This window comes from Homo sapiens, chromosome 7 (assembly GCF_000001405.40).
Source record: "Homo sapiens chromosome 7, GRCh38.p14 Primary Assembly".
NCBI classification, from domain to species: Eukaryota; Metazoa; Chordata; class Mammalia; order Primates; family Hominidae; genus Homo; species Homo sapiens.
In genome coordinates, this window is record NC_000007.14 from 94,485,767 (window position 1) to 94,774,124 (window position 288,358).

Sequence of the window (288,358 nt, forward strand, 5' to 3'; positions counted from 1 at the left end):
GGAGTGCAGTGGTGCAGTCTAGGCTCACTTCAGCCTCTGCTGCCTGGGTTTAAGAGATTCTCCTGCCTCAGCCTTCCAAGTAGCTGAGACTACAGGCACATGCCACCACACCGAGCTAATTTTTGTATTTTTAGTAGAGATGGGGTTTCACCATGTTAGCCAGTCTGGTCCCTGACCTCAGGTGATCCGCCAACCTCGGCCTCCCAAAGTGCTGGGATTACAGGCGTGAGCCACCACATCTGGTCTAATTTCTCCAGTTTTTAAAATGAGTTATTAACTTCTGATATTCTCAGCCCCCTCCTCGTCTATATTCCCTTCTCTACTCCTCTCCTATGATTCCTTCTCCTTTTCTCTCATCTTTTTCTTATGTTATCCTCTTTATGGGAAGACTTATCTTTAGCCATACTTTTAACTTATGGCCATGATACCCAAATTTATCATTTTTAGCCCAAACCTAGGCTTCTCACCTGAATAACCAATTCTAGATAGCATCTAGATAGCATCTAGGAGACAACATCCACTTGCTGTTGCCCAAGACGAAAATATCTGAGAAAAATCTGAGTCATCTCTTTCTCTTCTTTGTTCTCCATTTTCAATGATCACCAAGTTCTATCAGTCCATGTCTTAAGTATGTTTCAAAATTTCTTCTTTCCATAGTCATGACCGTTGGCCTAGGTTGAGCAATGGGCTAGCTTTGAAACTCTCTCAGTGATCTTTTTGATGTTTATCTTATATAAACCTTCCTGAAAAACCCATCTATTACCCATGCCGCCTTCTAAGATGCAGATCTTATCAGATTACTTCCCTTCTCAACATTGCTCAGTAGCTTTCCATTAGCTACAGAATAAAATTTAAAATTCTTTTGTATGGCTTAGAAGACCCTTTAATTACCTGTCCATTTTTACCTCTTGTAATCCTTATCTTTACTACTCGTGACGCCTTATACTTCAGAAATTTTAATATTTTCTAGTTTCTGAATCTCAAGCATAAGATACAGTTTCACATTTGTTTCTGCCTTTGTTTGTGCATGTTGCATTGCCTCTTTTCTTCTAATTTGCCTGACAAACACCTACAAATCCTCCAAGTGTCCTCTCAAGATCTGTCTCCTCTGTGATGCCATCCTCAACTTCCTTAAGTAGGTTTTCTTTCCCTAAAATGCCATTACACCTACTCTATTATAGCAATTTTTCTCTTTATATTGGTTTTTCTGGCTCCCACTTCTTGAGAATTGCAACAATTTCTTTCATTTTTTATTGTTTTTATTTTTAATTTTTATGGGTACATGGTGCATATATTTATGGGGTACATGAGATATTTTGACGCAGGCATACAATGTGTGATAATTGCATCAAGGTAAATGGGGTATCCATCACCTTAAGCATTTATAATTTCTTTGTATTATGTGCATTTTAATTATACTCCTTTAGTTATTTTAAAATGTACAATAAATTATTGTTGACCATAATCACTCTGTTGTGCATACTAGCTCTTATTCATTCTATCTAACTCTACTTTTGTACCCATTAACCATCCCCAGGTCCCCACCATCACCACCACCCAACTACCCTTCCCAGCCTCTGGTAATCATCATTCTACTTTCTATCTCCATGAGTTCAGTTGTTTTAATCTTTAGCTCCCACAGATGGATGAGAACATAAGAAGTTTGTCTTTCTGTTCCTGGTTTATTTCACTTAACATGTCCTCCTGTTCCATTCATGTTATTCCAAATGACAGGATTTAATTATTTTTAATGGCTGAATATTACTCCATTGTGTATATGTACTACCTTTTCTTTATTCAGTCATCTTTTTTTTTATTTTTTTTATTTTTTTTGAGATGGAGTTTCGCTCTTGTTGCCCAGGCTGGAGTGCAATGGTGCGATCTTGGCTTACTGCAAAATCCGCCTCCCGGGTTCAAGTGATTCTCCTGCCTCAGCCTCCCAAGTAGCAGGGATTACAGGTGCCTGCCACCATGCCTGGTTAATTTTTCTTTTTGTATTTTTAGTAGAGACAGAGTTTCACCATGTTGGCCAGGCTGGTCTCAAACTCCTGACCTCAGGTTGTCCGCCTGCCTCAGCCTCCTAAATTGTTGGGGTTACAGGCATGAACCACCACGCCCGGCCTCATTCATCTCTTGATGGACACTTAGGTTGCTTCCAAATCTTGGCTATTGTGAATAGTATTGCAAAAAAACATGGGATATCTCAAAAAACATGGAGATAACTCTTCCGTATACTGATTTCCTTTCTTTTGGGGATATGCTAGCAGTGGGATTACTGGATCATATTATAGTTCAATTTTTAGTTTTTTTGAGGAACCTCCATACTGTTCTCCTTAGTGGCTATACTAATTTGCATTCCCACCAACAGTATACAGGGATTACCTTTTCTCCACATCCTTGCCAGCATTTGCTATTGTCTGTCTTTTTGGATAAAAGCCATTTTAACTGGGGTATGATGATATCTCATTGTAGTTTTGATTTGCATTTCTTTGATGATCAACGATGTTGAGCATCTTTTCATATACCTGTTTGCCATTTGTATATCTTCTTTTTTGTTTGTTTGTTTCTGAGACGGAGTCTCTCTCTGTCACCCAGGCTCGAGTGCAGTGGCGTGATCTCGGCTCACTGCAAGCTCCGCCTCCCAGGTTCGCGCCATTCTCCTGCCTCAGCCTCCCGAGTAGCTGGGACTACAGGCGCCCACCACCACGCCCAGCTAACTTTTTTTTGTATTTTTAGTAGAGTCAGGGTTTCGCCATGTTAGCCAGGATGGCCTCGATCTCCTGACCTGGTGATCCACCCACCTCCGCCCCCCAAAGTGCTGGGATTACAGGCGTGAGCCACCACACCTGGCCTGTCATTTGTATATCTTCTTTTGAGAAATATCTATTCAGTTTTTTGCCCGTTTTTAACTTAGTTTATTAGATGTTTTTCTATTGAGTTGTTTGAGCTCCTTATATATTCTGGTTACTAATTTCTTGCCAGATGGATAGTGTGCAAATATTCTGTCCCACAAAGTGGGTTGTCTCTTCACTTCATTGATTACTTTGCTGTGCAAGAGCTTTTTAGTGATCTCATTTGTCCATTGTTGCTTGAGTTGCCTGTGCTTTTGGGGAATTACTCAAGAAATCTTTGCCCAAACCAACTTCCCAGAGAGTTTCTCCAATGTTTTCCTTTAATAGTTTTATAGCATGAGGTCTTAGATTTAAGTCTTTAATCCATTTTGATTTGATGCTTGTATATGGTATAGTTTCATATGATATAGGGGTCTAGTTTCATTCTTCTGCATGTGGATATCCAGTTTTCTCAGCACAATTTATTGAAGAGACTGTCCTTTCCCCAATGTATGCTCTTGGCAACTTTGTCAAGAATGGGTTTGCTGTAGATGTAAGGAATTATTTCTGTGTTTGCTCTTCTGTGCCATTGGTCTGTGGGTCTGTTTTTAGCCAGTACACTGTTGTTTTGGTTACAATAGCTCAGTAGCATAATTTGAAGTCAGGTAATGTGATTCCTCCAATTTTGTTCTTTTTGCTCAAGATGGCTTTGGCTGTTCTGGGTTGTGGTTCCATATAAATTTTAGGATTATTTTTTCTATTTCTTTGAAAAATGCCATTGATATTTTGATAGAGATTGCATTGAATTTGTAGATTGCTTTGGATAGCATGGACATTATAACAATATTGATTCTTCCAATTCATGAATATGGAATATCTTTTCATTTTTTCATGTCCTCTTCAATTTCTTGCACCGATGTTTTATAGTTTTCGTTGGAGAGATCTTTCTCTTCTTCAGTTAATTTTATTCATAGGTATTTTATTTTATTTGTAGGTATTGTAAATGGTGTTAATCTCTTGATTTATTTATCAGATTGTTTGCTTTTGGCATATAAAAATGCTATTTTTTTTTGTTTGTTTTTTAGATAAAGTCTAGCTCTGTCACCCAGACTGGAGTGCAGTGGTGCAATCTCAGCTCACTGCAACCTCCACCTCCCAGCTTCAAGCGATTCTCCTTCCTCAGCCTCACCAGTAGCTGAGATTACAGGTGCGTGCCACCACACCTGGCTAATTTTTTGTATTTTTAGTAGAGACAGGGTTTCACCATGTTGACCAGGCTGGTCTTGAACTCCTGTCCTCAGGTGATCTGCCCACCTCGGCCTCCCAAAGTGCCAGGATTACAGGCACAAGCCACCGCGCCTGGCCCTTATTTTTGTATTTTTAGTAGAGACAGGGTTTCACCATGTTGGCCAGGCTGGTCTTGAACTTCTGACCTCAGGTGATCCACCCACCTTGGCCTCCCAAAGCACTGGGATTACAGGCATGAGCCACCACGCCTGGCCAACTACTGATTTTTGTATGTTGATTTTGTATCCTGCAACTTTACTGAATTTATCAGTTCTAATAGTTTTTTGTAAAGTCTTTTGATTTTTCCAAATATAAGATCATTATCATCTGCAAACAAGGATAATTTGACTTTTTCCATTTTATCTAGGACTTCAATACAATGTTGAATAAAAGGGAACTCTATTTCAATGTCATAGAACTTGAGTTAACAAAATGATTACTTTCTAAAATGTTTTATTCCGCTTCCAATTATTGTCCCCAACATTATAAGTCATTATCCTAGCTCCCATGAAGCAATCCACCAAACAAGTAGGCAATTGCCACACTTGTAATGAATGACCTCTGAATCCTATTTCCTAATCATTTATTACATCCAAGAAACCATGAATTTGTGTAGTTTTTTCCCCTAAGGTAGTTTTCAAATGTGTCTTACTGCTTTCCCATCATCAAGCCAGTTGAGGTTATTGTAGGGAAAGAATTGTGCTTCAATGTAAAAAAGTATGTATTATTTAGATCATAAACTTCCAGGCATCTGATTCTTGTCCTTCATTGTGCTTGAGCTATTTACAACTCTGTATATTGTAGATAACTGATAGCAATGTACAATAATTATTGTCTATGAAGTGTAAATTCTCTCTGGTGAAGAGTCAACTGGCTTGCCTCCTTTCCCACCTGTCCCCATGAAGCCAGTCTTACCTTCATTAGCACATTTATTTAAATATTCTTGATTTATAATTTTTAAAAATTCCTCCTTGACTTCGTTGTAACACCTCACCTGTTTCCTCTTGAGTTAAACAAATATTTAACATGTTTATTTTTATATTAATATAAAAGTTATGATTTTATCTTTCATGAAAAATTTATTTTAACATATTAAAAAGTGATTTGCTGTCACTTCTAAACATTCAAGATCATCAGTAATATGGCCCCTTTGGCCATCCTACTGCTCATGTAAACTCTTTGATACTAAAACAGCCTATATCAGGCCAAGAAACATGAAAAAATCCTCGACATCACTAATTATCAGAGAAATGCAAATGAAAACCACTGTGTGATACCACCTTACTCCTGCAAGAATGGTCATAATCAAACAATAAAAAATAATAGATGTGGGCATCTATTATTTATTATTATTATTTTTTTGAGATGGAGTCTCGCTCTGTTGCCAGGCTGGAGTGCAGTGGCACTATCTCGGCTCACTGCAACCTCCGCTGAAAAGGGAACACTTTTATACTGTTGATGGGAGTGTAAACTAGTACAACCACTATGGAAAACAGTGTGGAGATTCCTTAAAGAACTAAAAGTAAATCTACCCTTGGATCCAGCAATCCCACTTTTGGGTATCTATCGAAGGAAAAGAAGTCACTGTATGAAAAAGATTCTTGCACGTGCATGTTTATAGAAACACAATTCATAATTGCAAAAATATGAAGCCAGCCCAAATGCCCATTAATCAATAAGTAGATAAAGAAAATGTGGTATATGTATACCATGGAATACTACTTAGCCATGAAAAGGAACAAAATCATGGCATTTGTAGCAATCTGGATGAAATTCTAAGTGAAAAAAAACAGGAAAGGAAAACCAAACGTTGTATGTTCTCACTCATAAGTGAGAGCTAAGCTGTGAGGATGCAAAGGCATAAAAATGATTTAATGGACTTTGGGGACTCAGGGGAAAGAGTGGGAGGGAGGTGAGGGATAAAAGACTACACATTGCGTACAGTGTACATTACTTCGGTGTTGGGTGTACCAAAATCTCAGAAGTCATCACTAAAGGACTTATTCATGTAACTAAACACCACCTGTTCCCCAAAAGCCTATTTAAATAAATAAATAAATAAATAAATAAATAAGCCTAAATCATCATTCTCTAAGTATACCATGGGAGTTTTTGTTTCTTTTTTCTGGCTCTTAGCTAACTCTTGATGTCTTGTCTAACTCTTGTCCCCAGCCAGACCTGGGGACAAGTGGGTACATCGACGATTGATTTCATAGTCAAAAAAGCATCTCATGTATATCTAAGTCTGACTGTACATAGTCAACAAGTTGTTCTTCATTCATAAGAGTCATATTTGTGGGGTGGGCGTGGTGGCTCACACCTGTAATCCCAGCACTTTGGGAGGCTGAGGTGGATGGATCACCTGAGTTCAGGAGTTCAATACCAGCCTGGCCAATATGGTGAAAGCTGTCTCTACTAAAAAAAAAAAAAAAAAAAAAAAAAAAAAAAATATATATATATATACAAAAATTAGGTGTGCTGGCAGGTGCCTGTAATCCTAGCTACTCAGGAGGCTGAGGCAGGAAAATTGCTTGAACCCAGGAGGCGGAGGTTGCAGCAAGCTGAGATCAAGCCATTGCACTCCAGCCTGGGCAACAAGAGCGAAACTCTGTCTCAAAAAAAAAAAAAAGTAGTATTTGGGTAGTATTTGGGAATCTGGTTTTATGATGTGATCATGTAGTGACCTCTCTCAGGATATAAAGGGGATCAGTTTCTGTTGGGTGAGAGAGAATAAAAAAACCGGTTTGTTAGCCCTCTTTTTATTTACTTGTCTGTTTGACTATTTGTGAGCTCAACTCAATCAGGAAAACATTATATGCTCACTAAAAGTAAAATGTCCCTTTGAGATCTGCACTAGTGATTTTTATGGTTCTGTGTTTACTGTTGACTCATGATTGAGGCTGTAGAACTGAAACTTCAAGTTCTCAGTCTCAGTAAGTCTATCTGTAATTGTGAAAAACCTTTACCTTTCATTGCGTGAGTTTGACATTTTTCCACCTCATGTATGTAAATAAATTAAATTATAAAGTCTCTGAAATTTAAATAGCTTCTCTCTAATTGGTTCATAGAGAAAAATAAGCACTTCTATAACTGGCATTCACAAATTTCTCAGGAAATAAATTGTTCTTTTAAAACTAGGCTTAAAAATTATTATGGAAATCTCAAGATCAGAAGCAGGTTTGTATGAAAACATGAGTTCATATTATAAAGGTGAATCTTTTGAGTCATATATTTTATGAGAAAAAAATAAAATAAAGGTGAATCTTTTACAGATTAGGCTTGTTTGGTAACTTTTGATTTGAAAACAGCTATATGACTCTTCCCTAATTTTACTGATGGGGTTGAACTGGTTTTCTATTGCCACATAACAATATTGCCACAAATTTCTCAACCTTACACCAAAAACATTGATAAACTTACAGTTTCTGTTGATCAATCAAAGCTCAGTCTGCTACAGCAAGGGAGAATACCACCTTGAGAGATCCTAGTAATATCTCAAAATGGGAACGTAAGAGGAGGATATTTATAAGGCTTAGGGATCTAGGCTTCAGTTGTTTAAGTCAGGTTTATCAAGACAAGAAACTAACTGAACTGGAGGACAGTTCATGACTTACAGTTTAGGATTAGGAGACCCAGAAAGGCCAACTTCTTGACATAAGCCTTGATAAGTAATTTTTCTTTTTCTTTTCTTTTCTTTTTCTTTTTTTTTTTTTTTTGAGACAAAGTCTTGCTCTTTTGCCCAGGCTGGAGTACAGTAGTATGATCTCGGCTCACTGCACCCTCCACCTCCTGGATTCAAGAAGTAATTTTCCTGCCTCAGCCTCCCAAGTAGCTGAGATTCCAGGCACCTGCCACCACACCTGGCTAATTTTTTTTTTTTTTTTTTGAGTTGGAGCTTTGTTCTTGTGGCCCAGGGTAGAGTGCAATGGTGAGATTTTAGCTCACTGCAACCTCTGCCTCCTGAGTTCAAGCAATTCTCCTGCCTCAGCCTCCTGAGCAGCTGGGATTACAGGCACCTGCCACCACGCCTGGCGAGTTTTTTTGTTTGTTTGCTTTGTTTTGTTGTTTTTTGTTTTTAGTAGAGACAGGGTTTCACCATGTTGGCCAGGCTGGTCTCAAACTCCTGACCTCAGATGATCCACCCACCTCGGCCTCCTAAAGTGCTGGATCAGGTGTGAGCCAACATGCCCAGCCTTATTTTTGTATTTGTAGTAGAGGCAGGCTTTTGCCACGTTGGCCAGGCTGGTATCGAACTCCTGACCTCAAGTGATCCGCCCACCTCAGCCTCCCAAAGTGCTGGGATTGCAGGCATTAGCCACCATGCCCGGCCCGTAAGTAATTTTTTTAATAAGCTGCCCATTTGGCCAGATAAGCAATCTATTATCCCGATAGAAGAACTGCTTGGCCAGATGAACAAACTATATAGACAAGTTGCTTTTCAGGAATTTCCTGAAGCAAGTAGTAAAGTTATATATTGGTTTATAGCTTTATATTTCTGGGCAAGAATTTCTTAAACAATAAGTAAGTCAAATTAACGTGGGGGAGTCTCTGTTCTAAGTCCCCACATTAAGCTATGTGAATACAAATGGTCTAAATTCTTAAATTAGAATACGGTAAGTTGTAGTTTGTCAACATAACTAAGATCCTTATTTAACTTTAAAACCTGAGTCTATTCTTAGATCAAGTTATTTAATAGATAACTTGGACACCTAGATAATTTTTAAGGGAAATAGAATACTAAAATTTGGTCACCCTACATATTTTGAATATATACACTTTTTTTCTTATAGTGGATATATCTGTTGTTCATGTTAATGACTGTGTTTACCTTACTAATGATTGGGTTTACTCTGATTTAAAGGAGTGAAAAATGGATGTGGGTGACTCTAGGAGGTGATTTCATTAGTTTTGTTAATTTGCTAAACTGTGTATAATAGATACTTCTACATCCCCTTCTAGTTTTCTCTGTGAAATAGAAATCAGCTACTTTGACTGAAAGTTAGAATTTATACAAATAATCAAAGACTATACTAAAGCAATAGTAGCAGAAAATTGTGACTATGAATGCGAGGTAATGGAAATATTTTCTGTCTTAAACTAAAAGGTTTGGTTCTTCTAGAATGCGAAAAAGAATTGTGTAAAACAAATCTTGAATAGATGTAGAAAGTTGTAAGTAGAAAACAATTTATTTGCCTCACTGCAAATAATGAGTTGAAAAAGAAACAATAAAATATACTCAAATGTTGGCAACGTTCCCTCAATTTTGATGAGTTTATTTGTAAGATTGTTTTGTTTTTTAAATAGGACAGGCCAGGAGACGGAGGCTGCAGCCAACCATAAGCATGCCACTGCACTCCAGCCTGGGTGACAAAACAAGACCCTGTCTCAAAAAAATACAACAGAAATAGGGCAGGTTGTTCAGTTAGGCAGCACGTACACTAACATTGGAATGATACAAGAAGGTTAGCATGGCCTCTGCACAAGGATGACACACAAAATCATGATGTGTTCCATTAAAAAAAAATAGAGCAAGGAGCTAATAAATCCTTTCCTGCTAACTACTATATTAATGTAAAACTAGAATTTGGTTTTCTATGTACTAAAATAACAGTGTATCTCAAACTGTTTGGTCTGCTCTTAACAAAGGGTAGTAAAAGTTTATGCCTTTACATTCTATCTGGCCTGACAACATAGCAGAAATTCCATATCCCATCAAAACAGTTTTCTGTGTTTTATGGTCATATTTTCAAGCCCTTGATTTTTAAGCAGCAAAAACTTAAAGTTCTTCATTTGCTGAAAAGCTAAGACTCCTTTCTTTTGTGTCATCATATTCTTGTTATTTAAAATATTGTATTGTCATTTTGATCAACAGATATTGAATTTATTGTTTCTCAGGCACATCTGACCCTATGTTAATAGGTGATCTAAAGTACTCCAATAACTCTTGGTTTTGCTTTCCCACAATCACATCCTAGCTTCGGAAAAATAAAAATTAGAGGATTTTCTTCACACATAAAACTATCTTTGAAATTTCCCATAAGACCCCTAGAAAATCATGAAGCTTTTTTCTTTTGTTTTACAAAAGTAGAGATGTACCAAATAATTGTTTCCTTGACTTTTTTTCTTAGTTCAACACTATTGTAAGAATTGATCAAAATAGTAGTCAAATTAAAGGATACATTTTATTTTTTAAAAATTGTTTTATTATACTTTATGTTCTGAGGTACATGTGCAGAACGTGCAGTTTTGTTACGTAGGTATACACGTGCCATGGTGGTTTGCTGCACCCATCAACACATCACCTACATTAGGTATTTCTCCTAATGTTACCCCTCCCCTAGCTCCCCACCCCGCCGATGGGCCCCAGTGTGTGATGTTCCCCTCCCTATGTCCATGTGTTCTCATTGTTCAACTTCCACTCATGAGTGAGAACATGCAGTGTTTGGTTTTCTGTTCTTGTGATAGTTTGCTGAGAATGATGGTTTCCAGCTTCATCCATGTGCCTGCAAAGGACATGGACTCATCTAAAGGATAAATTTTATAAACAAAATATTACTCACACATTTATTTCTGAGACTGTACACATTACAGAATAAATTGGAAGGCCCTGGATATTTGTCTGTGCTCTCACTGTTCATAGTATTGTTTTACTTATAAGAAAAACACTGATCAAATTCTTATTAAAAAATTATGTATTGCGGCTGGGTGCAGTGGTTCACGACTGTAATCCCAGCACTTTGGAAGGCTGAGGCGGCCGGATCACCAGAAGTCAGGAATTTGAGACCGGCCTGGCCAACATGGTGAAACCCCTTCCCTACTAAAAATACAAAATTAGCCAGGCGTGGTGGTGCATGTCTGTAATCCCAGCTACTCGGGAGGCTGAGGCAGTAGAATCACTTGAACCCGGGAGGTGGAGGTTGCAGTGAGCCGAGATCATGCCATTGCACTCCAGCCTGGGCAAAAAGAGTGAAACTCGGTCTCACAAAAACAAAAATAATAATTATGTATTGCACCTCAACAGAGAATTTTACTGTCTTCAATTTTGACCTCATCATACAAAGCCCAGCCTGGAGTCACATTTGAGAATAAATTGAGATGGGAGAGTTCTTCGGACCCCTTCTCAGGTGACATGGGTGTGGCTCATTTACTCAGCCACCACACAAACCCCACGCAGGAGTGGGAGCATGCAGGCAAGCGGGTGCCGGGGCCTGGGTGAGTGTTTTTGGGCTCCAGCCCCATGGTAGCATCTAGGGATGTGTTACAATTAATGCTCTTTTAGCAGTTGCCATCCATGGACAGCTAAGTGTTAACCAGCTCAGTGGAGAGTTGTGGCAACAGCTTTTTATAACCTGCTCTCTTGGTACCTGGGGTCCTTGTCCCGGCATCCAGGAAGACAGGTCACACAGACTTGAATGATGGTGAATGCAGAGGTTTTACTGATTGATGGAGGTGGCTCTCAGTGGGATAGGGAGCTGGAAAGGGGATGGAGTGGGAAGACAATCTTCCCTTGAGTTTGGCCACCCCCAGCCAAACTCCTCTCTGACCGTCCAGCTGCCTCTTTGATATTCAGATGCTTCTTTTCTTCTCTCCTTCTCTGCTGTGCTGCTCTGCTCCTTTGCCAGAGGAGTTTGGGGTTTTTATGGGTACACAGGATGGGGGCATGGCAGGCCAGGGTGGTTTGGAAAAAGCAATGTTCGGGCAGGAAAACAGCAATAACTATTCTTATTTAGGGTGGCAGTTTCCAGGTGGAGCCTTTGCCAGGGAACCACCATCTTCTACTCAGTATTTCCCTGCCTCCTGTCCGTATCAAAATGACATTTAATCAAATATGGAAAGCTCATCATTAAGGAGCAAGATGTGAAAACAATGACCACAAATTTCACTTCCCACTCCCACTCGAAAAAAAAAAATCAACCTGGTTTATGGTTAAAGCCTCACAAGTGATGAGCAGTATCACTTACTAGTCAGCCAGGGACCTCAAGAGTATTTGGAGACTTCAAGTCGAAAGAAATTCACCAGAATCTATTAGAAATGACAGTGTAATCTTGGTGGATAGAATTTTGGGGCTTGGTTTTGTAGTCTTGGGATAGAAGAAAAAAATAACAGGCTTTTAAAGAATTGAATCCTATATTCCCTAATGAAATTACCTGACAGAATTTAATTATTTGGCCTCTGTAGTTGCTCAATACTGAATGTTCAAGGAAGTATATACAGTTAGTTAATACCTCTTGCTATGTGAACTATGTGAACTATCATGACAAAATATGAAACTAGCTTTATATGTGAGTGATCAAGAATAATCTCCAGAGGTTATTTATGATCACAAAAAGAGGCTGTTAAATAAACGTATTTAAAACTTGGAAATAAGGCAAAAAGGTAGCTTGGCAAAAAGGAGGAAACTTCAATGTCATAGTGTTTTTTTTTTTTTTAAACAGGCTTAACCAAGGATTATTTAATTATCTAAGGGAATGTATCTGAATTTGACTTGGCTATTTTCTGTTAATTAAATATCTGGTCTCTGACACATGTGTTTACTTTTAGATACAGCCAGGAGGAGAACAGATTTAACAGGGACTGCTTGTGCATTTACCAGTGACAATGAAGTTTGAAGGAGGAAAGAATTTTTTATTGAGCATCACCTAGATGTCAAGAACTATACATTACTCATTGAGTCACAGAAACAACTTTGAGTGATAAGTGTGATTATCTTCATTTTACAGAAGGTTGAAGTTCAACAGATAAAATGATTTGCCACATTATTTAGCTAGTAAATGGTAGAGCCAAATGTCAAATCCCAAATGTTCTTCTTCCAAAACCTACACTCTTTTAGCCATATTATTCTACCCCCGTAGAAAAACCTTTTTTCTAACGACCACAAAGTTATACCTGCCACTTCTCCAAACTGAAAATGATATCTAAATGTCAACAAAAAATATACTAGTTAGAAAATACAAAATTTCATGATGGGAAATGTAAGTATATGTTCTGTGTGCATAGAGTAAAAGATCTATGAGTCATCTGCTACAACCCACTAAGTGTTTAGTTGAAAATTGTTCTTTATCATCTAGCTAGATAGCAATTAGAAGTGTGAGAGACAAAGTATCCTTTAAGAAAAATTGGCTAAAGAATAAATCATTTAAAGTGCTTTACAGACATTACCTAATATATTTTCATACATCCCTGTGAGCTACACAGCCATACACAAAAAGCAATCCTAATTTGTTTACAGGCATTCAAAGGTGATGCAATGTAAAGTGGAAGGCCAAGATGCTGCTAACAGCATTACGCTTACCTTAGGCCTACGGCAGTGTTGGTCATTTCAGCTGAACACCACTAAGTTAATTAACCTCTATTTTTTTTCTTAACCTGCTTAGTGAAAATGTCAGTACCATTTGGGCCATGAGGCTTTGCAACCAGGCAGGTCATTTAGTTTTTTTCTCCACTTCCAACTGCCCCTCTTTGACCTGATCAATGATTAACACCCTTTATTTTAGAAACAATAGGAGATATTCATATTTATCATCCCAAAGGGACCCCTTCCATGCCTTTGAAAAACCAGTGAACTGAATTTTAGCTAATTTAAACTAACTATTCTACAGAAAGGAAGATTGGTCTTAGTTTTTTAGAAAGACCCAAGACAAAATTCAATTGTTACACTACCATTCCATCCCCACTCACTCAATTTTTTTAAAACTCATTGGTGAAAACTGTTGATTTCATTTGAAAAAAAATGCAACTTGGGAATGGAGTTGGAGATGTACTTTTCGTATTTCTGTCCCGGGAAAAAAAGTATTAAGAGTGGTGGGGTAGGGCAGAGTTTCATATATGAAAATTTAATATGTATTATATTTTCTGGGTTTTAACTTTTAAACATACTATATAATGTAAATAAGAATTAACTGAAGAAATATTCTGATAATCATTCCTAAGGTTGTTCCTACTTCAGTCTTTCCCGTTAGTAAGTAGTCTCTGAAGCCATTGTTTAAGCCAGAAAAAGAAATCACCTTTGATTCTCCCTCTCTCTAATCCATCACATGCAATCCATCAGCAAGTTATGTCAATTTTACTTCTAAAATCCAATCTGTCCACTTTTCCCTCATTTCCTCTGCTTCCACCTTTGCCCAAGCTATTAAAACAAATGAAGCCACCAAGGTAAGGAGTGAAGAGTTTTCTCAGAAGTACAAATATTTGGTAAACACTACAATTGGTAGCAGAAGGAAACAAGATAGAAGAGAAGCTAAAAAGGTGGGAAAAACAGAACATATTTGTTACAGGAAGAGAATTTAAACAGAAAGAACCAGTAGACCTAAGGTTGAATCTCAAGTGCTTCCAATCTGAAGACAAATAGGACATGTGTGAATTTGGGGTGAATTTGGGATGTGTTAATTATATTGAAGACTACTATACCATGTATAAAACTTTTACTTTATACAACTTCCAAATGATTATGGAGAAGATTTCGGAATCATTTTTTTCACTGTGAAAACTTCCAGAATGAAAAAACTACAAACAAAATAATTGACTAATACTTTAGGATTTCTTCATGTTTATTCTCTTGTATCAGTTTTTAAGTAACTGAATAAATACAAATTGGATATTTGGGTTTTATTTCTGTTTTATTTTGGTAGGGGATACTCAACTTGATTGAAGGATCTAAAGGCTGATGTTCAAATTCATTGTGCCAAAAATAAGTCTTTTTCAAGAAATCCAAATAGGAAAAGAGGGAGTTATCTCTCTTTTCTGATGATATGATTCTATACCTAGAAAACCCTAACGATTCTACCAAAAAACTCCTGAACCTGACAAATGACTTCATTAAAGTTTCAGGATACAAAATCAATGCACAAAAAATCAGTAGCATTTCTATATACCAATAACATTCAAACTGAGAACCAAATTAAGAACACAATTCCATTTGCAATAGCCACAAAAAGAATAAAATACCTAGGAATACATCTAACCAAGGAGGTGAAAGAACTCTACAATGAGAACTACAAAACATTGCTGAAAGAAATAATAGATAATACAAACAAATGGAAAAACATTTCATGCTCATGATCAGAAGAATGAATATTGCTAAAATGTCCATACTGCCCAAAGCAATCACTGGATTCAATGCAATTCTTATCAAATTACCAATGTCATTCTTCACAGAATTAGAAAAAACTATTCTAAAATTCATATGAAACCAAAAAAAAAAAAAAAAGCCTGAATAGCCAAAGCAATTCTAAGCAAAAAGAACAAAGCCAGAGGCATCTCATTACCCAACTTCAAGCTATACCACAAGGCCGTAATAACCAAAACAGCATGGTACTGGTACAAAACCAGACACCTAGGCAAATAAAACAGAATAGAGAAGCCAGAAATAAAGCTGCACATGTACAACCTACTGATCTTCGAAAAAGTCAATGAAAATAAACTATAGGGAAGGAACACCGTATTCAATAAATGTTGCTGGGGAAACTTGCTAACCATATGCAGAAGAATTAAACTCAAACCCTACTTCTCACCATACACAAAAATTAGCTCAAGATGGATTGAAGACTTAAATGTAAGTCCTCGGCCTATAGAAATCCTAGAAGAAAACCTAGAAAATACTCTTCTGGACATTGACCCAGGCAAATAATTTATGACTAAGTCCTTAAAAGCAAATGCAACAAAAACCAAAATTAAGTGGTACCTAATTAAAGAGCTTCTGCACAGCAAAAGAAAGTAGCAACAGAGTAAACAAGCAACCTACAGAATGGGAGAAAATATTTGCAAACTATGCATCTGACAAAGGACTAACATCAAGAATCTATAAGGAACTTAAACAAATAAACAAGAAAAAAAACCCACTAAAGAGTGGGCAAAGAACATAAATAGACACTTCTCAAAAGACATAAAAGCAGCCAACAAACCTATAAAACATGCTCGACATTACTAATTATCAGAGAAATGCAAATCAAAACCACAATGAGATATCAGCTCACACCAGTCAAAATGGCTACTACTAAAAAGTAAAAAAATAACAGATACTGGTGAGGTTGCAGAGAAAAGGGAACATGCAAGTACTGTTAGTGGGATTGTAAATTAGTCCAGCCCCTGTGGAAAGCAGTTTTGAGATTTCTCAAAGAACTAAAAATAGGATTATCATTCAACTCACCGATTCCATTACTGGGTATACACCCAAAGGAAAGTAAATCATTCTACCAAAAAGACACCTGCACTCACTTATTTATCACAGCACTATTCAAAGACATGGAATCAACATAGATGCCCATCAATGGTGGATGAATAATGAAAATGTGATACATATATACCATGAAATACTACACAGCCATGAGAAAGAACAAAATCATGTCCTTTGCAACAACATGGGTGCAACTAGAGGCCAATATGCTAAATGAAACAGAAAACCAAATACTGCATGTTCTCACTTATAAGTGGGAGCTAAACAGTGGGTATACATGGACATTATGATGGGAACAATAGACACTGGGGACTCCAAAAGCCAGGTGAAGGATGGAAAAACTACCCATTGGTTACTATGTTTACTATTTGGGTGATGAGTTCAATCAAAGCCCAAACCTCAGCATCATGCAATATGTCTACGTAACAAAACTGAACATATACCTGCTGAATTTAAAACATTTTTAAATAAAATAATAATTTTTTAATTAAAAATGTCTTTTTTAGTCTTCCAGAGGAAATTGTTCTCTCATCTAGGCAAACAAAAATTTAGCTTGGAAAATCTTTCTTTACCTCATAATCTTAAAAATGTTTACATGAAAAGTGTCTAAATTTCCTCCAATATTCTTCATTAAATTATCTTTAAACTGTATTTAAGAAATATCATGCCAGGTGCTGTGGCTCACTCGGGTAATCCCAGCACTTTGGGAGGCTGAGGCAGGAGGGTCGTTTGAGCCCAGGAGTTCAAGACCAGAGTGGGCAACATGATGAAACCCTGTCACTACAAAAAATACAAAAATTAGCTGGGCATGGTGTCCTGTGCCTGTGATCCCAGCTAGTGGGGATGCTGAGGTTGGCGGATCACTTGAGCCCAGGAGTTCGAGGCTGCAGTGAGCTGTGATCACATCACTGCATTCCAGCCTGCGCAACAGAGCAAGATTGTCTCAAAAAAAAAAAGAAATATTAATATTTACTAAATTCAAGGCAGTGATCCCCAACCTTTTTTGGCATCAGAAACCAATTTCGTGGAAGACAATTTTTCCATGGACCGGATGGGCAGGGCGGATGGTTTCTGGATGAAAATATTTCACCTCAGATCACCAGGTATTAGTTAGATTCTCATAAGAAACACGCAACCTAGATCTTTCCCATGCACAGTTCACAATAGGATTCGTGCTCCTATGAGAATCTGATGCCTCCACTGATATGACAGGAGGCGGAGCTCAGGTGGTAATGCTCCTTCACCAGCTGTTCACCTCCTGCTGTGCAGCCTCGTTCCTAACAGCTCACAGACTGGTACTGGTCCATGGCGCAGGGAGTGGGACACTCGTATTAAAAGATAATTTTTAAAAGAAAATATTATGACTTTCAAACAGATATAAAGTGAACATGTGTCGAAACTTTTATTTATTTAGCTCATTAATTATATTAGGGAACCAGTAAGATGTAACAACTGGTTTAAAGAAAAATTCAAAGAACCACACTTATATAGGTCAGCAGAAATTGTGAAATAAATTTGCTTAATAGATGTAAAATTTGAAATCTGTTCAATATCCAGAGGGCAATAGTCAACTGACTGTTACTACAAGTATTAGATAATATAGTATAATTATGTACTATAGTTATTTTATAGCAATGTAAAATAAAGACAAGATATACAAACCCCCAATAGAATCAGATAATCTGGACAATGCCTAATTTTCCACTGATGACAACCATATTTTTTTCTCAATTTCTAAGTTTTTCACATGTTTTCCCTACATATAACAAGGACTAAGTCCCTGTGCCCCAGTGTATAAGTCTGGAGGGAGGGGGATGAGGAAAAAGGAAAATAAATGCAATAACTGAATAGTTTATAAGGTTCAGTGGGATATATGCCAAAAGACAGAACTGATAATTTCCCAATTACACACAATATGCACAAGTAATGAAGATATCTGTTCTGATTGGATGGTGCCTGTGTTGAAGGCATACTTAAGCATATATAGAAACAAAATGCTATGAGAAATGAAAAAAGGAAAAGATTTATATTCCCATAAGGAGGTATGGCACAAGTTCATGGAAAAAGCAAAATGTAGCAGGTCTTTAAAAGAGAAAGATTTTAAATAAGTAGAATATAAGATGTGGGTGGGGGGGAAATATTTCAACTTAAGGGAATAGTAAGAGAAAAGCCACATATATAATATTCCTGGCTTGTAGTTTAGCATGGTTTGATGAAATCAGAGCTAAGAGAGAAAGGGAGATTTAGGGCAAATCACGGACAATCTTAAACATGTTGACAGGTTTGTTATTCATTTTGTTCCAATAAAGAACCACCAAAGATTTTGAGCAGGTGCATGACAAGATCAAATATAAGTCTTAGACAAAAAAATTCTAGCAGCAATTGGAAAAAAAGAGATTGAAAAGTGAGAAACCAGAGGCAAGGAATCCAGTAGAGCCTGTTGCAATGGTCAGGATACAGCCTGAACCAGAGCATTCTGGAGAGGAAAAGAAAAGCTTTGGGGAAGTCAGAGTGAATAGGATATGTTGATTCATTAGATAAGTCATTCCAATTTTTGTGACTGTGTGTTCACATTCGTTAAAAATTGGAGCATGCACTCCTCCAACTTTTGCATATTTAGTTATAAATTATATACTGCTCTACTAATGTACTAATATAATACATGTAATTTGAAACATTCATACATGCTCACAAACTTTTTTTTGCTCTCAAAGAGCAAAGATTTAATTCACGTTTTGGGTGCTTAGTTTCTAACTGTCTTGCTAATGTTGATGGCTTTGTATCAGTAGTAATTCTCAAAGTACTGTACATTTACAGCAAGGTCCATAAATTCTTATTTCAAACAGTTTTGGAAATTTTACTTTTTTCTGATATCTTACAGATTTAAGTGGCCATGATATATATCATACATATGATATATATATATACACATACATACATACTTTTTTTTAACCATATAATGTAACTAATAAAGAGTTGAGTTTTTTGGTTTTTGTTTTTTTTTCTGAGACAGGGTCTCACTCTGTCACCCAGGCTGAAGTGCAGTGGTGTGATCTTGGCTCACTGCAGCCTTGACCTCCTGTGCTCAGGTGATCCTGCTACCTCAGCCTTCTGAGTAGCTGGGACTACAGGCATGCACCACTACACCTGGCTAATTTTTATCTTTTTTGTAGAGACAGCATTTCACTATGTTGCCCAGGCTGTCTTGAACTCTTGAGCTCAAGCACTCTGCCCACCTTGGTCTCCCAAAATGCTGGGATTACAGGCATGAGCCAGCATGCCCAGCATAAAGGGTTTTTGTGTTTTTTTTTTTTTTTTTTTTTTTTTTTGAGATGGAGTCTCACTCTGTCACCCAGGCTGGAGTACAGTGGCATGATCTCAGCTCACTGCAACCTCTGCCTCCCAGGTTCAAGCGATTCTCATGACTGAGCCTCCCGAGTAGCCGGGACTACAGGTGCAGGCCACCATGGGTGACTAATTTTTGTATTTTTAGTACAGAAGGGGTTTCACCATGTTGGCCAGACTGGTCTTGAACTCCTGACCTCAAGTGATTCACCCATCTTGGCCTCCCAAAGAGCTGGGATTACAGGCTTGCACACCTGGCCAAAACCCTATACTTTAGATGAGTAGAAGGCAGAGTAGAAAGAAGATGAGTCAAAGATTAGCAGAAATGACTTGAAGGATAGTGTGCCAATGAACTAAAGGGAAAATTAAAAGGATAAACAAGGTTTAGAAGGAAAATAAAACTTGTTTTCCAACATATTGAGTCTGAGGTACTATGCGAGTCATTGAAGCTGTCCCTTAGGTATATGAAAATGAGAGGACCATGAGAAGCCAGGTTGCACGTGTGGATCAGGAGTGATAGTTGAGGCCAACTTACAATTTAGGTTTGCTAAGAAGAGAAGTAGGCAAATGAGAAACCTGAAAAGCGCTTTTAAAAAGGGGCTTTGAGAAAGGAAGAGGAATCTTCGGAGATGCATGAGAAAGGTAAGAGGAGAGATTTGAATAAAGCAAATATTTCAAGAAAGCTGCACAGCCAAGAAGGATAAAGCTAAGATAAATATGTTGAATTTGGTAATTTAGGATGTGGCCCTCATTTGAAAGAGTGGTTTAAGTAAGTAAAGTAGTAGGGACATAAGTTAGTTTTCATGTAAAGAACTGAAAAATAGTAAAAACAATTTTTTTAATGGGGAAAGTAACCACAAACTGTTCCTTCAGAAGTTTGGTGGTGAAAAAAGAGAGATTGTGTGGTGCATTAAGGAAGATAGGATGAATTTGGCAAACAATGAAGAGAGATAAATTAAAGGTAGAAATAAGGAAGGGGAACTTAGGAGACCAGATTCTCAATGAAATGATATTGGTATAATCATACACACAGGTGAGAGTGACAGTTTTGGGAAAGGGGAGGAGGAATTTTTCTTTGAATCAGAAGGGAAAAGATAAAGTGTAGCAGTTTGTTTTAGAGTAATACATAGGGCCGGCTTTGTGGCTCATGCCTGTAATCCCAGCACTTTGGGAGGCCGAGGCGTGTGGATCACCTAAGGTCAGGAGTTGGAGGCCAGCCTGGCCAGCACGGTAAAACCCCGTCTCTACTAAACATACAAAAATTAGCCAGGCGTGGTGGTGCACACCTGTAGTCCCAGCTACTCGGGAGACAGGCAGGAGAATCATTTGAACCTGGGAGGCAGAGGTTGCAGTGAGCCAAGATCACACCACTGCACTCTAGCTTGGGCGACAGAGTGAGACTCCATCTCAAAAAATAAAAATAAAAATAAAAATAATGCATAGGTTGAGAGAGTTTCTGTCAGATGGTTTCTGTCTCTCTCTTTTTAAAATATTATTAAGGTGTGAGGTAACATGCTGAGCATTAGTAAACATTCTGGATAGCTCAGGGGTCAGGAAATAAACGTGGAGCCACTAACTAGTTTTTAGCAGGAAATGACATTACGAGATTTTAATTTAAGAAAGTTCTGTCTGGTAAGAGGTATGGCAGAATGGCAGTAGGGTTGGATTTTCGAGTGACCTGAGAAAGACGAGTAAAAGGATAAGAAATGCAGGCAAGAAATCATCCCTTAACCAAGGTAACAGCAAGTGGATAGAGAGGGGGCAACACAGTTGAGAGTTATTTAGAAGAAAGCAAGGATGACTCAAACACTTGCTTGGACGGCTGGGTTAATGATGAAAACTTAGGCATAAAGGTTGAAAGTAGATAAAGGAGAAGGAAGGTGATGAGTTTGTTTAGGAAATGATATATATTAGGTACCTGAAGGATATCCTAGTAGGCAGATGGTTCTTACAGCATGAGGATAGATAAATATGGACTGACATATCAGGTGTGTGTGTGTGTGTGTGCGCGCGCGTGTGTATAAGGAAGGTGATCCCATGGCAGTGGTGGGACCACTAAATAATGACTAAGTGATCCTAAGGTCACTTAAAAACAGCAAGAAGTGGCTGAAAACAAAGTCTCCGCTCTGTTTTAGATGGATACCAAATAAGGAAGAATGGTCAACAATGTCAGGTGCCACAAAATGGTCCAGGAAGATAAGGAATATAAAGTGTCCCTTGGATTTAACAAGTAGTCATACCACACAGCCTTGGTGAAGAACAATGAAATGGCTGAAGAGAGAATGCTAATTGAGCCAGTGAAGGCAGAGAGTCAACACTGCTCTTTCTAGATGTTTGCCAGAGGAGGAAAGAGTTGATGAGGTAAACATGCAGGAACAGAGTCCATGGGTGTTTTTCATTAAAAAAAAATTTTTTTTGGAGGAAGGCAAACAGCAAGGTGATAGGGAGAATTGGAAGACACAGAAAAAGAATGATTTGCATGGGGATAACTGATGGAGGAATCAACACCCTCAAGAAAGGAGGATAAGAAAAGATTCAGAGCAGAGGTAGAGAGATTGGCCTTAAACTTGAGAGAAGAAAAAGGAGGTTCACAAGCTATTTACAGTATTTAAGAAAGCCTTCTGGAAATTGCAATTAATAGAATGTCAAGTTTCTTTACTTTTTGCAGGCATTAACTCAACCCTTTGGGTTAACACTGGTTATTGCATGCTGATCAGAAATTCTAATTTGCTGGTAATGACATCATAGAAATGTCTAGGATGTGATTGGCAGACCATATATTGTTGGCAGAGTTATCTGGTTTTTACAATACCCAATTCTTACAACATGTGATCAACCTCTGATCAGAATGACAGCCAAAATTAAAAGACTATTTGCAGGGAACAGTGCCTAAGTGTTTGTACACTTATTTAACTTTATTGCTTATTAGCATTACATCCATGACAGTGATGTATGTGATTTCATTTAAGTGACAAAATCTTTCAAGATATAAAGTCCATGGATGAAAACATAATAAAGAGTCCTTGGATGAAGAGAATGGGAATGAGTAGACAAGATCTCTACAGTCCCTTCATATCTAATATTCTATAATTTTAAGAGGGGCCTATAAGCACAAGTTCAGGAATGGCTAAATGGGAAAGTTGTAAAGAATACTTGACAACACCCCAACTAAACAATGACTCACTCTAAACAAGGCAAGGCAAGTAGAATGGCAAGCAATGTAAATAACCATTCCCATCTGGAAGGCAACAAGAAAAACCATTTAAAAAAGGTGGGGTGGGAGCGAGAGGAGAGTAGGGATAACAATGCTTTATTAAGGAAATGGAGTGCTGGCTTTATTGAGAATCACAAAACATTAACCAACGTTAGTAGCGGGGATGATTGTCATAAGCACATTAAGAAAAATTTTTTTTGGCTAGGCTTGGTGGCTCATGCCTGTAATCCCAGCACTTTGGGAGGCCGAGATGGGCAGATCATTTGAGGTCAGGAGTTCGAGACCAGCCTGACCAAAATGGTGAAACCCCCGTCTCTATTAAAATACAAAAATTAAACGGGTGTGGTGGCGGGCGCCTGCAATCTCTGCTACTCGGCAGGCTCAGGCAGGACAACCATTTGAACCCAGGAGGGGGAGGCTGCAGTGAGCGAAGATCACGCCACTGCACTAGAGCTTGGGCGACAGGGTGAGACTCCCTCTCAAAAAAAACGAATTTTTTTGGCACATCGACCTAGCCAAACTTGCGTAAATACAAGTGAGAGTCAGACTCTTTTCTCATCAACACCTACACTAAGTTAGGCTCCTTCTGTACCTTCCATTCGGAACTTTGGTGTACTTTCGCCCACCAGAACTGGGCAAACTGAGGACATTAAAAAAACGGTTTAAGAGAAACTGGCCAGAGCGGTGAGTTAAGTGTTAAGACTGGTTTCACTCCTGGGTTGGATGCCAGCAATCCATCGGCCAGCACCATCAACTGGATCCATCAATCCAATCTGGCCAGCACCCAGGGGCAGCCAGACTGACCAGCCAGGCCACGGATAGCCAGACAATAAACGACCTTAGGGTGTCCTTCGCATCCCGCTGGGCGGGTTCTGGCAGTAGAAGGCTGAGAAAGGGGAGTGTTGGGGAAGGAAGGAATGGGACGATGTGTACTTTTCTCCCGGAACTGTAGTTCTATTGCCCCAACCTGGGCTCAGGTAGCGGCCAGTAAACTAGGAGACAGCCCTAAGGCTCGCGTCCGGGCCAGGCGGGTACCCCTAGTACTCTCTCCCCACACCCCCATGGCTCTGCCGCAGCCGCCGCCGCCCGCCGGGGCGCGTGACCCGGTGACCCCGGAGCACTGGGCATCCGGACCCCCCTCGCAGGCGCAGCCGCTATTAAGGCAGGAGGCTAAAGAGGAGGAGGAAGGGGAGGAGACAGGCGTCCAGGGCGCCTGGGGAACCGGCACGGCGGAGCAGCGGCGGCGGGGCTGGGGGGAGGCCGCCGAGTCGGCCGCGGCCGAGGAGGGGCAGGCGGAGGTCGGGGGCGCCGCGGCCGCGGGGTCAGGTTCCCCGGCGGGAGGCGCAGGTGGCGGCCTGGGGAGCTGGCGGCCGCTCCTCGCCTGGCTGCAGCGGCGGCAGCCCCAGTGCTGCCCCTGTGCGGCGCCCCTTTCCCGCTCCGCCGCGCACTGTTGTCATGGAGGAACCAAGATGGCGGCTCTGGCCTACAACCTGGGCAAGCGGGAGATCAACCACTACTTCAGCGTGAGGAGCGCCAAGGTGCTGGCGCTGGTGGCCGTGCTGCTGCTCGCAGCGTGCCACCTCGCCTCCCGCCGCTACCGAGGTGAGCGGGCCCTCCCCTCTGCCCGGGCAGGCCGTGGGGGAGGCGGCGACGCGGCGGCTGGAGGCCGCCCCCATCGCCCAACACACGCCCACGCGGCCTTCCGCCGGCCCGGCCCGCGGGGGAGGCGGTTCCCCCAGGTGTCCCCAGCAGCGGCCGGCGCCCGAGGCCAACTGAGTGGACCCCAGTGGGGGCCACCAAAGGACAATGGCTGGTGGTTCTGGGCGCCCCGAGCCGCCCGCGCTGGGGTCGGGGGCGCCAACCCTGGACCTGGCCAAAAGTGCTGCTGAGGTCCGGCTCCTGAGCGGTCTGGGTTCGGGGAGACGCTCCAGATCAGGGGCTCGCGTGCAGGAAGTCGGACAGGCGGTCCTTGGGGGCAGCCCGGGGCGCATGAAGCCCAAGGCCGCCCTGCAAGGGGCACCGCTGCCAGCAGTGGGGTCGCAGGTCCTGCCTCTTAAGGGTCCGGCTCCTTAGCCTTTGTTTAATTTTGCCTCTGCCCTGTAACACCCAGTCTGGGCTGTTGGACAGCGGCAAGGGCCGCCCCCATTTTCCTTTGCCAAAAGGGCGACAGCTGGCAAAAGATGCCTGTGGCCAAATGGAAGAGGTGCCACCCAGCTTTTGTGATGCAGAAACGTTTAAAGGCTTCGGAGTGCACACTTTTTACAAAGTTAAGGCACCAGAGCAGATTTTTGGAAGGAAGTTGTGGGTTGACAGGCGTAAAGGTGGGCAGTTGAAAGCAAGTTGTAAGCACTTTGAAAGCAGGCCTTGGCCATGGGTTTTGAAATTGGTGTAAAGGGGAAAAGGAAATATGACCTGATTTGAGAATGAATTATCTTTCAGTAATCAAGGGATATTTACTTCTCCTTGCTGATTGATTGTTTTTTTTCCTTTGTAAAAATGTCACTGGGAGAGAGGCTGACAGGCAGAGGGAAATTAATAATGATAGGATCTTTTATTTTTGGCTCTTAATACTATCAAAGCCATTATCTGGCCAGCTCTTGGTGACTGTGAGATTAATCAGTCAAGATGTAATGTGTAATGGACAGGTGCAAATTAGCGCTGTGCCCGTTTAAATTTACACCTACTTTGGCAAAATATCCATAAACGGGTTGTTGGAGTCTGCGCTGTATTCTCATCCCAGGAGATCTTTCAATTTTGGTCAGTTTTGCTGCTTTATTTCTTCCAACTCTTGAGAATTAAAAATATTGTACTCTAGAGCCATACTGGGTGAACAGCTTTTAGTATACTAAATTGATTTTAAAAATTAGATTCTTTATAACCTTTTGGCCTCTCTCCAGCTCTCTCCAGATCACAGCCATACGACCTTGCAAGGCCTTGGTTTATCTACAATCATGTAAAACTAGCAATGTTGATGCATTGATTTGTGGTGGTTTTGAGGAAATATTTCTTTTAACTACTATTAATCATTTTATGCCAATTTGGTATAAAAGAACAGTAATTTAATTCAATTTATGTAATGGTAGTAGAGAGAAATTTTATAACTACAGTACTATTGTCCTAAGATAAATAAACATCTAGTCCCCTTCCTTTTATTTTTTTGTGCTTTTTATCTTTTGATAACCTTGGACTACTATTATTTTTAGATTATAGATTTCATCTTATCAAGATCTGTCATCAGCAGGGAGAATAGAATGTCAGATGGGGACTTATGAGTCAGTGTAGCAATCTGGGATTGTTTATAAAGCCTTCTCCAGAAGTAAGTCATCAGTTTCCATAGGTACTTCAGTGCCTTGAGTGTGAAGCATACACCTGGTGAGTGTACTTGCCCAGACTGAATGTCAAGAATTTGAGCTGAAGACTGGGAAAAATAAACATCTTACCAGGAATATCCTCATGCTTTGGCAGTATCAAACTGAGTCAGGTGCAATGCCCTTCACACAAAGATAATCATACATTTGACTCACATTATAACTCTTTAGGACAGAGGTGGCCAATCTTTTGGCTTCCGTGGGCCCCATTGGAAGAAGAAGAACTGTCTTTGGGCCACACATAATATTAACACTCATGATAGCTGATGAGCTTAAAAAAAATTGCAAAAAATCTCGTATCATTTAAAGAAGGTTTACGAATTTGGGCTGCATTCAAAGCCATCCTGGGCCTCCAGCAGCCCAGGCCATGGCTTGGAAAATCTTGCTTTAGAATAAGAAAGGATCTTACATTAGATGAAGGAGATTAGGCTGTGTATTTGGATTTTGAATGTGTGAGTATGAGTGTGCTGAGGCAAGGTAGAGTGAATGCAGTTTGGATATACATATTCAGTATCTCTTGCTTTACAAACTACCGAAAGTAAAGGAAAGAATTACCCACTACAGAAAGTAAAGCTTGGCGAATACTGTGTGCTAACGTTGAGCACTTATATGTCAGGGACTGTTCTACTAAAGGTTTTACATGTTTTAACTCATTTTGTCTTTATAACCATTCTATGAGGTAGATACAATTACCATATTTCACTCCTCTCCACTATTTTTAACATCTTTGTAATCAGGGTGAGTCTTTAAAACTTTGATTGCATGTCAAAGTTTAATTGGTAACATTTTTTTCTTACTGTGACATAAAATAATCATGTGTCTAATAATCAGTGGTCTTAGATTCAGTGAATTACAGTATTATTTCCATTTTAAATATGAAGCATGACAGATTAAATTGCCTAAGGATACACAGTGACTGAGCTAGGATTTAGATCCCAGTTAGTCTGTCTCATGCCTTATGTTACAGTCTGTCTTTCTCAGAACTTCTTAGACAGTGGGGAGTATAGAAGATAGAGGGAGAAAGCATTTTCCAGGGAAGCATGGGTTAAACAACTTAGAAACAGTAATTCAGGCCGGGCGCAGTGGCTCACGCCTATAATCCCAGCACTTTGGGAGGCTGAGGCGGGTGGATCACCTGAGGTCAGGAGTTCAAGACCAGCGTGGCCAACATGGTGAAACCTCTTCTTCTTCAATTAGCTGGGCGTGGTGGCGGGCACCTGAATCCCAGCTGCTCAGGAGGCTGAGGCAGGGAGAATCACTTGAACCCAGGAGGCAGAGGTTGCAGTGAGCCAAGATCGCATCCCAAAAAAAAAAAAAAAAAAAATCAACTTTATTGTACCAGCTAAGAGTTTTTCTATTTTTTTTTCCAGTCAGGAGGTAATTTTCTAAAAGTTGTTTGTGTAAAGCTTCAAAATCTGACCTGAGCCTACTTTTTGTTACCTATGTTTTTTCCTTATTTTCCCCAAATTCCAGGTTCACAATCTAAACGTGCTTTGCCCGTTTATACGTCTCACAGTTATTTGATTTTCTCTGCCTGCAGTGACTTCTCTCTTGAAAGAAAATATAGGTTTTTCCTTCAAGGCCTGGTTCAAATGTCACACCCACAGCAGTAGGAATTAGCAGTTCAGTTCTGCCAGCAACTTACACATACTTATTGTGTTGTATTGTAATAATTGGTATCTGCCTACCCACACAAACTGTTGAGCTTCCAAGAGTATCTTACTCATCTTTAAACCTTTAAATCATCAGAGCCTAACACACAATAGGAAATCCTTAAATAACTGTGGATAAATAGATTTCAAAGTCCTTATTTCCTTTTATGTTCTTTTGTGGCTTTAATTGAATTTCATGTTCTAATCTCAATTTTAGAAAGTAGGCATTTTAAAATTATTAATATTATTTTCACATAATAGAATGACATTTTGAAAATAATTACCATTTTAACTATATTTTTTCCAAATGTTATCAATTTCTAACATTATGAATCTCAAAATGTCCATTATTAGTTTGATTATAGGTGTCATTTCTGTGACAAATGGCCAATATCTGTAGCCTTAAGGATAGTTCCAATCTGGATAAATTTTAATTTTTTAAATTGATAAAGTTAACTTCAAATGCCTTAATTTTGTTGAAATCAAATTCTTTTTTTTTTCACTAAGCATATTAAATGCCAGTGCTAAATGATATTGGATGTTCTGGAGAAAAATAAGTTGAAAGCTTCAGAAATTAGAGCAAGAAAGCAGCAGCTCTGGGTCTCTTAGCCTTTTCTTTCTTTGACTGTTAGAAAGATCCTGATCTTTATGATACCTCTTGTAATGAGACACTCCTTGCTTGTCTAACGATAAATCTTAATGGTGATTTTCAGCACAGGCTAAAGTATAACTTGCTGTATCTTAGGCAAACAAAATATTCTATGGACTATACTGTAAACTTCATGATCTCGTATTTTAATGGTTGGTAGTAGGAAACAGTTTTAGCAGGATAATTCGGTCTAAATTTAGGTGCAGTGTGCCAGAGATATTCTCTTCAAAGGAAAACATAAGTTGGGGTTTATATGGGCCATCAGATGTTTCCTTTAGTTGTTACATTTTATTTTTCAGTTTGTTTTTGTTTGTTTGCTTTTAAGTATTTTTCTATCACAGAAAAATCATGCATAAAATTCTGAGATTGTAGATTGACAAACCAGAATGCTTATACTTAAGATAAGAGAATAAAGAGGAAGACAGCCATTCATCCAGATAATCTTGGTGTTGGAGATAGCTGAAGTAGATAGTCCTGTCTCTTAGTTTCTTTGTGTGTGTGTGTGTTTCTTGCTTGATTTATCTGAACGCCTGGCAACATTTATCTCACATTAGTTGTGTTAAAATAGCTATCAAAATTATACTAGACAATTGAAAATAACAACCGAAGTTTTGTTTTGTTTTGTTAGGTTTGTTTGTTTTGTTAGGTTTATATTTAGTGATTTTATTTTAAAAAATTTCTTTCCTGAGAAAAGAGAATTTGTTTTAGAGTATGAAATTTTATGGAGTTTTTTCTGGATCAGGTTAATTTATTTTAATCAGGTTATAATAGTAGTAGTAATTTATTATTACTACTATTTTTATAATTTTGCTGACATACAAAAAAGTCATTCTCTTCTTGCTTTTTCAGTTGTCTACTTAGCAATCCTTTATATTAGATTCTGGTAAAATAACTGGTACATTTCCTGTCTTTTGACTGGACCCTAGCTGATATGATACAGACACACATGGATTAATTTCAGATACAAGCCTTGTAAAAAACATCTTTGTGTTATGAAATATGTTAAGTCATCATCAACTAGCATTCATTAGCAAATTAAGAATTTCTTCCATGGAAAGCTCAGTATTCTCTAAAAACTGTGTTTGTAATGCCTTTGGGTTAGTGACAACTTCAAATCTCATTTTGCTATGGTTTTTTTTTTTTTTGATACGGGTTCATCAGATTAGAGCTATTGTTTTCCATCAACTCAACAACTGAGAAACAAGATGTGGGTAATAGTATTGACTGGAGGCAAAAAAAGTTATTTGCATTTTAGACACGTTTTCTGGGGAGAAACGACTGGTTATTTTGAGATACTGGTATGGTGTTTCCATCTCTATAAAAACATACCGGTAACCCATATAGATGCATAATCCCAGACACTGAAGTTTGATTAAGGTGTGTTTCTGTCTGGGCTTTTAGTTCAAAGACAAAAGACAAAAGGCAAATAACAACACCCCCCTCCCCCTAGAAAAGGGGAGGGGAGAAAGAAAACAGAAAAGAAAAAGAAGAAAACCTTAAAGGATTAACACCTAGTTATTTACAACTTACAGCTTTTTTAAAAAATAGATGTTTTGCTAACTTTTAACTTGGTTTAATAGATTTAAAGAGAAATGCTATAAATATGGAATTTTCACCTTAATTTTAAACATTTGCTAGGTTTTAATAAGATTTTACCATATGGCCATTATAAAAGAATGCTACAGAAATGCTATTTGTAGAAAAATAACTTGTGTGTTTCTGGAGTTCTTTTTTTACTCATCCTTAGTTATTTATGTAGCCTAATTTTGTTTTTTAGAACTAGAATTAGTTTTTAATAATTGGGGAAAATGAAGAACTAATTATTTGTAGTTTACTTAGAGACAGGTTATTAAAAAATCTTTGAAATACAAAAAAAAAAACTGCTCAAGCCGTGTATATAGTTAACACAAATTTAATAATTGATACCCTGCTTTCCTTAACCAGTTTCCCATCAATAAGATAATGCAACATTTTAACTTTTCCTTCCTGTTCTACTTTAGAATTTATGACATAGGAAACAACACCACTTTCAATATTTATGCATACTTGTCTTGTATTTGTATCACCTTTTGTCTGTATTTTGGCTAGATAATGAGTAACTAGATTGAGAAAAGAGATGTGTTCTTCTCCTTTAAATATCTTTGTGTCTTCCTTATCTCTACCCTGAAATGCTCAATATCCTTTTTGTTCTGCAGTATTCTTCCTCCCAGACTCCTTAGCCCGACTTTAACTAAATGTCAAGTATAACTTGCTATTGACTATTGATAAAGAACTGGAGATTAAATTAAATAATATTTTATTATATCCCCATAGTTAACCTAAACATCTAATTCTGCCCCCCCACACACCCCCAACCCACCCCATTCCTTTGACATATTTGAGCTTAAATGCCTCCAAACTCTCTTTTAACCCCTTTGGTCATGTATATTTAGCTAATGTACAGTAAAATATCCAAAAGTGTAGAGTGACTCTTTGTCTCAGTTTACCTGGGACTGAGGAGTTTCCTAGTTACGGAACTTTCTGTTTAAAACTAGGTCTCCAGGTATGCTGATGCACTGTGTATTATAGTAGTTGAATAGGAAGTCATTTCCAAAGTCGTGTCTTTTATCCCTTAAACTTTTTTTTTTTTTTTAAAATGAGGCAGAGTCTAGCTCTGTCACCCAGGCTGGAGTGCAGTGGCATGATCTTGGCTCACTGCAACCTCTGCCTCCTGGGTTAAAGCAATTCTCATGTCTTGGCCTCCCGAGTAGCTGGGACTACAGATGTGTGCCACCACATCCAGCCAATTTTTGTATTTTTAGTAGAGATGGTGTTTCACCATGTTGGCCAGGCTGGTCTCAAACACTCGACCTCGAGTGATCTGCCCACCTAGGCCTCCCAAAGTGCTGGGATTACAGGTGTGAGCCACCGTGCCTGGCCTCCCTGAAACTTTTCATTCTCAGCTATAAGTAGGGGAGATATTCAGATGTAAAGGCTAATTTAAGGTTGAGATAATGTCCCCGGAAAGAAAACCTGAAGCAGAAGGAACTGCCAGAGCAGGGAATGTATCATTAGGAGTTAGGTGAAGTATAAGCCATCAGTTTCTCTTGTCCTCTTGAATATTAATGTATTAATATTTACCATGTTTCTCATGAGTGGGAACTGTGAACCTGGGCGGTACAGTGAAACAGAGAAAACTCTACTTTTTTATTTCAAGGAACTTATATAGGGTCAAGATAGCCGATGTGTAAAATTTTAACTATTGTTTACAACACTGTTGTGTTTAACTGTTTTAGGCAATGATTCGTGTGAATACCTTCTCTCAAGTGGCAGATTTCTTGGAGAGAAAGTTTGGCAACCTCACAGTTGTATGATGCATAAATACAAAATCAGGTAACATTTCTTCATTTTGTTGTTTTCTTTTTCAGGATGGGTCTTAATATGTAGTGGAGAGGGGTTGGTGAAACAGTACTTTTCATCTCTATGTTGGGGTAGAGACTTGCTGACTGAGTGTAGGGCTGATTGCAAATGAAGATTTCCCTGCCCACTAAGGTTTTAGGGAAGGGCTTTGGCCAATCTGCTTTATCTCAGGTGTGTGATAACTAGGCCTAAGGCAATAATCCTTGAGCAAAAGACTCTTGCTCTGGCACCTGGATACCTATCTTATGGAGTTATTCTAAGGATTAAGAGATAATAGATATAAAGCACCTAATACAGTTAGAGTACATCTTAAACATGTAATGTATCGAGCTATTACAGAGAGTTAACTGATTACAGGAACGTGGAGTGGTAAGTTAAACAAACCTGGCCACCTGCTTATAAAGCAATATAATGGTATGTGTAACAATCTGGATCAACTTTCTTCAAAAACGGTGTGCTTTGAAATGCCAGGATGGCTGATTTTACTTATTTTAATTAATTTTTCTTTGTTGCTTTCAGTGAAGCAAAGAACTGCCTTGTAGATAAACATATTGCATTTATTGGAGATTCCAGAATTCGTCAATTGTTTTATTCTTTTGTAAAAATAATTAATCCCCAATTCAAAGAAGAAGGAAATAAGGTAAAACTTGTCTATTCCCTTCTGTAGAGTGTTTTAGAAGTTAACCAACTGAATAGTTACAGGAGGAGTGTGTCTCTCCAGATTGAGTAGGAGCTGAAAAAATTTTACTTTGATTTTCAGAAAGGTTGGGGAAAAAGAGGGATGAATTGCTTTAATGAGGAAGATGACAAAAAGAAGTGGTGGCTAAGACATTGGCAAGCTTTTTATTGTAATAACTTAAACTTTTAGTTTTCAGAAATAATAAATTCTTACCATGGAAAAACTTTTAAATTTCCTTAGAAAGAAGACAAAGAGAAAATATCACCCCTTATTCTCCTGTTAGTATTTTTCCATACTTCTTTTTGCTCATCTCTTTTTTTAAAAAAACATACTAGTAATCTTTTAATATGTGCAATTTTATATCTTGCTTTTTTCTTCACCACTTATTCACCATTATATAATCAACTTAAGTATCTTCTTAATGGCAACATATTATTGAGTGGATATAATGTAATTTTATATAATTTTCCACTTTTTAAAGCTTTTTATAGTTTTCTAATTTAATTTTGCAGTTAAAAAATACATTTTAAATTACTTCTTTGTGTGAAAACTTTGCTTTTTAAATTATTTCCTTAGGGTGGAATCTCTAAAATTCAAATATTAGGTTAAAGAACATAAACATTTAAAAATTATTAATTATGCTGCAAAATTATTTCAATTTATACTAATTAGCAATATATTTTGGGGCCTAATTTTCTGCAAACTTTCTGGCATTGGGTGATCATGCTGTAAATTAAAACAGCAGTGCAATAAGTTTCTGTTATTGATTTTGTTAGGAAATTTCTCGTTTAAAAATATAACTTTGAAAACTAACAAGGATTAATTTCTTTGTATATATTAATTAATTAGTTCATTATTTTTTGGTGAATTATCTCATCATATCTTCTGTTTATACCTTTTTAAGTGATCCCAGATTGTAATCATTGTCTTCAAATACCATGTGATTGGGAGAGGGGAATAGCAAAGGGGGGAAAGTCGAACACAAGAAAGTTTAGAATTGTGAGGGGAGTAGCTCATGAATTTATGAAAATCTGCCTATGTTAAAGAGTTGAAAACTTAAGAGCCTTCACAGCTAAGTAGTTATTAACATAGTGATGATGATACCAGGTCCTAAATCTTTAGCAACTATTCCATGTGAGAATGAGAATAATGGAAACAAATGATACAGTCAACTTTTCATTTTATTTGCTATCTGTATTTTCCATTTGCATTTATACATATGAAATTGTAGAGAAGACTCAGAACTATTTAACATGAAATTATTACAATTTAAAGTGAAAAATTTTAATAAACTTTTATTTTTAATAATTAAAAAAATTTTTTTAATAGAGACGAGGTCTCACTATTTCGCCCAAGCTGGTCTTAAACTTCTGAGCTCAAGCAATTCTTCCATCTTGGCCTCCCAAAGTGCTGGAATTACAGGCATGAGCCACTGTGCCCAGCCTTTAGTAAACTTTTAAAAAGTAGAGAGATTTCTGATTACTATGAAGGTTTTAATATTTCTTGGCTTAAAGTTGCATGACTTTCTAAAAATTCGAATAATGGATTTGACAATAGGTAGTTGAAAAAAGCTATAATGGTTTAGTCTGCAGCCAAAAGTAGATACAATATGGTACATTGTTTCTGAGCCCTAGTTGCAACACTTAGGTTTCCAGTTTTTATAGTCTAGGATGCTCAGTTATCCCAAGATTATCAAACGAGATATCAGACAAGATTAATTTATATGCATTTAAAAGGAAACAAAGATAGTGTGCCCCCGTCTTAAAGAGACAATTTTCAAGAAAATATTTAATTCAAGCTGCTAGTGGAGCATTTGCCAAATTATGTGTTACCTTGTCTCTGCACACCTTGAGGACAGAAATTACATATCATCATTATTATTTTTAAATATATTTCTTGTCCCTAGCATAATCTGGCATATTATAAAAGCTTACTACTTTTATTTAAAGCCTGGTATGGGTATGTCTGGGTAGAATAGGAATATTGAAGATAATTCTTTGTTTGAATTTGATTTCTTTTGTGTATTGAGTCAAATTTTTTTAAAAAGAGACTTTAGAGGTGAATTTTTTCAAATTATGCTTTGTGGGAGACTAGTTCTGTGAGAAGCTTTGGTCAAATAAATTTGGGCAGAGCTAGATATCGTATCTCCCTCTTAGATAGTTTTAATTTAGGCTGGGATATTAAAAACTTGAGAAGTCTTACAGTAAAGAAATCAATTTTGTGTTGCTTCCAGCCATAGGGCAGGTTAGATACTCTGGGGGCTCCTTCTATGTCAAACCAACTGGAGCCTAGGTTTAAAAAATACTGTTGATGGACTGGGTGTGGTGACTCACGCCTGTAATCCCAACACTTTGGGAGGCTGAGGCAGGCAGATCACGAGGTCAAGAGACGGAGACCATCCTGGCCAACATGGTGAAACCCCATCACTACTAAAAATACAAAAATAAGGCCGGGTGTGGTGGCTCGTGCCTGTAATCCGAGCACTTTGGGAGGCCGAGGTGGGCGGATCACCTGAGGTCAGGAGATCGAGACCATCCTGGCCAACACGGTGAAACCCCATCTCTACTAAAATGCAAAAAATTAGCTGATTGTGGTGGCATGTGCTTGTAATCCTAGCTACTCGGGAGGCTGAGTCAGGAGAATCACTTGAACCCAGGAGGTGGAGGTTGCAGTGAGCTGAGATCATGCCACTGCACTCCAGCCTGGCGACAGAGTGAGACTCTGTCTCAAAAAGAAAAAAAAAGAATAGTAGCATTAAAGTTCTGAAAGTAAGTTTCAACCTAGAATTGTATACCTGGGGTTAAAATTTCTGTGTTCTTGAGATGTATTATAGGACATTCTCAGATATTTAAAAATGATGAGGTTTTACTACAAAATAGACTTAACACTAAAGTAATTTCTGAAGGATAACCATCAGGAATGAGGGAAATGTTCAGAAAAAAATTATCTGAAATGTAAGAAGCAATGGTTTAAGAAAATAGTAAAAATGTATATAAATCTAAACAATGTTTGTATAAAATAATAATATCTTTTGCACTTAGTGAAAAGACAGAACTAAAGAACTGGCTAATAATAGCAGATATGTCAAGGGTAAATGATCACAATTAAAGTGTTCTAATGTACTCTATATTCTCTAAAATATTGTGTTTTTTTAAAACTTAAGTTAAAGATGCACAGTGAAACTTCAAGAATAAGGACCGAAAGAATTGAATTAGAATGTATAAATTTCAATCAGAAGAATAAAAAAATTAAGCAAAAACCAAACTCATCTAATGCCAAATATGTATTTTATACACATGCATGTACCATACATATACATATGATATACATACGCACACACAATTATATGTCTATGTAAAAAGCTGTTTTTGCATATATTATCCATATATGAAAAAGCTACATATATGTGGCAGGGATAGAAATTAAAAAGTGAGATGGTAAAGCCAGGCACGGTGGCTCATGCCTGTAATCCCAGCACTTTGGGAGGCCGAAGCGGGTGGATCACAAGGTCAGGAGATCGAGACCATCCTGGCTAACACGGTGAAACCCTGTCTCTACTAAAAACACAAAAAATTAGCTGGGCATGATGGTGGGCACCTGTAGTCCCAGCTATCGGGAGGCTGAGGCAGGAGAATGGCGTGAACACGGGAGGCGGAGCTTGCAGTGAGCCGAAATTGCGCCACTGCACTCCAGCCTGGGCGACAGAGTGAGACTCCATTTCAAAAAAGAAAAGAGTAAGATGGTAAAAACATTTATGGTCAAAATAAATGCAAGTAGCCTAAACTTGTGAGCTAAACACAGATTTTCAGATTGCTCTTGAAGAGAACTTTCTGCTGCTTAAAAAGACATATTTAAAATAAGAAGGACATGGAAAGGTTTTAATTAAAAATGAAAAAGGATTCACCAGGTAAATACTAAAGAAAGTTAAGTCATATTAGTATAAGATAAATAGATTTTAAGGCAAAAGCATTTTCAGGGATACAGAAAGTCACTTTCTAATGACGAAGAGTTCAGATAACTAAGATTTTAAACTTGTAGGCATCTAATAAATTAGCCTTAAAATTTATAAAGCAAAAATATAACTACAAGGAGAAATTGGCAAATTCTCACTTACAGTGGGAGAATTGCATACTGCTCTCAGTTAATGATAGGACAAGCAAATAAAACTAGTAAACATATAGTAGAGCATTAACATGCTTGATTCTGTAAGCTTATAGCTCAATAATTTAGAAAATACACTTTACAATCAGGGAAATGTTTGTTTGAAGCACGCGTGGAACTTTTTAATTATTTTTATTTATTTTTTTTTTTTGAGACGGAGTTCTCGCTCTGTTGCCCAGGCTGGAGTGCAGTGGTGTGATCTCAGCTCACTGCAAGCTCTACCTCCCGGGTTCACGCCATTCTCCCGCCTCAGCCTCCCCAGTAGCTGGGACTACAGGCGCCTGCCACCACGCCCAGCTAATTTTGTTTTTGTATTTTTAGTAGAGACAGGGTTTCACCGTGTTAGCCAGGATGGTCTCGATCTCCTGACCTCGTGATCCACCCACCTCGGCCTCCCAAAGTGCTGGGATTACAGGTGTGAGCCACTGCACCCGGCCAACTTTTTATTTTTAACGTGTATTACACCATTAAGCAAGTTCCAACAATATCAGAGAATTGGTGTCATTCTTGCTTTAAGGTAAGTTACTTTATATCAAACTTAACCTGATAAAAATTGTAGAAGCCTACAGAAAATGTTCTTAATGGTGAAATGTCAGACATACTTCCATTAAAATCAGGAAAAAGACAAAGGTGTTCATTACTGCTGCTTCTGTTCAACATTGTATTAGAGATTCTAGCCATAAAAGGTAATCTAAAGATGTAAGAATTGGGAAGAAATAAACTGAGGAGTTCATATGATACAATTCTCTACATAGAAAATCCCAAAAAATTTATAGAAAATTTACTAGAAGTAATAAAGATTTTAACAAGGTAGCTGATAATAAGATGTACATACAAAAATTGTGATACCTCAACAAAGCTGTTAAAAATTAACAAATATCTACATGCCAACAATGTAAAGTTCTAAAGGCTTTTAAAATATACCGTGTGCAATGGTAACGGCAACAGCTATATGTTACATAGGAATAAACAGCAAATGTGGAAGATCTGTATGCAGAAAAGCCATAAAAATTTATTGGAAGACAATTCCAAATGACATAATTAGATGGAATATAATATACTGTTTCCTTGGATGGGAAGACTCAGTATTGTAAAGATGTCAGTTATTCCCAAACCGATCTGTAGGTTCAGTGTAATTCCAACAAAATCCTAACAGAATTTGTTGTGCAACTTTACCGATGGATTCTAAATTTTTTATAGATGGGCAGCAGACCAAGAATAACCACAACAAATCTGAAGAACAAGGTGGAAAGGATTTGTTATACAATATCAAGATTTAATTTTACCTTGTAGTAATTAAAACAGTGTGGTATTGGTATAAACAAAGAAACCATTAGAATAGACTGTAGAGCTCTAAAATAGAAACATGCATATAAAATGACTTTAAAAGTAACAGAAATGCCATTGATGATCTCTAGGGAAAGGAAGGTCTGTTCAGTTAATTGTGCTAAAGCAATTAGCACATGGAAAAAGTTGAAATTGGATTCCTACCTCACACCATCTAGTAAAATCGTTTCTAGATGGATGAGTTTAAACTTAAATGTGAAAGTAAAAAATTTGAAACCTTTAGAAATAGAAATAAAATGTAGGAGAATATCTTCATTATCTCAAGGTAGGGAAACATCTCTTACATAAGGAACAAAAAGTGCTAACCATAAAATAAAAGATAAATTCACATACCTTAAGATAAAGAGTATCTATTCACCAAAAGATACCTTAAGATAAAGAGTATCTATTCACCAAAAGATACCTTAAAGAAAAAAGATAAGCCACAAATTGAGAAAAGATAATTTACAACATATATTCAAGAAATATCAGAAACTGCAAACTAATGAAAAAGATAACCCAGTAGACAAAAGGTGGGGGTCAGGGAGCATGGCCAGGCATTTTACTGAAGTGGAAGTGAGTTTTTTTTATACCTACTATAATGGCAGAAATTAAATCTGACAATGGCAAGAAATATGAAAACAGACCAGATGTATTAGGCTGTGTACCAGTAGATGTCTTATAACTGCTAGTGAGAGTGTAAATTGTTACAAATACTCCAGAAAATAATTTGCGTTATCATTTGATGGTGAACATTTGTATGGCCTATGGATCTATGGAACAATTAGGGAAATTCTTACTCTTTTGTTAAGAGACATATCCAAGAAGATAACCATTAGTGCTGTTTATAATCTAGATAGTAACGTATTTTATCAGTTGACCTGTACTCTACAAAAATAGTAAGTATGATACTTGATATTAATAAAAATAGTATTGATAAACTGACTGAGCTGTGCAAGTTTTTAAAGGCTAGGGAATGTTCTAGGTTATACGAGATTAAGAGATGTGACAACTAAATGTAACACTTGATTTTAATTGGATTGTAGATTAAAATATAAGAGCTATATAAAGGATATTCTTGAGAAATTGGAAAAAATTGGATATGGACTGTGTATTAAATGAGATAATATTTTATCAATGTCAAAATTCCTTATGTAAGAGAACGTTCGTGTGGGTATGTGCTTAAAGAGATATATGCTTAAGTATTTAAGAGTGAAATGTTATGACTTCTTTAATGAACTTTCACATAGTTCAGCAAAAGAGAAAAACTATAGAATATGTATGTGTAGAGAGGGAGAAAGGTAAAGCTGGTACAGGAAATGTTAATGGTTGGTAAAAGGTTTTGGGCGTTCGTTTAATTCTGTCAGCTTTGCTATAAGATTGAAAATTTTTAAAATTGAAAGTTGGAGAGAAAGCCAACAACATTAAACAATATATCATTTAAAGATGCATATTTATGTGACAAAAACTAAAGAAAGTTTTTAAAACAAAGTATAAACACACAATTTAGGAGAGTGGTTTACTTTGGGTGAAGCAGGGACTTAAGATAGGGAAAGGACCACATAGGTGGTTCAGTGTGTTGGCAGTGCTCTGATTTGTATCATGGATTCATGAGTGTTGATTTAGTTCTACTGTGCTTTGTGATTTTCATATATGTGACTTATTTGTATATATCAAACATTATATTAAAAAAGGAAAAAGAAGAAAGAGATCGAGTTGCATTAATTACTGTATGCAAAGTAAGACAAAGAAAGTTCATGACATTATTTTTCTGAGGACAAATTTTTAAAAGGTTGAGGATGTGGTAGAAGGAGGAAAACACCTGTGTGATTTTGTTTGACCCAGTATATCCCAGATTTATTTCACCAAAGAAACTTAAAGTTTCACTGAACTAATAGTCTCGAGACTCCTTTTGGAAAGTGATGTTTTAGAAGCACCAACAAGAATCTAAAAAGTTAACCTGTTGATAGAACAAATTTTGTTTCATGGAGATTACAGTATAAATACTATTTGTCTGTTTGAATTAATGAAAACATTTCAGCTTTGATTTTAGCAACAGAATTAGCTTCTTACTGACCACCTTTACCCCTTTCCCACCTACGATTTCTATTTCTGAAAGGAATGCCATTCTTTATGTAGAACATTTGGTTACAAGAAGTTGTAGTGTTCACATTTCAATTTTTTCTGCAAATGGGCTATTTATATACTGTTTTCAAAGTGAAACCTATAGCAACCTAGAGTCATGTTCATCCATTCCTGTCACTCAGGGCCTATACTAGTACACTGGTGAGAATGGACTAGATGTTGCTACAGCAACAAACTACTCTAACGTCTTAACAAAACAGAAGTTCTTGCTTAGCGTTGCATGTCCTAGGTGGGCTGGCAACAGGCTTTGCTCCACACAGTCATTCAGCAGTTCCTACTATTGGAATTTTTACTACCTTCTAGAGTACCTTGGAACATTGAGCTTCCTTAGTCTGTGCATCAGTTAAGTTAGAGACTAGAGAATTGCCTTGGGAAATTCAGCCTGGAAGTGGCGTATGTCACATATATCCACGTCGCATTAGCCAGAACTAGCCATGTGGCTCTGCCTAACTGAAAGGGCCTCAGAAAATGAAGGGAAGCAGTCCATTTCTGAGATGAATAGTAATACAAGTGCTGGGCACGGTGGCACATGCCTTGTAATCCCAGCACTTTGGGAGGCTGAGGTGAGTGGATCACTTGAGCCCAGGAGTTCGAGACCAGCTGGGCAACGTGACAAAACCCCGTCGCTACAAAAAATTTTTTTAAAAAATTAGCCAGGCATGGTGGCGTGCACCTGTGGTCCTAGCCACTTGGGAGGCTGAGGTGGGAGGATTGCTTGAGCCCGGGAGGCGGAGGTTGCAATGAACCGAGATTGCTCCTTGTACTACAGCCCAGGCAACAGAGTGAGACTCTGTCTCAGAATAACAAACAAAATCAAATCAAACAAAAAATAGTAATACTGGAACTAAATTGGAATCCTGGCAATCTTGGCAAAAAGGTAATTTATACAGACATGTTTATGTATCTCCTTGTTTGCTGTTGAAATTTTATTTTTGAACTATATCTTAGATGTTGAAAATCACATGTAGACAATTTAACTAGTGTCACTTTGTTGTGTTCTATGTCGGTTTTTTCCCTTTCGGGTTGAATGTATAGATAATTGAGATTTGGTGCATAAAAATATATCAACAAAAATATGCATAAAAATAAATCAAAGCAGCTAAATGGGGCATTTTTTATATAAATTTAATCTATACATTAATATTTCTCTGTCTCCTTTTATGGCAGCATGAAAACATTCCTTTTGAAGACAAGACTGCATCAGTTAAAGTGGTAAGTTCATGTAATAGTAAGCTAGATGTTACAATGTTGAAACTATATTCATTGGTTAATTGAACATACTAAGTATATTTCAATGTATTCTTGAGAGTAGATAAGAATATTAGGATAGTGGAATAAAAGTTTGTGTGAGTTATTTTATGTAATGGTCTCAAAATTTTATTTGGAAAGAATAATCTTGCACATGAATTTGAAACCAGTATGTGTTCCGGGTTAATGTCCATAAAAGAATATATGTGAATTTTCTGAATTCCCAATCAGTGAGAATTCAGTGAGGATCAAGACAAAAATGGCCTTGACCTAATGAAGATTGCAGGTCTTTATAGTTCTCTGCATGCAAATACAAGTGGGACAAGGATGGCAGAAAAGAAAAAGAGGGGCAATGGGAATGTGCAGAGCAAGGAATTGAAAGTCATTTTCCTCCATGCAGAAGTGATATTTTAACTGAGGCTTCAAAAATAAGTAAGAATTAGGCAGGCTCAGTGGAAGAGTTTTGTGAGCATTATGGACAGAAGGAATAGTATGTGCAAAGTCCTAGAGAAAAAGGAGAACATAGAGCATTCCAAGAGCCGACTGAGGACCAAAAGGGAGAGCAAGGGTACAAGTGGCAGGAGTAAAGGCAGAAGGGACAGGTGGAGATTCTGCACCTTGTTAACAACTTACAGGATTTTAGATTTTATTCTGAGGGCAGTAGAAAGTCTCTGAATACTTAAGCAGGGGCATAGCAAGATCAGATTTAAGTTTTTAAAAGATTGCTCTGGCTAAAATGTGGACAGTAGGTTAGAGGAAGACAAAAGTGGATTCAAGGAGAACTATTGTAAGACTCTTGCCAAATTAAGATAGGAATTGAAGATGTCTTGGACAAGGTAGTGTTTTACTTTTAAGTACTCTGTAAGAGAATGTTAATGTTTATTTTGAATGGTGGAATTAAGAGTTTCTTCAACTTTTTCTTTACTTCTAACATTTCTCTTTTAGGATTTTCTGTGGCATCCTGAAGTTAATGGTTCTATGAAACAGTGTATCAAAGTGTGGACTGAGGTCTGTATTTAAAAAACATAGGCTTTTTTTTTTTTTATTTTTATTCCCTTTACACAAGCATATTTTTATTCCCTTTACTCACTTGTCCCACTCTCCTATATTTTATACCTGCCTTCTTAATAGCAACTAAACTGTGCTGGACTGATTCTAGCACTTCATTGAGAAGAGAAGATGTAGATCCAATATCTCTGCTCCATTATCACCATTCTAACCATAAAGCAGATTATGTTTATCCCAGACTTTTCATATTTAAAGTCTTCTGTTACTGCTGTAGTTCAGCTGATTCAAACCCAGGTGATCTTCCCAGCACAGTGTATATTCTCTAGTGCATTTTTCTGTTTTCTCCTTCAAACTCATGTCCAGATACTTCAGGAAACTTTTGTTTATTTGTTTTTATAGCCTTTTTTTCCTTTTATTATTATATTTGTGACCCAGCAGGCAAGACTAATATGTTTTAGCTCATGATGTTTGGAGATAAATTAGATGTAAAGGTAAGCATGCTATTAACCTCAGAAAACTCCTAAGTTCTCACAAGTCCATTTTACAATCTCTGTAGTAGTTTCCATACAGTCTGTCAGTCCTTTAATTAAACCTGTATTCTTTCCCAGAGACATTTGTATTTGAGATGAATAAAACAATATTTAATTTTATTGACCTTGTTTTGTTCAATTAATTTCCCTGCAACAGTTTTTTGGTTTGGGATTTTTTTTTCTTCACAATAAATATTTAGTATTGCAACCACATCATACAATAAATAGGCTTTTGTAGGATCCTGTGGGAACCTAGCCACCATTTCTAACCTTGTTTCTTTGAGCAAATGTTTTCAAAAAACAAACATGTAGACAACTTCTAGAATTCAAATTTCTGGTAAATTGAGGTCTACAGTGTGTTTTGGTTTTGTTTATATGTTTTTAAATGTCCAGAAGTGTAGAATAATGTTCCATGTATATTTGAAATTATTTAAGCATATGTTTCATATTTGTGCTGGACTGAAAATGTATTTATTAAAGTAGTAGAAATTCACAATTAAACATTAATACACTACAATTTGTAAATCCTGCAAGATCACAGAAAACCTTTATAGGCTATTTACTAACCTGGAGATATATTACATAACCAAAATTTCAATTCTCATACATTTGTTAAAGCTAGTTTTTGGAGCCTTAGATTCTATTGTAAAACTCATTATGGTTGTTGAGAAAAAGAAATATTTAATTTATTTAGGTAGATGACCACATGGTCACTTGAGATTGATTAGTTGATGGTTTTCATTCACTCAGGAGTATATATGGATGTATGTATTTACTTTTTACTATTTCTGTAGTAAGCTGCTAGATCCTGAGGATTTGGAGACCCACATTTTTGTTGTTAATGTACTATTGCCAGCTTTGTGCTGAGTAATAGGAATGTGGCTGGGAATTAGCTCCAGTCTCAGCCCTCAAGGAATTTGCAATCTAGTAGATGGTGAATTACTGATGAATAACGACATAAGAAGGCAAAGGCTAACACAGAATTGAGCTCAAAGGATTATGAAAGTACCATGGATAGACACTTAGGATAGGAGGTGGTGAGAGTGTTGGTAGTTATCTGAGAAAATTTTATAGAGGAAATAATATTTGAGAACTGTGAGTTAGGAAGAAGATACACTTATTAACTAGAATAGCCTTATAGAAGCCTATAGGCATAAAAGCAAATTTGAATTGAGAGGACTCTAAGTAGATTGTTATTCCACAGATATTTCTATATTCTAGGCACTAAGCTAGACACTGTTGATACACTGGTTAACGTTATAGAGATCCTCCCCTCAAAGAGCTAGATGAATAACACATACAGATACTTAAGCAATGTGACAAGTGCTAAAATAGGAAATGTAAAGGGCACAGCAAACAGGATTACAGAGGATAAGCCCTAAGTGTATTTTTCTTAAGTTTTCAAAATTAGTTTTCAGATAAAGTGGTCTTGAAGGTGAGTGTGGGGAACGAGAAGTGGGGTTATTTCCTGCAAAGGAAACAGCTTGTGCAATGATGCTGAAGATGATGTATAGCCTATTCAGGGACTCTCCAGCAGTTTTAGTGGAGCTGACATACAAAATGCTTCTTTATGTGTGTTGGTTTTGGTTGTTCTTTTCACGTGCTTCGTTTTACAGGGAGTTGACAAGAGATGAGGAAGCAGGTACTACATTATGAATGATATCCTCAGCCATACTGGGGGAGTGGATTTATTTTATCTATTTTTTAACTACTTCTAAATACTTCAGGGTGTATTTTCTGAAAATAAGTACGTTGAATTGAATTGAGGGTAGTGGAGAACCATTGAAAGTTTTAAGCAGAATGATGTGATACAGTGGAGGAGTGGAAGGAAATTAGGCTAACTTGTAAAGAAACTGGCAGTTTAGATGTAATTCTGTAAGTGAATGGAAGTCATTAAGTCTGAGCTATTGAATGGATTTGGGTAGTCTTGGTATGGATTGAGGTAATATTTGAAGTTATTTGAATGGAAGAAATTGAATAGGCAGAGAATTTAGAGATTAAAGAGGAGAGAGGGCTTATGAGGAATGGAATTACCAAGGAGATTCTGAGAAGTGGCAGTAAAAGGAGTAGGAAGAAAACCAAGGGAGGAAGGACTGTAAAATCACATACAGGGGAGGTAAGGATTTTAAAAGATGGGTAGTCACCAGTGTCCCTTTCAAAACTTGCTAAGGTGGAATGAAGCTACAGCATTTGGCAATCCAGAGTTCACTAATGGGCTCTCAGGACAGTTTTAATGGATAGTGAAGCCCAAATTCAAAACTTAAGTTGAGGCATAAATGAGAGATAAAGAAATTGGCATAGTGAGGGCAGAATACTCTTTCAAGTAATCTGTTGGTTACAGGTGTAAGACAGGGTTCAAGGAAAACTTTTTGAGGATAAGGATGATTTAACACTTTTAGGTTGAGGGAAGGAAAGAGAGTGGAGGAGGAGGACAAGATTGATACTATGAGAGTTGGAGGACATAATTCATGGATCATAGCTCCAGAAGTGAAAAGGGAGGAAATGTAGACAGAGGAAGGCATTAGCCATTGAGAAGAATAGGGACATATTTTCTTTACTCTCTTGTCAGAGGAAGATAGCTGGGGGAGTATAGACAAGTTGTAAGAATGAAGGAAGGAAGGCAAGAGCAGACTTGTCGGATGAATTTTATTTTCTCTATGAAGTTTGAGAATTAAACTTTATGCTGAGAAGGAGGGCAGGAGAGACTGTATATGGAATGTAAGGTTTGGGATAACCAATGTAAGTTTTGGGAATGAGAAAGCCACCTAGGGATGAGGAAAAAATATTTAAAATTTTGTATCCACTGAAAATTCTTCAACAGTGTAAAATGAAGCATGCTCAACTGGAAATGGTCATATATCTAAAAGAAAATGGATTTATTTTGTTATTTTTCTCTATATTTGTAGTATTTTACAGTAAGCATGTATTACCTTTATAGTGAAAAAGTGTCATTTTTTTACATTGGTCAATTTTTTGTTATTAAATTTCATGCTTGTTTTTAATTGTTTCTTGTGTGTATGATTGCAATATCAGGTATTTGATGTGGTGATGTGTGTGATTCAGAAGTCAGAAGACTTAAGTTCCGACTTACCTGGCAGGCCTCAGCAATATCCTATTAGCCATTCTGAGTCTGTATCTTTGTTTTATAAGAGATGTATAATATCATCTTGCCTGCCCCACAGGGTGGCAGGCAGGAATCTATATTACAATGAGATAATTTAAGAGAAAGTGTTTAGTAAGTTACTAAGTACTATATACTTGTTATATATAACATATAGTTAGCTGCAAATATAATTGTACTGTAATATACTATTGCTATATATTATAAATAGTATACAGTAGTCCCCATTTATCCATGGTTAATATGTTCCAAGACCCTAGCATGTGCCTGAAACCATAGATGGTACCAAACCCTATGTGTACAATGTTTTTTCCTATACATACAAAAGTATGATAAAGTTTAATATATAAATTAGGCACACTAAGAGATTAACAGCAATAACTAATAATAAAATAGTACAATTATAACAGTATCTCATCATCACTATTTTTGAGCTTTGGGGTCATTATTGAGTAAAATAGGGGTTACTTTAACACAAGGATTGTAATGCTGTGACAGTTGGTCTGATAACTGAGACGGCCACTAAGTGACTAATGGGCAGGTAGCATATACAGCGTGATACCCTGGACAAAGGGAGGATTCACATCCCAGGAGAGACAGTGCCGGATAGCATGAGACTTTATCATGTTACTCAGAATGGCACATAATTTAAAACTTAGGAATTATTTATTTCTGGAAGTTTCTATTATTTTCAGACCTCAATTGACTATGGGTAACTGAAACAGTGGAAACTGAAACCATATATAATGGGGGGAAATACTCTAATTTGCATTTGGTGAGGATTTTTAGGGATCTCTACTTATATTTTTCCACATGTGGTCTTTAATAATCATCAGTTTATTTTGTTAAATATGCATTGGATTTCACTTTCCCAGAAGATTGTTTTGGCACTGACCTTGTATTTTATTTAACACTTACACTGTGTACCCTGTAGGCTTCCATGATTACCTTTTAATTGACTGACATAATACACTAGAGCTTTACTCTAAGCATTTTACTCAGAGTTCAGAATATTAGGTCGTGTTAGATTTCAGTGGTGCTTTTTTTTAAGAACACCAAAGAATTAACCATCCAAATTTCTGTCATCCTGTGTGTATATGTAGCGTTACAAGATTTTAGGCATTGGATATCCTAAATCTGTCTTGTTATAACAATAATAAGCAATAATAATAAGGAATTCTAAAAACTTAGAATGAATTTAGAAGGAAGAACTTACATTTTAAGGAAAAAAATTAAATGATGTTACTTGTAGTAATTCCCTGAACTGATTATAATACTATGATAAAGATTTGTCTTCCTTTAGGATTCCATTGCAAAGCCACATGTGATTGTAGCAGGAGCTGCCACAGTAAGTTATCATCTGTATTCTTACTTAATGATTTTGTTTCACGTTTAAGAACATGCTAAGAAAAAGTTAATTTGTGTTCAGAATTCTTGATTGTACCTAAATTTTTAATTCCTACTTCTATTATGATTAGATTGATGAATTTTAATACAAATACTGGAATTAACTTAGGAAACTTACTGTTAAATATGAGTGTTTTTTATATCTAAAATTGTATTCTTCTTGAATGTTATACATTGAAAGTATAGTTTTATAACAGCTTTTTCTAATTGCTTTCATATATTTCATGAACTAATTTGACTGAATTTTATTCTAATATTAAATAAAATGAGAAATATCTAAAATAATAACACTTGTTACAGTAGGTAAATTATATACTTTAATTGTTTGTGATAAATACTAAATTAATGCATAATTTGTACTTCTTTTTAGTGGTCCATCAAGATTCACAATGGTAGCAGTGAAGCGCTTTCTCAATATAAAATGAACATCACCTCCATAGCACCACTTTTAGAAAAATTGGCAAAGACTAGTGATGTTTATTGGGTCTTACAAGGTAAGGAATGAGTAATGAAAAAATGTCACTTTGTGTATATTTTGAAGCATGGGTTTTTATTATCTCCTGTTTCAAGAAGCAGAATTACTGCTTTATGAGAATTAATTTTGAAACAAGATTTGCAAGATTAGAGTACACTTGAGTTATTTGCTCTCCTTTTTCAAATGTAAGGAACAAATTAATAAATATAGGTGAAAAATAAAAAATATCCTCCAAGAAACCTCATGGCTATAGAATGTATGACAAAAAGATAAGTCCTAAACGCAAATGACATGTGGTATCCCTGATTTTTTTTTCTTACAAAACATATTTATTGTGATTGGGAAATATATACAAAAAATATTATCTGTTTCATAATTTTTTTTTTTTTTTTTTTTTTTTTGAGACAGGGTCTTGCTCTCTTTCCCAGGTTGGAGTGCAGTAGCACGATCTTGGCTCACTGCAACCTCCGCCTCCCAGGCTCAAGCGATCCTTCCGCCTCAGCCTCCTGAGTAGCTGGGACTACAGGTGTGCACCACCACACCCAGCTAATTTTTTGTATGTTTGATAGAGACAGGGTTTCGCTGTGTTTCATAACATTAAAGTCATTAGAAGTAAATATACTTCACCCTGCTTCATAATATTAATAAAGTCATTAGAAGTAAATATACTTTTTTAGCAAGCAATGGGTTTCTGAAAAAATAAAAATAATTAAATAAAATACACTTTTGAATTGACAGAATATGTTTAAATTGACACCATCTGGTTTATGCTTGGTAATGAAATTCTTAGTAGACATTAGGATAACTCATTTTAGGAATTTATTGAATGTCCATTATTTAATGCCTAGCACAATATGAAATGCCATGGATATTTTAGCAATTCATGTTTTGTGTCAGGAATTCTTATTATTTCCAAGTTGAATGTCAAGATGAAAGGAATAAGAAAAAGGGTAGTGATGATCTGTTCCATAATCTCTGTTTTATTCACAGACTCATTGTTAACCTTTCTCATACCAAAATGAGGAAAAATTAGTTATTTATAGTAAGTGATAAGAGAATAGGCAGACCTTGAGCCTCAATAATATTACCTCCTGATGATATGAAGAAAGTTTACAGAATTAAGCAGTGACAAGAGAAAAAAAGATGGGCAGCTATTTTTAATTAAGCAGTCTTCTATAACTCATTTTAGATTTGTTGTTACCTGTTATAACTCAGCATCCAAAAATGTTAAACTCTTAAGACATGCTGGAGCATAAAAATATTTCCGCAAATCTGTGTACATAAAGATGGGACAAAAGTTCTTTAAATTTGAAAGGGATATTGCTTGACTCAAAACTTGAATATAAGATGGGAAATTTATTGCAAACTTTGGGAAGCTTTGCGTAAAAATGAACTATTAGGTACCTGGTACCATCTATACTTTTAAAAATAACATATGAAATGTGGAACAGCTAACTTGCATGATCACAATTTTTACCAATAGGGATTTTTAAAATGTGTTTTTAAAAATGTGTCTCACGTGCAGATCCTGTTTATGAAGATCTATTAAGTGAAAATAGGAAGATGATCACTAATGAGAAGATAGATGCTTACAATGAAGCTGCAGTCAGTATTTTGAATAGTAGCACCAGAAATTCTAAATCAAATGTTAAGATGTTCAGTGTTTCCAAATTAATTGCTCAAGAAACCATCATGGAATCTTTGGATGGCTTACATCTTCCTGAATCGAGCAGAGAAACTGTGAGAAATTTTTACATATGTCAGTAGATGGAGACTATAATATCAATTGCTTTAAGCCATAAGTCATTATAACATGGTTATAAATAATTTGTTTTATTGCAGTCTTAGTAACTTGTAGTTATTGTGTATAAAGATACATCTAGAAATTATTTTGCTTTCTATCATCTAGTTGAATATATACGTAAGAGTTTTGGTATACTCTAAGAGAGAAAGAAGTTAGGGAAGAGGGGAAATTAAACTTCATTTACTGAGTGCTAATCACTGTTAATATACATTGTCTCCTCAGAAGCATATATGTTCTCAGCACACTCACATGTAAAAACTACTGCTTCTATGTTCCCCTTACCTTAAACCTTAAGCTTTCAAGATTAAGCTTCAATGAAGAATACACTTCTTAATGCTGAAAATATTTTTTATTATTTCCCTATAGCTCTTCTGGCCAGGCGCAGTGGCTCATGCCTGTAATCCCAGCACTTTGGGAGGCCGAGGCAGGTAGATCACTTGAGGTCAGGAGTTCGAGACTAGCCTGGCTAACATGGGGAAACCCCATCTCTACTAAAAATACAAAAATTAGCTGGGTGTGGTGGCACACGCTTGTAATCCCAGCTACTCGGGAGGCTGAGGCAGAAGAATTGCTTGAACCCAGGAGGCAGAGGTTGCAGTGAGCCAAGATCCCGCCACTGCACTCCAGCCTGGGTGACAGAGAGAGACTCCATCTCAAGAAAAGAAAAAAAGAATTCTTATAGCTCTTCTATCCTAAGCATTATTCAAGATACAGAGTACATACTGAACAAATCCAAGTTGACCTATGGAAAGGGATTTAGGTTAAGTATGAAGGAGAACTATGTAACTACAAATTTTCACAAACAGTGGAACAAATTATTTTAAGTTTTTTTCTCTTATTAAGCAGTGGTTCTTAACCTTTGTGAGAGTTGCATAAGCCCTTTGAGTATCTGATACAAGACAATGGTTTTGTTCTTCTCCTGCAGAATAATGTGTATGTTTGCATGTACATATGGTTCTCCATATACATAAAAGGGCTTGATGAACCCCCTAAAAACTGGTTAAGAACCTTGCAGTGGAATTTGCAGGCTAGTATCTGCAAGAGTGCCAGGCATAAAACCACCTGCAGTCTCAGGGCTAAAAGGATGAGATTTTCTCAAATCTTGATTATTTTGAATGTTTAGGCTTAAATAACTAATCATCTAGAGTTCCACAGATGCCTAAACTATGAAGTTTTTATAAAACTAGAGTTTGACTGAATCTTCAACTAGACAGACTCAACTTTCCCAGAATAATTTTATTATAATCAAACCATGTTGAAGGTTCTAAATTTTATTTAACATTAGATATCTTAAAACTTGTAGAATCCTAAATGGCCTATAAACTGTAATCCAAATGAAAGGCATATTACAAATATTGCTAGCTAAAAATTAATAATTTTTTAGTGGCAGTTATTTTGTGCTTTTTTTCCCCCACATTTAAACAGTAGACTTTATCTTAAGTGGCCTGGTATCTTCTGTTTTGAAAGTCTTCTAATTAAAATTCTTTGGTCCTTGATGTCTGTCAGCATTTTTTAACTAAAGGTCACAACCCATTAACAACCATGAAATTGGTGTTGGGAAGAAAAAAAAAAAGGAATAGAATAGAACAATCTCAGAGTGCATTCCAAGTCGTAAGGATAGGTATTGTTTCCTGTAATTGTCTTGGGTCACATTATAAAATGAATTTTGTATTTTGGTTCATAGCCCCAGAAGTTTGAAACACCCTGAACTAGCTGTTACAGATGGAATGAATACCATTATTTGCATGATTTGGGAAATGGTAGCAAAAGATACGAAAGCATTCTGGTTTCAGTGCTAAAAACTCAGTAGTATTCACAGGAGAAAATTTAATGTGAAATACATCACTGACAAGATAATAACCAAATAACTTGATTTGTTCACAGACTGCAATGATTCTTATGAATGTGTATTGCAATAAGATTTTGAAGCCTGTAGATGGGTCCTGTTGTCAACCTCGGCCTCCTGTTACTCTCATACAGAAGCTAGCTGCTTGTTTTTTCACTTTATCTATTATCGGATATTTAATTTTTTACATAATTCATCGTAATGCTCATCGGAAGAATAAGCCGTGTACTGATTTGGAAAGTGGAGAGGAAAAGAAAAATATTATCAATACCCCTGTGTCTTCATTAGAAATACTTTTACAATCTTTCTGCAAACTTGGCCTGATTATGGCATATTTCTATATGTGTGACCGTGCAAATCTGTTCATGAAGGAAAACAAATTTTATACACATTCATCTTTCTTTATTCCAATTATCTACATTTTGGTTTTGGGAGTATTTTATAATGAAAATACTAAAGAGGTAAGAGTCATTTTCTTTTTAACTCATGTTACCCTTCTTGTCTCATTACATACTCTGTGTTAAAGAACTAATATCATTTATCATGACAAAATACACAAACAGGTATAGAGATGAAGATGAAGGAAGATTGTAGTTACACTTCACTTAGTGGACTCTTAACTGTTCCTTTTTCGGAACAGTTTGGAGAAAGGTCAGAGTCACGTGAAAATTGTTGAAAAGTTGGGAAATATGACCTGTGAAAAAGATTTCATGACTTAGTGTTATTTTGCCTGCTTGTTGACAGAGAATGTTGAAGTACTTCTGATTTTATAATGGTCTTCAAGCATGAGATACTATTATCTTTTATAAAGTAAAAGAATATAATTAACAAATGCCTATGCACACAAACATATTTTATATTTATATATTTATCAGTCAGACATATATACATACCAATCAGAACTTAATGATGTGGCCACCACTACTCACAGTATTCTGATTTTCCAATTTTAGAATTGCTGTCATTGCTCAGAATATTTGTGTAACTTCTTTACAAGGCATGATTTATTTGAATTACTGAATTCTATTGTAAAACATACCTCTCCTGTGAGGATTATTAATTAGTTATTCATCTTCATTGAGAATATACTGGGGAAAGTAAACTGTAATAATAGAGCTTTTTTTCTGTCAGTAAAGTGTAGGGGAAGTGTAAGATCCTTTTAACCCTGAAATTCTAAAGAAAATTATAGAATGCCATTTTTAGATTTATAAATACTCACATCTGTCATAGTTTAATTTTAGTACATTTAATTTTAATACATTGTCATTTAATACAAAACCAAGGGGATCAACTTAAATATTCAAAATCTCTTCAGTTTATATTTTTCAGATTCATATTATATTTAAAACAGTTTTATACTATCTTTTAGCAAGAAATAAAATGACAGTTTTTAACTGTTTCTCACCATCAAGGTTCTTTTGACAGAAGCATTAGCTTTATGTCCTATAAGAAAACTTTTAACATACTTATTATATGCCGTTAAATAATTTCTTCATGATAAATTTTAAAACAGATTTTGGTTCCTTTACACAGACTAAAGTATTAAATAGAGAACAAACAGACGAATGGAAAGGCTGGATGCAACTTGTGATTTTGATTTATCACATTTCTGGAGCAAGTACAGTAAGTATTTGGAATTTAAGTTCAGAAAGTATAGGAAGTGATGTCATTTTAATGTTTCTTTAAGGGCACCAGCTTTTTTGTGTTTTATAATCTCTACCAGTTATAGACCCTTCTTATTTCCCACTTAATCTTTCCGCCTTTCCATTTTTCTCCTCTTTGAGAAAATGTAATTTTCAAAGCAAAATTTTTTTTAAAAAAGATAAGGCAATAATTGCTTTGTATTTGCTTGGCCTTAATTTTTAACATAATAGAAATAGCTGATATCTAAGGGTATTATTTTATGCCATCTTATTGAACAGCTAATTTGAAGTTATCAGGAAACTTTGAAGAGGCCAGGTGTAGTGGCTCATGCCTGTAATCCTAGCACTTTCGGAGGCCGAGGTGGGTGGATCACCTGAGGTCAGGAGTTCAAGACCAGCCTAGCCAACATGGTGAGACCCTGTCTCTACTAAAAATACAAAAACTAGCCAGGCATGGCGGTGCATGCCTGTAATCCCAGCTACTCGGAAAGCTGAGGCAGGAGAAACACTTGAACCCAGGGGATAGAGGTTGCAATGAGCCGATATTTCACCACTGTACTCCAGCCTGGGTTGCAGAGTGAGACTCCGTCTCAAAAAAAAAAAAAAAAGAAAAAAGGAAACTTTGAAGATGATAATTATAAAGGATTTAGAATAGGCAAGTTACTGTCAGAAGAAATCAAATTTGATTATTATAGTTTATGTTCTATCCTTTGCTGTCTTTTAGGAAGTTTGACTAGCTATTTTTACATTTTTAAAGTTTAAAAAACTTCCAACTCTCTTGCCTCAGTATTCAAAGAATCCAAATACAGGTGGACCACCTTTGTAGACTATGTAGGGTGTGCCATACTTCCTAAGTGCTAAGTAGTATTATCTCCTCTCTGGTGTGGAAGACCCTTCCTTTGATCACCTAGTACCTTTTGTACCTGGAAAAAATAAGTTTTTTCCTTCTCCATGGGTGTCTTAAAAGACAGGATTATTATGATCTCTGGCCACTTTGGATGTGGCAGGGCTAGAAAAAAATGTGTGTTCTGAGTTGTAACAACCCAGCTACATTACAGTTACAACAAACTTTTGTGGCTGAGCCTAACAGCCACTTTTCACACAAGTTTTTATAGTGAAGATGCAAACTTTCCATAAAATATGTTTAAAAATTTTAATAAATTCATAATTTGGGAACTACTGAACTGTTTTTTATTGTTCTATTTGCTTACATCTGTAAACAGTACGTGCATCAATGATAAGTTGAAGTTAGAGAGGAGTGTTGCCCAGAAAGGAGTATTTTGAAGATTTAAGCAGCATTAAGAAGATAAATAACATGGTTACTAGTGTTTTTCAGATATCTCTAACAATTGAAGGATGTCTTTCTTCATTGCCTCTTTATTATTTTCAAAAATTATTTATGATTTTATGAATTATTTATTTGAAGTGTAGAAGTCAGAGAAATGAAGTATAAATGTTACTAAAATTATTTGGCTATGATATGTATGTTTGTTGCAACAGTGAAATTCCTGTGATGCTGCAGCTGACGGGAAGCTAGTGAATTTGAGTCATTATGAAAGAGCCAAGATAGTGTAAATGATCCAAGGCAAGGAGAGATGGAGATAGTAAGACATAGTTTATAAGCCCAGCTAAGAATTTGTAGGATAAATCCAGAGATTCTCTGAGAAGTATGTAGACATGAAAATTGAATCCTAAGAATATCTCTGATGTATGAATAAAGACTGAGTAATGGAATTTGTTTTAAGAAAATACCACTTAGAGACATAATTAATTGCTGACATATTAAAGGGTGATACTACTGTTTAAAAAAATCAGGTAGAAAGAATTAATGGCAGATTAAGTTCCTCAATTCAGTGACTCCAGAAAGGATTTATATCATAAAAAGATGAAGGCAATTTGGTATTCTATTATAATCATTTACCAACCTAACATTCTAATATATCTTCTTATACTGCATCCTAATATATTCTAATTTACAATTTTAAAAAATCTGTGTTCTGGAAGGACATGCTTTTCACTAACAGATCATTTATAATGATTAACTAACATATCCCTGTTCTTTTATATAGGATGTTGTAGTTAAAAAATTTCCTATATCTACATAGGCAAAACATTATTAGTATAGGTTATAACAAACATATTTGGGGACTTGATTCTTGGATATTTGAGGGATTACTCGTACTAAAAACTTTTAACTGTCATGATTATTTTAATTACTTAATATTTTTTATTTTGAATAAAATATGTCAAACTAGTTGTGTCATGTTTTTATGCTAAAAGATAACTGTATCAAAAATTCTAGAGAATTATTAAAATAATCCTTATGGTCTGACATTATCATTGTTAGTGTAAACATTATTTTAAAGTATAATATATATGAAATATAGATGAAATGTTGTAAATTTAATACAAAGAGAATAGTAAGTTTGGTATATACAGTAGGTGATTTGTGTTCCACTGGTTTTTTTTTTTTTTTTTTTTTTTTTTTTTTGCCCTTGGAGAGTTTGTAAGTAACTTCCATGGAAAGACCTGAATGAAAGGTCATGAGAATATATGGGGGACTGGAGAAAGCAGAACTGGAAGTCAAACTAGCTATTAACTCTAATGTAAAGTTGAAATTTCATGCATATTCTTAATACTAAACTTTTGTTGTAGGTAATACAGCAAAATAATAGAGAATTTTGAATATGGATCATACAGTAAATACTGTTATATTAAATTTCTTGGGTATGGTAATGATAATGTGGTCATGTAAGAAACCATCCTTTTTTCCTAAGACATAGGTGGTGAAATAGTTTAGGAGCACTGTCACATGGTCTGCAACATACTTTTAAAAGGTCCAGCATACAGCATATAGGTGTCCATTGTACTAGTACAACTTTTCTGTTCATTTAAAATATCTTAAAACGTTGGAATAAATATTACATGAAAGTTGCAATAGGCCAACATTGGCAGGAACTTGGAAAATTGTTGTTACAGTATTTAATTTTGTTTAAATGAATTATACTTACTGTTTAAATGTAATAACCAACCCAACTTTGTAGTCCCAGCCCCAGTCTTTAAGGGAGTTGAAAGCATGTTTTATGGAGAGTGCTTAAAGTAATTAGGAATGATTAACCTAGGTTCGACATCTGTTTTCAAATATTTATAGAGCCATCAGATATAAGAGTGAGTTAGCTCTGACAGACTCTAGAGCTAGACTCTCTGCTGTGCTAGCCACATTCACTGCATGTGGCTATTGAGCACTTCGTAGCTAGTCAGGATTCAGATGTGCTGTAAGTGTGAAATGTATACCACATTAAATATGATTAATTATGATAAATCAGTACTAAATTCAAAAACTTTATATAAAAGAATGAAAATATCTCATGTTGAAATATTTTGAACATATTGAGTTAAATAAAATATATTTATTGAAATTAATTTCACCTGTTTCTTTTAACTTTTAAAATGCTCTGGTAACCTCATTAAAAAATTACTTATGGCTCACATTTATTTCTGTTGGATAGCGCTGCTCTAGAGGGCTGAACTTGGTAGCTTTTACGTATAGTTAGGTTTCAACTTTTCATGAAAAGGATCATTATAGCAGTTAATGACCATCTAAAGGTGGAATGGATTGCCTTGGGAATTTGTTTTCTTCTATTAAAAGATGCTTAGGCAATCCACGAAGGGGATATTTTAGAGTACATTCAGGAATGAGGTAAGGGCACAGATTTGGATTAGATAAATTCTGAGGTTTATTTCAGTACATTTCCTGCCTCCATCCTTGTGATTCTAATATGTTACACCCTCATTGAAAATTTCTGATCTAATAAGTCATTTAAAAAGAACTGATGATGAAGGGCAATAAATAAAAACTCTTTGTTTGATATGTAGATTGTAGGTGCTATAGGAACTCAGGAAGGAGAAATGACATTCATCTGATAGTAAAAATTGGAATTTTGAACCAGGCTCTGAAGAAGAGTAGGATTTGAATAAGCAAAATGCTTAGGGGAAGAACATTCCAGGGCAAGAATAAACAGGTAAATAAAAGAGACTTGACAAAGGAGTACAAGAAGTATCAGTTTAAGAGATAGGGAATCTGTAAGTTTGCTTAGCGTGGATGCTGTGTAGAACTTATGGTCTAAGTTCATGTTTGTTTGTTTTCCCCAGAAAAAATATCCGTCCAAAAAGAAACATGAATGAAATCTTCAAAAGATGCATACATTTCAGGACTTATAAAATCTATTTAATGTGTCTGCTCAATTACTGTATTGAGCACCCAGCCTCAAAGATCACTTTAAAAAGCAGTGTATGGACAGGCGCAGTGGCTCATGCCTGTAATCTCAGCACTTTGGGAGGCCGAGGCGGGTAGATCACCCGAGGTCAGGAGTTCGAGACCAGCCTGGCCAACATGGCAAAACCCTGTCTCTACTAAAAATACAAAAAGTTAGCTGGATGTGGTGGCGGGTGCCTTTAGTCCCAGCTACTTGGGAGGCTAAGGCAGGAGAATTATTTGAATCTGAGAGGTGGAGGTTGCAGTGAGCCGAGATCACGCCACTGCATTCCAGCCTGGGCGACAGAGTGAGACTGTCTCCAAAAAAAAAAAAAGGCAGTGTACAAGTTATGCTGTGGAAATTGTGATTGTACACATAAAGGATCAGCTGGTGTAGAAAGGTGGAATCACAGTGTTCTAAGGTTATGAGAATTAGTACTAGTAAATGAAATAACATTTTTTGGTGCCTCCTATCATATGTGGATTCAAATGTGTTGTATTTCATTCAACTTAGAAGTAAAGATGTGATGCTCTGAAATACCATAATAAATGACATTAAGGGACTTGGTCATGATGAAGACAGTGATGTAGGAGCATAAAACAAAATTGTTTTGTAAAGTAAGAGTGGGAGGGAAATAATATTCCTAAATTATGTTTACACTGGGTAAAAGTATGAATCCATCTTGCATTCAGGATGTATGACAGTTAATTATAGCTATCATATTGAATTTTAATTGGGTACAAGTTAATGTATAAAGTGCTTCACATTTATTATCTCATTCATCCTTCACAAGAACCCTTCAAGGAAGGAAGGAATAGTCTCATTTTGCAAATTAGAAAACTCAAAGTCATGTAGTTAGAAAGTGGCAGAACTAGAATTTGAAGCTAGGTCTCTCCAATTCCAGTTCTACATTTTTGTAATCCTTGCTATAATGACTAACTTTTGAGAATCAACTTTGTGATTGAGCTGATGCCAAATGCTAATAATCATTTATTATCTTTGTTAAATGTACTTGTTATGATAATCCAAGGTGTAGTTGATGCCAACATATGTTTTACCTGTTTATCTTTGTCAACAGTTTTTGCCTGTATACATGCACATTCGAGTTCTGGTTGCTGCATATTTATTTCAGACAGGGTATGGGCATTTCTCATACTTTTGGATAAAAGGAGATTTTGGAATCTATAGAGTATGTCAGGTAGGAATGCACTGTTATTTCCTTTTCTTCCAGTTGAACATACTTTCTTGAGAAAGCATTAACTTGAGAAAAAAATATAAATATAGTCATTATAAGACTGAATAATTTGAATTTATGAAATAGCACTGTGAAGTTGTATTCTGTGTTCTGTGTTTAGTATTTCAAGATAAATTATTAGTGAAAGAAGGAAAATATAATTTAATATATAATAAAAGCACTGGTACACAGGAGACAGCATTGCTGATTCACTTTAATTTTGTAGAAATAGTTACCTGGAATTAGTATAATGTGCTATGTTTTCTTTCTTTGAGAAGAGGATGAATATTAATTAAGTTTCTACCTAGTGCTAAGCAGTTTCTAAACATTATTTCATTTACTCCCACGTTACAGCCTTGAGTTGTTATCTTTATATTTACAGATGAGGAATCTAAGGCTCAGAGAGCTTAAATAATTTGCCCAAGGTCACATAGTAAGTGGTACAGCACTAGTAAAAATCTGCTGAAATTCTGTGTTTTTTGAATGACATCAAGCTGATATCTGAAATGACTCTTATTAAAGTCCCAAAGACATTTTTAACTTTGAGTTTTGAGTAATACTATTTTGTATCTTTGACAACTCTTAATTTAATCCCAAATGGGGTAAGTCAACATTAAACAAAGATGAAATGGACACTGCTTTCTTAAGATAATCTAATCTATGCTTCTACACTATAGCCCTCAGAAGGACGACTTTTTTCTCTTTTAGCAAGATGGCAGTTATAGCCAGAGGACAGCTCAGGTTGGTGCTTTGCTGGGATTTAGTTAATATGATGATGTATACATATTTTATATTCAGCTCTTTACAGTGAATGTAAAACAAATGTAATTTAAGGGATTAGTAATATATACTTGTACAGTCATTATTGAGTCTTAGCCATTTATACTCTGTCAGAGAAAATCTGCCTTTGCTGTTCGTGTGTACCTAGAATGAAAACAATTACTTAGAATGAAACCATTTTCTTCTCCTTTTCAATAGGTTTTATTTCGTCTCAATTTCCTGGTAGTGGTGTTATGTATAGTAATGGATCGACCTTATCAATTCTATTACTTTGTCCCCTTGGTCACTGTATGGTTCATGGTCATATATGTTACTTTAGCACTATGGCCACAAATAATCCAAAAAAAAGCAAACGGTAAATATACTTTCTTACTAATGTTAGTAAATATATTTTTTCAACGTGTGAAATTTCTTTGTAGTTGCTAAATGATATTATTTTTATTAAGTGATGTAGACAGTTTAAATTTATATGTAGTTTTAACATTTTGAAATTCTGTTCTTAAACGATATTTCTAAAATGTTACAGCTAAGTAGTTAAAGTAATATAACAGTGGAGAATAATAGTTTACATTATATGTGTTTTTTCTTTTTTAAATTTAAATTCTTCAAAACCATTTTACATATTAACTAATGCTACAGTTTTTAAACTGTCTTCTTATACAGAGGCAGAGTGGAGAGAGCTGGAAGAGAGAAGGGAAAGCCAAATAGGCCTCCATGCCCCTATGTTTTGCTTCAATCTTGGCAGCTCTACTTTGATTTATGTATATATTGAGATTTTGAGTAAATATTTCTTTGCAAAAGTCTTCTTATGTCAAACACAATTTAAAAGCACTAATATAATGTATTTTCTAGACAAGCTTTGAAGCAGTTATTATCAACCTGTTTTACATATAAGGAACCTAAATACCCAAAAGCTTGTTATTTTCTAATTTCACATGGTTAGTTACTAATAATGTTCAAAGTGAGGCCACAGTCACTTATCTTAATGCTTTCTTCACCCTCAAGATCATATCATTAAAATAAAATCTTCCTTTTTTGGAAAATAATGTTTTATTTTTAAAAATGTATTTAACTTGACTCTTTCAACCAAATATTATGTGTCAAAAATATTTTTCCATTGGCTTCCAATATAACATCAAATAATTTTTCAGGAATGAGTTGAGGTCTAGCCTCTATTAAAGTCCAGTAGTGTCTTTGGACAGCCTCTGTAGTTTAATTTCTCTATACAAACCCAGCATATTAATCGAATAAACTATCAATAAACTTTTAACACATAATTTTAAATATGCATATGTTAAAATATATTTTATGTTTAAACTCTAATCCATTAGGGGGTTTAAGCTTTCTCCTTGGAACTTTAATGTTTAAGCAATATCACCAAAGTCATATTCAACAGGAGTGTTTGTTAGAATTATATTGAACATCTTGTTCCAGATTTTGCTGTAACTTTGAATAATGAATAAGTATAATTGAATCCAGGAGGCATTTAAAAATACATTTCTAATGGATGAACAGCAGGTGTACAGGGTATCAGTTATACTTTATAGCCTCATGCCTAGCAAGAATCCTTTGTTTTTCTTTTTGCCCTACTTGTAATTTATACTAACTGGATATATTTTGTGTATTCTTGTAAGCATTCTTATATTATTTTAAGAACTATTCAGCATGTACATATATCAAATAGAGAGTATTTAATATGTTGTCTAATATAAATTTATTTTTTAGTAAATTAAATATTTTCTCTCTTAGGAAATTGTTTCTGGCATTTTGGCTTACTGTTGAAACTAGGCTTTTTGCTGTTATTCATATGTTTTTTGGCATATTCTCAGGTTTGTACAATCTTTTCAGTTTATATTTTTTCATATTTTATTTTAAAGTTCAAGTCTATTAAAGCATGTGAGAAGAGTCAGAGCTTTTTTTTAGCTTCATTTTTTAATGACTGTAATAAAAGTGTCACTCTGAAGCTGAGTACTCAGTGTAGTTATTTTGAGATATATATACTTTGTTACCACTGTTTTTGTTGTAAGAGCAAGTTAAAGCTCTTCCTCTGGCAGTTGTTCAAGATCCGTTTTACTTGACTTTGATCAATCAAACATTTATTGAATGCTTCTTATAAGACACTAGTCTAAGTGGAGATCAAAATTTTCTTGACAGAATTTGCAGCTAGTTTGTGTATTATTCATTGCATCAAAGTATTGATTTTTCCATAACTACATAGAGTAAAATTTTAGCAGTTAGTACAACCAACTTAGGAGCAAAGGGGTTTGTGTATCTATAGTATGTTTAATTAAATAAAACTTTTGGTCATTTTTTTTTTAGCTCTAACCTTGTATTTTTCTATTCTGATGGTTGAGATTTTCTGTTATTTTAACAGGATGGCAATCTTGCTACCTGCTGGTTAAATCCATCAGGCATACGTATTATTTGGGCAGCATGATATTTATAACAACACATTTTAATTCAAATGCCTGTAGTTGTGTCATATTCTGCAGTGTACTCACATCTTCAACACACTGTTTTGTACCTGGCTGTATCAGGTGGAAGGAAGTGCCCTATAGGCATTTTGTGTGTATGTATAATCCTATGCCGTTTGGGTTTTTTTTTTCTTTTTGTAGACTTTTATATTTGTTTTTATACTTAAAAGTCTTTAAAGCACTACTATTTCTGCTTGACACTCAAGCTTCTTTATAGAAGATAAATAAGGAAACAACTAAGAAATGTATAAGGAAATAGCCAGGTTAGGGCAACAACTTCTTGACAGTTATTCATTAAAATTCCCAACACTCTGTGGATACTGCTGAGGGAAAGAAAGAAAAGCTGACTAAAGGTTCAATATAAGGATTAAGAATGTTTCCCTAGCGTTGGGTCAGTGTTGACCCCTGGACAAGAACAAAAAGCCCACTGTCTTTCACAAAATAGTGCTTAATATTTGTTTATTGATCACATAATAAGAAATTTTTAATTAGAGATAAAATTTTAAATTGTGTATACATCATATATAATCATAGATATGTTACATATGTATGATCCATAAAATCATATATTTTATCTGAGAGGTACATACCTAGTGAATATCTATATTCATGCTGATATATATACATATATATACACACATATATATGATCTATAAGTACTTCAGACTTCAGATTGCCACTCTTAGTAAAAATCATCCTTAATTTTCTGACACATAGATTTTGATATAACCTATTTTTAATATGCTATGTGCATTTTAAATTCTGTGGTTAAATGGAGACGGTTGCGTTTTATTAAAATAATATTATAAAGTTCTTCTGACCTAAAGACTCAGCATTATCTAAAATATAATATTATTTTCATCTTTTCTCTTTGTTTTTTAATAGCCTCTTTAAAAATCACGATGTTACACTTTTTATGCCGTAGCATTAGGTCTAGTAATGGAGCTTTCCTTGATAGAGTTCATTGTGATTCTTTATTCTGAAAATTGAGGGTTTTGTTCTCTTCTTTGAAAGACTTCATTAATGTGCAGGAATGTACCCAAGACATCTGCCCCTTCAATCCCAGATTTTCCAACCTGTCAGATTCATAAGAGGGTACTATTCACTAACTTTATCAGAGTAAAACTGTAAACTTTGTTTCAAAGGCTGGTAATGGAATTTGGGTATGGTTGATTGAGTAAGGTGACTAATTCAGAGGACTCTTTTAACTCAAATAGTTAATTGTAGATTATTGAGGACATTTGGAGAATGATAACTATATTTTAACTTTAACAGTTGTTATTTGGGATACTGATACCATACTGGCTGAAATATTTTGTATTTTTCTGTTTGATGAGTAAATACTAGTTATTTTGTCTGTGAGATTAAAAACCTTAGGTAGAATGATTTTCTAATTACCAGATTTTTTGATTTGGGGGCTTAAGAAAATTTTACACTCTCAGTAGCCTTTCATGTGAAATGAAAATAAGTTTACCAAGTTTTAAGTCATCTTTTTTGGTCATTAGAAGATAAATTTATTTTCAAATTTTTAAAATTTCATTTGAAATACATTTCAAATGAAGTGATATTTTCAAATGAAATAAAACAGAATTTTAACATTGTGAATGACTCTTATATAATCCAAACTTCAGAAAACTATAATCTGTAATAGAATTGCAAAGCAAATATTGACTTGTACCATCTTAATTTATTTTCTGGATTCCTTTTTTCAGGGTGCATTTGAGAAGATCTTTTCTCTTTGGCCATTGTCCAAGTGTTTTGAACTGAAAGGGAATGTATATGAATGGTGGTTCAGATGGAGGTTAGACCGTTATGTATGTATTTACTTTGTGATATTTTGTCATTTCAAATTATACTGTTGGAAAATGATTGGAAATTTTTGATCTATCTATACTTAGTTTCAGAATAAATAAAGATGTTGATTTAGTAAATCAAAGCAGTCCAGCAGTCCACTACCCCCTGCACTCTTTTCTTTACAGCAGTGAAAGGGTATGCATGTGTATATATATATCTGCTGGGAAATATTATTTTAAAATATTATCTATAACATGGCCTTTGTCTGACTTATAATTTTGATTTATAGGTGACTTGTTGTATATATGCTTCAGCCATTCAAAACAATATTTATTGAGTTTCAATATGTGCCCTAGATGTTGATGCCATGAAGTATACATTAGAGAAAGAAAGAAGACATCTCAGCAGGCTTCGAAGCTTTCAGAGTCTAGTTTAAAACCCAAGATTACTATTATAAGAGGCTACTAACTATGCAATATAGATTTAGTGGTAGAAGTGTGCAAAGAAGAAAGAGCAGTGTCTTGTATTAGTCTATGAACTTGATCTTGAAGAAAGGTTAAGGTTCAATTGGCCAGGAAAATGTAAATCTAGCACAGCATTTGGAAAACTGATAATAACTATTAATTATTTCATTCTTTCCTTTTTTCCTTTCCTTTTTGACTGATCTCTTTTTTCCAATAAATGTTTTCTTAGTGCCTATTCTTTGCCTTTCCTAGTTTCCAACCCCTATGCATTTTTCCAGTGTACTACATTGCATTTCAAAACCACATCTGAATAAAATCTTTGCTAAAGTCTTCACATCAAATAATTTTTAAATTCTCAACATTCTCATTAGAGCAGTGTATTATGATACGACTGTCCCAGTCTATTTAGGCTGCTGTAATAGAGTACCATAGATTGGGTGGTTTATAAACAACAAAAATTTATTTCTTACAGTTTTGGAAGCTGGGAAGTGTAAAATCACACCAGCAGATTTGGTCTGGTGAGGGCCCACTTGCTATTTCATAGACACTTGACTTCTCACTCTGTCCTCATGTGCTGCAAGGGTCAAGGGTGCTCTCTGGGGTCTTTTTTTTTAAAGGGCATGAATCCCATTCATGAAGGCTCTGACCTAATGACCAACCAAAGGCTTTACCTCCAAAACTGTCACACTGGGGATTAACATGATTCAACTTACGATTTTGAGTGGAAGGAAATGTTCAGTCTATTGCAATGATAGTTCACATTAAGTCCTTGTTTAAAAAGAGAAAGCTCATGTACTTTCCGGTCTACCATATTTTTTTCACTTTTATGAGCGTACACTTCTTTTCAGAATTATGACTTGGTGGTGTTATTCTTTGTTTTATTTGACTGAAAGGACTGATATAAAATGTGTTTCATCTTTGTTGGGTGCATTTAAATTTTATCATATGTCTGTAGGAGAGTTCCTTATTATTTTTAAATTGTCTTTATTACTTCACTTGCCACTGAGACTGCTCAGAATCAACCAGTGTTATCTCATATTGTTCCAAGAGATGCTTGCTTGTCTATTGCTGATGGTTTCTAACAATCATCGGCTTTATTTCATTTCTTGAAGTTTCACTCTTGAAGTCCTTCATAGACACTTCAAACTTTAAGCTTTTAACCTACCTACTTTTATTCATATATTCCTCACTAACCAAATATTTTTCCTGTTTTTTGAAAAGTAACTGTTTAAAACAAATTTTCTCTCTTTACTTTTCAGGTAGTTTTCCACGGAATGCTGTTTGCTTTTATTTATCTGGCTTTGCAGAAGCGTCAAATACTTTCTGAAGGAAAGGGTGAACCTCTTTTTTCAAACAAAATTTCAAATTTTCTGTTGTTTATTTCAGTAGTTTCTTTCTTGGTAAGTTTTGAAAACTTTCCAAAATTCTAAATGGTATGGAATATTAACATTAAGATATGGAAATATAATCAATTATTTTTAATAATAAATCTTTTTTTCTCCTTATTTTTCTTTTTAATATTTAGAAATTTTAATACTTCTCTCCCAGTAATTGATAGGATAGCTAGACAAATTTAGTAAAGTTGTAGAATATCTTAAGGACACGGTCAGTTTGACCTGATGTTAGAATAGTTAGGTAAGCAATAACAGCAGAATACACATTTATTTCAAATGCATGCAAAATGTTTGCCAAGATAAACTATATTTTTATCTATAAAAATAGTTTCAATAATTTTTTAAAATTGTTTGTTTTTAATTATGAATACATATTAGTTCATATTTATGGGGCACATGTGATATTTTGATACAAGCATACAATGCATAATGATCAAATCAAGGTAATGTTAAATGCTTGAGGCGATGTATATCTCCTTATTTTTCTAACTGGACTTAAATTCTAAAGAGACTATATATAAGTTAAAAATGAAGAATAAATAAGAGCTCAATTAAACGGGAATTTTAAAAGTTACAATAAATTTGGGATAAAATGTAATGTAAGGTGTTTCATATGGAGAGCCATCACTGCCTTTTGATCACTGTTTCCAGAAAAGCACAGACTTGTGCACCTCCCTCTGTGCTTTCTTATGTTTGGACAGTTGAACATACCAAAACAGGTGATGAGCAAACTTGCAAGCAGTTTTTACTGATAGTTTTTACATAGCATAATGAAGTATAATGTTATAAATAAAGAACTGTAAAAAAAAAACACTGTGAGGCTTATGCCTCTTCCAGACTTGCTTTTTTGAACTTTTCCATACATTTTTTGTTTTAGACCTATTCCATCTGGGCTAGCAGTTGTAAAAACAAAGCAGAGTGCAATGAACTCCATCCGTCTGTTTCTGTGGTACAGGTACTATCTTGATTTAGAGAAATTTCTACATCTTAATTCTTGATAAGAAAATGGTTTTTAGAGGCAGAGAGATTTGAGATTGAACTCCAGAAAATGTAGAGAAGTTACTTCATCTTTCTAAGCCCTTCCTTTCTCTGTAGTAATAGGGATATTAAAATCTCTTTCAAAGGGTTCTTGTATTTAATATATGGAAATGATGTAGCTCAGTATTTTTCACTTAATCTGCCCTTAGAAAATGGTGGCTCACGCCTGTAATCCCAGCACTTTGGGAGGCTAAGGCCAGTGGATCACCTGAGGTTAGGAGTTTGAGACCAGCCTGGACAACATGGTGAAACCCTGTCTCTACTAAAAATACAAAAATTAGCTGGGCGTGGTGGCGGGCACCTGTAATCCCAGCTACTTGGAAGGCTGAGGCAGGAGAATCACTTGAACCCAGAAGGCGGAGGTTGCAGTGACCTGAGATTGCATCATTGCACTCCAGCCTGGGCAATGAGCAAGACTCCGTCTCAAACAAACAAACAAAACCAAAAAGTTAATACTACATGCTAGATATTATGCCAAGGGCTGCAGTGGTTACCAAATCAGACATAGTTCCTACTCTTATGGAGCCTACATTCTTTTTAGCGTTGTACAACTTATGCAATACTTTAATTATAATAACTCATTAAATGGTTTTATGTTTAAAGCCTTTGTTTAGGTCTCACATTCATGATTTTCACCACTCTGTATATCACTTATACTATTAATTATTTACAATGTTTCTTTAAATGACTCACAACCTGTGCTATAGTAAGTACCTTATGTATGTTTTCTCATTTAATGTTCACATGAACCTTTCAAAGTAAAGCTTATCTCTATTTGTTTAAATTAAAAAAAAGACCCACAAGATTAAGTGCCTTGCCACAAGTCCCAGGACTAACACAAGCAAAAGACTAGATTTAAACTTGAGTCTTTTTGATGCTATTGCCCATGAGAATCACTCAATTTAATTATACCTGAGTGGTTCACTTTGGTTCCTTTTTCCCATATTATCTCCTCCTCCTTCATCTTTTATGCATCCTAGAGACTTCTTAGATCCTTTGACAAAATGCCCAGGTTGATCAACATTGAATATGAGTTTTTCCCTGAAGTGTGAACAGATTTGTCAATCCTTTTGTAAGAGAAAGTTTCTGGAAAGTAGTTGTGAAAGTGGAGATAACTTTTTTTCTTTACAGTTTCTTGCTTTTTATAAGGAGGGTACATTCTAAGGCAAGGATTCTTTGCTTGGTAAGCTGGTTATTGGATGTGAGACAATGATTAACACAGCACATGTATACATATGTAACAAACCTGCACGTTGTGCACATGTACCCTAGAACTTAAATAAATAAATAAATAAATAAATAAATAAAAAGAAAATGCAAGATTGTTCCACCGAAAATGAAAGATTGTTCCACCTGGTACAAAAGGACAGGGGAGAGGAGTAAAGGCCAGGATCCCAAAAGCTGGAGATTCTTTCGGGAGAGAAAAGATCCAGAGAGGAAAATATATTACATGTGAATATAGTTCAAGACATCATTCGCCAGGCCATGCAGAGCAAACATGAAGACATGTTAAAAGCCATGCCATTTCCCGTACTATCATGGCTGTCAGCGGAAGGAGGATTTTGAAGGGAGTCAAGAGAGGGAATGACTGTCAACCAAGCAGATACTTTATGAGAGCAGCAAAATTATATGATTTTGTGAAGTGTTGCTACATAAATATGATAGCAACTTTTTCTACACAAAGGGCCTTAGGCAAATCTGTAATTTTTCCAGTATACATAAAATTGTTCAGCCATGTACTACTTAAAATGTTCATTGGTATGCAGCATACCGACCATGTGTTGAGAAATCCAGTTTGGGTAGACTTTAGAACAAAAATAACTTTCTAATACTTTTAGAATATAAAAAGACTGTTGTATATGTGTCAAGTTCACAAACATAAAGAATAAGGTTATCATTTAAAAGAAAGCTTTATACAAAATACTTTTCAATAAAGAGATTATTAATATTTGCTTTTGTGCTTTTTCTTTAGATTTTAGCCTTCATCCTAATAAGAAACATCCCTGGATATGCCCGTTCAGTTTACAGTTCATTTTTTGCTTGGTTTGGAAAAATTTCATTAGAGGTTGGTACATTAATATTTTGCTTATCTTACACAGCCAGGTGTTTCATGTTTGTGTATGTACGTGTGTGTGTGTAAATATCACACATATATGTGAGTATGAAAATCGGACGTACTTTTTTCTAAACTGAAGCTATTATGGAATTACAGGGAAAAGACTTAGAACTTTCAACAATACTAAAGTATTTTGGAATGTTTTTAAGCCTTATTTTTAAATGACTAGATATAGATTACTTGCAAAATATTATTTACGTTGTCTTGAGCTTTCAAGCACAACCAAGATGCTGAGACCAAGAGAGAAAAATATTAGACCAGGTATATAAATGAAATCAAACTGAGGGGATTTTGATTTTTTGTTCATCTCCATAATTAAATATATTACTGGAATTCAGTTTATTGATGCATACCATAATAAAATTTACCCTTATTATGATTGGAAATTGTGGGAGAAAGTATAAACTCATTACATTTTGTGTAAGATACATAATATGAAATTATCTACAAAATCAGTTTGAACAGTAGGTTTTAAAATGTATTCTGAGTAGTCTAAGCTTTATTATTTGAAATAGAATGTTTTAAAACAATTTATATTGTAATAACAACATATATTTTAGAGTTTTTAGAGTATAGGATTTATTAAATTGTCTCTTAAAATAGGGAAAATAAATTCCTCTTTGAGTTCTTGAATAATTGTTCTATTATTTTCTTTGGTCTCATTTATAAGAGAGATTGTATTAGCAGTTGGAGTTCTAAGGAGTAGACTGCAGTGGACTTTTCAGGGCCAGTAGTGAGACAGAATAAAATGGTTTTAGGAAAGCCTTCTAATGTTATTATGCAACCAAATTGTTTAAATTAGGGAAAACTGTAATTTATTCATGGACCCTCTATAAATATCTGACTTAAATATTTTTTCTCCTAGCTATTTATTTGCCAGTATCACATATGGCTGGCAGCGGACACAAGGGGTATCTTGGTACTGATACCTGGAAACCCTATGCTCAACATCATTGTCAGCACTTTCATATTTGTTTGTGTGGCACATGAAATTTCTCAGATCACTAATGATCTTGCACAGATTATTATTCCTAAAGATAACTCATCTCTCTTGAAAAGGTTGGCATGTATAGCTGCATTTTTTTGTGGACTCCTCATCTTATCATCCATTCAAGATAAATCAAAACATTAGGTTCCAAAAATTCTAAAAAACCTAAACTCTTCAGGCTACCTTTGTGTGTCTCTAGAAGAGAAAAGCATCTATCTGGAGATATAAATGTGTATGTAAATATAAACGTTTGTGGCAAGAGGACAGTTCTGTGACATCTGTTGAACATATGTGGTTGTATATATTGGAAATGTACATATCCAATATGAAATACTAAAACAAACAAACAAACAAAAAACCAGAATGCATTGTATAGGATTGCATGTGAAGTCTTTTCTACTGAATCTATATTTCCATTTGTAAGTGATTTTAAGTTAACATATGAAGGCAGGGAAATGATTACCTTTCCAGTAAAAAGTATAGATAATTTAATTAACTTAGTGACACCACCAAGTGTTTTGATATAACTAAATTTGTGGTAATAAGACTGTCTGCACCTGTATTCATTGTGGAACTTCCTCTTTCATTGGAAACTTTCTTACTCAAGAATGACGGCAGTATTGTTTTCTTATATGTGCAATGAAGTGGAATGATAAACAGTATGCCTTTAATTTATATGTGTTCTTGTTCTGATGTTGTTTCCTGAAATGATTTTTCTTCCTAACTGTGGTTTTCGGGTATGCAAGCCTAAATCTTTGTACACTTTGTCTCACAGAATAGTTCTGAGGCTCCATGACAGGGTTTTGTCATTGTTGATGTTATTGTTGCTTCGTTTTATAAAAAAGCCAAAATTTTTTTTCCAATCCAAACGTTCACCTGTTTCCTTTCCTCAAGCTATACCAGTGTAATACCAGTTACCCTGTGGATCCATTTAATATGTTATCCCCACTAATTAATTTTCGTATATTATTTCCAATATTTGGAAAGCTCTTTATAGCCATTTGGTATTTCCTATTACCCACCTCCTATTTTAAATATTTATCAGTCTAAACTTGTGCAGTGTAGTAAACATGCAAGTTGTTACGATTGAGCTGTATTACCATAAGTAGAATTTTAAGTAAACTGGTGAATTTGGGCAATAAATGTTTTTGCTTTTTGTTTGATTTTTTTTTACAAGCTAACTGTTAGAGGTATACATTTATTTATCTGTTGTACAGATTTGATTATGATTTTAATGTTTGAAAGATTGCACTTGTTTGCTTTTACTATATGTGGGGTAAAATATATTTTCTGTTCACAGTATATGAAAATATGGAGTAATTTAAACAGTAAATAAACATTCTGTGGATGCTTATTTTTGTATTGGCAAAGTATCAATTAAACTATATGTGTTCTTTTTCAAAAATGCTGGATCCATTCATGATTGGTTCAAATATCTAATTATTTCCTCAACTTAAATTTGCTTTTTAAATTGCTTAATATGTAGGGGTAGGTTACCAAATGATAGTTGGATAAGGAATCATTTAGTTATCAGAGCTTCAGAGGGTCATCTGCTTTCCACCAAGGAAGTTTAAGCATTATGGTTCATTAGTGATTTTGCTTGAAGATTTTAAAAATGTACTTATTATTTATTTAGCACTGGATTTATGTGCTACTGATATACCTCCATTAATAGAGGAATATTTCTTGGACAGAGATGTGTGTTCTTTCCTTTTCTCTCTTCTTTTGCCCTTACTTAATCTTTTGACATTTCCCAGATAGACAATTGTAATGATTCATTGCTCTGCCTCCTAGACTGCAGCCTTATAAGTAGAGAATAGTATAGTTATAAATCAAAAACTTCCAAGTACTGTGATCACATTATTCTTGTTCATGTAGCTTGCCAATGAGTAGAGTGCATTTTAATTTAGCTTGTAAGTTTTATCACCTGAAAAAGATTCTTCTTGATGAAACAATTGAAAAAGAAAGATGACCAGTCTCCCTGTGTATTTTGGAAGCACTTATGTCTTCAGTAGGGATGCCGCAGTGAATATATGCTTTTCTCTCCTATTTGAACTGAAGCCTAAAACTTACCTGGTGAGCCCTGTTTCTTCATCACTTGTTCTTATTTAATATAAAGCACTATTTTTTACATATAATTATATAATAATCTGTATAATTTAAAAATAATTTATTTGTAGTTAAAAATATTTTTTATATTTGATTTTCTTAATTAGTCTTAAAAGGTTATTGTGGAAGTTGCCACAATGATAGCACCTATATATACGGTAAATGTCTTAATATTTTATTTTCTGCATCGACTCAGATACTGACCATTTGCATTACTCAATCATACCATTCTTTAGAATAAGATTTTTAACAGGATGTTTAGATATGCTAAAGTTGAGATAAAACCACAGAGGTTCTCTAAATTCAGATTTTTCTGTAATAGAAATCACAGTCAGAAATCTACCATCTGGCTTTAAAAGGTACTTGCTTGACTGAATTCTACCTCAATCGTTCCTCCTTTCCTTTGCCAAAACTTCCCATTTTTGTGGGTAGCCAATAGAAGCATTAAAAATTCAGCCCATCTAAATTAATAATGTTTTACAAGGATGTGGGACCCAAGTTCATTTATTATTCTATTCTCGAATGACTTTATACTAAAACCTTAAAACGGGAATGCATCCTGGATATAGTCATTGATATCATAAACTGGATGTGTTCCATGGCTTGCATTGCAGACAATTCAGTGTTTTGTGTAATGAATTGGATGTACCACATGGGAGTCTGTTGCATAACAGGAGATTAGGTAGTATTGTACTTACAGATTTTTGGAACAGTTGAAAGAAATTCAATTCTTCACATCATTCAAGAGAAAAATTACCTTTTTAGCTTAATAGTGAAGACTGAAATAAAGATTGACAATTTTGGTTGGCAGTTCAATCCATCTTACCACTTTGAATATTTCTCTGCAAAGACATTCAAAAATGATTGCATACATTTATGACTTAATTTGTTCATTCTTGTGTTCATTCCCCAAATCATAATTGTGATTTGGGGAAACTTATTTGGCAAGGTGTATTCTGGCTCATTTTCTTATTCTAAAAATGGTTTCCAGAAAAGGAAGTGGTCGTCCAAACTATATTCCCAAAATTGTGGTGTTTGATGACTGATTTCCAGAATAGATTTCTTATTTTATTTAATTAATTAATTAATTTTTTGAGGCAGGGTCTTACTCTGTCACCTAGGCTGGAGTGCAGTGGCGTGATCTTGGCTTACTGCAACCTCCGCCTCCTGGGTTCAAGCAATTCTCCTGCCTCAGCCTCCTGAGTAGCTGGAATTACAGGTGCCTGCCACCATACCTGGCTAATTTTTGTATTTTTAGTAGAGTTGGGGTTTCACCCTGTTGGCCAAGCTGGTCTCCAATTCCTGGCCTCAAGCGATCCACCTGCCTCAGCCTCCCAAAGTGCTGGGATTACAGGCGTGAGCCACTGTGCCTGGCCTGATTTTCTGATTTTAAATCTTACAAAAATTTAATGGCACTATTTGTTCTGCCTTTCCATATTAATAGTCATAGTAGAAACAAGGAGACACAAATGGAAGCTATTTAACTGGCATTCAATGTGGTACCAGAACCTAAATATAACAATATTGGAATACCCAAATTCTGTATATATGTCTGTGTGTGTGTGTGTGTGTGTGTGTGTGTATGTGTGTGTGTGTGTGTGTATATATATATGTATATATATGGAATAATTTCTTTTACAATTACGCAGACATTTATGTTCAAAAGTAACCATTATGAACAATTTGGGGGAAATATGAAATGGAATAAAATACCCTTTGTCTTTCAGGGATTCAGCAGTAAAATTGTCCTGAGCACCTGACATTTTACATCTTAGTAAAAAAGATACTAAAATTGTTTTGCTTTTGTTTTGTTTTGTTTTGAGAGGCAGTCTCGCTCTCTTGCCCAGGCTGGAGTGCAATGGCGCAATCTCGGCTCACTGCATCCTCTGCCTCCCAGGTTCAAGCAATTCTCCTGCCTCAGCTTCCCAGGTAGCTGGGATTACAGGTGTGCACCACCATGCCTGGCTAATTTTTATATTTTTAGTAGAGACGGGGTTTCACCGTGTTGGCCAGGCTGTTGTCGAATTCCTGACCTCAGGTGATCCACCTTCCTCGGTCTCCCAAAGTGCTAGGATATAGGCGTGAGCCACCGTGCCCAGCCAAAAATGTATTAAAATTCTTATTTGGAATTCAAAGTAAAACTAAGAAAAATGGAATAATTAAATGTATTTTCCCTTTATTTTCAAATTAAAATATCTTCAATATTATACATGCCTATGTTATATTAAAAGCTTATACTATCATTCAGTAAAAATAAAGCTTGATTCTATATCTGGCAGTTTTGTTGGTTTGTTTTGTTGTTTTAATTCTTAGGCTTTGTCTTTCTCTTTTCTATCCATCCTTAGTACTTGATTTTTGACTGTAGCTCTTTCATAAGTAGGTTAGTATTTGTTTTGTTTTTAACAAGTCACAGGGTCAAAGTCCTGCTGATAGACGGAATGAATATGCCTTCCTTCATAAGACTAGACTAGACAGGTTTTTGAAGATAACTAATATTGGGAGTGGCATGATGTGTTTTTCTTAGGTTAGTCAGGAGAAAATAGTGGCAGTTATTTCTGGTGTTGAGAGAAAACTAGAACTAAGAATTCAGCACTTTCTTTCCTTGACCCCTTCCATTTTATCCCCACCTCTAGACCCTGTCACTGGGAGAGACAAAGTGATGGAAAAACATTTAGTTGAAGTCTGAGGAATCCAGTACTTCCAAAGTACGTAATGCATAAGGCACATGGAACTGGAGCCCTTTCTCAGAGACTACAAAATTAAAAATGGAAACTATAAAGAAGTAATACCTGGGCCAGAATATCCAGGAAAAGTTTTAGAGTAACGGGAGAAGTGGGATTTGTAAAGTTGTATATTTGGATATATTATTTACACTAATATCAGTGTGGAATGGATGCAAGAATATATAGATTAATGGATAGAATCAGCATAAAAACAGATTTTATCAAAAGATATTAGAATAAGGTAATGGTTTGATTTCACATTACTGGGGAAAGGTAGAAATATTCTTTAAATAGCCCTGGGACTATTGCTTAATTGAGGGGTGAGAGTGATAAATTCCCATTCTTACTCTGTATACCAAAAGAAATATAAAATGATTAATAGGTTTAAAGACATGTAAAATAAACAGTAGAAAATGTAGGTGAACATCTCATTCTTAGATGAGAAATGACCTGTTAAGGCTAAAAGGTAAATCCAGAATTGCTACATCTATTACGTGAAAATTTAAAATTTCAGTATGCCCAAAAACATAATAGAAAAAATACAAGTGGGAACATTTTAGAACATTAATATTTGATGAGAATTTAATGTCCTGGTTCGTGACCAGCCTGGCCAATATGGCAAAACCCCATCTCTACTAAAAATACAAAAAATTAGCCAGGTGTGGTGGTGGGGGCCTGTAATTCCAGCTACTTGGGAGGCTGAGGCAGGAGAATCGTTTGAACCCAGAGGCAGAGGTTGCAATGAGCCGAGATCACGCTATTGCACTCCAGCCTGGGCAACAAGAGCGAAACTCTGCCTCAAAAAAAAATTAATATCCTGGGTATATAGAGAGCTCTTATAGTTTAGAAACACCAAGCTGTTTTCCAAATTTCACTTGGTTCCTAATTCTACACAGAAGGTCACTTCATTCAGATACCTCAATGTTCATTACATAAATAATTTAACTTGGAAGAACATCAGGAAACCACAGTACTCAAAGTTAGGCTTTCTATGGATGCTTTTTGGGAATTGCGGGGAGGGCAAAGATTTTTTAATGGCCACTGTTATGCCTTCCTTAAACATTTTCCAAACTAAAATTAATTAAGACTAGGTTATATTGAGCAGAACTTTGGAACCTAAATGGCCCATCTGTCTGTGTGAGAGCACAGATTCAATTTTTTTTTTTCCTAAAGAGAACCTCGGTCAAACTCTAGAGTATTCTCTCAGAAACTACTGATTATTAAACTCAAGTTTGCCTAAAAGATGTCACTCCTACACCAGCTTAATGTCTCATTAAGACAGTTTTTCTTAGAACCCTAGGGTGGCTGAACTCCAGTCATGAACCGTCAGCTAGCTAATATCTATCTTCTGTGAGTTTGACTGTGGTTAACAGTATTTATAAAGGAATGTTAGGGATTTGCTTTTTATCACTTCCTCAGATACTTTAGAATGTACCTGAGAATTAAGTCTGGCAAGCACCTAGCAAAGACCGCCTGGACAGTAACTTCCTGACTTACCCCTAGAATTTCTCTTGAGTTTGAAGCCATTGGTTAGCATTGCAGGACATTCTATAAACAATTCTATGAAACTCATCATTGTGTCAACTGTAGGAATGTTGATTACATCACACAATGGGCTCTTTTTGTGGAGTCTGAAGTTATTCTGACCTTACTGTAATATTTGCACCTCTTGTAAACAGTTCATTTGCTACTATCTTAGGTACATTGTGAGTTGGCTTTTTATGTTTGCCGATAAGAAGCAAGAGCTAAATTTGTGCTCCATCTAGAAAACAGGGCACTTTGGTATTGTTTATATTAGTCTCATTCTTGATCCCTTTTTCCTTCTCATATACTTCAGATGATGTTATTTGGCTATATTTTGCCTAGCCTTATAAGCCATCTTACATTCTTTTTTGAAATGAGGCAGTCTGGTAGTCCTAAGTGTTTCTTCAGACCACACCAGTCAGGATGATCAAGAGTCATAGTATATACAAATGGTAGTAGTAATATTTTTGCCTCACTGGTTATGTTTGAAAATCCTAGTCTTCCAAGTCATTTATCTCCTCATTAGGGTCCCTGAGTTGCTCACGAAATGTCCCTATAACAAATGTTCACAGTTCTCTGCAATTTATGAAAATAAGGCCGAAAGTTCTCCTTATCCTGTTCACTTCATGTGTTTCTTTTCAGTCGATACAGTTTCCTTTTTTTTTTCTTTGAGATTACCAAAAATTCCAATGGTAGCTATGCCATTTCCTTCTCTAACTGCCAATTGTTTCCTCTTTTGAAATTGCTGCTCTGTGGACCAGATGTCAGGCTGCAAACTCAAGGTGTTGGTACACACTTGCCCTTATGACGTAGCAATAACCTCTTCTATGGATGCTTCTTACTGCCATGTCAACATGTTCCAGTCTGGGAGTGGTTTCATTTTAGACCAGGTGGTCTCCTACTGGGATGTAGTCTCAGCTGACCCCCTTTTTTTTTATGCCAGAGAATGCTGGAGGATTCAGGAAAATTCCTGTATTTTACAGCTTAGTTTTCCTGGCCCTTCAGAAAAATAAGAGACACCGGAACAACCTGATATGATGGTACCTAGAAGGAGTAAGATCTTCCTTATGCTCAACCCTATCTTACATACAAAGGCCTTTGTAGAAACAGCAGTATCACCTTTAGGGGGGTTCTGCTCTATGAATCTCCAATGATGTATGACAAAGTGAGTAGTGACTAAATTGCTGGAGAAATGAGTAGCAAGAAGGGACATGGAACCTGAAGACGTTGAGTGGACCACACAAGAAAAGTGGTTATACTACCTCCCTCCTTACCCCCTTTTCCAAATATCCTAAACGGAGGCAACATTAAAGAGGCGTCTTCCATGCAAGGGTCAGAAAAGGCCTCTGTGGAGATAATAGTTAAGCTCTGGAAAACTCTTATACATAGCTAAGGAATTTGAGGAAAAACAATTTTTTGGTGGTTTGGTCAATTAGAGAATGAAGCCATAACTAATTACTTACCACTTTCAATTTTTTTCTTAAAATGCCTGCTTATTTTTTTTTATCCTTGTGCAACTTAAGGGCTTGTCTTTTTCTTGGTAATTTAGAAGTATTCCTTGTGTAATAAGGATGAAAACTCTAATTTTGCAAACACTTTTCCCAGTTGCCAGTTGTCTTCTGTTTTGACTGTTATTTCTTACATTTTTTGTTTTATCAAATCCATACATTTTTCATTAATAGCACAGCCCTCATTTAGCCCCCCTCCCCCACGCCCCCGCTGAAAGCTGGCTACCATTTTTATCATTTGGTATATGTCCAGAGCAGTATCCCTAAGTGTGGAATGTGTTGCCCCCAGAACCCAAAGAGCCTACTAGGCACTAGGAGCTTCTTTCTTTGCAGTAGGGAATACAAGATGCAGCAATGTGTTTTTTATTTTGATGGACATGTCTTGTCATAGCCCTGACTGCTGGACTCTTAAAAAGTGTACTTAAGTGGCAAGACTACTAGTCTTTTAATGGCTTATTTCCCATACTCTAGAGTACGCATGTCTCACCAAGACCTCCAGTGTGATAACCAGTTTATGAGCATGATGTCCTCAACATAATCAACATAATATCCTATGGGATGTTTAGATAGTTTAGATCTCTTCAGACTATTTTATGACACAGCAAAAGAGTTACCATAGCGAAGAAGCAAATGAGTATTTTTGTCTCTTTCATGTGAATGCACACAATTTCTGATTAGAATGGAAAGAACACATTCACTAAGCCAGTAGACATGTACCTGAGGCCTTACTACTCTGCTCTAGCAATGAAACTGTGTCTGGCACAACAGTTGTGGTCCAGGCTACTGCTTGGTTGAGCTTGTTGTAGTGTACTGATATTCCTCAAGATCCATCTGGTTTCTGCAGGGCCAGACTAATGAATTAAAGTGATATGATAGGGACCACTATCCCTGCATTCTTTGGATCTTTAATGGTTGCACTAATACCTTCCATCACCCCTGGGATAAGAAATTGTAATTTACCGTCTTTGGCAGTTAGGGAGGCAGTTTCAAAGTCTTCCACTTGGCCTTCATCCTCTATGATAGCTCTTGCCCCACAGGCAAAGGACCCAATTGAGGCTAACTTCAATTTTCAAGTATATAAATTCCAATTATACATTCAGGAAATGACTGCAGGGTCCTGGCTAAAGTAGTAGTAAATGGGGTGCATGGTCCAACAGGATGGATCCATGGACATAGTGAACCTACTTTGGCCAGAACCCCATTTACTACTTAGTCTTTGCGTGCGCCCACTCTGAAGGCCATGAAAATACTTTGGGTCTTCATGTATCAATGTCAAATAGTTGTCAAAAAGGCTGGTTACTCTCCTTTTAACAGCAACAATCACATTAGTAAATGTCTGTAAATCTCTATGAGGGAAGAACTGAAGAAAGCTTTGCAGTACTCTATATCTTTGTCATTGCATTGCAGGGTTCTTTCTCTTGGGAAATTGGCTAACTCTTTAGGTAATGGGTTCCAGATCTGAACATAGTCTCAGATCTGGGAAATCAGCAAGGAATTGCAGTGCTTTATTGGGCTACAGCTCTCAGCCTCCTGCTCCTCTATTCTTGCCTTCTGGTTGTATATGTTAAGTAGCACAGTAATTCGCTGCCCATCTATTTTTCCCCTAGAGACACCATATTCTATTATCTATGTATACTACTCCTTCCCATTAAGACCCTTTGGCTACCCCCAAGACTCTAATGGTAAAGCAACTCTGACACTTATGTGCCACTACCTGGCCTCTATTATTTTGGGGCCTATCAACCCATTGTGAATAGCAAGACTAGTTCTGTGTATATTCCCAACCCATGTTTCAGAGTCCCAGGCTTCACATAAGGGTCCTAAATTTAGCGTAATAGACCTGCCTTGGCTGAGCATTTAAACACCTCTGGTGCTCTGTAACCCTAGTTATTAAATCCTGAACTTACCACCCACTGAAGGTATAGTTCCTCTTTGTAAGCGTCCTAAAAGGTCCTGTGGCTGTAAAACTTAGCTTATGTCTGTTAACTGCCTTCAGCTTCTCATCCTCCATCTACAGGACAGTCATACAAGTGAGCAATAACCCACTGACTTAACTGTCCCTGTAGGTGCTGTTCCTCCCAAAACCTTCAAATGCCTCAATTATCACATTAGTAAGGATGCTTCCCTCCACCAGGACATTCTCCCAGGTCACCACTAATGGAAATTTCAGCAATTAAGCTATCACCTATCCCAAGGACTTCATGATTCACATTCTGCTTAGTAAGGGCTTCTCGTTGCCTGCCGAGCATGAGTGAGCCAGTCTCCTAACCTCATCTAACCATATACATTCTCAGACCATTCCAGGTGCCAACTATGTCACTTTGGGTTCCCTAGAAGCAGACAGAATCATATGTGCAATACATTTGCTAAGGAAAATACTTGTGAAGGATAAAGGGGAAAGGTACCAGGGGTAGTCAGAGAATTGGGTAAGAAGAGCTTCAGAATGCAATGTAGTTTCAAGAAAGTCTTGGCTAGGATGATGGGGAGCTCCAAAACCAAGATTACCATTGGAAGTGTCAATCATTGAGCGGGAATGAGCTGGCTCTAGTACCGCTTCCATGCCCAGTCATTGGCTGGGATCAGCAGCCCAGGGAGAGCCAGGACTTCCTCACAATAGGTTTTTTGAAGGGAGAGCTGAGCAGCATATTTTCATGTCAACCACAAAGAATGAGGTGAGCATTTATAGTTAATAACAAATGAATGCAGAAATTTACAATTAAATTCATGGGCTTCATCAAAACACCAGAAATAAAACTGGGAATAGAATCATGTATATGTGAAAATTCTTAGTACAGTGTACATAGAATTTTATAAGCAAGGAAAGGAGGGAAACAAAATATAATTTAATTTTTATCTAATTTCTGATAAAGAATAGCTCAAGCATATAAACAAAAGAAAGCAAAATGAATGTGATTATAATACTTATAAAAAAGAAATATTTCTTAGTCAAAAGAAATGCTGCAAACAAAATTAAGAGTCAAATTGAAAAAAAAAACTTGACAAATAGACCACTTTTAACATCCTTACATAAAGAACTCTTACAATTTTTTTTAAACACAGGTTTTCTCCAACTTATGGCTGTTTCATAGTTGAATGATTCCATATAGTACTTTAATTCCATTACTTTGGTCTCCATTACATAAATAGTTTAACTTGGAGGGTGCATCAGGAAGCAACACTGCTTAAAGCTAGGCATTCTAATGGAAGCTTTATTGACTTTTCTCTCTCTTTTTTTCAAATGTGCCATAGTGGGCTTTTGGTTACACCTTCCTTAAACATTTAACAGAGTAAAATTATTGAGTCTGTGCTATATGGAGCAGAAATCTGGGCCCTCAATTGACCATTTGTCTGTGATTAAGAGCAAATTCAGTTTCTTCCTGAGGAGAACCTTAGCCAGGTCTTAACTACCCCTCGGCTCATCATGGTGTGGCAGTATGATGGCTCTTCTGGTTAGGCTTTTTAGCATGCAGAAATATTTCTCCTAACCCTGGTGGATCCTCTAGCAGTTTATACTTGAATTTGTACTCTCAATCATCCAAACAGAATGGCTATACTCCAGATATTTACCAGAGGTGTTACACACTTTCACATTTATTCTGCTAACTGTGATGTTTAGTCTTACTGCTTCCATCCTTTTTTTTTTTTAATCTTTCTGTTACAGATTTATTTCCTATTGGAACCAAGTCTGTGAGTTCACACCCACATACCAGATTTTGCTTCGTGATTGTCAGAGGCTAGAACTCATCCATCTTGTTTAATATGTATTTTTTGTTGACTGCTCTTTATTATAGTGATTTATTTTTCTCTTTTCTAACATGTTGAAATGGCCTAGTTTTTATTTATTCTCTATTGATTTGAGCCTCCTATGCCCTGCTTCTGTCATACCAGTGGTTACCTTATCTTTCTTCAGAATTCTAATATCTGAGTAGGGCCATGTAAAAGAAAGACATATTATTGAAACAAAAATGAAAATTGCCATGAGCCCCTTTTTTACCTCATGAAGCATGTGTATACTTCATTTTTGGCAAGGTACTAGCCTTGAAAATACCAGTGCAGTAAGGGGATTTCAGAAAGAAGACACCAGAGAGTTTGTAAGCCCCTGTCTCTCAACATTGTGGTCATCTTTAAAATACCAGGGAAGCTATGTGGAGAGAACTGAAATAGGAATGTCTACTGTTGCCAGCCTATGCCTGCTAGCTTCTTTTTTCAAAGGCAAGGTCCTTTATTATTTCCTTGTTATGTATGTATTTTTGAATAGGGAATAAATTTAGATGGTTCAAAAATAAAATATTAAGGGCAGATAGTGAAAAGTTTTATTTTTCCTCTACAATTCCTCATCTACCTAGTTCCCATGACTACTACTCCCCAACTACACACAGCCAGTCTTACTAGCTTTTTATGTATTCTTACAGAGTTCCTTTATACATTATAAGGAAATGGAAATATATATTCCTTTAACATTTATCCTAAATTAACGTATAAAGTTCATATGATTCCAACATGAATATCAACAGGTTTTTTAAGAAATAAGCTGATTCTGAATTGTATTTGGAAAAATAAGAATTGCAAGAAAACCTCTGATTTAAAAGAAGAGCAGTATGGGAGGGTACTTTCACCAGAAATAAAAATGTATTATTTTATAACATTGTATGAAATAATATATTAGAAAGCCTCTCTAATTAAAACTGTGTGGAGCTAATGCATGAATAGCTAGTGATACAGAGTAAAAAGTACATAAATCGTCCCATACATGTCTATGAATTTAGTATATGCTATAGGTAGCAACTCAAGTCAGTTACAAAAAAGATGGATTGTTTAATAAATAATACTGGCAAGAAGGTTGTCATTTTAAACAAAATTAAGTTGGATCCCTACCATACATCATAAAAGTATAGAAAAAATACAAATGATATCCTGTATTACTTTGGAATGATAAAGTATTCTTTATTCAAAAACTATTCAAAATCCAGAAGTCATAAAAGATTGACAAAATCTGCTATGTTAGAAAAAAATTTTTGCAAAGCAAAAACAAGTAAATCCAAAGATAGACTGAGAAAAGGCATTTGTATCTTATATTATAGACAAAAGGCTAATCTCCCCAAAATGTAAAGACTTCCTAGGCATTGATGATAAAAGAACAAACGACAGATAAGTGAAGTGGGTGCTATGGTCTGAATGTGTATGAATTAATATGTTGAAACCTAATCACCAATGTGATGGTATTTGGAGATTGGGCCTTTGGGAGATGATTAGGTCCTGAGGGCAAACCCTCATGAATGGGATTATTGCCCTTATAAAAGAAGCCCCAGAGAGTTTCCTTGCCCCTTCCACCATGTGTGGACACAGAAAATGGCTATCTAGGAATCAGGAAATGGACCCTTTCCAGACATCAACTCTACCAGCACTTTGATCTTGTACTTCCTAGCCTTCCATACTGTGAGAAATAAATTTCTGTTGTTCATAAACTACCCAGTCTCTGGTATATATTATAGCAGCCCAAATGGACTAAGAGGGGAAGCAGTATAAGCAAACTATTCACAGAAAGGGAAATATTAATGCCTTTGAAATATACGATAAGATACAAGTTGATAAGACACTGTGTTGAGTGAAGGTTATGGCAGGACAGCACAGATGCATTGCTGTGGGAATATAAATTCCTAGGGTCCCTATGGAGGGCAGTCTAGATATACATATTAAAAAATGCATATACCACATCTGGTAACTTATACTCATATTGGTGGAAAAGGGTATATAAATAAGGTCATTCACTGCAGTATTACTTGTAATTGTAATTGACTGTACAATTGATAATTGTAATTGGAACTAACATCATCAATAAAGGAATAGTGGATTGATGATGTGGTAACCATGCTATATAACACCATGTAGTGCTAACAAAGAATGGGGAGATTATGTATTTATAGGGAAAAATCCCAAGGAATATTGCTAAGTGAAAAAAAAATTTCAGAAATCTGAGTATATTTTGTTTTTAAAAAGACAGGGTCTCACTCTGTCACCCAGGCTGGAGAGCAGTGGTGCAGTTTTGGCTCACTGCAGCCTCAACCTCCTGGGCTCAAGTAATCCTCCTGTCTCAGCCTCCCAAGTAGTTTAGCACCTCTGTGCTTGGCCAATTTTTAAATTTTTTGTATAGATAGGAGTCTATCTATGTTGTCCAGACTGGTCTAAAAATCCGGGCCTCAAGTGGTCCTCCCACCTCAGCCTCCCAAAGTACTAGGATTACAGGTGTGAGCCACCACACCAGGCATGAAGTGTGTCTCTTGTAGACAGCATATCGTTGTATCATTAAAAAAACTCCATTCTACCAATCTCTGACTTTTTTTTTTTTCTTTTTTGAGACAGAGTCTTACTCTGTCACCCAGGCTGGAGTGCAGTGGTGTGATCTCGGCTCACTGCAAGCTCTGCCTCCCGGGTTCATGCTATTCTCTTGCCTCAGCCTCCCAAGTAGCTGGGACTACAGGTGCCCGCCACCATGCCCAGCTAATTTTTTGTATTTTTAGTAGAGACAGGGTTTCACCATGTTAGACAGGATGGTCTTGATCTCCTGACCTTGTGATCCGCCTGCCTCAGCCTCCCAAAGTGCTGGGATTACAGGCGTGAGCCACCGCACCTGGCCCAATCTCTGACTTTTCATTGCAAAGTTTAATCCATTTAAAATACGAGGATTTACTTCTGCCATTTTATTAATTATTTTCTGCCTGTCTTATTATTTTTTTGTCCCCTATTTCCTCCACTACTGCCTCTTTTCATGTTTAGTTGATTTTTCTGTAGTGAAAGGTTTTGATTCCCTTCTCACTTCTTTTTGTGTACCTTCTATAATTATTTTCTTTGTTATTACTATGGTATTCATATTTAACATCCTAAATTTGAATTGATAACTGCAATAGCATACAAAATCTCTGCTTCTATACAACTGTATCCCCTTTTATGTTATTGATGTCACAAATTACATTTTTATGCATCGTGTGCCCAATAATATAGATTTATGTTTTACAAATTTGTCTTTTTTTGGCGGGGGGATGGAGTCTCCCTCTGTCACCCAGGCTGGAGTGCAGTGGCATGATCTCGGCTCACTGCAACATCCACCTCCCAGGTTCAAGTGATTCTCCTGCCCCAGCCTCCTGAGTAGCTGGGACTACAGACGTGCACCACCATGCCCAGTTAATTTTTCTATTTTTAGTGGAGACCGGGTTTCACCATGTTGGCCAGGCTGATCTCCAACTCTGGACCTCAGGTGATCCAACCACCTTGGCCTCCCAAAGTGCTGGGATTACAGGAATGAGTCACATGTCCAGCCCATGGTTGTCTTTTAAATCATGTAGAAAATTAAAAGTGGAGATATAAAGCAAAATTACAATAGTATCAGCTTTTTTATTTGCTGATGTATTTAACTTTACTGGAGATCTTTATTTCTTTATATGGCTTTGAGTTACTGTTGAGAGTCCTTTACCCTGAAGTACTACCTTGAGCATTTCTTGTAAGACAGGTCTATTGGTAAGAGAATGCTTCAGCTTTTCTTTATCTGGAAATGTCTTAAATTCTCCTTTTTTTTTTTTTTTTCTTTTTAGACAGAGTCTCACTGTGTCACCAAGGCTGGAAAGCAATAGTGCAATCACAGCTCACTGCAGTCTTGACCTCCCAGGCTTAAGTGATCCTCCCACTGCAGCCTCCCAAGTAGCTGGTACCACAGGCCCATGCCACCATGCCTGGCTAATTGTTTAATTTTTGTAGAGACAAGGTCTCCCTATGTAGCCCAGGCTGATCTTGAACTCCTGGGCTCAAGCAATCCTCCTGCTTCAGCCTCCCAAAGTACTGGGATTACAGGCATGAGCCACCATGTCCAGTCACACACTTCCCACCCCCATTTTTGAAGGACAGTTTTGCCAGACATAGAATTCTTAGTTGACAGGTTCCGCACTGCCCCCACCCCTGCAGGATGTAATAATTATGAGGAGCTTGATCCAGAAAACCTAAACTGCCTTGAACTTATTTTTAGTAGAAATTTGGATTTTAAGGGTGCTGCCAGTGAGGGCTCAAAAGAAAATAAGAAACAGTATTTGAACCTACATGAAGGGAGGTTCTTGTCATGTAGTGGTAGAAAGCTTAGGGAAATTGTTTCCTGGAAACAGAACTCACAAATGGTAAACTTAGATACGTAGTTAAAGATATTTCCAAGCAAGGTATTGAAGATATGCCTGGTTTGCTTACAGTAAAAAGTGAGAGAAAGGAGACAAAAAGTAACCAAGACTGGATGACTTTTAAAATTCCAGCTTCTCTGTGTGGCAAAATAAGCCTAGAATCAGAAATGGCTGCCAAAAGTGTGGCACAAAAAGATGGTCAAGTGTATGACTGTACAACCTTTTACTAAAACCTCAAAAAAAAAAAAAATGGTCAGAAGATGAAGTTGTATAAATGACATTTGCAAGAGATTAAGTTTGTGCCTTACAGATCTTCCCAAACTAGGGGGCTTCTAGGAAACATAGAAGTGGTGTCCCTCAGCAGGAGGCCAAAATAGAGAAGGAATTCTCTCAAAAACATCTGGGATTGTGGCTTTTGTCTAATGAAGTTAATATCCATGAAATCCATGGGATGCCCTTAACATTTTTTCTTTCATTTTGACCTTGGAGAAGCTGATGATTATGTGTCTCAGGGTTGATCTTCTCCTGGAGTATTTTACTGGGACTCTCTAGATTTCCTAAATGTGAATGAGATTACAGACATGAGCCACCATGCCTGGCTAATAATTTTTACCTTAAAGTTTATTTTTCTGATATCATATTCCAGCTTTCTTTTGGTCAACATTTTCCTGGAATATCTTTTCTTCTGTAATTTCACTTTCAACTTATTTGAGTCTCTGAATCTCAGTTGTGTCTCTTGAAGACAACATATAGTTGGATTATGTTTTTTTGTTGGCTTGGCTTGGTTGGTGGTGGTATATAGGAATGCTAGTGATTTTTGTACATTCATCATTTCTCTAATGATCAGTGATATTGAACTTTTCTTCATATGCTTGGCCACATGTATGTGTTCTTTTGAAAAGTGTCAATTTATATCCTTTGCCCACTTTTTAATGGGGTTGTTTGTTTTTCTCTTGTAAATTTGTTTAAGTTCCTTATTGATGCTGGATATTAGACCTTTATTAGATGCATAGTTTGCAAGTATTTGCTCCCATTCTGTAGGTTGTCTGTTCACTTTGTTGATAGTTTCTTTTGCTGTGCAGAAGCTCTTTAAGTTTAATTAGATCCCATTTGTCATTTTTTTGCTTTTGTTTTGATTGCTTCTGGTGTCTTTGTCATGAAATCTTTGCCCATTCCTATGCCCAGGATGGTATTGCCTAGGTTGTCTTTCAGGGTTTTTATAATTTGGGGTTTTATATTTAAGCCTTTAGTCCATCTTGAGTTGATTTTTTATATGGTGTAAGGAAGGAGACAAATTCCAATCTTCTGCATATGGCTAGGCAGTTATCCTAGCACCATTTATTGAATAGGGAGTCTTTTCCCCATTGCATGTTTTGTCAGCTTTGTTGAAGATCAGATGGTCATAGGGGTGCAGTCTTATATCCTCTATTCTGTTCCATTGGTCTGTGTTCCTGTTTTTGTACCAGCACCATGCTGTTTTGGTTACTGTAGCACTGTAGTATAGTTTGAGGCATCAGGTAACACAGTGCCTCCAGCACTGTTCTTGGTGCTTAGGACTGCTTTGGCTATTCAGGCTCTTTTTTGGTTCCATATGAATTTTAAAATAGTTTTTTTTCTAGTTCTGTGAAGAGTGTCATTGGTAGTTTGATGGGAATAGCACTGAATCTGTAAATTGCGTTGGGCAGTATGCCCATTTTAATAATATCGGTCCTTCCCGTCCATGAGCATGGGAAGTTTTTCCATTTGTTTGTGTCTTCTCTGATTTCTTTGAGCAGTGTTTTGTAATTCTCATTGTAGAGATCTTTCACCTCCCTGATTAGCTGTATCTTAGGTATTTTATCCTTTTTTCTGGCAATTGTGAATGGAATTGCCTTTCTGATTTGGCTCCTGGCTTGGCTGTTGTTGGTGTATAGAAATGCTAGTGATTTTTGTACATTGATTTTGTATCCTGAAACTTTGCTGTAGTTGCTTATTAGTGAAAGGAGCTTTTGGGCTGAGACTATTGGGTTTTTCAGGATGTAGAATCATGTTTGTCTGCAAACAGAATAGTTTGATATCCACTTTTCCTGTTTGGATGCCCTTTATTTCTTTCTCTTGCTTGATTGTTCTGGCTAGGACTTCCAGTACTATCTTGAATAGGAGTGATGAGAGAGGGAATTCTTGTCTTGTACTGATTTTTAAGGAGAATGCTTTCAGCTTTTGCCCATTCAGTATAATGTTGGCTGTGGGTTTGTCATAGATGGCTCTCATTATTTTGAAGTATGTTCCTTCAATACCTAGTTTATTGGGAGTTTTTAATATGAAGTGGTGTTGAATTTTATTGAAAGCCTTTTCTGCATCTATTGAGATAACCATATGGTTTTTGTCTGTACTTTTGTTTATGTGATTAATCACATTTATTGATTTGTGTATGTTGAACCAACTTTGAATCCCAGGATGAAACCTACTTGATTGTGGTGGATTAGCTTTTTGATGTGCGCTGGATTCAGTTTGCAAGTATTTTGTTGAGGATTTTTGCATCAATATTCATCAAGGATATTGGCCTGCAGTTTTCTTTTTTGTTTTATGTCTCTGACAGGTTTTGGTATCAGGATTATGCTGGCCTCATAGAATGAGTTGAGGAGGAGTCCCACCTCCTTAATTTTTTGGAATAATTTCTATAGGAATGATACCAGCTCTTCTTTGTACATCTGGTAGAATTTGGCTGTGAATCCATCAGGTCCAGGGCTTTTTTTGGTTGGTAGGCTACTTATTACTGATTCAGTTTTGGAGCTTGTTATTAGTCTGTTCAGGGAATCAATTTCTTTCTGATTCAGTCTTGGGAGGATATATGTGTCCAAGAATTTATCCATCTCTTCTACATTTTCTAGTTTGTGTGCATAGAGGTATTCGTAGTAGTTTCTGATGGTTAGTTTTATTTCTTTGTGGTCAGTGGTAACATTCCCATCATCATTTCTGATTGTTTTATTTGGATCTTCTCTCTTTTCTCCTTTATTAGTCCAGCTAGCAGCCATCTATCTTAATGATTTTTTTCAAAAAAAAAAAAAATTCCTGAGCCGGGTGTGGTGGCTCATGCGTGTAATCCCAGGACTTTGGAAGCCTGAGACGGACGGATCATGAGATCAGGAGATCAAGACCATCCTGGCTAACACGGTGAAACCCCGCCTCTACTAAAAATACAAAAAATTAGCCGGGCATGGCAGCGGGCACCTGTAGTCCCAGCTACTTGGGAGGCTGAGGCAGGAGAATGGCATGAACCCGGGAGGCAGAGCTTGCAGTGAGCCAAAATCATGCCACTGCACTCCAGCCTGGGTGACAGAGGGAGACTCCATCTCAAAACAAACAAACAAACAAACACCCCAATTCCTGGATTTGTTGATCTTTTGAATGGTTTTTCATGTCTCAGTCTCCTTCAGTTCAGCTCTAATTTTGGTTATTTCTTGTCTTCTGCTAGCTTTGGGGTTGATTTGTTCTTGTGTCTTGAATTCTTTCAGTTGTCATGTTAAGTTGTTAATTTAAGATCTTCCCAACTTTTTGATCTGGGTATTTAGTGCTATGAATTTCCCTCTTAACACTGCCTTAGCTGTGTCTCAGAGATTCTGGTATGTTTTATCTTTGTTTTAATTATTTTCAAAGAATTTCTTGATTTCTGCCTTAATTTCATTATTTACCCAAAAGTCATTAAGGAGCATGTTGTTTAATTTCCATGTAATTGCATGGTTTTGAGTGATTCTCTTAGTCTTAGCATCTGTTTCTTTGTGCTCTGGTCCCAGAGAGTGTTTGGTATGATTTCCATTGTTTTGCATTTGCTGAGGATTGTTGTATGTTCAATTATATGGTCAATTTTAGAGTATGTGCCATGTGGTGATGAGAATGCATACTCTGTTTTTTTGGGTGGAGAGTTCTGTAGAGGTCCATCAGATCCATTTGGTCCAGTGTTGAGTTCATGTCCTGAATATCCTTGTTAATTTTCTGCGTCAGTGATCTGTCTAATACTGTCAGTAGGACTCCCTTTAATATTTCTGGTAGGGCAGGCTTTCTAGCATTTCTTTAGTTTGTGTTTATCTGGGAATGTCTTAAATTCTTCTTCAGTTTTTCAAAATAAGTTTGCTGGATATAAAATCTTTGGTTGATGATTTTTTCTCCCAAGGACTTTGAAAATGTCATCCCACTGCCTTCTTGCCTACATGGTTTCTGATGAGAAATCCACTGTTAATCTTGTTGAGGAGCCCTTGCACGTATTGAATTACATTTTTCTTGCTGCTTTCAAGAGGCTTTCTTTGTCTTTGTCTTTCAATAGTTTGATCATGATGTGTCTAAGTGTGGATCTCTGAGTTTGTCCTACTTGGAGGTCATTGAGCTCTTGAATGCGTAATGTTTTTCATAAAAGTTTTGGAAGTTTTGGCCATTGTTTCTTGATGTATTCTTCCTGTCTGTCTCTTGCTCTCTCTCTCTTCTCCTTCTGAGATTCCCATTATGCATATGATGATATGCTTATGGAATAAGACAGGTCTCTCAAGCTCCATTTATTTACTTTCATTCTTTTTTCGTTTTATTCCTCAGACTGGATAACCTCAGTTGTCCCATATTCAAGTTTGCTGATTCTTTCTGCTGCCTGCTCAAATCTGCTGTTAAATCTTTGGGCAGGAGGATTGGGTTGCTCAAATCTTACACATTTCAAAGAAATGTTTATCTTCAGGCCTGGCCATTGGCTGGCCCCTGGAAGGTAGCCTCTGAGCCCTTGGAATATTCTTCCTCATATGAGTTTCTGTATGCCCGAAGCCCTGAACCATGCTGTATTTATGGTATTTATTGTAAACACCTGTTTTTGTATGATTAAGCCCTTGGGCTACACTGTACCAGTTTGACTGGATAAGTTTATCCTAGAAAAGTGATTTATGATGAATGCCTGGTTTTGCTCTGTGGTGAAGACTGGATGGAGTCTGAGTAGCTGAGGTCATTCATATGGGCACTGCATGCCTATGTGACTGACCCCCAACAAAAACTCTTGATACCAAGGCTTCGGTGAGCTTTCCTAGCAACACTTCACATGTGTAGTCACACATTCCTCCTGGAACAATTAAGGACATCCCTATGTGACTCCACTGGGAAGGGTTACTTGGAAGTTTGAACTTGATTTCTCCTGGACTTAATCCATGTAACTCCTCCCTCTGTCAACTGTGATATATCCTTTTGCTGTAATAAACTGTAACCATGAATATGGCAGTGTCTGAGTTCTGTGAGTCTTTCTACTGAATCATTGAACCTGAGTATGGTATTGAAAATTCCCAATACAGCCCATGTAGTGAAGTTTTCATCTCAGTTATTTTCCTGTTTATTTCAGAATTTCTGTTTCTTATAATTTATATCTTTTTATTGATATTCTCTATTTGTTGGGATATTAGTCTCATACTTGCATTTAGTTCTTTAGACACAGTTTCTTTTAGTTCTCTAGATATATTTGAAATAACTGATTTAAAGTACTTGCCTAGTAGGTCCAACTTCTATGTTTCCTGGGCAGTTTCTATTCATTGATTTATTTCCTATGTATGGACCATGCTTTCTTGATTCTTTGCACCTTTATATGTGGTTTTGTGTGTTTTTGAAAACTGGATCTTTTAAATAATATGGTGGTCCTGGAAATCAGATTATCCTCCCCACTTCTGCTCCCCAAAGCGTTGTTTTGTGACTTTTGTAAACTAATCCTTTAAAGTCCATATTCTTTGTCATGTGTAGCCACTGAAGTCTCTGCTTAGTTATCTTAGTGGTCAGCTAATAATTAAACAGATATTTTCTTACATGCCTTTGCGAAGGAGTTCTGTGTGAATGTTGGGGAATGCTTTAAAAACTGAGACAGGCAGTTGATAGCTCTGTGTTAGCATTCACTGTCTGATTGCACAGAGACTCAGGATTATCCCAAGGTGAGAGCATAGGGCCTTCTTAGGTCTTTCCTGAGCAGTCACACAGCCCTACACATTCATGTGTAGATTCCAAAAAGATAATGAAACTTTTCAAAGCCTCTATGGAAATCTCATTCCCTAAGCTTTTCCTGGTAAGTTCTTTGGTTAATCAATTGTTTGTCCCAGTTGTTATCCACAATTTTAGGCAGCTGGAAAGTTTATAAATTGCCTGTGTTTTCAAAAATACCCCAGGGAAAATGTTTTTATACTGGGAGAGCTCTGAGTCAGGTCAAATAAAGACAACTTTGCAAGTGGGTCATCAAGGGAACTACCAGACAGGTAAAATGACAATTCTCTTCATTAGAGGCTTAGAAGGAACTCTACCTTTGTTCTGTCTCTTTTGGGAGCTACCAAACAGCTGGTTTTCACCATGATTGCAGAATGTTTTCAAAGCTACTGTGGTGCTAGAGAGGGAAAGATGAGAATAGGGCCAGGTAAAGTGCCATGAAGCTTGCCGTTCTTACCAAGATTCTACTGTTTTTCCTGAATAAACCCACCCTGGATTGCTAAAAGTGTAGCAAAGTTTGGTTAACTTCTAGAGTTTTACATTTTTTAATGCTGACAATTTTTACCAGTTTTCTTATTTGTTGAGAAGAGAGTTTTCTGTCTTTACCATCTTTACAAACCCAGAGTAATTTAAAAATGTAAATTGCATGTTATTTTTCTACTTCAAATGCTTTATTTCCAATGTTTTTAGAATAAAATCCAAACTCCACAATCAAAGTCTATAAGACTAATAGGACTCCGTTTACATCTCCAGAATCATCTTTAATCCCACTTCCGCCTCATCAATATGTTCCAACAACACAGAGATCCTTCATGTTCTTGAGAGTCAAGTGTTACCTAGCCCAACTGCCTGTAGTATATAAATAATTGGTTTCTGACCATTCTGTTGGTCCTCCACTTTTTTTCTGTTGGCCTTCTTTTCACCCCAAATTCAAGTATATTGGATAAGAGCCCCCCACCCATTTGCCAGTCTCAGTAAAATTAAATTATATCTCACAGGTCCTACTGAGTCAGAGGTCTAAACCCTGACCTGAGAGATGCAGTGTTCTGATTAGCCAGACCTGAGATCTGGTGCAAGGTGTGGAGTCACCTTAAATGGAAGTACCTGGCTGGAAATTAGAGCAGAAATGTTTGTGTAGAGAAAAAATGTAAAGTTGCTAGAAGAAGGGTAAGTTGATACTGGGCAGAAACCACAACCACCTGTTTTCATTACATTGCCTTTGGGTCTGTGCCCATGCTGTTTCCTCTGACCAGAATGCTAAGCATGAGTGGCACATGATTAGTCTTCAAATTATGTCTTAAATATTTTCTCTTTAGATAGACCTATTCTGATCATTTAATCCAGGTAGCTTCCTTTCCTCATTCTCTATTACAACACTTTTTTTTAACCTTCATAACTTTTATATTAGACATTAGGTTAATTCTGTCAGCAAATATTTACTTAGCACCAACTAGTACCAGATAGTGTACTAGACTTCGTTCATCTTCCATAATACACTATGTTTTATTCACCAGTGCATAGTTCAATGCCTAGAACACAAAAGGTCCTAAGTCAGTATTCACTCAATGAATGAATGAAAGGGCCCTGATACTCAATCCAATAACATTTTTAAATGTTAAAAAAAAAAAAAAAAGGAAAGGGGGTATGTTATTCTACTAGGCCAGTTTATCTCAATCTTTCTTCATTGTCCTAACATTTAATTTGCTTTAGGCACATGCATGGACTCCCAAATTAAGGTAATAAGAATCTTAATCACATAAAAATTAAACATAATATGAAAACTACATGATAAACTGCCTAAAATGTACTGCACCCTATTAATTGACTGCAAAGTGAGATCATCTGATCACAGAAATCCTTGGAGCAAATGAACAACCTTTAAAAATGTAAGATTTATTAAGAAAGTAATAAAATTTGTACAAAAATAATAAGTAATGTTGTATTTTAATTTTGTGAAATGTCAATAAAATACCATCTCAGACTTTCCCTGATCGTTAGATTCTGGCAAATATCCAACTTCATGTACCTTATCTTTTTTGCTATTGGAGAAATAATTGCAACACACTTTAGCTGCTGCATGAATGTTCAGATGACAAAATGAGCACCAGTTTTCTCATCAGATCCTGTGGTTTCAGTGAAAACCCATATCCAGATGACTTACCAATCATAGCACCAGTCCGAACCTCTACTCTGAGTTTCAAATTCATATATTCAATTGCCTACTAATTTTGGTTTTCTCAGAGGTACCTCAAGTTCACTTTGCATAAAACTAAGCTCATATTATTTCCTCAATCCTGATTCTCATCCACTATTGTCTATCACAATGGATATTGCCACCATTTGACCAAGAAGAACCCACACGTCAGAATTGGCTCCTCTCTGTTCCTCAACACTATTTCCAAAGTATCAATGTAACAACAACTGCTGCCTTTTTACCTCCTAAATAGCTCTTGAATCTCCCACCACTATCCGAGTCAAAGCTACCATTTCTCCAATTATATCTACAACAGATTTCAGACTGGTATAACCACACCCATTCTGCCCAACTGCTGTATCTGCTCTCTATATTATTGTTGGATTATTTGTATGTATAAAAAGGTCAAATATGACCACATCCTATTTTTCATTCTTAACATCCTTCAGACTTTATTTTTCTCCTTTAAGTTCATGCATGGTTTTGGCCTACCTTGGGTCTCACCTTCCCCTATACTTCACCATCTCATGCTTAGTCTTCGTTACTGCGGCTACACTGGACTTTCTAATGGAACTCTAGACTCACTAGGCTCTCTTCTTCCAAAAGGGCTTAAATAATGCTCTTCTATCTGCCTCAAATATTTTTTCTTATTCTTCATCATCTTAGCATTTTCTTTCTTTGACATTTCCCTAAATTTTTATTGAAGATTTTCTAATTACTCAAGTAAGATATGAATACTTTCTTCCTTACAAAAAATTATAACATTGCAAATAAAGTCAGGATATAACTTTCCTAATCTTAGCACCATCACAAGTTCAGTTAGATTTGTTTTTCCAAAATCACCTTTGTTCCAACAGATGGCCTTAGAACTCTTGAGTCACTTGTCACCTGAGACTACTCATCTTAGGCTGCAAAGCCACCAATTATTTCACAATGCACATAGTGTTTACTCCTGCCCTACCCTTTTGCTCATACTTGGAATACTTCTTCGCATACCAGCACTGAAACATATCATTCTCTTAGTTTCTTTTCAAATAAACTATATTTTCTGTTGCAGTTTGAATTAACAGGGAGTAGTCAGCCAAGGTGTTGCAAAGGATACCAATTGCATCATTGTCAAGAGCCCTCTCCAGGGAACACTTACTCCTTCAATTAACCATAGTCCATGGGCTGGCTTTTGGTATTACAGGATCAGGAGCCTGATTTTGCCAGAATCCCATAAGGAAAGCTACCATTTAGGGGTAGACTCACATTAGACACATAGACTCAAAGGCCAATTTTTAAATATATAGTGAAAAATATCACTCTCCTAGTGCCATGACCAGTGCTGTGTCTCCACAAAAGATAAACATGAGAATCCAAACTTAAATTAGAAATTGCTTGGTGCATATGAAATCAAGCTTAAAGGCTCTTAGAACATATCGTCAAGTCTCTTCCCAGGAAAGTGGTACCAACTAAAAATCTCACTGGCTGTATATCAATGCCAGTTTTAATACACTGTCCAACACTAGTTGTCAGGCAAACTTCCATTCTCATTCTTTCAATTGACATCAAATGACATTTTTTTCATTTCATTTCCAACTTTTGTTTTAAGCTCAGGGTTACATGTGCAGGATGTGCAGGTTTCTTCATAGGTAAACGTGTGCCATATGGTTTGCTGCACAGATCATCCCATCACCCAGGTATTAAGCCCAGCACCTACTAGATATTCTTCCTGATCCGCTCTGTCCTCCCATCTCCTGCCCTCCAACAGGTCCCTGTGTGTGTTGTTACCCCCCATGTGTCCGTGTGTTCTCATTATTTAGCTCTCACTTATGAGAACATGTGGCATTTTGTTTTCTGTTTCTACATTAGTTTGCTAAGGATAATGGCCTCCAGCCCCATCCATGTCCCTGCAAAGGATATGATCTCATTCCTTTTTATGGCTGCATAGTAGTCCATGGTGTATATGTACCACATTTTCTTTATGCAGTCTGTCATTGATGGGCATTTAGGTTGATTCTACCTCTCTGCTGTTGTGAATAGTGCTGCAGTGAACATACATGTGCATGTATCTTTATAATAGAATAATTTATACTCCTTTGCGTATATACCCAGCAATGGGATTGCTGGGTTGAATGGTATTTCTGTCTCCAGGTCTTTGAGGAACCACCACAGTGTCTTCCACAATGGTTGAACTAATTTACACTCCCACCAACAGTGTAAAAGCATTCCTATTTCTCCACAACCTTGCCAGCATCTGTTATTTTTTGACTTTTTTTTTAATAATAGCCATTCTGACTGGTGTGAGATGGTATCTCATTATGGTTTTGATTTGCATTTCTCTAATGATCAGCGATGTTGAGCTTTTCTCACTCTGTCGCCCAGACTGAAGTGCAGTGGCACGATCTCAGCTCACTGCAACTTCCATCTCCAGAGTTTAAGTGATTCTCTTGCCTCAGCCTTCCAAGTAGCTTGGATTACAGGTGCCCGCCACCATGGCCGGCTAATTTTTGTATTTTTAGTAGAGATGGGGTTTTACCATGTCGGCCAGGCTGGTCTTGAACTCCTTACTACCCCTCAAGTGATCTGCCCGCCTCGGCCTCCCAAAGTGCTGCAATTACAGGCGTGAGCCACTGCACCTGGCCAGCTTTTTTTCATATGTTTTTTGGCAACATGTATGTCATCTTTCGACAATTGTCTATTCATGTCCTTTGCCCACTTTTTAATGTTTTTTCCCTAGTAAATTTAAGTTCCTTATAGATGCTGGATATTAGACCTTTGTCAGATGTATAGATTGCAAAAATTTTCTCCCATTCTGTAGGTTGTCTGTTTACTCTGTTGATAGTTTCTTTTCATCTTAGCATTTACTACTCATTCTTTTGGTATCAACCAAACTTTAGGGAAGCTTCTCTGACCTTGCTGACTAGGTGAAGTCCTGCTGTGATAAACTTTTATAGCATCAATTACTTTCCCTTATAGCATTTATCACTATTACAGGTTGACATTTATTTGTATGACGACTTAATATCTGTCTTTTCCAGTAGAATGTAAACTCCTTGAGAACAAGCCTATGTCTAATTTGGCTCACCATTGCATCCTTAGAACACTCTCTGACTTATAGTAACATATTAGGCATTCAGTAAGGAAGCAAATGGTAGAGGTGTTTCATAGGAAATTCTGAAATGCAAATTTTTGAGGCTGCCCTATTTTTGGATGGCTTGCTTAAAGGCTTTTATTCATCCTTAATTGGTATGGTCAAGATATGAGAACAGCTCAGATCTTGGACCATTGATCCCAAGTGTCACTCACCTCACTTATTTGCTATGTATGTACTTGGAGGCACTGACCTTGATGTTATTTTCTATTTAATTTTCTTCTAAGTATTCTCTTAGCCTCAAATTTAGCCTTAATAGCTTTACTTAGTGCTCTTTTCTGTCATCAGTGTAGACTTACAGATGTGAATTTTTAATGCATACTTTGACCTAAATAAATGTTTAGGGGCTTTCAATTTCATTACTGCCATTGGCACTTCTGTCTAAAGATCAACAATTCCTTGTTGCTCACTGCCCAGTACCATTACTGATGTAGCCTCCAAGTAAGTACTGAAGGGGGATAGAAATAAACACACAAGCTTGGTGGGAGAAGGCCTTACTAAGGTCAATGTTTAAAAGAATCATGGTCCCTTAGTCAATTCTAAAGAACCAATTTATAGACATGGAACCTGTGGAACCTGGAACCTGGGAAATCTTGTAACCTTAGGTACACACCATGTGGAAATTGAACCTAGACCTTCCTCAAAGAGAGGCTGTCATGTGTATGGGTAAATATACCCTGGAGGATGGAAAAGCCACAAACTTTTAGGGGATATTTGGAATCTAAATCTGAGTTTACTGGAATTGCTGAAAATGTACAGAACCACTACAGTCAGTATTTTAGATCAAGGGATTATGCTGGCTAACTGAAAAGGTGTTTTAAGTTTACCATCAGGACCCAAAACTTACCATATAGTCATTTGCCCACTAGGAGAGTACAGTTGGGATAGCAGTCCTCAGCATGTGGCAGAATCCTCACTTTGTTAAAACAAAACAAAACAAAACAAAAAAACCCTTAATAGTCCTTAAGGACTATTAGGGTAGCATCAACCAAGGGGAAATTATCTGGACTCTTTTCCCCATCAAAATGTTAAGTCAGAAACAAGATCACTTTTTCACGGGGAACTGCAGCGATTAAAGCTATTATTAAAGATTTGTAAGATGCTGGCCAATGATTTCTCTCCCCATTCAATACCTCAATATGGTCAGTGCAAAAACCAATGCTAATTCCAACTGCACTTTGCAATCTCCAAATGGCTTCTTTACTAGAATAGATGAATAAAGTTCCTGATTTCTCATCTGTTGTCCATGATATGTCGATTGTGCATTACTTTATTCCTGCTCACTTGGACTATTAGGAGCAGTTTGATTTCACCTGGTAAGAGCAACAGTTTGTTTACTCTGTGTCTGTGCCAAAATCTGGTCCTCTGGAGCCTTGACAACATTGCATTCCTCCTAGGCCATGACACTGATGCAATACATTTACAATCTCAAGCTGATTACTCCTGGAGAACAGCAAGTGGCAATGCCCTAGTTAACTTAGGAAGAAATTAGAGATACATCTTTAAGAAATAAGAGAACCTACATCCTCTGTCCTAGAAAGAAGAGGGAGGTTCTAATGTCAATGATATGACAGAGTATTCTCCCTAAGTGGAAAACAAGTTACGGTACCTAACATTAACAGGGAATCTTTCTGGATTTTGGAATTTTTGTGACCTCTGGGCACCTAATAGGTGACACAAAAATTTGCCCAAAGTAGATTAAGAGAAGGTTTTCCAGCTAGTCCAGTCTGCAAGGAAAGCTGTCCTGCCAGGTGACATGATAGCCACACTGATCCAGTAGTATCCAAGATGCATGAGAGCCTTGAACATAAAAGAGTTACTGCAAGGTACTCTGGGGTTTTGGAGCTAACTGATGTCACATTAGCAGTAACTATTCTCTTTTTGTGTAACAGCTCCTGTCTTGCTTCTAGATCCAAATGTCCTCCCATTCCAGTAGGTGTAGCTGTAGAAAAAAAAACCCACCAAATATCTGATTATGAAGTCAAGTAAGTACGCAGCGTGGGCTGCCCTGCATGAATTGGGTGTCATCAGTTTCACAATCCATAAAACTAGGTTTATTCGAAAACACTCCCAAGTGGTATATAAAACAACAGGATTTACAGGCCACAAGAGTTAAAGTATTATTTAAATGGGTTGCTCAACTGGAACACGGAGGCACAGGCATTTTATATATTCATAGGAAGCACTAAAGTCTTGTGGAATGAGAATGAACACATAAACCTGTTTCTAGCGATTAAAAGATTTCTACTAAATAGGAAGCAAATAGTTTACTGAAGTAAATTTCACCAGTCATTAGGCTTCATTAATAATATTTATTTTAAAGATCAACTTTTATTGTAACAAATATAAAGTCATCAATGTTTTACAAATTGTCAAAAATGCTTTAAGTACAAAAAAATACATTAGTAAAATGAAAGTTATGTTGTATTATTTGGTATACACTTAATACTGCCAACATGCATAACATATGCCAGAAAAGCTCATGCATTATTGGAAGAGAAAAGAAATGTGATGTAACTGCTATATTGTCTGATTATAAATTCATTGCTTCAGTCAGTTTTCTTTCTTCAGGGATACCATTTACCTGCAATGTGTAAGAATGAATATGGGCAGGAGTTAGTCAGGGCATGGATACTTTTAGATTTTGAGCAAAGCAAATTATGGCAAGGAGAAAGTTTCCATCTTCTTAATACAATGTAAAATAATTACATTGCATTATTTCTCTGTATTTGGTTTTTTTAAAAAACAGAAAACAAAAGAAAAAATTCTAAATTAGTCTTCTCCTTCTTGGACCAAAGCTATAATATTTTGTATTTCCCAAGAGGTACAGTCTGAAAATTCCTCCCACAATAAACAAAAAGAATGGAGGTTAACTGCAGGATGTATAACTGTACCTTTTAATCGTGGCTTTTAAAAAAATATCATGTGGGCTGGTAGGGCAGAGAAAATGAGAAAACCTGAAGGGGCATCAAACCTAATGGTTTGGGCCTAGTCCAAAAGTTAGTGCAATTGTCAGCTTTTAACTGCTCTATTATCCCAGCTAGTGCTCAAGTCCAGGAACACAACACCAGCAGCTAGTTCATTTCTTAAAGCTTTGATAGGAATTTAAAAGAAAACAAGGAACTAAATGAAAAAAAAAAAAAAAAAAAAAAAAAACAACAACTTCAAGATATACTTTCCCCTGATAAATTCCATATAGGTAGCTACAAATAAAATTACTTGGTATCCAAGACGCAAACTCTTGTGCCTAAATTACCTTCATAAAGAAAACTGACATGTGCATAATGTTCTGTGGTACTTGGAAAACTCCAGTTACTGTTTGATGATAATCATGCATAAATGTAGCTGCCTCTATGCAGTATTAGGATAATCAGGGTAAAAGAAAAGAAAAGCTGCCGTACTCACAAAAATATATAAACAGCACTAAATCCATGCATTTTCAGATAGAAGAATTTAGAAATTGAGAAATAAACTTTTTCATTTAAATGAACAGAATGGAAATAAGGAATGTAAACTGCCCATCAGCCCTTCTCTCCAGGAGGCATGCCTCCATTTAGGTTTTCTTTTTTCTTTTTTTTCTTTTTTTGATTCAGAGTCTCACTCTGTTGCCCAGGCTGGAGTACAATGGCGTGATCTTGGCTCACTGCAACCTCCACCTCCCAGGTTCAAGTGATTTTTCTGCCTCAGCCTCCCAAGTAGCTGGGATTACAGGTGTATGCCACCATGCCCAGCTAATTTTTGTATTTTTTTAGTAGAGACAGGGCTTCGCCATGTCGGGCAGGCTGGTCTTGAACTCCTGACCTCAGGTGATCCGCCTGCCTTGGCCTCCCAAAGTGCTGGGATTACAGGTGTGAGCCACCGCACCCAGCCTCCATTTAGTTTTAAATGTACCAGAGGCACAAACACACCAATCTTGCATAATTATAAAAAAAAATGCTAGGGTGGTCTCTCTCCCTTTGGCACTTAAGATATTTTGGGGACTCACTAAATAAAACAATAACAACAAAACAACCAAGAGGAGATACTGTACTTTAGTCTATAATATGATCCAAATTGCAGAAAAATGTAAGAAAACAAGAAGGTAATAGGCTCTAGTGTTAACTAAAAAGGAGAGCAAAGCTTTCTTGACTCAAGCAAAATACCTGCTCCCTAAAATCTGTTTCAGAAAAATAATTTTATAAATTAGGTTAAACAACCTTAAAATCCCCTAGGAAAACTCTTTGGCTCTTATATTTGTTTAGGCATAAATTGTCCTTGTATTTGGAAGTGCTCTGTATTACTAAAATGTAGCAAGTTAACAAGAGTACTTGCTAAAAAATCTATGTGACTACTAAACAAATTGCCCTAATATCATCTACTCAAGTTTCCTAATTCCCCTAGTGGGTAAGTAAGTAAAATCTGGATTTTTAAATACTCAAAATAAATATTTACTGTTTTTCTAGAAATTGCCTGCTTCCTACTCACTCCATGCCTGAAATAATTAAGAATCAGAAGATAGAAATCTTAGGCGAGATGGAAGCTACAAGGTTAATAACGAAGAAGTTCTATCATTTCTATCGTAGAAGTATTCTTTTAGAAATTTTCCTTTTAAAAAATAGCTGTGAAATTAGTGGTAGTAGGGATTCATTTATCTTTTTTCTCTCTTTAGGTGACTCATTTTTATAACAAAGTTTGTTCCTTCATCAATCTCCTGAATGCTTACAAAGTAGCACCAACACATCAATATATTGAACAGTCTTGTTGAAACATGTTAGCATTTAATTAAAGCAAGTAATCAAAATTGTAGGGAAAAATTCTGATAAACATCTTGTAATTGAAATCTGATGAACAATTTCATTATACTTGCCTCAAATCTTTGAAAAGTTGTCAAACGAAAATCTCCTTAAATTCACGAAAGCAGTAATAGAGAAGATAATTTCTGAATGAAAACATCCAACACATTTCTGAATGTGCCTGAAGTTTTTAAGAGACTTACTTAATAGTTTCCCTACCACAATGCCGCTATTCATACTCAGAATTCCACACCCAACTTACATTTTTAAAACTTCTCTTGCTTTTCCAAAAGAGCTACAAAGGCATTAATGGTTCCCTGGCAATTAGAACTAGGAATCAACCACTAATTAGAAGACAATCATGAATAAGTTATCTACTCAGTATAGAGATGAATGAAATAATTGGCTGTGGAAAATTTTTAGGGACACTTGAAAGAAATAAAGAAAGCAAGTCTTAGGGAAATAGAATAATCCAAGGAGAATTGTCCGCCATCTTGTTGTCATTGGTCATGTTATAACAGCTTTTTAAAGCGGCTTTAAAACCAGGCCAGCCATTTCTCATTTATCCCCCTGAAGCCTCAGTGATTAGTCACAATGGTTTCCTTTTGTAAGAGAGCTTGAAACTTCAAGCTGCTCACTTACTGAGACAAATCCTGGATGCATCCAAGCTAAGAATCTTTCATACCAAGGGGAAGAATAGGGAACTTCACTGAAGGAAAGGGGTTTCATTCAGTCTTCCTTAATTAGACAGGACCTCCATGGATGCTTTTGCTCTAAGATCATTTACCCTGTGTTTATCATTCTGATGCCAATCTATGTAATAATCTAAGCTATTATTCTGAGGTTTTAAGTCTGATTAAGGAATGACACAAGTGTTTTGCCTTATTTGGTGAAGATAAAGCTTCATAAATTATATAGTGCCATAATTATCTTTTAATCTATTAGATTCATTCATAAACATTAATTTATTATTCTTAGCACTCACCTGTAGTCTGCTGTTGGGGAATCTGAGTCTGATGTGGCAAGTTCCTAGAAATGATGAACATTTTTGAGTAAAACTGTTTGTTTACACACTTGTAAACAGAGAGCAGACATACTAGAATGAAAAACTTTACGGGTAAACTATGACCCCAGTCATGTAATCCAGCACAATTCCCCTCCCCTTTCATGAGCTTACAGATGAGGAAACTGAGGTCTGAGGAGAATAAAAATTAACAATATTTGATAACATGCATGAAATTTTCACTGCGGGCTATACTCTAAAGTACCTCACAACAACCCTAAGAGGTAGGTGTTAATATTTTTCCCATTTTATGGGTGAAGAAATAGCCTTGGAGATCCAGGGCCACATAGCTAGGACATGGTAGGTAAAGATGTGAACACAGTGGCTTGTGCTCTTAACCTATACACTTTCAGATCCAGATCACACATTTTCATGGAACAACATATATAACCACCTTCATTCACTATCCCAAACATCTGTGCTCTTTTATCTTCGTGTCAGGAATGACACTGGCCATGCATCCAGATGCATTGGCGGAATGCAGAAGTCATCCTTGTTCCTTCCCTCTCCTTCAGTCCCCACATTCAATCACTTAGGGACTTTTGACATTTCTTTTTGTCTCATTTGGATCTGCCCCATTCCTCCCCATCTCCATTGCTAACTTGGTTGAAGCCATCATCATTTCTCACTTGGATCCTTGTAAGGGGATTGACTTGTTTCCTCATTTACATTCTTGTCCCCTTATAATCCACTCTGCACATTGCTGTCAGAATAATCTTCTAAGACAGGGGTCCCCAACCCCTGGGACACGGAACTGGGCTGCCCAGCAGGAGGTGAGTGGCAGGTAAGCCATCGAAGCCTCATCTGTATTTACAGGTGCTCCCCATCACTTGCATTACCACCTGGGTTCTGCCTCCTGTCAGACCAGCGGCAGCAGTAGACGGTCATAGGAGCATGAACCCTACTGTGAACTGCGTATGCGAGGGATCTAGGTTGTGCACTCCTTATGAGAATCTAATGCCTGATGATCTGTCACTGTCCCCCATCACCCCCTGATGGTACTGTCTAGTTGCAGGAAAACAAGCTGAGGGCTCCCACTGATTCTACATTATGGTGAGTTATATAATATTTCATTATATATTACAATGTAATAATAGAAATAAAGTGCATAATAAATGCAATGCACTTGGACCACCCCAAACCATCCCCCACTCCTGGTCTGACATGAAACCAGTTCCTGGTGCCAAAAAGCTTGGGGACCACTGTTCTAAGACACAAATCTGATTATGTCATTTAAATAACACACATTTCAATATTTCCTTGTATCTATCTGCAGATTAAATTTCAGATTTCTTAATGTGGCCTGGAAAGCCACAATATATCTCACTCCTACATGGAGTGCCCCATGTCTGCTTGAAGCCAACAACCAACTACCATGTCCTGTACACAATCAGCTCCCATTTGTTCTTGCTAACTCAACTCAGAACTTGTTACAGCATACAGGTATTACTCTTATAGTTTAAAAATTCCCATGAGAAATGTTATTAAAATTTTTAACATATTATTTTTAATTAAAAAAATCTCAAGAACCACCTTCCTATGCATCCTCACTCTCTAAGCAACCCACAAATTAGGTTACCATTTAGCATGCTTTCATTCACATGCTGATTGTCATTGTATTCTCTGTATATAATATTTAATTGCCCCAAAGTATATTAAGAATAAGAACCATCATATTTTGTTTAGTATCCTCAGCAGTAAGCATTATAAAGTATATACATTTATTAACTTACAGATTTAGTTTCACATATTGATACTAAAATTAGTTTATGAAAATGTACAATTTAGGTTCTGTATGGAAGAAACTCCAGGAGTCAGTCCTTTGTAATAAAGTTTGATCCAAGCTGGGGATTTTCAGTTTTTTGTTTTCTCTTTAGCACTGGGATTCCTCTTAATTGAAACCCTAAGCAGAACTGTGATGTACAAAAGAGATAAATGTGAGGTTGCCTGGGTTGAAACAAGGGAGTTAGGAATCCTGTCAGCTTTGTTTTCTTTGTCCCTCATGCTGGCCCCTACAGCAATTCTAAGAAATCTGTAAAAAACAGTTTGAAAACCATTGATATGAATTATTTCAGCCAGGCAAATATTATGTTCCAAATACAACAATCTAAAGTGGAAAACAGTGCGTGCTAGTTAAATGCTGTTTAAACTCTTAATCTATAGGTAACACCTTTGAGAGTTTTTTTTAATGTTTCAGTTCCACTTTAAAGATATTACTAGGGAAATAATAAACTCAACTCTAACACAATTTGAGGAAGTTACTTAATAATTCATCCCGACGATTATATTCGTTTTTATTGTTACTTATCAGCCTTATCCTTGTGTAGGCTAGAGGAGTATTTCTTTTTTAGCTTGTTTGTTCTTTCAGAATTTCACACAATGTATTTATATTGGTTTTGGTCACAAAAGTAAAAAGATCAATTTATAAACTACAAAGAGGGAATAAGTTCTACATTTAAAGATGGCAAGGCAAATATCTTTACTACAGAAGTCAAAATGCAATTAGATGGGCATCTCACACAGGGTGGGAGGATGTGTTTTATTTTACCTACTCAGGTATAACTGATCTGGGTCTATTCTACACTCAAAACGAACACAGTGCACCTTCTACACATAGGCGCACACCACACACAAGCACTTCCTCATTCCTTACCATCTCTAGCTCTACCTAGCCTGTCAGCAGATTGAATCAACACATTCTGACAAAATACAAAAATCAAACAGGATAAAGAAAATATAGAATGTAGGTGTTCTAACATAGGTAGTGGTTAGTAAACAAAGACACATGTTTTCCAAAAGCACTAGATTAAGGATCCTCCAAATTCAAAATCAGCATTTGGATGAGGTAGTTGGATGCCCCCCACTTCTCTTGTTGGCCCTCCCAACTGACCTTTCTGTGGAATTTAGCTTGGAAACCACTGATCAAAGTCAACCTATGCCCTGTCGTTTCTTTTCTAGCCTCCGTTTTTTCCTCTTTTGCTACATTGCTAAACTTTCTAAATCACAATGGGCTGGGCTAGGTGAAAAGACATGGCTGGTTGAGAAAAATGCCACACACAAACTAGCAAGAAATTCGGAGAAGATGCATAAGAAAGCAACTGTGTGTCTTATATTGATTTAGAGACTGAAAAGTATCCATAGTGGGTGTTCTAAGTGGTTGTGTTTGAACAATGCTCATGCACTCCTTGCAGTTTCAAAGGAAACTTAGATGAGTTATATTAAAAATGCTTGTGTGCGCAAAAAGGTGCTCAACCAAAAAAATACTGAGATTCAACATCCCCTGATTGGGTACAACCTATCTCCTGTTTTGAAGGAGACCCTTGAGTCTCCAAGATGTGTGCACATAGCTCTGTTTTTGTGGCTTCCCAAACTTGTAACTAAATGTGAACCTGTAAGTATTAAAGTGTGAATGTATCTATGATGGGCATATTTAAAACTGTGTATTTCATTTAAGAGTTGAAGGGACATACTTTATAACAGCACTGCTTCAGGCATACTGGAAAAAATGCCTTCAATCCCAACTCTGCTAGTTAAGATGCAGAGAATGCAGGAAGAAAGTGGCAAATTCTCATCTTTGGTGAGAGCAGGCTGCTAAAGGCAATTATACAGGAGCGGGGGGTCGACTTCAAATAGAGGCCCTATAATCCTTCCAAGGAGGGACCTTAATGAAGTCATAAAACAATTTAATGATTATTAGACTAAGTGAAAAGTTATTATGTGTAAACTGCATTATGTAGAAATTTAAGAAAACTGTAACTAAATTATTAGCATTAATTATTTTCTCATTTTATGTTCATTAATTTCATGCATTTAAATAGAAAATTGTGTAAATTAGTCATTGCACAAACTTCATTCTTTAAGAATGCAAGAGTAATAACTTGCAAATTAATAAATAAGTGAGTTGGGGGGAGTACACAATTATTTCTTATGTGTACAACCATTTTAAAGTAATTTGACATTCTTGGATACCCTATACCGTAATTCTGTGAGTAAGGTTGATGATTATCAACTGATTATATTGCTACTTGTTTCAAACTAAAAAGCAAAATGATGATTTGCATAAAGCCACAGAATCCATGCCAGAGTTCAAAGAAAATGACACTAGTTGTGTGAAATACAAAACATTTCACTTTTCAGTTAGTATGGTGACATCATTTAACAATAAGAAATAGTTATATATTTTTGGAAAACAATGGCTCTGAAATATTCTTGGCTGCCTGATACTTCTCAACAGGACACCATAATCTTAGTCCCCTGAAACACTGTCTTCAACTGATATTAACTTTTATTAAAACTTAATTTTTATTTATGGAATTTTACCATAAAGTTAGTTGTCATTGTGACCAAAAGCAGGACAAATGGAAAAATATTTAAATAAAAGCTAAAATGATTAGATACTGTCTTCAATTAGAAGACTTAATTCTACTTTTATACTTGTTAATTTTCAAAAGATTAAGTACAACCTATCTCCTGTTTTGAGAGAGACCCAATTATCCTGGATTAGGAATTATGTTTAGAATAATGAATAAGGAAAATTTTTGTGTAGCAAATTAATATCTTCCTGAAAAATGTGTGGAGTACTATTCCCCAATTATTCATTACCTAAGGGGCCTCATGAAGATGCCTACCACTCCAAAAAAATCAATTGGTATTGATGTTGGCATAAGAAAAGAGTAGTGAAGAGGCAGATCTTTCCCCAAAAGACAGCATACCTCACTACAAATTTAATATAATAATAAATTATTTTTTAGAAAATCAAATATTTGGGATCCTCCAGTCAATGTCCCTTTCCCCAAGCATAAGACTACAAAATAACATTTTTTCAATGGCTTTTAGCTGTTCCAGGCACTGTTTTCTGATTAGCTCTCATCTCTCAACCTCTCCACACCATTTTCCTCAGGCAGTTTAAGGAGGTATGGAAGAGTCTAGAGGCTGAGAAGTATAAACTCCCAAACAGCTCCAACCTCCTAGACAATGTGCATGGACTGCTATTCTTTCAGTTTCACATGGGGGAATTTAGGAAAAACTGTTCCCCTTTTAAAACTCCATGTAGAGGAATGTGAATAACAACCCTTCTTACTCAGAGCTCTGGATTTTCCAATCCTGAAACTTAAGTCTTTTGATTATTAAGCCAGGAATTCTCAATCTTTGTTGAGAAGCTCTCTGCAGGAGCTCTACCATAACATACACTTCCACCAGACTCCAAATTCCCATACTCAGAGCCCCAGAATGTGTACTGTAAAAGCTCTATGGTGATTCTGACACAACGTGGTTTGGGAACAAGGCTAGACTCTCTCTTGACGTTCCTTTGATGACCTAAAATGTTATTACTTGGAATTAAATTTTTTTCATTTAAATAATTAGAAAGGGCAATCATTGAGGTACACCGGTCAAATACGTAATAGATTTTTGATGTGAAGTCTTTGGTCACAAACATAACACCAGTCACAACAATGATTCTTTGGGCAAAGTCAATTTACTTTTAAGAATTACTTTACAATGTGATTTCCAGGAATGAATTTTAATAACTAAGACAAATGTCTATAGGGGAAAAAATTATTACTGCTATTAATGGCAACACTTATTCACTAGGCTACAAAGATAACTAAGTACAGATGCAGAAAAACTTACTATATGAGGGCATGAGGGACATACTACACAATACCTGGCTATAGCTCCTCATGACTGTCGAGGTCATGGGACACAAGAAAGGTCTAAGAAAATGCCCAGACCTGAGGAGACTAAGGAGACATAGTGATTATTGTGTCCTAGATGGAATCCTAGAACAGAAAAAGGACATTAGTGGAAAAACGAATGACATCTGAAAAAAGTCTGAAGTCTAGGTAACAGTAAAGTACCGAAACTGGGTTCCTCATTGTGACAAATGTACCATGGTACTGTAAGATGTTAACAACGGGAGAAACTGGCTGAGGCGTATCTGGGAACTCTCTATTATCTTTGTAACTTTCCTGTACCTCTACAATCATTCCAAAATAAAAAGTTTATTAAAGAATAAACACATTAGCCAAGATCAAATTAAGTTGGCCTTACATTTCTAGACTATGTGATAGTTTTAACAGCCTATTTATATTGTCTCTGTAATTTGAAAAGCAAAAGAAACACAGTACAAAATGAAACACCTCATTTCTAGGCATGTGCTACATCTCCAGGTTCTGCTCCAGCTTCCCTGTCCACTGCCTCTTTATTCATTTTGCTTATAACCTGAATCAGAGATCCTTCTGAGGTCAATGACCGACACTATCTATCCCTGCCTAGATATCAGGATAGGTAAATAATCTAATCTCAGTTCTGACCTAATTTAACTTTGTCTCTTATCAGTGTCTCAAATTTATCATCTGCAAATGATTAAACATTTTTTCTTACTGACTAATTTATGGTGCCAGTCTGGAGCTCTGTGAAACATTCTACCAAAAAGAAAATATTACTATGTAATTGATAATGGTGGCAGCCATTCATTACATAACATTGTGAGTTCTCTATAACTTTGATGTAAATTGACTTGTTTAAAGGAACAAACTAGTTTTATGCAGTTTTGAAAGAAAGCTTTGAATATTCTTGAGTCTTGCTTAGAAGCCAATATAAACCTTTAGCCATATCCATGTCTGAATATTTCCGGTATCAATCTGAAGAATAAACATGAAATCCTTTGGCTAGCTAAAAATTGTTTATGAATGATAAATTCAGTACACTTAGTATGAATGTGAAGATGAAATGCATGCCCTTATAGGAAGGGTAAATTAATAAGTACAAGACAGCATTATCCAAGCATATACCTGGTTATTGAGTACTGTAATGCCTCCCAAAATATAATATCACATTTTAATCTTGAGAATTCAATTCAATCCAAATGACCAAAATATTTGTGTGTGTCTACTCAGTGCTGAAGTAAAACTTTTAAAACATAGCTGTTTTTCTGGTAAAAAGTAAAAGTTGAATTTGCATAAAGGACAGCTATGATGAACCCCATACAATAAATTCCCTATTATCTGGCATGGCTGGAAAATGAGGTTAATCACATATTCTGGCTTATAGGGAGTTACCATAGAGACTGTGCACATATTATCCATTTCTAAGAATAAAAGAAAGATAATATACACTCAACACTGAAACGACACCGAATGTAATTTAATTTTCCTCTGATGAGTCAGACGCACTTGATGATCCTGCAGTGCCTCAGAATAATCATTGTGAACATCATCAATTATCTGTGTACCCTATTTATATAGAAGTGCTAGTTAATGGAGCTTTTCCATTAGCAGAAATCTGAATAATGTGAAGGTTTTCTGGACTTAAAAATACGTATGTGTTTAAATTGTTGCAAGTTCAATATAATAGCCTATTGCATTTGCAAATAGAGAGATCTGATCAACCTAATGACAGTCTTGATGGGGTTATGGAAGGACCAGAAAGATCCATTTGGTGTAAACTAGATAGAAAATTTTATTTTGCTTGTATATTAGTAGCAACATTGCAAAATTCTAACCACAGGGAATCAAAATACTTTTTAAGGAGCTATTCTTATTTTCAATATATGTGGTTAGAAAGGGTTATCTTAAAATGACAGCAACCTTTTTCCGCTCTTAAATTTCACTAGCAATAGAGTTTTATTGATTTACAAACATATTCAAGTTCCCCTACTCATTATAACTAGTTTTCTACTCTAAAATTCTACAGCACTGTTTGTTACATTATCAACAGAAGCATTTCTCAAACTGTGTTCTTTGAAGAGTTACCTATTCTGACCTTTTCCTATGGATTCACAAAGTGTATCAACACACTAAGGGACTGAAGACTGTTGTAGCTTAAAAAACAGAGAAATAAAACCTTTACGTTACAGTACTCGATAACCAGGTATATGCTTGGATAATGCTGCCTTGTACTTATTAATTAACCCTTCTTAAAAGGGCATGCATTTCATCTTCACATTCATACTAAGTATACTGAATTCATCATTCATAAACAATTTGGTTAGCTACAGGATTTGTTTCATGTTAGAATTCTGCAGTGTTGCTACTACTTTTTTCCAAGTGTATTTGATCATTCCATTTTTTTGAAGGATATCTGTCAACATTTCACTGGCACGCTAGGGTAAACAATATCAGAAATAATAACCTTAAAGAATAAGTACAAATTCTTTTCATTTTGAAAATGAATGATAAAGCCATTTCATAATTTTCATCTAAAAAGGGATAAGAGGTTGTTAAATTCTGAATTATTACAATATTCTTGAAATTTTACCAATTTTTCTCATCAGTATCTAATCCCGGTAAACTGGGTTTTATGATGACCCATAATAGGTGGGCTACTGACCACCAGAGAGCATAGAAACCCATCCGTTGCATTCAGTACAACTAAATTTTGTAGACTTTAATATTTATATCCCTGATATATTAATGTTTCAAAAATTCAAAATTGTAAACATATGCAATTTCACCCATTTCTTAAATTACCCACTACCCATTACTTACACTCTCATACACACATGCACATAAACAGGCACCTTAGTCTGTATGACCCTAAGTGATGTTAGAGAACTTTAGAAAAATATTCATAATACTTTTGGGTTTCTGAAGTATTCTGGATAAACTTATCTAGTCTATCTATACTACTTATATTAATTATTATTTAATCTTCAAATTACCACATGCATTCTACCTGGTTACAGAATAAGCACTCAATGGGAAAAATGTACCCAGCAGAGTTCCCAGGTAAATGTGTTCACTTTAATATTATATCCTAAGGGGTGTGTATGTGTCTGTGTGTATGAGAGAGAGAGAAAGAGAGACTGAGAGAGTGAGAAAGAGAGATTTTTCTGCATAGCCATTCCATCTATAAAAGTAAAGTGAAAAAGAGGAGGACCTCAAAAGCCAACTTCATGACTTCTAGTGCTTAGGGCAATTGAATTCAACTCATTTTAACATTTGGTTAAAAAGAAAAAAGGCCGGGCATGGTGGCTCACACCTGTAATCCCAGTACTTTGGAGGCTGAGGCAGGCAGATCACCTAGGCCAGGATTTCAAGACCAGCCTGGCCAACATGGTGAAACCCCATCCCTACTAAAAATACAAAAATTAGCTGGGCATGGGGGCAGGTGCGTATAATCCGAGCTACTTGGGAGGCTGAGGCAGGAGAATCACTTGAACCTGGGAGGCGGAGGCTGCAGTGAGCCAAGATCGCTCCATTGCACTCCAGCCTGGGCAACAGGAGCGAAACTCCATCTTAAAAAAAAAAAAGAAAAAAAGAGACATATTCTTATAAATAACAGTTTTACCCACCATTCCCTTATATAAAAATGTGGCCACTAGGCTACATTATATCAGCAATATATGATGTAGCATAATGCTGCATTACAGCATTATATAGCATGGTCTCCCAAATGCAACTGTACAGTTTCCTCACCCCTCACCCTTGTCTACTCCTTACAAAGTCCTTCTAGCCTTTCTAACCCTGATCCCTATAGCACTAGACAAGGTTTGCACTAATAAAATAGGTGTTTATAGTCCAAATTGGAGCTGCTTGCTCTGACATACAAGCAGATCATAAAAAACAACCCAAACACCCTTAATTCTGAGGCAAAAATTTAGATTACAAAGGTCTATGGTAATAACATTTTAATAGGTTTAAACCAAATAATTCTAATATCTCTAAAAATAATCAATTTGAAATGCTTAGGATATGGTTCTTTTTTTTATAATTAACTCATCTTTGAGCAAACATGTAATGTTGAGTTTAATATCAGTGTCAATTTCTTAAATATTAAGGTATATGTAGTCTTGTTTGGATCAGTGGGGGAAAAAAAGTGCATTTCCTAAAAGTAATTGTATTGTATATTTCAGGAGAGTAGGGGTGAGATTTACACAATGTCCTTTTGTTATTTTCTCTTCCAGTTATAAACAAACAAACACAACAACAGAAAGCTCTGTTCTTTACAGATATTAGTAAAAATATACATGCATATTAATAATTATGGCTCTAAGTGGACACTTACTGCTGCGTTTGCATCAATGGCATGTTTGTGCTATCATAGTTGTCTGTGTGTAAAGGAGGTATGATTTCCCCAGTCACAGGGTGGAACACAGGAAGCGTTGACAGGGGCCATGCTATCTCTCTATTCTTGGACATGTCTCGAAGCTCCTTGGTAGATTTCTGAATAGCACTGTGATGGACCAGTTGGATGCTAGGTCAAAAAGAAATAAAACAACATATATTTAAAATCATATATTAGCCTGATGGGTCATCAATTTGAAAAACTTATGAAGTATTTTTATCTTTTAAAATAATAAGACATTATGGCACTTTGGGCATTCAATAAACTATTTCAGAAAGGCATACATCTCACATACTTTTAATATAACAAAACTGAAAATTATAAACTGATTTTAAAATACATAGGTGTTTTATTAAACTAAGCTATGAAGCATTGTATTAATATTACTGTCCTAAGTAACCAACTAGTTTTCTATTTATTTTCTATGATTTAAGATAAAACTACCATAGCTTTTATATTTTTGCTTCTGGTGGGGCATTTATAAATACTCACAGAAGTTTCATTTTATGGTAGGTTATTACTGTAGATTCTGGAAAACTTGTATGAAAGGTCTTTTCATCTGTTCTCTGGTTTATAGAAATGCAGATTGGAAATCACATAATATAAATGGTAAGTTAATATTCTGAATCTGAAATATTTTAGGTTTAATTTTTATCTGTGTAATCTTAGTTTTCAAACCCTTTTTAGTTTTAGTTTCTACCCCTCCTAAATATCTCTATTTAGAAAGCAGCTTTCACATTTATGAAATAAACTATGAAAGATGACAAATGAAAAAAAGCTTGACACACATGTATGGAGCATGATGGGCAACTGAGAGGTGGGAAAAAATGATGAAGAAAATAACAGGAAAGAAGACACTTACTCTGGTGTTTGCATGTTTCTCTTTTCCCTAGAAACAAAACAAAATTTATGAATTAAATAATAGCATTGATATTTGGAACATTAAGACTATATGCTCATGGGATCTTGCATGATGTGGAAATGCTGACATTGTCACTATTAAATGCAACCAGGCAGCATTTGCCACCAGGTTTATGACATTGCTTGGATGAGTACACATACAGCGATGGAATACTGATGAGAAACACATAGAAAAATGAAAAAAATGGAGATTAAGAATCAAGGCCTTGATTGAAATAAATTCTATGACATAATGAAATCAAGCTACATGTAAAAATGAAAGAATTTGTTACTTGCTGCTTTATTAATTTTTTATCCTTTGCTTTGTTGCCCTGACTTCCAGATAATCTTGGGAGATTACCTTAATTGACATAGATGTCCTGAAGGTACTAACTATTCATGAAGTGAAGACTTGTTACTCAAATTATACCTTATTTTCATTAATTTACTCCTAAGTTGGGTTTTAAAAATATATTTTAAACATTAAATTGTGTTACCCTGTTTGACAGCAGAATGATTTCAAGAGTTTTGACCATCACTTCTGATCAAACTAACACAATTTTTTTAAGTGCAATTACCATGTCAGTAGATTCTGCAGTCTCTGCTCATGCAAGATGGCTTGTATAACCAAAATATCTAGCCTCAATTATTCTTGGGACTGTTTTGCCAGTGTGAATTTACATCTAGCCTTAATAATTTTTGAATAAAGTAATTATATCCCCTAATTTGATTTACTAGACTCAAAACTATTTTAATTCATTTTAAAGGAATAAAGTATTGCAGTTTGGACACAATTTCAATTCATTTACAAAGTGTTTTATGAACCAAATGAAACTTTGCTTTTAATGGAATCTTCTATGTTGTTATCTTAGCAGGATCTCTAATTATCTTATTAGTTTTAAAGTACTCACACGCCTTCCCGTCGGCAGCACATGATATAAGCAAGTATTAGAAAAAGGACCAGTGCCACTGCCGAGGGCACAGCCAGTGTAATTAGGAAATCCGTGTAATAGTCTCTGCTTTTCAAAGAATCAGAAGGGGGTTTGTATTCTCCACCATCAGGTAAAATCCCCTCTCCACGAATCACTTCCTGATAGGTGGACACTTGCTTTGTTTTATCAACCTGATATAAAAGAAGACAATTACACAACAAATTAATCGTTGCAAACATTATGAGATTTTAAGATCTGGATACACTAAAGCATTCTTTGACAAATTATCTAAAAAGCCATCTTTTCCAATTACTTTATCACCTCTTGAATTTGCAAGTATTTATTGGAGGTAGGGAATGTAACAAATGAAAGTAATAAAGGCTTTACTTTGGTCTACTTTCTATGTTCTTCCTAAAACATATATACATATACATTTACATGTGTACATATTTAACGTGTGTGCCTATACGTGTAGTTGTTCTTTTTCAGTTTCCTTCCTCTAAAGCAGTAGTCCTTTACACTACCATGTAAATGTCTTATTTCCTAGTGGCAAAGCTCAAGTGCAGATTTTACCAAACCTAAAACTGGCTGAAAACCAGGTATGCACGTATGGTTTCTAAGTTTAGCAAAAGAAAAAAGGAAAAAAAAAAGAGGGACAATTTCCAAACGTGTCGTCCTTGATCTTTCTGCCTTCCAGCTGACAGAAGTAACTTTTATGGAAGATAGTCTAGGGAATATGGAACCTATCCCAGTCTTACTTAATTCTATCCCAGTATCAAAAAAAAAAAAAAAAAAAAAAAAAAAAAAAAACTACAACAGTTGCACTATGTTAATTTACCTCCACATTAATTGAGCTGCTTTCACTGAGTTGCATTTAATTATGCTAAGGTTTTTATTGAAGGACACTAAAAATATAGCCATGTGAAATTTGCTACTACATTTGCTACTAAAATAAAATGCTGGGGAGAATTAGTTGCAGCATTATTCAGTATCTTCTCCCAAAAAACTCCACTTGAAAAATTTTGTTAATAATACAGTGTTAGTAAAAACTTTTGTTTTCTGCCAAGGAATTGATGTGCCTCCTTTTTAAAAATGAGAACTAAATATGAATTTCATTTATTTTTGTCCTGCACATTGGCGGCTTGTTGTCCAACACAGCCTTGTGCTTATTTTTGGGGGGTGAAATTTAGGTCCTGATTTTCCATTTCTTTTATATTTTATTTATTATGTTTACTGTATGAATCTTATTTAACCTTCTGAAATCTTTTGTGGCAAGATGTGGCATAAAAATAAATACATGTAAAATAAAAAATAAAAATTCCCAACCTTTCCACTTATAAAGCCTTAACAGATAAACAAAAATCTTCAAGGAGTATATCATTTTTTAACTTTTAGAGACTGGGTAATAGTCCTAAACATAAACTCATTTTCCAGAACAACCACAAGTAAAATGGCATTGTTAGGGTCTGTTGGCCACTGATGATGCTGGGAGAGGAACCTAAGTTATGGTTGCAGCTGCTCAGTCTCCTGCACCCTTGTATCGTTAGCACCATGATTGAACAAATTTTCCTATAATAATTGAGCAAATTTGCCTATAATAATAATTTTACTTGATTTAGGAAGGCAAAGAAGGCCATTTTTCTAAAGGCCATGAGACAAGAGGCATGAGAAGGAGAGTTCAAGGCAAAAGGCCACAAGGAGTGCTAAGTGTTGCAATGTGAGTAATATGTTCTCCAGGATGCAGCTGGCTCTCTAAGACATGAAGTGATAATTGTGTTTATGTGTCAATAACTTTGTTCAAATGTCAACTTTAAACTTAGATCTAATTCACTCACCACCAATCATAAAGAATTGACAGAAGTTATATCTAAAAGATCACTAAATAATTAAAACATCAGTTGGATACATTAATATGAAAAGAAAAAAAAAACAAAGAATTGAAACAACTCTCCTGCTTTTCAGATAACAGGATCAAAATATTATATACAGACATATAATATAAAATATGCAAACATATGTAAAATATTACACATATCTTACATATATTTGAAACCTTACATTTTCCTAAATCTGTTAACATGCAAATTAAAATGTGATTTGGAAAGAAATATTATGTTTATGAATTATGGGTAAGATTCTAACTTTCTTCACTTGGAATTGTCTCTTGTTTCTTGGACTTTCCCTATAATTTGAGTTGTCAGAACATTAAATCATAGCACAATACTGCTTTATTTTCAGATTTATTATTGTACTCCATCCTTTCCTTCCAAAGTGGGTTAGTGGCAGAATATTTAAGAAGAATCTTTCTGCACATATCATACTAACTCCACTATCTGTGCTCATTAGCAGCTATATGGATGCCCAAGGGGTTCATTTGGACCACCTGCCAAGCTAATCCAGCCCCAGCAATTAATCAAGGATAGAATAAGTACAAAAGTGGATATATTCTTTCCTAAACGGATGCACTGTCAACGAGCTTACCAGATCCTTAATCTCAAGGGAAGTCAACTGCAGTTAAAGTAAACCTAGGATTTATTCCTAAAAGCAGTTCAGGTTTTAGTCAAACGTTAACTCCAGCCACATTATTTTTAACTAAACTTGCAAAAACAAAATAAAAACTTACCAATGAAATTTTGCACCAGTCAATGTAAAATTGAGTACGAAATTTTTTATCACATGTTATTACAGGCTCCATTTCTTGACTACATCTCAATTGATTCTGTGGATTTTCAACTTCTCGTAAACAAGAAGAAAACGGGACATCTGCACCAACCATGACATAAACGCTGTAAAAATGTGAAACTCTCAGGTTATCCTTTAAGAAAATTGAAAACACTAAAAAACAATCCACCTTAAAAGCAGGATTTAGCCTTTTGAATTGAGAGATTAACTAGACTCATCCCTGAGGTAGGGGCCTCGGCTCTAAAAACAATGATTCATGTAGGGGCTTCCTTTCATTCATTCCTTTATTCAACCAATATTTACTGAGTGCTTTGGTATACCAGATACTCTCTCCATTCTATGTTAATTTCTAAAAACTTTATTTCATCCCATTTATTTTCATTCAATATAAACATGCATCATATTCTGATTACTATATTTAGTAATTACTATATTTAGTAGATATTTACATTAAAACATTATCCTTAAGGTAAATTAGGAAATAACCCCACTACTACAATAATAAATAACTAAGTAATACATTTCACTTAATTTTCTTGTAATAAAACTTTTAAATTACATCCCTGGAGGTATGGAGCTTTGGGTAGACATTACTATTTTACCTATCAGTTCTGTTAGTTTTTCTACTACACAAACCCCTATATGCTTGGTCTCTCATTAGAAGGCCTTGCAATCTTTTATCTAAGACATTAATATAAGGGTAAAACTATTGTTTGGTAAACACAAAGAGGCAAACAAAATATTTTGTTGGTTTGGGGGAATTATGGGGAAAGATCTCTACTTAACTGGCTAAAAAGATTTCACAACAGGAAATAGTGACAACAGTATTTAAATAATCTTGGAGCAGCTTGAGAAGATAGGAATCTCATTGGCCTTTCAAAAGAAAAGAGAAAACCAGGAAAATACTACAAGTAAATACTGTTCCTTTTCATAATGACAATGCTAGGAAAAAAATGACAATGTAAAATGAAGTAAAACCATCAAAATTCTAGCTGCCTTCTTTGCAGAAGTTGACTAACTGATCCTAAAATTCCTAAGGAAGTTCATAGCACCCAGAATAGCCATACACACACACACACACACACAAATTTGGATAAGGAAAAACAAATTTGGAAAACTCACAATTCCCAATTTGAAAACTTACTCAGAGCTACAGTAAGCAAGTCATCTGGTACGGGCATAGGAACAGACAGACAGATCAATGGAATAGAACTGAGAATCCAGAAATAAACTCTCACATTTAATAAACTGATTATCATCACAGGTACCAAGACAATTCAAAAAGGAAAGAATAGTTGTTATAACTAATGGTGCTGGAAAAACTGGATATCCACATATCCTGTCCTACCTAAGAAGGCAAATGAGAAGCATATGTGAAATTTATGGTCTTGAGGCATAGGCTCACTAAAAGATTGAAAACTAATCATAGAATTATTTTTTATAACTAATGGTGCTGGAATATATATATATATATATATATATATATATATATATATATATATATATATATAATAGTTGTTATAACTAATGGTGCTGGAAAAACTGGATATCCACATATCCCGTCCTACCTAAGAAGGCAAATGAGAAGCATATGTGAAATTCATGGTCCTGAGGCATAGGTTCACTAAAAGATTGAAAACTAATCATAGAATTACAGAATTCTTCCCCTCCCACAACACCTGACCACCATATTACTAAAGATCTACTTATATTCATTCTTTTTACTCCATACATTAGTCCAGCTAGCAAGAAAAAAATTATAAAACATACTATACAGCAAAAAGCACAGTTTGAAAAGACTGAACAAGCATCACACCGGAATCAGATATGGCAGAGATGTTGAAATTATCAGACCAGAAATTTAAAACAACTATGACTAATATGCAGAGGGCTCTAATGAATAAAGTGAAACTACTTTGCAAGAAATGTTAAAATAACTTCTTTTGAGAGATGGAAAATGATATAAGTCAGAAACTCAGATCTACATAAAGAAAAGTAGAGCATCAGAGAAGGAATAAGTGAAGATAAAACCTTTTATTTTTCTTAATTGATCTAACAGATAACTTGTTTAAAATAATAGCAACAATCTATTCACCATATATCCATAAATGTATATATCTACATATATGTTTATATACACTTATAGATAAGCAAAATAAATGACAGCAATGATACAAGAGAGATGAGGGAAAGACAGGGATTATTTTATCATAAGATACCTGCAATACCTAGGAAGTAGTGTAGTGTTATTTGAAAGTGAATTTGGATTGGTTATATATGTATATTACAAACTCTAAGACAATCAGTAAAAGACAGTTTAAAAAATACAACTGATGTGTTAAAAGAGGAGAGAAAACAATCATAAAAAATGCTCAATGAAAACTATAAAAAGTGGGAAAAGAGTGGAAGACAAAAATAGAAACAAAAAACAAAGGCAACAAACAGAAAACAGTAACAAATATAGTAGATTTATATTTTATTTTATTTTATTTTTATTTTATTTTTGAGACACAGTCTCGCCCTGTCACCCAGGCTGGAGTGCAGATCTCAGCTCACTGCAACCTCTGCCTCCTGGGTTCAAGCAATTCTCCTGCCTCAGCCTCCCAAGTAGCTGAGACTACAGGTGCCCGCCACCACACCCAGCTAATTTTTGTATTTTCGGTAGAGATGGGTTTTCACCATGTTGGCTAGGCTGGTCTCGAACTCCTGACCTCAGGTGATCTGCCTGCCTCTGCCTCCCAAAGTGCTGGGATTACAGGCGTGAGCTACCATGGCTGGCCTCAATAATCACTTTAAACATCAATGGTCTAAATACCCCATTGAAAAGACAGAGACTGTCAGAGTGGATTGAAAAACAAGATCCAACTATACTCTTTATAAAAAATATCTACTTTAAATAGGAAGACACATATACATTAAAAGTAAATGGGTGGAGAAAGATATACTATGCTAACAATAACTAAAAAGCAGGAGGAGCTATATTAATTTCAGACAGAGCCAACCTCACAGCAAGGAAACTTATCAGAGACAAAGAAAGGCATTACATAATGATAAAGAGGTCAATTCTTTAAGAACATAAATCACTCCTTAATGTGTATATGCCTCATAACAGTGCATCAAATTACATGAGGCAAGAGCTGATAGAAGTGCAAAGAGAAATAGATGAATCCACTATTATAGCTGGACATTTCAACATCTCTCTATCAGAAATGGACACAACCAGCAGGCAGAAAATTGGTAAAGACATAGTGAAACTCAGTATCATCATCAGTCGACAGGTTTTAATAGACACTTAGAGACTACTTCATCCAAAAATAGAATACACATTCTTCTTAAGTACACATGAAACATTTAGCAACATTCCAGACCATAAAAAATTAACAAATTTAAAGGAATGGAAATCATACACTGTCTGTTCTCAGACCCCGGTAGAATTAAACTGGAACTCAGTATCAAAAGATAACTGAAAAATCCCAAACTACTAGGAAACTAAGCAACAGACTTCAAAAATTGCACATGGATTAAAGGAGAAATCTTGGATGAAACTTGAAAATATTCTGAATTAAATAAAAATGAAACCATAACTTATCAAAATGTTTACAATTTGGCAAAAGCAATACTTAGAAGGAAATTCATAGCATTGAATGCATACATTAGAAAAGAAGAGAGATCTAAAATCAATAATTGAAACCTCCCCCTCAGGAAACTAGAAAAAGAAGAACAAATGAAATCCAAAGTAAGCAGAAGAAAAAAAAAATCAGATAATCTGCACAGGCCTATATGTAGTAAGGAAATTGAATCAATAATTAATAATCTTCTAAAGCAGAAAGCATCAGGTCCAGATGGGTTCACTGTTGAATTCTACTAGACATTTAAGGGAGAAATTATGCCAACTCTCTACAATATTTCTCAGAAGACAAAAGCCAAAAGAATACTTCCTATCTCATTCTATGAAACCCAAATTACCTTAATACCAAAACCAGAAAACAACATTACATGAAAAGAAACTACACACCACACCAGCATCTCTCATAAACACAGGTGCAAAAATCCTCAACAAAATATTAGCAAATCAGATTCAACAATGTATAAAAGGAATTATACACAATGATCAACTGGGACTTTCCCCAGTTATGCAAGGCTAGTTCAACATCCAAAAATCAGTTAATATCACATCAACAGGCTAAAGAAGAAAAATCACATGACAGCATCATCAGATGCAGGAAATGCATTTGACAAAATCCAATGGCAATTTGTGAAAAAAAAAATTCTTAGTAAACTAGGAATAGAGGGGAATTTCCTCAATTTGATACCTACAGCTAACATTACTCTAAATGAGAAACTTGAAGTTTTCCTACTAGTATCAGGAAAAAGTTAAGAATGTTGCCTCTCATCACTGTTTTTTAACATCATACTGGAAGTCCTAACTAATGTAATAAAAGACAAAAAGAAAATAAAAAGTATACAGATTTGAAAGGATTAAATACTGTCTTTCTTTGCAGATGATATGATTCAAAAGAATTGATTAAAAACTCCTAAAACTAGTGAGTGATTACAGCAACGTTGCAGGAATCAGTAATAACCTTCCAAAACAGAAAGCATCAAAATACATGAGGCAAGAGCTGATAGAGCTGATACTAAGATTAATATAATAAAGTCCATCACTTTCCTATATACCAGCATGAACAGGTAGAACTTGAAATTAAAAACAGAGGCCGGGTGTGATGGCTCACACCTGTAATCCCAGCAGTTTTGCAGGCCGAGGCAGGTGGGTCACCTGAGGTCAGAAGTTTGAGACCAGCCTGGCCAACATGACAAAACCATCTCTACTAAAAATACAAAAATTAGCTGGGCATGGTGGCACACGCCTGTAGTCCCAGCTTCTCAGGAGGCTGAGCCAGGGGTTGAACCCAGGAGGCAGAGGTTGCAGTGAGCCGAGATTGTGCCACTGCACTCCAGCCTGGGCGACAGAGTACCCTCCAAAATAAAATACTTAAATATAAATATAAGTCTAATAAAATAGGTACAAGATCTGTATGAGGAAGACTACAAAACTGATGAAAGAAATCAAAGAAGACCTAAATAAATGGAGAGATATTCCATGTTTAATGGATAGGAAGACTAAATATTGTCCATATGCCAGTTCTTCCCAAATTAATTATAGATTCAATGTAATCTCAATCATATTCTCAGCAAGTTAATTTGCAGATATTAACAAACTTATTCTAAAGTTTATATGGAGAAACAGAAGACCCAGAATAGCCAAAACAATATTGAAGGAGAAGAACAAATTTTGAGGACTGACACTACCCAACATCAAGATTTACTATAAAGCTACAGCAATCAAGACAGTGTAGTATTGGGAAATAATTGACAAAATAGATCAATGAAACAGAATACACATTTAGAAATAGACCCACATAAATCTATTCAACTAATCTGTGGCAAAGGAGCAAAGGCAATACAATGGAGGAAAGACAGTCTTTTGAACAAATGGTGTTGAAAAAACTAGACTTATACATGTAAAAAATGAATCTAGATACATATGCCCTTCACAAAAATTAACTCAAAATGCATCACAGGTCTACATGCAAAATGCAAAACTATGAAACTTCTAGAAGATAATAGAGGAGAAAATCGAGATGACCTTGGATTTGATGATGATTTTTTAGTTACAACACCAAAGGCACAATCCATGAAAGAAAGAATTGACAAGATGGACTTAATTAAAATTAAAAATTTCTCTTCTGCAAAAGACACTGCCAGTAGTACAAAAAGCCACAGACTACAAGGAAATATTTGCAAAATGCATATCTGATAAAGGACTGTTATCCAAAATATACAAAAAACACTTAAAACATAAAACAACAAACAATCCAATTAAAAATGGGCCAGAGGCCAGATGCAGTGGCTCAAGCCTGTAATCTCAGCACTTTTGGAGGCCAAGGTGGGCAGATCACTTGAGGCCAGGAGTTTGAGACCAGCCTCGCCAAAATGGCGAAACCCCATCTCTACTGAAAATACAAAAATTATCTGTGTAAGATGGCATGCTTCTATAGTCCCAGCTACTTGACTTGGGAGGCTGAGGCATGAGAATCACTTGAACCCAGGAGGCAGAGGCTGCAGTGAGCCAAGATTGCACCACTGCACTCCAGCCTGGGTGACACAGTAAGACTCTGTCTAAAAAACAACAACAACAAAAAGCCAGAGACCTTAACAGACACCTCACCATAGAAGTTATACTCGTGGTAAATATGCACATGAAAAGATGCTCCACTTTACATATCATCATGGAAAGACAAATGAAAACAGTGAGATACGCAACACACAGATTGGCCAAAATCCAGAACAGTGGCAATATCAAATGCTGGCAAGGATGTGAAGCAACAGCAACTTTTATTCATTGCTGGTGGGAATGCAAGATGGTGTAGCCAATTTGGAAGACAGCTTGGCAGTTTCTTACAAAATAACATACTTTTACCATATGATCCAGCTATCACTCTCCCTATATTTACCCAAAGGAGTTAAAACTTATTTCCACACAAAAGCCTGCACATGGATATCTATAGCAGCTTTGTTCATGACTGCCAAAATATGGGGGCAACCAAGATGTCCTCCAGTAGGTGAATGATAATTAAACCGTGGTACATCCAGAAAATGGAATATTATTCAGTGCTAAAATGGAATAAGCTATCGAGCCATGAAACGATATGGAAGAAACTTCAAAGCATATTACTAAGTGAAATAAGCAAATATGGAAAGGCTACAGACTACATGATTCCAATTATATGACATTCTGGAAGAAAAACCACTATGGAGACAGTAAAAACATCAATGATTGCCAGAAGTTGGGGGGAAGGAGGGATGAACAGGTGGGACATAGATGACTTTTAAAGCAGTGAAACTACTCTGTATGATACTATAATGATGGAAACATGTCATTATACATTTGTCCAAACCCACAGAATATAAACCGCCAAGAGTAACACCTAATGTAAGGTAGGGACTTTGGGTGATAGTGAGTTGTCAGTGTAGGTTCATCATTTGTAACAAATATACCACTCTGGTGGGGGATGTTGATAATGGGGGAGGCGATGCAAAAGCAATCTCTGCACCTTATGCTTAATTTTTCTATAAACCTAAAAATTCTCTTAAAAATAGTATACGCACAAAAAAATCAAAGACTTTAAGAGCTAAAACTATTAAACTCTGAGAAGAAAACAGGTGTAAATATGACCTTGGATTAGGCAATGATTCTTAAAATATGACACTAAAAGCTCCAGCAGTAACAGAAAAAAAATAAATTGAACTCTATCAAAATAAAAAAGTTCTGTGCTTCAAAGAACACCATTAAGAAAAGTGAAGACAATCCATGGAATAGGAGAAAATAACTGCAAATCATATATTTAATAAAGGACTTGTATATAGAACATATAAAAACTCTTACAACTTAATCAAAAAATGAATAATTCAATTAAAAATGGCAAAGGATATGAATAGACCTATTTCCAAATATGATATACAGATATCTAATATGCATATGAAGAGATGCTCAACATCACCGGCCATCAGCAAAATAGAAATCAAAACCACAATGAGATACCACTTCACTTTCACTAGGATGGCTATAATCAAAAAGGCAGATAATAGCTAGTGCTGGTGAAGATATGGAAAAGTTGGAACTCTCCTATTTTGCTGGTGGAAATGTAAAATGCATCTGCTTTGGAAAACAGTCTGGCAATTCCTCAAAATGTTAAATACAGAGTTACCATATGACCCAGCAACTCGATTCCTAGGGATATACTTCAGAAAAATGAAAATATATGTCTACACAAAGACTTGTACATGAATGTTCACAATGACATCATTCATGGTCAACAAGTGAAAACAACCCAAATGCTCATCAACTTATAAATGGATAAACAAAAGATGGCATATCCATAAAATAGAATATTATTCCATGATTAAAAATGAAATACTGATTTATTCTACAACATAGATGAAACTTGAAAATGTTATACAAAGTGAAAGAAGCCAGTCACAGAAGACCACATATTATATAATTCCATTTATACAAAATGTCCAGAATAGGCACATTTATAGAGACAGCAAGTTCCTTAGTGGCTGCCTAGGGGTAGGGGTGGGGGTGGGGGTGACTTCTAATGGGTACAAGGGTGGGTGTGTGGTGTTGGGATAATAACAACTTTCTAAAATTGGTTATAATAATGATTGCATGACTGTGAATTTACTAAAAGTCACGATTTAAAATTGTACATTTTAGATAGGTGCATTGTATGATATGTGAATTATATCTCAATAAAGCTGTTATTTTTTTAAAATGAAATGAAATAAAAGTACAGCACAAAAGTTCAAAGCTATGTAAATGTAAATATGAAGTCATGACCAAGCCAGAGATGACAACTGTGTTCGAGAATATGTTCACACAAATTCATTTGCTCTACACATCAAATTTATATTAGGATTTAAGACTCATTTGAAAGATTATCTTTTAAAAAACCTATTGTACCTTTGGGAAACAAATAGTAAATAATGGGCAAAATTAAAGATCAAATTAAAAATTCAGAACAAAAGTAGAGATGAGAAACCATTGGTATTTAGATGATCAGAGGATATAAACATATTCGATTTAAAACAAGTTATTACTTTTAAGCCTTGCATACATTCAGTTTCTATCCTTTTAGTAACTACCAAGGCAACACCATATTTTTCCTTGGTAATTGTGAAATATATTTGTAAGGACCGAGATTAAATGAATGTTTCTTACAACTGTTAATGGCCCTCTTGCTTAGACAAGACATTGATTTGTATTTGCAATTAGTAAGATTTTTAATTAATTCCTCTCAAGGTAACATAAATGGGCATAAGAGATTTTCATGCTTTGAAATGTTTTTTTTCTTAAATTATAAAACCAGTATAAAAACATTACAGAAAACCTGAGGTATAAAAACAAAACTCATTTATATTGCCAAAAGAACTATTTTCATTTTCCAATGTACCTTGCAGAATATTTTTCAAATGCATATATTTTAATCTAATTGCAATAATCTCTAAAATATAATTTTGTATCCTGCTTTTTCACTTATTGCATCATAAGCATATTCCACATTGTAATCTTTGTAATTATAGTTTTATGGCAGTATAATTTCTTTTTAAGTACACATGATTTATTCCGCAATTATTTCAGAGTTGGACAACTAAGTTGCTTCCAATTTTTTGAAGTTATAAATAATATTACAAAGACTATCTCTGCATATTCTTTAATGTGACTATCCTAAAAGAGAGGTCTAGAAGTGGAAACATTTTTATGACAGTTGACACATACTGCCAAACTACTTTCATCTCTACTTGGATGATCCATAAGCTTTTCAACTTAATATGTTCCAAACTGAGCTCATCATTACCCCACCCCACCTCCACCTGTTCCTCCTTCTATCTTCTTCTCTCTTGGTGATTGACATCCCCAAATGCTCAAGTCATGAACTCAAGCACCATCTCTTTGACTCCTCTCCTTCTCTCCACATATTCAATCCATCATCAGTCTCTGACATTTACCCTGAAATAACTCTCATACACACCTGTCCACTTTGTTTTGTCCCACTGCTACAACTGTAGTTCTAGTCACCATCACCTTCCACAGGGAGTGAAGGAACAGCCCCTTAATGGTGCTCCTTGAACCCAGTCTTTGCCACTGTCCTCAGGTAGCCTACTGGCTAAATGAATGCATGAATGAAAAGCATTATACCAGTTTAAAAACAAACGGAACACAGATGTCATGCTCAGAAGCAGGAGATATTGGATTTGTCTCATTAAGTTTTTTTAAAAAGTATATTTATGGCTTCTTTTGTAGAATCACTAAGTTTGAACACACTGGCTTTTAAAAATATGTAATTTTGTCTGAGTCCATGTGTAATAATAATAACTATGCTACACATGCTAAAATTATGTTTTTCATAATGTTGTTTTCCTTTCAGCTAGTTGTTGTCAAAATTTAAAATTTGTATGAAGTGAAAATGAGAATGATCTTTACCTTTATGACCCTAGCACATGTTTTCAAATTTCAAATGTGTATAAACAGATGAGACAGGAGGCTATTATCAAGTATAAGGCTCTCAATGAATGCTAACAAAACCTGGTACTTCAAAAGACTAGAGACTGGAGTGCACTAGATAGAGTTGTTTCTTGTGAAGAATTTTTTTTATCCCAACAATTCAATTTCTCTTCTTTGAGGTAAAATGCATTTATTGAGGCCTTTACATTTATAATGTGAAGAAACAAGTAATGGTAAACAATTTAAGTAGAAACTCCACTGTTTCCAGCAATAGCCAAATATATGGATCCAATGATTGTATTTTTTCCTAATTGCCCAATTAATGAATATACTTTGTTATTTTATGTATATAGAAGATAAAAGACAGTTTAGAGAAGAATATGTCCATATATGTTACATGTTGCCTGGGAAATGTTGAGCACTCAAAAGCAGCAGCACAAAACTTCCTGCCTTTTCCTCCACCCAACTTCTTTCTAATGTACATACCTGCAATTAATCAATCAAAAAGTAAGATACAAAATAAAGAATGAAAGATGTATGGGATTATAGCAAAACACATATAATAAAATAAACAAGTGAAAAAGTCACCAGAAATTAGGAAAACATTGAAAACTTGACAGGACTAATAATTCTCTTGCAAGCCAGAGCACTGCATTTGGCACTTAATTTTCTTGTACCCAAATTGAAATCAAAAAAAAAAAAAAAAAAAAAAACACAGTAAATGTCATAGTTCTCATCATTAGAGAGGGGAAAGCATGACTATTCCTTAGAGACCTAAATGTTTTATTGGCACTAAATTCTAAAAGAATTTTTTCATGTGTTCATGTTCCTCTTGTTCATGTATCCTCTGGCAGGGGAAAATGGATGCTATTGGGTCCCCTAAAATCCCAGCACCTATATCCACACAGCATTTCCTCCATTCAGTCTTCCCTATTCTACAAGTGTGATCTCTCTAAAACAAAAATTTTAGTATCAACCATTTCCTGCACAGGTCCCTAATGCTTCAGGATGAAATCCAAATAACTTTTCCCAGAAGACAACGTCTTACATGGTCTGGTCTTTGCCCCTTCTGGATCTCTTTCTCCATTTCCACACTAAGTAGAGTTCTGAATCCACTATGCTCTCTCCTACCTTCGGTACTCGCCCAAGCCCTTTCCCCTGCATAGCGTTCCCATTTCTCATTTTCTCAGCAGGCTAATTTGTACTTATATTTTCAACTCAGTCAGCCTTCAGCTCCTCTATAAACCTTTTTCAGGTGTAGAAATGTAGTGAGAGAGGAGCCCTCTCTGTGATGCCTCAATTGTGGTACTTAAAACACTGATTTTAATTATCTGATTATTTGCCTGCTCCCTAGTAGACTGCAAGCCTAGATTGTGTTTTTAAAATCACTGTACTCCAAAGACTAATAAAATATTCTCCCATTAAAAAAATACTGAATAAACATTAAACTATGAAAGAAAAAATGATAGAACTCAGAAGAGTAGATATTAAACATATAGTTGCATTGACTTCATTTGTTTTTTTGTTATAAAAATTGATACAGGTTTCCAATTTTATTAAAGGCATTTGCAAATATTTCTATATCACCACTATTCCATAAAATAAAGGATATTTGTACCAAAATTATAGGAGGGACATCATTTAAGAATAAAGGGCAATTCAGCCAGGCACAGTAGCTCACGCCTGTAAGCCCAGCACTCTGGGAGGCCAAGGCGGGTGGATCATGTGGTCAGGAGTTCCAGACCAGCCTGGCCAACATGGTGAAACCCCATCTCTACTGAAAATACAAAAATTAGCCAGGCACAGTGGCAGGTGCCTGTAATCTCAGCTAATCAGGAGGTTGAGGCAGGAGAATCGCTTGAACCCAGGAGGCAGAGGTTGCTGTGAGTCGAGATCCCACCACTGCACTCTAGCCTGGGTGACAGAGCAAGACTCTGTCTCAAAATAAATAGATAGATAGATAGATAGATAGATAGATAGATAGATAGATAGATAGATAGATAGATAAAGGGCAATTCTGTAAGTTACCATAGATAGAGACAATTTCAGAACTCTACTGAAATTGGCCCAGGATCATGACTTTCCATCAGACCAATATTGGGCAGCCATTGACTTCCATTCTTTTCCTCAAGTATAACTTCTCACTGAGGCCTTTGACATACAGCAAAAAGCAGACAATCAGTGGGAGTACTTTGTGAGATGGTCTAGAGAATAAAATAGGATTCTCTGTTGTTGATTGAAACTGGATCCACATGCTTTGGTAACCAGAGGAAATAGTGGTAAGTTTGACAATCTCTTAGGAAAAGTGAGTATATTCTTTAATCCTCACACCCCATCATTCCCTTCATAGCCACCATTTACACTACATCACTCGCCTGTGGTTGGCAGCCATGACATGCCTGGAATGAAATATGAACCTGCTCTTCTTCCCACCAGCTTTATCCCAGGCTAAATACATCCACAAGGCCTTAGCCTCTGGCTCAGCATCAGGAGGAAAAGTAGCACCAAGACCATGCCCAGAAACAGCACAGTTGCCTTGGGGTTATCAGTCTGGCAAGTGAAAATGAATCTTTTCAGAGGGCTCAGCCTTCCTTTGCAGGAGCTTATTCACTTTGAAGTAAATCTTCATAATCACTTTCTGTTTGATTTAGGAGAAGTTTGAAAGCTGTCAGTGAGTTCTGCAGAGATTAAAAAAAATGCTCATCAAGAAGGATGAGGAGCTCAGATGCTGCAGGTTGGGCTCATGGGGACTGACACTTAATGACACTTCAGGCAGTAGAACGGTAGTAGATTTACTCTGAGGTTCTACTACTGAGGGCTACTCTTGGTCATCTGCTGTTTAACTGACTATACATATGAAATATGAAAAATTTTGCACTTATTACTTGTGGCTGACATGTGTAATAAATAGGAAATAATTTCATGGAGATCTTTTTCTTAAATCTGGGACTAAGACTTATGCTAAGTATTACACAAAGCACATTTATTAGGTGCCTAGTTAATACTTCTGAAGTGTATGAATATATTTTTAAACAAAAATTTTTACAAGGGATATAATTCCTTTGCTAGCTCTGAACCTATTTCTTGATCTTTTTAATATTTCATTTTTAAAGGATTTATAGCCCCTGATATTTTCAAAAGAATATACAAAGGCAGAAAGCATATTAAGTGAATTAAAAATCATAATATACACAGGTAAAAAGGAAATAAAGTATTAGTTAAGCATTGGATTTTTTTTCTAAATTTAAGGCAACAGGGCTAAAAAATTGTTTCTATTACCATGATTTTATATAACAACTAAAGAAAACATGCAAAATCATTTGCAGCGACAAACTTTTTTTTCGAATTATAACTCAAGTAAGATTTTATTTTATGAGTGTTTGTATACAGACACACTGGAGTAATAGAGCTGGCATTGCGTACAATTTATAGAAATGCTATTTTAAAAGACTCCATATGAATATTTTGTAAAGGTTAAGGCTTAACATTAAATTAAAACTCATGGAAAGCGTTTCAAGTTGGGAAGGGATCTGAGACAAGAGTCCAAATAAATGCCACGGGACTGATTCTCTCAAATATCTGACGGCATGTGCCACCCTCTAGCAGGTGTTGGGTGTTGGGGGTCAGTCAGTTAGTGATTGAATTCTCAAACAAGTACTTGTAGGACAAAAATTCTGTTCTTAATATAGAGTCACATGCTCAGGCCCAGCCCTAGGCTCAAAGAATCAGTCTCTAGGGGGAACAAAGGCCAGGAACCTATCTATATTTTTAGTAATGTTCTATTGGCAATTTTCAGGCTAGACATAGTTGGAAAGCAGTGCTTTAGGTCACAGTTTGGTTTATGGAGTTGCTTGGTTCAATTTAGTTTAGTTCAGGTTCTAAAAGTACCTCGACGGGTGGGACCTGCACTACTAACGAGAAAAAGTGAGACCAGAATAAAGCACAACAATGAAAAACTCTACCAATGCCTTGTTTTTGTGCTGTTTCCTCCAACATTATTTGGTCATTGTTTTAACAATTGTGGAACACATTACCTTAAGAAAACTGTTTTAAAAACCCCATATTTGGAGAATGCCTTCAGGGAAGATACCCCCATTCATCTCATTCCACGGTTCTGCTTTAATTACTTTATAGGAAAGAGAACCATGTTGTAACTGTAACTATGAAGTAAAAATTTAAGCTCTAGAATTATGTTTTCATATAGAAAGCCAACTAGGTACATAGACAAGAGATAAAGCAACCATTTTCCTCAAAGGACTTCTATGTATGCTTGACTGATTTCAAAATCCATTGCTATAAAACAGAAGATAAAATTTAATTCTGAAATTTTTAAGTTGGACTTTACAGCTCACTGTTTTTCCCCATCTGCCTTTTACCTACCCACAGACTGCATCCATGTGTACATAGTTCTCCTTTAAAGCTATCCTTAAATTTAATTCTTACTAATCCAGGTATTCTAGCTAATTCTAGATATCACCTGTATAAAAGTGTTTCCAGGATTATGGGCGAAGAAGTTGAAAGGGGAATATGCTATGCAAAATGTGATTTATTCCACAGACTATACTTTTATAGGATTGAGGTAGGAAAAGCAAATCTGCCTCAACCTACAGATTAAAAATTAAAGATCAAAGTTTGTCTTGATAATAACTTTACCCAGGCAGGATTCTTTCTTGACCTCCACAAGGTCAGAAGTCATGCTTTCTATCTGCACAGCTTCAGAACTGACAAATACCTTTCAAATGCATTATCTCACTTAATCATTATAACAACTCTGAGGGAGAACATATCCCCACAGGAACAGATGAGGAAGTTGAGGCACTGAGGAGTTCAGGGTTTGCCCAGTGTCACCCAGCTTGTGAGTGACAAGGTCAGGCTTTAGGCCTTTGTGTCACAGGAATGGGTTTCAAATCCACCCCAGCCATCAGTCACTGACACATGGTGGAAAGAATGTTAAAGATGAAGAAATAGTTTCCTAGAATAAAGTTACAGCAGTCTGTGCATCCTTCTGCAGCTAATAACTGGGGCGTCAATTTCCTTTGAAATTCATGGCCCTAAATAATCAGCTTCTTAATGGAAGGTACAAAAGACTTAGTGCTATAATTTATGATGCTGATCCTCATCTACAATTAGATTTCACAGACCAGGAACTTGAGATATAAAAAACCACTAACACAACATCTTTGCCAATATAGAAAATTACTAGTATGTTCATATCTTTACAATATCTATTTCTTATTAAAACGAAAAATGCAATAGGCCATCTTCCATCTATAATAAGTTTGATAAGATCACCGTATTTAAAAATCTATATTTAAGGCAATGAGATAAAGATCTGCTTACCCCTCCTTCAGGTCATTAATGGGAAGTGGCACCCTGCCACCCCTGTCTAGGGCCGATGTGATGTTTATGGCGTTCAGGCGCTCTGGCTGCCACACATTTTTCACTGCGCCAAGAAAGTCTCCAAGAACCTCACTGGCCAACATTTCTTCTACATTCATATTCTTAATGAAGAATTCTGCTTGATATGGCAACGGGAAGTCTAATTTTGGTGAAAAAGGGCATGCATATCTTTAATGAAGTAGTCTTTTAAAAAGGAAACAAAAGAACAATTTGCGATTTGTTGAGTTCTGTCATAATCCTGGCAGCAGGAAGCAATATTAATACTGACTTTAAAGGCTTTCTGTTTAACAGAGGATGTATCTAAAAACATAACTGACATTAGAAACAGAACTTTATCTACAATATAATAAAATCCAAGGCTCATCAGAGGCTCATCAGGGCAATTTATAGTTATAGAATTTGGCAAAACAACTAAGAAAAGCTAAATCTACATTTTAAATTTATAATATTACTGATCTTTTGGGGAGCATGCTAAAATATTACTTTTTCTGAAATAAAAATCAATTATATGTCCAAAAGGAATTCTAAAAACCAGAACAATTCCACAGTTTTTAATCACACTATAATTAAATATTCTAGAAAAATTATAAAGTTCTCATGGAATTCCACTTCACATTGTTGGAGATTTAGTGTTTTTTCCTCCTCAATGTGTCATCAAAATTTCCCTCTAAATATTTCATGATTAACATCTTAAAACAACCCCATGTCAAATTCAGCCTTTCAATATGAGAAACTGTAAGTAAATATAATTTGTTACTCAAATGCTACTCTTCAATTACAAATCATCACTCTCTATATTCTAATTGTTCTCTTACGATAAATAATAGCTTTCTGTTTATTTAATAATATTTCTGTAAGAATAAAGGTTAATTTTTTAAATGTATGTACTGTGAGGCAGGCCAAGCTAGGGGACTTAGGTGAATTAGAACATTTAATTCTCACAACAAGAGGGTGTGTAGCTGCTTGTGTTTTTCATTGTACTTTCATACGTGAAAGCTTATCTTTAGAGAGGTCCAGAAGCTTATCTCATAATGTGAACTTACCTTGTACGACTTTTATCTATGCTAAAAGAGACTGCATATATAAGGTGCTCAGCAGAGCTCCCAAAACATAGTAGGAGCCTATAAAATATTAAATGTTAGCTCTAATTATAATAATATGAAAAGGTTGATTATCTGAATTTTTACTTTAAAAAGACAAGAAAATGTTTCTAGGTGCTACACAGATTTAAAGTCCCCAGTAGTAATTACACTATGTATATCCTCTCATTTATTTCAATAAAATTCATGTATCTGTAAGATATTCCACTTTTATTTAATGAACAAAAAATAAAAATTACATTAAGTACCTAAAATCTTGGTTAACTTATTTCTTATGAAGCATCCTATTAAAGGACATTTGATGCCTGAGATGAAGTCAAAGAAGAAACTAACGCTTCAGAATTTTCAACAGAGTTTTCTAGAGTGTGGTCATCACTTTTTAAAGATTTAGTTTTTCAAAGCCCTAATCATAGAAAGTTCTTTGCTTATCTCCTATATTGTCACTTGTTCTGCTTACAATTTTGTTAGATTTCCTTAATGTATAGCCCATCTGCAATTTAAAATATATTTATTCTCATATATGCAAATAAATTTCGTTTTATAGACATATTTCCTGTTTTATACAGATAAATAGCTTAATCATGCTACATTTATCTGCATACCTAGAAATAGTCATGCAGAAATGTGTTATGAGAAAGTTTCTTGGCAATAAATAATAAAATATTTATAAATAATACAAATACAGCTTTTGAATATGCCAGAAGTCTAAAATCTATTCATTTCATTCAATGTTTTTACATCCAGTTTTCTTAAAAAGTATCTAAAACTTTTTTCTTATGATCAGTGCTACTTTTTGGAGAATTATTATCTGGCTTTTCCTGTTCCACGTGACCCAGCTTCATGGCTCCTTTTCTGAGACCTGCTGCAAAGCCTGTGGTTGCCACCACACCCCTCAGAGGCTTTGAGCTGGGCAGCTGCCTGCTATCTACCCATCCAAGAGCTGCTGCCAGGCCTCCCAGAGATGAGTCACAGCAGCTTTCTAACTCTGGGGAAATCCCATGCCTGCTATATTTGGAAATCACAGAGGCCAAGAGAACAGTAGGCCAACAGATTGGTGGCAGGCCTCTGAGGCACTAAACCCAATTTAGAGAATCACTTTATGTACTCTCCTTGAGCTTCATGCGGTGTGAGTCTACATGACTAATTTCCCATTAGATCTCTCAGAACAGGAGACAGCTGGGCAGGGAGTTGGACAGAGCATGATTACCCTGATATATAACTTTTGTTATTTCTTTTCCTAAATCTAATCTGGGATAAATAACATGAGTGTAGGCCATGCTCAAACATGTACATCCTACTGCACATATACATTTCTGTCTAGACCAGCAAGGACAAATGCATGGACTTTAGTGCAGTGGTTCAAATAGGTTTGGGCCACTAACCCTACACAAAAAGCAGAGGAACAAGCACTGCCTGGAGTAAAGGTGGAGGCTTCTAAAACCTGTCTACTACTCCTTCTCACTAGCACACCTTCCAAACCCGTTATTTAGACAAAGAGCCCTGCTGCCAATTTTCAATCCTACAGTTGTCTAGCAGTCTTCCATTAGTATCTACTTGACCACAGGTCCTCATACGTCAACAACAACATCTATTGAGATGCCTTGAGTAATCTGTATCTACAGCACTGAGACTAGATTTGAGAAGGAAGAAGTTCAAACTATAGAACAAGCTTTCAATTTGTAGGGACTCTCACACCTGACAGAGTTTCGAGTCCCTTTGAGAGCATAATGGTGAGGTGAGATGGTCCAAGGCCACTGTAGTATAACTTTATAACTGTAATGATGAATTCCTAAGGAGGAAGGAAACTTTTCAATTATTCTGCTCATTAAGTGTATTCCAATTCTACAGGGCCAGCTTAGACAGCATGTAAGCATCCAATCACCACTGTAGTCAAGAACAAAAATCTCCCTGATCCAAACATAAATACCTACCAAAAGCCTTTGGGGAGTGGCAGAGTGGACAGGGAGTCTTCAGTCCAGGCCCACAGAACTGGCACTTGGACTTGCTTTTCATATATGAAGGTCATTTTAAATTTTAAACTTGCACATTTGTTGTCTACAATTGATACCGGTAAACACCTGGGGGAAAACATTCACTTAAGGGGGTTTAAGTGTTCAAGCAATCTCTCCATACACGTTTAATTTTACAGAAATTCCTTCTTTCATATCGTGTAAAAGTAATTTTTAACCCAGCCTTGACTGCATTATCATTAATGCTAAATTAGTAGGTTCTGATAAAATGTTTGGTGTTTGCTCATTTGTTTTTAGTTGCACTAGTAAATAGAAGCAAAAATTCCCCTATCAAGAATGCACAATTGTTTTCTTGTTTTTAGAGGGAAAAAATTCTGGATCAGTTTCCCTCCTGTCATTCTCATAAATGATATCTAACATAGGGAGGATCATTCCATGATTTATACAATTCAACTACAGGCCAGGTGTGGTGGTTCGTGCCTGTAATCCCAGCACTTTGGAAGGCCAAGGCAGGTGGATCACATGAAGTCCGGAGTTTGAGACCAGCCTGGCCAACATGGTGAAACCCCATCTCTACTAAAAATACAAAAAATTAGCCGGGTGTGGTGGCAGGTGCCTATAATCCCACCTACTCGGGAGGCTGAGGCAGGAGAATCACCTGAACCCAGGAGGCGGAGGTTGCAGTTAGCCGAGATGGTGCCATTGCACTCCAGCCTGGGTGACGAGAGCAAGACTCCATCTCAAAAAAAAAAAAAAAGAAAATTAACTACAAAGTATTTGGTGATATTTTCCCAATTGATTAAAATATTTGAGAGTGTAATTCTGAGAATACTTCCTTATCCCTAACCTTCAAAATTCTTAGGAAATCACTTACAATTTGAGCATATGAAACTTTAAATTGCTGAAAGACTCTACAAATTACTAATACACTATAAACTATTTAGGAAGGAAATTGTACCCTAAGTTATGGTTTATTTGTTTTCCAGAAACCCTATATTATCACATATACTTAGACTATTACCTACAGTAAATTTTTAAATAAAATAATAAAACTAGTTAGTAATTATTTTTTTTGAGACAGGCTCTCACCCTATCAGCTAGGCTGGAGTGCAGTGCTCCAGCCTTAACTTGTGAATCCTTACCCCACACTTATAAGAGAAATGCTACTGTTAGTCCCATTTTAAGGTAATGAAAAAGGCTTAGAGAAATAAGAGGACTATCTGTTTGGCTTCCTATCTGAGTTTTCACCATCATAACACACCATAATATTTCATAATAAATTACATATTGCTTAGTTTTCTTTTCTATATCTTATTATTTCATCAGTTATATTAGGTATGTGGCATTTTAAAATTCTTGACTATATTTTATGTAGTTATAAAACATAATGAAATACTTCTTATAAATAAGAAATGATCAACATATTTTCATACCTACCTTCTGCAGACATTATATTAATTATCAAATTATGCCTTGCAGTCTCAAAGGTGCGCCTGTTGTAGGCAGTTATCTATTATAAAAGGAAAACCATATTAAAGAAGTGAAATGTTCTTTGTAAAATGAAATTCATTAAGGATTAAAATGAAAACAAATTGTCATTCTTTCCATTTTCATTATTTGTTGATATACTTACAAAATATTCCTTCTCTGGGCAATGAGAACTCAGAGCTTTTAGCAATATTATGGGAAAATAAATAATTAGTCAGGTCTATTTAATATACTGAAACAAAAAGTTAAAATCAGAAAGACTCTTTCATAGAAGGCCATTAAGCACTGGTAGCAATGCAGATGCATCATTAGTAAATGGATTAACCATTATGAATTACTTACCAGTGATGTTCTAAGATTTCAAAAAAAAAACAATAATTTTTGTACTTTTAAATGGAGTTTAAGAATTATAATGAAAAGTACACTTTAAAACAAGCATATCTTTGTGTTTTTTTGCATTTAGTACTAAACTGCACCCCAATCAGTCAAAAAATGTCATAAATAACCCTTTGGAAATCATATCTCACTTACGATGGGAGTAAAGTAGTAAGGATCATAGTCCATGAAGCTTATGGAACATGCTCAAAAACACAAATCAATCCCTTCATACGGGCAAATATTAGTAAACATTTGCAGAGCCAATAGACTTACATCAAAGTCAATTCAGAAACAGCCAGTGCAAACAACACACAAAGCAAAGGCCAACAACAGGATATGGCTTCAAAACTTAAGGCCTATTTAACTTTATAACAGATATTAAATCATTCGGACACATCTGCAGTACCTCAAAAAAAAAAAAAAAAACAAATGATTGTGTCAAAATCTTAGAATCCCAGCACTAACCTTCTGGCAATGATTGCAGCTGGAGGTGACACTGAGACAAAAGAGTAGGATAAAACTGACTTCAACTAAAAATAAATATCTTGTGCATTTTAAAACAAATATCAAAGATTTTTATACATTACATGTGTCAAAAAATAAGTTGCAGTCATTGAAAATACTGAGTTAGAACAGTAAGAATTTTGAAATAAATAATTTTAAACTTTTAACAATGTTTAAAAGGTATATATTTTGAAAGGCATATTACTCCATAAAGTTAAAAGAACCTCTCTCTCCAGGATTTGCCAAATTTCCATCATATTTAATTATTTCCTTGCTGTTATCTGTTGGGACACATGATCAATTAATTTCACACCGGACATTAAAATTAAGACTAGCCATTAAACAAACTAGGAACTTTTGCTCAAATGAAACATACAAAAAATGCAAAATAGATTTTGTTTGAGAAACTTAATCATTTGAAAAGTTTACCCTGCAAAAAATTTAATCACATTTTCAATAAAAAGTATGATCCTCTACTATTTGTTACAATATCATGAAGCTTCAGCTTAGAAAAAAAATAGATTTTTTCAAATTAATAGCAATATTTTTATGGGTAGCCTTCCCTTAATCATCACAAATTTCATTATTATAAGTTTCATAAATTCCAATAAATGTCTTTATTTTTAAATAATGCAGACTATTGAAGGGAGTGAAGAATATTTCATATCAGGAGGAAGAATTTTATTACCTGATTTTATAGTTGATGCTTAATTTTAACAGCTATAACAGAATGTAGTCCTTCTATCACTTCCAATGAGACATTTAACTGCTGTAATATCCTCAGATTTTACTTATTATGATGATGTGAAGACCGTCAAAGCAGAAGAAAATGTGAGTGTCTACGTGTGCATACTTTATTTTTGATTCCCCAATTTCTAAAACAGAGCTGATCTATTTTAGATACTTAAAATCTAAATATTTCAGATAAAAATCTACTGAATGAATTAGTAGACTTATATGATTAAATATTATATATTTAAGATACAAAAATTCTTGACTAAATAGAATATTTTAAAATACTATACCTGTTACTATAAATGAATGTGAAAATGAGCTATTTACAGATAAGTCACTATATTATATGAAAGATATGGTAAACTTTCTTTTTTTTATCTTTTTACTATATTTTTATACATATTCATAACACAGTATGTTAGTCATAAAGTATATAATGAATGCACTCACAATGAACTCTTATGAAACCATCCCAGTACATGTGTTTCTCTCCTAGCCTAAGCCCTTACCTCTCCCCAACCAGAAGTAGTCATTCTGGATTTGGTGTTTAACGATCCATTCATTTAAAATACAGTTTTATTATAATTGCATGAATGCTTAAAGCATATGGTTTAGTTTGCCTGTTTTTGAGCTCTACCAAAATGGCAAACTATTACAGGTGGTCTTCTAGTACTTTTTTTTAATTGAACATTGTGTTTAAAACACTTATCCATATTGCTGGGCAAGCTTAAGTTCACTATTGCTCTGAACATTCACTGTGTGAATACACCAAGATTAATATATTCTCTTGCTGATAGACTTTTGGGTCTCTATTGTTTTGTGGCTTTCCAGTGTTGTGCTATACAAATGTTGCTTGATGAGCATGATTGTACCTGCCTCCAGGAGGGCATTTGCAAGTACTTCTTTGGGGCATATTGCTAGAAGTAGGACTGCCAGATAATAAGGTACAGGGATACTCAACTGTATGAGATATTCAGTACTGCTTTCCAAAGTAGTGATGCCAACTCCCACATCCACCTGCAATGCATTTTACTGATGGCAAAATTTTCATTGTGATCTCCATCTGAATATTCCTCATTACCCATAAGAGCAAGCTACTTAAGTTTATTGGCGTTTGTGTCTCCTCTTTAGTGAAATATCTGTTTCTTATTAAATTGCAGGATTTCGTTTTTATTTTAGATACTCTTAGTCAGCTATATGTGTTGAAAATATCTTCTCCCAGTTTGTGGGTTGTCTTTTTAAATCATGCTCTGGTTTAATGGTTGATAAACAGACATTCACAAATTTCATATAGTGAAATTGATAAATTTTTTCTCTTAAAAATATTTAGGTCTTACTTAACAAATCCTTCCCTATCCATAGGTCAAAGAGATTTTTCTACATTTTAATATAATTGTTTAAAAATTTGCATTTTACATGTAATCCCTAATCTACCTAGACTTGAGACCTGGCATATATTCTGTTAGATTTATTCCTAGTACCTCAACATTTTTGTTGCTATTAACAATGGTATTTTTAAAAACGTGTATTTTCTCAATACATGCTATTCATGTGTAGAAATATAACAGTAATTTATAATGATCTCACAGTTCACTGCTAGCCTTTCTTAAGATTCTTAATAGTCTACAGACCATTTATATCATTGATGGTTTCCATTTCTTCTTTTTAAATCCTTAGGGATTTAATTTCTTTTTCTTTCTTTACTGTACTGGCTGGGACCTCCAATACATTCTGTAATAGATTTATCAGACAGAGTCATTCTTGTTTTGTTCCTGAATTTAAATGAAATTTCTCTAACATTTTACTATGAAGAATGATGTTTGCTATTACTTTTGGTAAAAACTGGCAAATTAAGGAACTTCACTTCTATTCCTAGTTTGCCAAGAGCTATTTTTTCTTATCAAGAATAGGTAGTAAATTTTAATAAACACTTTTTCCATAACTATCATGACAATTATGCTGTTTTTCCTTCTTTAATCTAATAATGTGGTGAATTGCATTTATATATTTCTTTTATAACTTTTACTGAATATTTAAAAAAATTAATTTGACAATAGCTCAAACTAACATGCTTCTTCTAAGTACCTGTCTATCTTATAGTTACACTGCCTTAAGGAATATGATTTATAGATAGAAATCACTGAACAGTTAATACAAACTTCAATTCCAACTGAATTGGCCAATGTGGAAGCTCACATCCACAGTACACAGCTGACTAAAACTTTGGAGAAAAATTCATAGTATGTAATCCTCTGAAAGGCTGTATTCTTTTAGTTTATACATCCATTCATTTTTTTAAAGTATTGTATTAATTCCTACTAAAGATTCAATGTAACAGTTGTTTTGTTGTTGTTAATTTCTAGTATCTCCCAGCTACAATGCTAGGTGCTGGTGAGGACCTGATGAATGGTAACATCACCATCACTTCTAGAATAAAGGCTAAACGTACCAGGATGGCTTACAGAGCCCTCAAAGATCTGCCCCTACCAGCATCAACGCCTCCCATTCCCATCATTTACCTACTAGGGTACATCCTATTCCAGCCACACTTATAGTTCTCTGAGACCATGTGACTTTTCTTATACCTCTAAGATTTTGATGTGTTGTTTCCTCCGCCCAAGATGGCCTTCCTTCTACTTTGTCAAGTAAATTCTTTACCTTCTTACAACTCTGCATCAAACAGCACCTTCTTACTATAGCAGTTATTACAGTGTTGGCTAAGTATTTGTTTACATCCCAGTCCTCCAACCCCTGAATTGTAAGAAGACTGGGCAAGATTCACCTATTATTTATCATTCTATCCCTAAGCACCTATCACAATGCTTGGCAAGTAGCAGGGGTATATGTCTGTTGATGGCTATATTTCAATGAACATAAAACTTGAATTCAAAATACAGAGCAAATAAGTCTATCAAGTCTACAATTATTTTCTCAAATAGAATTCATATTATAATAATCTCTTTTAAGGTCATATTTTTTTCACAAATTTAGACTGTCATTTTTAATATAAAAGCTGAAACAAAAACTTTATAAACAGAGAAGAATGGCACATTTCCAAATGTTATCTACTGTGTTTCCATGCACAAAATATTAAAAACCACCATCAGGTAACTTTAGTTTCAACACTTAAAACTCAAATTACAATACACACACACACACACACACACACACATATATGTATAGTTTTGCTCTTTCTAGGTGTAAATTACCTCAATGATTGTTGGCTTCCCCACATTTTCAGCTGTTGGGGACCCATATAGGACTCCATCACTATATGGTGTCCTTTGGATATATCGAAGCCATCCAGGTCGGTCTGGGTAACCCATTAAATTTGTATTAAATGTTATGGGATCATTACTAATCTCGCCTAGATAAGAAACAGAGAATTAAGACATAAGACAGTTATTTTCACACATGTTGCTTTGGTAGTTTCAATCAAAACATTCTGTCTAAAATTTTTTTCTTACATTTGTAGCCAACTAAATACACACATACAAAACCCATCTGGGAATTTAAATTAGGGCACCACGTTAAAAAAAATCCTTTTGGTTGTTTAATTTGTTTCAAAATCTGATGCAACAAAGAAAGCAGATTCATACAATTTTCTTGGAAATATATTTTTGGTCACCTAACAGTGATATAGTTCTGCCAGTGAGACAACTATCTTTCAGGAGAATTCCCTAATCATGCTAATGTACTCATTCTTTTGCGAAATATTCCGTTCATGAAACTCTGGACACTATCATATGAGTATGAAAGATATTCCAAAATTATAAAAGTCTCATCAAAACAAAAATAATGTAATTTTAAAACACTGGAGGATAGGATGAAAAAGACGTTACAAATCCATAACAACTGTACTAACGACAGCATTTATTAATCACAAGCAATAATAACAGCATCATTTATTAGCACATCCTGGCCCTGTGTTAAATGCTTTACAAGCCGTATTTCATCTTCTTGAATACTATTAGGAACATGGCTAACTATATTGTGGAAGAGTTTTCAGGTACAGTATTCATCATATAATCTTCAAAAAGAATAGTTATATCAATTCTAATGCTAAAAACATTCTTATACAATATAATTTTCAGAAAATTCACTTTTATTTGCTGCTTAAGGAAGAGCTGTAATGATATGTTTTCTCTTGCTATTCTTTGTATATCTTCATTAACTTGATGGCATTTATGATCACTCAAAATAACATATTTAAACCAATAGTGAATTAAGTAAGACTTCATAATTGGTATCACTTAAAAGGAAAAATTAATCTCCATAATATTATTATGGAGTTATATAAAATTATCTCCTATTGTAAAAGCTTTTTAAAAGCTCTTACCTAATGCCATTTTTCATTCTCCTCTACAACATATGTATAGTTTTCCAAAAATCAATGTACTATGTGAGAATCTAGGTCTTAATATAGAAAATCATAAGTTTACAGCTATAATTATTTCCATGTGAATATAGGTAGATCACTTGTCAGAGACATAAAACTCAAGACTGAGAATCCAGAAATATGCTTTCCTTAACATTCAAAAATAAATTATTTTTGTCTGTAATTAAATTTCTAATCTGTAAATGAGAAATATCCTACAACAATTTATCACATATTTAGACCATTTGAAATAATGTTAATGATATTTTATCATATATGTCTATATTATGCAAATTAAACAAAAAATTTAGTACGTTAACTGCTTTTTTTTCCTCACAAAGAACATACCAGGTTTTGGGTAAGGTGGAAATTCCCCCTTAAAATATTCTCTTTCCAAAACATGAACAAAGAGGACACCTGCTGATGGGTATACATTCCGATCGGAGTGTACCTTGGAGAAAATACTGTACACTGAAAACAAAGAGGAAAGATAAGTGACAGAAAGACAAATAATGAGATACGCCCTTGATAATTCAGCTTACGCTGTTTATAAAGAGGGGTCTCACTATGTAGACATTTCTGGAAAAACTGAAGCAACATGCAAGGAAACTGTTAATAACAATTTGTTTTAAATGGAAGTGATTTCAGGACAAAATGGGAAAAAATTCTTTTGATTTGTGTTTACAGCCTTTTCAAACACTACATAGACAAAATTATGCACATTTAATATTTTAGACTGTTATCAAATAATGAAGCTATCCATAATATCTTTTTGGTAATTTCTTTTTACTTGAAGTTATTACCAACAAAATACATCATGAGAACTGACCAGCTACATAATTGCTACAGATTTTTTTCTTCTTTCCTTTTTTTTAAAGCAAAGTACAGAGTAATTTTTAAGTGGTAAGAATCCATACTATACTAATTGTTTTCTAGACAAAGCATGTCAGACTATATAACACTATCAATACATGTAATGCGGTTTTTACGTATACTTATAAAAATGCATTGGATACTTTTTCTGGGTATTCATTCCTCGCATCTCTTGTAGAAATGATTTATTCAATTTTCTCTGATCTTGATATTTAATAATTCAAACAATATAATCTATTATATTATGCTGCATCCTAAATAAGCAATAACAATTACATAATAAAATTCAGGCAAAATAATTTAAGTGAAATAAGCAAATTTCATGATTTACCAGTTACTTAAGACATATGATATGAGTACATTAAAATGACCAATTGTTTTGATTAGTTTCCACTTATTGTTTTTGCTCTGATAGCATCTTCTCCACTAACACATTATTGCCGTTACTCTTGTCACTTCTACGATCTCTTTTGGGTTTCTATATTCCTGATTGGCTAGTGGCTGCAATTTTTAGAGAGATAAACCCTATCAGGCCAGTTCTTTCTTTTAAGTCATTAATGGATTTGTAAATATGGTAATTAACCTTATGAACCACAAGGCTGCTCACTCCAAGCTCACAACTTACTAAAAGCCTTGGATAGCAAGATCACTGAACTACATTTTTCAGCACAAAAATAAAAACTCCCACAAAATGTTTCTTTATCTGTGAAAACTTGTCCCTGCAGTTCGGTGGATGGCTGCCAGAAAAGGGGGAACTGAGCTAAAATATTTGACTTGTAGCTTCACGTATCTACAGATTTACTACTAAAAACATAACTTCAAAGGCTGTGTAACAGAGGGAAGGAAGCTACAAGTTATGTTTAAACTAGGTATGCAGAGAGATCTATTCTTTCCTGATTTGTTTTGTACTAGTATTCATAAGTGATCTTCCCCTGTGGCATTTACAGTACCCAACTTCTACTCAAGAACAATGTACTTACCAGCAGGAATAATCCCATTCCGCGAAACAAGAATGAATGAATCACAGAAAAATAGTAAAGATGAGAATTTTATACTTTTTTTTTTTTACCAGTTTGATACCACAATGTACCCTGAATGTGAGGTGCTATGGGGAATATGAAGATGAAAGAGACCCTGCCACTGCTTTCCAGGAGTTCACCATCTGGTATGGGAGACCAACATCCACCTAACTAGGTATTATCCCAGAGGTAAAACTGCTTTGGCAACACCTGGAAATATGGGAGGAGCAATTAAGGTTGGACAGATTCAGAAAAGATTTATGGAAGAAGTGGAATTCAATATGGCTCTTAAAATACTACAGTAGTAGGATTCTGAAACTCAGAGATGTGGAATTTCAGCATTTCACAGTGAACATATGTGCAAGATACAATACTGGATACTGTGGGGGCCTTTCGGGGAAGGGAATTAAGTCAGTAATGCTGGATCCTGGGGTAAATTTAAGGTAGGGGGAGGCAAAACTGGGAAGAAAAGAAGAGTTAAAATAGGGAGTTTTGAACTCCTGCTAAAAAGTCATTTCACTCTGTATATCAAAGTATTTAAATTCAGGATCACAACCCTACATCCAAAGCAGAGAACATTACAAATAATCTAAAGGAATCTCTTTGTAGTTTATCTAATTATCTAATTCATTCTTTCTAGAGATTAAAAATACCTTGAAGTACAGCACTAAGTTTTATTTACCTTGCTATTTTCTCGGCAGCTAGAAGAGAGTCTGGTATATTTGAATAATTGTATCAATGCCTATGGAATGGATGAGTACATTCTAATACAAAGTACGGCAGAGGTAAACACAAGTTTCCTATTAGTGAACTAAATATATATAATACTTAGAGGGATAGCATTCTGTAGATTATCATCCTTCATTGACATTATAAACTAATAGTCTCCCTTAGTATTTGCTGCTATAAGGTGGTAAAAGCTAGCTAACAAAGCAAAATGAAAGGTTGTTCATATTAAATAATACTGAAATGATTCCATTTTCTACATTGCCCTCCACAGGTCCTGAAGTGGAACCATTAAAGAAAGGGTACCTGCCACTCCATATCATCTCACTTCAAGAACTTGCATAGAACATCTCAGTTTCTGCTTTTATAAAAAACATTTCTGCGTTCTACAGAGCCAAGACACAATCTACCATGGCCCTCCTGGGTTTGAAGATGACAAGCACATTTCTTTATTCATGTGTACTCAATTGCCTTTCAGCAATCTGCTGAACTGCATACTTGCTGGTCAGTTACCTTGGCAACTCCACAGTAAAGGCTGCTTCACTTTAAGTATAGTATGCCATTCACTTTGAGAAAAACATGATACAGATGTATGACACATTCATCATCTAGAAATGGAAAATGACTAAGCCACTATGTTTTGTTTGTAAAAATAATACTTCCTTTCTGTAGCATCAGTTTAAATTACAGGCACCCACACAACATTTTAGAGGAGTGCCCTTTGCCTTTCCCTTTCGCATTTGTTACTTGCAAAACAAATAGCTCTGCAACGGAGGCAATTTAGGCAGTATTTACACCTATGCTTCCTTTCAAAAACAACAAATGACACAGAGAATTCGAAGCTATAGGTTCTTGTTCTAAACGTGAGCTATATAAATAAAGCTGATGGGGTCCACTCCAACACCTACAGAGGCTATTACTAACAGTTAACACATGTTGCAGTCACATATGCCCAGGCAGCACTCACAAACCATAAGCTTAAAGCATGTTGTTTTCCTTAAGAGCAAGTCTTGAAAATCAAATTTAAACACTCTAAGAATCCACAACACTAAGATCTAATAATCTCTGAAATATACATGTGTACAGTGCCATGCTAATCAAGCCAAGGTAACAGGGTCTGGCCTCTCTGTGTATCGCATGGTTTTGCAATCTTCTACGGCTGCAAATCCATTACCTCTGCAAACATACGCCACTAGATATAAATGAAACTGGAAAACTATGGGTGGTTAAATCCATGCAATTCTATCACTATTAATGGGAAAAACAATGAGACCAAAAGTCCAACCCGCAAGAGGTCAAAAATATCATCTCCAAATAGCAAGCATAGCTAGATTTACAAAGATTAAAAACTTCTGAAGACAGGTAGTCATAAGGAACAGAATTTTTTAAGTAATAATTACATATCTGAGTAGAGAGAGCCAAAGGGTTATGTAAGCAAGTAGCTGGGATCATTATCTCGCTCTCCCTAAACATAGATCCAATTTATCTCATCACCATGTTACCAAAACCTTGTTCACAAAACTGTTATCTGTATGTTTCATTCACAGGGTATAGAATCTGCAGCCATTTCAACAACTCTATATTATGTGACAGCATAGAGCCCAGAATCAAATAACAGACCACGAAAGCAGTAGCAAAAAAAAAGGGAGCTCATGCTAGCTAAACAATGTCTTGTTTTCCTTTACTAATAGTCCAGTGGAAACTCTCTCTCCATAATGAAAATATATGGGTGTGCACGTGTGCTTATTACAATTACCTTCAAAGCAAGTTTGAATGTATTTAGTAAACATTAAATTTTGAAAGTACTATGGTGGTACGCTGCCAATGAATCCACAGCATATAACTTCACAATTCTCACAATGATTATTCTTAATGGCATGTGCATAAGCACAGGCACACACACAGCCCCTTCACTACAAAAATGTCCAGAGAACACTTGCCAGTTCTTTTTCTGCATCACCAAGAACAATTACATGGCTATAAAGATAAAATAACAACTGAGTATAAGACCCTGCAAGTTTGAGCTAGTTTTAAATCTTAAAGCCATCTGTCTTCTGAAATCTTTGAGAAGAAAGTCATAAAGTATTGTCAATATTTATGTCCGGGTGACTTTGATTAGGTACCCAGTATGTTTAGGTCTCTCTTATAGATGCTTTATTAATAAACTAATCACTTTAAAATGTCCATTTATATCATCATTTTCTAATTTTTAAGGTTTACAAGGATCTAATAAAATCTCAGTTTACCAGAACCACATGAAATGAATTGTTCCACAGAGCTGATGTTTCTGAAGTACTCTGCAGTTGATTCTTTTTCATGATGGTATAAGATCATCATTTTGTACATCAATTGTTGCACTCTGCTCTATTATACGGTGATACCCGTATGGACTGTTTGGTTGCCTTGTCATTTACCGATCACACTGTGGGTCCCAGTCTGCTAATGCTTTTTAAGGTTGTGTGTTTTACAGATTTTGTTTTCTCTTTTGTAGACAAGTTGTCAGCTGTCATTTCTCATTGCTATCAGTATGTTTCCCATAGCAGCTTCTCTATCCCCTCTAATTTGCTGTTATTAATCGGCTGCAGGTTTAGAAACCAGACTACCAAATGAGGCAGGGTTGCACATTGAAGTAAAAACAAATGCGTGCTGTTTAACACACATAGGGCTCTGCTAGATGTAAAAGACAGGAGCCTGCATTCGCAGCATCTATTTTGGCTGCCGAAAGACTCTTTTGTGGCGTATTTCCTAGTTCTTAGTTGACGCAGTACACTTCTGAATAGATGATCTTACTATACTTGAGAGAGAGCCATTACTTAAGGTGATGGCAGCAGAAACTCTGTTATAAAATACATTCACAAATAAATAGGTGTACAATTGAAAGTCTTAATTCAACCCATATATTACATAACTGTGAACTGTCAAATAAAAAATGGATTGAATGCATTGTATAAAACACTTACATATTCGATATGTGGGAAATACACTGCACAATTTAAACGAAGAGATCTATGGATTAAATGATATGTTGCCCTTAGTTATAGCTAAATCAGCCTAAGATACTATAACACAATATAATTAATAAGTAACTTATTAATAAGCAATTAAAGTCTATTTCTAAAAGCATTTCAATTTTATCAATTTGTTTCTCACATGAAGAGTTTGAAGATGGAAGCTGTTCATTGGGAAGCATCGCAAAGGTGTTTTAACTAAGTTCAAATTATTTAAATATGATAGTATATATTTCACAGCTAGGAAATTAGTTGTTCAAGTAATTTGAACTTAGTTTAAGTATTGCCTTAACAGTAAGTATTATCTAAAAAAATGTTTTGGATAAGAATGATTAAGAAGGTTTTAAGGTATGTTGAGGATACAAAGAGAGTACTAAACAGCCACCTATCTGCTGTATCTTTTAAAATAAATTGTTGCCTAAGCAACTAGGTATCATCATCCCTGATAATTAAAAATGTTAAGTACTGACAAAAAATAATACTTCTCGTCTCATATTTTATAGTTTTAACATCTAAAAACTCTTTATGAGATTCAGAGTCCCTGTATACATAGGAATTGAACAAGAGGCAAATCTCACTTGCTGTCTCTGCATCAAAAGAACTCATTTCAAAGTTTGCATAGCCTGATACATTTATGGATTCCTTTCTAATTTATTTTTTTAACATGTTGTTACTACAGTCAAATTGAAATTTAATTATTAAGCCAGGTAATTGCTGTAGAGAAATATTTTAAGAGAGATCAATATCCAGCCAGTTAGACAACCTGTTTTTGTTTTTGTTTTTCTCACTAAGATTTACCTTGTGTTTTATCAATACAACTTTATGAATCTTGGCTTTGAATCAAAAGCTTTTCTCAGCAGTCTGCCCTTCACCTTTAATTCACTCAACATCAAAGTACTGCAGGCCATTCATCTGGCATTGGCCAGCTATTGTTTTTTTTTCAGTCACAGATAGTCCATGCCTTGGCTGTGGAATCCATCACTAAGAAGGCATTACAGTGTCTTTGTAAACTTCATTTCTCTAGGAGATATGGCCACTTTTCTTTACATGAAGTAGGAGAGGAAACCATTACTTGAATCTTCTACAAAAAAGCAGAAGAGTTTCTTCATGATATTTTCCCCAACTAAAACCACTTACTTTCAGTTTTTCCAAAGTGGAACTAAACATCTTGATTATTGTGTGATTTCATGTGTGTGTTTTTTAAATGTCAATCGGAAAAAGGTTGCAAACCATTGCTAATTGGTGATCAATAAGCTTAGTGTCATAGCATGCTACATTGAAAAGAGCTTTATATGTCATCCTGTCTGGGCATGCCAAATATATTTCTTTATTAAGAGACAGATCATAACATTATTTCCTACCTGCATATGGCCTCTGCCTCCTACTTAACCCAGGATTCCTGACAGTTACTAACAATCAGAGTTTGCATGCATTTGCTCTCTTGGAGAGTTCAGTCCATTTTATAGATAACAAAATTGAACGTAGAGGGACTAAGTGACTGCTTCAAGCCTATAGGACCCATAACTAGAAAATAGAAAAAAGGAAGAGTGGGTGTGTCAAAGAAGCTGATGGCCCTCAGCTTGCTCAAGTAGGTCCCCTACTCCCATTCCAGGGAAAAAAAGAAGAGATTCCATAGTCCATATCTGGAGTATTCCTTATTGCTTTTGTAACCACTTACTGGGTGCTGAGGTAGAATGTCAAAAGTTAAGGCATTCAAATTCCTTAGAATCCTATTTACAGAAGAAGTACCATCCTACCGCTTTAGCTAAGAATTGGAATATTCTTTGCTGGGCCTGGCAGCTCACGCCTATAATCCCAGCACATTGGGAGGGCAAGGCGGGCAGATCACCTGAGGTCAGGAGTTCAAGACCAGCCTGGCCAACATGGTGAAACCCCATCTCTACTAAAAATACAAAAAATTAGCAGGGCGTGGTGGTGGGTGCCTATAATCCCAGCTACTCAGGAGGCAGGAGAATCACTTGAACCCGGGAGGAGGAAGTTGCAGTGAGCTGAGATCACACCATTGCACTCCAGCCTAGGCAACAAGAGCGAAACTCCATCTCAAAAAAAAAAAAAAAGCTACACAAAACATATATTTGTCAAATTTATTTTATATATAAATGATCCTATCATCTTTTGTGCTCTCTTGAAATTTTCTAAAAGAGATGACTGGGATTCATGGTCAAGAACATCTCAAAGAACATTCTATATCTGAGACAGCATTTAAAATGGCCTTGCCATACAAGTTACTAGTATTTGTTATTATAATTTTAAAAGTGATGAAACAATTCTCCTCATACAGTTGACAAAACTTACTCCCTGTATAAGGTATCTTGATAATTCAGAACTATAATGATAGGATATAAATAGGATGAGAAGAAAGAAAAATAATCTAAAGGATGAGATCAAGCTAAACTGAAGAAATAAGAAAATGTGATAATCGAAACTCTTTACCTCAGTAGATTCAAGATGGAGGGATCATTTCTATTCTGAAAACTCTAGTTATCTCTTGGGTCCCAAGGAGAAAATCAGTGTGAGGTTCAATGACAGTATGAAGTTTGAAACAGGAAGAGACTGGCGTCTCTTAGAGATTCTAGATGACACTATATGTCAAGGTCTTGAAATGCATTTCCCTGAGAACAGCACCATAATAGATGACTCTGCTGAGTGCAGCAGCTGTTGAGAGAGTATTTTTTTGTTTTTGGAAATCAAACAGCAAGAGGAGAGAGAGGCATGCTCAGAGAGAACAGAGGTTCCAGGGATCAAAGCTAAAGAGGAAAGACTGAAGAAAAGGGATGACTGCAATCTAGTGAAAAATGATGTGAAGTCCAGAGGAAGAGTCTTCAGAGATCCTCGGTGAGGCACAAGGAACCAGGGCATGTCCCAAGTCCTTTGGAGATGACAGAGCAGAAGTGCAGTGCAGACTGCAACAGTGAAGGACACCGGGGACCCATAACCAGAAAATAGATTAGAAAAAAGGAAGAGTGACTGTGTCAAAGAAGCCGATGGCCCTCAGCTTGCTCAAGAAACCAGCCAGATAAGGGTGTAATCAGGGGTGATTCCCTTGAAGGAACTTGGGAGAATCTGATGGCAATATCTAAAGAGAATGTGGGGAAAAGAACTATGAGATCATGGGCCTGTGTCCTGGAACAAGTGCATCTAGTGCTTTTTAAAACAAATTTTTGTGATCTTTTCATGAGAAGTTATTTGTATGAAACTCTATGTTTTCTTACAGATCTTAGCAAGGAAAATTCCTTAGAAATACACAGGTATTTGTAGGTTTGTTTCAAAGTCACTTGAGAAAATAGATGTTGGGAAACTTTGTCCCATTGTGAAAGAGATCTGGGGGTAGAAGTGTCCAGCTGAAGAATAATTCGGTTCCAGCTATAAAAATGTTAGTGATGCCCAACTTCAGAGATGTATGAAGAAAATGAAGTAAGCCAGGAATCAATCCTACAAGTACCCAGCAGGTTTCATCTGGCATTATCATCTTATCACATAAAATTACTGTTCTTTTCAAAACATTTTAATATTACTATTATTTTTATAGACATTTTGGTTGCTCCGAAGTTAGAGAAACTACTATTCTGCTGAGGTTCATGAACACATGTAGTTAATATTCTGTGTGAAGGATCATAAAGCCAAAAAAAAAAAAAAGAAATATTAAGTGCAAGTTCATAATGGTAACTGGTATTTTGAAAACAACTAATATTTTGACTGTTAAGTAATGCCTTTTCTCCATAATGAAATGCGTTATTTCAAAGGTCCTGGAATATTGCTGATGGTCACATTTATAGATACTGAAGAAAAATTTAGAAGGATCAATCAATCATTTACAGGTCAAGTCATCTTTCCAATAGAAAACAAGTGCCACTAAGTAATAGCAAAACATATCAATTTGGTTTTGCAACAAGAATCATCCAAAATTAACCAAAATATGAGTTTTTCCAAGGTTACATACTGCTATTTAAAATGATACATGTTAAATGTACGTTTTTCAGTATTATAAATAACTTGTTATAGTAACCACAGTAGGACAATTTTTATAAGTGGCAAGCTAGTGACTGGATAAAAGGTAAGTTAAAAACATAGGAATGGTTTTTAGTTTTTCTTTAAAAAGGGCAAAGCTACAGCCAAGGAAGAGGACTTGAAAAATAATGGAATAAGAACACACGGGATCTAAAACAGAAGTTTTAGAAGATTAGGAAAACAAAATTTTAGTTTTTCAGACTTACTAACAACAACAACAAAAAGCCACACATGACTAAAAAAGGGAAGAGACTATTGGAAGCAGACATTTAATTGGCTCCCCCAAAGGGATTTAGATTTACAACCTAAACTCACCATCTTTCATCCCAGCAGCCATTTTTCTGCTGATAATAAAATTGTTGGCCTGTCTGGTCTTCCAGTTAACTGTTCCATTTATGCCATCAGCACAGCTTAATAAAAAAGCTTTTCAGAATAAAACAAATGTACAAAAAAATGAAATTAATGTCATGATTTTTTAAAATGACTGTCACAGATCACCTACAATTAACTGGGATCAGATTCCTTCCAGCCCAGCTAACTGTTTAATTCTAGTCAGCAAATATTTGTTGTATGTCAATACAAGGAGTATGTGGGGATACAAGACAACCAAGGCATAGTTCCTGCCCCTGAAGGAGCTTACAATCTATGGGGATTGGCAATTCATGTACATATACATATACATACATACACATATATACACACACACATATATAATAAATCATACTAATTATACACACAAATGGTAGAAAGCATACGTGCTATAAGAACACTAATGGGGAAGCAATTATCTCTGGCTAGGAATGTTGTTAAGTTTAAAGTACCTTTTAAATTCACAGTTGAATTTTCCTCACACTGGCAGCAATGACTAGCATAGGGGTTAAGGAATACTAAGTAGGGGCTACTGCAAGAGTGTCAGATAGCAGTCAGGGTGAAGCACAAGGAAACAAAAAGTGGTGCCAATTACAAGACACCTTGTAATGGAGATAATACTGACATGGAGATAATGGAGATAATACTGACAATACTTTTTCAAACTGCTAGGTGCAGGGATAAAAGGAGAATCAAAGACGCCTTTGAATTTTTTATCTAGAATGACATAGAATAGCAATACTTTAGGAACCTCAGAAAAGTCAGTTTCAAGAGAAAGATGATTAATTTGATTCAGGATATGTTAAACTTAGGGTACTAGTTGGACATCTAGGTGAAACTATCTGAGAAGAAGAAGATAATGTAATGGGGCTTCACATACAGATTTAAAGTTCTTCTCCAGAGAAATGATTATTGAAGCCAAAGCCCTAGTGTGATTCCTTAAAGATACCATGTCCCTGGTAACACATACATCAGGCTCTTACATAGAAAGTGATCTGGAGCAAATATATGTTCCTGTTCTTATTGATCCTGTTTTTCACCATCCAAACTGCCAATCTGCTGTCTACTCTCTGATTTTTCACCCTTACATTTTAGACATGATAGATTTGGGCACCAGTTTTTTCTGATTACAATATTGGCTCTCCATCCTATTCTCCCTTGGGCTACTTTAGGTAAGTTCCTTGTGGATTCAGCTCAGCCCAAGAACTGCCCATGGGATTTGTCCTAGCTTCTGTGTGTTTGTTTTGTTTGTTTTTTGTTTTTGTTTTTTTGAGATGGAGTCTCACTCTGTTGCCCAGTCTGGTGTGCAGTGGCGTGATCTCGGCTCACTGCAACCTCCGCCTCCTGGGTTCAAGAGATTCTCCAGCCTCAACCTCTGGAGTAGCTGGGACTACAGGCATGCACCACCATGCCTGGCTAATTTTTGTATTTTTGGTAGAGATGGGGTTTCACTATGTTGGGCAGGCTGGTCTCGAACTCCAGGCCTCAGGTGATCCGCCTACCTCGGCCTGCCAAAGTGCTGGGATTACAGGTGTGGGCCACTGCACCCGGCCTGTCCTAACTTCTGGACCTGAAATGCAGTAAGAAAGAATGCTCAAAAGGTAAGAGGGACAGCAAAAGCAAAACAACATGTTAATAAATACATTAACATATCAAAAGCAGAGGATGATTCAGCAAAGAAAGAGAGAAGCAGTCACAGAGGTTGAAAAATGAAGTCTGAAGAGTAACATAAGCCAACAGAAGAGAGATGTCAAGAAGGAGAGTGTGATCAACATCCTCACTTACTGCAAAAAGGTCAAAGAGGATGAGAGCTTAGAAAAGACTGCTAGATTTGAAAAGTGAGAAGTTACTGGTGACTCCTTGAAAGTGGAGTTCTGATAAAGTGGTGAGAGTAGAAGCCAAACTGCAAAAGGTCAAGATGTAGATGCAGAAATTACAGTTAATCTTTCAAGAACACTGGTCAGAATAGGGAAGCAAAAAGATCAAATGATAGACTGAAGAGTAGCAAGGTGGACAGAAGGTTGGTTATTTTAGTAGGGATGACATATTTTGTATCTAAATAGAGGAAAAGATGTAAGGGGGGAAGAGATTAAGGATAAAGAACAGGAGCATAACTGATAAGATACAATCCAAGAAAAGGTAGAATGGGTAGGACCAAGCATGTGGAAGTAAGGAAAATACTTTGGGCATGAGAAAAGGAAAGGAAAGTGAAGACAGCAACAGTTAGTGGAGTATAGCAAACTTAACTTTAAAAGAGCTCCCCACCTTAATAAATCAGAAGTAAAAGGCATATTTCCTTTTCAAACTGAATTTTCAGTAAAAATCTGAACTTAAGCTAAATTATGAAAAATCCAACCCTTCAAAATGAGAAAAGAATACAATTCAAAACCCAGATTATTATTATTATTAGTAGTAGTAGTAGTGTTTTTAGAGATGGGGTCCACTATGTTGCCCAGGCTGGACTAGAACTCCTGGGCTCAAGTAATCAATCATCCTACCTCAGCTTCCCAAGTAGCTAGGACTACAACCACTGCTGGGACCACTGCAACCGGCTAAAACCGAGGCTACCGATTTAATCATGACACATTGTATGCTTGTATCAAAATGTCACAGGCACCCTTTATATATGTACAACTATTACATATCCATAATTAAAATTTTAAAAAGTTGTTAAACCCAGGTTATTAAAAACAAACAAAACCTCAGGTGATCATGTCAGTGACACCTAGGAGTACAAATCAAAATCCACAGCACCCCCCAAAATAAGCTACTGAATTTGTATTCAATTTAAAATATATGTCAAATTAAGAATATTAATTTTATCTACTAAATGACCAATCTTATGAATTTCTCTAATAAATGGCTTATTTAATAACGGAAGTTATGTATTTTTAAATCCAGATGAATAATACAGGAGGCATTTCCCAATAATTTAAGCTAAAACAGGATCAGAAATGCTAATAGTCTCTTGTGGCAAAATACTCCACCCCCAGGGTTTTTCCTGATGGCTATGTTCCAAAAGCAACATGCTGGTTACATAGGAAGCACGTAGGCAGCTCCCCCAAAATACATATTCACATGTACCCCCAAAATATACATAGTAAAAAATTCTAAAACACATATTCATGACTCCACCATGGAGAGTCTAGGTAGATGGGTTACACAATTCCGTCAGGTAATTCACATACAAAACTGTGAACTCTAGAAGACAGAGGAGCCATTACAGAACCCAAAGAAATATAAACTATTACCTGAAAACCCTACCCATTCCAACCTCCAACTGATTTACAGGTACAACCAATTTGTAAAAACATGCAAGACCTTGCTGGATAGTGGAATATCCCAACTAGAAGGACAAGAAACAGGTGGCCAAATTCTTCTCTACAATGTTCCAAAGAACAATGTATTTGTGGATATGACAAGCAACATTTAGATTTAACTGCTTCCCATCACCAGCTCCTGAGCAAGGTACTTTCACATATACTGTCTAATTCAATCCTTACAAAACCAAATCATCTATTAATGTGTCTGAAGATTATAGGGGCTTAATCTTAAAGCATAATGAAGTAAATCCTGCAGGCAAGCAGACACTCTATAGAACTCTCCATTTCTCCATGAACTGGGTAGTTACCATAAAGAAAGAATGGGGTGAGTGCCCAGGCAGCTTCTCTTTTGTTCCTTCCTTTATTCTAGCTCAGTGGTTCTCAGACTATGTTGTGCATAAGAATTATTGTTCAGAGTTTTATATACAAAATTACACATATTATACCTTATGGGCTATTTAAAGGATTTACTAGGATAATTTTAGGTCTATGGAATTTTTTCTTACACTCTTGCTTTTAGAATCCTACTAACCCAGCATAAGATTTAACACCACTACATGTCCTTGGCTAGTGAATCAATGCATCATTGCTCATACTTTCCAGGTCCTGCATAAGGGCAGTCTAGTTGGCTTTTACAGGATTCAAAAAGCAAATTGAATTGGTGTCTCAATTGTTTAAACAGAGAGGCAGGGTAGAATAGTTTAAACACAACACACAGATATTGCTGTATTTCAAGGCCAGCACTGCTTTTGAACACATTCATTTTTTAAAAGTTTGTATTGATCCAGATGAAGTCCTACTTTGACCACAGAAGACTGAAGTCCAATAAATCCCAATAAAAGGACAATGTTTTATGGCTCTACTCCCCAGGCAATATCACTAAAGGCAAGACACGATGCCACGAATGATGTGCTTAAACCAAGTCCCACATATTGAGGGAGAAACTTTAATAATAGGGAAATAACTATTTATTTTTAATTGTGTGTCCAATATCATGGATCCACTTGACTAACTTCTTGTATAGAAAAGTATTGTATTCTGTACATTGACAAGTACAGAATACTCATTGAAAAAGGCTAGTATTTTAAAGTTTAATTTTCATTAGAAAAGGACCAATGCATTTTTTTATGTGAGAATGGATTTCTCTAGGACGGAAAAATATGACTCAATATTTAAAATATGTATCCTACCTACAACTTTTCAAGATTAAATCTAATGTGTAAAGATATGTCAACCTTGTAGAGACTGGTTCTTGGACATCCTCCAAAGACACTGGACTATCCTCAGGAATCTTAAAAGGAAGAGAACGCCACTGTGCTCACCAGGTTCATGGTAATCTACATTACAATTATATCTGGGTGTGAGTTTTACTCTAGTTCATAAACACAAAAACAAAACATCATATGCATCTTGCATTTACAAAGCCCAAGCTAAGAAGGCATTCACACAATTAGCCAGGATATCACTGTACATAATTTAATCATCTTTTCAATGTTCCCCCTTCTAAATCATCAAAGCCTAAATTAATCCAAAGGTGGCTGGCATGCCTTCACCTTCCCTAGAAACCATATGACAGTTAAAGTTTGTCTTAAGATTCCATGATTCATTTTGAGTCTTGTAGCGGCATGACTACATTTCATCTGGCCTGGGGCAAGCACTCTCTGAAGAGATATTACTGTTTCCCAAACCTGAATAATTTGCTGACTGGGGGAGGAGAGGATTGCTATTTAATAAAAGTAATTGAAGAGCTGTGAATAGTGACTGATTGCTGATGAGCTAATCAGAATATCAAGGAAGGGAAATAATAAATAATAACTTATTCAGACATCACTGTCCAAGTAAACAGCCGGATATGCCAAATGAAATTTAATCTGATTATCATACTCACCTTAAAAGCAAACTGTCAAGTCTTTCTCTGTCCACTACTTCATTTGTCTCTTTCATATTCCACTGTAAGGGGGATGAAAGACTTTGTTTTCAGAAGTTGGTTATATAGCTCACGTGTCCGGCATCCCTTCCCTTCTCTTACCATCCCCATCCAAGTTGTTACGCTGCTCCCTGACCCTCTACATTTTTCTCTTCCCTTCTTTTATGCAATTCTCCTCATTTCTTTTAAAATTGTTTCCTACATCAAAACATTATTTTTACATTTTTCTCTCTAAAAAATGTAAGTTGGCCATTACTTTTCTTTAGCTACAATGTCTTAAATACTAAGTGCTGGATACTACACCAAGGGTTGTACACATATTAACTAATGTAATCCTTACAATGACTATGTTAAGTAGGCAGTATTCACTCTATTTTACAATGAGACTACCAAGTTTAAGAAAATTATGTTAACTCACCCCAGGTCTTATGTTTACTAAGTGGCAGAGTTGAATTTTTAACCCATTTCGTGGTTGACTGCAAAGTCTATGTCATGAACACATCAATACTACCCCCAAATACAGTCATGCATTGCTTAATAATGGAGATACTTTTTGAGAAATGCATTGTTAGGTGATTTTGTTGTGCAGTCAAAGAATGTACTTACACAAAATGATATACACATTTTTATTTATATATATTTTTTCATATATAAAGCCAAAGTTCCCATCACCATTACTATGCTACTACTGTGCAGTGGAAATTAATCTCATGCACTATGGGCACCAAAACAAGAACAAAAACAATTTGTTGAAAGAAGAAAGCTTTAAGTTTTGGAACCTATGGGGAAAAAAATGGCTTTACTGAGGAGGACTGTTTACCCCAACCTCTGAAAGGAGTTGGGAAAAGATAATCCTAAAAGAAATGTTACAGCAAGGCTTTAAATGAAGAATGCCAGAAGAAGCTAAAAAAATTAGATATAAGAGACTTTAGAGTGAAATAAAACTGTAGTACAGAAAGGTAGTGTTTAACATCAGTCTTTACAGACAGTGTCTGGGTTCAAATCCTAATTTTTGTCCATTGGGCAAGCTACTCAATGTTTCTGTGCCTCATCTGGAATAGAATAGTACCCATATCAGTGACATACTGTTGAGTATTAAATGACATAATGTATTTAAGAACTTTAGAAGAATGCCTAGCATATAATGATGTCCCCCAAAAATGAAAACTATTATTACATTTACTCTTCAACTAATTTGAAGAAAATTTTGGATTTCTTTAAATACAATCGTTTTTAAAAATATATCTTCAAATGAAAAAAAACTATCATCACTACAGGTGGCATTATATAATAATACTGCACTCTCATTTTTTTCCACAATCATGACACATATGAAAAATGATATTCTATAGAAATATATAGTAGAGTCAACTGTAGAGGCTACTCAGAAGAGGCGACAGCCATACCAAACTCCACTACACTCGTTGTCCAAGGACTAAAAAGATGGCATCTCAGCCAATCCTCATTCTCTGCACTTAGCCAAGTTGAGGGCTGCAGTTTAACCCTTTTGAGGGAAGCCTGATGTAGTAAGAAATGAATTACATCGATATTTATATTCTGACTCTCATAAGCTTTTAGATATTTATTCAGAGGAAGCAATGCAGCAAAAGCAAAAAGTTATGTGTGAGCAAGACTCAACTGCATTAAACACAATATCAAAATTGAGTGGAAAGTTAAACGTTCAATATAAGAAGTTTTGGTTTGACAGAATAGTTAATGGAGAAGAGAAGGTTACTCACTTCTCTTGGTATTTTCTGCTCCTTTGCTCAAATAGCCTGAGAAGATAAGTCTGGGTTTCCACTCATGGGAACAGAACTATATATCTCAGATGAAACAGGAACACCAGTGGAAACTTTAACAAAAACAATGCATATAAGCAACAGTTATATGCACCATTACAATTTAATGTCCTCACTTGCACAATGTTGGACTATTGTGAAAATAATAAAATTAGTGAAAAGCAGAATACAAAACAGTATACAGGCACTATAAAATCTAGTGTAATAGTGCAATCTAGTGGAAAAGGATTAAAAAGCCAAGTGTATGAGCTATTGGGTTAGGGACGTAAAGCTGCAGGAAAAATTTCTGTTCACAATAAAAAATATAACAATGCTCACATGCTCTTTCCAACTAAGTAACCTCTAAAAAAGAAATATTCTTATATTGTATGTTTGCTTTAAATTGTTATTAATTTCCTTAATTATAAAAATCCATACATTCTCATTGTACTATACTTTCCAATAGTATAACCAGGAGGGTACAAAATATAAATGTTCTCCCTCATATCCCTGTTGCCATCCCACCAATGTCACTGCCTAGCGTATCTACCCTTAATCGTCCTCGTGTCTTTCCATATTCTATGTGTGTACACACAAAAACACATACCGTGCTCTTTTTTGCATAATATGATCACATTTTTTCACTTAGAATATATCTTGAACATGTTTACATGATAGCACATTTTAAGGCTACATCATTTTCTGCTATGTGTCTCAATCATAATTTATTTATCATCACCTCAAACTAAGCTTGTCCAAACTAGGACCCATACTCTTTCCCTTAAAAACTGATCCTATTCCAGCCCTCTTCATCCTGTGTGTGGCACCACCATCTGTCCTCATGTAGATGACAGAAATCTGGAAATCATCCTTGAAATCTCCTCCCGACAAACTTAGCACCAAATTCAATGCAACACTCACTTCTGTTGGTTTTTACCCCCTAAAATATCCCTCCTATCTTCATCTCCCCATCACCACGCTAGCCCACAAGGTCATCAACTCTATCCTCAATTACTAAAGGAGCTTACTAGTCTGCTGCAAACTATTCTGACCCCTCCAACCTTTTCCTCACAAACAGCTAAAGTGCTCTTTTTGAAATGCAGATCTGATCATGTCCTGGTTAAATCCCTGCAAAGATTTTCCCATTGCTCTTAGTATAAAGATTAAATCCTTTAAGGTTGTCTACCAGGTCCTGCAAAATTTGTTCCCTGACCTCCTGTCTAGCCTCATTTAACATTGTGCTTACCCTTTTACTGCTCCAACGCCACTGGACTTCTTTTAGCACTTTCTGTTGACCATATTCAACCTGCCCCAGGGCCTCTACAGAGGTCTTCCTTTTACCTCATATATACCGTCCCTCCTTACTAATATTTACTCATCCTTAAGATCTGAGTACTTCCTTGGAAGAGCCTTCCTTAAACCCCCTATCTGGCCAAATCCTCTACTTACAAGTTCTAGTCAGGTTCATAGCAATTACCATAGTTTTAAGGGCACATTTATATGTGTAATTGTTTGATTAATCAAATAATCTTGAAAAAAACCCTGTTCTTTGTCAACCCCACTAGTGTAAAAAGTTCCACGATAGCCGAGCTGTGTATTCCCTAGCATCCAGCATGGGGTCTCAAAACTAGTCAACACTCAAAAAAATGAATGAATAAAGGAATTACTGGCCAGGTGTGGTGGCTCACACCTGTAATCCCAACACTCTGGGAGGCTGAGGTGGGAGAATCACCAGAGGTCAGGAGTTCAAGACCAGCCTGGCCAACGTGGTGAAACTCCGTCTTTACTAAAAATACAAAAAAATTAGCTGGGCCTGGTGGCGGGTGCCTGTAATCCCAGCTATTTGGGAGGCTGAGGCAGGAGAATCACTTGAACCCGGGAGGCGGAGGTTGCAGTGAGCCAAGACCTCATCATTGTACTCCAGCCTGGGCAACAAGAACAAAACTCTGTCTCCAAAAAAAAAAAAAAAAAAAAAAGAATTACTAATTAGTAAAGATGACCAGGATTTTTTCTAGTTTTCTTATTATGATTATCAACACTATAATAAAAATCCTTATCTGTATCTTTGAAGCACCTTCACCATTATATCTCTAAGCTAGACTTCTAGCAGTAAAACGGTTAGATGAAAAATAATACTGTACATTTCAAATTCTGATAAGCACATGTAGTCATCTGTTCTGTTTCTACTTCGGCAGTACTGGTCTTTCATGAGAATGAACCCAGTAACTACAGAAAATGAAAGATGTTAAAAGTGCTACACTGATTAACTATTTCATAGAAGAGAAAAGCCAATGTCATTTTACTGCACAGCAAGAAACATGAATTTGCTAAGAAGGAGAAACAAAAAACCTCAGGGCTATTTTTTCTCTTATTTTGCTTTCCAAGGTAAAAGAGCAACTATACTTCCATGCATACTGCTGAAGAAATAGGTAACAAATATTCCACTTTAACTGCTGTAAGAAAATTACTGTGATCCCTTCTTTCAAATTTGCAGCGAACCCCAAATCTCCATAATAATCAAAGTGGTGATCAGATAAGGAAGTGAAAAGCTAAAGAATGGGAAAGAATTCATACCAGAGCTGCCTAACTCCTATACATTTTTTAAATGAGCGGCTTCATTTATCAGAAAAGAGTCTGCGTACATGTCACAACAGATACCATGGCGATTCCCGTGGTACAGGATGCCAAAGATCTATTCCAAAAAATTGATTAGTCTAAGACAATTAGATACAAAGTGAAATGTGCTAAACATGCGTGGTTTTTAAATAATCAAATGCACTTAAACTGCTATTGCATAAACATTGCACAAAAATTCTTACATGAAGATACAAAAAATAAAATAAAATTCTACCAAAGAGTGACCGAAGAAGAAAACAGCACTGTAGCTTTTACTAACATATTGTTTCCAAGAATATAACAATAATCATGCCAGCAACTAATGTTTTGAGGCTACCTATTTATTTCCCAAGGTAACATCTTTAAGTTTTAAAATGTAGACACTGGGGATTATTACTTCCAAAGCAGGGGAGCCAGAGCCAGAGCAAGCAAGCACTGCATTCAAGGAATTACAAGTAGCCGCCTGTAGATCAGCTGAGCGTTGACAAGCCAGAAACTCATCTTTGAGCTTTTCTGTCTTGGAAATATGAACTCAGCCCAAGAACGCCCGTGGCATCTTCAACAACAGGGATGCAAGCCATCTCAAACTGCTGTTTGCATTATTACAATCCCACAAAAGTGCATGGGGCCCTTCTATGAAAGAGAGAATAAGGAAAAGAGAAAGTTGTTCAACATTAGAAATATACTTCATACAGTCAGAGTGAAAGTGACTGCATTTCTGACCTAACAACTGGAGTGGAGGAGAAAGTTCTAAGTGTGAGGCAGAAGTGAAAGCTGCAGGGAAAAGTTAGAAAATATGACAGAAGAATTTTTCTATCATTTCTTCACCTCTCTCATTGGACTTCTTAGTTTGCAAGAACTAATAACTCCAGGGTATAAAAATAGCTTTTGTAGAATCCGAAACTACTCACAAAAGGGGTCCTGTAAGGAAGCCCTATATAATCCACAAATTCATTTTAAGAAATCATATTTTCAAAGTTTGATATACTAACCCAAATAAACAATCAATAGGCAGATCACCATACAGGAAAGAAAAATCTGCCTCAAGACATGTTTGAGACACTAAGAATGTGCCCTTCAGCCAGGCAGAAACCAGGCTAACCTGAAACAGACAGAAGTTAAAAACATTTGATAAAAATATTTTATTTTGCTATGTAAAAGCTAAAAATTGTAACTGTTAAGTTTTGTAGGGAGATACATCACAAGGGAGGGGAGGTTGCAGAAGGGACCCTATTTCCCTCTGGAGAAGAGGCAGCTGAGCTCCAGCAGCCAGCCTGCCCCCTCTAGCCCTAGGTACCCTCGGCATCCACGGCCACTCAGCCCCAGTAGCCTGCTTGGACAGAGCAAGAAATTCCAGGAAAGAGTAATTCTAGGAAGCAAATTAAGCAAGTTAAGACACTTTGCAGGGGGAAAAGGAATCTTTCATCTTCTTCTCAGGTTTTCATGTTTGAAACAGAATGGGAGAGATAGGAGGGTGTGTGTTAAATTACCCTGTTGCAGCTATTTTCAAGTTGTAAGAAATGAACTTGCAACACATAGGGCTATTTAGACAGTTTATCAGAAAAATAAAATGTTCTCATCACAATTATCTTTCAGGTCTACACTAAAATGTTATCAAGGTCTTCAAGTTAAATATTCATTGCAAGAAAGGTGAATATTTCTGATATTTAAAGAACAGAATAAATAAAGTTGATTGTTTTGTTGAGCTGCAATGTTAGGAAGGCCTCATGTTGAAATCTATCTGTACCTTTAACCCACCGATGCTAGTTCTACTTTCCGAAGCAAACATCAGAGAGTTCATGTTGACTGTTTAGTCTTCTCAAGTTAAACACTTCCAGACCCTGTGAGGATACCTCCCATGACAGGATTGCCAGACCCTTCAACATCCCCATGGACTGCTCTGGAAGTTGTCTAATTTGTCAAAATCTCTCTTTAAATGTGACAGCCAGAAATGGACACAATACTACAGATGTGGTTGATTAGAGCAGGGTACTATTAATTTTTGTGACATATGGACACTATACTACTACCAGAACCTAACTAATTTTTTTTTCTTTTGCAACCATATCATGCCACTGGTTCATAATAACCTTCATTTTCCTAAAGAACTGCCACCATACAAAGTCATCTCCATACTTCCATACCAATGAATTATGATGCATTTACTACTATAAAATATTTTTTTGCTTTCAGCACAGCATTGCAGCCCACTTAAAAACCATGTTAACTCTAAATTGTTACCTATTTCTAACAGCTATCCCTTTTCAATTAATCCATGGATTTTAAAGCAAGCCTCTTAGATCTTCATCAAAGTCATTCGTACAAATGCTGAGGAAGACAAAACTCAGGGCAAAGGCTTATGATCCTTAACCAGGGACGATACCCTGACGCAAACCCAAGAACGTATACACCTCGCCGGTGCTGGTTCAGTCTGCCTCCCGCTCACACAGCAATACTGCTAATTAATCTGCACACCACCTCATACACAAGAGCATCCTGCATCCTTGACAAATGCTTTGCAGAAAGCAGGATTAACTTATCTTTCAAAACAAAGTGTAAGAAATCTATACATATTAAAATTATAATTATATACAAATATTTATGTACACAGAACAAAGACTAGAAGGGATACAACATCAATGGAAATGGTTGTTCCAGAGTCAGTCTGTGGAAACTGGAGATTTGTTTTTTACTTAATACTGTCTTTAATACGGTTACAGAATTTAAAACACTGGGAATTATGAAGAGAGAATTTGGCTTGGAAGCAATCCATGTGAAATAGCATTTAAGAGCATTGAGACTCTATCTGATCCTATCAACCTGAAAACTTGAATCAGAAACATATTCACTTGAAAAGACTTATTGATACCTAGAAACATTGGCTTTTTCTTCTTTATTATTTTTTTTTTTTGTTTCTCGTACTGCTACTTTAGGCTTAATATTTCTGGAAATCAGGGAGATAACAGACTGGAGAACTGGATTCCGAAGTTTAGAAAAAGCCTGAATGGAGTGTGCGTTAGTCTATGTATGCTCCTCACATCTGTCTGTCTGTCTGTCTCTGCTGGGGAGGTTGAGAGGGATAGAAAGAAAACAGCCATCATATTGATATTTCTGTGAAGCTATGGACTAAGCGATCTCCCCTCCAGCCCAAGAATTTCTAACGAACACAGACCCATATCATCAATTCCCCTAGAGTCATTTTTTTACACTGGAGGTAGGAAATAAGTGTTAGAATATGCATTTAGGTGTTTACAGAATATGGAAGGGTAAGTTTTAAGGAAAGGATTTGGGTAGATTATGGATAATTAGCAAAAAAGAAAAAGGAAGAAGGTGGCTGGGTATTTTGGAGAAAATGTGATCTATAAATACTGCACTTATTAGAATCAGAAACAATCTGAATATTTGACTTGGGAATTTTTTTAACAAGTCAGGATTTCTTCACTACTTCAATATTTTGTGTACTGCATGATTTTCACCAGTGGAAAACTAGTGTTAGAAACTGGATACATGTTATCTTTATTTCCTTGAGGTTGTCGCTAACCAGTTTTTTCTGGTGTTGTCCCTTATTTTCAATGTCTGTGAGACAAGTGAAAATGCCACTTTGCTTAGAAATGCAATTTATCCACCATACTATAGGATAAGTAAAATACATGAAGCAAATCAACAGCTTTTAGATTTATGGCAAACTGTTGTAAAAATGGATAAAATGTTCAATACAAAGTCCACTTACTCTTTGACAACTGGAAATTGTACTTTGCTTAGAAATAAATTTTCCGTACCATACCAGAACTTAAGCCAAATACAGGTGGTAAGTCAGCAGGTTCGTAAATCCATAGCAATTGTCATTAAAAATGAATAAGGTGTCCAAATAGAAAGTCCAGTTATTATTTGACAACTGAAAATTTTACTTTGCTTAGAAATATATTTTCTCTATATTAGAAATTAAGCCAAATATATGTGGTAAGTCAGCAGATGCATAGATCTATAGCAAATTGTCATTAAAAAGGGATAAAATGTCCAAATAGAAAGTACAATTACTATTTTACAAGTGAAAATTCCAGTTTGTTTTGAAATCGTTTTCTAAAACCCTAGAACTTAAGCTAAATACATAAGGTAAATTCAACAGCTTTATAAATACATGGCAAATTTTCATTAAATGGGTAAAATGTCCAAAGAGAAAGTCTAGTTATTATCTAACAAGTGAAAATCCCACTTTGTTTTGAAATACAATTTTCTTAACATACTAGAAGTTAAATATAGGTGTTAAATCAACAGCTTCGTAGATCTACAGCAAATTCTCATAAAAATAGATAAAATGTCTAAATACGAAGCCCAGTTATTATTTGATAAAATAAATAATACACATTAACTCCTCTTTGCTGTATATGCAACCCTGTGCAAAATGGGCAGAAATAGTCAACACCAGAAATAAATATCTGAGAAAATCCAAAATTCACATAGATATTAAATATCCAAAATATGTTTAAAGTTCTTATCTATTAATTTGGTTTTGGTTTTGGTTTTGAAAATGTTTGTTGTTCTAGACAACACAAAAATGTTACCTAAAGTATTGCTCTATTAATGTTATCTTTCTGTTTTATTTTTAGTATTGTTTTGTTTTTTGGATAACAAAAAGGTTTTATCTAAATTACTTATATATTGATGCTGTTTTTTCCCTTAGAAAATTCTATTTCTAAGCAAAGTGAAAATATTTTCATATGTAGAGGAATAAAAAACTACAATATGTTAGAATAGTGAGATGGGAGAAAATTCTTCTCAGTTTTCTGGTTTTAAATATTTATGTACTAAGGTTGTTCATTTAAAATTTTAATTAAAAAATTAATATTATTTCCTTTAAAGAAAGCTCTCCAAACTTAATGTTATTTAACATTTAAAGGCTCTTTGGAAAGAAAATAATCGAGGAGAATTAATTTGATCTTGTTTTTAACTTTTAGAAAGTATTTAACTGCAATCCTATGAAAAATATTTATTGTATAGCTACCTATATATGCATAGAGAACGTCTGAAAAAGCAGACTCTATAATGTTTACTGGTGTTATTGCAGGGTGAATAGGTTACAGGTGACCTTTTCTTTAGAGTTTTCTAGGGTTTTCTCTCCTGAATTTTGTACAATGACCTGAAATTACTTTTATTATGGTAAAATACTAATTACGTTTTTTAAAAAAAGTCCTGGTTAGCATTTTGAAATGAAAAAATCAAATTGGTTCAAACTTGTTCAAACTTTTAAAGTCTTAAGATGGATTTTTGAACTTTAATTTTTCCTGCTTTTCATCTATACTGGTTTTAAATCTCAATTTTTAGAAAAATAATGTCTCAGTTAACTAGGTGAAGTAACTTTCGAATTTAAACAAACAAACAAAACTGGTAAGAATTTGACAGCGGTCACCAGAACAGTACTCTACCAAGCATAAGAAATCCTGGAATTATTCTATCTTGCAGAAGAGGGTGAACATCCTAAAGATTAAATTAAAAGGCACTTCTAAAAAGTATAATTGTGTTTACCCAACTTCCTAGGGAAATGTCTTTGTTAAAAAGCTGCATTTCATTCATTCATATTCCGGATAGTGGGCATTTTCTAATAAAAAGTAAAATCTCAGTAAATGGGCTACAGTTTTGTTTATTCCTAGAAAGGCTCTCTTTTAAAGTGCGGTGTCTGCAACGTTGTTATGACAATAAGTCAAATTCTTATTGATATTCCAAGTATAAAATAATCCGTAGCAATGTTACTAAAATGTGCTCAATTTTGCTCTTCAAATATGAAAGCGTTTCATCTGTGTTTCAGAAACCTAACTCAGCTGTAGACAATTTGGTTTTCCCTTTTAACTTAAACTTGTTTTACTAAGATCATCAACAGATTGTCAGTTTCCCAAGCACCTGACACTGAGGCGCTTAGATGGGAATCCGCGTTAAGGTTTTATTTAGCATCCTTCCTCATCAGAATTTTAGCGTCTTATCAGCCACTGCAATTTTCCCTGACATAAAATATATATGTTCATAGTACAAATGCACGCAAATATTTGTGGCCGAATCTCGGCAACCCGCTGGAAAGGATTAAACGTGCGGTTGCCGTGACTAAACGCATTCATTCACCCTACAAGATTTAGGAAAATGTAACGTTGCAAGGGAAGCAAGGTCTCTGTGTAAACCTCGTAATCGCCACCAAAAGTCGGTAGCTGGGAGCCTTCAAAGCCCGCCAAACACACTGGAAGCATCCACAGCTGTTTTAAATTGGTTTTGGTTTCTGGAAATAGCGCACTCGGTACGGCAGCATCTCTGGCCTCCAGCCGGGGTTAACCCTGACCTGAACGCCCTGTTTAGCTCCCAGCATTTCATGATTCCGCTTCCCTGCTCCGTAAAACCGAAGAAAACCGAGATTTCCGTCACCGAGAAATGCACTTAGCAAGAGGGGGAAATTCGGTGTTTTAAATGTCACATTTTTGTGTTCTCTACCACTATCAAGAAAAGGAAAAAAGATGTGTTTGTGTAGCGGGGACGCAGCTTGACACCCATTTCCTTTGGCTCGCATCGCGGTCGCAGAGCCCAATCGCGGGGAAACGGGCCCCCCAGAAAAACAGGCAACGACCCCCAGCTCTTTGCTACAGGGATCGGGAGAGGACTACCCTGGGGCTGGGCGGGGAGGGGGATGTTGGGAACAGGAATTGGAGATGGAATTTCTGCGCCCGCAGAGCAGGGAGGGGCCCGCGGGGGCGCGGAGAGGAAAAAAAGGCCAGGGGTCAAGCCTGGGGAGAGAGAAGCTGGGCCGGGGAAATGGGGTACAGGGTGTACTGAAGGAGGGGTACGGTGGGGTCCGGGACAGAAAGAGAGGCTGGTGCCCAAAGGGCGCGCTCAGGCGCCCGGAACCCGAGCGGGGGAGGGGGAGGCGGCGGCCTGTTGGCCCCGGGACCTCCACGTCGCGCGCAGGCCACTAACCTGTCAGCAAGAATGTGCCAGTGGTCGCGGGGCTCATCCTGCGTGTCCCCCGACCCTGTCCCGTCCAAGCACAGGGGTCTCCCAGCTCCCACCACCGGGGCAATTGCATTCTTGGCCTGGCTAGGCCGTCCGTCCTCGATTCTCCCCTCCCCTCCCTTTCTTCTTCCCTCCCAGCTTGGCCAGTTCAGCATCAGCATCCCGCACCCCCTCGGTAATCCCGTACTCCCTCTAGCGGCGGGCCACTGCAGCGTGGCCACCGCCCCCACCCCCATCCCCCATCCCCGCACCCCCCTCCACCCCCTAGCCCGCGGAGCACGCTGGGATTTGGCGCCCCCCTCCTCGGTGCAACCTATATAAGGCTCACAGTCTGCGCTCCTGGTACACGCGCTTCAACTTCGGTTGGTGTGTGTCGAAGAAACCTGACTGCGCCCTGAGGAGAACAGCGGAGAAGGTCCACCGAGCCTGGCGAAAGGTCCGCTGAGCGGGCTGTCGTCCGGAGCCACTCCGGGCTGCGGAGCACCCAGTGGAGACCGCGCCTGGCTCAGGTGTGGGACCCCATCCTTCCTGTCTTCGCAGAGGAGTCCTCGCGTGGTGAGTATGCGGTGAGGACGTTTTTTTTTTAAAGATCACGTTCATTCCCCGTGCTTATCGGGAGCTGCGGGAGATGGAGTAGCACCCCAGAATGTCTCCACGCAAAACTTGTCACGCCTTCACTGGCTGTACCCCAAAACAAATGGGGAAACCAAGCCTTAAAGGCTTGGGTTTCCAGGACCAAGTCCAGATACGGGCTGTAGACAGAGATGAGCTGCGGACAGTGATGAGCTGCAGACGGTCAGGAGCTATAGATCGATTTGCAATTTGCTCTTCAAATGCGCTACCAAGTGCCATGCTTTACAAACAGATAAGCGCTTCAAATGCGCTACAAACTGGCGCTTCAGATGCGCTACAAGCACGCTTCACGCGGGCGACAAACTGATGGGAGCTACAACTGGCGCTTCATTGCGCTATAAACTGATGGGCGCTTTATGTGCCACAAACTGACGGATGGGCGCTTCAGTGGCGCTACAATCCAGAACGAGGAGCAGCGATATAGGAGCTGCAGACAGAAAACTGAATTGCGCTTTACATGCGCTGCAAAATCTGAGCTGCAGAAGAGTAGCACTACAAAAAACGCTACAAAAACGATGCGATTAGCCAGCCCGACAACAGCGCTTCATTGCGCTGCGAGGCACATGAACTGCAGAGGTACATGAGCTGCGGAACAATTCACACCTAAGATGCACTACAAAGTGGTAAGAGCTGCAGAGGTACAGGAGCTGCAGACCGTTTGCGCTACAAATAAAGCAGCCGTAGTGGGACATGAGCTGCGGAGTACAATTCCTCTGTTTTCTTGGAGCAGGACCCCACCCTTTCACCTTTTGGAATGGCTCCCACTCTATTTTTCTGCAGGACGGTTCTCGCATGATGGTGCTGGTAGACAAAATGGAGCCCCGGGCAAAAATTAGTGTTTAACATTCTGCCCACACCATTCCCGCTATAGCAGTGGAGTGGAGGGGCACTGATTGGAGTGGAAATGGGAATCTTTTGGTGATGGCAGAGCAGGCTGCCTGCCTACTTGTGCTTGATTGAAGTGGCGGTGTAGTTGTGGTGGCGCGAATCAGCGTCCAGCAACAGTTTGTGGAAACTGTGGGTTTGCTGAGTATGGCGGGGGAATTGGATCTGTGGATTGCTCTTGCTGCATGAAATGAATCTGGCTTTGGTGACTGGTGGGAGGGGTTTGGGAGGGGGGATTCTGGCGGCGGGGGGGGGGGGTGTGCAGATACTCTGCAGCCCTGTAGCAGCCAGTCTCAGGCCTGCCCCGCCCATCCTAGTGTGCCTTCTCTGCGGTGCTTAGCGCCTCCTCCTACAGCGCCTCCTCAGAGCGCGCCTCCCCTGCAGCGCGCCTTCCCAGAGCGCGCCTTCTAGATGCGGCCTCCTCAGGCCCCTCCTCCCAGCTCCTTAGCGCCTGCCTGCCCAGGCCCCACCTCTCTCTGGCCACCTCATTCTGAGGTGAGCTGCTCAGGCCCCGCCTCTTCCAGGCCCGCCTTTTCTGTGGTGAGCTGCCCAGGCCCTGCCTCTCCCGGGCCCACCTACTCTGAGGTGAACTGTCCAGGCCCCGCCTCTCCCGGGGCCGCCCCCTCTGAGGTGAACTGCCCAGGCCCCACCTCTCCTGGGCCCGCCTCCTCTGAGGTGAACTGCCCAGGCCCCGCCTCTCCTGGGCCCGCCTCCTCTGAGGTGAACTGCCCAGACCCCACCTCTCCTGGGCCCGCCTCCTCTGAGGTGAACTGCCCAGGCCCCGCCTCTCCTGGGCCCGCCTCCTCTGAGGTGAACTGCCCAGGCCCCGCCTCTCCTGGGCCCGCCTCCTCTGATGTGAGCTCACCCAGATCCCACCTCCCCAGGCCCGCCTCCTCTTAGGTAGCCTGCTCAGGCCCCGCCTCTCCAAGGCTTGGCCCCTCCCTAAGCCTGCCTCTGCCGGGCTGGCCTATAGTCCCACCTCCCTCAGAGCCGGCTAGCACACATGCGCAGTGTGAACCCTCAGCCCCTCCCTTCAGGCGCCGGTCCTCTGCACCTGCGCACCTTCCTTGCCTGAGCCCTGGCTGTACAGCCCCGCCCCCCTGCGGTTTCTCTGCTGTGTTGGTTTTGCTTTTTGGCTACTAGAGTCTAATAGAATAATAAATAAAACAATTAACAATAATAATTATAACTGGAATTTATGAGCACTTTTAATATGTTCTTTGCATATATTCAATAACATAATCCCACAATTTAAACTCCTGATAGTGGCTTATGAAGGGACCTTGTAAACTGACATGGCTGGTGCCTCTAAAGGCAATTTAGCCAAATGTTTTTACTGCAAATGAAAACCAAAACTTAACAATTTATTTTTAAAAACTTTAAAAATATTTTCACATTTAAGGTTTTTTTAGAGGCACTAGTGGACCTTTGGGAATCGGATGTTTTGGTGGATACAAAATTGGTGCTGTTGGTTTGGCCTCTGAGTGAGGATAAGGCTTTTATTTGCGTGCCTATGAAGCTGGGTGTTTTCCTTGAATCTCTAGGTGATTAACCCTAGCCTATTTGCCTATGTATAATAAATTGTGCCTGCACATGGTAGGCATTCATTAAATATGTGTTAAATGACCAGAGTAAATTGGTTTATTCAGTGTCTTGCTTGGTGTCTGTAGGTCTCTTCTGATTTGCTCCTTTCCTATGGTGCTTTGCTGTCCTGGGTTGCCTTGTTTGCGTTATCTCTCACATTTAACAGAATAAAAAAAAAGTGTATGTGTTTTTAAACTCCAATGATATAAGCTGTAATTATAATACAAAGCAACTAAATTAATTTTAATTATTCCAAATAATTAGCTTTTTTCATAAAAAGCTAGTTATTCCAAATATTAGCTTTTTTCATGAAAAGCTAGTTATTCCAAATAATTAGCTTTTTTCATAAAAAGCTAGTTATTCCAAATAATTAGCTTTTTTCATAAAAAGCTAGTTATTCCAAATAATTAGCTTTTTTCATAAAAAGCTAGTTATTCCAAATAATTAGCTTTTTTCATAAAAAGCTAGTTATTCCAAATAATTAGCTTTTTTCATAAAAAGCTAGTTATTCCAAATAATTAGCTTTTTTCATAAAAAGCTAATTTAAATTTGGGGCAAGTGTATTATTAATGGTACATATTGTATTAAAGTTTGTGTAATGTAATATAAAGTGGCCACATTACAAAATATAGGTTGTTTCAGCTTGCAAAATTAAACAACTGTATAAAACAAATTTATAACTGATTGCTAGTAAGAGGTACCATGTAAGAATTGTGTTTCCAGCTGAATGAAGAAATTTTAAAACCTGGTTCCATATATTACAAATCATGAGCCAGGACTTTGGTAGGGGAGGAATTGGGGGCTTTGGCTCCCAAAAATCTCTGTCACATACCCCCTCCCCACCACAAGTACACAATCTATGGAAAATTTGTGCTTATCATAATTACAGCTTTAAGTAATTTTCCCTTCTCTTTGGATATTGTATATTTGCATATTGAAGAGGTTCAAAACAACAGTAATAACATGCATATTAAGAGAATTTGCATTTCATAAATAGTACAAGATAGTACTAAAAAATTGGACATTTGAAAATATGAAGCAACTAAGAGTTGCTTAATGAGATGTCATTTCCTAACAGGATGTTCATTTATGGTTTTTGGCTACTATTGCTCTTTGGTGTGTTTGTGGAATAGAAATTATTCCAAGCTATTGTGAAGAGTCAATAATTAACCAAATGTATTTATTTCCTAAAAAGACTAAAACTGAAATTATTATCATGTAAAGATGGCATCTGTCCTAGGCAACTTGGCTTTATGCAGTTTGTCCTTTCAGTTTTCAGGAATGAGACCTCTTGACCCCTCCCCTCCAATGCAGCCCCTACTAAGGGGGAGTTTAAGGAGCCATACATAGTTCTATAATTCAAATCAAGTAAACATGCTTCTTGTCCCAGGTTAACTTGTGCTGCCTCAGTCGCTGTTTAAACATTTTTATACGCACTGTTAACCTGCCTGCCCATTACCCTATTACTTTTAATGGATAAACTACTGTTCCCTGGGCAGTTGTCTCTTTTAACGTCCCACCCTAAACTTGCCAACCCTCATATGAAGGCCTCAGGCTTGTTATTGGCAAAGGTCAGAAGTCTTAAGCTAGTGACCTTGCAGGCTAAAGTAGGCCTTGAATTTGTTTGACCAGGAACTAAATTAAAAAATAAAAAAGAATGAAATGTCTGGTGGCAGGGGGGCAGGGGTGGGGAGGGTGGTAAGGGGGAGGGCATGCACCCCCAAGTTCCATTGTTGCAGCCCCTCCCATCTTAACTCTGGTCTCTTTTCACTTTTCAACTACCTTCCTTATATACCAAAGGTATTTGAATTTTTAACTCTTATTGATCTTTTATTTCCCTAAACCATGTAGTAATTATTTGCTGATTTCCTAATGTATTGTTATTTCTGTCCCATCACTGTTTTTTGCAGATAATAAAACCATCAGACCTGGGCTTCAATAAAGCCCCACTTAGTGGCCGTGATTGACAAGTGGTCAGGCTGCACCAGGCCATGCTGTGAATGCTCTTTAGGAAGTCTTGTCTCAAGGTTTTGAAGATATTAATGTCTAGATGACAAAAGTGGTACCTTAGTCACCTTACTTATGGTTATTAGTTGTTCATTAATGGGACATGAAAACTCCTAATTTAATAAGGAAAAATTGCATTATGTTGTGATGTTATATTGTCAGGGTCAGCAATACAATTGTCTTTAAGGAGTTGGAAATGATACTGAATGTCACGGGTTATGATGTGTTTATTGTGTTTTCTAATTTTTTCTAAACTTGAATATTTTATCTTGAATGTCAATTATTTGTTGTTTTTATAGCCTAAGTTACTAAAGTAATTAAGTAGTGGGGTTAAAACTGTTAAAATGTCACACTACTCCCTGTCTCTTAAAGACCCTGCTTGCTGTATAGCCACTCCTTGGAGAGGCTACACCAACTGCAAAGGACACAGGGATAGTATCTGTGGGTGGTGACATTGGGGCATGGGAGGTACCTAAAGAGTTTAGGAGTTGGAGAGGAAGGAGCATTTCTTTACAGCCAGGGGCTGGGCATCATGTTTAATTACCACTTTTTTTTTTTCTTGTACTCTATTGGTTGAAAATAGTAACTATTTTTCACCTAACTTCTCTAATTACCAACTGTGTATCTTTTTGGCCTTATTCTATGTAATTTATTTGGCGTCCATTTTTGCAGGTAAATCACATAGTGAGTATCCAGAGAGGACCAACTTATGTATTTAAACTTTTGTTTATTTAAAAGTTTTATAAACTTTCTTTAAAAGTTTTAAACTTTTTAAATCAAAGTTTTTTAAACTTTTTTAAACTTTTACATATTATGTTTTAAACTTTTTATATATTTAAATTTTCCAAATATGGGACTTGAGATTATTAATAAAATTTAAAATAATTAAATCATTCTAAATGCATTTAACTGTATTTTCAGGAAGTACACAGGCAGACACTGTGTCAGGATTTTTATGTGTGTGATTGTCATTACACTCATAATTAGAATGCTTAAACACACACCCTACCCCCACCTCCCCACACACATCCACTCACCCCCTAGGAGTGCAGCCCTGTCCCACCTTAACATTACAAACCTTCATTTGGGGCTATGCTGACAAATCTTCATTAAAAACTATGGATTACAAACTGGTAAACTGCAAGACAAATAAGGCCTTGAATTTGTTTGACCAACACAGTATTTTTAAAAAAGTAAATGTCTTTAGGTGGGAAATGCATGCCCATGTTGCTATAGTTGCAGCCCCTCCCTCTTTTAATCCCACTCTTTTTACACAGATAGTCACCTTTCTATTTTCTAATTAATAACTTTGTTCATATCAGCTAACCATTGTTGAATACTCACTACATAATTTACCTGCACTATTTAATTAAGTCCTCATAATTAGTTTGAGGTATACTATTATTGGGCTTCTTTGAATGTCCCATTTTATAGCTTTTCCTAGGAGGCATCAATTATTATTTCTTGAATGACTGCATAATGACAAAGGAAACTGACATACACATATTGCTGCTTAGTGCCATTTCTGTCCCATAGAGAATTTTCTTTGGGGATTTAAATTATGGTCAGAAAAGTAATTTAGGCAGTCCTGTGGTTTTTGTGGTGGTGGTTGTTTGATTTGATAACCAGTTACCTTCTCGGTGGCAGTGGAATAGGGTTGTGACAGTTGGCCAGAGTACCCTCCTGCCCACAGGGCTGATGAATACATGCATTGTGATTTTAATACTCCCTTCTTGCTTTAATGAGATTCTATTAGTTGCAGTATTAACTATTTTTGGCCTGGCTTCTTTAATAACAAAAGTTATTATTTTGGCTTTAATTTGCATAATTGATTTTGTATCCATGTTTGCCTTGAAGTTTCTTGCTGTGTTTGAATACAAAACTACTTGTTTAGAGGGTTTCAACATTCTTTTATAGTTTATAAAGGTAAGCATGCTGTTGATAATGTATTGTTGAATCATAATGAACAGGTGGCCTTTGAGGAAGACAAGGTCATTTGAACATCAAAAAGTACTTTGCTTTTTGTTATATATGGTGCTGATTACTAACTTTCTCTTGAGAGTTTATTTTCTTTGTTCACTAATTATTAATGTAAGCACGTAGAGCAAGGGATAATTTAAATACCAAATCCTTTGTGTCTGCTTTTGCTGCTTTGAATGTATAAGTTGGATTTATACATACATTTATCTTTATTTACAGAAATAAGCGGGTTTTGAAAACAAAAAAAAGAAGGAGTGGAAGAGGGGGCCAGGATCCAGGCCTCCATCCCCACAGAAGTGAAGCTACAGCTGGGAGGTCTCCTCCCACCCCAACCGTCACCCTGGGTCCCGACTGCCCACCTCCTCCTCCTCCCCCTCCCCCCAACAACAACAACAACAACAACTCCAAGCACACCGGCCATAAGAGTGCGTGTGTCCCCAACATGACCGAACGAAGAAGGGACGAGCTCTCTGAAGAGATCAACAACTTAAGAGAGAAGGTCATGAAGCAGTCGGAGGAGAACAACAACCTGCAGAGCCAGGTGCAGAAGCTCACAGAGGAGAACACCACCCTTCGAGAGCAAGTGGAACCCACCCCTGAGGATGAGGATGATGACATCGAGCTCCGCGGTGCTGCAGCAGCTGCTGCCCCACCCCCTCCAATAGAGGAAGAGTGCCCAGAAGACCTCCCAGAGAAGTTCGATGGCAACCCAGACATGCTGGCTCCTTTCATGGCCCAGTGCCAGATCTTCATGGAAAAGAGCACCAGGGATTTCTCAGTTGATCGTGTCCGTGTCTGCTTCGTGACAAGCATGATGACCGGCCGTGCTGCCCGTTGGGCCTCAGCAAAGCTGGAGCGCTCCCACTACCTGATGCACAACTACCCAGCTTTCATGATGGAAATGAAGCATGTCTTTGAAGACCCTCAGAGGCGAGAGGTTGCCAAACGCAAGATCAGACGCCTGCGCCAAGGCATGGGGTCTGTCATCGACTACTCCAATGCTTTCCAGATGATTGCCCAGGACCTGGATTGGAACGAGCCTGCGCTGATTGACCAGTACCACGAGGGCCTCAGCGACCACATTCAGGAGGAGCTCTCCCACCTCGAGGTCGCCAAGTCGCTGTCTGCTCTGATTGGGCAGTGCATTCACATTGAGAGAAGGCTGGCCAGGGCTGCTGCAGCTCGCAAGCCACGCTCGCCACCCCGGGCGCTGGTGTTGCCTCACATTGCAAGCCACCACCAGGTAGATCCAACCGAGCCGGTGGGAGGTGCCCGCATGCGCCTGACGCAGGAAGAAAAAGAAAGACGCAGAAAGCTGAACCTGTGCCTCTACTGTGGAACAGGAGGTCACTACGCTGACAATTGTCCTGCCAAGGCCTCAAAGTCTTCGCCGGCGGGAAACTCCCCGGCCCCGCTGTAGAGGGACCTTCAGCGACCGGGCCAGAAATAATAAGGTCCCCACAAGATGATGCCTCATCTCCACACTTGCAAGTGATGCTCCAGATTCATCTTCCGGGCAGACACACCCTGTTCGTCCGAGCCATGATCGATTCTGGTGCTTCTGGCAACTTCATTGATCACGAATATGTTGCTCAAAATGGAATTCCTCTAAGAATCAAGGACTGGCCAATACTTGTGGAAGCAATTGATGGGCGCCCCATAGCATCGGGCCCAGTTGTCCACGAAACTCACGACCTGATAGTTGACCTGGGAGATCACCGAGAGGTGCTGTCATTTGATGTGACTCAGTCTCCATTCTTCCCTGTCGTCCTAGGGGTTCGCTGGCTGAGCACACATGATCCCAATATCACATGGAGCACTCGATCTATCGTCTTTGATTCTGAATACTGCCGCTACCACTGCCGGATGTATTCTCCAATACCACCATCGCTCCCACCACCAGCACCACAACCGCCACTCTATTATCCAGTAGATGGATACAGAGTTTACCAACCAGTGAGGTATTACTATGTCCAGAATGTGTACACTCCAGTAGATGAGCACGTCTACCCAGATCACCGCCTGGTTGACCCTCACATAGAAATGATACCTGGAGCACACAGTATTCCCAGTGGACATGTGTATTCACTGTCCGAACCTGAAATGGCAGCTCTTCGAGATTTTGTGGCAAGAAATGTAAAAGATGGGCTAATTACTCCAACGATTGCACCTAATGGAGCCCAAGTTCTCCAGGTGAAGAGGGGGTGGAAACTGCAAGTTTCTTATGATTGCCGAGCTCCAAACAATTTTACTATCCAGAATCAGTATCCTCGCCTATCTATTCCAAATTTAGAAGACCAAGCACACCTGGCAACGTACACTGAATTCGTACCTCAAATACCTGGATACCAAACATACCCCACATATGCCGCGTACCCGACCTACCCAGTAGGATTCGCCTGGTACCCAGTGGGACGAGACGGACAAGGAAGATCACTATATGTACCTGTGATGATCACTTGGAATCCACACTGGTACCGCCAGCCTCCGGTACCACAGTACCCGCCGCCACAGCCGCCGCCTCCACCACCACCACCGCCGCCGCCTCCATCTTACAGTACCCTGTAAATACCTGTCATGTCCTTCAGGATCTCTGCCCTCAAAATTTATTCCTGTTCAGCTTCTCAATCAGTGACTGTGTGCTAAATTTTAGGCTACTGTATCTTCAGGCCACCTGAGGCACATCCTCTCTGAAACGGCTATGGAAGGTTAGGGCCACTCTGGACTGGCACACATCCTAAAGCACCAAAAGACCTTCAACATTTTCTGAGAGCAACAGAGTATTTGCCAATAAATGATCTCTCATTTTTCCACCTTGACTGCCAATCTAACTAAAATAATTAATAAGTTTACTTTCCAGCCAGTCCTGGAAGTCTGGGTTTTACCTGCCAAAACCTCCATCACCATCTAAATTATAGGCTGCCAAATTTGCTGTTTAACATTTACAGAGAAGCTGATACAAACGCAGGAAATGCTGATTTCTTTATGGAGGGGGAGACGAGGAGGAGGAGGACATGACTTTTCTTGCGGTTTCGGTACCCTCTTTTTAAATCACTGGAGGACTGAGGCCTTATTAAGGAAGCCAAAATTATCGGTGCAGTGTGGAAAGGCTTCCGTGATCCTCTCGCTGCACCCTTAGAAACTTCACCGTCTTCAAACTCCATTTCCATGGTTCTGTTAATTCTCAAGGAGCAGCAACTCGACTGGTTCTCCCAGGAGCAGGAAAAACCCTTGTGACATGAAACATCTCAGGCCTGAAAAGAAAGTGCTCTCTCAGATGGACTCTTGCATGTTAAGACTATGTCTTCACATCATGGTGCAAATCACATGTACCCAATGACTCCGGCTTTGACACAACACCTTACCATCATCATGCCATGATGGCTTCCACAAAGCATTAAACCTGGTAACCAGAGATTACTGGTGGCTCCAGCGTTGTTAGATGTTCATGAAATGTGACCACCTCTCAATCACCTTTGAGGGCTAAAGAGTAGCACATCAAAAGGACTCCAAAATCCCATACCCAACTCTTAAGAGATTTGTCCTGGTACTTCAGAAAGAATTTTCATGAGTGTTCTTAATTGGCTGGAAAAGCACCAGCTGACGTTTTGGAAGAATCTATCCATGTGTCTGCCTCCATATGCATCTGGGCATTTCATCTTCAGTCCCCTCATTAGACTGTAGCATTAGGATGTGTGGAGAGAGGAGAAATGATTTAGCACCCAGATTCACACTCCTATGCCTGGAAGGGGGACATCTTTGAAGAAGAGGAATTAGGGCTGTGGACACTGTCTTGAGGATGTGGACTTCCTTAGTGAGCTCCACATTACTTGATGGTAACCACTTCAAAAGGATCAGAATCCACGTAATGAAAAAGGTCCCTCTAGAGGATGGAGCTGATGTGAAGCTGCCAATGGATGAAAAGCCTCAGAAAGCAACTCAAAGGACTCAAAGCAACGGACAACACAAGAGTTGTCTTCAGCCCAGTGACACCTCTGATGTCCCCTGGAAGCTTTGTGCTAACCTGGGACTGCCTGACTTCCTTTAGCCTGGTCCCTTGCTACTACCTTGAACTGTTTTATCTAACCTCTCTTTTTCTGTTTAATTCTTTGCTACTGCCATTGACCCTGCTGCAGGATTTGTGTCATTTTCCTGCCTGGTTGCTGAGACTCCATTTTGCTGCCACACACAGAGATGTAAGAGGCAGGCTTTAATTGCCAAAGCACAGTTTGAGCAGTAGAAAACAACATGGTGTATATCTCAAATTGCCTGACATGAAGAGGAGTCTAACGGTGAAGTTTCACTTTTCATCAGCATCATCTTTCACATGTTCATTATCATCTGCTCTTATTCTTGCATGTTTAAACACTTAAAATTTTTAGTATAATTTTTAGTGTGTTTTGAAGTGGTGACTAGGCTTTCAAAAACTTCCATTGAATTACAAAGCACTATCCAGTTCTTATTGTTAAACTAAGTAAAAATGATAAGTAACATAGTGTAAAATATTCCTTTACTGTGAACTTCTTACAATGCTGTGAATGAGAGGCTCCTCAGAACTGGAGCATTTGTATAATAATTCATCCTGTTCATCTTCAATTTTAACATCATATATAATTTCAATTCTATCAATTGGGCCTTTAAAAATCATATAAAAGGATATAAAATTTGAAAAGAGAAACCTAATTGGCTATTTAATCCAAAACAACTTTTTTTTTCCTTCAATGGAATCAGAAAGCTTGTCAATCACTCATGTGTTTTAGAGTAATTACTTTTAAAATGGTGCATTTGTGCTTCTGAACTATTTTGAAGAGTCACTTCTGTTTACCTCAAGTATCAATTCATCCTCCATACATTTGAATTCAAGTTGTTTTTTTGTCAAATTTACAGTTGTCAATTGATCTTCAAGCTGCAGGGTGCCTAGAAATGGGCCGTTGTCTGTAGCCCTGGCATGTGCACACGGACATTTGCCACCACTGCAAGCAAAAGTCTGGAGAAGTTCACCAACGACAAGAACGATTAGGGAAAATATGCTGCTGTGGGTTAACAACTCAGAAAGTCCCTGATCCACATTTGGCTGTTTACTAAAGCTTGTGATTAACTTTTTGGCAGTGTGTACTATGCTCTATTGCTATATATGCTATCTATAAATGTAGATGTTAAGGATAAGTAATTCTAAATTTATTATTCTATAGTTTTGAAGTTTGGTTAAGTTTCCTTTCACTCAATTGATTTATTTTGTTGTTAATCAAATTTATGTTAATTGGATCCTTTAAATTTTTTTTGGCATTTTCCAACAAAAATGGCTTTATTCATAAGAAAGGAAAAAAATCAATGGAATTTGATATCTAAAGAAGTTAGAAAGGGAGCAAAATAAAAAACATAAAGGAGATAGATGAATTAGTAAGCAAATCAGTAGTCGAGTTTTTCAAACTGGCAAAATTAATTAATTGACTTTTAGCCCAAATTTACATTGTTAATTAAATCAAGAAGGAAGAAGATCTAAGAGCTCCCATTGATAGGCAAGCCTAGAGAGAACTAGCTAAATTTATCATGCTAGGATATTGAAACACAGAAAGTTTACATACATTTATGAAGGGTCAATTTAGTTTGGACAGTGAGGTATTTGTCTTAGTGGAAAAAAGGAGAATTAGTCTGATCAAATCGTGAAGTAATACAGTGAACTTGCAGGTGCACAAAATAAGAGGGCCACATCTATATGGTGCAGTCTGGAATTCTGTTTAAGTTTGTAGGTACCTCTTGGACTTCTGAATTGATCCAGTTGTCATCCACCACAGACATCTCACATCAGATACAGACAGTTCCAAGATTGACAACAGAGAACAACCTGCTGGAAAGACCTGGGCAGAAATGGAGAGCCCTGCGGGAACCATGCTACATTTTCATCTAAAGAGAGAATGCACATCTGATGAGACTGAAAGTTCTTTGTTGTTTTAGATTGTAGAATGGTATTGAATTGGTCTGTGGAAAATTGCATTGCTTTTATTTCTTTGTGTAATCAAGTTTAAGTAATAGGGGATATATAATCATAAGCATTTTAGGGTGGGAGGGACTATTAAGTAATTTTAAGTGGGTGGGGTTATTTAGAATGTTAGAATAATATTATGTATTAGATATCGCTATAAGTGGACATGCGTACTTACTTGTAACCCTTTACCCTATAATTGCTATCCTTAAAGATTTCAAATAAACTCGGAGGGAACTGCAGGGAGACCAACTTATTTAGAGCGAATTGGACATGGATAAAAACCCCAGTGGGAGAAAGTTCAAAGGTGATTAGATTAATAATTTAATAGAGGATGAGTGACCTCTGATAAATTACTGCTAGAATGAACTTGTCAATGATGGATGGTAAATTTTCATGGAAGTTATAAAAGTGATAAATAAAAACCCTTGCTTTTACCCCTGTCAGTAGCCCTCCTCCTACCACTGAACCCCATTGCCCCTACCCCTCCTTCTAACTTTATTGCTGTATTCTCTTCACTCTATATTTCTCTCTATTTGCTAATATTGCATTGCTGTTACAATAAAAATTCAATAAAGATTTAGTGGTTAAGTGCAAACTGTGTCCTGATCATTTCAGCATCTACCAGCATCAAGGGAATGGGGTGGGGTAGGGTGGGGAAGGCTGAGAGAGTAGGGAGAGTGGGAGAGGCTAGAGTAGGGTGGGGCTGTGGGGAGGGTGGGATTGTTGGAAGGGTAGGGAGGTAGGAGGGTGGGTAGGGTAGGGGTGGAATTGAGTTTGGGATAGTGGGGTGGTGGTATAAAGAACATTATTGATTACAACCTAGTATGAATTATATAGCCAGAATACTCCAGGAAATCAGTTATTCCAGCTGCAAAAGTTTAACATATAAAATAAAGATACACAATTAATAGCAACTCTGGTTGCTATTATCACAAACTTTAACATCAGTTTTACTTTAAATACTTGAGATTCATTAATATAAAATTATGAAGTATTAGGACATAGAAGAAGAGTTTCAAAGGGCTGCTAGGTTCATATGACATGACAGTCACATAAATATGACTGTTTATTGGGAAGATAGTGACTAAAAGGAAAAATCTAGAACTAATGAAAACACACAACTAAAAACTGTCTACCCTCAGAAGCAGGCTACCAGAGTAGCTATCCATCAAGCAGAGCTCACAAACTCCAATCGTGTGCAGGGTGGTGGGTGGGTTTGAAGAATTGGGAGTAAGGGTCCTCAGCCAAGAACTACTGAGTTATTAAGTACCTGCCCTGGGGGTTTCTTACAATTTAACCTGATACAAAAGTGATTAGCCAAATCCAGTTGAAAGAAAATGGAAATATTTTATTCCAATTTGTTACACCTAGACTCCTCCTCATCTGGGCCCCACTTCTTTCCATAATCCATGTGATTAAACAAAAACAAAAAAAAAAGGTGCTCAGCCTCAAGATTATATTAAGTTATGCAGCTGTATGACAAAGCTAGTCCAGAACAATAAACTTATTTTACATAACAATTGCAATATTTTTTGAAACTTTTTATGAAATGAATAAAGACACCCTCTTATCTAGTGTAGTAGATGCTAGCAATTAATCAAAACAACTAATTACAATCAAAACAATTGTTTAGAATGATGACCACACTATGTTAACTTAAAACACAAATGTACATTCATTTGGTCAATCTTAAAAGAGGTCCATATTCTACTGATTGGAGCTCTGAGTTGCCCTTTTGAATAAATCATCAGTACAAAATGTTATACAACAATGGGAAAATAAACAACTTTTAAAAACATAAAGGCAATTAAATATTCATGAGGATAAGAATCACTCTTGATCCATACCTCAAAAAATACACTAACGAATTGCATAAGGACTACGAGAAGGAAGAAGAACTTATTGGTATGAGGAGGGTAAACTAATACATCTAAGATGAATTAAATTAATAAAGATAACATGCACAACAGAATGGAAACATATTTGGTACATACCTATAAATGATTTGATAACGAATTCATTATCCAAACCACCTCATATTTTCCTGGAAAAATTAAGTAAACACCCAATTCCCACCCTTTACTCCTTATCCTCGGGTTCCACATCTACAGATTCAACCAACCTCAGATGGAAAATACTCAGAAAAAGTAAAAAAAAATATACAACAATAAAAATAAAAATAAACAATATAATACAACTATTTACATAGAATTTACATTGCATTAGGTATTACAAGTAATCTGGAGATAATTTAAAGTATACAGGAGGGTGTGCATAAGTTATATGCAAATACTATGAATTTTATATAAGGGACTTGAGCATCTTCAGATTTTACTATTGGCAGGGAGGGAGGTCCTAGAAGCTGTTACCTTCATACACCAAGGGACAACTGTACATGAAGAAGAATCTGGAAGGATGGATAAATAAAATAAGAGAGAGCATATGTGTGTGTGGTATGTTCAATAACAATTTATTAATTTCTTTCAATGTTCAAGGCAGTAGGCTTGGTCTAGGGGAATGCAACTCAGGGCACAGACCTTGGACTGCAACACCTAGTGCAGTTGAAGGGTGAGCACCCAAGGGTTCTCTAGCTAGGTGTCTTAGTCCATTTTCGTTGTTATAAAAGAATACCTGAGACTGAGTAATCAATAAAGAAAAATAGTTTATTAAGCTCACAGTTCTGCAGGCTGAGAAGTTCAAGGGCATGGTCCTGGCTTCTGGCAAGGACTTTCAAGCTTTGTCACAACATGGCTGAGAAGGTCAAAGGGGAAGCAGACATATGCAAATGAAAAAAACCTGAGGGGCATCCTGGCTTTATAACAACCCACTCTTGAGGAAACTAATCCAGTTACTACCTCAAGAACAGCAACAAGCCATTCATGAGGCATCTGCCTCCATATCCCAAACACCTACTACTAGCTCCACGCCCATCAACACTGCCACATTGGGGATCAAAGTTCAACCTGAGTTTCGGTAAGGACAAACAAACCATATCCAAATAATAGCACCCGAGTACCCCAACTGCTCTTAGGCACCATAGTTGCCCAAGTCATTTGTGAGTAGGCACTGTTTAATTATCATTTAGTGCAGACAAAGGATATTTGACATTTAAGGTTTTTTTCTAGAATACATTAAATTTCTTAAATATTTATTTTTACTAATGTTTTTCAATTGAAGATTAGAAAGAATGAACAAGAGAAATGGTTCCTCCCTCCCAAATTGACTTCCCAAGCAACTCTTTTAGCATATAATAAAATTCCCTTATTCTATTCCCAGATAATCCCTAGAGGTAGTTGACAGCTGTATATCTAGAATCTCAGTTCCTGGTAACTCAGGATAATTTACAGAATAACATTTTGATCCAAGACAGTCGAAAAAGAGAGCAGGTGAATCTTTGGAATATCATTAAATCATTAATTACTATTTTCTATTTAGCCTTATAGTCCTTACATAAGAAAATCCCTGAATTAAAATTAATTATAACTTATATAACTTTGAATCATTGGCTAGTTATTCTCAATCAGTCCATGTTACAAAAAAAAGAAACAGGTGGAAGTCAGACTCAGAGATAGCACCTTATAAAAATTTATTATAGATAAAATTCTTTTTAAAAAACAAATATTTTTTCCTATTTTATTTCCAAGAGGTTTCAACATTACTTAAATCTCATATATATCAGCCTGATGTTAGAATAAATCTAATAAAATAATACAACATCCTACTTTCTAGGCATAAGTTGATGTGAAGACTACACATGCTCATTTCTACTTTGAGTCTCTTGGGTAATACCCTAAGTTTCATCACTGACTGCAGTTCTTAAGATTAATTAAAGTAGGGTGAATGATATTTTGCTAGCTTTTGGACCACAACATTGGCCCATCAAATTACCCTATCAGTCCAAGTCTGAAATAATACCCAACTGTGACAACTGGGCTTAAGTCTTCTTACTAAGGGCTAAACCTCACCAAAATCCAATGTTGAGGTTGGAAGAGTATTCACTAATGACCTCTCTCTTCTTTTGTACCTACTTGAGAATGAACACAGGTAGTTAGACGTGGATTAAAATGCATCTTTATTATGGTCAAGCTAAGTTGTAGAATGCAATTTGGGCCTTAGGTTAAAAGGTTAAAATTATCCATCCTACTCCTTTCCTCCTCCCCAGTTCTGGATCTGAGGATGAGATGTGGTCAGAGTATATACCCTACATAGCCCCCTCAAGGAGGAACATGAGCTGCCTCACACCCATCAATAACTTGGGAGAGGAACAAAAGCAAGGCCAATATGCCTAGAAGCCTACCTTTTTAAGACAAGGTCTTTGTAGATTGCATGTAAGTACAGAGTATAGAACTAAAGCCCCAGTTTGTTCTCAGGACATTGTCAACACCGATATATAAGTTTTCTCCAGTCCAGTGACAGCTCTTATCAGGAGATACATATCAGATTGGACTTATTTGCACATATGTAAAATTTACAACCAGATGGCTAGGGGTTGTACATATGTCTAGTGCAACATATTAGGGTTCACTAAGTATAAAAATCCTAAGAGCTTGATGACACTTGTTCCTGCTTCAGAGGACCTGCTGTCCTTTGTTTCCCTAACATTGAAAGATCAAGTCTCTGACCTAATACCCTGGACTTCATGGTGATGAAAGTCGTCACAGTGATTCCAATCCACAGTGATAGCCTAAAGGATCACTTTGAAGAAGACGCATTCCTACCTATGAGATGATAAATGAACCATCACAGACACCCACCTAGAGGTTAAAAGGTGGTGTTCTGTACCTACTCCAAAGGAATGTGTGAGTTATTTTTATTATAAATAGGAAAGTGTAGTTTAGACGGTTTAGTTTTATGTAGGAATTTTTTTTTTTTTTAAGATGAAGTCTCACTCTATCACCCAGGCTGGAGTGTGGTGGTGTGATCTTGGCTCACTGCAAGCTCCGTTTCCCAGGTTCAAGTGATTCTCCTGCCTCAGCCTCCTAAGTAGCTGGGATTATAGGCACCCGCCACAATGCTCAGCTAATTTTTGTATTTTTAGTGGAGATGGAGTTTCACCACATTGGCCAGGCTGGTTGCAAACTCCTGAACTCAAGTGATCTGCCCGCCTCGGCCTCCCAAAGTGCTGGGATTATAGGCATGAGTCACCGCACCCAGTCTATGTAGAATTTCTAAATGTTGATTAATTCCATACTTATGTATATAGTTAATTCTTATAATACATATTTGTTATGGACTAAATTGTCTGCCTTCCCTCCTGCAAATCTATATATTGAAGCCCTGACCCCCAGTGTGACCTATTTGGAGAAAGGGCCTTTAAGGAAGTAATTAAGATTAAATGAGTTCATAAGGGTGGGGTCCTAATCAAATAGAACTAGTGTTTTAAGAAAAGGAAGAACCACCAGGAACACCCGCACAGAGGAAAGGTCATGTGAGGACACAGCAAAAAAGGTAGCTATCTGCAAGCCAAACACAAGGGTCTCACCAGACAACAACTCTGCCAGCATGTTGATCTTAGAATTCTGACATCCAGAACAGGGAGAAAATGAATTTTTGTTATTTTATCCAACCAGCCTATGGTATTTTGATATGGCACCCCCTAGCAGACTAATACAATATTGTATTTTGTATTCTATAAATTTTCTATTTATTATGATATAATATAGAGGAGTATAACATATAATATAGTATAAGAATACTAAATATTAGTATACATTATATCATATATCATAGTTATTTAATAAGTTTTATAATAATAGTATAATATAGTATAATAGATGTAGGTAAAATAAGTATAAATATATTATTATATGTTATATAGTATTGCCTAAAGACAGGGATACAGTCTGAAAAATGTGTCAGGCAATTTTGTCATTGTGTGAACATCATAGAGTGTACTTACATAAACCTAGATGGTATAGCCTACTACACACCCAGGCTGTATGGCTATTGCTTTGAGGCTACAGGCCTGTATAGCATGTTACTATACTAAACATTATAGATAATTGTAACACAATGGTCAATATTTCTGTAGAAAAGTTACAGTAAAAATACAGTATAAAAGATAAAAAATAGGCAAGGCGCAGTGGCTCATGCTTGTAATCCCAGCACTTTGGGAGGCCAAGGCGGGCAGTAATCACAAGGTCAGGAATTTAAGACCAGCCTGGCCAACATAGTAAAATGCCATCTCTACCAAAAATATAAAAAATTAGCAGGGCATGGTGGCGGGCACCTGTAATCCCAGCTACTCAGGAGGCTGACGCAGGAGAATTGCTTGAACCTGGGAGGAGGAGGTTGCGGTGAGCCGAGATCATGCCATTGCACTCTAGCCCAGGCGACAGTGCGAGACTCCGTCTCGAAAAAAAAAAAAAGATAAAAAAAGAGTACACCTATGGGGGGACACAAGATAAGTGGAGTTTATAGGACTGGAAGTTGCTCTGGGTGAGTCAATGAATGAGTCGTGAGTGAATATGAGGGCCTAGGACATTATTATATATGACTGTAGACTCTATAAGCATAGTATATTAGGCTACACTAAATTTATTTAAAAATTTTTCTTTTTTCAATAATAAATTAAGTTTAACTTACTGTAATTTTTAGCTTCATAAACTTTTTAATTTTTTTAGCTTTTTGACTATTGTAACACAGCTTAAAACAGAGATATTGTACAGTTGTATAAAAATATTTTCTCTTTATATCCTTATTCTATAAGCTTTTTTCTATTTTTTTTTATTTTTATAGATTTAGGGAGTACAAGTATATATTTTTTCACATGGATATATTTTATGGTGGTGAAGTCTGGGCTTTCCGTGTAACCATCACCCAAATAGTGTACGTTGTACCCAACAGGTAATTTCACATCCCTTATTCCTTTCTCTCCCTCCTACCTTTTGGACTCTCCAGTGTCTGTTATTCCACTCTCTATGTCCATGTGTACACATTTATTAGCTCCCACTTATAAGGGGGAACATGTGGGATTTGCCTTTGTTTCTCAGTTATTTCCACTGAAGAAATACACACATACTGAGGCATACACACACTGAAGGTATATACACATATACACCATAAAATACTACTCACATTTTCTTTATCCAATCATCCATTGATGGACACTTAGATTGATTCCATGACTGTGCTACTGTGAATAGTGTGGTGATGAACATACAAGTGCAGATTTCTTGTTCATACAATGATTTATTTTCCTATGGGTAGATACCCAGTAGTGGGATTTCTGGATCAAACAGTAGTTTCTGTTTAGTTCTTTGAGATATTTCCATACTGTTTTCCATCCATAAATGTTGTACTAATTTACATTCATACCGACAGTGTATAAGCATTATCGTTTCTCCACATCCTCACAAACATCTGTTGTTTTGTTCTTGTCAATCTTTTTAAGCTCCCCTGAAACATGGGAATCTGTTGTTTTTTGACTTTTTAATAATATCCATTCTGACTGTTGTGAGATGGTATGTCACTGTGGTTTCATTGGCATGTCCCTGATGATTAGTGATATTGAGAACTTTTTCACGTTTGTTGGCCACTGGACAATTCTCATTCTGGTCAGTTATTCATTTGATCTTGTGAATGTCATGGTGAAAGGAACACCATAGTTACAAGATGAAATGAAAACACTCACGTGCATCATAGTCACAGAAATTTGTCACAAGATGGAAAAGACATTGATTCCACTTTGAACCAAACTTTATAGAACACTATTAATGGAAATTAGTGGAAATGGCTGCTAAAGTAAAAGTTAAGGTGAATGATCTAATCTGACTTGATTTATTGAATCCAGAACTTTTATGCTAAATCCCCCTGGTAATCAACTAAATAAAAATCCCTTTATACCACTACTTAGTAAGTCAGTAAAGGTGTGCTACTCATTAGATGCTAATCTCACTTACTGAGGAATGCAGAATTGCATACTGTTTCCACAGTTCAGCCAGTACACCCTGATCTCAGTCTATAACTCCCTATTGTTCTTCCCTACTAATCAACTCACTGTCTTCCAAAAGAGCCCATGGCAATAAAAAAGAAGCCAAATTCCCATGTCCTTAAAGAAAATTAAGCCCAGGAATCACCTCCCCCATTCCTATCTGGAGTATAAGATTAGAATAAAAACCCACAGTATTACCAGTGTATTATTTGGCCACTTTTTAATGGGGTTTGTTTTCTTGTTGAGTTGTTTTAGTTTCTTATAGATTCTGGATATTAGTCCTTCATCAGATGAATAGTTTGCAAATATTTCTCACATTCTGTAGGTTGTGTGTTTACTCTGTTGATTGTTTCTTTTGATGTGCACAAGCTTTTCAGTTTAAGTCCCATTTGTCTATTTTTGTTTTTGGTGCCTTTGCTTTTGAGTCATAAATTCTTTGTCTAGGTCAATGTCCAGAAGTTTTTCTTTGTGCTTAGGATTGCTTTGTCTGGTCAGGCTTTGTTTTTGTTTCCATATGAATTTTAAGATTGTTTTTTCTAATTATGTGGAAAATGATATTAGTAATTTGATAGGAATTGCATTGAATCTGTAGATTTCTTTGGGCAGTATGGTCATTTTAACAATAGTGATTCTTCCAATCTATAAGCACGGAATGTTTTTCCATTTGTATGTGGAAAGAATACTGATAGAAGAATCTACAATTTATTCCATCAGTATTTTTTAGTTCTCCTCATAGAGATCTTTCACCACCTTGGTTAAATGTATTCCTAGGTATTTTGTGTGTGTGTGTGTGTTTTTTTTTTTTTTTTTTGGTAGCTATTCTAAATGGTATTGAGTTTGTGACTTGGTTTTCGGCTTGATCTTTATTAGTGTATAGAAATGCTACTGGTTTTTGTATGGTGATTTTGTATCCTGAAATTTTACTGAGTCATTTATTAAATCTAGGAGTCTTTGGAAGAGTCTTTTGGATCTTTTAGGTATAAGATTATATCATCAGCAAACAGATAATTTGACTTCCTCTTTTCCAATTTGGATTTCTTTTATTTCTTTCTCTTGCCTGATTGTTCTATTTAGGTCTGCCAGTACTATGTTGAATAGGAGTGATTAAAGTAGGCATCCTTGACTCGTTCCAGTTCTTACGGGGAATGCTTTCAACTTTTCCCTATTCAGTATGATGTTGTCTGTGGGTTTGTCATATATGGCTTTTATTATTTTGAGGTATGCTCCTTTGATGCTTGGTTTTCTGAGGGTTTTTAACATGAAGCGGTGCTAAATTTTATCAAATGCTTTGTCTGCATCTATTGAGATGATTGTATAGTTTTTGTTTTAAATTGTATTTATGTGGTGAATCACATTTACTGGTTTGCAAATGTTGAGCCATGCTTACATCCCTGGAATAAAACCCAGTTGATTGTGGTGAATTATCTTTTTGATGTGCTGTTGGATTTGGTTTGCTAGTAATTTGTTGTGGATTTTTTAATCTATGTTCATCAGGGATATTGGCCTGTAGTTTCTGTTGTTGCTGTTGTTTGCTTGCCTGGCTTTGGTATCAGGGTGATACTGGCTTTGCAGAACAAGTTAGGGAGGAGTCCCTTCCCGATTTTTTAGAACCAGTTCTTCTTTGTACATCTATCAGAATTCAGCTGTGAATCTGACTGGTCCTTTATTATTATTACTATTACTGATTCAATCTCAGTACTCATTATTGCTCTGATCAAGATTTCTATTTCTTCCTGGTTTCATCTTGGGAGGTAGTACGTTTCCAGGAATTTATCCATTTCCTCTAGGTTTTCTAGTTCGTGTGCATAGAGATGCTCATAGTAGTCTCTGATGATCTTTTGCATTTCTATGTAATCAGTTGTAATGTGTCCTTTTTCATTCAATTGTACTTATTTGAGTTTTGCTTTTTCTGGGTTAATTTAGCTAGTGATCTATCAACTTTGTTTATCTTTCAAAAGAACCAATTTTCACTTTGTTGAGCCTTTGCATTGTTTCTTGGGGTCTAAATTTCCTTTATTTATCCTCTGATCTTTGTTACTTTTTCTCTTCTGACAGCTTAGCTTCTTTCTTTTTAAAATTTTTTATTTTCTTTTTACTGTTAAACTTTTGGTTAACAACTAAGACACAAACACACACATTAGCCTAGGCCTACACAGGGTCAGGAGCATTAATAACATTGTCTTCTGCCTCCACATCATGTCCCACTGGAAGGTCATTAGGAGCAATAACATGCATGAAGCCGTCATCTCCTATGATTACTGTGCCTTCTTCTGAATATAATGGATCTGCCTGAGGCTGCTTTACAGTTAACTTTTTTTTTCTATAAGTAGAAGAAGTACATTGTAAAATAACGATAAAAAGTATCTTATAGTAAATACATAAACCAGTAATACAGTCATTTGTTATCATTAGAAATATCTACTCTACATAATTATATGTGCTATACTTTTATACAACTGACAGTGAAGTAGGTTGGTTTATACCAGCTAACCACAAACACATGAATAATGCATTGCACTACAATGCTATGATAGATATGACATCACTAGGCAGTAAGAATTTTTCAGCTCCACTATAATCTTATATGCAGTCAGTTATTGACCAAAATGTAATTATGAGATGTATGACTGTATGTGCATATGTATTTGGTATTTATTATAGTAAAATAAATAAAAGTAATCTCAACAGGTTATTATATCAAAACCAGTGGAATGTCTGTAGTATATTCACTACACTTAGAATCCCCTGTAATTCTACAGCCTTGCTTTTGACCCTGACACAGGAGGTCTTCGAATTCAAGAGCTCTAGAGTGATGTAATGGAAAGCATTATATTGGCAGCAAGCCTCAGTAAGAAAGTGCAAATGCAATGTGATGGACCTTGAAGGAGCATTGATCATCACCTACATCTCCTTGATGCTCCAGGGAAGAGAAGAGGAAATTTTCCTTACTGAAATTCCTCTGAGAAGCTGAGTTCTTGTTACATGGGCCATAGTATGAAAGCAGGATGAGACAGAGAATGGTTTCCCTCTATTTACTCCAGCTCCTCATTCTATTAACTGGTTGGGTTTCACAGCCAAGGCTGTAGGGTGTGGTGGGGGTGGCTGTCACTCTTGGAGAAGAGGCACCAGTACCTTGTCAAGGCAGGCCGATACCTACCCTTGAGGCATCTCCCCCAAAACATGCACTGCTCCTTTTATTTAAGACCAATGATGGGCAGTTCAGCTTTTATTCCCAGAAACTTCTGAAATGGGTCATAATAGAGTATTCGTTAATTTCAAAAGTACTTCATAGTCTAGGCCAAAATTTTATCCCATTTACTATTTCAGTCTCAAATTATGCCCAGGAAGGCACAAATGAAATTCCTAGACAAATTTAGAAATCTACATGATATGGAGGCCATGTTAGAATGTATGAAATTCCTACTACTATAAAAGTCTCTGAAGTTAAAGCTAAAAGTCAAAGTTCAAATTTTTGCATTAAGTCAAAGTTCAAAATTTTGCCCACACTAGTTTCTTATTCCACTGTTTAGCTCAGAAGGGTGTCACAGCTGTTCAGCTGGAGTATTGTTTCCTTAATCTTGGGCTATTTGGTGCTGAAGGGATGATGGTACTTTCATCATTTCCAAACTGAATTAAACTAATCCAAGTCTCTCATCTGTCCCACTTTTTTAGAAAAACTGATCATGGAACACATAAGAATATTACAGTTGCACACACACACACACACACACACACACTGTCCCCTTACCCCTTAAAGATTTTAACCAAGCAAAATGGTGTTTCTAAGCCCTAGTATATGGTTTGAATCAGTTAGTTTTAACTGCATATAAAAGAAAACCTCAAAGTGACAGTGGTTAAAGTAAGACAGAAGTCATTCCTCTCTCAAATAATAGAAGACCAAGAAGAAATAGTCCACGGTTAGTGAAGTGGTTCTCCAGTATCACCAGACACCTAGATTCTGATCTTTCCATCCTACCAACTTCTAGTCTGAGATTGTTGCTGGTTAAAAGCAGTAAAGGCAAAAAAGCAAACTGGGTCCTGCTATGCTGAGTCAGGTCTCTTTAAGCTAAAACCCAACATTCTTTGCTTAGATTTCATTACTGAGAACTCACTTATGAGTGGGAGTATAGCGGGATGGGAAATGTAACATTTCATTTTAAGTGTTTCTCTTCCCAGCTAAAATCTATGATCCATCCCTAAGGAAAAAGGAAAGAACAATGATTTAGAATAGACAACTCAATTTCTACAACATAGTACAATCCAGATCCACATTGTTTTTGACCTACTTATGTATTAGTCTGTTCTCATGCTGTTAATGAAGACATACCAGAGACTGGGTAATTTATAAAGGGAAGAAGTTTAATGGACTCACAGTTCCACATGGCTGGGGAGGCCTCATAATCATGGTGGAAGACAAAGAGCAAAGGGACATCTTACATGTTGGCAGGCAAGAGGGCACGTGCAGGTGGACTCCCCTTTATAAAACCATCAGATCTCATGAGACTGATTCACTATCATGACAACAGCATGGGAAAAACCACCCCCATGATTCAATTACCTCCCACGTGGCCCCTCCTACAACACTTGGGGATGATTACAATTCAAAATGAGATTTGGGTGAGGACACAGAGCCAAACCATATCAACTTGTATTGAGGGAAGGAAGGTGAATGAAGGGAATCATGAGCAAAAAGAGGAAATGGTGTTGATTTAGATCTTGACTGTATGGCAGTAGTGAATTTAGAACATGCTATTCTGAGTCCCAAACCTATTAAATTCACCTCAGTTATAAGTATAAAATTGAGGAGTATATCTTGCAGATATCAACAATATAGATATATTGTTAAGATTATTAAGATAAATGTTATTACAGCCAGATAGGCAAGGAGTCATAAACCAATAGAGAAATGAAATGCAGAAGTATGGATATATGGAAATTTAAAATGTGTGAAAAAGATGGCATTGAAGATGAGTGGAGAAAGAATGGACTTTTTAATGGGTGTTGTGGCAGATTTTATTTTCAAAGATGACTGCACCAAATATATATCACAGCCCACATGCTCGTCTCATACTGTGACACGAACATACCTCCCCCTGAGAAGTGGAGTCTGTGTTCCCTTCCCTTGAAACTAAGCATACCTTTGTAACTGCCTTAACCAATAAATAACAGTGGTAGTGACAGTTCATGACTTCTGAGGCTAGGTCATAAAAGGCATTTTATCTTCTGTCTTTCTCTCTGAAATGTTTCCTTTGGGAGAATCCAGCCTTCATGCTATGAAGACAATCAAGCAACCCTTTTGAGAGGCTCATGCAAAGAGAAACTAAGGCCCCTGGTAACAGCGAACATCATTTTGCCAGCCATGTGAATGAGATACCTTTGAAGTCGATGTCCTAGCCCTAGGTAAGACAAGTTTCCAGATTAATGCAGCCCCAAAAGACATACGACTGAAACTGCATGAAAGGCCTCAAGTGAGAAATGTTCAGTGGAGCTTTTCTCAACACTTTTGACCCACAGCAACCATGAGAGATAAATAAGTATTGTTGTTCTAAACCATTAATTTTTAGGGTGATTTGTTATATAGATAATTAACATAGGTGTTGATAAATTTGCTTATTCATAAGGAAAAAAAGCAAAAATCAAAACCGAGTTTCTGCCTCCTGCTATACACAAAAGTCAAACTCAAGTGAATAAATGCCTTTAATTTGAAAATCAAACTTCAGAATTCTAAAAGTTTTAGAAGAAAATATGAAAAAATATCTGTATGATATCAGGATAGGGAAAAAATTCTTAAAACATAAAAATGCTAACAATAGAGAAAATATTGATCCATGACTATATTAAAATCTTCAATCAAAACATATCCTAAAGAAAGTAAAATGATGAGCCACAGTTGGGGCTGCATCATAGTTAGACTTCTGCCTCTTCCCAGTCCTCTACTTCCTTCTCCTCCTTTCCACAGGGGCTGATGCCAAGCACACTAAATTCAATCTCAGATTTTATGTTTCGTAGAGCCAACGATTTTAAATGTCATGTTTATCATTTCCATGAATGTTTCTATAGAATAACTACATATGTACAGATTCAACATTAAGATAGAGTATATTATACCTGTTCCAAGTATTGTTTGAATAATATCACAGCTTGCATTATCATGGCAAAATGTACCTGTAGTTCCACTCCACCTATTTTAACAGGTACATGGTATTCCATCTCAGTGATTCATACATTTCTGCTTTGGTGTCCTGTTACAGCAAAACATCTCAACACTTGCTGTTCTCGCCCTACCACTGTATCCCTTTCTTGCCTGCAAGGAGCAGGCTCATCTTTGCTTCCCCTTCTCATTTTCCCTACATCCTCCTCTTTTCCAAATCTAATTCAGAGCTTTACCTAAATGGTAGATGGTAGATAAGGAGGAAATATTTTATTGGTAAGAAGACACAAACTGGTAAGTATTTAAAAAATAATACTCTGCTACACTGTTGACAAAAGAAATTCATATTTACTGAGAAAATTTGTAGAGGCAGGGGCCATAGTTTATTTTACTAACCTTCTTTTAAGTTCCCTCCAGGCAGGAAGGCCTGCTGGAATGAATCCTGAAAGAGTTGCTTGCCAAAATGTATGTGAAGAAATGAATCTGAGAAATGCAAGAGATGGACTGTGATGGACATGGAGTGGTCCTATACTCAAACTCTCCGTTACCTAATTCGCACTTTTCTCCCCACACTTCTGTACAAAACTTCATGACAGCCAACTGAATCTCATCAGTTTCCTCAGCATATCCTATCATCATTCCTCGTGGTCTGCATTTAAGCCTTTAAGTCCTATTTGAAAAGATTTTGTCTTTAATTATTTGAATATGTGTTTTGTAGGGGTTTTTTTTTGTTATTTTTTTCTCGTTTGTTTTTGCTTTTTTGAGATGGAGTCTCGCTCTGTCGCCAGGCTGGAGTGCAGTGGCGTGATCTCAGCTTACTGCAACCTCCACCTCCCGGGTTCAAGTGATTCCCCTGCCTCAGCCTCTGGAGTAGCTGGGACTACAGGTGCATGCCACCATGCCCAGATAATTTTTTTTTTTTGTATATTAGTAGAGACGGGGTTTCACCATGTTGGCCAGGATGTTCTCCATCTCCTGACCTCATGATCTGCCTGCCTCGGCCTCCCAAAGTGCTGGGACTACAGGCATGAGCCACCACACCCAGCCGTGTTTTGTAGCTGAAGAAAATTTAGACTCATGGTTAATAACAGAGCATAGATATGAATCACATAGTATTTGAATACTATTTCTTTTTCCCTTCTTCCCCCCTTCCTCTCTCCCTTCTTACTTCTTTCCTTCTTTTCTTTCTTTTAAAATTTCAGTGGATTTTTCTCTAAGTAATACAAAAGTAATACATTCTTCCTTTTGTTCTTCTGCAAGGCTTGCCCCTAGGAGTAACAATAGTTGCTTTCTGAATTTTCTAAGCATACATATATACTCACAAACACATATCACATGCATATACACATACTTTTTAAATTTAGTAAGATCATATAACTTGTCTTTCTTTTCATTTTTCTTTTTATTTTATTATTTTTTTTTTTTTTGAGGCAGAGTCTCACTCTGTTGTCCAGGCTGGAGTGCAGTTACACGATCTTGGCTCCCTGCAGCCTTCGTCTCCTGGGTTCAAGCGATTCTCCTGCCTCAGCCTCCCAAGTAGCTGGGACTACAGGTGTGCGCCACCACAACTGGCTAATTTTTGCATTTTTAGTAGAGATGGAATAGGTCAGGACCACTTTCTATTAGAATTCCATCTGATTTAAGAGCTGAATGACTTTGAACAATAGGTGTCTAATTTATTTTACCATTGTATTTAAATTGGTGCCTTTTTTTTTCTTGAGACAGGGTCTTGCTCTGTTGCCCAGGCTAGAGTGCAGTGGTGCTATCTCAGCTTATTGCAAACTCCGCCTCCTGGGCTCAGGTGATCCTCCTGCCTCAACCACCCGAGTAGCTAGAACTACAGGCACACAACACTACACTCAGCTAATTTTTGTATTTTTAGTAGAGACAGGGTTTCACCATATTGGCCATGCTGGTCTCGAACTCCTGACTTCAAGTCATCCAACCGCCTTGGCCTCCCAAAGTGCTGGGATTACAGGCATGAGCCACCGTGCCCGGCCACATGCCTATTTTATTATTATAAATAATGCTGCATTGAACTAGTAATTCTGTAGGATTAAATCTTAAAGTAGCAATCAAGGGGTGGGTTGAGGGAGTGACAATGAGCAGTCAGCCCTAACTGGGAGAAGTGTTTTATTACTGAAATTGCTTAGAATTGCTGGTGCATAGTGGTAATACAAAGAAGAATAACTTTTGGTTGGTTTTAATCTTATTTTTTTTAACTCTCTACCAACTCCTTGATTACCTATATCCTGGGCAGATCTTCCCACTGACCTGCCCCTGGTGGGCGGTTCTTAAAATGGGTATTAATTGTTTCAAAAAGTACACACATTTGAAATTGATGATACCCTTTCCTTAGTCCTCTCACCCTCAAGAGGTCATAAAAATTTGCAACCCCAACAATAGTATGAGAAAGTGGAAGATTTATTTTATCTTCAAAAATGCTGGATATTATTGCAGCCATCAAAAGGAAAGAGATCATGTCCTTTGCAGACACATGGATGGAACGGAAGCCATTATCCTCAGCAGACTAACACAGGAACAGAAAACCAAACACTGCATGTTCTCACTTATAAGTGGGAGTTGAATAATGAGAACAAACGGACACATGAACACACACTGGGGCCTGTTGAGGGGGCGGATGGAGGGAGAGTATCTGGATAAATAGCTAATGCATGTGGGGCTTAATACCTAGTTGATATGTTGATAGGTGCCACAAACCACCATGGCACATATTTACCTATGTAAAAAAACCTGCATGTCCTGCATATGTATCAGGAACTTAAAATAAAATAAAGTTTTTTTTAAAGACAGAAACTTTTGCTTAAAAATGCTGGATATTATCAGTGTGATTTATTTTTACCAATTCAGTAGACAAAATATAATATGATTGCTGTTTTAATTTTTTTAATTATTGGAGAGTTTGAGCTGCTCATATTATTGGCTTTTTGTATTTCTTCTTTGAATAGCTTATTTTATGGTCACACATTTTTCCAGTTATTGATGGTCTCTATGCTATATAACAAGCTCTGATAAGTTCTGTCCCATTCCAAAATTAAAATATATTTCAATATGTTTCTCTATTTATTTTGCAACTTTTAAAAATATTGATACTTTTGACCATTCTAGAACCTTTTAAAATTATGATGTTACTTAAGAATCATTTATTTTATGCTGTTAATCATTTTTCTATCATAATTTACTGAGCAGACCAGTAACATCCATGGGTTCCCCAAGAGATCCACAGATTCAGGGCAAATCTGTGAATCTGAATGGAAAAGTATTATCTTTTATTTTCACTAACATCTAATTGATATTTATACTTTCCTTCAATGATGAATATAGGAAACAAACTATGGTAGCAATAGCAGTATCCCTGACTTGGCTACCAATAGAAATTAGAGATTTTTATATCAAATTACAATTACAGATATCTAAAAATATTGTTTTTAGTCATTATTACTTAGAAATTATTGCAATTAATAAACTTAGCACATCATATTTTGGCCAAAGTAATTATATCAGGAAGTAAGGTTTATATTCTTTGCTCAGATGGAGCTCCTATAATGTTTGATAATGTCTCTAGTTTTTACTACTTCTAGGGAAAAGAAAGTGCTTTGGCATCATCATTTAACACATTCCTGTACTCACAACAAAACGCTTCCTACAGTCTTAAAATAAGTTTTGTCAACAGCCATAAAACTCATTAACTTTATCAGAAAAAGGTATGTGAATCATTACATTTAAAAATTTTTGTCAAGGAATGGGAAAAGGATATGATCACCACCAAAGAGAAGTTTGCTGGCTTTTAAGAGAATAAATCTTGCTATGCTTGTTGAGGCGTAAGTTGTACATTTTATGAAACAATAACAACAAAAAATACTTTTTGAACATTGTCTTTGTCCAGTTTGAGCTACTATAACAAAATACCTTAGACTGGGTAATTTATAAACAACATAAATTTGTTGGTTACAATTCTGGATGCTGTAGTTCGAGATAAAACCAGAAGATTTCAAGTTTAAGATAAATTCAAGATAAAATAAGCAGATTTGGTGTCTGGTAAGTATCCAGTCTCTGCTTCAAAGACGGCCCTTTCTAGCTGTGTCCTCATATGGCAGAAGGGCAAACAGGCTCCCTCAAGCCTTTATAAAAGCACTAATCTAATTTATGAGGTCTCCACTTCCCAAAGAGCCCCAGTTTGCCTCCTAAAAGCCTCATCTCTCAATACCTGTTGCACTGGAGGTTAGATTTCAACATATGAATTTTGGTGGTAAAACCATATTGAGATCATAGCATTTCACCCTGATCCCCCCAAATTCATGTTCTTGTCACATGCAAAATGCATTGATTCCATTCTAATAGTCCCCAAAGTCTTACCTTGCTCCAGCACCAACTCAAAAGCCTGAAGTCCAGAGTCTCATCTAAATGTCATCAAGATCAGAAATTGTTGAGACTCAAATGTGTGATTCATCCTGAGGCAAATTTCTCTCCAGCTGTGAGCCTATGAAATCAAACAAGTCATGTCCTTCCAAAATACAACGTTGGGGTAGGCATAAGATTGACATTCTCATTCCAAAAGAGAGAACTAGAAAGGAACGAAAGAGTAATTGATTCAAAGTCCAAAACCCAACAAGGCTAATAACATTAAATCTTAAGGCTTGAGAATAATATCCTTTGACTTGATGACCTGCCTTCTATACACACTGGGGCACAACTAAGCCTTGGGAGTGGGGCCTTTGAGGATTAGGCAGCCCCATCCCCAAGGCTTGGCTGGGTGCATGCCACACAGCACCTCTCATACATTGGAATCACATGCCTGCAGCTCTCCCAGGCTGGAGTTGCATCATTCTGGAGTCTCAGAGCCTACTCCCACAACAACACTAAACGTTGTGATGCTCTCTGTGATGACCCCAACCTATGCCTCTGCTGGGCATTGCCCTCATGGGGGCTCTCTGCAGTGGCCCCACCTCTGTGGCAGTTCTCTGTCTGGACACAGAGGCTTTCCAGAGCATCGTTTGAAATCTAGCTGGAGATAGCCACAGCCACACAGTTCATGAACTCTGTGGACCTGTGGAGGTGGCATTGTGCAGATACTGCCACATGGTTTACCACCTGTGCCTTCTGGAGGGCCCGCCAAAGTTATACCTGGGCGTGGTTAAGCCACAGCTGGGATGACCAAGGACCACTGCACATGAATGAGTGAGTGGAGCCTTAAAATTGTTCTCTCCTCAAGCTTCTGAATTCTGGGCCTATGATAGGTGGGGCAGCCCTGAAGATCTCCACAATGACTTTGGTGTCATTCCTCCATTGTCTTAATGAATAGCACCTGGCTTCTAGCCATGCTAATCTTCTTATTTAACAGTCACTTGGCCACAACATTGGTGTTCTCTCCAAAACTTGCTTTTTCATTCTTTACTACCATGCTTAGAATTTTCCTAATCTTGAAAAATGGAAGTTCTGCTTCCATTTTTATTATAAATTCTATCTTGAACTCATTTCTCTCTTCCTACACTTTACTATAAGCAGTTAAGAAAAGATATGCCACACCTTCAACACTTGGCTTAGATATTTCTTTCACCAAATATCTTATTTCATTACTCACAAGTTGTACCTTCCACAAAACACTAGGACCCTAGGACATGAACACAGTTCAGCCAAATTACCACTTTATAACAAGGATTGCCTTTCCTCCAGTTTTGAATGACATGTTCCTCATTTGTGTCTGAGACCTCATTAGAATGGCCTTTACTGTTCGTATCTCTACCAACATTCTAACGGCTACCACTTAGGCAATCACTAGAAGGCTGAGGCTTCCCTACAGCTCTTCTCTTTTTCCTGGTTCTCACAAGTATCAAGTTTTATGGTCCATTCATGGGAATGTACTTCAAAGCCCTTCTAGCTGCTACCTATCACCCAATTCCAAAGCTGCTTCTACGTTTTCAGATATTTGTTAAAGCAGCCCCCACTCTCATTACCAATTTTTATCTTAGGTTTTTTGAGCTACTATAACAAAATACCTTAGACTGGGTAATTTATAAGCAGCATAAATTTATTGCTCACAGTTCTGGAGGCTAGGAAGTCCAAGATCCAGGTACCAGCAGATTCAGTGTCTGGTGAGGGCTCATTCCTTTCTTCAAATTTAGCATCTTCTAGCTGTGTCCTCATATAGCAGAAAGGCAAACAGGCTCCCTCAATCTTCCTTCTTAAGAATATTAATCCTATTCATGAAAGCAGAGCCCTCATGACCTAATCACCTCCTAAAGGTCCCACCTGTCAATACCATTGCTTTTGGGGTATATTTTTCAATGTATGAATCTGGGGGAGACACTGACATTTAGACTATAGCAAAGACTATGAAAGAAATTATTTTATGACAGTGTGAGTTCTGCTTGCACATATTTTAAAACATGAAATAATTAAGTCTTTCAATGAAAGATCCTAAATAATTAACATGATTGCTACAGAAAAAGTTACACGTTTTCTTGGATAAGCTGCTGATATGGAAGAAGAGATTTGAGGTACATCCTGGCAAATTTTTTAATTCTGGAAGAGGAACTCTCCCAAGATACAATATCATTGATAAAATGTTCTCAAAAAAATCTGAATATACCTGGGAACACTTTAAAAGTCCTCCAAAGTTAGTCTATCTTGATGACAATAAGGCTTATTAATTATATTTTCATAAATTATGCTTTTGATGATGTAACTACAAGCTCATTGCCATCAGAAGGTTGCCTATACTTTTTTCTAGTTTTATAGTTTTGTATTTTATTTTGAGATCTGTGATCTATTCTGAATTTTTGAAAACAGAAACATTTTGTAAAAGATCAATGTCTAGATTCATTTTTTTGCATGTGAATGTCCAGTTGCTCAGTCAACATTTATTGAAAAAACTACTCTTTCTACATTGTATTGCCTTTGCTCCCTTGCAACTTTGTCGAACCAATTGACAATATTTTCTGGATCTAGTTCTGAATTCCCTATTCTGTTTCACTGAACTATATGTCTATTATTTTACCAACATCACACTATTCTGATCACTGAAATTTATACTAAGTCCTAAAATCAAACAGTGTTAGACCTCTAACTCTGTTCTTTTTCTTCAGAATTGTGTTTTCTGTTTAAGGTCTGTTGCCTTTTGACAAAAACTTCAGGATCATTTTGTCAATACCTACAAAGTGACTTGCTACCATTAGGTTGGGATTGTGTTAAGTCATAGATCAAGTTGGGAAGAATAGAAATCTTAACAAAATTAAATCTTTTAATTCATGAACTTGGAATATCTCTTCATTCATTTAGATATTCTTTGATCTCATTCATCAGAATTTTTCTGCATATAGATCTTGTACAAAATTTGTTAGATTTATACCCAAGTATTTCATTTGGGAGGTGCTATTTTAAGTTGTATCACTTTAAATTTCAATTGTAATTATTTGTTGCTGGTATTAATAAAAACAATCAAATTTATAAGATTATTGTGTATTAATCTTGTATCCTATAGTCTTGCTATATATGCTTATTAGTTTCAGGTGTTTTACGTTGATTCTTTGGATATTCTATATAGCCAATCAAGTTATCTGCAAACAGAGAGGTTCTTTTCTTCCCTCGCAATCTGTATACTGCTTATTTCCTTTTTTATTTTCTTATTGACACATAATATCTGTACATTTTCATGGGATATATGTGATATTTTATTACATACATAGACCGTGCAATGATCAGGTCATGGTATTTGGGGTGTCCATTACTTCAAGTATTTATTTCTATGTGTTGGGAATGTTTCAAGGCCTCTCTTATAGCTATTTTGAAATATACAACACACGGCTGTCAACTATAATCATCCTACTCTGCTATCAAACATTAGAACTTATTCTATCTGTATAATTGTATGTTTGTACTCGTTAAGCAAGTTCTCTTTATTCCAACCTCCAACCCAGGAAAACTTCCCATCCTTTGGTATCTATCATTCTACTGTCTACCTCCATGAGATCAACATTTTTAGCTCCCACATATGATAAAGAATATGCAATATTTATCCATTTGTGCCTGACTTATTTCACTTAATGTAATAAACTTCAGTTTCATCCATGTTGCTGCAAATGACAGGATTTTATTCTTTATAGCCAAATAACATTCTATTGTGTATATATACCATATTTTCCTCATCCATTCATCTGTTGATGGGCACTTAGGTTGATTCCGTATTTTCACTATTGTGAATAGTGGTGTAATAAACATGAGAGTGCAGATATCCCTTTGATATACTGAGAGTCTTTCCTTTGGATAAATACCTAGTAGTGGGATTGCTGGATTATATGATACTTTTATTTTTTATTTTTTTTTGAGAAATCTCAATACTGTTTTCCATAGTGGCTGTACTAATTTACATTCCTATCAACAGTGTATAAGAGATCCCTTTTCTCTGCCTCCTCTCCAGCATCTGTACTTTCTTTGTCTTTTTACTAATCGCCATTTTAACTGGGGTAAGATGAGGTCTTATTGTGGTTATGATTTGCATTTCCCTGATGATTAGTGATGTTGAGCTTTTTTCATATACCTATTGGCCATTTCTATGCCTTCTTTTGATAAATGTCTATTTGTGTTCTTTGCGCACTTTTTAATGGAATTGTTTCTTTTCCTGTTGAGTTGTCTGAGTTCCGTGTATTTTCTGGGCATTAGTCCCTTGTCAGATGAATAGTTTGAAAATATGTTCTCCCATTCAACAGGTTGTCTCTTCACTCTGTTAATTGTTTCCTTTGCTGTGCAGAAACTTTTAAGTTTAATATAATCCCATTTGCCTATTTTTGTTTCTGTTGCCTTTGTTTTTGAGGTTTTAGCTATAAAATCTTTGCCTAGATTAATGTCCTGAAGTGTTTCCCCTATGTTTTCTTCTAGTAGTTTTATAGTTTCTTGTCTTACATTTACATATTTAATCCATCTTGAGTTAATTTTTGGATATGGTGAGTGACAGGTGTCCAGTTTCATTTTTCTGCATATGGCTATCTAATTTTCTCAGCACCATTTATTGAATAAGGTCCTTTCCCCAGTGTATATTTTTGTTGGCTGTGTCAAACATCAGTTGGTTGTAGGTATGTGACTTTAATTCTGGGTTCTCTATTCTGTTCCATTGATCTACATGTCCATATTTATACCAGTACCATGATGTTTGGTTACTATAGCCTTGCAGTGTAATTTGAAGTCAGATAATGTAATGTCTCTAGCTTTGTTCTTTTTGTTTAGAATTGTTTTGGCTGCTCAGGATCCTTTTGTTTCCATATGAATTTTAGGATTTTTTTTCTAATTATGTGAAAAATGATGTTGATAATATGATGCTTAATGGTCCAAATTTCCATCACAGACTCCTACAATCCTAATAGGGCCCTTTAAGGAGAACCCCTAGACCCTCAAGGGCCCCAAGACTAACAAGGAACTGCACGGAGACTGTGCAAAGGTATTTCTCCAGAGTGGGAGTTCATGCTGGGTCTCACAAGATGCCATTAAGGATCTCTCACTTACGTTTTCTGTGTGTTAAGGAGCCTCTCCGGGCTCCCAGATGATCCTGGCCAAACAGACTGCCTCACTTCCCTCTCTTCTTGTGTTAGATGTTTCCTGTCACTTCTCTGCAGATGATCTACTCAAAGCGTGATTATCTACTCACTATTTTTGTTTTCTTTGTGGAGGAAGCAAGTACCAGATGCCTCCAGTAATCCACTTTGAAGCCCTCCTTTTCTTGTCTTATTTCACTAAGACTTACAGTATGACATTGAATAGGACTGGTGAGAGGAAACATTCTTTCCTGTTCTGGATCTTTGTGGGAAAGCATCCAGTGTCTCACCATTAAGTATGATGTTAGCTGTAGGTTTTTGTGGACATTCTTTATTAAATCTAGGAAGTTCCCCCTCTATTCCTACTTTGTTGACAGATTTTATCATGAATAGGTAATAAATTTTGTCAAGCGATTTTTCTGCCTCAATTGACATGATCAAGAAATTTTTCTTCTTTAGCTACTGATGGCTGATTATATTAATCAGTTTTTGAATGTTGAATCAGTGCGCAGAACTGGAATAAATCCTACTTGGCTGTGTTTTACAATTATTCTCATAGATTTTTTTTCAATTTGCTGATTTGGTTTTGAGAATTTGTCATCTCTGTAGTGAGAGATTGTGATTTGTAGTTTTTTACTGAAAGCTATCTTTTATAATATTTTTATTTGGTTTAGGTATTAGGATAATGCTGGCCTCATACAATGAGTTAGAATGTGTTCCTCTGGTTCTATTTTCTGGAAGAGATTGTAGAAAATTCATATAATTTCTTCTTTAATTGTTCCATAAGATTCACTGGTGAAATCATCTGGAACTGATGTGTTCTGTTTTGGAAGGTTATTAATGATTAATTAATTTTCTTAATAGACGTACACTCATTTAGTTTATTTATTTCTCCTTGTGTGAGTTTTGGGAGTTTGTGTCTTTCAGGGAATTGGCCCAGTACTGATAATAATCAGTAGTGATGGCCCTGTTTTTATGTCGGATATTGGTAACTTGTGTCTTTTTTCTTGGTTATCTTGGTTAGAAGTTTATCAAATTTACCAATTTTTTTTTTTTTAAAGAGCTTTTGGCTTTACTGATTTTTTCTACTACTTTATTCTTTTCAATGTCATTACTTTCTGCTTTCAGTTTTAGTATTTATTTTCTTCTGATTTCTTTAGGTATAAATTGCTCTCCTTTGTCTAGTTTCCTGAGCTCGGATTATTGATTTTAGGTTTTCTTCTTTTCTAATAAAGGCATTTAATTTTAAATTTCCTTCTAAACACTGTTTTTTCTGCATTCCACAAATTTGAAAAATTTTCATTTTCATTTCATTTCATTTAGTTATAAATAATTTTATAATTTTTATTGAAGTTTCTTTCTTATTCATTTGTTACTTATTTATTTATTTATTTATTTAGAGATGGAGTCTCGCTCTGTCGCCCAGGCTGGAATGCAGTGGTACGATCTCAGCTCACTGCAACCTCTGCCTCCTGGGTTTAAGGGATTCTCCTGCCTCAGCCTCCTGAGTAGCTGGGACTACAAGTGCGTGCCACCACGACTGGCTAAGTTTTTGTATTTTTAGTAGAGACAGGGTTTCGCCATGTTAGCCAGGATGGTCTCAATCTCCCGACCTCGATCTGCCCGCCTTGGCCAATCATGTGTTATTTAGATGGGTGTTGTTTAATCTCCAAACATTTGGGAATTCTCCAGTTATTTTTCTTTTACTGATCTAGTTGAATTCTATCATGGTCTGAGAGCATATTTTGTATGATTTCTATTCTTTGCAAGTTTTTAAGGTGGTGTTTTATGACCCAGATTGTGGTCCACCTTGGCAAATGTTCTATGTGAACTTGAGAAGAATGTATATTTAGCTGTTATTGGATAGAGTATCCTGTAATTGTCAGTTAGATCACATTGATTGATAGTGCTATTCTGGTCAATTATAGTCTTACTAATTTTCAACCTGCTTGATCTATGCATTATTAACCTTCTGCTAACAGATGAATTCTCCACATCTAATAGTGGATCTATCTATTTCTTTTTACAGTTCTATCAGTTTTTGCCTAATGTACTTTGATGGTCTGTTCTTAGTTAGCTGCACACACACTGATTGTTATGTATTTTTAGAGAATTGATGCCTTTACCATTGCATAATGCATGCCTTTATTCCTAATAATTTTTTTCTGAAGGTTACTTTTTTCCTGAAATCAAAATAACTACTCTAGCTTTTTCCTTTTTTCTTTCTTTCTTCTTTTTTTTTTTTTTTTTTTCACAAATAGCACTTTTTATTTGCCACCATTTGAAGTCTGAACTTTAAACAGATTCTTGGACTGGTGGTTCATATCCCTCAGCTCGTTCAACTTTAGCACCTGTCTCATCCCCAATGGCTTTTCCAGAACTACTGCTGTCACCATGAAGCTCCATGAGCTTTCCCAATTCAAACTTGGGCTTCTTCAGCATTTTTACTTTTCTAACGAAGACATCATGGAGAGGATAAATAGATTGGCAAGCCTTTTCTATGTCTTTTCCAATGCTGTCTGGAATCAATTTGTTGACGACTTCTTTCAAGTCATTTGTCTGCACCTCTCAGGTCATGATTTCCATCATCTTCTTTTGGATTTGGCGGACCTGTTGGTGCTGAGCATAAGAGGTCTTCTGTATCTGATTGTTGTGTTTTTTAGTAAAACCAACACAGAACAGATGAAGCAAGTAACCATCGGTAGTCTTGACATCAATGTGAGCTTCAATCTTGTCTGCCATTTTTTGACCATGGAACACATTTTGTCATGGGTAAGATCCATGCCATGAAAGTTAGTCAGGCAGTTTTTGCCCCGAACATCTTCAGTAATCAGCTTGAATTTTCTAAATGCAACTTCATCATTCTGCAAATCAGCAAGACTCACTTCAAACACATGACCCTTGAGACCATCAGATGCAATTTTGGTTCCTTGGGTCCTGGTGATGGCGTCTTTCCAATATTTCTTATATTGAACATAGCAAGTGCTTTCACATCATACCAATCTTTCTTAGAAAATTGATCAATCACTTTCTTCTTGGCTCCCTTTTTGCTGCCTTTCATAAAGCACTTGTTCTTGCCAACTGCCATGGTGCTGGTCAGAGCCAAAAGGCTTTTTAATTTTTTTTTAGACAGAGTCTTATTGTCTGCAGTACAGTGGCACAATCATGGCTCACGGTAGCCTCAACTTTCTGAGCTTAAGTGATCCTCCCACTTCAGCCTCCTAAGTAGCTGGGACCACAGGCACACACCAATATGCCTGGCTGATTTTCAAATATTTTACAGAGACATGGTCTCCCTATGTTCCCCAAGCTGGTCTTGCACTTCTGGGCTCAAGGAATCCTCCCACCTTGGCCCTCCTAAAGTGCCGCTTTCTTTTCTTTTTATTAGTGTTAGCATAGTCCATCTTTCTTATTATTTTAGTTTTACTCTGTGTCTTCATATTTAAGGTGGCTTTCTGGTAAGCAGTGTTTAGTTGGGTTTTGATATTTTATCCGCTCTGACATATCTGTCTTTTAATTGGTGCATTTAGACCATTCACATTTTAAATGGTTACTGATATAGTTTGGCTAACATCTACCTTGTTTATAATTGTTTTCTATTTATTCCACTTATTTTTTGTTCCTTTCTCTTCCCTCTTTTTCTGTCTTGCCTGGTTTTAATTGAGCATTTTATAATTCTCCATTATCTCATCCTTTAGCATATTAATTATACTTCTTTGTAAAAATAATTGAGTAAGGACTGCCCTAGAGTTTTCAATATTAATTTTTAACTAATCAAATTTACCTTTAAATAGCAAGAGAGATGGGGAAGACAACTTTCTGGCCTTTATCTTGGTGAGACTCATGAGAAATTTTTCAAACATAGTAAGGATGTTCAAAATTGCTGAGCAGCCACAAAGAACACAAAATCTACTACATATTTTTCTTAACTACTTTTTCTCCTATTTTTCACCTCCTTGCTTAGTTCCTAAAACAGTTAATTTCTTTCTACTTTGTCTTCCAGTCATTAAGTCATTCTACAAATACGTCATTTATCTTCAGTCCAACCATTGAGTTCTTTTTCAAAAATATCCTTGTGTCATGTTTTTGATTTCTAAGAATGCTCTCTTTTTCTGATAGTTCCATTTTTTGTATGCAATAACCTTTCAAATCTATTTGGAAGTATTAATTACAAATTATTTAAGGAATATGTTTCTTTTTTCTCTGTATTTTTGTATTCATTTTAGTGTCCCTCACTAAAATTTGCTCTTGGTTTTCCTCAAAATGTCTGGCAAATTTTGTATTCACATTTATAAATGAAAGACTTGCCTCACCATTGTGGGTGTCATGGGGCTCCCTGGCCATTTTCAAGCCTTCTTTACTATAGAGAACTACCCCTTGAAAGAGAGTTGTAACTTTAGAGCTCCATAAGTGTGACAGGGAAAAACTTACAGGAATGCTTCTTGCCAGGAAAAAAAAGGGCAGCTGTTTTTGAAAGGCCCATAGATAAAAAGCAAAGAGATAATCTACAGACTTTCCTCAAATGGTGAAATAAGAAAAGTGTGAGTGTGGCCCAACTCTTAGCATGGAGCTGCAATGTCCTTGTCATTTTCTTGATGTCCATTCTAACGGTCAAATTTTACCTTTTTGCCTTACTCCAGTTCAGGAGTTCATGCTAAGGCTTCATTTTCTGAGTCAAAAATTCTACTTTATTTAATTCTTCTAACATGATTTAGCCTGCAGGCTAAAGAATAGTCAAGTTGGGACTGGCCCAACTGTTGCACAATTCTTCAGTGAATTGACTCACTATTTGACCCATGACCAGCTCCCATTACTAACCCTGCTGACTCAATGCTTTGCATTTCACTATGGTTTCTAGCACTAATCCTGCTAACTACTGTATGTTTTTAAGAAATTTCTCCAATTTTAAGTATAATAATGACACTGCTTTGTCTCCAGTGCTGCTATAGATTTTTTTATTCATGAATCACTTCTGTTTTTCAAGGTGATTTTATGAATAAAAGGAAATACTGTATCATCTTGTTTGGTGACAACATTTGTCTTTTTCTACCACACAATGGGTGAATAATCCACTGGGTAAAATGGTAATTTTCAGGCTAGCTGAGACTAAATAAAATAAACAATGATGCATTGCTGTGATCAAAAACTCAGCTTTTTCATTGGTATATTTGGAATCTGTGTTTGTGCAAATGAATCCTTAGGCATAGGCATTTTTACCATGATACTTTAAAAATGCAAATTATTATGTGATGTTTGTACAATTCATTTCAGTACTTCTGCTTAGAAATTGTTTTCTTAGCCCTTTTCTGAATGAGATATATGTTCATTAACATTAAAACATACATTAACATAAACATATATTTTCATATGAAGATAAAAATATTAATGTGGTTATTCCAGAAGGTAGAATTTAGAGCGATGTTGATATTTTTGCTTTTAGATTGTGTTTTCTAAATTTTCTACAATAAACATGTACGTAACTTGAAGGAGGACTTTTAAAAATAAATGTATTTGCTTTTTTTTTTCGGTTTGCTAGACAAATATTATACCATGCCCACGGCTACCAAGAGAAGTAGTCACAAAGAGCAGCAAATTTAAGAAGCAAAAATTTAAAAAGCATAAACAGCCTTATGTATACTGATTGCATAAAGATTTCTGTGTGTATACCATTGTATAGAATGCAAGTTTAAAACTGCATGTATTATTTCTTCTGTGCTGTTTCCTGCCAGCTGTTGACCTTGAAAACAACATATTATTGAGATGACTCATGAGAACCAGTGTGAAATAGGACATTTTACTGCTAGAAGTTCTCCTTCTCCTCAGACTGTAGTTTGGCAGTACTGTATAAAGGCAGAACAAAGTTGTAAAAGCTGAGATTAGAAATTAGTCGTGTTAGCACACCTTAACCATAATTTTGTTAGGATGTGCAACAAAAGAATCAATGTTAACTATTTACTCAACAGTAACATTTATTATGCAGAAGAAATATGTGTTCACGCCTTATGAAATCTCTTCTAAGTCTTCCGAAGCCTAACATGGCAAATATAGAGTTTAGTGGACTCCATTATAATTTGGCTTACAACCCACATGTCTCGAATTTCCCCATAAATTGTATGAAAATAATATGCATAAAATTATTTTATGAAAATATAACATTAGCATTTTCCTTTTAAAATATCTGGGACTCATCCAATAAAGGTTCCTGTGATGTCAGGGACAGATGACCCTAAATGTAGAAGTGACATTATGAGGCATTTGCAAAACCTGGGCAAAATCAAGAGTACAAAATATTAACATTTTTACTTGCTATGAAAAAAATAGGCAAAATTTGAAAGTGTGGCAAAAAGTTGGGTACCATATCCCTTCAATGTCATACTAGGGTGACAGCAACCTAATTATTATCTAGGGAAGTGGGTCTGAAACTTCAGTGTGCATTCAAAATCATCTAAATAACTTACTAAATCATAGGTTGTTGGGTCCCACTCAGAGCTCCTGATTCTGTAAATCTGGCAAAAGGGCCTGAGAATATTAATTTCTAACAAATTTCCAGGTGAGACAGATTCAGGAATTTCTAATCCAGGAATTATAATTTCAGAATCACTGATACAGAAGAAGATACCTACTTAGATTACTGTACATTATTCATCTGCATTTCTAGGTATCAGTTTATAGACTTCTGTTCAGTAGAAATGGAAATAATTTCTGTACAGAGTAACAGATAATTCTAAATATTATTGCCCTATAAGACATTACCAGTTTTGTATCTTACCCAACTATCTTAACTGAATATGTCTGTGTGTGTGTGTGCACACAAGTGCATACATGCATGCATAATAGTTTCTCAATTGCTTCTTGAACTGGTTTTAATACCTCACTGGTTCCCTCACACATGTGAGTTCAATAACATTTTTTACACTTGTTTATATTATATTTGTATGAGAGAAATAATTTTACTTTTGTGAAAATTATACTTTAACACATTTGAATGAATGGTTGTTGACTGAATTTTGGTACTTTTGGATTTTATTATATAATTGTAATCTAGTATTGTACACAGAGCATTAAGGTAACTCTTTTAAATAGAAAGGTACATCTTTTGTGAAATTCATGAAATTACTTTGAAATTTCTTACATTATTTCAGTAGATTTCCTTTTCTTGCCTCAGACTTAACGTGCTTCAATGTTTTCTTGAAACTCTCAAGACGTTGTGTCATAAGATGGTTACTATTAATCAGAAATAATTTTCTCTTCATTTTTATTTTCATTAAAGTACCTCTCAGAGTCCTTTTTATGTTAACATGCAGAAATATACCACATGACTATCTTCTTCATCAAAATTGGGTAGCATCCATATTGGGTAGTATAAAAAACATATTTTAGCATAGAGAAATAATAACAGAACATGGAAGTCAGAAGTATATCTGTGTTTCCAGGGATTACATAAATGGCACGGGCCTTCATAGCTACAAGTTTAACTCCCAATTTATTACTAATTTCCCATGAGTCTTGGAGAATCACTATGCTTTTCATTCTTTTGCATCATTGTTTGCCAAGTATTATAATATTTGCAGGGATATAATTTAGTTAGATTGTAAGCTATTTTTATAAATTAGATGGTCTAGTAAAAAATGTAGTATTAATTAATATAAATATTCAAAACCACAATGAAATATTATTTCACATACATTAGGATGGCTACCACCAAAACAAAAACAAAAACGAGCGTTAGAAGGGATGTGGAGAAATTGGAATCCTTGCACACAGTTGATGGGAATGCAAAATCATGCAGCCACTATGGAAAAGAGTATGGCAGTTTCTCAAAAAATAAAAACATAGAATTACCATGTGATCCAGCAATCCCTGTCTGTGTACATATACAAAAGAATTGGAAGCAAGATCTCAAAGAGGTATTTGAACACTCATGTTTATAGCAGCTTCCACCAAGAGGTGGAAGCAACTCAAATGTCCATCAGTGAATGAAGGGATAAACAAAATGTGGTATATCCATATGATGGAATATTATTCAGTCTTAAAAAGGAAAGAAATCATGTCACACACTACAACATGGATGAACTTTGAGGACATTACACTAAGTGAAATAAACTAGTCACAAAAAGACCATACCACATGGTTTTACTTGTATGAGATATCTAAAGCAGTCAAGCTCATAGAGACAGGCTGGGTGGAGTGGCTCACACCTGTAATCCCAGCACTTTGGGAGGCCAAGGTGAAAGAATCACTTGAGCCCAGGGGTTCAAGATCAGCCTGGGCAATAGAGAGACCCTGTCTCTATTAAAAAAAAAATTCATAGAGACAAACAATGGATCATGGTTACCAGGGACTGGGAGAACCAGGAAATGGGGGGGTTGTTGTTTAATGGATATAGAGTTTCAGTTTTGCAAGATGAAAACATTCTGGAGATCCATTGCACAACAATGTGAACATAATGAACACTATTGAATGCTATACCTAAAAATAGTTAAGACTGTAAATGTTATGTTGGATTTTTTATCACAATTAAAAATAGAAAAAAAAAGTATTTCTGGATAGGATTAACTTTATGGCTTTAAAAGAAGGCAGCTTTAGGAGCCTAATTCCAGGCTCACCACAGGATTCCCTTTACCCTGCTATCTCCCTTACTAACCTGTTTTATGCCTTAAGTGTTACCTGTGGAGCATCCTTCCTTGTGGTTATGAGCATATTCCCCATTGTGAATAAATACCTAAAGTAACAACCTGTAATCAAGCATTTATATTTCTAAGGACATTTATGACAGATTGTTACAAGTAAGCTTTGACTGAATACACAAAGGAAAGAGCAGGAGGGCAGAGTGTCCTTGGTGAAGGGAGATTAAGAGTCTGGTGAAGCCTGGTTATTTACCAAAAACTTCATCTACTTAACTCCAATGTCAGGCCTGCAAAAATATTTTCCCTTCCTATTTCCTGTTGCCCTGGGGAAAGTTGCTGTTACCATAGAAAAGGGAGTCTATGTGTGTAACCTATGCATTCCTTTCTAGGGGCAGACAAAAGACACATTGTGAGTGAATGACTTTCACAGCTCTTCAGCTCTAGACCATTAGTATGCTCAGTTTTAAGCTCTATGTTTCCCTTTTTGAAGTAGTTAAATCCTTTATTGACTGTTTCTTCTCATTTCCACATCATCTTTTAGTTCAGTGGAGGAACATTATATTACGATTCTTACTAAGGGGCCAGAAGTGTCAATCCATTTTAAGGTCAATTCAAACACAGACCGCTTACCTCTCAGCCCTATGCTGTGGAACTTCTGGAAGAAACCCCATTCTTAATTTTATGATGTTTTTACACATATACCCCCACAAAAAGAGGTTACCATAGAAACTGGGGAGCAAGTAACTTGGTAACTTTAACAGAAGTGCATACTTGCTATTGCCAAAGCTGGAATAACAATTGTGCATTTACCAGGAGAATACAAGACTTTCTATTGTAAAGTCGACTACTTCTTTTTTACCAGGTGCTCCATGATTCTTCAAGTGTATTCCCAATATGAGACAATGTTTTCTGTATTAGTGACTTAGAAAAATATTTGGGTTTTTTTTTGACATAGCAGTATGTCAGTGAAAAAAATTAAATTGACATGATTTATATTACCTTATGTGTCTACATCATTCCTTTTGCTTCTAAGGCTTTACAAGGACATCCTTGAAGATTTTTGTGAGGGGTTGGCTCCCTTTATTTTTAATTAAACATTGATATAATTCATTGTACAAAATTTGGGGAGCACAGTGAACTGTAAAGAAGATTTTAAAAACCCATAAAGCCTTTGTCTCTCGCTCCAGCCAGAGCTTGGGGTTAGTGCTTCACTGCCCTGTGTCCTCCGCTCCAGGAGGTCTCTGTGATTGTGCCACAGCCTAAGCCTCCATCGCTCTGTGACCTGCTGGTATTGGAACATTCATAGCAAAGACCCCAGGACACTCCTGAAGCCAAGAAGGAGGAAAAGAAATAGCCCTGCAATGTGAAGAGACATGAGACAGTAGCCAAACTCCCAGAAGACAGGAGAAGACAGAATACCTCCTAAATCTTTATATGAGGCCAGCATTAACCTACATCAAACCAGACAAAGACATTACAATAAAATAAAACCACAGACCAATATCTCCTATAAATGTACATGCAAAAACCTCAACAAAATACTAGCAATTCAAATTCAATGAGGTACAAAAACAATTACACACTATGACCAACTTGGATTTATTTCAGATAATGCAAATCTGGTTCAACATTTAAAAACCAATTAATGCAATCCATTCCATGAAGACTAAAGAAGAAAAATAACATGAGCATATAAATGGAGAAAAAAACATTTGAAAACATCTAGTACCTTCTCGTGGTTAAAAGACTGGGCAAAGAAGGAAAAGAAGGGAACTTCCTCAACTTTATACAAAATATTTTTTAAAAACTCCAACAGCTGGCCAGGCGCGGTGGCTCATGACTGTAATCCCAGCACTTTGGGAGGCTGACGCGGGCAGATCACCTGAGGTCAGGAGTTCAAGACCAGCCTGACCAACATGGTGAAATCCCATCTCTACAAAAAATAAAAAATTAGCCAGGTGTGGTGGCAGGCACCTGTAGTCCCAGCTACTTGGGAGGCTGAAGCAGGAGAATCGTTTGAACCCGGGAGGCAGAGGTTGCAGTGAGCCAAGATCACGCCACTGCACTCCAGCATGGGCAACAGAGTGAGATTCCATCTCAAACAACAACAACAACAAGAAAAAAAAAAGCCAACAGCTACCATCATAACCTAGACTGTGAGAAACTAGAAGTTATCCTGCCAAGATCAGGATCCAGTCAGTGATGGCCTCTATCAGCATTCCATCTCAACATTTTACTGAAAATCTGAATAGTATAATATGGGGCAAAGTGTATACTGTTTGGGAAGGATAAAATAAAACTGCCATTTTTTGCAGATGACTAAATTGTCTATGTAGTAAATCCAAAATGAGCAACCTAAAAAAATCTGGAACTAATAAACAATTATAATAAGGGTACAGAACACAAGATTAATATACAGAAGTAAATTGTTTCCTATATAGCAGGTATGAACAAGTCAAATTTGAAATTTTAAATGCCTTAACATTTAAATTAGTGCTTTTCAAAATGAAACATATAAATCTAAAAAAATATATTCAATATCATTTTGATAAAAACTATATAATTCTGATGAAAAAATCAATAACCATATACAATATTATAGGTATTCTCAAAGTATTTTTCTTCCAGTCTGAGCCTCGTCTTCTTATTCAAATGAGAAGCAGTGTATTTCAGAGTATAGTTTGTATTTCACAGAAGAAATATTTCCTTCTCATATACAAGCAAACTCAGTATTGTCAAGATGTCATTTCTCGGCTTCATCTATAGATCAACACAATCCCTATCTAAACCCAAAGAAATTATGTTGTGGATTTTGAGAATACTTTCTAACATTTATATGAAGAGAAAAAAATCAAAACAACACAATATTGAAAAAGAACAAGAAAGAGGACTGTTATTACTCAACTTCAATACTTATTATAAATCTGTAGTAATCACGAAACATTGTATTGGCAAAATAATCCACAAATTGATTAAAGGAACAAACACAAATCTCAAATATCTACAAAAATACAGTTAACTGATTGTTCACAAAGAATAAAAAGCAATACAATGGAGAAAAGATAATCTTTTAACAAATGGTGCTGTAATAACTGGACATCCACATGCAAAAAAAAATTTAAAAAGAATCTAGACATAGTTATTACACTCCTCAAAAATTATCTCAAGGCCAGGCATGGTGGCTCACACCTGTATTCCCAGCACTCTGCGAAGCTGAGGTAGGCGGATCACCTGAGGTCAGAAGTTCGAAACCAGCCTGACCAACATGGTGAAACCCTGTCTCTACTAAAAATACAAAATTAGCCTGGTGTGGTGGTGCGCGCCTGTACCCCGGCCACTAGGGAGGCTGAGGCAGGAAAATCACTTGAACCCGGGAGGCAGAGGTTGTAGTGAGCCAAGATCATGCCACTGCACTACGGCCTGGGCAACGAGAGTGAAACTCCGTCTCAAAAAAAAGAAAAATTATCTCAAAATGTATCAGACTTAAATGTAAACACAAAACAATGAAACTAAAAGAAAACAGGAAAAAAAATCTAGATGTTCTCAAATAGAGCAATAATATGCTGTTCTTCATTGAAATTTAAAAACAAAGAAAAACTCTGTAAAAGATATTGGTTCTCATTCTAATAAGAGGAGAAGGCACAGACCAGAAGAAAAATATTTTCAAAACACCCACCTGGAAAGAAATATTATCTAAGATATGTAACAAACACTTAAAATTCAACAAAAAGAAATGAACAACTCCCATAGATTACACACATTTTACATATCATATATTACTTTTTAGAATCCCTAACAGAATGAAGTCCTAACACACCCAAATTATAATTTCTGAGCACTCTTTCAGTAAGACATGTAAAGGCACAGGAAAAGCTGAAAGACTTTTTTGTATTCCTGGTCTACCTCATTAAAATGTAATCCTCGGCCAGGCCCGGTGGCTCACGCCTGTAATCCCAGTAAGAGGTGACAGTGTGCCGGCAGTCCTCACAGCCCTCGCTCACTCTCGGGGCCTCCTCTGCCTGGGCTCCCACTTTGGTGGCACTTGAGGAGCCCTTCAGCCCACTGCTGTACTGTGGGAGCCCCTTTCTGGGCTGGCCAAGGCCGGAGCCGGCTCCCTCAGCTTGCAGGGAGGTGTGGAGGGAGAGGCGCCAGTGGGAACCCGGGCTGCGCGAGGCGCTTGCGGGCCAGCTGGAGTTCCGGGTGGGCGTGGGCTTGGCGGCCCTGCACTCGGAGCAGCCAGCTGGCCCTGCCGCCCCGGGCAATGAGGGGCTTAGCACCCGGGTCAGCGGCTGCAGAGGGTGTACTGGGTCGCCCAGCAGTGCCAGCCCACCAGCGCTGCGCTCAATTTCTCACCGGGCCTTAGCTGCCTTCCTGCCGGTCAGGGATCGGGACCTGCAGCCCGCCATGCCTGAGCCTCCCACCCCCTCCATGGGCTCCTGTGCGGCCCAAGCCTCCCCGATGAGCACCACCCCCTGCTCCACGGCGCCCAGTCCCATCAACCACCCAAGGGCTGAGGTGTGCAAGTGCACGGCACGGGACTGGCAGGCAGCTCCACCTGCAGCCCCGGTGCGGGATCCACTGGGTGAAGCCAGCTGGGCTCCTGAGTCTGGTGGGGACGTGGAGAACCTTCATGTCTAGCCCAGGGATTGTAAATACACCAATCGGCACTCTGTATCTAGCTCAAGGTTTGTAAACACACCAATCAGCACCCTGTGTCTAGCTCAGGGTTTGTGAATGCACCAATCGACACTCTGTATCTAGCTACTCTGGTGGGGCCTTGGAGAACCTTTGTGTCCACATTCTGTATCTAGCTAATCTGGTGGGGACGTGCAGAACCTTTGTGTCTAGCTCAGGGATTGTAAACGCACCAATCAGCACCCTGTCAAAACAGACCACTGGGCTCTACCAATCAGCAGGATGTGTGTGGGGGCCAGATAAGAGAATAAATGCAGGCTGCCCGAGCAAGCAGTGGCAACGCTCTCGGGTCTCCTTCCACACTGTGGAAGCTTTGTTCTTTCGCTCTTTGCAATAAATCTTGTTACTGCTCACTCTTTGGGTCCACACTGCTTTTATGAGCTGTAACACTCACCGCCAAGGTCTGCAGCTTCACTCCTGAAGCCAACGAAACCACAAGCCCACCTGGAGGAATGAACAACTCCAGACGCGCCGCCTGAAGAGCTGTAACACTCACCGTGAAGGTCTGCAGCTTCACTCCTGAGCCAGTGAGACCACGAGCCCACCAGAAGGAAGAAACTCCAAACACATCCGAACGTCAGAAGGAACAAACTCCAGACGCGCCACCTTAAGAGCTGTAACACTCACCGCGAGGGTCCGCAGCTTCATTCTTGAAGTCAGTGAGACCAAGAACCCATCAATTCCGGACACACCAGCACTTTGGGAGGCCGAGTAAGGCAGATCATCTGAGGTCAGGAGTTCAAGACCAGCCTGGCTAACATGGTAAAACCCCATCTCTACTAAAAATACAAAAAAATTAGCTGGCATGGTGTAGCTGTAGTCCCAGCTACTCGGGAGGATGAGGCAGGAGAATCGTTTGAACCTGAGAGGCGGAGGTTGCAGTGAGCTGAGATCGCGCCACTGCACTCCAGCCTGGGTGACAGAGCGAGACTCTGTCTCATAAATAAATAAATTAATTAATTAATTAAATGTAATCTTCGAAGGTGTTGTAGCCAGCTCTCCAGGCTCCTAAGATTGTGAGGAATGCATGTCTTCCTTCCAGGGCAAAGAGCAGCATTGAATAATAACATAATAGCTGTAACATGGATTTTTCAAGCATGGCTTCAATTTGACACGTCAGAACATTTGAGATTCTAAATCACTGCTCCAGACTGTTTTACATCGCTCCACTGACTATAGGAAATTTTTACTGAAATCAAGGTTTAACAAAATAACTTACTTATAAAGTCTAACAAGCGGAAAGAAAATTAGCCAGAGATAATCAGTTCTTCCTGAAAAACACTCTTTTCTCATTAAATTTTTTCTGACGTTAGTTTACTGATTTCAGGTAGAATTTTAAATTCTCCTTAAAAACAGAAGCAAACAAAAGAACTAACTGATAAAAACTAATAAAAGCTTGCTCAAATTAAAAAAAAAACCATAAACCCACTATCCGGAGTTAATTTTAGTTAATAATTTGACCTAAGTTCTCCAAGTATTTTTTCAAACATAGTTGAGATTGTTGAGGGCTTTCATTGCAATTGTAAAAGGAATTGCAGGTGCCTGCTTAAATGAATGACTGGGATACATGTATAAAACTGCCTTGTCTAGTTATTTCTTTACCTTTATTCCTTAGCAATAGAATCTAGTCAAGCCAGCTATTATTCAGCATAATTTGTTAATAATATGCTCTCATTTTTGCCATAAAATATATATTTTCTCTGACATGTAGGGTTTATGTAATTTTGGAATTTATTTCATGGAGAAATACTAGCTAGAGGGAAGAAATCAAGAAATACCTTTGGTACCACAGTGTCGGAGGATGGATCTATCTGGATAACACTCCCTGCTGACAAGGTGAAGGTTGTGGGACTTAACATGCCAAGAGGGTGTATGGTGATGATGAAAGATGAAACTGTCATGGCTAAAATTGAGCAACGGCTGCTCCTTTTGTAGGGGAGAAAGTTTTCTTTTCTTTTCTCTACCCCTCTTAGAATCATTGGCTGGGGCCCTGTAAATTAAACTGACAAAAGACACATTAATAAGAGAAGAACAAACAGAAGTTTGTTAACATGTACAGTATGCGTACACAGAAGAGCACTCAAAGGGATGGTTAGCATTTGGGCTTACATAGCATCTTAATAAATTTTAAACAATAAATTTTAGAGATGTGACAAGATGAAGGAAAAGGACTTTGAGTTTCTAGGGCAGCAAATTATGGGAAGGCAAATATATGGGGGGATGAATGAAAGATAAGGGCTAATTAATAAGATTTGTTACATGGATTCCTCTAGTGCAATCTCCAGGCTGATAAGGGTCTAGAGCTGTCTCCAATAATTACCTCTGTCCTTCCTGGTGGAGAGGAGAGAGAGGCACATTTACAAATTTACATTCTGCTTTTAATCAAATGAGGGAGGGAAGAGAGTTTTTCTTATGTCTGTTTCTTCTTAATTGTCTTCAGCTCAAAATAATCAATATGCCAAAATGACATATTTTGGGGTGCATCTTCTGCATCTCTTCACTGCCATTTCTCTTGGTAATGAACCTTGTTGCTGCTTGTAAGATTGCTTTGAAAGTGATGGGACTGAGGATGTTTGCGACTGAAAATTACAGACAGCTGGGCAATGCTGTAATCAGAAAAAGGATCATTGACTTAAATAAAGCTTCCATCAAAATATATTCTTTATAAGAAGATTTGCAATATTAATAGCCTTTCTCTCAAGGTATACTAGAAAGCATTCAGTGAGTCTTACTGTATGTCAGGTAAGCCTTGTTCTCAGTCTTTTCTGGAAAAAAAAAAAAGAATTATCAGACGTCAAATATAAAGAATATTTATCAGTATTTATTCTAAAAATCTCTGAGAACACTTAAATTTTTTTTTTAAATTAAGCTCATGTCTTCTCTTCTTTGTAATGAACCAGAAGGATTACTGGGTGTCTTCAGCGGAAAACTAGGCAGTTGTCTAAGCACATTATTACTGTCATCTGATCTATAGGTTCTCTGTATTTTTCCTCATCTTTGAGTTATTTTATAATTCTTGTAAGTTGTAAGTAACTGATAGCAATGCAAGTAATTACTCTACAGAATCACACAAATTAATTTTGTCTTAGGGAAATTAAACTGATTTCTCTCTACTTCCCATGGAATAAGACCTTTTTACACCAATTTGTAAATAAATTCCCACATACTTATTGCTTATATATGCGCATATTCTTTAACACTCATTTGGATCAATTGTAACATTTATGGGTCCCTCATTAGTTAATGAGTTAAATAAAATCATTGACAGGTATTCATTTTGTATTTGTATGTCAGTCACAATTATACCCTATTTTAAGCTTCCAAATCTACTTTTCTTTTTTTATTCCAAGCAGTACCCATATTGTATACATCCTACCTTAAATATATTTTAAACTTATCTTTTCTGTTCCTTTTGCCTTATCTTGGCCCTCATTATCTCATCAGGAGTACAGCAACAATCTAACTTGTATGTAAGTGATGAATAAATTCATGAACTCCCAGGTTTAGGATCAGGATTATAACAGTTATTGTCAATAATGGGAACAGCTGAAGTGAAAATAGAAGATACCAGGGCTCTAGGAAGATTACTCTTCTAAAAATGTTGCTGAAATACAGTTTCATTGTATTTCTTTCTCTGATAAAAGCACGTTAGTGCAATATGCACATTCCTTACTTCCACAATAATATCATTGCTTTAGCACCCGAAATTCAACTGGCTTTGCAGTGGCTTGAAGCCTAGTAACATCTCCTCCATTTTTTAGGCATTGCTCGATGATACCATTTGTTCATCACTTAAAGTAAAAACTATTGGAATATTTAAATTAACAGTAATCAACTTAGGGTTTTTAAAAAATTTGTAAACTTAATAACAGGATTAGATTTGATTGGTTGTAGCAGGGGGTGGGGAAGGTGGCATCAGCGACATTAACTTCAAGAATGATCGTTGCCCAAAGTTGTTTTGTTGTTGTTCTGCAAACATTTCTTCTGGTAATTACTAAACTTAATGTCCATGTATATTCTTGTGGTATCATAAAAATAGCATAAACTCTAGCTCAAAATTCTTAAACATGATCTGAATATACTAATTTAAGATAGAGAATATACCAAATTAAAATATGCCTTGTGTAAACTCTTGGACCTCGGAATGACACCTCAATCCACTCTTTGGAATCTAGAGGTCACATGCAGGGGCAGGTGGATAAACACGAGGTTTCCATAGTACATTCTGAAGCTGGAGGGATGCTCAGCAATTACCCAAGAAATACAGAAAATATCCTCAAACAACCTTGTTTCCTGAAGTTTCTTTGATTGTACATACAAATTATTAAAAACAATACACTTGGAAAGGCTCAGAAGCCATGCAGTACTGCCTAAGTATAAAAATAGGAAGACTAACATTCTTGAAAGCCTCAGGCATACTGAATTTGTCATTAACAAAACATTTGAATTCATGAGGACCAAAGGCTGGAGAAAAAGAGAGGCTATCCTGCCCCTACTTAAGTTGAAACTACAAAGGCTATATATGTTTCCATTTTCTGCTGCCGAATGACAATAAGGTAAACAATGTTAAGAATATCAGTTTGATATGCATTGTAAAATGAATAAGATATAAAAATACTCTTCTGAAACAAAAATTTTAAAATTCAGGTTTTTCTGAAGCAGCTTCGTTCAATACTTTTAAAATGATATTTTGCCACAGATATGAACTTTTATGAATGCCTGGACACAATTAGAATTCATCTATATATGTTTACAAAATGTCCTCTTTTTATTGATAGTTATTTTCTACAAAAGTTGTTGGAGTTTCTCTTTAAATAACATAAACCTATTATTAGCTTTCATTAAGAAAATTATCCAGCACATGGTGAAACGGGCAATAAAATGAAAAGAAAATTATCCATAAACATTACATAATTACACCACCTAAGACTTTCCAATCTATTTGGCTTATCAAGTCTCCTTCAAGTTTTTAAAAACCATTTTGCCTGTTTTCTATGGTAGATAATAAAAAATTGAATTTAAGCAAAATATTTTATTTTATATTAGCATATCAATAAAGAATACAAATAACATTTACCTAAAATAGTTTTAAATATTAATATGGGGTCACTGATCACTTTTAAATATATAACATTTACATATAGTTATATGTACTATATAAATATATAAATAATACTATAATATAAATACACGTTTATATTTATATAAATGTCCTATATATTTATATTACAAATATAAATATGTAAATTTATATAAATAGAAATGTGTATATTTATCATTTATCTATGTAACAATATAATTCATATAAAATATATTACATAAATTTTTATATTCATATTATAAATATATGTATTTATATATGTATATTTTTAGACATAAAATATATGTCTATGTAAAGATATGAATAATATAAAATATTATGTTATTTTATAACAATATAAATTTAGGTGTCTTTCTATTCAGAAAAAATGCCACTTGATTTACTTTAAATTGTGTAAGACAAAAACTGCTTTGTCAAAAATAATATTTAAAATGAAATATGTTTTCTTTGGGGACTGGATGCATGTTAAAAATACATATTAATACATAACTAAATGTTATGCATCAAAAAGACCAAAACGCCTTTCATAACCTTGCAATTTTAGCATATGCTTTATAAACTTAACTGGTTTGTATTTTTAGGCTATTTTGAAGATCTTTCCATAAATAAAATATTTCTTAGGAGTACAGTGCTTGTTTTCCAATACTTGGATGATGTATTATTGTTTTTCTCATTGTGTGTTTTTATATTTTTATGTATGTATTATTTTTTTCTCAAGTTTTTTCCTTGAAGAACTATTTAATAGTGTAGCTTCTGGATCTGGTGAATACCAGTTTTTGTATTACAATCATGAACAAAGCAGAACTGCCTGCATAATACTATGACTAAATGGATGAGATTGATTTATTCCAGTAACTAACAATATCAAAAGGCGAGTAAACTTTTCCATGGGGGTACAATACATAACCAATTCATAAGAATTTCTTCAATGCTTTTCCTTGGATTAAAATCACATTATGGACAAATGAAGTCATTAACAAATCTCTTGAACCTGTCAACCTATTTTGCAAAATGTACAATTTCAGAAATTTTTATATGAATAACATGTTATCTGTCCAAAATTATGCTTTTATTTTGACAATTCTTCAGAAATATTTCAGAATTCAGAAACAGAGGTATATCAAAGCAATCTAAAATACTTCTAGCATCTCTCTTTTTATGTAGTAAATATAGAAATCTTTGTGATTTCTGCATTTTCCAGGGGGGTCCCTGGGCAATCTAAAAGATAATTGTAATTTTAGAAAACATCTTCGAGTTTGCTTCAGCAGCAAGTGTACTAAAATTAAAACAATATAGAGAAGATTAGCATGATCCCTGCACAAGTGTGACACACAAATTTGCGAAGCATTCTATTTTTTTTTTCGACAAATGGTTATCTATTTCAACTGGATATCCACATGCGGAAGAATAAAGTTGGACTCTTACATTATACCATATATAAACATTAACTTAAAGTGAATCAAAGGTCCAAGCAGCAAAATCTAAAACTATAAAACTCTTAGAGGAAAACATAGGAGGAAAGATTTATGACATCAGATTTGGCAATGACTCCTTGGATATGACATCAAAAGCACAGACAACAAAAAAAGTAGATAGATTAGACTACGTTCAACATGGAAAGCTTTTGTGTAGTATGCTAAGTAAGACTCGTCACAAATAGACAAATACTGTATGATTGCACTTATATAAGCTATCTAGAATAATAAAATGTATAAAACAGCAAGTAGAATGGTGGATGCTGGGGCTGTTGGGAGAGATGAATGGGAGCTATTGTTTAATAAGTATGGTGTTTCAGTTCTGGAAGATGAAAAAGTTCTGGAGATGGATGGTAGGGACAGGTGCACAAACATGTGAATGTACTTAATGCCACAGAACTGCACATTTAAAAATGGTTAAAGTGGCAAATTTTATGTTTTGTATATTTTACCACAATGAAAAAACAAAAAGACAATCTATTCTTTTTTTTTTCTGTGTTTAGAATCTGATCTTGAAGAAACAGAATTATCAGAAAAGATCTGGTCATTTGATTGATACAGTATCACAGTTGCCTGTGAGCAATGACTGATTATAGCTTAATTATACATAAAGTAACAATATTTTATAAAAGATGAAAGTAACACAATTATAAGAAACTTTAGTTCTCCTGAAATGATGAACTTTAAAAAAATTGATAACAAAATAAAATCAGCACAAATTTCAGGAAATTATTCTGGTGATATACAGAATTCCTGCTAACTCTGTAGATTACACAGACGGTAAAAAATAATCTTATTCCCTTTGTTAAAAGCCGATTAAATATTTCAAGATCAATTTATGTTTTAACAGGGAGAAGATAAAATTCCAGGATTGCATTAATGTAGTCTTTTGCAGTAAAGGATATTAAAATATCTTTATAAATAAACCCATTAAAATTAAGCAAACTTCCTCCAAATTTTAATATATTTCATCTTTTTTCCTAGACTAAGATATTATAAAGTATGGTAAATAAAATTCATTTTTCTCAAACCTTATACAACTTGCTATGTACACTCAAGTTTTATCCCTCACTATAATCTTTAATATTCTGGAACAAATTGACACACTATTCTGTTTTTACTTGAAAACCATATCTGGCGGCCCTCTGGTTGTCAAGGGTTGCTTCTTTCTCTATTTGTATGATTTTATTTTTCCTTAATTTATTGAATTTTTCTTTTTTTTTTTTTTAACTTTATGTTCCAGGATACATGTGCAGAACGTGCAGGTTTGTTACATAGGTATACTAGGTATACGTGTGCCAAGATGGTTTGCTGCACCTATCAACCTGTTACCTGGCTTTTAAGCCCCATGTGCATTAGCTATTTGTCCTGATGCTCTCCGTCCTCTTTCCCCCCACCGACAGGCCCCGCCCAGCAGTATGTGTTATTCCCTCCCAGTGTCCACGTGTTCTCATTGTTCAAATCCCACTTATGAGTGAGAACATGTGGTGTTTGGTTTTCAGTTCCTGTGTTAGTTTGCTGAGGATGATGGCTTCCAGGTTTATCCATGTCCCTGCAAAGGACATGATCTCATTCCTTTTTATGGCTGCATAGCATTCCATGGTGTATATGTACCACATTTTCTTTATCCAGTCTATCATTGATGGGCATTTGGTTCAATGTCTTTGCTATTGTGAATAGTGCTGCAATAATCATACGTGTGCTAACCTTCTCTCCCTGGAACCTTCTGGAAAGTGAGGAGCGCCTCTGCCAGGCTGTAGCACCATCTGAGAAGTGAGGAGCGCCTCTGTCCCACCCCAGTGCAACTCTACAGGTGTGAAGTGGCAGTCTAGTGTGTGATCTTTCTGCCCTCCTCAAGTTTGCATTTTCAACATTAAAGTTTACTTCTAAATTAAAAGACTTAAATTGGGGAAGATAAAAAAAAATGTGTACATGTGTCTTTATAATAGAATGGTTTATATTCCTTTGGGTATATACCCAGTAATGGGATTGCTGGGTCAAATGGTATTTCTGGTTCTAGATCCTTGAGGGATCGCCACACTGTCTTCCACAATGGTTGATTAATTTTTATTACATTAATTTACATTCCCACCAACAACGTAAAAAGTTGTTCTTATTTCTCCACAGCCTCGCCAGCTCTGTTTCTTGACTATTTAATAATTGCCATTCTGACTGGCATGAGATGGTATTTTATTGTGGTTTTGATTTGCATTTCTCTAATGATCAGTAATGTTGACCTTTTTTTTAAATACGTTTGTTGGCTGGATAAATGCCTTCTTTTGAAAAATGTCTGTTCATACCCTTTGCCCACTTTTTGATGAGGTTGTTTTTTTCTTGTAAATATGTTTAAATTCCTTGTAAATTCTGGATATTATACCATAGTCCTTTGTCGGATGGGTAGATTGCAAACTTTTTTCCCATTCTGTATGTTGCCTGTACTCTCTGATGATAGTTTCTTTTGCTGTGCAGAAACTCTTTAGTTTAATTAGATCCCATGTGTCAATTTTAGCTTTTGTTGCAATTACTTTTGAGGATTTCATCATAAAATCTTTGCCCATGCCTATGTCCTGAATGGTATTGCCTAGGGTTTCTTCTAGGGTTTTTATGGTTTTAGGTCTTACGTTTAAGTCTTTAATCCATCTTGAGTTAATTTTTGTTTAAGATGTAAGGAAGGGGTTCAGTGTCAGTTTTCTGCATATGGATACCCAGTTTTCCCAACACCATTTATTAAACAGGGAATCCTTTCCCCATTGCTTGTTTTTGTGAGGTTTGTCAAAGATCAGATGGTTGTAGATGTGTGGTGTTATTTCTGAGGTCTCTATTCCATTCCATTGATCTATATGTCTGTTTTGGTACCGGTACCAGTACCATGCTGTTTTGGTTACTGTAGTCTTGTATAGTTTGAAGTAAGGTAGCTGATGCTGCCAGCTTTGTTCATTTTGCTTAGGATTGTCTTGGCTATGCAGGCTCTTTTTTGGTTCCATATGAAATCTAAAGTAGTTTTTCTAATTCTGTGAAGAATGTCAATGGTAGCTTGACGGGAATAGCATTGAATCTATAAATTTCATTGGGCAGTATGACCATGTTCATGATATTGATTCTTCCTATCCATGAGGATGGGGTGTTTTTCCATTTGTTTGTGTCCTCTCTTATTTCTTTGAGCAGTGGTTTGTAGTTCTCCTTGAAGAGGTCCTTCACATCCCTTGTTAGCTGTATTCCTAGTTATTTTATTCTCTTTGTAGCAATTGTGAATGGGAGTTTGCTCATGATTTGGCTCTCTGTTTGTCTATTATTGATGTATAGGAATGCTTGTGATTTTTGCGCATTGATTTTTTTATCCTGAGACTTTGCTGAAGTTGCTTATCAGCTTAAGGAGATTTTGGGCTGAGACGATGGGGTTTTCTAAATATACAATCATGTCATCTGCAAACAGAGACAATTTGAATTCCTCTCTTCTTATTTGAATACACTTTATTTCTTTCTCTTACCTAATTGCCCTGGCCACAACTTCTAATACTATGTTGAATAGGAGTGGTAAGAGAGGGCATCCTTGTCTTGTGCCTGTTTCCAAAGGGAATGCTTTCATTTTGCACATTCAATATGATATTGGCTGTGGGTTTGTCATAAATAGCTCTTATTATTTTGAGACATGTTTCATCAATACCTAGTTTATTGAGAGTTTTTAACATGAAAAGTTATTGAATTTTATCAAAGGCTTTTTCTGCATCTATTGACATAATGATGTGGGTTGTCATTGGTTTTGTTTATGTGATGGATTACGTTTATTGATTTCCATATGTTGAACCAGCCTTGCATCCCAGGGATGAAGCCAACTTGATTGTGGTGGATAAGCTTTTTAATATGCTGCTGGATTCGGTTTGCTGGTATTTTATTGAGGATTTTTACATCTATGTTCATTGGGGTATTGGCCTGCAGTTTTCCTTTTTTGTAGTGTCTCTGCCAGGCTTTGGTATCAGGATGATGCTGGCCTGGTAAAATGAGTTAGGGAGGAGTTCCTCGTCTTCAATTGTTTGGAATAGTTTCTGAAGGAATGGTACCAACTCCTCTTTGTACCTCTGGTAGAATCTGGCTGTGAATCTGTCTGGTCCTGGGCTTTTTTTGTTGGTAGGCTATTTATCACTGCCTACATTTCAGAACTTGTTATTGGTCTATTCAGGGAATTGACTTCTTTCTGGTTTAGTATTGGGAGGGTGTATGTGTCCAGGAATGTATCCATTTCATGTAGATTTTCTAGTATATTTGCACAGAATTGTTTATACTATTCTCTGATAGTAGTTTGTATTTCCATGGGGCCAGTGGTGATGTCCTCTTTAGCATTTTTTATTGTATCTATTTGATTCTCTTTTTTTCTTTATTAGTCTAGCTAATGATCTATTTTATTATTTGATTCAAAAAACTGGTTCCTGGATTCATTGATTTTTTGGTAGGGTTTTTGTGTGTGTGTGTCTCTATCTCCTTCAATTATGCTCTGGTCTTAGTTATTTCTTGTCTTCTGCTAGCTTTTGGATTTGTTTGCTCTTGCTTCTCTAGTTCTTTTAATTGTGATGTTAGGGTGTCAATTTGAGATCTTTCTAGCTTTCTGATGTGGGCATTTTAGTGCTATAAATTTCCATCTTAACACTGCTTTAGCTGCATCCCAGAGATTCTGGTACGTTGTCTTTTGTTCTCATTGGTTTCAAAGAACTTCTTGATTTCTGCCTTAATTTCATTATTTACCTAAGAGTCATTCAGGGGCAGCTTGTTTAATTTCCATGCAGTTGTGTGATTCTGAGTGAGTTTTTTAATCCTGTGTTCCAAATTGATTGCACTGTGGTCTGAGAGACTATTTCATATTATTTCAGTTCTTTTGTATTTGCTGAGGGGTGTTTTACTTCCAATTATGCAGTCGATTTTAGAGTAAGTGCCATGTGGCACTGAGAAGAATGTATATTCTGTTGTTTTGGGGTGGAGAGTTCTGTAGATATCTATTAGGTCCACTTGATGCAGAGCTGAGTTCAAGTCCTGAATATACTTTTTAATTTTCTGTCTTGTTAATCTGTCTAATATTGACAGTGGAGTGTTAAAGTCTCCCACGATTATTGTATGGGAGTCTAAGTCTCTTTGTAGATCTCTAAGAACTTATTTTATGAATCAGGGTGCTCTTGTATTGGGTGAATATATATGTAGAATAGTTAGCTCTTCCTAAAGAATTGAACCCTTTACCATTATGTAATGCCCTTCTTTGTCTTTTTTGATCTTTGTTGGTTTAAAGTCTGTTTTGTCAGAGACTAGGACTGCAACCCTGCTTTTTTCCGTTTTCCATTTGCTTGGTAAATTTTCCTTCATCCCTTTATTTTGAGCCTATGTGTGTCTTTGCACATGAGATGAGTCTCTTCAATACAGCACACCAATGAGTCTTGACTCTTTATCCAATTTGCCAGTCTATGTCTTTTAATAGCCCATTTACATTTAAGGTTAATACTGTTATGTGTGAATTTGATCCTGTCATGATGATGCTAGCTGGGTATTTTGCACACTAGGTAATGCCATTTCTTCATAGTGTCATTGGTCTTTATATTTCGAGTGTTTTGCAGTGGCTGGTACCAATTTTTCCTTTCCATATTTAGTGCTTCCTTCAGGAACGCTTACAAGGCAGGCCTGGTGGTGACAAATTCCCTCAGCATTTGCTTGTCTGAAAAGGATTTTATTTCTCCTTCACTTATGAAGTTTAGTTTGGCTGGATATGAAATTCTGGTTTGAAAATTCTTTAAGAATGTTGAATATTGACCTCCACTCTCTTCTGGATTGTAGGGTTTCTGCCGAGAGATCTGCTTCTAGCCTGATGGACTTCCCTTTGTAGGTGACCTGGCCTTTCTCTCTGGCTGCCCTTAACAGTTTTTCCTCCATTTCAGCCTTGGAGAATCTGAAGATTATGTGTCTTGGGGTTGATCTTCTCATGGAGTATCTTAGTGGGGTTCTCTGTATTTCCTGAATTTGAATGTTGGCCTGTGTTTCTACGCTGGGGAAGTTCTTTTGGATAATATTCTGAAGTGTGTTTTCCAACTTGGTTCCATTTCCCTGTCTCTTTCAGGTACTCCAATCAGTCGTAGGTTCAGTTTTTTACATAGTTCCATATTTCTCGGTTAGGTTTTGTTCATTCCTTTTCATTCTTTTTCTCTAATCTTGTCTGCCTGCCTTATTTCAGCAAGGTAGTCTTCTATCTCTGATATTCTTTCTTCCACTCAATCAATTTGGTTATTGATACTTGTGTATGCTTTACAAAGTTCTTGTGCCGCATTTATGTTCCTCTCCAAACTGGTTATTCTAGTTAGCAGCTCCTCTAACCTTTTATCAAGGTTCTTAGCTTCTTTGTGTTGGGTTAGAATATGCTCCTTTACTTCAGTGAAGTTTGTTATTAACTACCTTCTGAAGCCTACTTCTGTCAATTTGTCATCTTATCTTCCATCCAGTTCTGTGCCCTTGCTGGAGAGGTGTTGTGATCATTTGGAGGAGAAGAGGCACTCTGGCCTTTTGGTTTTTCAGTGTTTTTTTGTTGATTTTTTTTTTCATCTTCATGAGTTTGTCTAGTTTCAATCTTTGAGGCTGCTGATCCTTGGTTGAGGTTTTCTTTGGGACTTTTCTTGTTGATGCTGTTGTTGTTGCTTTCTCTTTGTTTTTCTTTCAATAGTCAGGTCCCTCTTCTGTAGGACTGCTGTGGTGTGCTAGAGGTTTGCTTCAGTCCCTATTAATTTAGTTCGCTCTTGCGCCTAGAGATGTCACTCGAGGAGGCTGGAGAACAGCAAAGATGGATGCCTGCTCCTTCCTCTGGGATCTCTGACCTCAAGGGGCACCAATCTGATGCTAGTAAGAATGCTCCCATATGGGATGTCTGACAACTCCTTTTGGGGGGTCTCACCCAGTTGGGTGGCATGGGGAACAGGACCCATTTAATGGGAGGACATTTAAAGGACAGCATTTTGACTGTCCTTTGGTGGAGGGGGTGTGCTGCACTGGGGGAAAACCCACTTGTCTGGGCTGCCTGGATTCCTCAGAGCTGGCAGGAGGAAAGTTTAAGTCTGCTGGTCCATGGAGACATTGGCCACCCCTCTCCCTAGGGGTTCAGACCCAGGGAGAGCAGAGTTCTGTCTTTGACCCCCTGAATGGAGTTGGAGTTCCTGCAGGGAGGCCCTGCAGTGGCAGTGTTGGCTGCCGCCCCTCCCCCAAGGAGCTCAGACAGCTTAGACAGCAGGTAGCCACAGCAGTGGTGATGGCTACCCCTCTCCCTGTGAACTCCACAGGCTTAGGCTGATTCTAACTGAGTAGCTCTTGAGAATCTGCACAGCTCCGTGGTTGGAACCCAAGGCACCGGTGGCATGGGCTCACAAGTGAGATCTTCCGACCCATGCATTGCACAGTTCCGTGGAAAAAGCATGGTTTCCCAGGCTGGGTAGCATGCTCACTCACCACCTCCCTTAGCTGGGGGCGGGGGCTCCCTGCCCTGTGCGGCTCTCAAGTGAGCTGCAGCACCACACTACTACTCTTCCTTCCTCTCTGTGAGTCACACCCACCAGCCATCTATTCAGTCCTAATGACAGAACCAGGATACCTTGGTTGCTGGTACAGGATTCGCACACAGTTTTGGATCTTTTCAATGGGAGCCTCTGATCACTGCTGCTTCTAGTTGGCCACCTTGTCCCTGTCCCCTGAAATTTTTTATATGACCCATGATATGGTCTACTATTTGGACAATGTTCCATGTTCATTGACTCATCTTCCTATATCTCTCCTTATCTCAGATATTATTTTTTGAGGTCTACATTATATATTATAGCCACTACAAATTTCTTTTGACTATTGTTTACATAGTATATTTTAAAAATTATTTTAAACTGTCTATGGGGGAGAGCATGATGAACTGCAAAGGACCATGAGGAAATTTGGGAGATGATGATATTCAGTATCTTGACTGGCAGTTCTGTTACAAGAGTTGTGTATCTGTTTAAAGTTGTATATACAAATTGAGCACAGTTTTTTTGGTACAAAGATTATACCTCTAAATGGTTGATTACCTGTGAAAAAATGGTTAATTAAAGATGGAAAATAATAACAAAATCTAGAAAATCCTCAAGTATTTGGATATTAATACTCTTCTAAATAAACCATTGCAATCACTGTAGGGTTAAAGAAAAATCATAAAATAGAAACAGAAAACAGAAAAGATCATGAAATCTGAAATATTTTGAACTGAAAAATAATGAAAATTCTTTATATCAAAATATGCAGCATGGAACCATAGCAATGGTTAGAGAAGAATCTATAGTTTTAAATGTTCATATTATACACAAAACATTTAACAACATGGATCTAACTTTCTACCTTAGAAACCTAAAAGCAAAACTTAAATATATAGGAAATCAAAAGAAATAAACTATAAAGATAAGAACAGAAATCAATAAAATTGAAAATGACAAATAGAGAAAAGTAACAAAGCAAAAAGTTTGTTTCTATAAAGTATTAATACAGTTAGTAAATCTCTAGATAGGAGACATGTTATTTGTTTTCATCTGGGACATGAACAAACATACCAAAGAAAATTGGATATCTCAATGTTCTTGATTATGTTATTTTTGTACCTTGAGTATTGCCAAGATCACTATGGATATTTGTCTTTGTTAACAGCTGTAGGTAAAATTTGAAGGATGCATAGAAGTTTACTGTATAAACAGTGAAAGTAAGGCAAGGACACTATCAGCATCTATGCAATGATATCAAATTAAGAACAAGCATGTTGTGGTCACAGTTTGTGAAAAAACATTTAAAACTTGGATGATTTTATTTATTTACTACAGAGAATGTAGTCTGTCCTTTCAATGTCATACTCTATCATTATTTAATACATATCTATGATATTTCTTTTAGAAAATTAAACTAGCATATTTACTTGTGTTTTACCTTGCTCTTTACTATTTGATTAGATCCTAGACACTACAAAATTCATGTTATCTTGTAGATTTCTGTGTGACAGAAAAGATAACTAAATTTTAATGTTATATATGATAGTCTATTAAAAATTACTTTCTTGTGAAATTTAGTTCAAGAGAACTTTTATATAAGAATTCAAATCCACATAATTAAGGTGAAAACTTGGACAAGTCAAATTGGATTCGTAATTTAGGTTTAAATAATCATTTCTCCACTTTGGCACTATTGACATGTTGGTCTAGATAATAAGAATTCAAAATATTAAGGTATTTCAAAAGATATCTCTCATTACATTTTTAGTTAAACAATTTTTATCTAAAAAATATCTGTGGAAACAAAAATGAATTACTGGACTCATGAAACAAAGGTAAGAAAACTTAAACATTTAAATCATGAAAAATTAAACTTTTACTAACAAAAATATTTTGCTAAAAATTTTCACATATTGATAAAATTAGTAAGAAGACAGTGTTCATTGTAAAATTAAATTACTCTTAAACTGAAGAATGCATCAGAGACTTGCAATGGCAGAATTGATCAAGCAGAAGAAATAGTGAGCTTGAAGATAGGCTATTTGAAAATACACAGAGGAGATAAAAGAAAAAAGAATTTAAAAGAATGCCACAAGATTTAGAAAATAGTCTCAAAAGGGCAAATCTAAGAGTTATTGGCCTTAATGAAGATGCCAAGAACAGCTCAGTCAGGGAGACCCTAACCCAGCGGCGCTAGAGGAATTAAAGACATACACACAAATATAGCGGGTGGAGTGGGAAATCAGGGGACTCACAGTCTTCAGAGCTGAGAACCCCGAACAGAGATTTACCCACATATTTATTGACAGCAAGCCAGTGATAAACATTGTTTCTATAGGTTATAGATTAACTAAAAGTATTCCTTACGGGAAACGAAGGGATGGGCCGAAACAAAGGGATGGGCTCTGGCTAGCTATCTGCAGCAGGAATTATGTCCTTAAGGCACAGATTGCTCATGCTATTGTTTGTGGCTCAGGAATGCCTTTAAGCGGATTTCCGCCCTGGGTGGGCCAGGTGTTCCTTGCCCTCATTCCGGTAAACCCACAACCATCAGTGTGGGTGTCATGGCCATCACAAACATGTCACAGCACTGCAGAAATTTTGTTTATGGCCAGTTTTGGGGCCAGTTTATGGCCAGATTTGGGGGTCTATCCCCAGCATGTTCCCCTTCTTGTTTTTGCAGGGCAGTAAAAGCAAAGGCAGCTTTATGACAGTGAGCTACTAACAGGAGTTGGGATCCACATCTGCAGACTACACAAAGACAACACAGATTAATAACACAATCATCACTGAAATCACAGAGCCTCCAAGTGTTTTTATCTGTTTTAATGCGTTACTAGCTGCTAATCTGTCTGCATCTCCTTCAAGCACTCCAGTCCCTGGCATTAAGGTCAGGTGTGCCTGGGATGCTTTTAATATTTGTTCTTTAAATTTGGAATATCCAAAGACAAGTTTGTAGAGTGTTCTTCTAGATGTTTTTTTATTCTTTCCCAAATTTTGATCTTATTAAGAGTCATTAATAGTTTCCACAAATCCTTATGTTTAGCTCCTACAGCGGGCCATATCATTTGAGGTTGAGGTGCCACTATACCGTCATGTTTCCAGATAATAGGAACTCTTACCATATTTCTTACTATTTCTACCATCTGACCATTTTGTTCAGACCAGCTGAACATAGTGTGGCCATGGTATGCAGACTGAGAGGTGCAATTTAAGCTAAACATCCCCTTAGGGGACCAATCAATAATGATTCCATAGGAATCATTGTGCAACACCTCTGCCTGTTCTGCAATGCAATCTTCCAAAACAAATACATTCATTATTTCTGGCCAGGTCCAATTCTGTTTACAAATAGGCTTTGAGGGCAGTATGCCTCAATTATAGGAGCAGATTTATTATGGTAAAATGAGATCAGAAAGCATGTGTAACTGTGTCATAGAGTGATTACATCCGGGCATTATTGCCAGCCAAGATTGATAAATATGCCCAATAAGTATAATTACACTCTGTGTCAGCCCTTGTTGAAGGAATACTCATGGCAATGGTGATCACCGCTATCATAGCTATCATTAAATTACTTATTGTGACTGGTTGTCCCGCTTTCCTCAGGTTTTCTTCTGCCATCTGCAACAGCTTCTTGATCTGTCCCCAGGTAGGTGGCTGTGTTCAATGGGTGTTGCTCGTGACAGCTGCAGTCCTCCTCAGCATCAGTCTCAACATGGCTGCAACCAGGGGGTCCTTGGGATCCTCCTGGAATCTCTTCTTCGGCATCTGGCTCATGATAAGGTTTCAGGTGTCTTGATGGTATCCAAATTGGCTGCCGGTTTTGGCCTGGTGAAACACAAGCAAAACCTCTACCCCAAGTTATTATTTTACCTATTTCCCAACTTTTTGTTATTGGATCTCTCCACCAAACCAGTTGTTCTGCTTCTGTCTTTGCAGCTGGTTTCTGTAGATGCTGTTCAGCTGCTGATAGCATCTGGCCTTTAGGCAGCCTCAAAAAATTTAAGGTCAATAATGCTAGATTCAATTACATATAGGGTGTTCCATAGTCCCTGTTTCCCCCTTTCTGCTTTTGCAATTGCTGTTTTAAGGAGAGATTCATTTGTTCTACAGTGGCTTGTCCTTGAGAATTATATGGGATACCAGTAATGTGTTTAATGTTCCATATAGAGAAAAATGAAGCTAGAGCTTGGCTAGTATAGCCTGGGGCATTATCTCTTTTAATAGAAGCTGAAATGCCCGTCACCACAAAACACTGCAAAAGGTGACATTTAACACAGGCAGAAGACTCTCCTGATTGGCATGTAGCCCAGACAAAGTGAGAAAAGGTGTCCTCACATGCATGTACATAAGCTAGTCTCCCAAATGAGGGAACATGTGTGACATCCATTTGGCAAAGAGAATTAGGTACCAGTCCTCGAGGATTAACTCCTCCTGTAAAAGATGAGTAATGTACCATTTGGCAAGTTGGGCATCACTGGATAGTAGCTTTAGCTTTTTTCCAGGTAATGCTGTAACTGCATTTGAGACCAGAGGAATTAACATGGGTTAAATTGTGAAAGTGTCTAGCATTATATATTGCAGTAGCAACTAGGCAATCAGCCATTTGATTCCCTGCAGTCAAAGGTCCTGGAAGAGGTGTATGAGCCCTAATGTGAGTGATGTAAAAAGGGTGCATTCTACTCCTGACTGCTGCTTGCAATTGGGTAAATAAAGTCATCAGTTGTTCATCTGCATGAAATCGTAACTGAGCATTTTCAATTAATTGTGTGGAATGAACCACGTATGAAGAATCAGAAATCACATTAATAGGCATATTAAAAACAGTGAATACCTTAATTACAGCTACAAGCTCTCCTTTTTGACTGAAGTATAGGGTGTCTGAAGAACTTTACCTTTTGAGCCAGAATAAGAAGCTTTACCATTGCTAGACCCATCTGTAAAAACATTCGCAGTGCCTTCAATTGGTTTAAATTTAGTGATTTTAGGGAGAATCCAATTGTCAATTTCAAAAATTGAAACAGTTTCGTTTTAGGAAAATGATTATCAAGAATACTCACAAAGTCAGCTAAATGGGTTTGCCAAGTAAGACTATTTATAAAAGCTTGCTGTATTTGTGCCTTCGTGAGAGGGACAATAATTTTTCCAGGATCTTATCCATGTAATTTAACAATCCAAGTTCTCCCATTTCCTATCATAGTAGCGATTTGATCCAAATACGGAGTTTGAGTCTGTGAATTAGTATGTGGAAGAAAAAGCCACTCTACAAGATCTTGCTCTTGAACAATAACACCAGTAGGTAAATGCTGAGTTAAAAAAATTAGCAAATCTACAGTCTTCTCTGGATCTATTCTGTTTATTTGAGCTTTGTGGACTTGCTTTTCAGTCAGCTGTAACTCTGCCTCAGCTTCTTTTGTTAATTGCCAAGGGCTAGTGAGACTAGGATCTCCTCTAAGAAGAGAAAATAGATTACTCATGGCATAGGTAGGAATGCCTAGAGCAGGTCATATCCAATTAATGTCCCCTAGTAATTTTTGAAAGTCATTTAATGTTTTCAATTGATCCCTACATATGGTTACTTTCTGTGGCACAATGGTAGTGTCATTTACTAAGGTCCCCAAGTAGGATTAAGGAGTAGTAGTCTGAATTTTGTCAGGAGCTATAATTAAACCAGTGCAAGAAATCAAATTTTGCAAGTGATCATAACATTAGAGTAATATGTCTCGAGTGGGGACAGCACAAAATATATCATCCATATAATGAATAATGTAACACTGTGAAAATTTTTTACAAGTAGGTTCAATTGCTTGCCCTACATACATCTGGCAAATTGTTGGGCTGTTTAACATGCCTTGTGGCAACACTTCCCAGTGAAAACGCTTAGCAGGTTGCAGGTTGTTTACCACAGGAATTGTAAATGCAAACCATTCACAGTCTTGCTCAGCTAAGGGGATAGTAAAGAAACACTCTTTTAAATTTATGACTATTAAAGGCCAATTTTTTGGAATCATAGCAGGAGAAGGCAGTGCTGGCTGCAATGTCCCCATAGGTTGTATAATTGAATTAATGGTTCTTAAGTCAGTTAACATTCTCCATTTACCTGATTTTTTCTTAATTATGAAAACTGGAGAATTCCAAAGGGAAAATGTTGGAGCTATGTGTTCTTTTTCTAATTGTTCAGTAACTAAGTCCTCTAAAGCCTCCAGTTTCTCTTTACTCAGTGGCCATTGTTCTATCCAAATTGGCTTATCTGTTAACCATTTTAAAGGTATAGGTTCTGGAGGCTTAACAATGGCCACCATCAAAAATGATATCCTAAATCTCAGTGGGAACTTTTGTCTTTCCACTTGAAGCAGTTCCTTCAAACCTTGCAAATTTTTTCCTAGTCCCATACCATGGACATACCCCATTTCATGCATCATATGTTGACTATGAGGGCTATATAATTGTTCTGGAATTAGAAGTTGTGCTCCCCATTGTTGTAATAAATCTCTCCCCCATAAATTTATAGGTACAGAAGTTACAATTGGTTGAATAGTCCCAGGTTGTCCATCGGATCCTTCACGATGCAAAACATAACTACTTTGATATACTTTAGGGGCTTTACCAACTCCAACTATGTTAAATTGAGCAGGTTGAATTGGCCAAATGGATGGCCAGTGCTGTAGAGAAATGATTGAAATGTCTGCTCCTGTATCTACCAAACTTTTAAATTTCTTTCCCTGAATAGTTATTTCACAGGTAGGACGTTTATCAGTAATCTGATTCACCCAATAAGCTGCTTTGCCTTATTTGTGCTTCCAAATCCTCCTGTTCATTTAATTTCCCTTTTCTCCATTTCCACATACGGCACAATCAGGAGTTGTGCTATGCGCTCTCCTGGCTCTGCTTTCCAGGGAACAGGAGTAGATATAACAATTTGAATTTCCCCATTGTAATCTGAATCAATGACTCCTGTATGTACTTGCACTCCTTTTAAATTTAAACTAGATCTACCTAGGAGTAATACTATCATCCCCCCAGCAAGGGTCCAGAGACCACTGTTGGAACTTTTTGCAGGGGTTACCCAGGCAGAAGGCTCACAGCTTTTGTGCAGCATAAATCTACTGTGGCACTACCAGCTGTGACAGGGGACAGATATTGTACAGGGGTGAGGGAATGGCCTGAGCCAGAAATGATCCAGTTTGGAATGGGGCCTGGGACGGCCCCCTCATGGCATTTCCTGAAATTGGGTTCCCATCTTTATCAAATTTAGAGTGACACTGATTGGCCCAATGTTTTCCTTTTTTATATTTTGGACATATTTCAGGCTCAGCAGTTTTCCTTTTTCCCTCATCTGGTGGCCTGACTTGCTGATTTTTTCTACATTCTTTTTTAGTATGACCATGCTTCTGACAGTTAAAATAAGCTCCAGGAAATGGAGTATTTCCTTTACCCACTCTCAGTCCTGCCATTGCCTGGGCTAGCAGAGTAGCCTTATGCAGATTACCTCCGATACCAACACAGGCCTTGATATAATCAACTAAATGTGCTTTCCCTCTAATAGGTCACAGAGCAGCCTGGCACTCAGGATTAGCATTGTTGAAAGCTAATAACCGCAACACTATATCCTGAGCAGCTGAATCTGCAATCACCTTTTTAAGAGACTCCTGTAACCGAGCTATAAAACCTGTGTATGGTTCTTTTGGTCCCTGTTTTACAGCACTAAAGGAAGGGTATTGTTCTCCACCTGAAGTGATTTTTTTCCCAAGCTCTAATGCACACCCCTCTAAGCTGTTCTATGGCATCATCCTGCATAACCACTTGTGCATCTAAACCAGCCCAGCTGCCGACCCCCAAAAGTTGGTCTGTAGTTATATTAAATTGAGGTTGGGCCTGGGCATTGTGAGCAGCCTGAATGGAAGCTTCATCTGCCCACCAAGTTTTAAATTATCAGAACTGAGCAGGAGTCAGACAAGCTCGTGTAAGAGTGTCCCAGTCAGTAGGAATCATCTGACTAGAAACAGCAACATTCTTTAACAGTCCCATTACAAAAGGAGAACCTGGTCCATATTGATTAATAGCTTTTTAAATTCTTTGAGTAATTTAAAAGGAAAAGGCCCAAATGTAGCTATCATATTTCCCTGTTGATCTTGGGGGGTGTATCCTAAACAGGACTGCCAAGCCTCTATATCACCTTCACGTCTAGCTTGCTGGATTCCTGCCTGAATAGAACTGAGAGTGGTCACTCGAGGCACTGCTCAAACAGTCACTGGGGCAACGACTTTTTGCCCAGTGTCCTCTGGAAAAGAAAGATCTGGAGGGTCAGGCTACTCTTTTGCTTCAAAATAATGAGGGGGTGCAGAAGAGTAGGGACAAACCTCTCCCTCCTTTGCCACTTTAGCTTTAGCTGGCAAAAAAACCTGCTCTGTCACCTCTTCTGTTACCTCGTTATACTTTCCTTCTTCCTCATCATTACTATGTAAAGGTTCCAAGGTGGAATGAACCAGAGCCCACACTTGTTCCATTGTTACCCTGATGCTTCCAAGCTCCCTTTCTTACTCACCATGGGGATTGCTTAAGAGTACTCGGGTGTCCTCCAGCTTCATTCCACATTTTCCAACCGTCGCTCTGGTGACCCTTCAACCTGGGTTCGAGCCTCTGTATAGGCACCACTTGCTGAGACCAGCTCGGCTGGGGAGACCCTAACTCAGCGGCACTAGAGGAATTAAAGACACACACACAAATACAGTATGTGGAGTGGGAAATCAGGGGACTCATAGCCTTCAGAGCTGAGAGCCCCAAACAGAGATTTATCCACAAATTTATTGACAACAAGCCAGTGATAAACATTGCTCCTATAGATTATAGATTAACTAAAAGTATTCCTTACAGGAAACAAAGGGATGGGGTGAAACAAAGAGATGGGCTCTGGCTAGTTATCTGCAGCAGGAACATGTCCTTAAGGCACAGATTGCTCATGCTATTGTTTGTGGTTCAGGAATGCCTTTGAGCGGTTTTCCGCCCTGGGTGGGCCAGGTGTTCCTTGCCCTCATTCCGGTAAACCCACAACCTTCAGCATGGGCATCATGGCCCATCACAAACATGTCACAGCACTGCAGAGATTTTGTTTATGGCCAGTTTTGGGGCCAGTTTATGGCCAGATTTGGGGGCCTATCCCCAGCATGAAAAGGTAGAGAGAGAGACTGGGGTAGAAATTGTATTCAAAGAGATAACACAGAGCTTTCCAAACCTACAGAAAGATATCAGTATTTAAGTACAAGAAGATTGTAGAACACCAAACAGGGTTAACTCAAATAAGACTACCTCAGGACATGTAACAATCAAACTTCCAAATATCAAGGATAAAGAAATGATCCTAGAAGCAGCAAGATAAAAACAAAAACAAGAACAAGTAACATATAATGGAATTGCTCCACTATGTCTGGCTGTAGACTTTTCAGTGGAAACCTTACAGGCCAGGAGAGAGTGGCATGTTATATTTAAAGTGCTGAAGGAATAAATCTTTTATCCTAAAATAATATGTCTGGCAAAAATATCTTTCAAACATGAAGGAGAGGCTGGGTGCAGTGGCTCACACCTGTAATCCCAGCACATTGGGAGGCCAAGGCAGGTGGATCAATTTAGGCCAGGAGTTTGAGAACAGCCTGCCCAACATTGTGAAACACTGTTTCTACTAAAAATACAAAAATTAGCTGAGTGTGGTGGCACACACCTGTAATTCCAACTACTTGGGAGGATGAGGCATGAGAATCACTTGAACCCATGAGGCAGAGATTGCATTGAGCCAAGAGCATGCCATTGCATAAAAAAAGAAAACAGTAACAAGAAAAACAAAACCATGAAGGAGAAAGACTTTCCCAAACAAAAGCTAAAACCTGAGGGATTTCACCAATACCAGAAATGCTAAAGGAAGAAATGCTAAAGGAAGTTCCTCCATCAGAAGGGAAAGGATATAACTGAGCAACAGGAAATCATCTGAAGGTACAAAATTCACTAGTAATAGTAAGTACACAAAAAATACAGAATATTATAACACTGTAATTGTAGTGTGTCAACTATTCATATCATGAGTAGGAAGACAAAAAGAGAAACCTACGAGAAATAATAATTAGAACAAATTTTAAATAAATAGTACAATAAGATGTAAATAGAAACAACAAAAAGTTAAAAAGTGGGGGAGACAAAGTTAAAGTATAATTTTTATTAGTTTTCTCTTTACTCGTTTGTTTGTTTTTGTGATCATAGTTAAGTTGTCATCAGTTTAAAATCATGGGTTATAACATGCTATTTGCAAGCCTCATGGTAACCTCAAATCAACAAACCTGCAACAGACACACAAAAAATAAAAAGCAAGAAATCAAAACCAGAGAAAATCACTTTCACAAAAAGGAAGAGGGGAAGGAAGGACGAGAGATCACAAAACAACTAGAAAACAAATTTTAAAATTGCAGGAGTTAGTCCTTACTTATCAACAATAACACTGAATGAAAATGGACTAAACTCTCCAATCAAAAGACATAGGCTGAATGGATTAAAAACAAAACAAAACAAGATTCAACTATCTGCTGCCTACAAGAAACATACTTCACCTGTAAAGACACATAGACTGAAAACAAAGGGATAGAAAAAGATATTTCATGTCAATGGAAACCAAAAAAGAGCAGGAGTAGCTATACTCCAATAAAATAGATTTTAAGACAAAGACCATAAAAAGAGACAAAGAAGGTCATTACATAATGATAAAGGGGTCCATTCAGCAAGAGGATATAATTATAAATATATATGCACCAGACACTGGAGTGCCCACATATATAACGTCAATTATTATGGGAGCATGGGAGCTAGAGAGAGAGATGATTACCAGAGGCTAGGAAGAATAGTGAGGAGTGGGGTGGGGAGTGGGGATAGTTAATGGTACAAAAGTATGGTTAGATAGAATGAATAAAATCTAGTACTTGATAGCACAACAGGGTGACTATAGTCAACAATAATTTATTGCATGTTTAAAAATAAATAAAAGGCTATAGCTGGAATATTTGTATCACAAATAAATGAAAATGCTTGAGCTGATCAATACTCCATTTATTCTTATTTGATTATTACACATTGTAGCCTGTATAAAAATATCTCATGTATCCCATAAATATCTATACCTATTATGTATCCATAAAAAATAAAAATAATTTTTAAAGTAAATAAATAAGTAAATAAAATTACATTACTCTAATTTGTCCAAAGAATTGCCTATTTAAGTATACCTTTTCCTTTTTCAATTATAGACAATCTTGAATAAAATATCAAAAATTTAAAAGATTAAAATTTTGCCAAAAGCTCTTCAGTGCAGGAACCAAACTATTAGTTGAACTCCCAGTTAACTTTTCTTGAATCACACTTTTGACAAGAAAAAACATACCAAAAAACCCACACAAACAATTTAATATTTTGTCTTTTTTTTTTTAGTTAATTTTGGGAGTTCTTGACCTTATATCTGCACTAGCCATTTCCAGAGTTTACACATAATGACAGAGCAGTGTTCATGAACAAATGAATATCCAAATTTTCAGAGAGATTGGAAGAAGAAAGGGAGAAGAAAGGGAAAGAAGGAAGCAAGAAGAAGCCAGCTTAGGACAGATATGAAATTATTACTGTAACAGGCCAATTACCTAAATTCTACAAAGAGAAGACAAGGGTTAAATGACAGAAAACCTATTTTTACAATATACAATCGAGGAAAAGCATTACAGCTGATTTAAACAATAACTAGAGGTTTCAACCATTCCATCAAACCTTAATGATTAAAAACTTGGCACTTAACAGACCAGTGACACTACAAAGCAACCAAATAAGAAGTCTGCAAAATAACCAACTAACATCATGATACCAGGATCAAATACACACATGTCAATACTAACCTTGAATGCAAATGGGCTAAATGCCCCAATTAAAAGAAACAGCATGGCAAGCTGGATAAAGAGCCAAGACCCATTGGTAGGTTATCTTCAAGAGACTCATCTCACATGCAATGATACACATAGGCTCAAAATAAAGAGATGAAGAAAAATCTACCAAGTAAATAGAAAACAGAAAAAAGCAGGGGTTGCAATCCTAGTTTCAAACAAAACAGACATTAAACCAACAAAGATATAAAAAGACAAAAAGGCATTACATAATGGTAAAGGGTTCAATTAAGCAGGATCTAACTATCCTAAATATATATGCACCCAACACAGGAGCACCCAGATTCATAAAGCAAGTTCATGGAGACCTTCAAAGAGACTTAGACTCCCACACAATAGTAGTGGGAGACTTTAACAACTCACTGACAATATTAGACAGATCATTGCAACAGAAAATTAACAAAGATATTCAGGATCTGAAATCAACACTGAATCAAATGGATCTGAAAGACATCTACAGGACTCTTCATGCTCTAAAATCAATCACATAATCAGAAGTAAAACACTCTCCAGCAAATACAAAAGAAATGTAATCATAACAATTTCTTGGACCACAGCACAATCAAATTAGAAATCAAGACTAAGAAATTCACTGAAAACCATATAAGTACATGGAAATTTAATAACTTTCTCCTGAATGACTTTTAGGTAAATAATGAAACTAAGGAAGAAATCAAGAAGTTCTTTACAACTAATGAGAACAAAGATACAACATACTAAAATCTCTGGGACGTAGCTGACGCACTATTAAGAGGGAAATTCACAGCACTTAATGCCCACATCAAAAAGTTAGAAAGATAGCAAGTTAACAACATAACATCACAACTAAAAGAACTAGAGAACCCAGAGCAAACAAATCCCAAAGCTAGCAGAACACAAGAAATAATCAAAATCAGAGCTGAACTGAAGGAGATTGGGAAATGAAAAACAATTCAAAAGATCAACTAATCTAGGAGCTGTTTTTTTTGAAAAAATTAATAAGATAGACCACTGGCTAGACAAAGAAGAAAAGAGAGAAGATCCAAATAAACACAATCAGAAATGACAAGAGGGATATTACCACTGACCCCACAGAAGTACAAACAAACATTAGAGAATATCATCAACACCTCTAGGCATATAAACTGAAAAATCTAGAATAAATTGATAAATTCCTGGACCATACATCCAGGAAGGATACATCCAAGACTGGACCAGGAAGAAACTGAATCCCTAAAAAGGCCAAAAATGAGCTCTGAAATTGAACCAGTAATAAGTAGCCTACAAACCAAAATAAGTCCTGGACCAGAAAAATTCACAGTTGAATTCTACCAGATGTACAAAAAAGAGCTGGTACCATTCCTGCAGAAACTATTCCAAAAAAATTGAGGAGGAGGGACTCCTCCCCAATTCATTCTGTAAGTCCAGCATCATCCTGATATCAAAACCTGGCAGAGACACAACAAATAAAGAAAAATTCAGGCCAATATAATTGATGAACATCAATGCAAAAATCCTCAACAAAATACTGGCAAACCAAATCTAGCAGCCCATCAGAAAGCTTATTTACCATGATCAAGTAGGCTTTATCCTTGAGATGGAAGGGTGATTCAGCTTACGCAAATCAATAAATGTGATTCATCATATAAACAGAACTAAAGACAAAAAACACTTGATTATGTCAATACATACACAAAAGGATTTTGATAAAATTCAAACCCATCTATGTTGAAAACTCTCAATAAGCTAGGTATTAAAGGAACATACCTCAAAATAATAAGAGCCATCTATAACAAACCCACAGCCAACATCATTCTGAATGGCCAAAAGCTGGAAGCATTCCCCTTGAAAACCAGCACAAGACAAGAATTCCCTCTCTCACCACCACTCCTGTTCAACATAGTATTGGAAGTCCTAGCCAGGGCAATAAGGTGAGAGAAAGAAATAAAAGGCATCCAAATAGAAAGACAGGAAACCAAACTATCCCTATTTGCAGATGACATGATCCTATATCTAGAAAATCTGAACCCAAAAGCTCCTTAAGCTGATAAACAACTTCAATAAAGTCTTAGCATACAAAATCAATGTGCAAAAATAACTGGCATTCCTATACACCAACAGTCAAGCACAGAGCCAAATCAGGAAAGCAATCCCATTCACAATTGCCACACGAAAATTTAAAATACCTAGGAATACATCTAACCAGGGAGGTGAAAGATCTCTAGAAGGAGAACTATAAAACACCACTCAAAGAAATCAGAGATGACACAAACAAATAGAAAAACATTCTATGCTCATGAATAGAAATAATCAATATCATTAAAATGGCCATACCATCCAAAGCAACTTATAGATTCAATGCTATTTCTATTAAACTAGCATCAACATTGTTCACAGAAACAGAAAAGCTATTTTAAAATTCATATGGAACCAAAGGAGAGCCCATATAACAAAGGCAATCCTAAGCAAAAAGAAAAAAAGCTGGAGGCATCACACTACCCAACTTCAAACTATACTACAGGGCTACAGTAACCAAAACAGCATGATACTGGTACAAAAACAGACAAATAAACCAATGGAACAGAATAGAGAACCCAGAAATAAAGCCACACACCTACAACTATCTGTTCTTCAACAAACCTGACAAAAACAAGCAATGGGGAAAGGATTCCCTATGAAATAAATGGTGCTAGAAGAACTGGCTAGCCGTATGCAAAAGATTGAAACTGGACCCCCCTTTCTTACACCATATACAAAAATTAACTCAAGATGGATTAAAGACTTAATGTAAAACCAAAAACTATAAAAACCCTAGAAAACAACCTAGGCAATACCATTCTGGACATAGGAACAGGCAAATATTTCATAATGAAGACATAAAAAGCAATTGTAACAAAGGCAAAAATCAGAAACGACAAGGGGGTTACTACCACTGACCCAACAGAAATACAAGCAACCATCAGAAAATATTATGAACACCTCTGTGCACATAAACTAGAAAATCTAGAAGAAGTTGATAAAATCCTGGACCCATACATCCTCTCAAGACTGAACCAGGAAGAAATTGAATCCCTGAACAGGCCAAAAGCAAGCTCTGAAATTGAGTCAGAGGTAAAAGAACAAACAAACAACAACAACAACAACAAAAACATGACAAGTGGGACCTAATCAAAATTAAGAGCTTCTGCAGAGCAAAAACAAAAATGAAAACAAAAACAAAAACAAAACTACTTACAGAGTGAACAGACAACCTACAGAATGGGAGAAAAATTTTGCAAACTATGCATCTGATAAAGGTCTAATATCCAACATCTATTATTAATTTGTTTACAGAACTTAAATTTATAAGAAAAAAAACACCATTAAAGAGTGAGCAAAGAATATGAAAAGACACTTTTCAAAAGTAGACATGCATGCAGCCAACAAGCGTATGAAAAAAAGCTCAACATCACTGATCGTTAAAGAAATGCAAATCAATACCACAATGAGATACCATCTCACACCAGTCAGAATGGCTACTATAAAAAAGTCAAAAAATAACAGCTGCTGGCAAGGTTGCAGAGAAAAAGGAACATTTATACACTGTTGGGAGTGTAAATTACTTCAACCATTGTGGAAGACAGTGTGGCGATTCCTCAAAGACCTGAAAATGGAACTACCATTTGACCCAGCAATCCCATTATGGGTATACACCCAAAGGAATATAAATCATTCTATTATAATGGCACGCACACACATATGTTCACTGCAGTACTAGTCACAATAGCAAAGACATGGAATCAACCTAAAAGCCTGTCAATAGTAGACTGGATAAAGAAAATGTGGTACATATACACCATGGAATACTATGCAGCCGTAAAAAGTATAAGATCATGTCCTTTGCAGGAACATGGATGGAGTGGAGGCCACTATCCTTAGTAAATTAATGCAGGCACAGAAAAACAAATACTACATCTTCTCACTAATAAGTGGGAGCTAAATGATGAGAACACATGGATACATAGAGGGTAACAACACACACTGGGGCCTGCTGGAGGGTGGAGGGTGGGAGGAAGGAGAGGATTAGGAAAAATAACTAATGGGTACTAGGCTTAATCCCTAGGTGACTAAATAATCTGTGCAACAAACCCCCATGACAGAAGCTTACCCATATAACAAACCTGCAAGTACACCCCTGAACTTAAAAGTCAAAAAAAAAAAAAAAAAGGTACCTAATCATCATCTAAGTGGGAAACCTTAGAGGGAAGGTAGGGGGTGGTAGAAACCTCTTATGTTAAAAAAGTGATCTCTCGTTTGGACAGACAAACCAGAGAATCTCCTCCCAAAGTGTTTTTCCCCATTTATTCTAGTTTATCACTCAAATAATTCATATTGTTCATGCCAAAAATTCCCCAATGTGACCACAGTAATTTGTGAAATTAGGCCATGAGTAAAGGCATGTTTGGCCCAGAGTGTCGAAAAGCAAATGAACAAAAAAACAAAAAGCAAAAACAAAAACAAATCATGGCAACTGCAAAGCTAGGTAAGAATCTGGTCAATCAGCAAGTCTGGCAGTCTAGAAAAAATTAACACCTCCAAGTAAAAGACACTAAATTAAGTAGTTATCAAAGAAACAAAGGCAAGCCTGAGGAATGTTCTTATTAGGTTGAAGTTTGGTCCAAGGCAAAATTTTTTTCTGTAAGGACACTGGTCTGATGAGATCTTCTGGACTTGTCAGCCTTGGGGTGCACTGAGAGACACACTTATTCAACCTATGCTAATCCTTTCTCATCTTATAATTTTCTCCTGGGGACTCACAACAAAAAGAAACAAGAACAGAACAAGGGCCAAAACATTGTGGAATTAATAAGGAAGTTTCCCCACCAAATATGAGTTTTCAAATCTGATCAGATAATAAAAGGATTCCGAGAGAGGAATTCTCTTTCCCAGCACACAAAATAAACTCAGTATTACAGGGCTTCAAATAAATATATTGGACCTGAGCCCCAATGGAGGACCTACCTCACCATTGCAGCGGGAGAGACCCCTGAACATGAGATTCAGGAAGCTTCAAGGTTATGTACAATTTCCAAGCTACAAGCCTTAAGCCATGGCAGGGACGGTGTTTAAATTATAGCTCGGGACCTCTAGGATCATCAACAGTCAATTCCCTAAAAGACCATTTGAAAAATCCATTGATCAAACAAAGCTAAGTTTATTAGACTTACTGTAATAAGGTAGAGCACCACATTTAAAGTCTTATTTGTGGCTCAAAAAGGAGAGTTTAAGGAATATTATTTGTAGGGTTTAGGGGGCTTGAGCTTATGAGGTTTAGGGCAAATCTTTCATGGCAGGTAACAGATTGTGACAAGTACAATTTTGACATAATAATTTGAAATTGGTGGCACAATAAGATGTTTTGATGAGTAAACTTGACAGATAAGCAAGCAGTTTGCCTAAGAGATAAACTTATCATAATAGGAGCTGTTTATGCAAATGAGCAAAGTATTTGACAGGACAAACTTGGTTTGCAGAAATTCCCCTACCAAACAGTAAAATTTACTGGTTTATAGTCTTATTTTCCTGAACTAGAATTCTCTTGAGCAGTTTTGTTATGATGGCACAGCTGGTCTGAGTTCTCAGAACCTTTCTATTTTGTGACCTCTGCCACAGCTTGCTCAATGGTATACCTGAAAGGTATCATTGACCTAAGATTATTTCCTATAAAAACATCAATTAATATTTCAGATAATTTTTTTATCTGTGGCATTAGAATGTACACTTTCTTTACAATGGTATTATCCTTTAACCTATCTGATAGTATTTCTGTTTCTATTTCCTTGCAAAGGGGGTATTCGTTGTTAACAGATTAGACTTAGAAGTTTTGCCAGGATTCCTTTGCATATGGCCCATAAAGGAAGGCACTTTCTGGTGTATCTTTCCTTAACCTGTTCCCCTTCATGTCTAGCAAAAATTCCTCAAACTTCTAGGGCCAGTAACAATTTTTTTCTGATGTTTAATGTTTTACAGATTTTTCCCTCAAGAATCTATGCTGAAAAAAATTAAACAGCTTGCCTTTAAGATTCTTTTGAAAAGCAAACAAGTTGAAGATTTTTCTTCTAACATGATTGATTGGTAAAATCAAAAAAAGATTACAGATGATGGACTCACTCTGGTCACTTTCTAATATAAGCTACTTCATTATTTTGGACCACAGCAAGAATTCCTTTGCCAACAGTGATGCAGTGAAGCAATTTGAACAGAAGCACGAAACACATATTTCATTGCCTACATTTATTAAAACAGAGAAATTAAAACCTAATTTGATTCATTAAATATTAGAAACATTTTTGTCACTCATCTCAAAGGCCTTTTAATTTGACAAGGCAGGTACAGAGGCAAACATAAACAGACAATGCAAATATACAGGGAATAATCATACTATACATAAAAGCGTCAGTAGAAAGATCTCAGAAGTCGAGTGCAAAAACTAAACAAAGCCATGAAGATGCCTGTAATTTAATTTAATGTCTTCTAATAGTTATAAAAATTATAAATTCTAGAAGACCACTGCCTGGACCTTCACTGACCATGCTGTCCCAGGGGGTACTTTTTGCTGCCACCACACCAGTGCCCTCTCTGAAGAATGCAGCCCTCCTAGGTCCAGGGATATTGCAGGCAACAAGGACCTTTCTTACAGGGCAGCCAAGTCCTACCCTCTACAACCTCTTCCTGAATATGGAGGAAAAGTTTGTCTTGGGCTGATCCTTGAGGAATTCTTCCAGTTTCTTTATCCCAAAACTTGTGTAACAGTACCCTATGTGCTTGGAGCCTGGGCTTGTGTTGTATGCGGTACCCAAACAAATATATGTGATTACTCCTACTCTACAGTATCAGTAGTAGGTTACTGGTCTATGTAATTTAAAAATATGGTGCATCTATTGGAGATTAGCTGATAAACTCAATGAGCAAAAAATTGCCCAACTAGAAGAGGTGAAGCAGGCTTCCATCAAACAAATCCAGGACACGATTCATTTGGAGAAGTTATTCCAGTTATTGGTTCAGAAGTGCCATTACTATTTTGATGTCCAGAGGAATAACATTGCTATGGCTTTGGAGGTTATTTACTGGAAATGGCTGCATAGAGTATATAAGGTAAAGAATCACCTGGACTATCATATGTGTATGTAGAATATGATGCATCAAAAGGAAAAAGAGCACATGATCAACTGGGTGGAGAAGCACATGCTCCAGAGGATCTCTGCACAGCAGGAAAAGGAGACAGTTGCCAAGTGCATTGCAAACAAATCTAAAGCTGCTCTCAAAGAAGGCTCAAGCACAGCCAGTTCTGTCAGTGTATCCATCCCAACTGAGACAACTGAAACAACTGACCGACTAAATGAAAGGTAGTCTTTGTGCCAAAATCTTTCTGTATTGCTGTCTACTGAAGTTACAGTTTACTTTTCCTAAAAGTGAAAAGTTTGAGTGTCATTATAGTGAAAGAATTAAACCTATTGGCCAATCAGATGGGTCTCATCTTTATTCCTCTGCATGTTGAGTTGTTCCATGATCACTTTTGAATAAACAGTTTGTTTTTATTAAAACTTGCTGCCTGGCTAAAGATTACCAAGATACATTTTAAACTTGTAATTAATTCTACCATCTGGCAATAAAGTGACAATTGAAACAAGAAAAAAAATTACAAATTATAAACTATAAAACTCTATCTTCTAGAATTGAATATAAAAAGAATGCAAGCTATAGAATAGAAAATAATATGAAAAGGATACAAGCTATGATCAAGTCCAAAGGGTTTTGAAGCTAGACAGAAAGATATCTAAATATTTTGGGGACAAAGAAGTGAAAATCCAAATAAGATGATGAAGCAAAGTAACAACAATCATGGTGGCGGCTGCACACTTTTTTTAAGAGACACGTTCAGGCATTTCCTGCTTAATGTCAGTAAACTGTTTCTGACAATCTGCACTTGTACACAAAATTGTTAACAGGAGCCTATTTCCAATCATTTTATTTATTTATTTATTTATTGAGACGGAGTCTCACTCTGTTGCTCAGGCTGCAGTGCAAGTAGCAGGATCTTGGCTCACTGAAACATCTGCCTCCCGGGTTCAAACGATTCTTGTCCCTCATCCTCCCAAGTAGCTGGGATTACAGGCTCCCGCCACCATACCTGGCTAATTTTTGTATTTTTAGTAGAGATTGGGTTTCACTATGTTGGCCAGGCTGGTCCCAATCTCCTGACCTTATGATCCGTCTGCTGTGGCCTCCCAGAATGTTGTGATTACAGGCGTTAGCCACCATGCCCAGCCTATTTATTTTTAAAATTTGATAATTTTGCTAATCTTCTCTGTATCGTTCCAATTTTAGTATATGTGCTGCCGACGCAAGAACTCCAATTATTTTAAACAGCAAAATGTATAATATGCTCAACAGTAACTCAAAGCCTCCAATTTCTTCAAATACAAAAAACAGTTGCATATGAGTAACAGACTCTAATGTCAGGATGTGAAATTATTATGACCAAATGTTGCATTGTGTGCAATAATGCTGCAGTGCCTCTCTTTATACCATGGACATAATGAGAGTTGCATCCCTCCTACTGACACTTTGATATGTTTGTCAAGGATTCTATGCTGATTCTGTCATTCTGTCAATTGTATTTGAATCACATCTCATGGCTTTTTCCTCTCATCATTCTGATTAAAAATATTGCATTGAGCTTTGGGGACACAAATATAATTTCCCCCCACATAAACAAAAACCTCAAATAATGTATTGTGAGATAAATATGTTTTATGAAGTTAGAGGTATTAAAAACCAAGAGGCATCCTACTGGGAAAATCTTAACTGAGGAGAGAACAAGCAGCATATTGCTGATATTATGAAATATGTGATTTAAATGCATGGACTTGAACTATGCGAAACCCTCTCTACAGGCCTTTTTTAAAGTTATAGTGATTACAATTAAGACTTAATTTGAGCCACTTACTGCTGTCACTAAAAGTCATTCTGAAAGTCAGCCTTAAAAAGGAAGGAAATTCCGATACACACTAAAACATAGATGAATCTTGAGGACACCAGGCTAAGCGAAATAAGCCAGTGACCAAAAGACAAACACTGTGTGATCCCATTTATATGAGGTATCTGGAACAATCGAATTCACAGAAACAAAGTAGAATGGTGATTGCCAGGAATTGGGAGGGAAATGGGCTGTTGTTGTTTAATGGGTATAGAGTTTCAGTTTCACAACGTGAACAAGTTGGTTGCACAACAACCTGAATATATGGAACACTATTCAACTCTACACTTAGAAATGGTGAACATGGTAAGGTTTATGTTTTGTATTTTGTACCACAATAATAATAAAAAAAAGTATGTGGGAGGAGAGTCATTCTAGAACCTCACTTTACTCAGAAGATGTCTCCAAAAATGTCTTGATATGACATAAGTGTCTCTAGTGATTAAGGATGTTTTCACTCAGGAAGAATTAGCAGTATGTGTAAAAAAATTAAGAAAATAAAATCTGTAGTGTTATTATTTTGCATTAAGGAATCTTGTATATCTGCTAGTTTTTTTAATGTTTGTTTTATTAGCCTTGTAATTCAATTTTCTAAAATGTACTTGTGTAATTGATTTAGGCTTATGATATTAAATTGAATTCTTGCTAAATATATATGATATATAGACATCTATACAGACATATATATAGACATCTATATAGACATATATATAGACATATATATATAGACATATATATAGACATATATATATAGACATATATATAGACATATATATATGGTCTAGAAAAAAATCTAAGATAACCTGCGGTATTTATGAGTTTAATTTGTGAAATTAATAAGAGTAGTCAGGAAGACTGTGTTAGACAATCATATTGATGAAAAGAAAACTGAACATTTTAACATAAAATGTGTAATGTAAAAGGAAATTTAATAAACTTAGATGTTTAAGGGAATTTAATAAGGTCCTAAAATCCTCCTTAAAAGGAGTTACAAAAATTTTCTAGATTTTTAAAAAGAATTTAAAGACTAGAAGGTGAATAAAAGCTTAAGAAAGAATCAAGTAAATAAAACATTCATTTAAAAAGAAACCTAAGTAAACCTCTAAATGGCTTCTTCTACACATAAAAGCTGTCCTTGAGGGCATCAGAAAACTCATTTTAACACTGACAATAATATCGAGAGTGACAAAAATCCTTTCCCTGACCAAACTCTAGCCAGGCTCCTCTGAGCAGTCTTCTCAACTAGGCCTCAACCTTGGCCTATAAATGCTTTAATGAACACTTACATAGTTGCTAACAGCTCAAGGCTGAATCCCCAGAATGACCCCAGCCCTTCTTCAAGTGCCTGCCTTAGAAAACTCAAGGCTGTCAAAAGAATTTACTGTTTTCTCTAGCCAACATTTGAAGATAGAAACCCTGTCTCCCAGTCTCTGTGGGAGGGTAGGAGCTTAAGTTTAATAAACACCAGTTAATAAGCCCAGATTGATTTCACATGGACCAACCCCCTTTTCACTTTTTCTAATTTTTCACTTCTCCAGCTCCATTGAGAGCTGGCCTACTCCTGTCACTATTCCCTTACTGCTCCTTTAAAACACCCACTCACTTCTGCACAAATCAAAGCTCAGGTCATTTCACATTGGACCCTTTTCCCTATTGCAATAGAATATTACTGAATAAAACCTGTCCTTACCACTTCAACTCATGTCCAACTTTCTTTATCTTTGACAAAGGTAAAGAAGGAGTGAGACTTGGGTTGCAGCAAGCTAATAGGTAGTTGTTAACTGACATAGTGTGAGCAAGTCAGGTACCCTATAGAACAAATAGAACTAAATTCAAAGACTCCAGAGAGCCATGGCTAAAAATGTAAATGTTGGAGTACTTGTCTTCCTATTTAAGTTATACTGAACCCTTCTCAGTAATTTTTAACCTTAGAGCTTTTACTTGGTTTTTTATTCATTAACTGTTATGCCAGCAGGCAACTTGTGAGTTCTGGGGAAGGCCTGAAACTGTGGAGCGGAGACTATAAGGAACCTTGATAATGAGTAGCCTAATTCTCTCTTCATCTCTGGGACAGAGTAACTTATAATTCTGCTCAGGTGCAAAAGCAGTTTGAAACTGACTGTGGCTCCAGCTCTTAAAGATTTTCCTACAGTCAAAAATAGATTTTCTTTTATTTTTAAGTAATCTGCAAAGCACCCTGCTCAGCAACATGTACATTTAATAATTTGGGGGGAAGATAATAAGGATGACCTGGTATGATACCATTTTAATGAGCCAGTTTGTTGCTAAGTAAGCTCTGGTCCTTGGTGCATATAAGGTACATTTTTAAATGAGTCAGAATCACTTATTGATCACCCTCTGTGTGTAGATTCCTGTGTTAGTCTTATTGACAATTTAAAAGAACAACAGAAGAAAAAAGACTCAGACTTCAAAGCGTTTCTACCAGCCTTTTTGGAATAATGAACACTTTTGGGCAGGCAAAGGCCAAGGCAACCTGCTGCAGCCTTGTGTCAGTTTCAGGGTACAGGGTCATTCACTAGGATAAGAAGAAAGGAGTTGAGAACTAGAAGTAGACTATAAAAATGAAATTACCTCCAAAGCAATCCTCAGACCAATGATCAAATGAAACCTATCAAGCAGGGGGACCAGAGAAGCCCATCCAAAATTATATTTGTTACTTACCACAACACTTGGTCCAACTATCAGTTCAATGAAGAATTTTCAGACTACAAAAAAATCACGTCCCTCCTTGAAAAACTGAAAATACAAACAATGGCCAGACCAAATATGCAATCCACCTCTGACCCACAATTGCTGCAGCAATCAGCCCAAAATTATTAAAACTTGGTCAGTGACTGCCAGCTTCCCCTGATTCTTGCCCCAGCTTCCAACTCGGGACCAACCAGAGAAAGCCAAATGTGCTTTCCAATTCAGTTGCATAGGATGAACTGCTTCTATCTAGCCCACCTGCAGCTTCCCCACACCATTAACTTCCTATCAAAGCAGACCTAAAGCCTTCCCCCATTTTTTTTTTCTTCACTGTAAGGCTTCCCTGGCTGCCTTGGAGTCTCTGCCAAAAGCAAGTGATCGTGGCTGACTCCCTGTCTATAGCAAGGTCTGAAAAAACAGTCTTTTAAATTCTCATCTCAGTGGTCTTCATTTATTTCCACAATTTTACTGGACGCCCCACCTGAATACGTTCTGCACTGTCTGTTGCTGTCAACCAGGTGAAGATGCTACAGTAGGAGGCCCCTTGTGCCTCGCTACTCGTGTCTTACAGAGTGCACGCTGATGTGGTAAGTTTGCAGCAGGTCTAAACTTGGCTTTCTTTACGCTGAGTTTCTTACCCATTTATTCAGTTCAATAAGCAGAGTTTGTAACTGGTTCCCCTTTGTTTAGCTTCCTTGGTGGAATCAGGTCATTCTGTTTTGCTGTCTTTTGTGCTTCTGTTCTGTGTTGTGCTGTTTGAAAGTATTGTTCGTTTTAAGGAGAATCACAGGGAAGACACAGGCATAGCCTTAATAAACCTGTTGTTCCAGCTGGCCTCAGAGGCTCATTAATTTGTGGTTCTTACTGGACAGGTGTCCATTTGACAAATTCTGCTGTGGTCACCAAAAACAAAATGAGTTTCTTCTTTTGTCTTGACCTTTTGTCTTAAAAGCTTGGCTTAATGAAGAGAGAGTGTTCTCTGGTCTTCAACCTGCAGGGTCTGGGAGTTAGGGAGGTGCAGATTATCGGTTCTGTGCATGGAGGCAGCCACTTTTCAGGTTAGCGACCAGAACATGAGATGTCCAAGGATCACATTTCTACTGACCATGGCCAGCTCTCATGGAGTCATGTGTGTCTAAAATCTCTCCTCCCTAGAAAGAACTCCTTCTTAAATGTACTCATAGTATAATCCTATTTTTTGCACCTGTCTCTCTAAAAGGCATAAGTTTACCAAGAATGACTGGGGCCTTCAATGGCCACTCTGGGGAACATTTGACTTGAACAAAATTGTTCATTTGAGAAGTGCTTTAAGAAAGGGAATAATATTTCTCTGGCCAAATAGGCAACATTTCTTAATGGTATGCAAAGTCCTCTAAATGAAATCCTGAATTAAAAATTGCTTCACTAAAAGATCTTTTGGCCAAAGATAATGAGCAATAAAGCAAACTTAAGCAAATGTAAGCTAAAATAAACTAGACTAATCCCCCATTAAGTGCCCCGCTCCTTATCTTCAGTTGCTTCCCTATATTCAGCTTTTCCTCTTCTCTGTTATCCTCTGATCCTCTCCTTCTGCACCTCCATGGACTCATCCTTCCCTGGTTCAGACCCTCTTTCTTTTGCCAACACTTCTTCAAAGAGCCTGACATACAACTTGCTTCGAATGATCCATTTCTCCCTTGATCCAGGCATGCAGGCACCTGTAGAATTTAAACCTCCTCCCAGCCCTTAACTATAACCATTAGGCCCTTAACTGAAGAATGTTCCTTTCTACTCTGTGATACCTTCCCTGCAAATTTAAAATAGAAAGGCTTACTTAGTCATAGAATTGTAATATTAAATGCACAATAGGAGGATTTTGTCTTGAGGTTCCAGAGGACACCTCTATTTATTACCAAGTTGTTTCTAGTCTAGAGATACATTTACTTCTCCATTATATTTGAGGCATATCTCAAATAAGGATTATAACACTGTACCTAACACTTCATGGGCTAAAAATGCCACTGACATAGGAAAAATGATTGGAGCAGAACCTATTTAAATAGATCCTACCAAACCATTATACAAAGTTCACCAAGATCCCTTGAAACCAGAAGCAAAGGAAGGGCTCAGACCTATAGTTTAAGGATTTACAGCAAAAGATCTGCAATAGCTCTTGTAACACTCCCATCCTAAGAGTAAATAAATCAAACACAAAAGTATATTTTTTTCACAACCTGAGAATCAGCAGCAAAAGTGTTATCCCTCACTTGCTAGTAGTACCTAACCCAAATATCAACCTGTCATTAATTCCACCTGAAACCACTTGCTTCAGTGTAGTGGATCTTTATTCTAACTTATTCAGTGTGCCTCTAGACCAGGACAGTGAATACCTTTCCTTTCACCTGGAGAAGACAACAATATATCAGGACAATCATGCCTAGGAGTTATTGAAGCTCCCTCCTGTATTTCCTGGGTACTCAATCGGGAGTTAAAAGATTTAAATTTCCCTTGTGATTCAGTACTAGTACAATATGTAGACAATGTCATAATTTGTTGAGAGAACAAAGAATTTCATTTACTTGCTCTTAGCTGTACAAGAAGAGGGACATAAAATTTCAAAAGTTGTTACAATTTTGCCAAAACACTGCCCATTATTTAGGGCATGACCTATCTGAGAAAAACACTTTCTCCTAAGTCCTAACGACCATCCAAACATATCCTATGCCCCTTATAAAATGGCAATTGAGATGATTTCTAAATTTAACGGGATATTGCAAACATTGGGTATCAAATCCTTTTGAACTTGTGATACTTCTTTATGAATTGAAGAACATCTTGCAATGCAATTGACTATGGAGATGACTAAACAGTCCCCCATCAGTGAAGATCTGGATCCCTAGCCTTTCTGGAATTGGTCAACCTCTTGAAAGTAAGAGAATGACCAAAGGCGGGGGACTAAGAGACTGAATATACAAATGGACAATGGCCAGACCAAATATGCAATCCAACTCTGACCTCTCAAAACCTCACAACCTCTGCTGCAATCAGCCTACAACAATCAGAACATGGTCAATGACTGCCAGCTTCCCTAATTTTTGCCCTGGCTTCCAACTCAGGATGAACTGCTAAATGATCTCCCCCAAACCAATCACACAGGATGCCACATTTCTAGTTAGCCCACCTCCAACTTCCCCATGCCAATAACCTGCAATCAGAGCACACATAGAGCCTCCTTTTTTTCACTATAGAGCTTTTGCACTCCCCTGTCTGCCTTCAAGTGTCTGCCAGATGCAAGTGATGGAGGCTGACGGCCTTGCTATAACAAGCCCTGCATAAACAGTCTCTTTTGAGTTTTCTCTTACTTGCATTGTATTTATTTCCATATTCTCCACTCAGAATTTTTTTATTTGAACAATTTTGGTTCCTAGCTATGGTAAGTTCCTGAGCACTACCAATCCCACCTACCGTCAGAATAACTCTTATGCTACTTAATCTCAAACTCCAGAGTCAAAACATCTATGCAAAAATGCCACTGTCTTGCTCTAAAGAAATATATAGACACTTCACTTTTTCTGTGCCCCCAAATGCAGGGATACTATGAGTTTATCCAAAATTAAGGAGGTCTCAATTCAAAGATTTTAAAAGTCGAGGTGACCGCTCCATGTTTGTCTACCCTGTCTTTAATTAAACCTTGCTATGGTCATCTCATCTCCAAACTGACCTCCAAAAACTGACCCTCGAAACATAGGTATGAATCTTGAGTAGTAAATTCCTGCTGACTTCACAGTCATTTCCACTAGATGGTTTTATAAGGAGGGTTACTATTAAGAGAAGCTTGGGAAACACCTTGTCAGTCATGTAGTTTTATAGAGATGTCAAAACTATGCCCAGCGAAATACATGCCAGCCCTACAGGAAAACTAACATTTTGTCTCCATGAATGTAATAGAAAAACTCAAAAAATCAGAAATAGGCAAAATTGAGTACTGAGTGTTCTTTCACCTCTGTAGGGGCAGAAGTTAACAGGTAGATTTCTGTTGAATAGAAAAACAACTTCTACTCTGTATCATTTATTGCCCTGTGAGTATTAAACAACTTAGTGTTTACCCAAGCAATCTAATACTAATTTTTTATTAAATTATCTGTAGATTCCTGGCTCCTCAAATGCTCTTTGTACTAGTTTTAACATCTACTAGTTCCCTCATTAACTGGTTGAAAAAAAACTGACACATGTTCATTTGATATTCAACATGAGATATAATTTTATCTTTCTAAAAATTATACTTTAACCATTAAAAATGTAAGCTCCCTGACATTTGGGGCTGACTGATAAAAGAGAAAAAAAATTAAACTCTTGAAGGAAAGACATTATATGATGGGTTTTTTTGAGCTATTATAACAATATATATCCTAATATTGAATCAACCTTGCATTCCTGAGATATATAATATACTTGATATTTTGGTGCCAAATTCTATTTGCTAATATTTGTATTTAGGATATTTGCATTTGTAATTATTCCCAGAAAATTTTCAGAAAAAGGGAAAATCATGACTCATATAAACATAAAAATAGCAAATATGAAAACTTTCAAAAGGAAAGCTAAAATGGAAAAAAAAACTATACAGAGTAAAGGGATGGTGAAAGGAATTGCAAATAGGCACAAAACTGGTTTTTCCACAGAGTTAGTCAAAATCATTATAGAACAATACAGCAGTCATATATTTATCAGTTACCTACACATAAAAAGAGATCAAATAGCTCAAAGACAATGAACAAGACTAGAATCTGATAAGCTGGAAGGTATGCTGCAAATGATTCATAGTTTCCATTGAAACACACACAAAAAGTTTGACATAATCATTGGTAAAGTTGGTCTGTAATTTAATTTTTTTTTTTTTTTGAGACAGAGTCTTACTTTGTCACCTATGCTGGAGTGCAGTGGCATGACCATAGCTCACTGCAACCTCAACCTGCTGGGTTCAAGTGATCCTCCCACCTCAGCCTCCTAGGTAGCTGGGACCACAGTTGTGCACCCCTACAGCTGGCTAATTTCTTTATCTTTTTATAGAGACAGGGTCTCATCATGTTGCCCAGGCTGATCCTGAATTCTTAGGCTCAAGCAATTCTCCTGCCTTGGTCTCCCAAAGTGCTGCGATTACAGGCATGAGTGACCACATGTAATTTGATTTTTTTAAATAAAATATTCATTGCATTTTGGTATTGTAAAAGAAAAAAATACCTTTGAAACCCTTTTATTAAAAAAGGGTTTCACTGGGTGCAATAGTTTGCATCTGTAATCCCAGCTACTTGGGAGACTGAGGTGGGAGGATCACTGCAGCCCAGGGTTCTAGACCAGCCTGGACAATATCGTAAGAACTGGGGGGGAAAAAAAAAGAGTTTCAAGACACAGGGACGTCAGTAAACCAAAAACCTGGCAAAAAATTTCAGAGTCAACTTTATCTCAACTCTAAAAGACAGACAATGGTTTGCAGCAACAAAGGGAACACTTAATCAGGAGAAAGGCCATTGAAACAAAGTAAAGAACTTTGCAGCAGTTTAACTTAGCCTTGTCCCGTCCCTTTCCTCAGCACAACAGAGGTCTTGAAGACAGTATCTTGTGTTCCTGATATGGGGACATGGTTCCAGAAGGAGGCTAGTGGACCTCTTTCCCAAGAATTACTCTTTTCTCTTTTGACCTGTCTGCGGGTTCCCTGAAAGACTAACACAAGGGTCCTGCCTTTGTTTCATCTACCTTGGAATTCTCTCAAGGTGGAGAATCAGAGAGATGTTCCTCTAAAACATTGTACACCATCATACACAGAGTATGTTCCTCTAAATCACTGAAAGCCAAAAGAATGAGCATCTGTCAGCTGAGACAAAAAAGAAAGGTTGGGGAAAACAATTGTTTCCACACAGCGAGGAAGAAAAAGTTGAGAGTAGGAATCTGTAGGGAATAAGGGCTTTGAAAAACTCTTGCCTATAATGGAGAATCTAGGAAGTTACACACAAACTCAGAGCAGGATGCTTGCTCAGAAAAGACCTGAGAAGGCCATAAACTTTCACCTTTGACTGATCTTTAGGGTTAATGAAAGCAGGAAGTGAAGGTTAAGTCAGAGTTGTAAACTGCCTAAGCAATGAAGGAGTGCCTCAACAAACAACCAATCTTCAAAAACCTAGAGGATATCATATTTCTTTCTCTTCTTTTCTTTTTTCATACCTTTGTTTTCTTTCTTTCTTTTTTTTTCTGCTTTTTGTGTGTGTTTGAGGTGGGGAGAGTGTTCCCAGAATTTAAGAAAAATCTCTATGAAGGAATTATGTGACAGTTAAACTAAAAGAACAGAGATTTCTGACAAACACATAATAAAGAAGATAGTCTTTATAAGAAGAGTTTAGGAAAGTCATTAAAACAAACAACTACAACTCATAGCAAGTAAAATCAGCAAATCCTGGAGAGAGAAGAATTTGATTTCCAGAGTTAGTATGTTTTAATATACAAAATGTGGCTGGGCGCGGTGGCTCACGCCTGTAATCCCAGCACCTTGGGAGGCCAAGGCGGGTGAATCAAGAGGTCAGGAGATTGAGACCATCCTGGCTAACATGGTGAAACCCCGTCTCTACTAAAAATACAAAAAATTAGCGGGGCGTGGTGGTGGGCACCTGTAGTCCCAGCTACTGTGGAGGTTGAGGCAGGAGAATTGCATGAATCCAGGAGGCGGAGCTTGCAGTGAACCAGATCACGCCAATGCACTCCAGCCTGGGCGACAGAGCAAGACTCCGTCTTAAAAAAAAAAAAAAAAAAAGGGCCAGGCGTAGTGGCTCACACCTGTAATCCCAGCACTTTGGGAGGCCGAGGCGGGCGGATCACGAGGCCAGAAGATCCAGACCATCCTGGCTAACATGGTGAAACCCCGTCTCTACTAAAAGTACAAAAAAATTAGCCGGGCGTGGTGGCGGGCACCTGTAGTCCCAGCTACTAGGGAGGCTGAGGCAGGAGAATGGTGTGAACCCAGGAGGCGGAGTTTGCAGTGGGCCGAGATCATGCCACTGCACTCCAGCCTGGGCGGCAGAGCGAGACTCCATCTCAAAAAAAAAAAAGAAGTGCAGTTTTAAACAAAGAAGCAGAGAAAGAAAGAACAAAGAAACTATGGCCCATTTACAGGGAGAAAAAAAGAAATTAATGAAAACTACCCCTGTGGAAGCATAGACATTTTTCTTAAGTAGACAAAGATCTGAAGAAGTTATAAATATGCTTAAAGAGTTAAAGGGAAACATGGGGAAAGAAAGAAAAGAAACAAGGAAAATTATATCTCAACAAATAGAAAATATCAACAAAGGAAAATAGATTTCAAAAAATAAATAAATAGAATATTTGGACCTGAAAAATACCATAACAGAAATGAAAAATTCACTGAAGGGGTTCAACTGCAGATTTAAGCCATCAGAAGAAAGAATCAGTGAACTAAAAAAGAAGTCAAATGAAATTATTCAGTCTGAGAAACAGAAAGAAATAAAGATGAAGAAAAATGAACAGAGCTTAAGAGAATTGTGAGACACCATTAAGCATACCAAGTTATGCATAATAGGAAGGAGAGGTGACAGAGAAATGGGCAGGAAGAATGTTTGAAGGATATTTAATATTTCAAGAAATAATTGCCAAAAAATTCCAAATTTGAAAAAGATATGAATCTATACACCCACAAAGCTTAATAAATTCTGAAATTGAGTATTTATGCTTTAGTAGTCACTTCCATTTTAAAATCTATTACCTGTTCTTTTTTGATCACTTTTATTTTTTCTGATATTTGTGTATTTTTTTCTTTAGTTGTTTTTTTAAATATACTTTTAAGTTCTGGGGTACATGTGCAGAAGATGCAGGTTTGTTACATAGGTATACATGTGCCATGGTGGTTTGCTGCACACATCAACCCATCATCTACATTAGGTATTTCTCCTAATGCTCTCCCTCCCCTAGCTCCCCACCCCTGACAAGCCCCAGTGTGTGATGTTCCCCTCCTTGTGTCCATGTGTTCTCATTGTTCAACTTCCACTTACAAGTGAGAACATGTGATGTTTGGTTTTCTGTTCTTGCATTAGTTTGCTGAGAATGATGGTTTCCAGCGTCATACACGTCCCTGCAAAGGACATGAACTCATCCTTTTTTGTGGCTGCATAGTATTCCATGGTGTATATGTGCCACATTTTCTTTATCCAGTCTATCATTGATGGGTATTTGGGTTGGTTCCAATCTTTGCTATTGTGAATAGTGCCACCATAAACATATGTGTGCATGTGTCTTTATAGTGGAATGATTTATAATCCTTTGGGAATATACCTAGTAATGGGATTGCTGGGTCAAATGGTATTTCTAAGTTCTAGATACTTGAAGAATCACTACACTGTCTTCTATAATGGTTGAACTAATTTACACTCCCACCAACAGTGTAAAAGCATTCGTATTTCTCCACATCCTCTCCAGCATCTGTTGTTTCCTGACTTTTTAATGACGGCCATTCTAACTGGCATGAGATGGTATCTCATTGTGGTTTTGATTTGCATTTCCCTAATGACCAGTGATGATGAGCTTTTTTTCATAAGTTTGTTGACTCCATAAATGTCTTCTTTTGAGAATTGTCTGTTCATATCATTCACCCAGTTTTTGATGGGGTTGTTTGTTTTTTTCTTGTAAATTTGTTTAAGTTCTTTGTAGATTCTGGATATTAGCCCTTTCTCACATGGATAGGTTGCAAAAATTTTCTTCCATTCTGTAGGTTGTCTGTTCACTCTGATGATAGTTTCTTTTGCTATGCAGAAGCTCTTTGGTTAAATCAGATCCCATTTGTCAATTTTGGCTTTTGTTGCCATTGCTTTTGGTGTTTTAGTCATGAAGCCTTTGCCCATGCCTATGTCTTGAATGGTATTGCCTAGGTTTTCTTCTAGGGTTTTTATGGTTTTAGGTCTTATGTTGAAGTCTTTAATCCATCTTGAGTTAATATTTGCAGTAAGGAAGGGATCCAGTTTCAGCTTTCTGCATATGACTAGCTAGTTTTCCCAACACCATTTATTAAATAGGGAATCCTTTCCCCATTGCTTGTTTTTATCAAGTTTGTCAGAGATCAGATGGTTGTAGATGTGTGGCATTATTTCTCAGGCCTCTGTTCTGTTGCATTGGTTTATATATCTGTTTTGGGTAGCAGTATCATGCTGTTTTTGTTACTGTAGCCTTGCAGTATAGTTTGAAGTCAGGTAGTGTGATGCCTCCAGCTTTGTTCTTTTTGCTTAGGATTGTCTTGGCTATAGGGGCTCTTTTTTGGTTCCATATGAAAATTAAAGTAGTTTTTTCCAATTCTGTGAAGAAAGTCAGTGGTAGCTTGATCAGGATAGCATTGGATCTATAAATTACATTGGGCAGTATGGCCATTTTGACAATATTGATTATTCCTATCCATGAACATGGAATGTTTTTCCATTTGTTTGTGTCATCTCTTATTTCCTTGAGCAGTGGTTTGTAGTTCTCCTTGAAGAGGTTCTTCACATCCCTTGTAAGCTGGATTCCTAAGTATTTTATTCTCTTTGTAGCAATTGTTAATGAGAATTCACTCATAATTTGACTCTCTGATTGTCTGTTATTGGTGTATAGGAATGCTTGTAATTTTTGCACATTGATTTTGTATCCTGAGACTTTGCTGAAGTTGCTTGTCAGCTTAAGGAGATTTTGGGATCAGACGATGGGGTTTTCTAAATATACAATCATGTCATCTACAAAAAGACAATTTGACTTCCTCTTTTCATAATTGAATACCCTTTATTTCTTTCTCTTGCCTGATTGCCCTGGCCAGAACTTCCAACACTATGTTGAATAGGAGTGGTGAGAAAGGGCATCCTTGTCTTGTGTCAGTTTTCAAAGGGAATGTTTCCAGTGTTTCCCATTCAGTATAATATTGGCTGTGGGCTTGTCACAAACAGCTTTTACTATTTTGAGGTATGTTCCATCGACATGTAGTTTATTGAGAGTTTTTAGCATGAAAGGGTGTTGAATTTTGTTGAAGGCCTTTTCTGAATCTATTGAGATAATCATGTGGGTTTTGTCATTGTTCTGTTTATATGCTGGATTACGTTTATTGAGTTGTGTATGTTGAACCAGCCTTGTATCCCAGGGATGAAGCTGACTTGATCGTGGTGGATAAGCTTTTTGATGTGCTGTTGGATTCGGTTTGCCAGTATTTTATTGAGGATTTTCGCATCAATGTTCATCAGGGATATTGGCCTGAAATTTTCTTTTTTTGTTGTGTCTCTGTCAGGTTTTGGTATCAGGATGATGCTGGCCTCATAAAATGAGTTAGAGAGGATTTCCTCTTTTTCTATTGTTTGGAATAGTTTCAGAAAGAATGGTACCAGATCCTCTTTGTACCTCTGGTAGAATTCAGCTGTGAATCCATCTGGTCCTGGGCTTTTTTTTTTTTGTTTTTTGGTTGGTAAGCTATTAATTACTGCCTCAATTTTGGAACTTGTTATTGGTCTATTCAGGGATTTGACTTCTTCCTGGTTTATTCTTGGGAGGATGTATGTGTCCAGGAATTTATCCATTTCTTCTAGATTTTCTAGTTTATTTGCATAGAGGTGTTTATAGTATTTTCTGATGGTAGTTTGTATTTCTGTGGGATCAGCGGTGATATCCCCTTTATCATTTTTTATTGCATCTATTTGATTCTTCTCTCTTTTTTTCTTTACTAGTCTGACTAATCTATTTTGTTGATCTTTTCAAAAAGCAGCTCCTGGATTCATTGATTTTTTGAAGGTTTTTTTGTGTCTCTATCTCCTTCAGTTTTGCTCTGATCTTAGGTATTTCTTTTCTTTTGCTAGCTTTTGAATTTGTCTGCTCTTGCTTCTCTAGTTCTTTTAATTGTGATGTTAGGTTGTCAATTTTAGATCTTTCCTGCTTTCTCTTGTGGGCATTTAGTGCTATTAATTTCCCTCTACACACTATTTTAAATGTGTCCCAGAGATTCTGGTACATTGTGTCTTTTTTCTCGGTGGTTTCAAAGAACTTCTTGATTTCTGCTGTCATTTTCTTATTTACCCAGTAGTCATTCAGGAGCAGATTGTTCAGTTTCCATGTATTTGTGCAGTTTTGAGTGAGTTTCTTAATCCTGAGTTCTAATTTGATTCCACTGTGGTCGGAGAGACGTTTGTTATGATTTCCTTTTTTTTTTTTTTTGCATTTGCTGAGGAGTGTTTTACTTCCAATTATGTGGTCAATTTTAGAATAAATGATGTGGTGCTGAGAAGAATGTATATTCTGTTGATTCGGGGTGGAGAGTTCTGTAGATGTCTATTAGGTCTGCTTGGTCCAGAGCTGAGTTCACGTCCTGGATATCCTCGTTAATTTTCTGTCTCGTTGATCTGTCTAATATGGACAGTGGGGTGTTAAAGTCTCCCACTGTTATTGTGTGGGAGTCTAAGTCTCTTTGTAGGTCTCTAAGAACTTGCTCTGTGAATCTGGGTGATCCTGTATTGGGTGCATATATATTTAGGATAGTAAGCTCTTCTTGTTACATTGATCCCTTTACCATTATTTAATGCCCTTGTCTGTCTCATTTGATCTTTGTTGGTTTAAAGTCTGTTTTATCAGAGACTAGGATTGCAACCCCTGCTGTTTTTCTTTTTTTTTTTTTTGCTTTGCATTTGCTTGGTAAATATTCCTCCCTCCCTTTATTTTGAGCCTATGTGTGTCTTTGCACATGAGATGGGTCTCCTGAATACAGCACACTGATGGATCTTGACTCTTTATCTAATTTGCCAGTCTGTGTCTTTTAATTGGGGCATTTAGCCCATTTACATTTAAGGTTAATATTGTTATGTGTGAATTTGATCTGGCCATTGTGATGCTAGCTGGTTATTTTGTCCATTAGTTGATGTGATTTCTTCCTAGTGTTGATGGTCTTTACAATTTGGTATCTTTTCGCAGTGGCTGGTATTGGTTGTTCCTTTCCATGTTTAGTGCTTCCCTCAGGAGCTCTTGTAGGGCAGTCCTGCTGGTGACAAAAATCTCCCAGCATTTCCTTGTCTGTAAAGGATTTTATTTCTTCTTCGCTTATGAAGCTTAGTTTGGCTGGATATAAAATTCTGGGTTGAAAATTCTTTTCTTTAAGAATCTTGAATATTGGCCCCCACTCTCTTCTGGCTTGTAGGATTTCTGCCAAGAGATCCCCTGTTATTCTGATGTGCTTCCTTTTGTGGGTAACCCGACCTTTCTCTCTGGCTGCCCTTAATATTTTTTCCTTCATTTCAACCTTGGTGAATATGATGATTATATGTCTTGGGGTTGCTCTTCTCGAGGAATATCTTTGTGATGTTCTCTGTATTTCCTGAATTTGAATGTTGGCCTGCCTTGCTAGGCTGGGGAAATTCTCCTGGATAATATCCTGAAGAGTGTTTTCTAACTTGGTTCCTTTGTCCCCATCACTTTCAGGTACACCAATCAAACATAGATTTGGTCTTTTCACCTAGTCCCATACTTCTTTGGGGCTTTGTTCATTTCTTTTCACTCTTTTTTCTCTAATCATATTTTCTCACTTTATTTCATTGAGTTGATCTTCAATGTCTGATATTCTTTCTTTCGCTTGATCGTTTCGTCTATTGATACTTGTGTATGCTTCACGAAGTTCTCATGCTGTGTTTTTCAGCTCCATCAGGTCATTTATGTTCTTCTCTAAACTGGTTATTCTAATTAGCAACTTGTCTAACCTTTTATCGAGGTTCTTAGCTTCCTTGCATTGGGTTAGAACATGCTCCTTTTGCTTGGAGGAGTTTGTTATTACGCATGTTCTGAAGCCTACTTCTGTCAATTTGTCAAACTCATTCTCCATCCAGTTTTGTTCCCTTGCTGGTGAGGAGTTGTTATCCTTTGTAGCAGAAGAGGCTTTCTGGTTTTTGGAATTTTCAGCCTTTTTGCACTGGTTTCTCCCCATCTTCAAGGATTTATCTACCTTTCATCTTTGAAGTCAGTGACCTTTGGATGGGGTCTCTGAGTGGATATCCTTTTTGTTGATGTTGATACTATTCCTTTCTGATTGTTAGTTTCCCTTCTAACAGGCCTCTCTGCTGCAGGTCTGCTGGAGTTTGCTGGAGGAGGGACAAGGCCTGAAAGCCCTGCTTGCTTTCTTAGCAGGGAGGCATGTAGCCTGGTTCAAGATCTCAGTCCTGAGCACCAGGGGCCTGGATATAAACTTGGCTCTGTTTGCTTTTGGGGGAGCATGGGAGTGAGACTGGCCTTGCTGGCTGTTGGGAAGCTGGGTGAGGCCTGTCACTGCTGGCTTTTTCTTACTTCCCTGGCAACCTGTACAAAGCAGCATAGGCAGCCATAATCCCCCTTGGAACCAAACTCCATTGGCCTGAGAACCACCCCTCATCCCCCACAGTGACCATAGCAAGCCTCGTCTGAGGAGAGTCTGAGCTCAGACATGCCTAACCCTGCCCCCACCTGATGGTTTTTCTCCACCTGCCACAGTAGCCAAAGACAAAAGACATAAACCCGTGGGAGCTCTACAGCCACATCCATCACCTGAGAGACTTGAATACTTATCCAGGTGACCTTAGGGCAAGCTTGTATCACCCCTATACTACCACAACTGATGCCCTCTTGAAAGTGCCACCTTCTGGCTGGAGGCCAACCAACTCGAGCATTTACAAAAACTCATAACAAAACAAACCCTGTTCCAAGGAAGAAAATAATAGCTAATTCCACCACCTATAACATCCTGGCTAACCAGAGGTCCTGAGTCTGGACACGGGACAACTTCACTGTTAGCATAACCAGCATTTGAGATAACGAGCATGCTAAACAAAACTACAACCAAGGACTTTCACAGAGTCCACTTCACTCCCCTGCTACCTCCACCAGAACAGGAGCTGGTATCCATGGATGAGAGACCTGAAGATGGATCACATCACAGGACTCTTTGCAGATACTCCCCAGTACCAGCCTGGAGCCCAGTAGCTCCAATGGGTGGTTAGACCAAGAAGAGAAGTAACAATCACTGCAGTCCAGCTCTCAGGAAGCCCCATCCTTAGGGGAAGGGGAAGAGCACCATATCAAGGATCATCCTGTGGGACAAAAGAATCTGAACAGCAGCCCCTGAGTCCCAGATCTTTCCTCTGACATAGCCTACCCCAATGAGAAGGAACCAGAAAAACAATTCTGGTAATATGACAAAACAAAGTTCTATAACACCCTCAAAGGTTCACACTTGCTTACCAGCAATGAATCCAAACCAAGACAAAATCTCTGAATTGCCAGAAAAAGAATTTAAAAGGTTAATTATTAAGCTACTCAAGGAGGCACCAGAGAAAGGTGAAAACCATCTTAAAGAAATTGTTAAGAATGCAGGATATGGATAACAACTATCCAGAGAAATAGATAGCATAAATAAAAATCACAATTCCTGCAAATTAAGGACACACTTAGAGAAATATAAAGTGCATGGGGAAGTCTCAGCAATAGAATTGAACAAGTAGAAGAAAGAACGTCAGAGCTTGAAGACAAGGCTTTCAAATTAACCCAATCTGACAAAGACAAAGAAAAAACTTTTTTTAATGAACAAAGCCTCCAAGAAGTTTGCAATTATGTTAAATTATCAAACCTTCCTGTTTCAGAGGAAGAAGAAAAATATCAAAGATTGGAAAACATATTTGAGGGAATAATCAAGGAAAACATCTTTGGCCTTGCTAGAAAACTACATATCCAAATACAAAGCTTCCCTGGCCTTGCTAGAGAACTAGATATCCAACACCCAGGAAATTCATTACAAAAAAAGTCATCACCTAGGCACATAGTTAACAGGTTATATAAAGTCAAGAAGAAGGAAAGAATCTTAAGAGCTGTGAGGCAAAAGCATCAGGTAACCTATAGGGAAAACCTATCACATTAAAAGCAGATTTCTCAGCAGAAACCCTACAAGCTAGAAGGCACTGGGGTCCTATCTTTAGCCTCCTTAAACAAAATAATTATCCAGCAAGAATTTTGTATCCAGCAAAACTAAGCTTCATAAATGAAGGAAAAATAAAGTCTTTTTCAGACAAACAAATGATGAGAGAATTCACCACTGCCAAGCCAGCACTACAAGAACTGCTAAAAGGAGTTCTAAATCTTAAAACCTCAAAATACACCAAAATAGAATCTCCTTAAAGGATAAATCTCACTGGGCTTATAAAACAATAACACAATGGGAAAATAAACCAAGATATTCAAGCAACAATTAGCACAATGGATAGAATAATACCTCGAATCTCAATACTAACATTGAATGCAAATGGCCTGAATGTTCCACTTAAAAGATACAGAATGGCAGAATGGATAAGAATTCACCAACCAAGTATCTACTGTCTTCAAGAGACTCACCTAACCCATGAGGAATCACATAAACTTAAGGTAAAGGTGTGGGAAAAAATTCCATGCAAATGGTTGGAAATGAGCAGGAGTAGCTATTCTTATAGCAGACAAAACAGACTTTAAAGCAGCAACAGTTTAAAAAGACAAAGAGGGACATTATATAATGATATATATATATATAGTGATATATATGACATTATATAATGATAAAAAGATTAGTCCAACAGGAAAATATCACAATCCTAAATATATATGCACCTAACACTGGAGCTCCCAAATTTACAAAACACTAACAAATAAGATAGACAGCAACACAATAATAGTGGGGGCTTCAGTACTCCACTGACAGCACTAGACAGGTCATCAAGACAGAAAATCAACAAAGAAACAATGGAATTAAACTATACTGTAGAACAAATGGAATTAACAAATATTTACAGAATATTCTACCCAACGACTGCAGCATACACATTCTATTCATCGGCACACAGAACGTTTTCCAAGATAGACCATATGATAGGCCATAAAACAAGTCTCAATAAATTTAAGAAAATTGAAATTATAGCAAGTACTCTCTCAGACCACAGTGGAATAAAATTGGAAATCAACTCTGAAAGGAACCCTCAAAACCATGCAAATACATGGTAATTAAATAACCCTGCTCCTGAATAATCTTTGCATCAAAAATGAAATCAAAATGGAAATTAAACAATTCTTTGAACTGAATGATAATAGTGATACAACCTATCAAAACCTCTGGGATACAGCAAAAGCAGTAAGTACTAAGAGGAAAGTTCATAGCATTAAATGCCTACATCAAAAAGTTTGAAAGAGCACAAATAGACAATCTAAGGTCACATTTCAAAGAACTAGAGAAGCAAGAACAAACCAAACCCAAACCCAGCAAAGGAAAAGAAATAACAAAGATCAGAGTAGAACCAAATGAAATTGAAACAAAAAATACAAAAGATTAATGAAACAAAAAAGTGGTTCTTTGAAAAGATAAACAAATTTGATAGACCATTAGTGAGATTAACCAAGAAGAGAGAAGATACAAAGAAGCTTGATTAGAAACAAAACTGATACCACAGAAATACACAAGATCATCCAAGGCTACTGCTACTATTCCACCCTACTAGCCTACTTTCTATTCCCCATGATCACTAAACCTTTTTTCCTTGTTATGTATCAGGTATGATCTCTCTTCAGGTCTTCATGTCAGACAACTTTCATCCTCTGTGTCTCCTCAGACTAGCTTTTCCTGACCAATCTGTCTAAAGATGACTCTCCCAGGTATTCTCCATCTTATTAATCCATTTATTTTCTTTGCATAGGTTTTTAAAAACTATGTTATCTTGCTAGTTCTTTGTGGTCTACTTCAGAATCAGCAAATTTTTTTCATGAAGGATGAAGTAGTGAATCTTTTAGACTCTGTGGTCCATATGGTCTCTGTCACAACAACTCAAGTCTGCCACTGTTGTGTGAAAGCAGACATAAACAAAACATAAACAATTGGAAATGGCTATGTTATGATAAACATCTGTTTACAAAATCAGGCAGCCAGTCAGATTTGGCTCATAAGCTGGAGCTCATCATTCCTGGTCTATTGTATCTCCTACCTCTCTAGCCCATGAGACGAAGATATCCTGTAGATCTTCCTTACTTTTGTATTTCCAGTGCCTAGCAAATTGGCTGGTCAATAGCAATGGACAGTATTTGCTGAATAGGTAAAATTTTACTTTACGATAAGCATAAATTCAATTAGCTATCTTTTTTACTTTTTGAAGAACTTGAGCATCTGTTTTTATAAATGATGGTTTTTATTTATAAATATGGATGCTATTAGCAACTTATGGTATTAAAATATTTGGAGAATTTTTTCTTATTCTTCTATACTGTGAATAGTTTGAGTAACAGGATATTCTATTCTTGGGAAGTTACATAAAATAGATATATAACTATACTGGACTGTCATCTTTTTAATTATAGATGAAAAAATGTTTCTTGATTTGTTCTAAATTTTCCAATTCTTTTTAAGGCAATAATTAAAATTTTTCTTAGTAGAAAAACCCTCATTTTTACCCCCACTATACCCCCATTTTGGAGTTTGAGATATATTTCTACATAGTTTGGAAGATATTTCTACAAAGCAGCATATAAAATATTTACTATAGATTGCAAAAATGGACAAAATTCTTTGCAACTGTTTCTGTCACCAAGAAAGGAAATCTATTTCCTCACTGTTTGAACTGGAGATGGCCTTGTGATTTACTTTGGCCAAAGAATGTGGCAGAAATGGTGTTCTATAAATTCAGAACCTGTAACTCAAGAAGATATATGGTGTCTGCTCATGACCTCCAATTGAACAAGCCCAGGTATATTAATGGAGGATAAGAGACAAAGCAGGGAGTGGCCCTGCTCAGCTAGTTTATGTCAGCTGAGGTCTCCATAAACCAGCCAGTCTCAATTGTTCCATGAGCTGACTGCAGGAACCTAAGCCCAGCAGAGATCAGATCTCAGTCTAGAGCAGAAAAATCACCCAGCTGGATCCAAGCTCAAGTCATATTGACAAACTGCTGAATTATGAGTTAAGTAAATGTGTTGTTTTAAACACTTACAGTAGAAGATGGTTTGTTCTCTAACAGAAACTAATATACCCTTTAATTTATTTCAAGCTTTAAGTGTAATAATTTTCTTCTCCTTTTATATTTTCTTTTTGTTACTTTAGTTACTATTGTTGTTCTTTTGCCCAGTTTACCAAATTAAATATTTATTTCATTCAATTTAGTATTTCATCCTTAATAAAACATTCAGAATTCTACTTGAAGCATTTTTTTTTAATTCTTTTGAGACAGGATCTCACTCTGTCACCCAGGCTGGAGTGCAGTGGCACTATCATGGCTCACTGCAGCCTCAACCTCCTGGGCTCATTGAGTCTCCTGCCTCACCCTCCTGAGTAGCTGGGACTACAGGTATGCATCACCACACCCAGCTAATTTTTTTTGTAATTTTTTTATAGAGACAAAGTCTCACCATGTTGCCCAGGCTGCACTTGAACTCCTAGGCTCAAGTGATTTGCCTGCCTCAGCCTCCCATGAAGCATTTTTTAAGCAGAAAATTAGCTGTATTATTTTAGGTTTTTATTTGATACGTTTTTTCCATTACTGTCTTGGTGATTTTACATTTCATTTTTAAAATCCTATTTCTTCTTGAGATCATTTTAAAGAGTATTTTCCATTATAAAGCAGCTAAGTTTATATTGTTTTTTATAATTGGTTTTAGTTTTTCACATTTAGTGAAAGAACATAATTGCTCAATCTATTCATTTTAAAGATTTCCAACTTTTTATCTGCTCATTTTCAGATTGATTTTTATAATTGTTCTATGTATTAAAAAATAAGAAATATATAGTGATTGATATAGACAGATATAAAATATCATATGTATGTAATTCATTTGGTTATTGTTTTGTTCAAGATCTCTATTCTTAGTTATTTCACAAATAAATATTAATACTAGTGATTGTTGTATCAATTTTTATTTTACCTTTTATCACTATAAATATCCTTTTTGTTGGATACTTTTGAATTCTACTATATCAATATTAATATCATCATAATTTTTAAATTTGTGTTTGCCTAATATTTTTCTTCATCCCTTTATTTTCATCCTTTGTTTGTGCCTTATGGTGAGTATATGGCTAGATTTTATTTCTTAAACAGATGTGAGAGCCTATCTTTTCTTGGGGAAATTTAATGAAATCAATTAATGTTTGGTTTTGTTTTACCGAGCTTATTTTATATTTATTCTTTCATATAATTTGCTATAGCTTTCTTTTCCTGTCCCATGTTTCTTTTATCCATCTCTTTAAAAATTATTTTTCCCTTAGTAATTTATCTATTACGTAGACTTATTTTAATTGATCAGATTTAAACCACTAGGTGATAGGCCAAAGGAGATATTAACTTTTGTGTTACTCTGTTTAATTCCCTCTTGGGCCATTCTTAGCTTTCTGATGCTGGGGATTGCTATACTCTGACTGATCTAGAAAGCGAAGCTATGGAGGCAAGATATCCACTTTGATAATACTCTGGGTCCTTTAGACATCCTAAATGAATGTAGGAAGAATGAGCTAATGGGGAAGAGAACTAGAGAGAGAAGAATTTCCTCCCTCAGAAAGTATCTGCAATGAGGAGGTGGTTTCCAGCCGGTTTCCGTGTTGCTGGCCCCCTTCCTGTCAGAGGGCTGCATCAATTCCCTATTGCACTGTTCAGGGCAAAAGGTCAAGCGTTCATTGGCTATGATTAGAGTTGTTTAAACCTCAACATCTGCTTGTAATTAGTGTAAATCCTTCCAAGATTTTGATATATGATGAATTCTAATCCTTAGTTTCCAGAGGCATTGCACATGTTTTTCTAATTTATGTTTTCATAGATATTTCATAACATGTATTGGGGTTTTTGTTGCCATTGAAAAAGTAACACACAATATTGCCTAACATTTCTAAAATGCAGAAAAGCCCCCCTCAAAAGAAACTACCCATAATTTATCTACAGGAGACAATCACTATTATTAGATTTTTTGTGTGTATTGTTTAAATTCTAATTTTATGGCTATTTTTATAAAGCTAGATGCAATTTGTAAACTGTTCTATATTTTTATATCTATATATCATGAACATTTTCATCCATTTAATATTCTTCAACAGCATAATTTTTGTTGCTACTTAGTATTCCATCTATAATTCCCAGAAAATTATTTTCAAATTTATCAGTAGATTTGTGCTGGAAGCAAAAGTTAGCATCCATAGACATTAATCCAACTTCTGAAAGGTAGTGCAATTCTCAGCTAATCAGAATACCAAGGTTAGTAAGGTTACCTTAACCACCAGAATTCATAGCTTAATTCCTTCACTTAGTCAAGGCATAATAATTACATAGTTCAATAAGAGAAAAAACTGCTCCTAAATAACACTCCTGGATAAGTTCCCAAATTTCCTATTTGATAATACTGAGTTTGGGCTATTTCCCTAGGTGTATGAATATTATGTATTACATATTGTACAAAGAAAGAAGGCTTTCTTTTCTTTTTCTTTCTTTCTTTCTTTTTTTTTTTTTTTTTTTTTTTTTTCCTTTTTCTCACTCTGTTGCCAGGCTGGAGTGCAGTGGCTGATCTCGGCTCAGTGCAACCTCCATCTCCCGGGTTCAAGCAATTCTCCTGCTTCAGCCTCCCTAGTAGCTGGGATTACAGGTGCATGCCACCATGCCCAGCTAATATTTGTATTTTTGGTAGAGACGGGGTTTCATCGTGTTGGCCAGGATGGTGTGGATCTCTTGACTTTGTGATCCGCCCACCTCGGCCTCCCAAAGTGCTGGGATTACAGGCATGAGCCACCGCGCCTGGCAAGAAGGCTTTCTTTCAACAGCATATCTTACTAGGATATAACCTCGATACTGAAAAACACTAGTTGATATGTGAGTAAACTCTCAATGAGAATGCCCCATAGGCATTCATATTTCCTAATGCCACAAGAAGCAAGAGGATAAGTAAACAAAAAGATATCATGTATCACTCTGGTTACAGGACAGCCAGTTCCTAGATATAGCTTGTAAGACTGAGATTACAGGTTATCCACAAAAGACGTTCGTCTAATTTCAACCAGGAGCTAAAATTCACTGTAGTCCACAAACAAAACTTAAAGAGCATGAGTCAACACAAAAAGCATGGGGAGCCCTCCTAAAACACCGGAGATCTTCGTTGCTTCAGTTTGGGAACCAACGAATCACAGAAAACAGGAACTCATGTGCTGGTATTTTCTCTTCACCTTTTAGTATTCTCTGGACTGTGCATATATCTACTTTCTCATCCTTAAATTTGTTTATTTGTGCTTACTTTTTTGATTTTGATTAGATTATGTAGAGGATATTACATTTTATCTCTATTTTTTAAAAATCATCACTTTAAATGTTTCTTTGCTAAAACTTTATTTCAAATTTATGTTAAAGTTGAATGAATACGATAGGAAACCCATACATGTCAATTACCCAAATTCATCATTGTTTATATTTTGCCCCATTTGTTGTATTATTTTTATACATGTATATTATATAGAAAATATATATCATATATATATATATTTGAGATGGAGTTTTGCTCTTGTCACCCAGGCTGGAGTGCAATGGCGTGATCTTGGCTCACTGCAACCTCAGTGTCCCGAGTTCAAGTGATTCTCCACCTCCCAAGTAGCTGGGACTACAGGCATGTGTCACTATGCCTGGCTAATTTTGTATTTTTAGTAGAGATGGGGTTTCACCATGTTGGCCAGGCTAGCCTCGAACTCCTTACCTCAGATGATCCACCCACCTTGGCCTCCTTAAATGCTGGGCTTACAGGCATGAGCTACCGTGTGCAGCCGTATGTGTATTTTTAGTACTAGTCTATATTCTGTATTTTTCTGAATTATTTATGAGTAAATTGAAGATACCATGCCTATTTTTCTCTACTTCACTGGTATTTCCTAAGAACAATGATATTTTCTTACTTAACCACAGTATAACTATACTGCGATATAAAAATAATTTATGGGTGAAACAAAACACATTGTCACATCTTCTTATTTAGGACATTACACATTGGTACACTATTTTTGAATCAGTAGTCCATATTCAAATATATCTATGCCTCAATGATCTCCTTCATAGCAATGGAGCACAGTGGTGTGATCACAGCTCGTTGCAACCTCCATCTCCCAGGTTCAAACAATCCTTCCACCTAAGATTTCCATCTCTCTGGTTTTTCTTGAGCCTGGAAGAATTTCTCAGCCTTTTTTTTCTTTTTAAACCTTCCTTGACTTTGCAATTTTAAAGAGAGCAGGGCAGTTACTTTGAAGAATGTCCTTCAAGACAGCTTTGTCTGATCTTTCCTCATTAGATTTGTGTTATACATTTTGGTATCAATATCATGGAAATGACGTTGTGTCATTATCAGTGCAAAACGTAAGGAGTAACATGATGTTGGTTTGTTCCTAAAACATTGATGTTAGTTTTGATCACTCAGTCAGGGCGGTGTTTACAGGTTTCTCTGCTGTAGAGTAATTATTTATCTCTCTGTCAGAAATAAGTAATTTGATAATATGAGGCTGTGAAAATATCCTGATTTTCTGCAGCAGGATAATGTTGAATCCCATCAACATTTACTTATTTTAACATCTTGATTTTTAACTCAATCACTCCTACTGCATTTATTAATATTCTGTTGTATGAAGGGTATTCATTCTCTCCTTTTTACTTATATCTGTCTGGTCTCATGGATTCTAATTTTATTACCTTGGTTATAATTCATTACTATCATTATTTCTTTTGATCTACAACTTATCCCAAAGTTAGCTGGGATAATCCTCTTGAAACTGTCTTCTTCTTCTTTTTTTTTTTTAATCTTCAAATTGTATTGCATTTTTACTAGCTCTATTAACTGTTTCCTGTTGTTAAATATGTTTTCATGAGTGCCCATTGGTACATTGAATTGTGATGTATAGGAGATCCCTCATTAAATTTCAACCTTTTGCTCCAAGGTGCCCAATCAGAATTATCTTGACTTGATAAGAAATTTTCTGCAGTAGAAAATAATTTACAGGTGAAACAGAACACATCGTCACATCTTCTTAAACACACTAACCCTCTCTCTTGCCTTTCACCATTTGTTAGCTTTTACTGGAGTAGTTTGTGCAAAAGTGCCTATTTTTATCTTTAGGATAACTGTTTTCTACGACATGGGAGGAGGACCTTATTGTATTAATTAATGTTTTAATAGCACAACTCTAGTGTATGGGCCTTGGGTCTGTGTCATCCATCACAAACTTTTGATTTTCAGTAACTTTTCACTTTCACTCACTGTAAGACTTTGTAGATCTTTATTCTCTATACGTTCTATGTTTTCATTTCGAAAATATTAACAGGATTTTTTTGGGGTTCATCTATGCATTTGTAAATATCCAAAGATGATATAATTTTCTCCAAGATTTCCATCCCAGATATACTAGAAAAAGTGGAAGAAGAGTCCAGACCTGCTTATATAAATTTGTGATGATAATTTCTCTGTTGCTTTTCATTTTCCTCTTCATGAATTTTTCTAACCCTTTTTGCATGTATCTGGAATCCTTTTTTCCATAGCCTATATTGTGGCTTTGTCATGGTAGTTGTTTTATTTATTATTTAGATGCATTCTGGAAAAGCCTGCTGAAGACACCTAAGAACCAGTATTTGTTGGAGACTGTGCTCCCTAGGAAGCCTTTCTCAGCTCCTGTCACTGCTTCTCAGCCTTTCTATTCCTCAGTGGGGACAAGAGCTGTGGTCCATGACTCTACTGAGGCACCTTTTTATTAAACACTTTCTTACTTTCTGGTGGAATGAGGTGTTTCAGACTTATCTTGAACTTTCTCTATCCCAGGCCTGGAGTCCACCATTTTCCCTAGGAATCCTGGTTTCTTTTAGTGGAGAAGAGTATTTAGATACCAAGATCTACATGTTAAGTGTGTTCATTACTATACATGTATCGTTGCTGCTAGTGCCTTTTGGCAAAGAGAGCTAGGGAATCTTGACCTGTATATCTTTCTACATCTACATCTATACACTATTTCTATATCTAAATAAAAAACTATGAGTTCCAATTCCAATTCAATATCATGGGGCACCTTTTTGTTCTCCCATTTCCATAGTTTTATTCCTTTTTCACTCTTCCAAACAGTGAGAAACCAGAATCCTATTAGCCTTTATATTTTTACTAATTTTTCCAAGTCTAGAACACACATAACTTAGCTTCAGAATTATTAACCTATACCTCTGAGAAAAGCAAACCTACTTGTAAGAACCTTGTTCACAGTTTTATTTGTTTTTAGGTAAAATTTATGTACAGTAAGCTGCATAAAACCTAAGTCTACCAATTGATGAGTTTTGACAAATGCAAACATACATGCAATCTGCATCCTAACAAAATAAAGAAGATTTTTATCACTTTCCATCATTTTCTGTCAAGTCCCCTCAGGCCCTTGTCCAGTCAAGTCTCACACCCAACACATACAGGCAAGTGACATTCTGATTTTTTCCCACCATCTATTAGTTTTGTCTGATATGAAATTTAGTATGTTTAAATGGAATCAAGGCCAGGTATGGTGACTCACGCCTGTAATCCTAGCACTTTGGAAGGCCAAGGCAGGAGGATCCCTTGAGCCCAGGAGTTCGAGATCAGCCTGGGCAACATCGGGAGACCCTGTCTGTATAATAAAATAGTAATAAATACATAAATGGAATCATACAGTATGTATTCTTTTCTGTTCAACTTCTTTCAGCCTAATGTCTGTGAGATTCATTCATGTTGTCATATGCATCACTATGAAAGAATAAATTATTGGATTTATTTATAATTTTATTTTTCTTATAATTTAAAATTCTTTTACCTTTATTAATTTCTCATTTCTATTGTCTTAGGAATTGATATTTTTTAACTCCTTGAATTTAGCTTATTTTATTTACTTTCAATTCTACCCTCTTCCTCCTTACTATGCCAAAAGCATATTTAGAATTATTGATATAAATTTTGTCCCTGGGTCTCCCTAAGGTTATATCTTCTCTTTTCTTTCCTTTCCTTTTCTTTTCTTTCTTTTCTTTTCTTTCCTTTCCTTACCTGTCTTTTCCTATCTTTTCCTCTTTTCTTTTCCTTTATTTTCTTTTCTTCTTTATTTTCTTTTTCAGACAGGAACTCACTCTGTCACCCAGGCTGGAGTACAGTGGTGTGATGATAGCTCACTGCAGCCTCGACCACCCCGGGCTCAGGTGATCCTCACACCTCCGTCTCCTGAGTAGCTGGGACAGGCACTTGCCACCACACCTGGCTAGTTTTTTTGTAATTTTTGTAGAGACAGGGTTGCACCATGTTGCCTGGGCTGGTCTTGAAATCCTGGGCTCAAGTGATCCACCTGCCCTGGCCTCCCAAAGTGCTGGGATTATAGACATGAACCACCATGCCCGGCACATCCCGTATTTTAAAAGGAAAAGTATCTTATCTTAGATGTTTTTATTGATACTATTTGCAAAATACTTTATTTGTGAAAAAAACTGTAATAGCAGTTGTTCCCTAATGTATTTTGTCTATTCCTATAAGGATTTTAAATGACTGCCTACTACCTCCACACACCTCACAATCTAACACTTTCACATCCTTCAAAATTCTAGGTTGGGGGCTGAGTGAAATTCTTTGGGGATTCTTCTACTTCAGCCCAAAAGCATCACATCCTTTTCTTGGGAGGAGCAATTAAAATTCAGCTCAATATTTACCCTCAATATAACCCCATCTTCATTATGTCTAATAGAATTTGTTTTATTTCTGTGACATGAATGTATCATTCTTCCCTAGTTTTCAGTGGTGTGACAGATCACTTCAATTTTTATGATCCTTTTGTATAAAAGAAAAACAGAGATGCCAAGACACTGGTGTGAGTGATGAGCTGAATTCACTGTTGGACAGGGCAGGGAAAACTGGATCCAATACAAAGGAATGAAGCTGTAAATAATAGGGCCTCTTGAATATCAAAGAATAACTCTAAGACAGTTAGTTTAAAATATTGGAGATTCGCTTATATATAGGTGTATAGGAAGGAGAGCAGCTTCTGTGAAAACTGCCTCCTCAACCAAGAGCAAAGATAGGGTTTATAAATGCAAATCTATAAAATTCACCAAAAAGAGTGACGAGTCAGCTGAAATAAGGACTTGGCTTCTTACTTTAGATTAGGTGATTGTGCTGGAGCTTAGCATACACCAATTTCTGTCACCTAGGTTGAAAATCAAATCAATTAAGTTCAGTCAGTATAATACAGTTGAGTCAAAATGTATCAGCCTGTTTTCCTGCTGATTCTGGTCAGTTATGCAAGAAAAAAATGCTATAGTTTTTTCCTAAATCCCATCTGCTCTTCTATCTTTCAACCACATGCACACTTCAAGGTCAGGATCATGCAGCAAACAAGTTTGTGTTTGCACACTCAAAACTCAGCAACAACTTCCTTCATTGCTTTGTCCATATTAGAAAGGATTTAGGAAGAATAAGTTAGATTGTTGGGCTCAAGGACCTATGTCACTATGTCATTTTGAATATTTTAGACAAAATTCAAGGAAGGAAAAAACAGCAGATGCTGCCATTATCCTTACTTTATTAGAAATTATTCATCATATTTAAACGATTTAGATCTGTCTTCAAAAACATTTATTTGAATTAAAATTACCAATCACAGTACCTGCTATCATAAAATCACAGATTCTAAGTTAACCTCTTACCTAATCCAATGTTACTTTCCACCAGATACTTGAATCCCTTGAACCAAATCACTTATTAGTGATCTTCAAAAGTGGTAAAAATCCAGCAAAAGAAATAGTATAGATATAGCTTATTCTACTTTTGTATGCTTCTGATTTCACCACGGATCCACTGATTATCTGTTTTGTTTGGTTTGCTATGATTTTTCCCACCCTGAAAAAAATTTAATAAATGCCTTAATGAGAGAATTAACTTTTTTAGCCCAAGCTGCCTCTTTTGAACTTCTCTTTTTCCTTGTTAAGCACATTAAAAGGGAGAAGTTAATTATTGTATCTAGATATTGCCAACCAACAAAATCGTATACCTAGAAAACTAAAAGGTCTCCTGCTTTGATCAACCAAATAATATTAGCCCAGCAATTGTTCAAATGAGTCTATTATAAGAATTTTTTAAAAAGCAAAACAGATAATGTTAAAATCAAACTCAAAATTGTAGCTTAACGGGGATTTGAATTGCATAACTTCTTTACATTGAAAAGAATTCCTTTACTTAATAAAAAGTATGTTTTGCGATAAGCATTGGAGACATCAGTATGAACTGATATTTAGCTTCATATAAATACAGATGGTTACATATGGAAATATTTATAGATTTGTATATATGCAGTGGTTATTAAGCACATATATATTTCCTTGCTCTGTCAGCTGAGAGAGCTAGTAACAATAACACCCCAGTAGCAAAAAGGACACCTAGTATCCAGATCTTGGTTTCTAATAGCATTCTGCAGTAAAAGTAATCAAGGCTCCTAAAAGAAATGACTGGTTCTAGGGCTAGGACAAAAAATAGACAAGATGATCCTTCAATATTTTGTAGTGTCAGAATGTATGGAAATTCTAAACAAACAAGCAGAATGGATATCTCACATGATGGGGGCATGTCAAAGGGACACATAGCAAGCTGAAAGATCTCCCTGTGGTCAAAATTCCAATAATTTGAGCAATAGAATTTTAAAATAATACTGGCTTATAACACAAAGTTTAAAATAAATATCCATGAGTCCATACCAATAGGACTGAATGATTAAATAAGTAAATGGAGCAGAAAAGACAAATTTTCCCATGGTGAAGTTTTTAAAATAATTCGTGTAGATACTCTGCCATCAAGAAGGGAGAGTAAAACTCACCACTCCTTTAATGTGGACTGTGTGTAGTAACTTGCTTCAAAAAAATACATTATGGAAAAGGAGAGGAAAAAAAAACCAGTGACTTTACAGTGGATAAATCTGTCAAACACTGCATCAGCCTGGTGATCAAGGTTAACATCAACAGTGATAAGTAATATTAACACTAAGTATCTTTGATATAAGGTGATGAAAATGGCACTTTACCTCTGTAGTCTTCCTTCCAAAAACTCGTAATCCCAGTCTAATAATGAGAAAAATATCACACAAATGCTAATAGAAGAGCATTCTACAGAATTCATGACCAGCATTTCTCAAAACCATCAAAGTCATTAAAAACAAGACTAAGAAACAGTCACAGCCAAGAGGAGTATAAGAAGATTGGACAATGAAATGTTTATGGTGTCCTAAATAAAATATAGTAACAGAAAAAAGATATTGGGTTAAAAATAATAAAATCAATCTACTAAATAATAGCATTCGTAGCAACCTGGATGGAAGTGGAGACTATTATTCTAAGTTAAATAACTCAGGAATGGAAAACCAAACATCGTATGTTCTCACTCATAATTGGGAACTAAGCTATGAGGACACAAAGACATAAGAATGATTCAATGGACTTTGGGGAAAGGGTGGGAAGGGGGTGAGGGATAAAAGACTACTCATTGGGTACAATGAATACTACTTGAATGAGCTTATTAAATATTCCAAAAGTAGGGAAACAGGACTTGACTGTATGTATGGTGAGCAGGCCCCAAAATATATTCCTATGCCATATTGAGAAATTCTGAAAAAAGTGAATAGCTGTATTATAAATAATATGTATAATATTTATAAATATTTTCAACCCATGATGTTGAAAAATCTCGGAAATCACCACTAAAGAACTTACTCATGTAACTGAATACCCATTCCCCAAAAACCTATTGAAATAAAAGAATTTTAAAAATTCAGAAAGAATATATATTCAAAGAAATAAAGTCAGGGATTTTCTCTGTTTCTGTAAAGGATGAGGATTACATTTCCATTTCTCAGAAAGACAGAGGGATTGGTGTGGTTAGGCTGTGTCCCCACCCAAATCTCATGTTGAATTGTAGCTCTCATAATTCCCACGTGTTGTGGGAGGGACCCAGTGGGAGGTAATTGTATCATGTGGCGGTTTTCCTCATCATATTCTCATGGCAGTGAATAAGTCTCACGAGATCTGATGGCTTTATAAGGAGTTTCCCCTTATGCTTTGCTTTCGTTCTTTCTTGCCTGCTGCCATGTAAGATGTGACTTTCACCTTTTGCTATGATTGTAAGGCCTCCCCAGCCACGTGGCGCTCTGAGTCCATTAAACCTCTTTTTCTTTATAAATTACTGAGTCTTGGGCATGTCTTTATCAGGAGTGTGAAAATAGACTACTGCCATTAAATTGATACCTGTAGAGTGGGGTCCTACTGTAAAGATACCCGAAAATGTGGAAGGGACTTTGGAACTGGGTAACAGGCAGAGGTTGGAACACTTTGGAGGGCTCAGAAGAAGAGAAGAAAATGTGAGAAAACTTGCAACTTCCTAGAGACTTGTTGAATAGTTTTGACCAAAATGCTGATAGTGATATGAACAATAAGGTCCAGGCTGAGGTGGTCTCAGATGGAGATAAGGAACTTGTTGGGAGCTGTAGTAAAGGTGACTCTTGCAATGTTTTAGCAAAGAGACTGGTGGCATTTTGCCCCTGCCCTAGAGATTTATGGAACTTGACTTGAGAGATTTGATTTGATTTAGGGTATCTGGCAGAAGACATTTCTAAGCAGCAAAGCATTCAAGAGGTGACTTGGGTGCTGTTAAAAAGATTCCATTTTAAAAGTGAAATAGAGCAAAAAAGTTTAGAAAATTTTCAGACTGATGATGTGAGAAAAAAGAAAAAACCATTTTCTGAGGAGAAATTTGAGCCTGCTGCATAAATTTGCATAACAGGGAACCAAATGTTAATCGCCAAGATAATGGGGAAAATGTCTCCAGGGCATGTCAGAGACCTTTGTGGCAGCCCCTCCCATTACAGACCTGGAAGACTAGGAGGAAAAAATGGCTTTGTGGGCTGGGCCCAGGACCTCTCTGCTGTGTGCAGCCTAGGGACTTGGTGCCCCACATCCCAGCCTCTCTAGCCATGGCTAAAAGGGGGCAAAGTACAGCTTGGCCCATGGCTTCAAAAGGTGCAAGCCCCAAGCCTTGGCAGCTTCCACATGGTGTTGAGCCTGCAGGTGCACAGAAGTCAAGAATAGAGGTTTGAGAAACTCCACCTAGGTTTCAGAGGATGTGTGGAAACAACTGGATATCTAGGCAGAAGTTTGCTTAAGGGGCGAGGCCCTCATGGAGAACCTCTGCTAGGGCAGTATGAAAGGGAAATGTGGGGTGGGAGCCCCCACACAGAGTCCCCACTGGGGCACTGCCCAGTGGAGCTGTGAGAAAAGGGCCACTGTCC

The 288,358-nt window shown here is 36.6% G+C and overlaps 3 protein-coding genes, 1 long non-coding RNA gene and 4 pseudogenes across 29 annotated transcripts, besides 17 other annotated features; 5 read left to right on the plus strand and 3 right to left on the minus strand.

The window, feature by feature from the left end:
- On the plus strand, positions 9,533-9,638 carry RNU6-1328P (RNA, U6 small nuclear 1328, pseudogene; annotated as a pseudogene).
- Positions 23,328-24,316: an enhancer, noted in NCBI's record as "H3K27ac hESC enhancer chr7:94138406-94139394 (GRCh37/hg19 assembly coordinates)". NCBI's record gives its function as "activates a minimal SCP1, AML or CMV promoter by ChIP-STARR-seq in primed H9 embryonic stem cells {active_cell/tissue: H9 hESC(primed)}" and the evidence as "EXISTENCE:reporter gene assay evidence [ECO:0000049][PMID:30033119]".
- Positions 23,837-24,056: a silencer, noted in NCBI's record as "silent region_18378". NCBI's record gives its function as "represses an Ori minimal core promoter by ATAC-STARR-seq in GM12878 lymphoblastoid cells {active_cell/tissue: GM12878}" and the evidence as "EXISTENCE:reporter gene assay evidence [ECO:0000049][PMID:35858748]".
- On the plus strand, positions 24,043-148,406 carry CASD1 (CAS1 domain sialic acid O acetyltransferase 1). 9 transcript variants are annotated; one of them, XR_007060140.1, is made up of 20 exons: positions 24,043-24,451; positions 31,794-31,890; positions 32,437-32,557; positions 41,396-41,440; positions 42,422-42,484; positions 47,439-47,483; positions 47,913-48,036; positions 49,543-49,757; positions 51,706-52,128; positions 53,201-53,290; positions 58,645-58,764; positions 59,779-59,935; positions 61,330-61,409; positions 63,767-63,868; positions 65,572-65,712; positions 66,584-66,661; positions 68,717-68,809; positions 145,550-145,685; positions 146,198-146,281; positions 146,497-148,406. XR_007060140.1 is itself a non-coding variant. In NM_001363426.1 (19 exons), the coding sequence occupies exons 6-19, from the start codon at positions 42,455-42,457 to the stop codon at positions 69,990-69,992; spliced, it is 1,965 nt and encodes a 654-aa protein (NP_001350355.1). In that variant the 5' UTR covers positions 24,043-24,451; positions 31,794-31,890; positions 32,437-32,557; positions 37,082-37,274; positions 41,396-41,440; positions 42,422-42,454; the 3' UTR covers positions 69,993-71,253. The 9 variants fall into 9 exon arrangements, 6 of the variants coding, with proteins under 6 accessions (NP_001350355.1, XP_011514797.1, NP_001350356.1 ...); XR_007060139.1 differs by having other exon boundaries at positions 145,550-145,671; XR_007060138.1 differs by having other exon boundaries at positions 145,550-146,281.
- Positions 24,097-24,246: a silencer, noted in NCBI's record as "silent region_18379". NCBI's record gives its function as "represses an Ori minimal core promoter by ATAC-STARR-seq in GM12878 lymphoblastoid cells {active_cell/tissue: GM12878}" and the evidence as "EXISTENCE:reporter gene assay evidence [ECO:0000049][PMID:35858748]".
- Positions 24,317-25,303: an enhancer, noted in NCBI's record as "H3K27ac hESC enhancer chr7:94139395-94140381 (GRCh37/hg19 assembly coordinates)". NCBI's record gives its function as "activates a minimal SCP1, AML or CMV promoter by ChIP-STARR-seq in naive and primed H9 embryonic stem cells {active_cell/tissue: H9 hESC(naive and primed)}" and the evidence as "EXISTENCE:reporter gene assay evidence [ECO:0000049][PMID:30033119]".
- Positions 24,347-24,706: a silencer, noted in NCBI's record as "silent region_18380". NCBI's record gives its function as "represses an Ori minimal core promoter by ATAC-STARR-seq in GM12878 lymphoblastoid cells {active_cell/tissue: GM12878}" and the evidence as "EXISTENCE:reporter gene assay evidence [ECO:0000049][PMID:35858748]".
- On the minus strand, positions 37,878-72,729 carry LOC105375404 (uncharacterized). 2 transcript variants are annotated; one of them, XR_007060433.1, is made up of 4 exons: positions 72,656-72,729; positions 46,106-46,212; positions 38,438-38,507; positions 37,878-37,990 (listed from the first exon to the last, which is right to left on the minus strand). It is a non-coding gene; the product is annotated as an uncharacterized LOC105375404 (long non-coding RNA). The 2 variants fall into 2 exon arrangements; XR_007060432.1 differs by lacking the exon at positions 72,656-72,729 and having other exon boundaries at positions 46,106-46,264.
- Positions 70,344-70,393: an enhancer, noted in NCBI's record as "active region_26288". NCBI's record gives its function as "activates an Ori minimal core promoter by ATAC-STARR-seq in GM12878 lymphoblastoid cells {active_cell/tissue: GM12878}" and the evidence as "EXISTENCE:reporter gene assay evidence [ECO:0000049][PMID:35858748]".
- SGCE (sarcoglycan epsilon) lies at positions 99,214-170,367 on the minus strand. 12 transcript variants are annotated; one of them, NM_001346719.2, is made up of 13 exons: positions 170,224-170,367; positions 158,840-158,901; positions 153,575-153,682; positions 143,953-144,075; positions 142,436-142,593; positions 137,559-137,631; positions 132,992-133,190; positions 117,524-117,686; positions 114,880-115,091; positions 113,931-113,957; positions 113,009-113,197; positions 102,923-102,966; positions 99,214-99,749 (listed from the first exon to the last, which is right to left on the minus strand). In NM_001346719.2, the coding sequence occupies exons 3-13, from the start codon at positions 153,594-153,596 to the stop codon at positions 99,733-99,735; spliced, it is 1,227 nt and encodes a 408-aa protein (NP_001333648.1). In that variant the 5' UTR covers positions 153,597-153,682; positions 158,840-158,901; positions 170,224-170,367; the 3' UTR covers positions 99,214-99,732. The 12 variants fall into 12 exon arrangements, with proteins under 12 accessions (NP_001333648.1, NP_001092871.1, NP_001333642.1 ...); NM_001099401.2 differs by lacking the exons at positions 153,575-153,682; positions 158,840-158,901 and adding an exon at positions 112,164-112,238; NM_001346713.2 differs by lacking the exon at positions 158,840-158,901.
- Positions 134,905-134,954: an enhancer, noted in NCBI's record as "active region_26289". NCBI's record gives its function as "activates an Ori minimal core promoter by ATAC-STARR-seq in GM12878 lymphoblastoid cells {active_cell/tissue: GM12878}" and the evidence as "EXISTENCE:reporter gene assay evidence [ECO:0000049][PMID:35858748]".
- Positions 134,995-135,314: an enhancer, noted in NCBI's record as "active region_26290". NCBI's record gives its function as "activates an Ori minimal core promoter by ATAC-STARR-seq in GM12878 lymphoblastoid cells {active_cell/tissue: GM12878}" and the evidence as "EXISTENCE:reporter gene assay evidence [ECO:0000049][PMID:35858748]".
- Positions 154,571-155,072: an enhancer, noted in NCBI's record as "H3K4me1 hESC enhancer chr7:94269649-94270150 (GRCh37/hg19 assembly coordinates)". NCBI's record gives its function as "activates a minimal SCP1, AML or CMV promoter by ChIP-STARR-seq in naive H9 embryonic stem cells {active_cell/tissue: H9 hESC(naive)}" and the evidence as "EXISTENCE:reporter gene assay evidence [ECO:0000049][PMID:30033119]".
- Positions 155,073-155,572: an enhancer, noted in NCBI's record as "H3K4me1 hESC enhancer chr7:94270151-94270650 (GRCh37/hg19 assembly coordinates)". NCBI's record gives its function as "activates a minimal SCP1, AML or CMV promoter by ChIP-STARR-seq in primed H9 embryonic stem cells {active_cell/tissue: H9 hESC(primed)}" and the evidence as "EXISTENCE:reporter gene assay evidence [ECO:0000049][PMID:30033119]".
- Positions 169,715-170,492: an enhancer, noted in NCBI's record as "H3K27ac-H3K4me1 hESC enhancer chr7:94284793-94285570 (GRCh37/hg19 assembly coordinates)". NCBI's record gives its function as "activates a minimal SCP1, AML or CMV promoter by ChIP-STARR-seq in primed H9 embryonic stem cells {active_cell/tissue: H9 hESC(primed)}" and the evidence as "EXISTENCE:reporter gene assay evidence [ECO:0000049][PMID:30033119]".
- On the plus strand, positions 170,559-183,929 carry PEG10 (paternally expressed 10). Of its 6 annotated transcripts, none has more exon segments than NM_001184961.1 (2): positions 170,559-170,814; positions 177,568-183,929. In NM_001184961.1, coding segments are annotated over 1 exon segment (2,229 nt in total). In that variant the 5' UTR covers positions 170,559-170,814; positions 177,568-177,688; the 3' UTR covers positions 179,917-183,929.
- Positions 171,762-171,811: an enhancer, noted in NCBI's record as "active region_26291". NCBI's record gives its function as "activates an Ori minimal core promoter by ATAC-STARR-seq in GM12878 lymphoblastoid cells {active_cell/tissue: GM12878}" and the evidence as "EXISTENCE:reporter gene assay evidence [ECO:0000049][PMID:35858748]".
- Positions 172,282-172,521: a silencer, noted in NCBI's record as "silent region_18381". NCBI's record gives its function as "represses an Ori minimal core promoter by ATAC-STARR-seq in GM12878 lymphoblastoid cells {active_cell/tissue: GM12878}" and the evidence as "EXISTENCE:reporter gene assay evidence [ECO:0000049][PMID:35858748]".
- Positions 172,591-172,885: an enhancer, noted in NCBI's record as "tiled region #6132; HepG2 Activating DNase unmatched - State 4:PromP, and K562 Activating DNase unmatched - State 12:CtcfO". NCBI's record gives its function as "activates a minimal TATA promoter and a strong SV40 promoter by Sharpr-MPRA in HepG2 and K562 cells {active_cell/tissue: HepG2 | K562}" and the evidence as "EXISTENCE:reporter gene assay evidence [ECO:0000049][PMID:27701403]".
- Positions 181,342-181,461: an enhancer, noted in NCBI's record as "active region_26292". NCBI's record gives its function as "activates an Ori minimal core promoter by ATAC-STARR-seq in GM12878 lymphoblastoid cells {active_cell/tissue: GM12878}" and the evidence as "EXISTENCE:reporter gene assay evidence [ECO:0000049][PMID:35858748]".
- Positions 209,215-210,073, minus strand: RPS3AP25 (RPS3A pseudogene 25; annotated as a pseudogene).
- Positions 226,643-226,745, plus strand: RNU6-956P (RNA, U6 small nuclear 956, pseudogene; annotated as a pseudogene).
- Positions 233,700-234,200: an enhancer, noted in NCBI's record as "H3K4me1 hESC enhancer chr7:94348778-94349278 (GRCh37/hg19 assembly coordinates)". NCBI's record gives its function as "activates a minimal SCP1, AML or CMV promoter by ChIP-STARR-seq in primed H9 embryonic stem cells {active_cell/tissue: H9 hESC(primed)}" and the evidence as "EXISTENCE:reporter gene assay evidence [ECO:0000049][PMID:30033119]".
- Positions 234,201-234,701: an enhancer, noted in NCBI's record as "H3K4me1 hESC enhancer chr7:94349279-94349779 (GRCh37/hg19 assembly coordinates)". NCBI's record gives its function as "activates a minimal SCP1, AML or CMV promoter by ChIP-STARR-seq in primed H9 embryonic stem cells {active_cell/tissue: H9 hESC(primed)}" and the evidence as "EXISTENCE:reporter gene assay evidence [ECO:0000049][PMID:30033119]".
- ATP5PBP2 (ATP synthase peripheral stalk-membrane subunit b pseudogene 2) lies at positions 252,888-253,695 on the plus strand (annotated as a pseudogene).

Bases quoted from the DNA above. Each gene is read 5' to 3' on its own strand.
- SGCE (NM_001346713.2), bottom strand. From the start codon at position 170,332: ATGCAATTGCCCCGGTGGTGGGAGCTGGGAGACCCCTGTGCTTGGACG. The intron at 117,687-132,991 runs GTAAGCAGATCT...ACATTTTTACAG, and splicing joins ATTAATGACCTGAAGGAGGG to CGTTTATGTCATGGTTGGTG. The intron at 102,967-113,008 runs GTAAGTGTCCAC...CATCATTTCTAG, and splicing joins CCATTGATGCAAACGCAGCA to GAACTTGCCACATCAGACTC.
- CASD1 (NM_022900.5), top strand. From the start codon at position 24,319: ATGGCGGCTCTGGCCTACAACCTGGGCAAGCGGGAGATCAACCACTAC. The intron at 48,037-49,542 runs GTAAGGAATGAG...TCTCACGTGCAG, and splicing joins TGTTTATTGGGTCTTACAAG to ATCCTGTTTATGAAGATCTA. The intron at 68,810-69,725 runs GTTGGTACATTA...TTTTTCTCCTAG, and splicing joins TTGGAAAAATTTCATTAGAG to CTATTTATTTGCCAGTATCA.